Here is a 288,358-nt window from a genome sequence, read left to right as displayed (position 1 = left end):
GTTTTTATCTACTCAGGGAGATCATAAGTAGAAATTGTAGGATCGATGAGCATTTGAGAAGGGGGGGTGAATCACGTGTTTTAAAAGCTTTTTATTTTTAGAAACTTAAAAGAGAGTGTAAAGTGCGTAGCAGAAAAATAGAAATGAAAGAACACAAAGAACAAGGTCGGTTTACTTGGTTCAGAGCCTCGAATGACTCCTACTCCAAAACCCACGATCCCTTGGATCGTATAAATACAGATATGAAAAATGGAAAAGTGTAATAACCTATACTTTCCATTTACAAGTATAAAAGATATACAAGAATAATAAAGCATTACCAACATGAAGAAGTGTAGATTCTAAATGGGCTCGTGTATCGGTATTGGTCTGCTAACAGTGGTCGAATGTCTCGGAGTAGTAGTGCAACAACGGTAGGGCTTAGTTGAAGCAACAGAAGAGTTGTCATAGCTTGTATTCAAGTTTTCTTCAAGTTCTAGTCGAATAGCTCTCTTAAAGAGTGTTAGAGGCATCTCCAAGCTCATTTGAGGTGCCTCCAACCTCAAAAATGATCCCCAGTCTCAGACTTGATCACTTCTACTAACTGCGAGGGCACCTCCAAGTTCTCTAAGGCGCCTCTAATGTACCTCTGAGGTGACTCTAATGTCTCCAAGGCACCGCCGCACCACGAAGTTTTATCCGACACTCTTATCTCTTTGAGAGCACTCTGACTAGTCCAAGGCGCCTTCAAGTGCTGATCCAAGGTGCCTCTGAGCACCTTTGAGTTGCCTTAGTCACCGTTCATTCGAGATTGATTTTTACTACTTCAACCATACAAAATGCGTTAGTCTAAAAATAAAGTGTAACCTAAAAAATAAAGTTAACACAATATAGAAAAGCATTATTAATTAGATCATGTCTTTCCAAGACCATGATCTTGTCATGACCTCAGCTTAAACTTCTAAAATGGATTTAAGCTGGACCAGTGCATAAAGTCCCTAACTAGGTCTTGTTCTCACTATATCACTCTCCTTTAGTGCTTACCTTTACTTATCTACCAAACATCTAGTTCTGTAGACCTGTTTGGACTTTCTTTGGTTCCATTTAGTGTCTGATCAATCTAATCTACTAAAACTTGCAATACTGAGTTAACACAATAAATATAAAATAGTAAGGTAAAATAATATTAGTAGTATTAAGAATTTGATGATCTGGTCAATTACGCGCAGTCGATCAAAAACCAGTCGACCACACATGCTTGAAGTTTACTCCTCTAAAATTTCTTATTACCTAGGGTTGCCTTCCCCTAAGGTTACCTAGCTTTGCTCACTAGGACTTTTATTGCATGACTTCACTCACTAGGACTTCCACCACCTAACTTTACGTACTAGGGTCTAACTTCACTCACTAGGACTTCTACCACCTAACTTTGCGTACTAGGGCCTAGCTTCACTCACTAGGACTTCTATTATCTGACTTCACTCACTAGAACTTTCACTACCTAGCTTCACTCACTAGGGCCTGACCTGACTCACCAGGATTTTCACCATCTAGCTTCACTCACTAGGGTCTGGTTTCACTCGCTAGGATTTTCACCACCTAACTTCACTCACTAGGGTCTGATTTCACTCACCAGGACTTCAACTTGCCTAACCTCTAATTAGGACTAGTCACTTAGTAGACTTCTCACTTGCCTAACCTTCGGTTATGACTTACCCTTGCTAGTTATCTAGTCCTGACTAGACTTATCCCTTCCAAACATCAAGTCTTATTTGGATTAACTCCTATTCAACCTAACTATACTTGGGTACATTGTCAAATATCAAAACTCTAAACGTCAATTACACAAATAGAAATGAAATAAAAATTGAGAAAATTTCCACTAAAGGAAACTAGTAGATAATTTGATAAAACCGCTATCTCCAAATAAGTTTGAGAGTCATGTAGAGGCCTGTGGTATTATATATCATGGAGATTGGCATTAAGCCAAATGGGAGTATGTTATATTTGAGAGGTGTCTTAATGCAATCACCTTAGATAATGTACTATCTATTAGATAAATAAAATCACTATTTGAGTGTACATTCTTTATGTACTTGATTGAATCTTAAACCCAATTAATGAATTCCAAATTTAATTAATGAAGTCCATAATATAATACATAGAATTAGAGAAATTATGATTGGATTATAATTAGTGATGTTGGATCGTAGAAGTCGGTAGGGGGGTGAATAGCGATCGAAAATTCGTTATCGAATTAGAGTAAGCAGCAGAAAAAGCACAAAACACAATGATAACACAAACAAATTTTACTTATTTCGGAGCCTTGGTCGACTCCTACTCTAAGGGTCACACTCATCAAGTGCTTTCGTTGGACAATTCACTAGCAGTTCGAAAAGTGTTTACAAATGAAAGTACAATAACCTGTTTAAAAAGAAAAAAATATACCAACAACAATTAAAAATAACTTGAGTCACAAGTTGTCGGAGAAGTGTCGTCGCGTTACAGGAGCAGAGCATAATAGAGCAGTCATAGGAAGCAGTTGTATCTTCAGCTCTAGAGGTAGGCTCCTTATATAAGAGTGCTTCGGGCGCCTGGATCCCTTCCGGATGCCTAGACCGTGACGTCGGCCCGGCCAATCAGCGCGCTCCACATTACGACGAGATAAGTTTTTTGCCTTCCGGGCGCCCGGACCACCATTTTCCAAAAATTCCTTTTCCTGCAAGAAAATATTAGTCCGAGGCAAAATAAAAGTTAAACTATCCTGTAAAATAAAATTTAGCACAAATATAGTAAAACAGAGTAATAATTAGATTCTGTCTCACCGAGACCGAAATCTAGTCACGATCTCAACTTAGATTCCCGAAATGATTCTAAGTTGGATCGACACCTAAGTTCCCTAACTGGGAACACATCCTCACTAAGTTATTCCCCTCCAGTGACTTACCTAACTTACCTGCCAGACATCATGTCAGCTTATCGATCTATCTGGACTTCGTACCAGCTATCCGGTCAGCCCGTCGACCTAGTTGGACTTCGTGCTAAACATCCGGTTAGCTCGTCAACCTATCTGGACTTCATGCCAGCTATCCAGTCAGCCCGTTGACCAAGCTGGACTTCGTGCCAGCTATCAAGTTGACCCGTCGACCTACCTGGACTTCTTGCCAGCTATCCGGTTGGTCCGTTGACCTAGCTGGGCTTCTCCTGCACACTTAGTCAAAATGTTAGATCACAACAAAACTAACTTAACCTACTTTGTCATTCATCAAAACCTGAGTTAGACCGTTAATGCTAACTACACCAACAATCTCTCCCTTTTTGATGCAATGACAATCTAGGTTAAGTTAGTGAAAAAATATGCAAAATGTAAGCAATTATAATCAACGACATGGTTTTTAAGTTAGTCTTGTTTTATGTTTGGTATTTTGTTGCTAACTAACTTAAACCACATAATCCTCCTCCTTTGACATTCATAAAAAAAAACATAGAATAGATAAGAATAAGCGGCTAAGTAAAAAAAATGCAATAGAGAATGCTAACTGAAGTCAGAGTTACTTGGTGGAGTTTAATGTAGAAAACAAGTTAAAGGAAATTTTTGAAAAAGTCGTTTAAGGCAAAAATATAAGCTTTGAGATCAGAAATAATTTTCAACATCCTTTAACTTTTTCAAAATAGCTAAGTTTTTGAAAAATAGCTAACTTTTTATTAGAAATATTAAGGCAAAAACCTACTAACTTTGTAAGTTTAAATAAGTTTACAAAATTAAAGTAATTTTCAAAGTACTTTTCAAAGACAAGTTTTGCAAAATTAAACCAATTTTCAAACATAAGCTTGCAAAATTAAGGAAATTTTTTAAAAATAATTTTCAAACCTAAGTTTATAAAAGCCAATTTTCAAAAATAAGTTTATGAAAGCCATTTTCAAAAATAAGTTTGTGAAAACCAATTTTCAAAAATAAGTTTGTGACAACCAATTTTTAAAAATAAAATTAAAGCAGATTTAAAGTACTTTTAAGGAAATGACAAACACTTTTCAAAAATAATTTTCAAAAATATTTTCAAAAGAGAAAATAATTTTGTTACAAATAGTTTTACTAAGTATGAAAATAATTTGAATTAATCCTTCCCCTGAACCTAATATTAAAAAAAAAACCTAACTGTTTAACCATTAGTTACTTACTAACTATCAGATAATAGTAGCTTTCACTTGGTTAGTTAGGTTAAGTTAATTGTATTCAGTTAGTGTTTGATTAAGCTGAAATACTTAACCTGATTAATATTTGTTTAGTTTTTAACGCCCAGACTTATGTCGATGCACTGATATAAGCATCTTAAGTCCAGACAATCTGCCTATACATCTCACCCCTTTCTAAGTTTAGCAATTCACAAACAAGGTAGTCCTAGTGTGTTGGTGAGATGCTCAAGTTTTAGACCTATAGGAGCATGCTTTCTAAGGGATTGAGCTAGTCTAAGGCTAAAACTGATTTTAGAATTCTAAAAATAGGGAATTTTGAGAAATATAAAAAATTTCACCCTAGAATTTTAAAGATAATTTTTGAAAATAATTTTACAATTTAAGAATCCTAGTCTATTCATGACAAGACAATATATGAAGTAAAAGTCAATAATTCAAGATATACTACAGTCAATATACTATAGTCATGATGAAAATACAATAACGCCTAGTCTACTGGGATGATGTGTAACACCCACGAAATGCTAAGCTATGTCTAGGAGTATTTTCTTTAAAATAAAAAGAATAAAAGAGAAGGAAAATAGAAACCAAAATAGAATAAGAAGATGTGAGGTCAAGGATTGAACCTTGAACCTCCCACAAGTAATAAAGTTAAATTAGTGGATGGAACCACTAGAGTAATGAATGATAAGTGAATAAAAGAGAATGGAAATGGTAGTTAAAGGAGAGAAGATGGTTAAGTAAAAGAGCAAGAGAAAACCAAGTTGCTTACCGTCTCTTCCTCTTGGTTAAGAGAAGAAGCAAGCAAAAGATAAATTGCCTACTTCCCTCCCTCTCTCTATTTTCGTGGGATTAAAGGAACGAGGGAAAAGAGGAGTAGAGGGAATGAATGAAGACATGCTTCATTTACATAGGAATAAATAGGATTGGGAGAAGAAAAACAAGGGATTAAATTCTTCTTCTTCTTCCTCCTTCCTTCTCCTTCTTCATTCTCCATCGAAACCAAGAGCTCTCCCTCTCCTCATTCCAAAAGCTAAGCTAAGGTTCCTCTCCAAGAAAACTATATTACAAGAAGGAGCCTTCAAAGTCTACCTCTTACAAGCAAAATAAATCAAAAGGAGTGCTAGAAGAAGAAGCTCTCTCCTTCCTTTGCACCTAGGGTACCTTTTTTCCTTAAGAAAAACCACAAGCGAAAGGAAGTAAGTTTCCCCTCACCTGTGGTACAATAGTTTATGTGTTTTTCCATGAGATTAGGTTGCTTAAAAACCTAGGATCTCTTCATGGGATTTTCGGCCAAGACGAAGAAAAAGAAAAATAAGAAAAAGAAGGACCTAGGAAACATTAAGACCCAACTAAGTATGCTCAATGTATTTCTTGTAACATGTATCTTATGGTAAGGGATTTATCTGATGTTTCTATGCTAGAATGTTGGGTTAGAATTTAGATTCATGTCCCTAGACTCTCGGCCAAGCATGAATAAAAGAGCTAGGTAAGCTTAAGACTTAAACTAAACATGCTTCCTTTGTTTTTACGATATATATACCTTATGATAAGAGAGTTGTTAACATTTCTCATACTTGTATGTTGCTTGGAAATAAGATGTCTCCCTTTCAACTTTCGGCCATGATAAGATTAAGGGCTTAGGAGAGCTTTAAACCTAATCTAAGCATGCCATGATCTTTCTTAAGATAAAATATGAAGTTAACATGATATGCTCATGCTTGTATGTTGAAATGAACTTTATTTCATGCTTATAACATTCGGCCATGGTAGGACTAAGGGCCTAGGAAATCTTTAAACCTAAACTAAGCATTCCATGATTCTCCCTAAGACAAGATATGAAATTATTATGACATACTCATGCTTGTAAGTTAGTTAGAACCTTATTTCATGCTCCATGAACTTTCGGCCACAACAAGTTTATAAGCCTAGGAAAACCTAGAATTTGAACTATACATGCTCATGATGTTCTTGGTAATAAATACTATGAAAATAGGTTAGGGTTTCCATGCTTTTATGCCACATGAAACCTAGTTACATGGTTCACAAGTTTCGGCCATGACAAGCTTATAAGCTTAGGAAACCTAGAATCTAAACCATACATGCTTATGATGTTCCTCATGATATATGATATGATATTGGTTTAGAGTTCACATGCTTGTATGTTGATTTTAACCAAATGAAATGCTTGATAAGATTCGGCCATGATAAGTTCATAAGCTTAGGAAACCTAGAACCTAAACTATACATGCTTATGATGTTCCTCATGATATATGATATGATATTGGTTTAGAGTTCACATGCTTGTGTGTTGATTTTAACCAAATGAAATGCTTGATAAGATTCGGCCATGATAAGTTCATAAGCTTAGGAAACCTAGAACCTAAACCATACATGCTTATGATGTTCCTTATGATATATGATATGATATTGGTTTAGAGTTCACATGCTTGTGTGTTGATTTTAACCAAATGAAATGCTTGATAAGATTCGGCCATGATAAGTTTATAAGCTTAGGAAACCTAGAACCTAAACTAAACATGCTTATGATGTTCCTTATGATGTATAATATGATATTGGTTTAGGGTTCACATGCTTGTATGTTGATGGTTAACCTAAGCTACAATTCTATGTTCGGCCACTAAATGATTTTAGGGTTAGAGACCTAATTATGATTACTATGTGTCTCACATGCAATGCTACATGTTATGATAAGAACTTGCTATGCTTCTATGTTTATTTATGTATGCTCATGACCTATGCATGTTAATAACCCTTATGATGTGCTGTGTGCCAAAAAATTATGCATGTTTATATGATGTGCTGTGCGCCCAAATTATGCATGCTATTATGATGAGTTGTGTACCCAAGTTATGCATGTTTTTATGAAGTGTTGTGTGCCCAAACTTATGCATGCTATTATGAGGAGCTGTGTGCCCAAATTATGCATGTTTATGATATGTTAAGAAATATGATATGCATGAAATGATAAGAACCATGATATGTATGACATGCTACTTTACTTTATATGGCTTGTACCAAGGGTGGGATCCTAAGTGCCCCTAGGTCGATGGACTAAGAAACGGGCCTAGTATGTATGCCTTGTAGGGTTCAAGACTTGCTACCTTGGACCTACATAAGACGCGCACATTTATGTATGTGGTACAAGTCGGGGCCCTAATCATGTTGAGATTATATTTAAGTATGTATGTAATAAGTTTTCAAAAGACATGTTGCATATATTTTTCATGATACATGTTTTTGAAAGTCATCTCGCATGATATTTATGACTATGTTATGATATGCCAGGATGCACTTTATGATTATGCCATGATATGCCATGATACTTATGATTATGTTATGTTATGCTAGGATGCACTTTATGATTATGCCATGATATGCCATGATACTTATGATTATGTATGTTATGCTAGGATGCACTTTATGATTATGCCATGATATGCCATGATACCTTACGATTATGTTACGATATGATGCTTCTATACATGATGTGATGAGTTGTCTTTATGCTTTATGAATATGCTATGCTTTACGGTTTTTGTGAGTATGAAGGATCTTACTGAGCCTTGTGTGCTCATAGCTTACTTTCCTTGTACCACAGATAAAGGCAAGGAATGGATATACTAAGGGAGCAGCAGGAGGGGCAAGAAGGATGTGTGTAGTAGTGGCTCGGCTAAAAGAGAAAGACCTGCTTTTATTTAATAAGAATTATGCTTATGTCGTTATTTCATGACTCCATGACATTTCATCATGCTTATTAGTATTATGGCTTAAATTTATGTTAAGCATGCTATGTGATTTTATATGATAGGTAGTTAGTGATGATGATTTGAAAAGCAAAAGAAAAGTTTAAAAAAAATATATACTATAAACAAGACTTCCGCTGTTTTAAGTAGAAAAGAATATTAATAATAAGTAAGTAAGTAAAGTAACCCCTGTCCCTTGAGCAGGAGGGTCGGGGCGTTACATGATGAAGGAGGTAGTCCGGAGCCCAAGGAGCGTAACAACGCTATCAACTCAGAGTAACGAGTTCGGTCATCCTCTCGAGAGCTAGATAGGTCACGTCAAAGGTCAGAGATCTCCTGTCGCATATCCCATCGCAAGTCGGAGACCTCCTATCGCATATCCCGTCGTAAGTCGGAAATCTCCTGACGCATACCTCGGTGAAAATTGGAGACCTCCTAGCGAAGACTCGTCATAGATCGCTCTAGTCCGACAACTCGATCGCTTAGAGTGCGAGGAGTGAGACATGGTGCTCGAGTTGGAGGCGGTGCGGGGGATGGAGCGACCTCACCGAATAGTGCGATCATAAACTCATCCTTCCCTGCCTCCTCCTCCTGGGCATCTGGCTCTACATCTGGGTTAGGCTGGTGTTGTGCCCCCCTCAACCAGGACAGGACACCCTTATCATCAATATAGATACCACCTAAAGAGAAGTTCCTAGATCCTACAACATCAAACTCAGTCAGAACTCGGACATCACATCTAGTGATGTCAATATCTAAGGAGGCAATATATGCTGTCAACAGTAACATCTACTTCCTTTATAATCCTATCATCGCTCAAGCATGTACTATTAGAAGTTTGCAGTAAGAACAATAGTAAGATTGGTTGAAGATGTATCAATGGTCCTATCAGTGTTTGGAGTATCATCAAATACATCATCACCATGCAAAGTAGTAGAGGAGTCCTGTAGAGCCGCAACATCATGATTGTAGTCATCTTCAGCTTTACATTCCATCCCCTCCAAATCATCCTTCAACCGAGGCTCCGAATTTGGATTTGACATATCATCTTGCTGTAGGGATCAGAGAAACAAAACCCCCTCTTGCATCAAGAGCTCTTCTAATTCTTGTATTTTGGTCTTCATTTAACTGGGAGCGGGAATATCTGAGTCTTGGGAGTCCTCCCAGTCAGTCAACTCATAATGTTGCAATTGTTATGGTCCATCTAATAGTGAATCATCTTAAAATTCTGATTGATTCTGATTTGCTTGAGAATACTGCTTAACACTTTGAATATTGTTGTACTCAAAATTCTAATAATCTATCCCATCTTGATTATGGTGTTGAGGTGAGTCATGGATATGTTGCTGTAATAGTAACTGCTCATCCTCCTTAGAAGTGTACTAGGGTTGAAAGTTTTGAATTTGTTGATCTCTCTAGTCGTAGCTAGAAGTACTAGGAACCAAATCATACAGTCTTGATGTATAGGTTGGAATAGATTCTGAAGTTCCGGGGAGGAGGTAACATCATTTTGGAAGAAGTGACATATAGCAGCCGGATGGGATGAACTACCACAAACCGTGCAGATATCATTAGTTGGTTCTGTAGAAGGGCCAGATTTATTTTAGAAGAGGTGGCATATGGCAGACAGATGGATTAGACTACCACATGTTGTACAGATGCTCACATTTTGCTCGTCATCTGAATTATATGTTGCATTGAATCCTCCAGGTTATCAAAAATACCAATCCATAACTAAAGAAAATTTCTAGTCTCACCTGAAACATTAGCACAAAACTCATAAGACACGGTGAGTAATCATCACATAGCACATAGATATAGGAGATATAAAATAACCAAGGCACTCAACCAATTTTTATTTTATTTTATTTTTAAAAATAAATACAAAATTTAAAGACAAGAAATAAGATGCATATGAAATAAGAAAGAGAATGCAAAAAGGAAAAGATCAATGTCTAGAGTAACTCATATGCTAATCAACTAATGTTAATTGAAAACAATCCCTAGCAACAACGCCAAAAATTTGTTACAAAGTTGCAAGTGCACAATTACGTCATCAGTAATAAAATATTAATCTCATAGAGACTATTGATTAATCATTAGTTCACGAATGCTAGAAGAGAGATGAGAAGTTTTAGAGAAAGAGGAGGAAAGAGAGAATAGAGAGAGGGAGCGTAAGTGAACGACGTGTGATAGATTCTAGGATTTCGGTTTTGTTATGATGCTAGTTAATGTCCCTATGTATTGTTCATCTACCTAACTCTATGCTTACTGTAACGACCCGCCTTCTACTGACTAGGCTGTGAGGTCGATCGCTACATTATGCTGTGCTAAATTACTATTGCGAAAATCTGGATTGATTAAAATTTTACTAAACTGATTACTGTAAAATCTGAACTTAATATTCTAGGTGTACCTAGGAGTTGTATACATGCTAGGGAAGATAATCTATGCCTCTCGGATGTCCTGCTAGCTGTAATCAGGCATTTCAATCGATCCATGAATCGATTGGGCTGTCAGATCGATCCAGTGATCGATCCAGCTTGATATCGGCACGGAGAAAAACTCTGGATCGGTCGGCTGATATGTGGCTGGACCAGGAGTACACTGATCGGTCGGCTGACCGATCCAGTGGCTCACTGATCGGTCGGCTGACCGATCAGTGAGCTTCTGAACTCTCTGTTCGCATCTGGATCGGCCGGCTTACCGATCCATAACAGACGCTAACTCTCTGTTCGCGACTGGATCGGTCAGCTGACCGATCCAGTGGCACAATCTAATTTTGATCGATCTGTAGATCGATCTGGTTTCTGATTTCGAATCAGAACCCCTGATTTCAGCACTTGTTCGTGCCAAAGTCTCACACAACAATTATATAATGCATGGAAAACGTTCTAATATCTATCAACTAGCATTCTAACATGATATAGTGCGAGGTTTATTAATTTATAGCATTTAAGCCACTAGAAATGCATAAAGGTATCTTAAGAAAAGAAACTAAGTTCTTAATTTGCTAAGCTCCCTAAGGATCTTCGTTACAGGTTCCTGCCACACACACCATCTCTGCATTGACCTCCAGCTTCCTCTGCTAGTCCATCTTCCCTTTACCTTTATCTGCAGTATAAGAGAACATAGTATCTGTAAGCTTTAAGCTTAGTAAGAAACCAACTACCTCACTAAAACATGCAACGATGCAAACATGTTTTTAAAGAATGCTATTTAAAAACATGCACTGAATTTGTTAAAGCATGGCATACTGAAGTTACATGGCATAAATACTGAAACATGGCATGCATAATAAAATCTAATCATGGAGCTATCTCATGGTATCAACTAGGAGAACTAAACTGAAACTGAAACTAAAACTAAGCTAAAACTATATTCACATAACTAGATTACGAGTTTGAAAGCTATTATCATAATAAGTGAAAATAGTAATTATGCTGCTGTTTGGGCCCGACAACTGTACTTGCTGTGCGCGCATCCTTAGCTAGACCCGGGTTTGCAAGTCCCGCATTTAGTAGGGTTTACTAGGTTATCTAAACCTAGGGACCGACTATGGGAGCCCAGCCCAATGGATATCTAATCCTGTACAGTGCCCCTACTGAAAATAAAATACTGAATCATAGCTAATTAATTTATCTTGCTTTTACTAGGTTATCTGAACCTAGAGGCGACTGTGGGTGCCCACCCATTGGACCGTAGCCCCATATAAGCTGTAGCAAGACTAACTAAACTATTTAAATGCTTCTATTGCATTTACTGAGCTATTAGAAATGTCTACTGTAGCATTTTACTGAGCTAAGCATTTTATCGAACACTTGGTGTGCTCCAACTCTCCTCTCTATTAGGGAGACCACCTCTAGGCACCCGACAACGTCTAGAATCTCCAACTGAAAGGAGAAAACGTGTCTGGCCCATCTAGAGGTGCTCAACTAGATCCCTAAACCTGAAAAGGAGGGTTAAATACACCCTATACGTCGAAAAGTCTACATATAGCTAATTTAAAAACATTCAATCATACGAAAAGCTACTTATACTGCAGGTGAGGGGTTTCTTACCTCCTATTCGTAATTTCTTACGATTCTAATCGCGAGATTTCAGGAGGAGACGATCCTTTCGACGATCTTCTCGCGTCTAAGCGTTCTTCTCGCGGAGGGGAGCGTCCTCGTGTCAAAGTCATCGCCGGAAAGTGCCCTTGGACGGAACCCTAACCTTGCTTGTGGTTGGCGCCGAGAGAAGGAGAGGAGAAGGGGGAGTCGGCGGTGAGGGTTTGAGGAGAGAAAAGTTACGATCCAAAAATAACTCTTCACTTAATTCCTTCCTATTTATATTAAAGGATTAATTCGCCCAACTCTAATATAAATTTAATTGCCTCCCTTTCCTTTTAGCACGGCCCTGCTGGGTTCAACTGGTTACTAACATTATCCGTAAACCATAGGTCTCGGGTTCAATTCCCGCTTAGGTCGTTTTCGTTTTCTATTTGTTTTTGCTACCTCCGCTACTCTAAAAATTCTATAAAAATATCCTAAAATTCCAGAAAAATCATAGAATATTTTTAAAAATAGTTTTGAGAATTTGCGGGCGTTACACTTACATTCATGTAGGGATCTAACTAAAGCCTAACACAATCCCCGCATAGGTTGCACCAGAGAGTCTCCCAAGTTTTAATGCCATTAAGTAGAGAGGTAACTTAGAAAGTCCGGTTAAGAAGAAATTCTTACCACTCTGATCCCCCGGTCATACGTTCCTAGAGTTATCTGATTTACTTCCTAACGATAGATTAATGCAACTAAGTAGAAGAAGTAACCTAGAAAGTTTGGTTAAGAGGGAATCCTTGTCATTAGGATCCCCCGGTCATACGTTCTTAGATTACACAAATCACTTCCTAACATTAATTTGGGAGAATCTTCTAAACTCTAATTGATTTTCCTAATAAAGAATTGATCCCTGTTTCAAGGGAACACCATAGAAAGTAAGGGATATCTTTTGTCACAAGGTCCCATGTCTTACAATCCAAGGTTATTCCTCTACATGGTGATCAAAATCCTACATCTATATGAATTGACCTCACATACATTTTCTCAAACACATATAAGGCACAACACACATAGAACATGATATAAATACTTCATAGCACAAGAAAATATTCAAATACATAGTTCATATATCACAATACATCACAACTACTTCCTACATCCTAGATCTAGAGATCTACTCCATTATAAGGGAGATACAACCAAGTGACGATAAATATAGTATCTACAACTCAAAATATGGATTGAGAGAGAAAAGAATACTTATCCTTGATGTGTGGCATCCTTGGAGGTGTTCCCTTGCTCCGGAGGTGGACGGATCCGTGAAGATTAGCGATTATGAAGCTTAGGGCTCCCCCAAGGGATGGGGGTAAGCCCCAAGCAGGGGGGGGGGGGGGGGGGGGGGAGAAAATCCCCTTTTATAGCTCTAGACACGACCCTTGCTTGGGTCATGTGAATCTACACGGCCATGTGCTACCTTGGCTCTAGTTCGGTGGCACGACTGCGTGGATTCTACACGGCCAAAGTTTTTTTCTTCTCTAGAAATTCCACACAGCCGTGTGGATTCACACGACCGTGTGTCAAGGTTGTGTTGACCTTATAAACCATTTTAGCATATCTTAACATAGTGTTCTCGAGTTGAAGTCTTCAGCAAACTTGTAGATCTTAAAGTTAGCTATAATTTGGTATAAACAACAACTCAAAACGCCAACCAAGAAAAAAGTTATGATTATTTTACTTTTAATTTACAGTGCTGAAAATAATACGGCCGTGTGGAATTGGCACGACCGTGTGGAATTGACACGACCATGCCTAAAAGGCACGACTAGGCTGTGTAGGTATTGGTTTGTACCATATTTTCATACGTTCATGCCTCATAAGCACGACCTGGGCATTTTGGGAAGCTCTAGACTCCATTTAACCTCCATTTTGCTCCTAATTGTGTTTTATCAAATAAAATAAGTAAAGAATAGATCTCCGAACAAAAGAATTGGAAACATGATATTATAATAAAATAAGGTGCAATAAATATAGATTATGCTCATAAAATACAAGTAGATGTGCGTTAAAACATGCATAAAAGTGTATATAATTTATGTACATCACCCAGTTGAATAATAATGGATCATTCGCATATGTCAAATATGCTAAGCTAAGGCGTCCATATTGAGGATGGAATTTGATATCCGATCGTCCATACACTGCTATATCTATCACCCAAGAATTTCTACATAGATACCAAATAGATACAGGGAGTGGATCCCTTTATTGTAGTCCTCTAGCCCCATGAAAGAATCCAAATGGCCCCCCATTAATGGCTAATAAGAATGATGTGGTGGTTACACATTCCATTATCTAAGATATAAACAACATAGGAAAATGTAATTTAATAAGTGTCTCCTGTAGAAACTCTCAATGCACTGAGTCAAAAGGCCTGTGAAGGTCAACCTTTATAATGCATCTAGGAGAGATGTGCTCCCTATAATATATACGAAATGGCTTCTGTGCCAGATGAATATTATCAATAATGAGTTGTCCTTGCACAAAAGCTGTCTGAGACTGATGATGTAGATTTCCAATGACCTTAGATAGTCATGAAGCTAATATGTTTGGGATGACTTTGTAGAATACCCTGCAGTAGAAAATTAGCCTATAATTTGTCACCTTACTAGCATGGGTCAACTTTGGAATAAAAGCAATTAAGGTATGGTTCCATCTCCTAAATAATCTTTTGTTGATGAAAAATTTCATGATTGCTATAGTGCAATCTGACCATACAATGCCCCAAGAGCATTTTAAGAACTTTGAGTGTTATCTAGGGTTGCATATGAATTGAGCCGGCTTGCAAGCTTTTCGAGCCGACTCAAAAAATATTTGATTTGTATTTGAAATTATTGAATTTAAGGCGAACTCAAACATATTCGATAATTTTCTTGAGCCGAATTCGAACCTATAATATTTTGTTCGATTATTCACGAGCCGAACACAAATCGAGTTCTAATTATTTTTATATAATTTTAACTTAAATATATTCAAATTAAAGTTTGAATAATTTGAATCTAAGTTTTTTTGAATTATAGTTTGAAATGCTCGAATCAAGGTTTGAATAATTCAAATCAAATTTGAGCTTGAATTTTATTTTGAATTGAGCTCAAGCCAAAATTATTTATAATTTCAAGCTTCTAATCTAGCTTCAAATATCATGTATATTTTTTAAATCCGAATTCAAATATTAATATTTCCATATTATTCAGCTCAATTTGATTCATTTGCACCCCTAGTTATATCTATATGAACTAAGCGTCTTTTGATCTACAATGTCAAATAATGTTGTTTAATTTCCTTTATTGTAGGAAGGCGCTCCAAAGCACCATGATGATTTGAGATAATCTACTAGCCAAAACTCATACAAGATTGAGGAAGGGGGTGATTATCTTTGGATCTAAAACTAGTTTGCGTTTCAAGTGATTAGTGAATGCCTTTACCACTTCTTCAAATGATTCCGGAAGATTATCATCTGGTTTTTCCATAGTAATGATCTCATTACGCTTGTTGTTACACTTCACTAGTGAATGAAATAATGAGGCATTTTGATCCACCTGTTTAAAGTATCCAATCTTCGCACGCTGCATGATAAATGAATGTTCAACAACACTCAAGCGTGCTGTGGTGTTCTATAACTTCTTGTAATCCTCCACCATGTAGTCATGTGTTAACCATTCATCTTGTACCTCTTCTAACCGCCCCCTCATAGTCGCTACCCGTGTAAATAACATGTTGGTGGTGCTCATCATTTAGCTTCCTTAGATTCCCTTTCAGTGACTTTAAGATATTCCCAAGACAATATTACTTATTACTTCAAACTGCTTGTTGTTTGTACTTCATCCATTTTGTCTCTGCTAACTGGGAAAATGAATCATGTTGAGTCCACATATTGAAGAATTTAAATGACTTTTGTATGAAGACTCCGACATCATGACTGATACCAAGTAAGCTGTGTAATCTAACAAATATTCTGGTAGGGTGAAATCCACGAAACTCTATAAACAGCTTCCAACCATTTCTATTGACTAGAGCTCTGTCCAATTTGCAATATATATTGTCATTTGTCCATGTGTATCTACGCCTATATATGTTTGGTCCTCTAGTCCTGCAAATGTTACACATTGGTGAAAATTTGATAGGCAATGAGATGTGACCAGTAGCCCTCTATTCTTGTCCTCCGCTGTTAAGTAAGAGTTGAAATCCCCTAAGACGTTTATGAGGTCTCCATATCAACTGAAATCAGTTATCGTCTCTCCCAAAACACCTTCCTCCCTTTAATAGTAAGTTGGTCATAGACAAATGTGATCGCAAAGAGTCTCCGTGACATTATACATTTGACCCAACAGTGTATAAATTGGTCATGTCATTCCAACACCTCTAGATCAACCTTTTGGTCATCATAGATCAATAGAATCCAACTCCTACTTCTTTGATTATCTTGTTGTTCCACCTGAAGTTGATGGAATCTATGAGTTTTAATTTTTGAAAACCCCCCGCTAATAGCTATAGCTTTGTCTTTAATATACCCAAAACACTTAGCTTCACACTGTGGAAGAGGGACCCCACCCTCTTCTATTTGAGACATTTATTCAAGCTTCTAATATTCTAAGAACCTATTTTCATTCACCTTATGATGGTTTACGCTATCCCAATGGATGAGGATAATGTCCTACAAATAGCTCTAATCTTTATAGTTCGCTAGACCTACTCAAAAGTCCAGCCATCATTCTTGGTCAATTCTCCTCCTTCTGCTCCTCCACTATAGCTAGGGCTTTACCTTTTCATCAAGTAACTAAAAGGTAAGTTTTGTGTGTCATTGACTAAGTCGGTAGTTCCAGTATGATCTCTAGTGACCAACCCTGATGTGATGTATTTTGGTTATGTCTATGATTCCATCATCAGACCTGCACCTTCCAATTCCTAGTGGTTTCCTACATAGTTTGTGCATAGCTCGTAGTGTCCTGGAGAGCTTCCTTGCCCCCTCCTACAATATGCTTCTTAGTTGTCCCAAGATTTTCAAAAGGTTCTATTTGTTGAGAAACTTTAACAATTAGTGCTTGTGGTGAGCTCACAATAGCAACCATTGCCAGAACATCTTGATATACTCTATTCTCTTAGCATGTCTCATCTTTTCAGATCAATCTATATCCTTTAGTGAATCATCCCCTCCTACGTTAATGATGTTCTTTGCACCAAAGCAAGGGCTTGAGGGTGTTTCACCTTTGCCATCCTTGTATACGAATGTTGTTGAATTAGGTCAGTGGATGCCACCATGTCCAAGAGTTGTGATGTTGATTGTTTATCATCCAAAACTTCACAATGATCTTGGCAATGCCCCATATGTTGACATTTTAAGCAAAACTTGACTTTAGATTCAAAGAATTGGGGAAGATCTACCTCCATGGCTCCGAGGAGCATCGTTGGGATGGTTATCGGCGGCTCCTGCGTTATATCCACCTTCACTAGCACCCACGTATAATTGTTTCGATTCCGTTGATGAGTCATCTGATCAGTAAATAATGGTCGACTAATGTTGGAAGCCAACTTGCTCAAGACATAAATAATCTAACACTCATGTGGCAAGTTGAATATTTGCTCTCGTATTGGTAGTCATTGTAATTCTCCCCTTTGAAAAAAGAATCCCATTGGAAGTGACTTCAAGTATAATGGATAATCCATTACCAATACATAAGATCCTCCATACATGACCCTCTCACAGTCTCCGCAAAACGGAATTTGAAGATAGGTCACATATTTTGTGGATATTTATATCATACCTAACGTTCCATCGCTTAACCGTGGCTTTGATTACAACCCAAACTGTAAACTACTTAACGAAGCATCCTACTAAATAATCATCCATAGCCGTTTGGATTGTATCAACATCATCAGTCTCCAATGTAACTCGTTCATTATTAAACAATATATATTGGAGGGCATTCTCCTACGCAAACAATGGATTGTAGGCTTGGAGGAGAACAAGTCAACCCACCTTTTGTTATTCTTATGCTTTAAGGGGACTAGAGCTGAGGGACGCCCCCTCCTCCCTTTACTACCACTAATTGCTCTTCTACTGCCAGAGTTATTAGTGTAAGAACCACCAGATGATCAAACCTAAGTTTTGATTATGGCAAAGGGTTCAAAGTTAAGGTTTCTTATTGTCTAACAAGTTGAACTGAGTGTGCAGGAAAATCCTAAGTGACCTTAGGTAAAGGAAAAGTTCTAGTTGAGGCTAGACAAGTGGAAAATCTTAACTGTAATTAAACAATGAAGTCCTGGTCTGGGGGATCGAGTAAAGTCTTGGCGGGTCGAGGGCATTGGACAAAATCCTAGAAACGATGATGCTAGGTAAAAATCTTGGGGGTGGCGAACATCGGATGGAAGACTGGCCGGGTCAGGGATGGGACGTCCAGCATGAAGTCCTGAGGTCACGTACGGTAAGCAAAAGTCCAGACGGTCTAGAAGATCGGTCTAGAAAAAGGTAATCTCGCTTAAGAGGAGTAAGTGAGAAAAATTCCTCGAAGAGGAAAAGTAGACGTTGGTCAGACCTAGAGTTTCAACAAAACTCAAAGTAAGGACCTGACAGTCTGAAGGCTGTCAAAACTTATCATTCTTTATATATTATTACTTGGACTAACCCTATTTTGCAAAAAAAGGACTTGACAAAAAATGGTGGTCCGAGCGCTCATATAGGGTTCATCATAGAGGCGGCCCCGAGAGGGTGCCTGGCCAGGCACCCTGTGGTCCGGGCCCCCGGAGTTGCTCCAAGTGCTTGGACGAGTGGCCGAACCACGTTAGTGGTCTATGGGCTCGGAGAGGGTCCGGGTACCAGGACTGGATAAACTTCAGGGATGAAGTTTCAACGAGAGCTCGTCACATCAGTACAGTCCATACATCTGGGAGGGGATCCAAGCCCCCGGATGGGGCTATAAAAGAATGCTTTGACCAATAGCTTCAATACCCAATCATCTTCCGCTCTTGCGCGCTGCTCAGAAAACATTTCTACGACACCTAAACATCACTCTAACAACAGAAGACTTAATTCTTCAATTCTATAGATTATCAGTACATTTAATTTATTTCAATTATTCAAAAGTTGTAAATCTCTATTTGTATTATTTCAAACTGACAGTGATTATCCCATAGAAAGCACTCAACGAGTACCTAACTTGGAGTAGGAGTTGTTATAGGCTCCGAACAAAATAAATCTTGGCCCTGTTAGCATGGTCTCTTTTCGTCTCTTTATTTATTTCGTTGCGATTACTTTTTACGGGAACATTTTTCTAAAAACGTAAAACCTACGAGTGCTATTCACCCTTCCTCCCCTCCAATGCAACGATCCTATAGGAGCAATCTAACCTATGTAATCCCACTAATTTATGTTGCCTCCTGTCATTAGAAATCAACTCTAAAGGATCCTTGCTCATATTATAGTAGTTAGGAGTAGCGAGAGGTGGAGTCAACTCAAGCCCAATTAGGGCTACAAACGAGCCGAGCCAAGCCGAGCTTTAGGGTGTTCAAGCTTGCTTGATAAAGTAATCGAGCCGAGCCAAGCCAAGCTTAAAATGAACCAAGCTTTTGAAATGATTGTTCAAGCTTGGCTAGGTTTATTTTTTATAAGCTTGAGCTTATTTGAAGCTTGGTTTGAGCTTGACTTGTTTAGATATTATTGAGCTCTCAATTCAAGCTTGGATTGAGTTTGGTTCGAACTTGGTTCAAGCTTGGTTTGTTTAGATGTTATCGAGCTCTCAATTCAAGTTTGTTTGATTGTTTGAAAACTTTAGTTATTTAATTAGTTATCGAACTTGATAATTTAAATTTATTTATTTATTTAATTTAATTTAATTATTTATTTAGCATATTGAAAAGAGTTTTATTAATGAATATGGTTCGTGAACGTCGTTCACGAACGTTAACGAGGTGAATACATATGCGTTCAAGCTTGTTTGTTTAGTTTAACAAGCTGTTCAAGTTTTTTTATTTAATTAATCTTGTGTATATTGAACGAACATAAACAAGCTCTTACTAAGTCGAATACCAAGTTTGTTCACGAATGCTTGATTCATTTACAACCTTAAGCCCAATGTGTGTAACTACATACATTAGGTTTGAAAAAAAACAAACTTACTATAGGTCAGATAAAAAAAATTACTATTACACAACCATAAAAATAAAAAAATAAATTATTACACAAATATTTGAGTCACAACCGTTTGATATTAATATATTGATACTATACCAACATTTGACTCAAATAGCTAAATCTATACTTAACTTGTGACTTTGTTGTAATTTGTAAGTTGGAGTCGGTCACTATCCCGTCATTCAACGATGCCACGGCTTGTGAAGTAGAGAGCTTCAACAACAACACTATTATCAAGTCTATTGTTGGAACTGAACCGAGGGAGATGTTCTTCGTAACGTATCCATCAATAGTAATCACAATTTACTTATACTAAATCAATATCTTAACTCCGCTCGGGTCATAGCTATTATAATAATATTGAAAATACATATATTTTTGAAATAAAATATTTAATCAGATATCTTTTTATTTTTTTTTAAAAAAAGGAATGTCCTTATGATTTACTTAATTTAGGTGTCTTTTGATTTTTGCCATTTTATCGACCATGCTCACGCCCGCCACGCCTCATTCCCTCCTGCCCTGGCATCCGATCGCTATCACCACGATCACCTCGCTATTATTCAGCACTAACGAACGGTCATTAAGTTCACCGCACATTTTTCACGGTACGGCGCGTCGCACGAAATACCCACCGACCCATCACGATGATGGCCAGGAAGGATAATAAAAGGTAGCCAAATAATAAATAGTATTTAATATTTTGTTTATTTATCAGGAGGAAACCAATAAAACATGGAGACATATTTGTCATCGATTTAAGTTTCAGCAAAAGCGAATCCTTCGGCGATCTACTCACCTCGTTAGGGTTAGGGAATCGCCGATCCGCCGAGGTCCTACTCGTCCATGGCAGCCGATGGAGAGTCCGGCGGAACGGTCCCTGCCTCCGCCACCATCCACATCCGGTGCTCCAACGGCTCCAAGTTCTCCGTGCAGGCGGCGCTCGACGAGATGGTGGGCGCGTTCAAGGCCGTCGTCGCCAGCAGCTGTGACGTGCCGGCGGAACAGCAGCGGCTGATTTACAAGGGAAGGATCTTGAAGGACGACCATACTCTCGCGAGCTACGGTGCGTCCTCAAGTTAGGTCTAGGTTTTAGTTGCCCGTGGAATACATATTTTCCCCCCGATCTGAATGGATCTTGCTTCAGGACTTTAGTAGATCTATCTATCACACGATGTACAAATCTTTGGCATCGTTCTTGCGACCAAAGATACATTTCCCTGCTGTCAATTTTGCCGTCTGCTTTTTTTCCCCACTGCTTTGAATGGTGTTTTAAAATATATTTGAGCGAGATTGTCTATCTCTTATTGTTTATGGATTGTTATGGCACATATTATGATTGTCTGTAATGTGGCTGTGAAATTTAGCTAAATGGCTATTGGTCCTAGCAGAATTAACTATATTTATTTGTTTCATGTTATTCAGTCAAATTAGATTTTGATTGAATATGGCATTATGTGGGCATCTTCCCTGAATTTCATGCACCATTTTTTGTCACATGATATTTTTGTACTTTTAACTATGGTACTTGATGGTACTTTTAACTAGAGACTGAGCTACATCCGAGGGGCTATTTGCCAATGGATATGCGGATATGCAGATATGCCTTCTTTTTCTTAATACAGACTGACATGCTATTGTTCGATCTTACTTTTTTGTCAGACCTTAAGTTGTATACTTGTCTGAATATTTTGGTTTCATGTTATGAAATGACTATAAGTTGCTTGAGTTGTAACTTATTATTGTTTCTAGTTAAAACATGTAGTACATTTTGGCATTTGTTTTGGTTCATTGATGTGCTTGCAAACTCTGCACAATTAACCATGATACTACCAAATATAAAATTACATAGAGTTCAATGAGAGATAGATCTATGTAGCCGATCCCAAATAATTGGAACCATAGCTTGGTGTTAATGTATAGTTTCATCTGGTTCTTGATACAATGAATAATTTGCATCACTAGCTGATCATCATACCTTTCTGAATAGGTGTCGAATCAGATCATACCATTCACATGGTTCGTGGTGGTGCTCCTTCTGCTGTGCCAACTAACAAAGCTGTGAATAACCAAGGTGTTTCAAGAGCAACAGACACTAATCCATCATCTACTTTTGGAGGTTCCCTTTCTCCGGGCTTAAGTGTTAATGGGTTATCTGGTAGTGGGACAGCTGGTTTATTGGGAGCTGGATTTCCAGAGCTTGATCAGATGCAACAGCAGCTTAGTCAGAACCCTAATATTATGAGGGAAATTATGAATATGCCTGCCATGCAGAATCTCATTAGCAATCCAGATATAATCCGCAATCTTTTTATGAACAATCCCCAAATGCGTGAAATTATTGACCGTAATCCTGAGCTTGCGCATGTCCTCAATGATCCAAATACTCTGAGGCAGACACTTGAGGCGGCAAGGAATCCTGAACTCATGAGGGAGATGATGCGTAACACTGATAGGGCGATGAGCAATATCGAATCATCTCCTGAAGGATTCAACATGCTACGACGCATGTATGAAACTGTTCAGGAGCCATTTCTTAATGCAACCACTATGGGAGGCGACTCAGGGGGTGACATAGGATCCAACCCATTTGCTGCTCTTCTCAGAAATCAGGGTGCTGGACGTGGCAGTGGCAGAGAGACGTCAGCAGATTCAACTCTTAGTTCAGAGCCAACAACTGGGACTGTACCTAATGCCAATCCTCTTCCTAACCCTTGGGGTGCCAACTGTAGGTTTTCTTCCTTGCGTTATGTGATAATTTTTCTGCTAATATTTTATTCTTGCCTTTTTTACTGGTTTATTTGATTGGTAGCTGGAGGGTCACAGCCAGTCAATACACAATCAACTGCTGCAAATGCACCGACAACTCGTGGGTTAACTGGTCTTGGTTCACTGGATTTAGAAAACATGGTTGGCAGGATGCAAGATCCATCCATGTTAAGTCAGATTTTGCAAAATCCTGCTATGACGCAGATGATGCAAAATCTCCTTTCTGATCCTCAGTATGTGAACCAGGTAGAGTCTCACGAACCATGGCTGATTTGCTGGACATGGCTGGCGTCTTACTTTTGTTTGATAATTAATGCAGATGCTTAATTCGAACTCCAATGTGCGAAGTTTATTGGAATCAAATACTCAGTTAAGAGAGATGATGCAAAACCCAGATTTTATACGCCAGCTTATGTCACCTGAAACAATGCAGGTGAGTAGTATGTGTTGAAAAAAAAAATCATTTTCTTTAAAATCTGCAATTTGAATAATTCTGTCCTGCAGCAACTTTTATCTTTTCAACAATCTCTGTTCTCCCACATTGGTCGGCAGCAGTCAACCACGTGAGTATCAGTCGTCTTTTTATTAACTCGTATGATATTTTCTCTTTTTAGATGTGGTATGTACGTTATCCATTGGGCCTTCTATTTGTAAACTTACCTGTGTAGTTTGTCACTTTGCATGACTCATTGTCTCTTCCCTCTACCATGTGCATGCACATATAGATAGGCAATCATTGAATCAAATATATTCTACATGTTACATTCTGTAGATTTTTTAATGCATCTATTTTTGAAATTGAGGTAAACTTTTTATGGACTTTTAGTTATGTTATTTTTTTCATATTGGAAATAGATCATTTAGGTGCCTAAATCTTATCTTCTATTTTGCAGGGAGCAAGAGCAGACAGGTCGAGGCACTGGTAACAATAAATTTCAACTCTCAATTGTTATACCATTATCTGTTATGGTTTCAATGTGCTAGTAATTGCTTGTTCTAGAGAACTGCTACTATAGGTGTCTTGTGATCAGTATTGATGATTTGCTGGGCAGTAATTGCAATTTGCAAACTTAATCCTGTATTAACTGCTTCTAACTTTTAAGTTCCGTTTCTCAAAATTGTAACAACACTGTTGCATTGAATATTAACTAGCACTGTAAACCATGGATCAAGCTAATGTTGTTAAATTATACGGGCCAAAGTTTTCACATGATCCTGGGGTCTATATCACTTTTCCAAGTCAATGTGTGAGTTCATTCTGATTCATCTGATCCCAGGTTAAATTAACATGTTAAACTTGGTCAACCTGTATGAATGTGCTCAAGTCACCAACTCGTAGGAGAAACAGCAGTAGCATGAGAAGAAGAGGGAAAATTTCCTAAATGCCCATATTCAATCCATGCTCAGTTCCTACAACTAAACATTTTATGTTGAAACATGGTCACGCACACCAAATTAATTGTCTTTGAGCAGACGCTTGCTACTCTTATAATTTTAGCATTTCAAATCTAATTTCTTGAACCACATCTGGACTTAAATTTCTAATAAACAAGGAATTAGTTTTTCTAGTAGTTCCCTAGTAAAAAACCTTGTATTTTATATGTCTATTTAATGTATCCCATTAATCTTACACTTGATATAACTGTTTTATATACTAACTTAGCAATTATGCATAAGGAAGTAATTCACTAATCACTACCATTTCCATTCCCTTCAACACTAGCAACAGAGCTTACCATTTGACTGAGGTTAGGTATTGCACTGTTATTGGTCAGAATCCAATCTCAAAATTTTCGTTTTTAATTTAAATCTTCAGTTCTACTGAGACTGATTGCCTTATACTAGAATGCTATATAATTTACCGATTGAATAGAATAAACTGAGAATGCAACATGTTCATTTTCTTGAAATTCTATCATTATTTAATATTTATATAAAAAGTTTTTTTTTTCTATTTATGAGCTTATTAAATCTACAATCAAAGTTCATAAACCCCATTCTATACAAGTTAGGAAAGTGTCTCATGATCTTGGGACATGTATTCTGCTAGAAGCATGCATTTTAAAAATTGGGTTGGTGTTTGTACAACTTTTTTAGTTATATCTGTGATGCTATGCCTGCAGGATTTCAGCAATTGTTCTAGAGTTGTATTGGAATTCTTGTTAGATTATTATTCTGTGTGTTTGATCTCTCATATCATGATTTAATGCTGCTACTCAATATTTGATAGGCACACAAAACAACACAGGGATGGAGTTCCTGATGAACATGTTTGGTGGGCTTGGCACAGGAGGTCTTGGCATCCCCAACCCTTCAAATGGTCAATTTTCTCCTCTCTAATGGTGCTGATTTATGAATTCTTATCAACACGCAAGTCTATCTTGTTAAATTATTGGAAAGATCTACCAAAATTGGGCACTTGCTAATGAATAATTTTGAGCTTGGGCCTATAAATACTTAATCTCAGCCCCCTCTCAGCCTATTGTATAAAAATACAGCCCTCGTATATAAAAACTTGCTATATATTAAATTAGTTAGTGAAACAGCTTGATGAACTGAGAATTTGTGAATTTTATGCTCTTGATAGCTCGTATTATGCAATAATTCTGTAATATGTTTTGAGTGGATTGGTAACATCTAAGGCTAATATCGGCATACTATTGATACAAAATATTGTTTTGAGCTTGGTGGACTGAAACTTTGTCAATGTCACACACCCTTGGCAAATTTGTATTGATCATTAAGTTCTTTAATGTAACCATATGGTGGAATCACTCTTCACAGCTTGTTCTTATTTTATCTAGGTTAGTACGCTGTGCATTTCCATTAGTTGTATTTTTGTATAAATTACAAACGAAATATCTTTTATTCGGCTCTTTGGTTTGACAACTTGATGGGCTTAAAACTTGCCATTTTCATAACCTTGACTGTTTGCCTTTTGGTTGAGTGTGTGTCATATAAGTGTCATTTTGATACAAATCTGATGCAAGATGTGTATCATGCTCCTTTGGTGAAATAGTGTGATAGGCAGAGGGTATTTTGATACAAAGTGAGAAGAGGGACTGTTTGAGTATTTTCCCTAAATTACCTTAATGTGCATTTGAACTTAAGTTTATTTTAGGGGCCCTAAATGGGAAATTTTTCATTAACATGGACACGATTTGGGTATTTTCCTTGGTTATATTACTTGATATAAGAATCTGAACTTTATTTCCTTGTCATATTTGCAGTCCCTCCAGAAGAACTTTATGCGACTCAGTTATCTCAGCTTCAAGAAATGGGATTTTACGATACCCAAGAGAACATCCGAGCGCTAACTGCCACTGCAGGGAACGTCCATGCTGCTGTCGAGAGACTGCTTGGGAATCCCAGGCAGTAACTCCACTTGGAATATCAGTACTCAGCTTGTGTCCTTCAATGAGTCTGTAAGGCTTACCACTTTTAAGATCTTGTCTGTAAGATTCAACAGTTTTCAGATTCTCCAATAGCTTGTTCCATCGGTTTTTAATTGTCAGCAAAAATGATTCGAGATAACGGCTTCTTTTTAACATTACCATATTTATTTAATGTTTATGTGCACATACAAGGATGTACCTTTGTTGATATCATATACTGTGAATAATTAAGAGTATCGAAGCAATAGTGTGATTAAGTCACCTTACTTTTTTTCCGTTATTCTTTTCCGTCTCTTACCACATGTAGCAAGATTCATGCTGGCATAATTTTGAAAGGGCAATTTATATACATTTTATTCCGATGGATATGATTTGGGTCTGAGGCCTTGAGCTTTGATGCGGTACCACCATGTTAGTGGCCGCATGATCGTCCTACATCATTAAGAGAAAGCTTAATAGAAATTCAAATTGATAAGTGTATGAGTGGGGTCTATAGAGATGATGGAATTTTCTGTTTATTTTATAGTTATTATCTCATAGACTTACCGACTTGAGCTTTGACTTTTCACTATCATGTAAGATGGAAGTCATTCTTGTAAATTTGCGACCCCTTTTTCGAGTAAAGTGATATTAAATTTGCAATTCCAATTGATGCATTTTAAAATTAAGTCCGCAAAACATATCAAATTTGCTACAAAAATTATATCTTTGGCTTCACTTTAGAATGGAAAGGAATGATATCAACAATATACATCAATTTTAGCAACTTGAGGCTCTAGGGCTATAATGTGATGATAAATGGTGGGACTCCTTAGGCAATGAAATTACTTGTGACGTTGTTTTATCTATACTTCTCAATTTATTTTGATAGTTGATGAAAATTTTCTATAGGATTATATCGGTAATTTCTAGAATTAGTCGAATGATAAGAGTTGTTGATAAATTTTTGTGGGACTAGATCGGCTACCTCTAAGATTAGTCGAATGATAAAAACGAAACACCTAAATTATGAAAATAAATTTTAAAAAATAACAATTTGAGTTTAATAAACATTAATAAATCAAGATGGCCCATCATTATAAAAATTATGATCATAATTATAAGTAGCTATAATAAAATTATTTTGATTTTTTTTAAATGGCAAAAGATGATTATGTCACTCCTAATATTTTCGTTGATCAATACGACTAAGATAAATCAAGATAACTAAACAACAAGTGGAAGAGAGGGGGACGAGGCTTTAACGTGGCAAATCAATCACCATTTATGGGACTTATGACTTCTCTTTTTAACAATAATATTATATATATATATATATATATATATATAATATTATTGTTAAAAGGAGAAGTCAAATAATATTAAATTTCAAGTTGTAACCAGTTAGAATTGTTTGAACTTTCAACTCTGTGAACAAGTACGAGTGTACCACCTCGCTCGGCATGGGCCATGACTTGAAGATTTTATTGGTCCAAATGCAAAATTCCAAGCAATAGCCTCGCTGTTCCCCTGTGGATCTCCCGTCTCTTTCTTGTTTGTCTTCGCTCCTCTTTCCTTCCCTCCTTCCCCGGCCACTTCTCGATCCCGCTTCCTCTCGTCCTGCAGCTCTAATACGCCCCAAAGCTCATCGGATCTCTCGCTCTCGGAGGCCACAGCGGATGCCACCGCGCTCGAGGCGAGCCACGGCCGATCCCCCCACGGTGGCGGAAAATTAGGGCTTGGCCACGCTGGAAAAGTCATCAGAAAGTGTGACACCGAGCGGTAAGGTTTCCTTGACTTGATTTCTTTCACTTGCTTCGCTTTAAAGGGCGATTCATGTAGCTTTTAATGATTCTGAGAAAAACACACACACACACACTAATAGGTCAATGGACGAAATGTAGAGACAGTGTAGTTTGAATGATTTATATAATAAATCAAAATGGCTGCCATAGGTTCAAGTTTCACTTTATGAATTACAAGTATTAGTGTTCATGTATTCGCAAATTTCACTGTGCGCAATTAATCAAAACAACTACTATGCTCAATAAATTGAAGGCTATTGATTTGTCCAATGAGAAATGGAACAAAAAGACTTTTTCTGCTTTCTATACACAAACTGGCGTTGAATTTACACTTTGAGCAAATTGAACATGGATTCCAATAAGTATGATGCAATCATGCAAGGCCACCTTAGGGAGAAAATATAGGTGTTATGCATTCAGGTCAGTAAGTGATTAAATATATCTATCATTTTTTATTTTTAATGCATACAATTTCAAAATCCACGATGGCTAATGTTTTTTTAAAAGAAACTATCATGTGTAGTATCAGTTAGAATGTGAGGCTTTGTGCTCTCTTCTTCTGAGATGCCTTTGTTGAGCTGAAGTATAGGGGAGGGGAAAACACTCTTGTTCTATGCCACTGATATGAACTTGATTAGTTATTTATGGAATTCATAATCATAGAAAAGAATCTTGCACTGATCTGAGCTTAGTTAGTTATGCATGGAATTCGTAATGCTTTCATATTGGCTTATTATATATAATTGCTGTGGAAGCTTAAATGCATGCATTCCTGTCATGTTAGGTTTCTCTACAAAGATGAGAAAAAGCTGGGATGGGATCTTTGATTCTGGTAGCCTATCTGATGATAGCTATCGTGACAATGTACGCATTGAGCCCATTTTCCAAGCATTTCTTTGTCCACTTACGAAGCAGGTTATGAAGGATCCTGTTACAATTGAGAATGGACAGACCTTTGAGCGAGAAGCAATCGAGAATTGGTTCAGGGATTGCACAGATAGTGGAAGGAGGCCAACTTGTCCATTAACACAGAAAGAATTGAAGAGCACTGACGTAAACCCCAGCATAGCTTTGAGGAATGCGATTAAAGAATGGATTAAAAGGAACGAAGTTGCTCAGCTTGAAAAAGCATATAAGACACTTACTTCAGAGAGTCCAGAGATTGAGATTTTACAGACACTCAGTTACATCACACAGATTTGCGAGAATGGCAGGTCAAACATGCATGTTGGGTACATTTCTGAATTGATACCAATGATCGTTGACATGCTGAAGAGTGGTAGCAGGAAAATGCGAGTTCAGGCACTTGAAACCCTCTGTGCCATAGCCAAAGAGAGTGATGCTAATAAGGTTATTTAGGATTTGCATACACTGATGAATTTGAACATATTATTTCTTTCTCTTTTGGTGATATATGTTTTCTTTTTTGTTACAGGAAGCCATAGCTGCAGGGGAGACTATTCAGACAATTGTGAAAATTTTGTCACATGAACATTCTGAAGAGACAAAGGAAGCAGTGTCTTTGTTGTATGAACTTTCAAAATCTAGATCTTTGTGTGAAAAGATAGGAGTAGTTAGTGGAGCAATTCTTTTATTGGTTGGAATGGCAAGTACTAAATTGGAAAACAATATAACACTAGAGAAAACACTAAAGACATTGCAAAATCTTGACAAGTGTGAAGAAAATGTGAGGCAAATGGCTGAAAATGGAAGACTGCAGCCACTGCTTACCCGCCTACTGGAAGGTGCTATTCACTTAGTGCTCTCTCTATTAGGCTTCTTTTTTCTTTTCAAACAAATGAATCAGGCTGCTTTTATGTGCTTATATGTTCTCTTTTTGTCAATTTCTGTTGCTTTTTTTTTTTTATTATGTTCATTGTCTTCTGGATAGTGTCCTCCATCTCGTACAAGAATATCTTTTTATTTTACCTATGGTGCTAGTGGTTACTTTTCACGAACAAACAAGTTAATTTCTGGTTGTTCTCTGCGGTGGTGATTTTGGATCGATTAAGTCTCTTATTAAATGTGCATCATTGGTGTTTTTCAGGCAAATTTATTTAAATTCTAGATGCAACTTTTCAGGTTCACCGGAGATACAACTTACTATGGTTTCCTACCTTGGAGATCTTGTCTTGAGCAATGATGTGAAAGTCTCTGTAGCTGAGACAGCCGGTTCAACATTAGTTGATCTAATGAAGAGTGAGAGCAACCCAGCAAGAGAAGCGGCCCTCATGGCTTTCAATCAGATTTCCTCTAATGAAACTAGTGCAAAGATACTTATTCAAGCTGGCATCCTTCCTCCACTTGTCAAAGACCTCTTCGCTGTAGGCATCAACCAGCTTCCTACGAGGCTGAAAGAGGTGTCTGCAACAGTTTTGTCAAATCTTGTATCTTCAGGCGTTGGTTGTGCTTCCATCCTGCTTGATCAAGATCATCGTACATTGGTTTCCGAAGACATTGTTCACAATCTTCTCCATTTGATCAGTAACACTGGTCCTGCTATTGAGTGCAAGCTTCTTCAGGTTCTTGTTGGGCTTACAAGTTCATCTACTACCATCAAGAATATAGTTGCTGCCATTAAAAGCTCAGGTGCTACCATTAGCCTCATTCAATTTCTTGAAGCTCCCCAGAGAGAGGTTCGAATGGCTTCTGTAAAACTTCTGGGTAACATATCTCCTCACATGGGTACCGAGCTGGCCAATGCTCTTTGTAGTACTGCTGGCCAGCTAGGTTGCTTGATTAGTATCATTGCTGAGAACAATGGTATCACCGAGGAACAAGCAGATGCTGTTGGTTTGTTGTCCAACCTTCTTGAGGACTACTACTTAACCAGGCAGCTTCTTGATGAAGGGGCCTTCAAAGTAATGGCCTCCAATGTGGTCAGTATCAGGCAAGGCAGTACTCGTGGGGGTCGTTTCGTGAATCCTTTTCTCGAAGGGCTAGTCAGGGCTCTGTCAAGATTCACTTATATTCTAGATGACAATTCTGATGCCATTGCTCTAACTCGTGAATATAACCTTGCTGCCCTTTTTGCTGATCTGCTTCAGATCAATGGTCTTGACAATGTACTGGTTGCCTCCGCCCTTGCGCTACGAAATCTCTCCAAACAGTCACAACATCTCACAAGGATGCCAGTTGTTCTAGAACCAAGATCTTGTTTCCCTATCTTTTCCTGTTGTCTAAGCAAGCAACCGGTTGTTAGCGGGCTGTGCAGAGTTCATCATGGTTCATGTTCAGTGAAGGATAGCTTCTGTTTGTTGGAAGGGAGGGCAGTAGAACAACTGGTTGCTTGTCTTGATCATACAAATGTGAAGGTGGTGGAAGCTTCCCTGGTAGCTTTGTGCACTCTATTGGACGATGAGGTGGACATTGAGCAAGGAGTGACAGTCTTGGACGAGGCCGAAGGGATCAAACCAATCCTAGAGATATTGTGGGAGAACCACACTGAGATACTCAGGCAACAAGCTTTGTGGGCCATTGAGAGGATCTTGCGGAAAGAGGTGATAGCTCATGAAGTCTCTGGGGATCGAAATGTTGGGACTGCCTTGGTTGAAGCATTTCGTCACGGAAACAGTAGGACAAGGCAGATCGCTGAGCGAGCACTGAAGCATATAGACAAATTGCCAAACTTCTCTGGAGTTTCCACCGAGAAAGAGGGATGAGAAGTGTAAAAGATGGCAAGGTTTGTATTTTGTTCCTTCGTTCGCTTTTAGGCAACATTAGAAGTTTCTGAGTGAAGAGCCAAGACAAAGATTAAGATTGTCGTGTTAATCTCGTTCCTTTACTACCATCCACAAGTATTTGTTGTTTCAGAGCAACTCCACTGATGTGATGAACTGCTAATTGCTGGACGAGGGATAAAGCACTGTGTATGGATTTTGTATGTATTCTTCTTGTTCATTTTGTCCAGTATTCTGTTTGATTCCAATTTGTTTGGGGTTTGTAAATGTTAACACATTTTGGATGAATGAATGAATTATATTTCGAATTACAATTGCGATTCTTGAGGTATTTTAGATAGATAAGATTCATATGGTTGAGAAAACAGGCTGATGAGTCTGATGATTAACTTGTTCATCTCAGGCAGTTTATTCTTGGAAAAAATCAAAATAGCACTTTTTTTATTATTCAAAAAAAGATATTTTATTCTAATTTTCATTCAAAGATATTCTTTTTTACTGGATTGTTTAAGGGTACAGGGAAATTCATTTATAACTGGGCATTCTGGCCTGAAAGCCTGGAATTTAATTTCTGACTGAATGGTTGAAGAACACAGGGAAATCTGCTTATAACTCGGTGATAAAATTTGAAAGTCTGAAATTTAACATTCGACTGGATGGTTGAAGGGCACAAGGAAGCCCGCTTATAATTCGACACCCTGGTCCGAGACTTTGGAATTTATCCTCCGATTGGATGGTTGAAGGACACGGGTAAACCTGCTTATAACTCGACACCCTGACCCGAGAATCTGGAATTTAATCTCCGACCGGATGGTTGAAGGGCACGGTCCACTTATAGTTCGGCGCTAAAGCTCAAGAGTCTGAAATTTAACCTTCGACAGGATGGTCGAAGGGTACCGGGAAATCTACTTATAACTTGGTGCTAAGGCTCGAGAATCTAGAATTTAACCTTCGAACGGATGGTTGAAGGGCACGAGGAAACCCGCTTATAACTCGACACCTTGGCCTGAGAGTCCGAAATTTAACCTCCAACTGAATGGTCGAAGGGCATGGGGAAATCTGCTTATAACTCGGCACTCTGGTATGAGAGTCTGGAATTTAACCTTCGATCGGATGGTTCAAGGGTACGGGAAAACTCACTTATAACTTGGCACTAAGGCTTGAGAGTATGAAATTTATCCTCCGACTAGATGGTCGAAAGGTACGGGAAAACTCGCTTATAACTCGGCACCCTGACCAAAGAGTTCGGAATTTAACCTCCGATCGAATGATTGAAGGGCAAAGGGAAACTTGCTTATAACTCGGCACCTTCGCCCAAGAGTCTGGAATTTAACCTTCAATCGGATGGTCGAAGGGCACGGGGAAATCCGCTTATAACTCGGCGCTAAGACATGAAAGTCTGGAATTTAACCTCTGATCGGATGGTCGAAGGGCATGGGGAAAATCGCTTATAACTCGGTACCGTGGTCTGAGAGTCTAGAATTTAACCTTCGACTGGATGGTCAAAGGGAACGGGGAAACCCTCTTATAACTCGACACCCTAGCCTTAGAGTCTAGAATTTAACATCTGGCCGGATGGTCGAAGGGAATGGGGAAACCCGCTTATAACTCAGCGTTAAGACTTGAGAGTCTGGAATTTAACCTCCGATTGGGTGGTTGAAGGGCACGGGTAAACCACTGATACTCGACTTTAAGGCTCGAGAGTTTGGAATTTAACCTCTGATTGGATGGTTGAAGGGCACAGGGAAACCCATGTTAGTATTAGCCCTAGTACGAATTATGAGATGATTAATAGAGCATTTTTGTATAATATTTTATTAACTAATAAAAAGGTAAAGTTGGTTATTATATTTACTTCAGTTCAGTGCCGAATGAATAAGTATAATAATGTCCTAGGGTAGTAGGTTCTAGTCTACAATATATCAATTAGTTGAATTGATAGTGGGATATTGTAGATATATAAATACTACTCTTAACTATTCCTAGTCAAACATTAATATATAATGATAATATTAATGCGTTGATGCTAGTATGTAGGTTAACAGATGACTTAATCTCATAAGTCATGAATATGAGATATCAGGTTGACTTATGGGTATATATTAGAGAATATGTACTGAATGACCTGCCATGAGAATGTTTTATGGATCGTTATATAATATGAATAGTCCTTAGACTTCAAGTCACTACGGTTCCCTACATAAGAAGTTGTGTACTTTGGTATCGGTAAACGTCACCTGTAACAAGGTGGATTATAAAGTTGATTACTAGGTATGTAATAAGTTATGTAGAGTGATGTAGATGTGATCTATCAGTTCCATACGACAGAAGTGATATATGTAGCCCCCTTGATTAATAGGACACAAGAATGCATGACCATGCTCAAATGAGTCAATATATGATATTGAGCTTATTTGATTGTGCCTACTTAGAGATCAAGAAACACAAAGATTGATAAGAGGATGACATGGTCTATGCCTTATTAATCAATCTAGATATTAAGGATAGAAGACTTGAGTTATACAAGATAATAGACATGGAAAGGTTAGTCGGATCTCGACATTCTTGTCATTTGGATAGCAATGATGCATTGCTAGATGTCACTCATTGTTTATATATCTAAAATAGTTTTAGACTCATTGCCAACGTTACGAAAACCTATTCGGTCACACACAAAGAACAAGTTGATTTGGAGATAGGTTCATATGATGGATAATTGGATTAAGTCTAATTCAAATTGGACTCATTGAGTTAGACTCAATTAGATCTAACTATTGGATTGAGTCTAATTTGAATTAGACTCATTAAGTCAATTCGGATTGATAATTAATGAGTTAGACTCGTTGAGTGATTTGATAAATTTGAATTCATAAAGGAAGAGGAGTGTTCAATTTAGAATTGATCATGCATTGGATGAAGAGTGGCCAATCTTGAATTTCTCATGCATTGAATGTATTAGATGAAGACAAATATTAATGTCAATTAGGAAAATTGGCATTAAGACAATTTTATGAATGAGTACAAAAGGGTTTTGATTTATTTTCATGATGTGATAGTGTTCTTGCTCTTTTTCTTCCTTCTTCCACTCTTGGCCGAAACTCAACAAAGTGGTTGCTAGCACAGCCTTTGGTTGATTGTCTTCTGCACTTCTTGAGTTCGTGAAGTCAGATGGAAGACTTGTTCATGTGGATACCGAAAGAGGCGCGAACACTTGATCATGCTGAGATCCAAGCTGTTGGGAGTTCGTGTTTACGCAACAAATGTAACTCCTATTGGAACTCTGTGGTAGTTTTGATGTGATCAATCAGGTTAAGTTAGGTCCTGTTGTGTTTGATCCTTATGTCTAAGTGTGCAGGAGCTTAGGAACACAAGAAGTCGAGTAGAAGACGTAGCTAGCGAAAAGGATGACACGGGAAGGGAGCCGACGGGCTCGATGCATCCGAGGGATGAGGTGCTACGGAAGAGTACACCGGTGGACGAGAAGGACGTGCGCGACATTCCGAGGGACGAGAAGTCAGAGTGGAAGCATGCTCGAGGAGAAGGTTGGCAAATGGGTTCGGGTGAGCCCTATCCCGGATGGTCGTGATCACCCAAGCAATCGGAGGAGCAGAAGAGAAAAAAGAAGGCTGGAAATACTGTTGGAGGCGCCTTTAAAGGGAGTTGAAGGTGCCTCCGCACGCCTTTGCACCTTTACTGTGGAATTGTTGGAACCCCAAGGTTGTTTTTGGTGTGATCAACCAAGTTAGGTTATGTCCTGTTATGTTCTGATCCTTGTGTCTAAGTGTACAGGAGTTTAGGAGCACAGAAAGTCAAGCAGAAGACTCGGCTAGCGAGAAGTACGGCATGGGAGAGAGTCGACGAGCTCTGTGCGTCCGAGGTAGACCCGACCCCGGGCCGGGTCTGGCCCGGACCCGGCCCGGGCCCGTAACCGGGTCAACGGGCCGGTTGCCCGTTGACCCGGTTCGCCGGGTCGAACCGGAACCGGCCCGGCAAGTTGCCGGGCCGGTTCCGGTTCATTGGATGTAAAACCGGCGAACCGTCGGTTAACCGACGGGTTGAACCGGCGGTTCAGCCGATAATTTTTTTTTTTTAACGGCTTGAACCGCCGGTTAACCGGCGGTTCGTAGCCGTTGGGAGGATTTTTTAGGTATTTTTTTTCAACGGTTAGGATCATTTGACCGTTTTTTGATCAATGGCTATGATTTAGTGTCCGTTACTATCAAAACTCTATAAATAGAGAGCTCATTTCATCATTTTTCACACATATCTTCTCTACTCTTAATCTCATTTTCATATTCTCTAATCTCTACACGCTTTCGTTTTCAATTTTCAATTACAATGGAAGGAGGCCGCGGAGGTGCATCATCTCGAGCTCGGAAGGGAAAGCAAATAATGAATCCGCGGGAGGAGGACCCCAACATTCAATCCACCGATGATGAGATCGAGCATCTTCCGAATCCGACACCCGACACACAAGGAAGTACCGATGTAATTACTTCTAAGGTTCGGGAACTTGCTCCTCTAAAGTCTTCTATTTTTACTAAACATTTTGAGAAGGTCACTCTTCCGTCGGGAGAAATGCGTGCAAAATGTAAGCACTGCAATGCTTCCTACAAATTCCAAGCCGGCGGAAAACGACATGTAGAAACGAAGCACCCGACGGAATATGGACTCGACCGTTCTCAAACACAATTATCAAGATTTTCTTCAACTAGCGGTAGTACCGATTCCGGTTTATTTTATATTCGGATAATAAATTAAGAGAATCATTAGCTAAATTTGTTTCGTAGAACATCTTTCTTTTAGTTTTGGATCTAAATGCACATTTGAAGATTTTGTAAAGAATCTCTTAATCCATGTGCTAAACGTGTTCCTAGGACTACACTTACTCGTACAATTAAAAATTAGTAAAACAAGGAAAAAGAATTTAATTGATGAATTTAGTAAATTAGATAATAAAGTTTCTTTATGTTCCGATATTTGGAGTGATCATTGGCAAACACATTCGTATATGGGTGTGACTTGCCATTGGATCGATAACTCTTGGAATCTCCAAAAAGATTATTAGCTTATAGAGTTTTTGATGAATCACATAATGCTCATAATATCGCACAATTATTATGTTTAATTTTAGAAGAATATGGTTTAACTCATAAAATATTTTCAATATCATTAGATAATGCTAGTTCTAATACCGCTTGTATAGATGATCTAAAATTTGTTTGTCAACCTATTATTAGAGGTTTATTTTTTCATATTCGTTGTGTATGCCATGTTTTAAATTTATGTGTTCAAGATGGTTTAAAAATTTTAGAAAGTTATATTAAACCAATTAGAATTGCAATTTCTTATTTATGGTCTCATCCATCTATAATGAAACAATGGGATAGGTTTTGTAAAATTAATGGAATGAGACCTAAAAAATTTCCACGTGATGTACCAACACGTTGGAATTCAACATACCAATTATTACAAGATTCATTTCAATATAAAGAATTATTATGTTCATTTTTTGCACAAAACACTAATGCTAATATATATTTATTTTCACAACAATGGAATATTTGTAGTAGTATTTGTGAAATTTTAAAAGTATTTAATGATGCAACTGAACAACTTTCCGGTGTTTATTATCCCACTGCTCAATTAGTTTTAGAAAATTTTTCTAATATAGTATTAGTTTTAAATGAACATATTAATAATGAATCTTTATCTCCTTGCATCTTAGCTATGAAAACTAAATGGGAAAAATATTTTTATTTAATTCCTGAAATTTATTTAATTGCATTTGCTTTAGATCCTAGATTTAAATTAGAAGTTTTACAAGAAATGTTAACTTTATATTATGACGCTTTAATTCCAATTAAAGATTCTTCTTCTCCTGATCCAGTTAATATTATATATAATGTTAGAATTTATTTATATGATATTTATAATCAATATTATGCAAAATATGGAACACAAATTAATATTTCTGAAATTCAACATACTACTAGTAGTAATTTAAAACTTATAAAAGCACAACTCTTATTAAAAGAACGGACAAAACGTCCACGAGGATCCTCAAGTTTCACACAGGAACTTGAGAATTATTTTACGACTTCTTTTGATTTTAATGAAGCAGATAGTGAAAACTTTGATATCTTAAAGTGGTGGTCACAGAAGGCTCAAAGCTTTCCCGTTCTCTCCGTGATCGCAAAAGAAATTTTAGCTTATCCAGTGTCAACTGTTGCTGTGGAGCAGACGTCGCGGCAACATATTAGATGAACGACGATCAACTTTGTCTCCCGACTCATTGGAAGCCCAATCATTATTGGACGATTGGACCAGAGCGGAGAAAAGAATCCAAGGAGTGCAACTTTCAAATGACGAAGTTGGAGATTTTGATACTGAAGGAACAAATACGACAGGAACAGGAAATGGAAGTGAATGAAAATGTAAAAGGATAAAAATGTAAAAGAACTACGTGAGCTTTGATTCCCCTAAAGGGATACGTAGGCAACTTAAATAAGTGCAAGCCCTTTTTTTAATAAATTTTAATTTCTAATTTTTAATGTTTAATGTTTAATTTTTAATTTTTAATTTTTATTAACATATTAATCTTGAACCGTGACGAACCGTGAACCGAACCGTGAACCGACGGTTCTGAACCGTGAACCGTAACCGTCTTGGGCGGTTAAGGTTAAGGGTCGACCTGCCTGGAACCGTCGAACCGGCGGTTCCGAACCGTCGAACCGTCGGTTCCGAACCGTGGTCAGGTCTAGTCCGAGGGACGAGACGCTGCGGAAGAGTACACCAGTGGATGAGAAGGACGTGCGCGACGTTCGAGGGACGAGAAGCTGGAGCGGAAGCCTGCTCGAGGAGAAGACTGAAATTAGGCTCGGGTGAGCCTTATTTTGGTTGGCCGAAATCACCCAGGCGATTGGAGTAGCTGAAGAGCTAGAGAGGAGCTATGAAGTTGCTAGAGGTGCCTTCAACAGGAGTTGAAGGTGCCTCCGCGACCTTCAGGCAGAAGGCGCCTTCAATGGTTGAAGGCGCTTTTAACCAGTTATGGAAGGCGCCTTCGACCAGGCAATCTGGTGGTTGGAGGAAAGGATAAAGTTTTATCCTTTGCCTTGCTAGAGGCGCCTTCCAGCCCTATGGAAGGCGCCTTCAGCCTGAGGATAAGTTTTTCCAGGGGTTATAAGAAGACCTCTGGACCTAGGAAAGATGTAATAACTTTTGTATTGATTTCCTAGCAATAGTATGAGCTGTTAACGAGTGTAAGAGGATTCTTCACCTTCACCGAAGGAGATTCTTAAGAGCTTTCATTTGGCTTGGATTAACAACCACCTAGGTTGTAACCAAGTAAATTCTGGTGCCTCTTTTCTTTAGTTTCTTATTGGTTCTATTTTATTTGCTATTGTTGCTAACCTGAGTTGAAAGATCGAGAAGGTATTTAGCTTTTGTGTTTCAGGAAACTCAACCCTCTATAGCCGGCCGACCCGGTCCAATAAGTGGTATCAGAGCCAAGTTGCTTCAGGAGGACTAACCGCCGAACGAAACACACAAGATGGCCGGTTCAAGCATCCACCTATCGAAGTTCGAGGGGGACTTCGCCAATTGGAAAAAGAAGTTGGAGGTATTTTTCAAGACTGTTTTTGATTTATTTTTAATAATAGAGTTTGGTTTTGTAGCACCCAAAGATAAAGATAAATACCACTGGACCAAAAAGGAGCAAGCTGATTTCATGGCAAACGACAAAGCAGAGTTCCATCTGCTAAGCGTTCTACCGCCACAAGAAGTTAATCGGATCGGAGCCTACGAGTCTGCGAAGGAGCTCTGGGAGAAGTTCCTGGAACTACATGAAGGAATCTCGGAGGTGAAACTCACAAGACGAGATCTGCTTAGAAACCAGATTAGCAACATCAAACTAGAACAAGGCGAAACAGTTGCACACCTTCATTCTAGGATCAAGGAGCTCATTACTGGACTCACGAATCTTGGAGAAAAGGTAAGTAACCGAGATTCACAAAGGTACACACTTAACACATTCCCTAGAAGTACTGAATGGACATTATTAGTAGATGTCTATTATATATCTAAGGATTTAGATTCAACTACGTTAGAAGAATTATTTTCTACCTTTGAAGTCCACGAAACAAGATGTGCAGATTCGAAGGAGCTGAAGCACAATATTACCCTTAAGGTAAAGATGGACGAACAAACTTTAGAATCCTCTCTCGATGACAACGAAACTGTAATAATGGTAAGACAGTTTAAGAAATTATTTAAAACTCGAAAATCTAACCATCTGTAGGGTAGAAAGAAAAGGATAATCAGATGCTACCACTGTAATGAAGAAAAGCACGTTAAAGACAGCTGCCCTAAGTTAAAGATCAACGATAAAGGCAAGAACAAGAAGTCCATTCAAAAGAACAAATACAAGACCATAAAGGCGATGTGGGACGAAACGTCGTCTGAATCGGAGGTCGAAGTCTTTTCTGAACTTGTGTTGATGGCAAGTCATCAAGAAGACGAACACAAAGAAATCTCTTCCGAAATGAGCATCGAGAGCATCGATGAAGGGGGGGCTACATCAGAAGAAAGCAACAGTTCAGGGGGAGCTACGGATGACGGGATTGACAAGGAAAGTCAGGTACAATCTTTTCCACCTGATAAACTATTCAAATTTGTTAACTTCTTATCAAAAAATTGTTGCAAGTTAGAAAAAGAAAACATAGACTTGAAAATACAATTGTCTAAAGCATGTCCACTATATTTATATGATAATTTAAAAATAGAAAATGAAACATTGAAAACAGAAATAGAATATATGCAAAATCATGCATGCTCATATAATAAAAATATTAGGAAATATAAAAATTTGAATTGGTATCTTAGATTTCATAGGGGTCAAATCAGAAAAATACCTAAAAGTTACGTTCACCCAAAATTTTTAATTAACTCAGTTGGAAAGAACCTATATTGGATTCCAAAGACATGTCTAAATTAAAATTTAGACTTAGGGCTTTCAGAAAGTACATTAAATATTTGATTTCACTATGAGGCTTTATTTAGAAGTGGTTGATGATCCAATAACCAAGAAGGCCTAGTGCCTCAACACAGTCTAGAAGCCAATTAACGAAATAAAATATTTAATTGACTAACTGATAAATTATTGAATAATTAGATAATGTTTTACATAGTTGTCAGCATTTCTCAAATTTGTTTGGTAAACTTAAACTTTCTAAATTATTTGCGTTGATATCAATTTTTTTTTTCAATTTTCAAAATACTTTATTAGTTTTTTTAAATAATTACCCTTATATTTTTTATATACCCCATTTTCTATGTGATTAAAGGGGAAGAAGGAAAAATTAAGTCTAGGGGGAGGTACTAGTTAAAATTTAATTCAAAAATCTTTTTGCACTTTATTGCATACTTGTATTTTTATTGCTTTAACTTTATATTTGTTTACCCTAACTTAATTTGGGTTGCTCACATCAAAAAAAGGGGAGATTATTGGAACCCCAAGGTTGTTTTTGGTGTGATCAACCAAGTTAGGTTAGGTCCTATTATGTTCTAATCCCTGTGTCTAAGTGTACAAGAGCTTAGGAGCACAGGAAGTTGAATGGAAGATGCGGCTAACGAGAAGGACGGCATGGGAGAGGGCCGACGGGCTCGATGCGTCCGAGGGATGAGACGCTGCGGAAGAGTACGCCGGTGGACGAGAATGACGTGTGCGACGTTCGAGGGATGAGAAGCCGAAGCGGAAGCCTGCTCGAGGAGAAGGCTGAAATTGGGCCTGGGTGAGCCTTATTTTGGTTGGCCAAAATCACCCAGGCGATCGGAGCAGTAGAACATCTAGAGAGGAGCTGTGGAGCTGTGGAGCTGCTAGAGTAGGGCGGTGCAAGATTATAGTACGTTAGGAAAACTTGGTATAGGAAGTCAAGTAGGGTAAGACATACCCTTCTTAGTCTACTTAGCTAAGTGAAATTAACTAAAGCTATCTCATCATATTCTATACTAGTTAAACCAAGATTTTTAAGAAAGTCAATTAAATGAATAATTTTAATAAAAGATTTTATCTAGAAGTGGTCGTTTCTCCGATACCCAAGAAGGCCCCTATGTCTCACCACAGCCTGAAAGCTAATTTTTGAAATGTGCATTTAATTAACTGACAGTTAAATCTGAATCTAACACAAAATCAAATCATCTTCAAAACTTACATAATTCATTTCACAAAACTATAGGAATACCTTGGTTGAACAATTATATCGAGTGAGGTGATTAAGGAAAATTAAAATTAAATTAAATTAAAATTAAAATAAGATTAAAATTAAAATAAGATTAAAATCAAATTAAAATTAAATTAAAGTTTAAATTTAATTAAAATTAAAATTAGAATAAAATTAAATTATAATTATAATTAAATTAAAGTTTAAATTAAAATCAAATCAAATTAAAGTTTAAATTAAAATTAAAATAACTTAAAAACTTAATTAAACCTTATTAAATCTAATTAAACCAAAGTTTAATCTTGACTCCTACTCTTTGTATAAATCTAAGTGGATATTGGATAGTAGTTGCTCCAGACACATGACTGAAGATCATACTAAATTTACTAAGTTAACACTTAAGAGGCCAAGAATAGTTGTCTTTGGAAATAAGGATAAACTTAAGGTAATTGAGATAGGTAACATCGAACTTAAGTCAAATTTTATTATTAGAAAAGTATTACTTGTTGAAAATGTTAAGTTCAATTTGCTTAGCATCATGTAATTATGTGATATTGGTTATAAGGTTAGATTTCTATTGTTTGAATATTTGATTAAGCACATAAATGATCCTACCATTAGACTCGAGGGATTTAGACATAGCAACATCTATGTAATTAACCTAACTAGCTCCTCACTTAAGTATCACTTGACATAAAAAGAGAAAACCTAGCTATAGCATAGAAGACTGCCCCACACTCACTTTAAGAATATTACAAAATTAAATGACTCAGTTAGAGATTTATCAAAATTACCTAACCTTGAGACAATAATTTGTAATGCTTACCAATAAGGAAAGCAAAACAAATCAACTCACAAACCAACTAATCAAACCCAAACCGATTCTATACTAGAATTACTATATTTAGACCTATTTAACTCACGTGGAATCAAATCAATTAATGATAGCCTATATTATTTAGTAATAATTGATGATTATTCAAGATTTACTTGGGTAAAATTCTTACGACACAAATATGAAATATTTTGAATATTTAGTAATTTTTGTAAATAAACAAAAAATGAAAAAGACTTAAAAATAAAAAGAATTAGGAGCGATAATGGTAGGGAATTTAAAAATCATAGGTTTATAAAATTTTTCTTAGAAAATGATTATCACCAAGAATTCTCATGCTCTAAAACACCTCAACAAAATAGAGTAGATGAAAGAAAAAATAGGACCCTACAAGAAGCCACTAGGACAATGCTTAATGAACACCAACTATCCAACTACCTCTAGGCTGAAGTTGTTAGCACAACTTGCTATGTCCAAAATAGAACGACAATTGATAAGATGTATAATAAAACTTTCTTTGAAATATATCATAATAAAAAACCTAACATTAACTATTTTAAAGTATTTGGATGTAATGTCTACTTTTAAATACAAGAAAATATTTAGGAAAATTTACATCAAAAATTAAAAATAAAATTTTTGTAGAATATTTACTAAATTGTAGAGCCTACCAAGTATATAACAAAAATACCCTAAGAATTGAGGAAACAACAAAAGTAAAATTTTATGAAAACTCTAACCCTATAGAGCCTAACCAAAGTCAACCCCAATTTGAACTAATAAACTTTGTCAGATCTAGCTCTAATCAAGGGGGAGATAGTGAAATCCAAAATCAAATAGAAGAACAAGAAACTAAACTAACTAACTAGATGAAAATCAACAAAGATAAATTGAGTCTAGAACAATAAGAGTTAGCCCAGATCACCGAGTTGAACAAATAATAAGTGACCCAGACCAAGGGTTCAAACTAGAATATTATTTAGAAACCTAAGTCAAATAACTTTAATTTCTAAGATTGAACCTAAAACTATAGAAGAGTCCTTACTTGACCCAAACTGGATCATAATCATGCAAGAAGAATTGGCCTAATTTAAAAGAAATGAAGTCTATAACTTAGTACCATTACCCAAAGGTAAAAAATTTATAGAAACAAAATGGATCTTTAGAAATAAACTAGATGAAAAATGAAAAATTGTAAGAAACAAAGTTAGATTAGTAGAAAAAGGGTTTAATCAAGTAGAAGGACTTGAATATGATGAAACATATGTCAATAGCTAGACTTGAGTCTATTAGGATACTACTAAGCTTTACAACCCATAAAAGATTTAAACTTTACCAAATGGATGTAAAATCAACCTTTCTAAATGGGTTAATTAAGGAAGAAGTTTATGTAGGTCAACCACCTGGGCTTGAATATTAACCATCTTGACCACGTATTTAAATTAAAGAAAGTCTTATATAGTCTAAAACAAGCACCTAGGGTATGCTATGAAAAATTATCCACCTACCTAATATCTAAAGGGTTTAATCAAAGACTAGTTGACTTGACCCTTTTCGTAAAGACACTTGAGTCTGATATTTTTATAGCTAAAGTCTACATAAATGATATAATCTTTAGTTCAACTAATTCAGAATTTTTATAAGAATTTACAACCTTAATGGAACATAAATTTGAAATGAGTCTAGTAGTAAACTAACATTTTTCTTAGGTCGACAAATTAAACAAACTAATGAAGGAAATTATGTATATCAACAAAAGTATACAAAAAAATTACTTAAAAAATTTAGAATAAAAAATGCTAAAGAAATAAAAACTCCAATAACAACTAACATAACATTAGATAGTGATCCAAATGAAAATTAGTAGACTTAAAATATTCTAGAAGTGTCATAGGAAGTTTGTTATACTTAATTGCAAGCCAACCTAATATTCTATTTACAGTTAGTATGTGTGCTAGATATCAAATATGTGCTAAGTAATCTCATCTAACTAATATAAAAGAATCTTAGTATCTAAAAGGTATACCTAATGTTGGAATGAGGTACCCTAGAACAATAAATTTTGAACTTATAGGTTTCACTGACTCAAATTATGTCGGCTGTAAACTAGATAGAAAAAGTATAAGTGGAAGATGTCAACTATTTGGTTCATCATTTGTTAGTTGTTTTAGTAGAAAATAACACTGTATTACCTTATCTACTACTAAAGAAGAATATATAGCAATGGGTGAGTATGTAGCATAATTATTATGGATGATACACACTTTAAAAGACTAAATTAAAATTTAAACATGTAAAAATCTTTATTGATAATATTAGTTCAAGTAACTTAACCAAAAATCTAGTGCATCATTCATGAACAAAATATATTGAACTAAAACACCATTTTGTAAGAGATCTTGTAGTTAGAGGAGACATTAAACTCAACTATGTTGATTCCAAGTTAAATCTAGCTGACATCTTCACTAAACCACTCCCAGAATCTAAATTTAGTAATATAAGATGACAATTAGGAATATGCATAATAGACTAGGACTGATATATTTTCTTTATTTTTAAAAAGTCAAATAACTTTCAAATATATTCCAAATTCTACGCTACTCTTTTACTTATATTTTCTAAAAATCTTATTTCCCCAATATTTTTAAACTCAAGTGAATTTTAAGTAAGTTTTAAATTCTAATCTCATTGTTTAGTGTTTAAAAATTCATTATGAACTTAGCCTAGGGTTTCCCTCTAGAAATCATGACCCTATAGTTTTAGGTAGCCAAAATCTCATAAGTACACTAGGATTACCTTACTTGTGTATTCAAAAATATAGAATGATGTAAGATGTATAGGGTATTGTCTAGACTTCAGATGCTTATTTTAGTGCATCAATATAAGTTTAGATGAAAAATACTAAAATATATTGATCAAGTTAAGTAATCCTTCTAAGTGAATAACTAGTTGGATAAATGTATTTAATTTGACTAACCAAGTAAACACTACTATCTTCTGGTAGTTAGTTAATAACTAAAGGTTAGACATTTTAGGATAAATTTATAGATGATTATTTTTAAAATAATATCAAGTTGAGGGGGAGGATCCATTTTTTAAAAAAAAAATGTTTAAAAAGTACTTAAAATTTTTATGCATAAAGATATGAATTTATTTTTTTTAAAGTTTTGAAAACTTCTTTAAAATACTTTGAAAAATATTTTGAAAGATATTTTTAAACATATTTTACAAATTATTTTGAAAATATTTGAACACTTTTGAAAACTATTTGAAAATCTCTTTCAAAAATATTGTTTTAAAGTTACTTATTTTGAAAGATACTATTAAATCTATCAATCATTTTCTAAATTTCCTTAATTAAAAAAGAATTACTTTGACTATTCTTGAAAAAGGTTCCTTTGAAAAAGTGTTCAAAATTTACTTTGGAAATTCTTGACATCTACATATTTAACAACTATCATTGATATTTTTAAAAACCCCACCCTTAAATAGACCTAAAAACCTTTATTGTTTTATAAGCTTACTTGATTTATTTAAATGTTTTATACTTTTAGTGGAATTTATTTACATGCCTATTTTTGATGAATGTCAAAGGGGAAGGATAAGAGTTTAAGTAAAAAAAGTAAGTATTCTATAAAAATGTTAACCCTAAAATGATCAAGAAAATAAATAAAAAGTTAAACTAATTTTATTCTCTTAAATAATAATCATTTTTTTTTTATTCTTGTAATTTTTCTAACTTTAACCTAGGTTGTCATTGTTGGGTTGCAATGGTTGCAAATAAAGTTTCACATAGAATACACATAGAAAGGATCATAGACTTATAAGGAAAAGATATCTCCATGATATGAGGCTTTTTAGGTAGAGCCTAAAAAGGAAACCATGAGAGCTTAGGCCCAAAGTGGATAATATCATATCATTGAGAAAATATCTAAATTCTTTTGATCCTAATAATTGGTATGTGACACGACCATGTGGATTCTACATAGTTGGGTCATTTTTCTTTGTTTATTCTCTAAGTCATCTATAAGCATCATTTTCACTCCAAAAGCACATCCTATCAATAAGAAAACACACAAAGAGCAGATCTTCGATAAAGAAGAGTAATTATCCTAAAAATATGATAAGAGGTGTAAAAATACATAGATCAAGTGCAAATAAAGTACGTGAATGTGCGTCAAAACGTGCATAAAAGTTTATATAATCTATGCACATCGCCCTACCGAGTGGATGCCCCATCCATGTAGATTTTTTAGGGTTCTTCTAGTTTCAAGCTTTGTATCTCAGTCACAAAATCAGCTAAAGCCTGAGCTTTGATTACCATTTGGGGCTGATACTATATGTCATATTTACCCAGTTCTGTGGTCCACTTGATCAATCTTCTTGAAGATTCTAAATTGATGAGCACTCATCTCAGAGTGTTATTAGTTAATACTATAATTAAATGAGAGAGAAAGTAGGGACGTAATCTCCGAGCGACTATAACTAGGCCGTATGCTAACTTCTCAAGAGCGGTGTAACAACATTCAATATCTTTCAATAAATGACTCTAGACATACACTGGTTGTTATTCTCTGCTCTTTTGTCATACTAACACTGGTCTGACGACACTCTCAGTAGCAGACAAGTACACCCATAATGGCTTCCCCACAATCAGCTTAGCAAGTACAGGCAAGGCGGATAAGTATCCCTTCAGTTCTTCCAGTGCTTTGTTGCACTTGGCATCCTGTTGGAACTTGGTAGCTCGATAAAGTATTTTGAAGAATGACATGCTCCGATTGGACAATCTCAAGATGAACCAAGATAATGCTGTGATTCCTTCAGTCATTCATTGTGCTTCCTTCATGTTACATGGGGGAACTATGTCCTGTAGATCTTGCACCTTACTCGGGTTAGCCTCGATCCCTAGCTCTATTACTCTGTAGCTCAGGAAGTGCCCACTCTTGGCCCTGAATAGGCATTTACCAGGGTTGAGCTTGAGTCTGTGTTCCCTTAGTGTTTGACTCATCTCATTGATATACAAATAGAGATCTATCGATCAGAGAGATTTGATCAGGATATTGTCCACATATACTTCCATTCTTGTCGATCTGCTTCTGGAATACTTTGTTCATTAGTAGTTGGTAGGTAACACCTGCATTCTTTAGTCCAAATGACATAATGTTATAACAATGTATTCCTTTGGTAGTGATGAAATTAACCTTCTCCTGGGCCTCTCTAGCCAACAGAACTTGAAGATAATCCTGATATGCATCCAACATGCATATTAGCTCACAACTAGAAGTCAAGTCCACCACTTGATCAATGCACGGTAAGGGATAATAATCCTTCGAGCAGACTTTGTTTAGATCCCAAAAGTCTACATAGACCTTTCATTTGTTCCCTAGTTTAGATACCAAAACCATATTGGCTAGTCAGCTCAGAAATTGTACATCTCGAATGTGACCAACTTCGAGTAGTTTGTCGACCTCCACTAAGATGATTTTATTTTGCTCGACTCAGAAATTTCTCTTCCTTTTCTTGACCGATCAGATGTCTAAGAGGACATGGAGCACGTGTTCCATGATACTTGGTGAGACACCGATTATTTCCTTTGGTGACTAGACGAACACATCATTGTTGAACATTAAACACGTAATTAGCTCTACCTTGAACTCGAGGACCAGGTCAGTCGCTATTTGGGTGGTAGCCTCCGGTCGGCGTGGATGGATTCACACCTCCTCCTTCTCTTCATATACTAACATTGGGGGTGCTTCATGAATGGCGTTGATGTCGAGATATGCCTAATGCGGGTGTGTGCTAGAACATGTTTGACAAACATGCGTAGTAAAAAATAAAATAATAATAATTCCTAATTATTACATCACACACACCACACGCATACAAGGATACACTATGTTAAACATGATCACATAATTAAAATTTTATGGAAAGTAAATTTACACTAGGTATACCTTACAGATAACCTGTAACGAGAAGGGCATTAACCATAGCGACGTTGTCGAACCTCACCCATATTCATATCCACGTCGAGCTCCTCAAGACAACTCCTTTAGTATAAGCCTCTTCTTCGGAAGTTACTAGCCACGAGCGATGAAGAGAGATCAAGAGAAAGAAGAAGAGAAGTACACAAGAGAGAGATTTTCTCCCTTATGGTGGTTATAGCAGCAAGAGGGGAAGCCCTCTTGTTGGTGGTAGGAGAGAGAGGAGAGGTAGAGGAGGATTAGGTTTTCCAAAAGTCAATCAACCAAATAATAAAACTTGTATCTAATTCTCTCATAATTACATCTATATATAATCCCCTTTAATGAGTTGGATTAGAAAGTCCAAATCCAACCCATTATCTCTTAACCAAAAATTAGCCCATTAACCCCTTGGTTTGGTTCACAACTAAACTAAGTTAGTTCATGACTAATTCATGATTAAACCAAATGTCATTCAACTCTACCATAAAGGATATAGCCCATCCGTTCTTCCATCATGATAAATATTTGCATATTTATTTTATGTATGGTCCAACCAAATATTTATCTCTTGATCTAAGAATCCTATTCTTTAACTTGTTTTACATCTTTTAGAAACTCATTAGTGTATGTGACCTAATAGTTTCCTGATTTATCTTGATCGTCCATAAATACTACTTAATTATATAACGATCATGAGTGGCACCTAGTAGTGCATCATGATCCCTAAGTAGCCAGAAAATTATAGTTGATCTTAAAACTAATTCTAAACCCTTCAGTAGCTATAGTGAGTCACTTATTCCTTTCACTCATCTTATACTCATTTGGTTTAGGACATGGTCTATGTGTTTATCCCCACTAGACTGACTACGTTACACCTAGCCCAAGAGATACTTCCTCATTCTATGGATTTAAATTACTCGTACATGTGTCTAAGAGTCTTGCACTCTTAACATGTGATGGTTTGGTCAAAAACTTTGAGTAATAATCCTAACGAGTGGCCATAGGGTATACGTCTCTTCGCAAGGAGCGATGAATCTTCTGTGGGCTATCTAAACCTCTTTGGACATTTCAACTTATACTTAATCATCCCAAGTCTACACCTCAATAAGGTGCTTGCTTAAGATATCAAAGTATAAGTCTCCATGACCAAGATGACTTGTATACCTCAAGTCGAAGGAAACTTACACTCGAGCTGCAGTAAGAGCTTCACAGACATATCCATGTATATAGAAAACCATATGAAGTTTTACAGCGAGTCACTCTAATGAACTAGTTATCATAACTAGCATCCATATTTAACTCTCGACATCCTAATATCTCCAGTCAGTGAGAAAACAACTGCTTGTCAAACCAAGGAGTATAACTCGTGCTAGTCTTACAGAATTTATGATGTCTAAATGCATTAATTTGATGACTAAGAAAATTCTAATCACTCATTGATCCTGTCTGAAAGCTTGACGAGATGAAGAGTTGGGGATGGCGGGCAATGACTCCGAAGAAGATGAATAACGATGAATCTGGGAAAACCAAAGTAGATCCCGAAGAAGCCCAGAAAAGAATACCTCCCAGTGAAGAAAATAGCAGGTCCAAGCTAGATCTGAGAAGACCAGAGCATATCTATGAGGACTCCGATGAAGAATGCCTCCGATGTAGTCACTCCTGCGCACTATGAAACCAACCAACAAAGCGTTAGTGACCTAAGACCGGGGTGGGAATCCTTGGCTAGGCCCTCCGACGCTCAAGTTAGTCTCCTCTATTCCAGACGGGAAGAAGAAGAAGAAGTCCAGTAAAACTGAAGTGGAACTAGGGTTTCAGTGGTGATCTTTCACATACCTTGCCAACGGAGAGGATTTCCCTTTTTATACCATCTCATATAACCTCCGCGATCATGAGGTGGACCCCGATTTGTTAGAGTTTGTTATGAGATGATGTAAGTACCTACAATAATAGTTTAAGAAATCTTTTTTTTACCTCAGAAGCACCTGTAATAATAGTTTAAGGAATCTTTTTTTACCCCAGATATATCTTCTTTGTCGTCTAGCACACTTACAGAAGTTTCTGGAAACTATTTCTTGCTAAATTAACCAAATCATCATACGTTCATCTATTATTCTCATATTATTCATATATCACATATATTTAGTTTTACTAATCCCTACTAGGTATGTTTACAAGATTTTGTAAGTGTAAGTGTCTTTATGCCCGACCAGATTTTGCCAGGTCGATCTTATACTAATAGCCTTATAAAAGTGCATGTTTATATGCCCGCCTGGAATTATATTATCGAGTGTATTATTCCTATGTTTAATCCGATATTTCCAAGCCAAGCCCCTTCTAACAATCTTAGTTTGTATGTTTGCTTGATCACCCGAGATTATATTACTGAGCGGGTTATGTTCATGCTTGATCGGGCTTTTGCTACCAAGAGTATTATGCCTACGTTTGACCGGATATTTCCAAGCTGAGCCCCTTCTGACAATCTTAGTTTGTATGTCTACTTGATCGCCCGAGATTATATTACCAAGCGGATTATGTTCATACTTGACCGAGCTTCTGCTACCGAGCATATTATGTCTACGTTGTTGGTTGGTCCTAGGAAGATCGTACCGGTTCCACTGTACAAAATTTTTTGTACAAGTGTCGAACCTTTCCTAACAACCTATTGTGTTCTTTAGAAATTAAATTCGGAATCGCAAACGGAACTTAACATTATTGATTCCAAATTTAACTTATTTGTTCTTAGTGGTTTAGACTTGGATCACAAACGATACTTAACATTATAGATCCAAATCCACCTAGGTTACAAATTTAATTAAATATTTATTTCGGAAATCGGCTCCCAGGTCAAACATGGTGAGGCACTTGGCCTTCTTGGGTATGAGAACATCCACCACTGCCTCGACAAAACTTCTTAATGAAATTCAATATTTAATTTCCTTATATAACCTTAGGTTTAACCAAAAGGAACAATCGAATTATAAGATCGACAAATAAAATAAAAGAAACACAACTTCGAATTACAAATCCGAAAATCTAGAATCTCTAGCCTCTTGTGTTTGGTATTTCAAAATCCATACAAAGAAAAACTAGTATGATACGGAAAAGAATTACTAGTTATACCTTTCTTTGTAAGAAACAACCTCTTGATCTTCTATAGTATTCCTCTTCTTATCTCGGACATTGTGTGAGCAATGATCTACCGAGATGAGAACCACCCAAGCCCTTCTTCTTCCTTCTTCCAAGTTTCGGCCAAGCAACTTTCTCCAAGAAAAACAAGTCTCGGTCACCAACCAAGCTCCAAGAAAAACTAGGAAACAAAATCCTCCTTTCTCTTCTTCTTCTCCAAGCTAGATCCGGCCACCAAAACAAGCTCCTAGAGATTGATGAGGTTCAGCCACAAAGGAGGAAGAAAAGGAGGAGAAGATGCTAGGGCCGGCCACCACCAAGGAGGAAAAGAGAGAGGAAAAATAGAAGAGAGTTCTATCCATGAAGGCACCCCTACCCTCTCTTTTATAATCCTTGGTCATGACAAATAAGGAAATTTAATTATAATTAAAATTCCCTTTATTTTCCTTGCCATTGGTTAATAAGGAAAATTTAATAAAAATTCCTTTTAACCCCTTCTATGGCCGACCCCTATTCATGCTCCAAACAAGGCAAGTTTTAAACACAAAATTAAAACTTCCTTATTTGTTTCCGAAAATTTTAAAATAAAAATTTTTATAAAATTTTTTTCCCTTCATGATTGGTTATAAAAGGAAATTTTATAAATTAAAATATCTCTATTAAAACATGTGGATGATTTCCAAAAAGGAAAGTTTTCTCTAAAATTAAAATCTTCCTTTCAATCTACAAATAAGGAAAGATATTAAATCTTTTCTTAATATTTTGTAGAAACTTATAAAAGGAAATATTTAATTTTAAAACTCTCTTTTTAAATCATGAACATGGTTATAAAAAAGGAAAGTTTTATCAAAAATTAAAATCTTCCTTTTAACTACAAATAAGGAAAAATATCAAATCTTTCACTTAATCTTTTGTAGAAAGCTATAAAAGGAAAGATTTAAATTTTAAACTCTCTCTTTTAAAACCATGATATTCATATAAGAAAAAAATTTTAAAATAAAATCCTTTTAATTTTATTAGGGCCGGCCACAACAAGCTTGGGCTCCAAGATATGGCCGACCCCCTTAACTTGGCTCATCCCTTGGCTTGGCCGGCCCAAGCTTGGACTCTAAGCTTGCTTGGCCGACCACCTTAGGATGGGTATAAAGGTGGGTATAGGTGGGTATAATACAAGAGGCTACGATAGGGACCGAGAGGAGGAATTGGTTTTGGTCTCCCGATGAAATTAAGCTTCCCGTGTTCGCCCCGAACACCCAAATTAATTTCATCAATAATAATTCATACCACTAAAGAATTATTATTGAACTACCACACCAATCCCAAATTACATTTTGGGCTCCTTATTATGAGTGTATTAGTCTCCCTGTGTTTAAGATATAAAATGCCCACTAATTAAATGAGTTACTGACAACTCACTTAATTAATATCTAGCTTTAAGAGTAGTACCACTCAACTTCATTATCATGTCGGACTAAGTCCACCTGCAGGGTTTACATGACAATCCTTATGAGCTCCTCTTGGGGACATCATCAACCTAGATAACTGGGACACAGTTTCCTTCTATAATCAACAACACACACTATAAATAATATCATTTCCCAACTTATCGGGCCTTTTGATTTATCGAACTAAATCTCACTCATTGATAAGTCAAAGAAATAAATATTAGATATATGTGTTTGTTATTATATTAGGATTAAGAGCATACACTTCCATAATAACAAAGGTCTTGTTCTTTTATTCAGTCAGTATAAAAAGAACTTACCTTAAATGGTCCTGCTCAATACACTCAGAGTGTATTAATGTAATTTTATAGTTAAGATAAACTAATACCAAATTACACTACGACTATTACAATGGTTTGTTCCCTTCCATTTTAGTCATGAGCTACTGTTTATAATTTATAAGGAATTGATAACATGAGCTTCTGCATGTGACACCACACACCATGTTATCTACAATATAAATTAATTGAACAACTACACTTAGCATATAAATGTAGACATTTGACCAATGTGATTCTTCTTTCTAAATAAATGTTTATACAAAAAATTAGGATTTTAGTATACACTCTAACATACGTTTGACCAGATATTTCCAAGTCGAGCCCCTTCTGACAATCTTAGTTTGTATGTTTGTTTGATCGCCCGAGATTATATTACCGAGTGGGTTATGTTCATGCTTGACCGGGCTTTTGCTACCGAGCGTATTATGCCTACGTTTGACCAGATATTTCCAAGCCGAGCCCCTTCTAACAATCTTAGTTTGTATGTCTGTTTGATCGCCCGAGATTATATTACCGGGTGGGTTATGTTTATGCTTGACCGAGCTTCTGCTACCGAGCGTATTATGCCTACATTTGGCCGAATATTTCCAAACTGAGCCCCTTTTGACAATCTTAGTTTGCATGTCTGCTTGATTGCCCAAGATTATATTACCGAGCAGGTTATGTTCATGCTCGACCGGGCTTTTACTATCGAGCTTACTATACTTATATTGTGTTTATGTCCGATCGGGCTTCACCTATTGAGTCTTGTTGAGCCTTATGATATGTAAGCGATCTTCGTTTGACCAGCTGTAGAGATTGCTTAGGAATGCACGCCTTTAAGCTTGTCTGGGCTTTGTATTCTCGGTCGAGCTTATATTATCGATCATGATTTCATGCTCGACCGAAGCTTTCCTACCGGGCGTAGGTGCGTGTGCTAATATTTCACTCATTTTGGTTCATCCGACGCTCTATGCTCGACCGAGCTTTGCATGCTGAGCATATCTACCTTTGTCATGTACTCAGTCAGTTTTACCCCAGTCGGTCCTACATTCTCGACCGAGGTTTTCTGACCGAGCGCATTTACCTCACCCAGGTTTCTCTATCTCTTTTCTCTTATACTTATATCCCCTTTAACACTATTGTACGGGATCCACTCCTTATAACCCATATCACTAGTCTCTCCCTCAAGTCTAGTCGAAGGAGGTGTGTCTAATTGACTAGACCTGAGTTTATTTTTATCTTTTTGCTAAATATTGATTTTTCCTGAACCCTATATATTCATGACAGTGAACTCGTGACCCCTGCTACAATGCTCCCATGATTCCTGATACAATGATCCTGTGACCCCTACTACAATGATCTCGTGATACCTCTAGTAATTTAAATAAGTGTGCGATCCGACCTTATACAACATCCAGCTTTGCTCCTTCTTGTGCTACTTCCTCTCTAAAGATTTTATTAGAAGGCATGGCTTCAGATCTTCCTCCCTGGGATCAATTGCTACATGAGAAGGAAAAATCTTTAGTTGAGGCAATGCGAGATTTGGATATACATCATTCACACCAAAGAGAACTAGAGGTACGTCTATTAGCAGCTCAATCACAAGTCCAATCAGAAGTGACTTTGAGGAACAAAGCCTATTCAAAGTTGAAGCAAAAGACTAAGGAGTTGGATGATCTAAGAGCCCAGCACACTTCAGAGATAACCGTTCTAACCAGAAAAGTTTATGTAGATAGTTTACTAATATCTCGACAACAACAAACCTTGGACCAACAAAAAGCTAAGGTGGATCTTCTACAAGCCGAGTTGGATCAGATCAAGTTAGAGATAACTTTTCAATCACATGTTTGGGAGGAGGAACCGTACAAGCACCAGAGGATAGGACAAACATCCCCCTTTTGTCTGGGCTGTCACTCTATTACCCACCCCCATTTAGGGTGGGAAGAACAATCGGGTGGTTCCAAATAAGTAGGGATGTAAATGAGACGAATTGAGCCAAACAGTATTAGGCTCGAGCTCGACTCGTTTAAGTTATATTCAGGCTCGAGCTCAAATCGAACTTTTATCACAAGGCTCGAGCTTGACTCATTTTGGAATTATCAAGCTCGTGAACAGTTCGAGCTTGGCTCGTTATTAGCTCGATTATCAAAGTTAATGAGCCTAACTCGTTAAGCGAACTCGGGCTCATTTTCGGGCTCATTTTCGGGTTCATTTTAGAGCTCATTTTAAAGCTAATTTTAAGGCTCATTTTAGCCCTCGATTTTTTGGCTCGTTTTAGAGCTCATTTTTTGGCTCATTTTTTTGGTTCGCGAGCCTATAAACAAACTTGTTCGCGAGCTCATGAGCCAAATATCCTTATGCTCGAGCTCGGCTCGATAAAACTGTCGAGCTCGAAATCGAGCTCGAGCTCGGCTCGATAAGATAAATGAACGAACTCGAACAATCTTTTTACCGAATCGAGCTCCGAATTGCTCGCGAACCGTTTGGTTCATTTACATCCCTACAAATAAGAATTAAATTCCATTGGATGACAGATTTTTTGATTGATAATAATACTGGGTAAAATTTATTTTCATCCCACAGAATGTAATAATGAGTCGACTTGTTCATTCTCTTTGTTTCAAACTTCATCTAGGTTGTTATTCTATCTTGCTCTTTTACTTGAGAGGAATAGACTGACCCAGTGTCTATAGGTTTATTTATTTGTTATATCTGTTTATGGAAGCTTAAGAGTTATGGTTGTAAAATTACTGACATTGATGTTAGAGTTCCATGTTTATGTTTGAGAAGGATATATATAAAAACAGGCGACCGACTATGCAAGAAGTAATTGAGAAAAAGATTTTATGCATAGGCTCAAGCGAATATTAACTCAATTAGGTTTTTAGGCTCCATTCTATCTGCAGATCCGATCGGGATTATCATTGATCTGAATGCTTTGAGCTAGACCTAGCCATAATTTATTATTGTCATTTTATATTTTCTCCTCATTCTTCTCTTTATTGCACCAGGAAATCGAACACCTTTCTCGTTGTTGATTGGTTCTTCAACGGAAAGAAAATGTTGGAGGCACACGATACTGCGATGATAACCCAAGCATGATTTAATCTATTATGTCTATCATAAATGCCCATTTATGGATTCCCGACGTGTGTCGCCTATTTCTTCTTTCTGACGTAATGGTTCACACACTTTCTTAGTAACGTCCTATCAAACTCTTCTCTTAACAAATCAATAGCTCCCCTTGTGAGGGTTCTCCATATCCAATAGATATCACTATCAATAATATTCTTGAAAAAAATCCTAAACCCTTTATCTTCTTACCCTTTCCTCTTCTCCCTCGCGCTCTTTGCTGGTGCTGTTGTCTAACGTTCTTTATCCTTTGCTAATCCTTCTTCTTTCCTAGCTTCCTCTTTCTGTTCACCCTTTCTAAGGCTTCATTTAGTCGTCTCTCTTTGTGTTATTGCATTATTCTATGGCTGAAGAGTCTTTTACCGCTTGGTATGCTCAAACACCTTCCACCTTTCGTAAGATCGATAGGACCTCCATTCGTTCGCAATATGAGATTTCTAAAGAATATAGCATTGTGATTCCTACTTATGATGCTCATCCTCATCTTTCCTCTGACGGTTATGTTACTTTTTTTCAAAGACCAACTAATAGCTGGCCTATGTTTCCCCATTCCCCCTTTTTTTATATAGAAATAAGTAGATACTTCAATATTCCCTTACAACAATTTGCTCCTAATGCGTTTCGTTATCTATGCGGTTTGTTCATGCTATTTCACCTTTTTGACATCCCCCCAACTTTCCAAAATTTCTTTATGTTTTCATACCCTAAGAGGTCGGACCCCGGTGTCTTTCTGTTTCAATCCAGGCCTAAGATGACCTTTTTTTTGAAGAAATGCCTTCTTCCATCAAAGGCTGGAAATCACGTTTCTTTTTTTGTGAAATTTCCTGCGCCTGCCCCTTGGTCATCTCCCTGGAAATCCTCCCTTGCTACTCTTCTAGATGTAAAAGAACTACATCGACATTCTTCTTTCGCTACTTATTCAGAAAGATTATCAGGTTGTTGCCTATTTATCCATAAATGGATAAGCAATGATCTTCTCTATCTTTTTGGTTTGAGCCCCATTAAGATAGAGCTTCATGACTCTCTTGGTAAGTTATAGCTTATCCATTAAAACCCTTTTTTACTAACTAAAATATTTTTGTTTTATGTAGTAGATGCTTTGTTTGAGGTCGCGGTTGATGAGAAGCTATGTTTGGAAGAGGAGGCAATCCATGCCAAGGAGAAGGAACTTCGTGCCGAATTGGCAGAACCTTCTTTAGTAAAAGTTCTCGTTTCCACAGGGGTTGCTTCCAGTTCCCATGAGGCGACCCCAGAAGGAACTTTCATCGATCTTCCTCCAATCATCGAGCTTACCTCTCCAGTAGATTTGGAGAAATCCTCTGAGGAGGCCCCTACTAAGAAACGACGCAAATTAAATCTTACCCCCTCCCCTAAGCAAAAAAACTGTCTCCTTCTCTGAAGACACCCATCTTATAAATATTACTCTTCCTTCTCCTGATCTTTCTCACTATTCTTTATCCTACTCCTACTTCTTCTTCCTCCACGAACATGCCTACTTGTAGTGACAGCTCTCCCACTACTTTTATTATGATGTTCCCTGAACAAATAGTCTTATATGCTCGAGGAGAAAAAGGCTAGGATTCACCCTTTTTGATTTTTTGCCCCCCCCCCCCCTTCCACCACAACTGCTTGATCTTCTACTTCTTCTCCACTCCTACCCTTCCTATATCATTTGGAGGTCTTTTACCATAGCTTGGGAAGAAACCCTCCAATTGATTGAGGGGCTTAATCCTTCTGAACTGGCCGATAAATTTTCTCTTGATGAGACTAAGGTAAAACCATTTATGTTTATATTCATCTGTCCTTGAGTGTCTTCTTAATGATTGTTGTTTCTGCAGATAAATAATATGAGCATAGCTCGATTATTGTCTAATTTAGTCCAAGAGAATGGGGCATTAAGGAGGCAAATTTTAGAGTTATCCTCTGCCCAGGCTACTGAAAAAATAGACAGTCTATCTGCCCAACTGCAAGAAGCTCGTCAATCACTACAAGCTGAGACTGAGCAAGTGAACCAATATAAGGCCAACATAGAAAGCCTTCAGTCTCAGTTACAGTCGACAAATGCCTGCAACGATGAGCTATCCTCTAAATTGGAGAAGCAAGCTTCTAAGATCAGTCAATTGTTTTCCCAATTGCAATCACTGAAAGATACTCATGCAACTGAATTAGCAGACCAACTATCGACTCTGAACCTTAAAGAGGTTGCTTTAAAAGCTTCTCAAGAAGAACTAGTGGATTATAAAGCTAACAAGGATGCCCGTTTTGAGCAGCGAAAAAAAGCATACCTTGAATCTTTCGCTTTTCTTAATCCTATGGCGGATTCTTTCTTGATGGCTCTTAATTATGGAGTTGATGGTGGGGCGGAACAATTAAAGGAGTTAGGCTTATTGGTTTCTGATCCTCCCGCTAGCTTCCCTGATCGGAGGAAACTAATGAAAAATCAGCCCCCACATCTATTCCTCAAGCTACCATAATCAAGAGTAAATTGGCGTTTTCTAGACTCGGTGTTGTTACTGTAACTATTTGTGAGGAATTTATGTTCATCCCTTCTCGACTTTTCATGACTCGACCTGTCATTAATTATATTTTCCTTATATATTTTTTAAGTTAAATCTGATTGCTTGACCAGTCTATAAAGAATAGGTAACTCCATTTTATACTTCTATTCGTCTTCAATAGTTATTTGCTTCAAAATAAGCAAGTGAATATATATATATATATATATATATATATATATATATATATATATATATATATATATATATTCCCTATATACATGTATCCACTTTATAAGAGTTGAACGAATTACTATGGATCTTCACATAGTTCAAGCTACCTACTTGGTTTGTAATGACCGATTGGTCACTTCGCCAATCTCTATATAATGCGAGTGTTCGTTCAGTCTATGATAACTGGATGACTCGGCTTATATATATGTTTTAGTTCTTTTTATATATTCCTCTGACTTATGAGGCTTGGGTGTGCTTATTATGCATCGTTGTTCGCTTTTTTTTAATGCCCGACCAGCCTATGCAGAGCGGATGAACTTGTTCGCTCGACCTGACTAGGGCGATCGAGTCGGTCATGTATTTTTGTAAGGTCTAAATGTTTGATTTACTTATATTGATTGGTCGGGTTTATTCATCTAACCTAAATATCCCTTTGATCCTTAAGAGTCGAGCGAAGTTACCTTGAGTTATATGCTCGCTCGATCCTTAATCACCTGAGAATTTTTCGTACCCTCGTATGAGCTAAATATTCGTTCGACCCTTAATGACCGATCGAATTTATTCCTCTGATAGTAACCGGCCAAATTTATTTCTTTTATATGTACATCTACTTGGTCCACAAAAGTCGAGCAGAATTCCTTTGTGCTATATACTCACTCGATCTTTAATATCCGAGTGTGCTTACTGATACCCGTGCACCTTCTTTATTCAATATATTCAGTTAATCAGGTTCGGCTGACCGGGTTTTATTGAGAGCTTGTGATGATCCTCCTCCTCAGAATTCCTTAATTTTTTTTAAACATAACTCCTTCCTCAGGAACATCATCTTCTATGTTATCTTTCTCGATAATCACATAAGGGTTTTAGAAAAAGGGAAAAAGGGGCAAACAGGGGGTTTACTTTATCGTCTTCTTCCTCTTAGAGATTTTTCTTCTCACTGTTCAATTCGCAGTTCTTCCTCTTCTCTTAACCCTCCTCCTCATAATGGCTTCTTCCTTCTCTACCGAATGGTTCACCCGTTACTCCTATGACTTCAACGAACCGGAAGCTTATGAACTTCGACTAAACTATGGCTTCCCTTCATACTTGGCTCTTCCTACCACAGCGGATCGTCCTCATCTTCCTCCTCCAGGAAGTGTTGCTATTTTCTGGGAACAAGCTTTGTCTAGCTTCCGATTCCCTCTTCATCCCTTTATTATTGACATTAGCGTGTATTTCAACATACCTCTAAATCAACTTATCCCTCAATCTTTCTCTATCCTAGCTGATTTCATTGTTGTCTCTCGATTGCTAAACTTTCCGATGTCTCCTCGCTTGTTCCACCATTTTTTCACTCTTCGCCAAGTGGAAGATAGTCTTTTCAAATTCCAGAGTCGTCCTAAGGCTATTTTGTTTAATAGAATCTCAGTACAAAAAGAATGGAGACATAAATTCTTCTTTTTACGCCTTCCTTCCCCTCCTCCTTATCCTATAACCTGACAACGAGATCTTTCTACCCTCCCTAATCCAAAAGATATATTTGCTGATCCGACCTTCCATGCTTCAATGTTAAAACTAAAGGGTGCCAAATTTAGTTTACCGGTGTTAATCGCTGAAGGTCTACTATTTTCCTTTGGAATAAGTTCTATTGATACATAATTAGATATTTATTTCAGTAAGTTAAATGTTTTTTCTCATGTTTAATTGGTTCTTTCATAAATTCATGGTTTTTTTCTTCTTTCAGTTGATGTCGTTCTCCTAGCCCTCATGTACAAAAATGCAAAATTGAATAGATCATTTCTGACGAAGCTGGGAGAGGACTTTTTAAAAAATCATCACCTTAATCGCGTTCCTTCCACCCTTGGACTACTTCCTCCTAATGAAGTGTCTGCAGAGAATTCTGAATCTTCTGAGGAAGACGACCCCTTCATCACCCGGAGGAGAAGACCAAATATTGACAAACACACTCCTCTCGGGCTTACCATCCCCACGCTTGAACAAATCCCCATTGCCCCTTCTGAGATTTCTTATGAGAGAGGTAAGGAGCCTATGCCTCATACTCGCATTCGTTATAATTTATCCCTTAATATGATGCAACCCGACTTACTTATTTCTATTGTTCTCCCAATTATCCCTGCTCTTGGGACAATTTCGAATGTGCCTGTATCCTCCCCACTTTCCCAAGCTCTTCCCTCTTCTTCTTCCAGAGCAAGAGCTAAGAGAACCCTTTGCAGGAGATCTTCTGGCTCTACTTTCCAGGGTATTTCTATTGAACCAAATCTTGGCTCCCTACCTCCTGCTTTACCACCTCCAATCCCTACTCATGTACATAATATTCCTATTATGTCTAGTGTTAGGACCTCACCCCCTCTTCTTGAACCTTTGTCTACCCCTTTTGCGAGACCTTCAACCTCTGTCCCTCCTCAAGTTCTTTTTAAACAAGCTCAAGGATTACCTTCTTTGTTAGGACAACCAGATCCTACTCCTATTTCTTATGGGCTCCTCCAATTGAAAGGTCCTTTAGCTGAGTCTTGGCTACAATGTCAGACTTTTATGAAAGGAAAAAGCATTATTAATCGAGCTGATGGCCATAATCGCCAAGCTGCTGCTGTAAGTATTCAGAATGTGTTTTATTTGTTTTCTTAGTTTTCTTAATTTTCTCAGCTAGTAGTTTTAGACTATAAATGTATTATTATCATATTCAATCTTTTGCCTCAATCCTACATATGGGTCACTTAGCCGCTGGATTAGAGAGGGAAAACAATGCCTTGAAGAATCAAATAATAACTTTAAGGGCAGCTTCCCCTACCCCCAGCAACGAGACCATTCAACTATGAGAGAAGATGAGCTCTCAAGCTCAACATGTGGTCCCTTTGGAGAAAGATCTACAAAACCATCGTCAGCTGCTACAAGTTTGAGAAGGAGAAAAGAGGACACTGGAATTACAGATAAAGGATTTGAATTCTAAATTGAACATTGAAGAAGCCCTGAAGGATAAGACTATTGTAGATGCCACTCTCAGATCTTCTCTTCTGGAAAATTTTCAAACTTCTCATTCCAAATCTCCGAGCGTAGCTCAAGAATTAGTCTCCTGAGACTTTGGTTTATTACAATTACAAGAGAGGTTAAAAGTTCAAGACTCTCAAGTAGATTTCCTTACCAAGGATTTGGATCAGGTTAAAATAGAGCGGGACAATCTCAGAGGCAAAGTAGACCAATTGGAATCAGAGCTACAATCTTATAGGGTGGCTGAAGAGGAGCGTTGGGAGAGCCGACGCTAACAATATTTAGACTCCCCTAAATCTGGGAATGAATTTACTGAACGTATTATAGGGACCTTAACTCATTCTGCTGATGGAGTCCTTAGGTAACTATGAGAAGGAGGGTATTTACCTCAAGAACTTCCTCCTCGATTTATAGATCGTCAGCAGCTCAACATAGAATTACCCAAGAAATTTCTTAGTAGTTTTAAGTGAATATTTAGTGGATGGACTGACCAGGGATTATGCTAATTATACTTATTTTCCTAAACTTGTATCTATAAGAAATTCTACCATTTTGTTGACTAATATTTGTATGTTTTCCAAATTATTCTAAGTGAACATGCAAATGGGTACTTTAAAAAGATTATTCAATAATCATAATATTAGGAATAAGCCTGTAAAGTAGGTAGCTGTATGTATATATCTTATTCTGGAATTGTAAACGAATATCTGATACTTACTTGTTCATTGCTTTCCGATATTCATATATATAAGTTTTTAATTAATTTTTTTAATTAAGTTTTAAAATAATTTTTAATAAAGTTTTAATTTTAATTAAGTTTGATATTAAGTTTAATTAAGTTTGATATTTAATTAAGTTTGATATTTAAATTTGAGTTTTAATTAAGTTTGATATTAAGTTTAATTAAGTTTGATATTTAATTAAGTTTGATATTAAGTTTAAGTTTGATATTTAAATAAGTATAATTAAGTTTGATACTTAATTAAGTTTGATATTTAAATTTGAATTTTAATTAAGTTTGATATTAAGTTTGAAAAAAAAAGGTTGTTGAACCCATGTTAGATTCAAACTTAGCTTTGGGTTAATCAAGCAGACTTCATAAGGATAAGCTTTTAGTTCAGTGGCGAGACTTATGACCTTCTTGTGTATCAACGGTGGACCACTTGCTGAAGACTTCCAAACTGTTCCCGCCCAAAAAACTTAATACTAAATTTTGGTCTAACTAGCTCATGTTTGACTGTGGTAGCTTCGGTCAGAACCACTAAGTCTAGTGCACCAGGTAGAATTCCATATTCAGCCTAGACATGACTTCGACAAAGTTTCCTTGACGTATTCTCATCCCAATCAATTCCGATGCTATGTTATAGGGTTTGGTAAACCTTTTTCATCTAATCATTCTAAGCAGAAAATAAACCTAATCCTAAGTGTTGAGTTTGGTTAATCAAGTTGGTTGTATTGTTTTTCTACTTGCTCCCCCTGAGTCATAGCTTAGGTAAGGTCTATCTAAGCAATGAATCTGACTCTTAGGGATTAAGTATAGGTTTGGTTCAATTTGTTTGGTTAAAAGTTTTGTTTGAACCCATACTTGGACTTGACTTCTAACATTTTGACTGATTAGAGATAAGTATGATTTGTTTGTTTGTTTGGGTTGGTAACCAAGTCTTGATTTGTTGTACACGGCTCGTTGCGATCCAAGTACCATATTTAGACACTTGGATCCCAATTCAAACCTTTCCAACGTTTTCTTGCGTCGCTCAACTTGACCTTTCAAATCGGAATTTTCTTCCTCTAGCTTTTCAACTTGAGTTGAAGTTTCGACTTGAACTTGGTTAGCCGAGTCACTCAAGTTAACTTGTTACTTAAAGTGGTCTATTTCCTTAAGTAACAAGTTTTTTTTTTTTCATATTTTGATAATCTTTTAAACAATCATTTAACTACTTTAAGTAAATTAGACTTGGAATAAATCGTTACCATATTTGGTGTAACGCCCCAAATTTCCTCAATTAGAGTCCTAAAAGTAATTTAAAAATATTTAAAAATACTATAGAAATATTCTAGGGATTTTTAAAAAAATTTAAAGTATTTTTATGTAATTTTTGGAGGTCGTTTGGTATTTTTCCTAAACAAAAGAAGTTTCGACAAAAAAAATGTCCAAGCCGAGATTCGAACCGGAGACCTCCGACCAAACTAACTCTTAAGCGAATCCAGTTGACCAAGTGTTCCAGCAAGCATTGCTGATTAAAAAAGGAGAAAAATTTATTTAAGCAGTGGTTAGTAAATAGGAATTAAATAGGAGAAAAAGGGTTCGGCTGAGGAATCGAACCCGCGACCTCTGACCCGGTCAAAGCGCGGCTGACCAAGAATCCAAGCGCCCAGATTTGTTTAGAATAGATAGTAAAATTATTTAAAACAGAAATACCAGGTTATAAAAGAGATAAGTTAGAAGAGAGTTTTAATTCCGTGACCTAAGGTTTCTCTTCGTCTCTCTCGCGGGGCGTCGGGCTCTTCTCGGGCGAAACCGCAACAGGAAGCTAGGGCGTCTCCAGCGGCCGGCGAGCACCTTCCTCCGTGAGGTCTTCACACCATCGTGATCCTCTCGTCGAGGGGAACTTGTTGGCGCAGAGAAGGGGCCGAGATTTCAAGTTCCTCCGAACCCTAGCAGCTCCTCTTGTTCAGTTGTAAGCTCAAAAACACCAATGTAAGTAGCTCCTCACCTGCGGTAAGAGTAGCTATGGAGTTGTTCTTCTTGTTAGTTTCTTGTTTTTCGAAGAATGTTGTAAAGAATGGAGCTTTAAGGTTTTCTGCCGTGGATTGAAGTTTTTCGGAGCTTGTTGAAAACCCTAGAGAGGATTCCGAGATTTGATTATTCTTTTTGTTTCCGGGCATGCTGCTTAGATTGGGCGATTTTGGTTTGAAGTAGCTGCCGTGTATATCAAAGGAAGAAAGAGGATGATTTGTATAGCTTGAGCATGTAAATTGAATTTTTCCACCTTGATGATTAGTACATCAGATTTAGACATGTTTGGATTGGTTTATATTTGAGAACATGGAAGCAAATTAAGTGTAAATCTGTTGAACGAGTAGTAAATCAGATTTTAGGGATTATTAGAACGAGTAGTTACTGATGGATAGACAGATATCGTTCTTTGCTTGCACTAGTAGTTACTGATGGACAGACAGTTACTTTGTATCAGTAGTTACTAATAGCTATTGTTGAACGAGTAGTAAGAATTGAGTTGATATCGTTGGCTTACGGATTTGGGTTCCCACTAGCTATTAGTTAAGCATGTGAAATTTCCTTTTATTTAGCTGTCATGTGCCTCAAAGAAGGGAAATAGGGTTGCCTGTTTAGCTTGAGATTTGTTCTCCTTTTAATTTGGCAGTAGCATACTTAAAGAATTGTTGCTAGAGATTTAAGAGTAATTCTGAGATTTGTTTTCAACCATGTTAATGCTCAAAGTAAGTGATAGACTTTTCATATTTCGAACATGATAAGAGGAGGTTAGATCTCCCTGTAGTGCAGAATTTTAGGGTAGTTTAGATCTCCTTGTGGTGCAAAATTTTAGTGTGCAGATTTTATTAAGTATTAGTGTGCAGATTTTATTAAGCATTAGTGTGCAGATTTTTATTAAGCGATAGTGTGCAGATTTTTATTAAGCATTAGTATGCAGAATTTTAATTAGTATAGTATGCAGATTTATTTTTGTTTAAACTGTAGTTTTGGGACTTCTCAAGCACAGCAGATTTAGTTTATTTAAGTATTCAATTTCAGTTTGTTTAAGCATTCAATTCTAGGTTGTTTAAGCATTTACATTTCAGTTTTGTAAGAAGCAATCTTTTATTAGAAGTATTAACAAGAACAAGTATTTTACTTGAACAAGTATAAGAAAGATAAAGAAAAGAAAGAAAAAGGTCAAGGCATTAAGTAGATCCCAAAGTCAAGACTTTAGGGATTTTTGGCACACAAGGTGCTTGTTAAAATGCCGAGGCATTATATATTAGAAGTATTAAAAGATAACAAGTATTTTACTTTTATCAGTGGCACTGTGCTGGACTCTCAGTTGTCCTTGGGTTGGGCTCCCATAGTCGTCCCTAGGTTTAGATAACTTAGTATGCTGGACTCTCAGTTGTCCTTGGGTTGGGCTCCCATAGTCGTCCCTAGGTTTAGATAACCTAGTAAACCCTACTAGATTCGGGACTAGCTACCTCGGGTCTAGTTAGGGATGCGCGCATAGAAAGTACAGTTGCCGGGCCCATCAGCAGTTTGATTATTATATTTATCTATTATGAAAATAGTTTTCAAAACTTCACAAATCAGTTACGTGAATACAGTTCAGATTCAGCATTAGCCTAGCATCAGTTTAGCTCAGCTTATGTATCAGTTTAGTTAAACTTATTATTCCGAAGTATTAAAGCATAAGTTTTTGAACAAGTAAAACAAGCTTCACATAAGTTTAAAATCCAGCAAGTTTAGTTTTCTTTTATGCTAGCATGTTATTTAGATTAGCTTACTGTTATTTGCTAGTAGATGAACATGAGCAGCTTTACATGTTTAGCGTTTCAGCTTGTTTGATTCCTTACTATTAGATGAGCATGAGTAGTTTTCAGTAAGCATTCAGTTAGTTTATGTTATAGATATATGTACATGCATATCGAGATTTTGTGAGTTAGATAGCGCTTACTAAGCAATTTTGCTTATAGATTGCATTTCCTCTTACTGCAGATAAAGGAAAGGAAAAGATATAGCAAAGGAAGGCGACAAGGTGGCGCGGATGGTGTGTGATGCCAGGACTATGTGAGAGACTTGGGGCATTTTATTAAGTTTCCGCATTTTAGTGATTAATAAATATTTGAGATTGTATCTTACATTTCATGTCATTGGAGATTATTCTCGTTTTAGATTGTATGCTGAAATGAGTCTGTACACTTATTTAATTGTGTGGGTGTTTGATATATGTTCAAACCACCTGTGGCTGATGTATACTATATGTGTATCTCAGTTTATGGTCACCGGTACAGGGGAGATGCTGTCGAAATTTTTCGGTAGAGACTCCTCGTGGTTTCGATCATACTGGTTAAGTAGAGTTAGTAGTTAAGTAACGGTCACCCTTAGAGAGTAGTAGTAAGAAGGGTGGTCGTTACATTTGGATCTTCTGATTCGTGGCTTTTGTCGGGCTCGATGTCGATCTCAGACTCGTACTCATCATCAATCTCGGAGTCAGAATCTTCGTTTCTTGCCATAAATGCAAGATGGCTCGAGTGCTTCATTTGCTCCGCGTCAGAGTCGTCGGAAGAAGTCTCGTCCCATGTCGCTTGAAGAGCTTTCTTTCGTCTTGTCGATTTGGGTCTTTCTTCCTTTCGATTTGGGCATTCATTTTTGAAATGCCCCTTCTTGTTGCATCCGTAACAAATCATTTCTGATTTGTTCTGGTTTTTGTTAAGCAATGTTTTCTTAGTGCTTCTTCTAAATTTCTTCTTAGTCAACAATCTTCGGACCATGTTGACTAATTCTTCTTCATTCATTGAGTCAAAGTCTGACTCGCTTTCAGACTCGATCTTGGTTCTTATTTTAGTTCCTTGCTTGGACCTGCATACAACACTACACTTTTCTTGACATGGCTTATGTTAGACTGTTCATGTAATTCTAATTCGCAAAATAACTCGTCTAACTTAAGAATTGAAAGATCTTTGGAAACTTTGTATGCATCTACAATTGATGCCCACAAAGCATTCCTCGGTAAGGCGTTCAGAGCGTACCTTATTGTATCGCGATTTTCCAAGTTGTGTCCGATCAGGTGGAGGCCGTTATGTATGTCCTTCAGTCGAGCGTGTAGTTGCAAGGCTGTCTCTCCGGGAAACATTTTTATATTAAATAAATTATTTAAAAGTAGGTCCCGTTTATTTACCTTCGAGTCGTCGGTTCCTTCGTGTAGTTTGACTAGAGAATCCCACAATTCTTTGGCGTTGTTGTAGGGACCGACTCGATTCAGTTCCTCCATTGTAAGCCCGCACTGAATGGTGTTGATCGCCTTGTAGTTCAGTTGCACCTTCTTGATCATTTGAGGAGTCCATTCTTATGGTTCTAATGTTGTTTCATCTTTTGTCAGTAGAGTGTAACCTTTCAAGATTGTGAACCAGAGCTCGATGTCGGACTTTAAGTAGCACTCCATTCTATATTTTCAATAAATGAAATTCTCTCCTTTGAACAATGGAGGTCGTACAGTACTGTAACCTTCTTGATACGAGTTTGACATCCTTGCAAGAAAAAAATTAAAAGACAAAATATTTCCAAGACTTTCATCTTGGGATTAGTAGTGCTTGAAGAATAAAGAATAAAAAAAATATTCCAAAAGAAAAGAAAAAGAAAGAGTTTTAAAATGCTTTGAAAACCGGTTAAGAGATTCAGAGCTAATGAGACTATGATACCAATTGATAGATCGAATAATGCGATAGAGGGGGGGGGTGAATATCGCGTCTTTTTAGAACTTTTCTTTATCTTTTAAATCAAAGTCATGCACAGCGGAAAGTAAAAGGGAGATAGATTATTTACTTCATTCGGAGCCTAGCTCGACTCCTACTCGAAGGCCCGCGGTCCTTGACCGCACTGATGGGCAAAGTACTAAAACCCTTCTTTCCGAGAACCTCGGAAAGAATTGGATCATACAGGTACAAAGATGTAAGATAGTAACACTCCTACTATCTTACAGGAAATTAAGTACAGTATAAAAGAAAAGATATACCGACAATAGTAGTAGTAAGTCGTAGCTCGGTCGGCACTATCGGATGAAGTCTCTTGCAGAGTTGATGAAGATTTGTAGCGTGAGCAGCTTGCAGATGAGCACTTGAATCGATCATAAAGTTATACTTTAGCCACAGACTTCGAGCCTTCTTTTATAGGTGTACTCCACGTTCGGTCGACCGAACCTCCTTTTCGGTCGACTGAACATGCTCCCCCTTTACCTGACTAGAATCTGACGCTGGCTCGAATTTCTGCATTAATTGACCTTTAATGGTTCGGTCGACCGAACCCATTTTTCGGTCAACCGATCAGGTTCCTTCCCTGTTCAACTTGATTTGCCGAGATCAACATTTATTTCTGCTTTAATGTTAATTGGATCGGTCGACCGATCACTGGGTTCGGTCGACTGATTTGCTTCTTTTCTTTTGCTGCTGATCGGTGCTTATGAACTGGTTGTGCTGAGTCATCAAGGTTCGGTTGACCGATCTTACTATTCGGTCGACTGATCATGCTTTGATCGGATTTTGGTTTGATCTGTTCTGTGCTTATTGCTGCTTTGAGTTGACCTGGTTCGGTCGACCGATCCTCTGGTGTGGTCGACCAATCATGTCTGACCTGTAAAATAGTGTTAGCCAAAATATCTTGCAAAACAGAGAATAGCACAGAAATAGAATGCATGAGTAATATAAAGACAGTAGGATTGTCTTGATCTCAACTTAGAAACCTTCCCGGTTTCTTCAGTTGGATCAGCGACCTAAGGTTGTTCCCTTCGGGAACCCGACCTCACTGTCGCTCCTCCAGTTTGTTTATCTCAACCTACCTGCCAAACTTTGATCCTTCAGATCTAGTTTGGACTTTTCACTCAATCTTGATCGGCTCCCCAGGACTTTTCTTTTGATCTTCGGTCCTCTAGACCTCTCGATCACACTGCCAAGTTTCGGGTCCCCTCAACCTACTTGGACTTGCACCTGGGTTCCACGATCTGCTAAGATTTCTCCTGCCTAGCTTCCAACTAGGTCTTTCCCTGTTGAGTAGACATCCTGCACACTCAGTCAACTTGTTAGATCATAACAAGACTTAACTTGAACCTTTGACAACATCAAACTTAGGTTTGATTCTGGTGCAACTTGCACCAACATGAAGTATGGATGGAATCCTATATATATATATATATATATTCCTGCCTGATTGAAGTTCAAGGAGTTTATGGAAAGTTTTATTGCTCGAAACCATATGGTCAATAAAGATACTACAAATAGAGGAGTTTATCAAAACAATGCCCAACTTCAAGAAATAAAGAAGAATTCTTGAACAAGATAGTACTTATTCTCAGTTCTCATAATCACTTCAAAGGAAGCAATATCAAGCTAACAAAGGCCAGAAAAAGCAGGTAAGTATAAATTTTTAAAGAAAATGTAGGTAAGTACAAATTTTTACAGAAAATGCAAGTACTTAATTACAAGTCTTTTTTACACAATCATGCTTACTTAAAATCGCTCGTCAAGTCTTTAGGCAATTCCTGATTAAGTCTGCGATGATTTATAAACTGAAGGGGGGGGGGGGGGGTTCGCGAGATAGATAACCACCTTCCCTTAATTGTTGAATCACTCCGGTCACGGAATTATTTAAAGTCCCTATGTGACACGGCGAACATATTCGACAGTAAATTTCGGAGACCTTAGATAGGCTAAGCACTTGTCCTCCCATCGGTCCTCCTCCTGCTCCTTATAACTTTGAAATTCGGTTTGTAGTTTAGCAGCTTGATCTTTGAAAGTGTCTCTTTCTGATTTAAGCTGCTCTATCTCCTTCTGGAGTGAGGATATCTCAACATCCTGAGCCTTTCTTAGTTCTTGCTCTTGTAGAATAGCAAAATCTCTTGAGGCTGAATCTTGAGCCTGCTCAGAAAGAAAGACATTGTGAAGCTTCTCCACTTTCTCTAAGACAATGTTTTTATGAGAAATATCTGAGATGGCTCTGTCTTTCAAAGCAGTTTCCACCTGGAGACTGGAATTTAACCGATCCACTCGCAACTCTAGGGTTTTTCTTTCAAACTCTTTGTTTTTCAATAATTGTTGCTGATGCTGCAATTCCTTTTTCATAGCCTCCAATTGTTGATTCTGTAGGGCTATTTTTTCTCATAATTGAGTGAGCTCAATGTGAGAAGGAGGAAGATTGGCTTTCAATGCCTCTACCTGAGCTTTTAACTTGCTATTTTCCCTTTCCAGAGCAATGACTAACTGGTCTAGATGAAGACTTGAGGTAAGGAACTAAAATAATAATGCAGTTAGCGGGAATAATGAGAAGTTAACAATATATAATGAAAAATACTTACGGCAACAGCTGGACGACTATGACTGTCAACACGGTGGGAAATACTGGTGCCTCTTAATAGCTCCTGGCTATGTAGCCAAGACTCAGACAATGGGCCTTGTAGCTGTAGAAAACTGTAGCCAGGAGGGTCCAAAATTTGTCCCATTTGAGAGGGCAGACCCATGGCTTGTCTAAACAAAGGTGGGGGGACAGAAGGTGAGGAAGGCCGGGTGGAAGAAGGAAGAGAAGGAGAGGGAGTGGTAGAAATGGGAACAACAGAGGAAGAACTAGAAGGGATGGAAGATGGCAAAGCAATGAAAGTGGATTCAGTTGTTGAGGCACAAATTATTGATAGTCCTGGATTTGGAGAAGATCTCCTACAAGGTGTTCTTTTAGCTCGTGGTCCAGAAGCCAAAGGAGGTAAGACCAAGGAAAGAGGTTGAGAGGATGCAGAAGTAATAGTAGCCATCTGAGAAGCAAAAGTAGCTGAAACAATAACAGAAGAGGAAGGAATAAGTAGAGCCGGTCTCATTATTCTAAGAGAAAGATTGGAGATAATGTAGGTAGGGGGCATTGGTGTCTTACCTCTCTCAAAAGAAATAGGTGAAGGAACAATGGGGATATGCACAAAAGTACCAAAAGTGACACGAAAGGGAACTTCCTCAGTAAGCCTGGGTTTCTTGAGTATGGCAACAAAAGGTTGTTCCTCTTCCTCTTCCATAGAAGCAATAGCTTCCGCTGCTTGTTCTTCTTTAGATAACAAACCCAAAGTAGAGCTAGTAAGATTAGCTCGACGAGCCTGTAGCTATTTTTCTCCAAGTTTATTCAAAAAAGACTTGGTTATAGTTGTGTTCTTGTACATGAAAGCGGGTAGAAGAGCATCAGCTGAAATATAAGAATTAGGCGTTATTATAGAGAATAATTAACAAGTGACTAATAAACATAGTCGAGAATGTCTGAAATACCAAAAGAGACCTCCAAGGGGGTTTCGATAGAGCTTATTCCAAAGGGAAACATTAGACCCTCCACAAACAGGGTCGGTAAGTAAAATTTAGCCCCCTTTAGCTTGGATAAAGCGAAAGAGATAGAGGGATCAGTGAGGAAATTGTTAGTGCTAGGAACTGGAGGAAGGTCATATATCGAGTTGGTAGGAAAAGGAGGGGGAGAAGGAAGACGCCTAAAGAAAAATTTGTGGCGCCATTCCTCTTGAGGAGGAATCCCACCAAACAAAATAGCCTTAGGGCAAGACTGAAATTTAAAGATACCAACGTCTACTTGGCGGGGAATAAAGAAGTGGTGAAAAAGGAGAGGGGACAGAGGAAAATCTAGTAGTTTAGATACCCCTAACAAAACCCACAAGAATAGAAAAAGATTGATAAGTAAGCTGATTAAGGGGAATCTCAAAGTAGATACTAACATCAGTGAAAAAAGGATGAAGAGGGAATCGGAAACCTTGTAAAGCTTGATCCCAAAAGATAGATATACTCCCGGACCATTCTGAGGAGTGGGGCAACCCATATAGGAAGGAAAACCATAGTTCGTTTGCAGTTCCACTTCTTCTGCATCGAGAAGACTAGAAGTACACAAAAGAAACCATGCTGGAGAAGGAGTGGCCATGGTTGAATAGTAGAAGGAAGGCGAATGGGGGAAGGAGAAGGAATAGTCAGGGAGCAGAAGAGAGCGTCTTAAACCTTTGCCCGTCCTCTGTATCTGATATGAAAAACCCTTAAACAGATATGGAAGAAGAATTGGAAAAAGGAGAAACCCAAAGACCAGTAATGGATCGTGTAAATCTTAGGTACAAAAGAGGGTAAGAAAAGAAAAAGTATAAACTCAATAAAGAAGAACACACGGAATCATAACCGCCATAAAGAGGTGATGTCATCGAGGAATGAGATTAAATTCAAAAAGAAAGCTAGATCCCAAGGAACGGGTGATAAGCTTAGCAATCATCCTCAGAAAGTACGATAAGTTTTTCTCTCTCTCTACACTTGATTCTTAAAGAATCAAAGTGGTATGAGGAAAATCGATCGGGAATGAGGTTGATAAGGTGGTTCAAGACTATCTATTTGATTAAGCAATACAATCTAGACGGTCATAATAGATCGGACGAGATTTAGTTAAGTATAAAGCGTCAAACGAAATTTGCAGATATAATAGACCGGTCGAAATTGACTATATCATATTAAAATGGACGATTGTACTAGATCGGACGAAATCTAGCTAAGTATAAAGCACCGAACGATGTTTGCAAACATAATAGTAAACCGATTTATCATAGTAGATCGATCGAGATTGAAGCTGGATGATCGGATGAAATCTAGTTAAGTAGGGAGCACCGGACGATATTCGTAAACATAGATGTAAATCGATCGGTTACAATAGATCGATCGAGATCGATGACATTATAAGGTACTGTTTAAAAAGTAGGACTTTATTTAGATAGTAATAAACTGGATAATATTGTATATGTTAAGAAAAGCCAATTACAAACCAAGAGTTGTCATAACCAGTAACAGTTAACCTTACAATAATAAGGGTTAAGATGAAAAGGTTACTCTAGAGACAATTGGGGAAATAGATCAGCAGGTCTGTTATCAATAAGCTTGCGTCGATTCAAGAAGTTAGGAGGAGGATCATGAGACAAGAAGCCTTCTTCTCGCAATTGCTTTACTACTCCTTCAGCTCCAGCAGTATAAGCCGCCAAAATGGATTTTACAATTGGCCTATTGAATTCAGTAGAGCTGATTAAGGTGGTGGCCCGCTCTTTGAAGCGATCATCTTCACCAACTTTATAAACAACTAACGCTATCTGGGAAGACTTCAATTCGGCGTCTTTAGTGGAAACCTCTGTTGTAGTTGTATTCAAGGAAGTGTTTAAAGAAGCTATTTCATCATCCTTCAATTGTAAATCTTTGAGTTTGTCAGCCAGGGTGGCCTCGTAATCAGACTTCAGTTTGTTAGTCTCAGCAATCTACTTCTCTAATTTGGAAGATAATTCAGTGTTGAGATCTGAAGCCGATTTAAATTGAGACTGAAGGCTCTCAAGTTGAGCTTCATATTGTTTCTTAGATTCTTCTGAGAGTGTGGTAGAAGACTGTAAGACCGTTAGATTCGATAGAGGGGGGGGTGAATATCGATTCGAAAATATCGAGTATAAGCGCAGCGGAAAAGTAAAGTAGACACAGTTGTTTTTACTTCGTCGAAAAGTTCTCAGTTGATGATTGATTCTGAAGCTCCTGCCTGGGGCTTCTTTTATATGCTGTCCCGGGCGCCTGGATCCCTTCCGGGCGCCTGGAATGTGACGTAGCTGCACAAACCATGATGCTCCACGTGGCGACGACTCGGCTGGATGAAATTTGCCTTCCGGGCGCCCGGACCTCCGGGCGCCCGGACCTCTCTTCTCCAGAAAGTCCTTCTCCTGCAAGAAAAGGTTAGTCCGAGGCAAATGTACCCTGCAGCAAAGAGTGTTAGCACAGTTTTATAGATGAGCAAAGTATGACTTAGATTCCGTCTTTCCGAGACCAGAATCTAGTCACGATCTCGACTTAGATATCCGAAATGGATCTAAGCCGGATCGACGCCTAATGTTCCCTACCCGGGAACGCGTCCTCGCAGTCACTCCCCTCCAGTGACTTACCTCACTTACCTGCCAGACGTCCGGTCAGCCCGTCGACCCGTCTGGACTTCTCGCCAAGTCCGGTCAGCCCGTTGACTTCTCGCCAGCTATCCGGTCGACCGTCGACCTAGTGGACTTCTCGCAGCGTCCGGTCAGCCCGTCGACCGCTTGACTTCTCGCCACCTATCCGGTCAGCCCGTCGACGACTTTTCTGCACACTTGATAAAAGTGTCGGACAACAACAAACCTAACTTAACCTGATTTGTCATTCATCAAAACCTGAGTTAGACCGTTAGTGCTAACCGCACCAACAATCTCCCCCTTTTTGATGGAATGACAACCTGGTTAAGTTAGTGATAAAAAGTATGCAAAAAGCAAGCATGATTTTTGAGGTTTTTAAGGTTTAAGTTAGTTTTTTTTTGTTTGCATTTAGTTGCCCTAACTTAACCAACCTAACCCTCCCCCTTTGGCATTCATCAAAAAACAAGGGTAAACAATCATAGTGAGAAATACTGAAAACAGTAATACCTTGAACAAATTGACTTGGGGGGGTATAAAGTTTTGAAAATTTGTTTAAAGCATTAGCTTTTAGCTTTTAGAAAAAATGCTAAGTTTAGATAGGTTAATTTTCAAACATAAGTGTATAAGGTCTAAAAAAAATTTTTCAAAACAAGTTTCAACTTTTGAAATGCTACTTAAACATAAGTTTTCAAAACCAAAATTCCAAAACTAAGTTTGAAAAGTCTATTTTTCAAAACTAATTGAATTTTATTTTCAACACTAAGTGTACAAGATTCAATTTTCAAAACAAGGAAAATAACTTTGAGAAGCTTAGTTTGTAAACTAAATTTTGTAAAATTTATCCTTCAAATTAAATTGTCAAAATTAAAAAAAAAAAAAAAATTTTGGAAGTAGACTCAGGACAATTTTCAAAGTAAAATTAAGTTTAAACCTTTACTTTTAGTTTTCAAAGGAGTTTTGATAAACGTAAGAAAAAAAATTTTGGAATGTTTTTGTAAAGTTTGCTTTTCAAAATCAAATTTTTCAAAGTTTAAAAGTATTAGATTCAAAACCATGGTTTAAGATACTTGAAAAGTTCAGTTTTCAAAGAATAGGTAAAAAGGATAAAAAGTTTGTGAGTTTAAAAATTTCACAATTTTAAACAAATTATTTTTAAACTTTGATTTTCAAAATTAAGTTTAAAATTTAATTTGAAAAACTAAAGTAGTTTTATTTCTCCCCCTGAATTTGATATTTAACTTCAACCAGCTGTCTAACCAATTAGGTACTAACTAACTATTAGAAAATAGTAGCTTTCACTTGGTTAGTCAGATTAAGTTAATTATAATCAGTCAGTGTTTGACTCGACTGATGAACTTTAATCTGATTAATATTTGAATTGTATTTAACGTCCAGACTTATACTGATGCACTGAAATAAGCATCTTAAGTCCAGACAGATGGCCTATGCATCTCACCCCTTTCTATGTTTATCAACCACAAGCAAGGTAAACCTAAGGTGTTGGTGAGATGCTCAAGAACTAAACCTATGGGTACATGCTTTCTAAGGATGTAAGACTAGTCTAAGGCCAAAACTGTTTTTGAAAGTCTAAAACTGGAAATTTTGAAAACAAACAAGTTTAGCCTATAAGTTGATAAAATCAGTTTTGAAAGTATTTATGAAGGATCCTAGTCTATTGAGCACATCCCTAATTGTCGTCGTAAGTTGCTAAATTCACTTTCAGGGAGTGGTTTTGTAAAAATGTCAGCTAAATTTGATTTAGACTCAATGTACTTGAGTTCAATATCACCTTTAGTAACATGATCCCTGATGAAGTGATGCCTAACTTCAATATGTTTGGTTCTTGAATGATGTACATGATTCTTGGTTAAGTTAATCGAACTTATATTATCAATTAATACTTTTACATTTGTGATATTTAAGTTGAAATCTTTTAGAGTATGCATCATCCATAATATTTGTGCAACACACTCGCCTATAGCTATGTATTCTGACTCAGTTGTAGATAGTGCAACACAGTGTTGCTTTCTACTAAACCAGCTGACAAGGGATGGACCAAGTAGTTGGCATCCACCACTTGTGCTTTTGCGGTCTAATTTGCATCCGGCATAATCTGAATCAGAATATCCTATTAATTCAAAGTTGTTGGTCCTAGGATACCAAATACCTACATTTGTGGTTCCCTTGAGGTATCTAAAGATTCTTTTGACTTGAGTCAAATGAGATTCTTTAGCACAGGTTTGGTATCGAGCACACATACTAACTGCAAATAAAATGTCAGGTCGGCTTGCAGTTAAGTAAAGTAGACTACCTATCGCGCTCCGATAATGTTTTAAGTCTACTGATTTTCCATTAGGATCATCATCTAGGATTGTGTTTACGGCCATAGGTGTTTTTATTTCTTTAGTATTTTCCATTCCAAATTTTCTAAGTAACTCCTTAGTATATTTTTGTTGATAAATATAATTTTCTTCATTTGTTTGTTTGACTTGTAAACAAGCATTACATATTGTTGAATCTAAGTTAGGTAATTTTGGTAAACCTCTAACTAGACCGTTTAATTTACTTATGTTTCTGAAATGGGTGTGTGACATTCTTCTGTGCCATAACCAGGTTTCTTCTTTTTGCGTTAAATAACACTTGACTGAAGAAGTGGTTAAGTTGATGGCATAGATATTGTCTTTTCTAAAGCCTTTTAAGCTTATAGTTGGATTATCTAGATGTTTGATCAAACATTCTGTGGATAGAAATTTTACCTTATACCTAGTGTCACACAATTGACTTATACTCAGAAGATTGTATTTAAAATTTTCAACAAGTAGAACATTTGAAATTATGAAATCTATTTTTAATTCAATATTACCTATACCAATTACCATGAGTTTACCGTTGTTTCCAAAGGCAACTGTTCCTAGGCTTTTGTAGGTTAATTGAGTGAACTTGGTGTGATCTCCAGTCATATGTTTGGAGCAACCACTGTCCAAAATCCACTTGGTTTCCTACAACAAGTAGGATTTTTATGTTAGTCTTAGTTTATCAATTTTTTAATCAATCATTATTTAAGTTAATTTTTTTTTTTTTAATTGAGATTAAAACTAATTTAGGTTTTAGAATTTTAAGTTTTAAAATTAAAATTTTGAAATTGATTTAAGTTTTAAAATTTTGAAATTAATTTAAGTTTTTGAAATTAAAATCCTGAAAACTTAATTTAAGTTTAAAATTAAATTTTGAGTTTAATTTTTAAGTTTAAAATTTTTGAAATTAATTTTTAAGTTTTAAAATTAAGTTTTTGAAATTAATTTTTAAGTTTAAAATTAAAATTTTTGAAATTAATTTTTAAGTTTAAAATTTTGAAAATAATTTTTAGGTTTAAAATTTTTGAAATTAATTTTTAAGTTTAAAATTTTGAAAATAATTTTTAAGTTTAAAATTTTTGAAATTAATTTTTAAGTATGAAATTAAAATTTTTGAAATTAATTTTTAAGTTTAAAATTAAAATTTTGAAATTAATTTTTATGTTTAAAATTTTGAAAATAATTTTTTAAGTTTAAAATTAAAATTTTTGAAATTAATTTTTAAGTTTAAAATTAAAATTTTGAAATTAATTTTTATGTTTAAAATTTTGAAAATAATTTTTTAAGTTTAAAATTAAAATTTTTGAAATTAATTTTTAAGTTTAAAATTTTGAAAATAATTTTTTAAGTTTAAAATTAAAATTTTTGAAATTAATTTTTAAGTTTAAAATTAAAATTTTTTAAATTAATTTTTAAGTTTAAAATTTTGAAAGTAATTTTTTAAGTTTAAAATTAAAATTTTTGAAATTAATTTTTAAGTTTAAAATTTTGAAATTAATTTTTAAGTTTAAAATTAAAATTTTGAAATTAATTTTTATGTTTAAAATTTTGAAAATAATTTTTAAGTTTAAAATTTGAAATTAATTTTTAAGTTTAAAATTTTGAAATTAATTTTTAAGTTTAAAATTAAATTAAGCCTTATCCATCTCACCCGATCTATATTATCAATCAGGGAATCCTATGATTTTGTGAGATAAAATTGGTTTGATTACAGACTTTTGGTTTTAACTTGTGTTAGATTCAGATTTAGTTTTGGTTTCCACAAATAGGCATTCTTCGGATAAACTTCTAAGCTTGGTGAGTCACAGGGACATCATTAGAAGTAACCAACCTTTCGAAGTTTTCCGAATAGTCCTATCCACGGAACTTAGTACTAAATCTTGGTCTAACTGGTTAGGATTCGTTTAAGGGTAGCTTCGGTCAGTTCCACTTGGCCAAATGCACCAGATCGAAGCCATATCTTTCTAGACATGCGATGCCCAAGCTTCCCTAACGTACTATCATCCAAAAACTTCACCAGTACCATGAGTCAAGTTAACCTCGGTCTCTTTTTAACTAATCCTGATTACCCTGTCGGGTTAGTTTGTTTTGGGTTACCCTGTCGGGTATGTTAGTTTTGGAGGTGCCAGCTATTCTGGAGCCTCCCCCTGAATTATTGGCCATTAATTTAGATTTTGGGTTTGTGTCGATTCTTTTTATAGTTATAATCAACTTGGTGATAGTCTAAATTTTGTAGAGTTTTGAATTTTGATTTTAAGTTGAATTTATTTTTTAGTTTTTGATCTGATTTATTCAAGTTTATATAATGTATTTTATCTTTAGGTATATAGAATTGATTAAGTCCTACTTGCGTGGTTAAGCACGCTTTCGGGACCCAAGCTTGTTTAGTTGCTTTGTGTTGGGTTAATAATGATTTAAAGGTTTTGTTTGATTTTGACTTATATCCAAGTCCGGTTTTATTATAGCATGCCTTTTGGTTATTTAGAATTAAATCTAAATTTTTAGATCTTGTTGTGAATTTTTCCAACAATTCTTTTAACTTATTAATTTCACTTTTTAATGATAAATTCTCCTCCTCAAGTGTTCGGTCTTGAGTTGGATTCGAATTTTTTAATTGTTCCTTGAGGTTTTGATTTTCCTCAAGAAGCGATTTATTTTCATTTTCCAATTTAACTAATTTTTTATTTAAACACGAGATAATTCTAAAGAATTTATGATTTAAGTTTAGGTATACCTCTTCGGAACCTTCGGAAACGAGTGCGGACTCGTGGCTCGATTCGGGTTCGGACCCGTCTTCCGATTCCTCTGATTCGTCTTCCGTTTCAGCTTCGCGAGCCATCAGCGCGAGGTGACTTTGGTGCTTTTGCCTTTCTCCCTCTGATTCGTCTGAGGAGGAATCGTCCCATGTTGCTTTGAGGGCTTTCTTCTTTGTTGACTTTGGTTTGTCAAGTTTCAATCTTGGGCATTCGTTCTTGTAGTGCCCCTTTTTGTTACATCCGAAACATGTGACATTTCTTGAGTCGGCTGGCGAACTGATCTTCTGAAGATCCTGTTTGCTGAAGTTTCTCTTTTTCCTGGTGAACATTTTCCTTACCAGGTTCACCAGGTGTTCTTCGTCTTCAGAGTCTTGATCGGAATCTTCTTCAGATTCGGGTTTGTTCTTCTTTTCTTTAGAGGAACCTGCGAATAAAGCTACACCTTTCTCGACCCCGGCGTTAGTTTGCTCATGAAGTTCTAATTCACAGAAGAGTTCATCCAATTTTAATTTAGATAAATTTTTTGAAATTTTGTAGGCATCTACAATTGATGCCCACAAATTATTTCGCGGAAAAGCATTTAACGCGTACCTTATTAAGTCTCGGTTCTCCATTTGGTGTCCTATCGCGTGGAGACCGTTGAGGATATCTTTGACCCTCGCGTGGAGCTGACTTGCCGTTTCTCCTTCCTGCATTTTTATATTAAAAATTTTATTTAACAGCAAATCTCTTTTTGTTACCTTCGCGTCGCTTGTTCCTTCGTGCAGCTCGATCAGTTTATCCCAGAGCTCCTTAGCGTTTTCATGCGGTCCGACCCGGTTCAGTTCTTCTCGTGTTAGTCCGCAGTGTAGAGTGTTGATGGCTTTGTTTTCAATTGACGCCTTTTTCTTTAAATCATTTGTCCATTCTTCAGGGTCTATTATTTTTCCGGAGTTGTCTACTGGAATTTTATAAGCCTTTGTGACGCTCATCCATTGGTCGTAGTCTGTCTTCATGTAGACCTCCATTCTTCTCTTCCAGTACGAAAAGTCATCCCCGTTGAATAGGGGAGGACGAACTGTGCTGAAGCCTTCTTGTTGAGACATCTTATCCTGCACACACTAAATTAACTGGAAAAAATCCCAAGACTTCGTCTTGGATTAGCAGTGCGGGAAAAAATAGAAACTCTAAGTGTAACGAAAAAAATAAAATCTTCCAAAAAAGATAATAATATCAGTTTGGAATTAAAAAATATTTCACCCCCTGTCTGATTGGTGGTTGCACCAAATCAGAGCGGTACCTGCTCTGATACCACTTGTAAGACCGTTAGATTCGATAGAGGGGGGGTGAATATCGATTCGAAAATATCGAGTATAAGCGCAGCGGAAAAGTAAAGTAGACACAGTTGTTTTTACTTCGTTCGGAGCCTGTGACGACTCCTACTCGAATGCTCGTGGTCCTTGACCACTTTCGTTGGGCAATCACTGGCAATTCGAATATAATTACAAAATGAATACAGGAAATGCTAATGAAACAAAGTAATACCGACAAGGAAATTAAGAAAAACGAAGAAGCACTTTGTCGGAGCTTTGTTAGCGTCGCAGGAACGTAGAGCAGCAGGACCAGCAGTTGAAAAGTTCTCAGTTGATGATTGATTCTGAAGCTCCTGCCTGGGGCTTCTTTTATATGCTGTCCCGGGCGCCTGGATCCCTGCTCCACGTGGCGAGGCGACGCAGTGGATGAAATTTGCCTCCGGGCGCCGGACCCCTCTTCTCCAGAAAGTCCTTCTCCTGCAAGAAAGGTTAGTCCGAGGCAAATGTACCTGCAACAAAGAGTGTTAGCACAGTTTATAGATGAGGAAAGTATGACTTAGATTCCGTCTTTCTGAGACTAGAATCTAGTCACGATCTCGACTTAGATATCTGAAATGGATCTAAGCCGGATCGACGCCTAATGTTCCCGTCCCGGGAATGCGTCCTCGCAGTCACTCCCCTCCAATGATTTACCTCACTTACCTGCCAGACGTCCGATCAGCCCGTCGACCCGTCTGGACTTCGTGTCAGCTATCCGGTCAGCCCGTCGACCTAGCTGAACTTCATGCCTAAGCGTCCGGTCAGCCCGTCGACCTAGCTGGACTTCTCGCCAAGCGTCCGGTCAGCCCGTCGACCCGCTTGGACTTCTCGCCAGCTATCCGGTCAGCCCGTCGACCTAGCTGGACTTTTCCTGCACACTTGATAAAAGTGTCAGACAACAACAAACCTAACTTAACCTGATTTGTCATTCATCAAAACCTGAGTTAGACCGTTAGTGCTAACCGCACCAACAAAGACATCTCCGCAACTTGTTGTTTTAGCCTCTCGTGCTCATGATATAAGTAATGCATTAGTCGAGCCAGACCCATATTGGCTATCCATCGCTGAGAATATAATAAGGGGGGATAAAATAGTCAAGGATAAATAATAAATAAGTAATAGCAAACATACCTTGGTTTCCTCATGAGAGAATTGATCGATTGTCTCGGGAGGGGTAAGCTCTCTAAAGAGGGGGCGAATTTCCTCCCGAAGAGTAGCAAAAGAACCTCCCAGCAATATAGGGAGGACGAGAATGGTAGAAGAACTCGTAGAAAAGGAAGAAGTTGAAATAGAAGGGGGAGCGAAAATTAGATAAGAAGAGAGTGAAGAAGGTAAAGATCCGGATTCGGGAAGAGATAGAGGAAAAGTAAAAGAAGTACCACCTGAGCCAGTATTGCTAGAAGAAGGGAGGAAGAGAAAATAAGGGAGGGATAGAGATTAGCCAAAGTAGGCTCGGCAAAAGGAAGGTTATCAGGAGCAAAACCTTCTGAAAGTAATTCCTCAGAAGAAAGAATGAGTCTCCTTTTTGAGGGAGGAGCTCTAGTGAGCTTGCGTCCTGGGCGTTTGCTAGAGGCGACTTCAGCAAGGGATTTTTCTAAGCTTACAGGGGATGTAAGCTCAATAGTAGGGAGGGAAGCAGCAGGTGTGGAAGCAACAACCACCGATGGAGAAATATCTGGCAAAGGGATAGCAAAAGTTTCTGCAAGAGGGTCCTCAGGAACCTCAGGAACCACCTGAGAGCTGGAAGCTTCAACTGGAGGAACCGAAACTTCAACTGATGAGGGTTGATTAAGTGCAGTAAGAAGCTCTTGTTCTTTAGCATGAAGTGCAGCTTCTTCTAGACGCAGCTCTTCATCAATCAGAGCAGCATAAAAACCAGCCATTGCACAAATTAGAAGAAATGTTTTAGTTAGTAAAAATTGATAGAAGAAGAAACAGACCTTTACCTAAGGAGCCGTGTATATTATATTTGACTGGGCTCAAACCAAACAGATACAAAAGATCGCTCCGTAGCCATTTGGTGATAGAAAGACGACGACATAGCAACTTTTTATAATAAAGAGGAAAAGAAGGGTGAAGATGAAACTCCTTGATATCAGGTAAAGGAGGTAAAGAAGATCTCCAAGCATGAGACCAAGGAATAGGTCCCAGAAACTTTATAAAGAAGAAGCGAGATTTCCAGGCTTTGAGAGAAGAAGGCATATCATCAAAAAGGACCATCTTAGTCCGAGATTGGAAAAGAAAAACACCTGGCTCTGCTACCTTTGGATAGGAAAACATGAAAATATTTTGAGGAATAGGAGGACTATCAAATGTACGAAACAACATATATATGCCGCATAAATAACGAAAGGCATTAGGCACAAACTATTGAAGAGGAATGTCAAAGTATTGGCTTACATCGATCAGAAAAGAAAGAATGAGAAACCTTAAACCCCCTATCAATTGATCCCTAAAGAAAGATACACAGTTAGCAGGAGGATGGTGAGGATGCTCATCTGGTTTAGGAATTATAATGTCATATTCCCTAGGAATTTCATATTGCCTACGAATAGCAAGCCGAGCATTCTTGTTGAAAGAGGATGAAATTTGAGTATACCAGGGGGCAATCGTTTCTTCAGCCATAGATAGAGGTAAGGATTAACATAAGAAACAGAAAGCTACTTACTGATAATTGAAAAGGGAAGATCACTGGAAGCGAGCACGAAGATTGAGCAAGAAGATCACGGTAGGGAAAAAGCGCTAAGGCAGGGAAGAAGGGACAAAGTCGACAAGAAGATAAAGGGTTTAGGGTTGAGAGAGTGTATGGTCACCGTTAGATCAGAATACGTTTTATCAACAGACACCATTGATTATAGAAAAATGCAAACGCTGATGTTACAAAAAGGAGAAAGGACACGTGTTATATGACCATAAATGGGCATTTATGATGGACGTGACAAATCAAATTATGTAAGGGTTGGTGGCGCCTCATCGCACACCTCCAACATTCTCTTACCATTGAAAAGTCAATCATAATCAAGGAAATTCTGAAGAAAAGGCGCAGTTTACTATGTGTAATAAAGGAAGATGGATTGGGTTTGACAGATCTCGGGTCAAAGATAGAAAATATGAAATAATAGTTGGTCATGCGGGAGGCACTGTTTGAATTAATATAACTATAAAGCGCAGGTTAACCTCGGTTGAGATAGCATGTCTATGATAGACAGGCTAATATCGACCGGGATAACACGTCTATGATAGACAGGCTAATATCGACCGGGATAACATGTCTACCATAGATAGGTTAGTATCAGTTAGGGTCAAAAGGGTTTGATTGAGTATAACATATTGATTATATTTGAGGCATTTAGCCTTATATAACTCGAAGTATATCATCAGTTAAATAAAAAACAAATAAGTTTTGCATATACTCAGTAGACCAAGCCTGATCAAGCACATAATATTGTTCAAAATATGTAACTCAGCTAAACATAAATTCATGTCTAGTCAGCCGGCTGACACCTCCTTCGGCTAGACTTGAAGGGAAGCCCGCTGAAACTTGAGCTCTCAAACTTCTCAGAAAACTCCAACCCAGCTAAAGGTAAACCCGACCAAGTCGGAGAAGTGAAAATATTTGTCCTGGTATGAGGGTAGGATGAAAAATATATCATCCAACCAAATTGCCCCCCCCTCCCTACTTAGAAGAGCCAGTGTGTTCTTTTACGCCCAGGAGAAAGTAGGAAAAAGGGTGGTCTCATGAACAAAGGAGGTGCAAGCTTATTCAAGTCCCCTCAGATATGTCACGAGACAATCCACTTCCGGCTTGCACATTTTGAACTCTGCTTCCAAAGCGTCCACCTTAGTCTGCAGATGACCTGGGCCTTGCCATCGCCGTGACGCCAATAGGCTAGTTACGTGAACCTCCCTGATTAACGTGAACCCCTCTGAAGCCTGTTGGGTCTGCAGAGCAGTCATGTCTTTAGCTTGAGGTTCTAGATCTCGAGGAACTTTGTTCCTCAAGGCAGTTCCTAATCGTACTTGAAACTGGGTGACCGATAGAAATACTTCCAGCTCTCGGGCCAGAGAGTTAACTAGATCTAAAGCTTGGGCAGCTTCATCTATAGAATTCACCTCGTCCAACAAGAATTGCCCCCAAAAAGGGGGATCTAAAACCATATTCCCGGTAAGAGGAGGCAAACAAGGAGGAAAAGAACTAAGACAAGTGGAGAAGAAAGGGAGGATCACAACCCTATTTAAAGGGTCAAAAGACTCATGGGATCACTATACTTGGGCTCACGAGATTACTATACTAGGGTTCACAGGATTACTATACCAGAAGTCACGAGGACTACTATAGAGAATGTCATGAGTCTACTGTAGTGGCCATGGCAGAGTCATGATTAAAGATAGGCAAAGAAACAAAAATAGACTTGGGTCTAGACAGTCGGCTACACCTCCTTCGACTAGACTTGAAGGGAAGGCTAGTGATATGGGTTAGGTTAAGTAGGTCCCCGGTGAAAAAGGGAAAAGAAATAGCAAAATTAAGAAAATAAGTCAATATCGGCCGGGATAACATGGTTGAGAAAATATAGGCTAGTATCGGCCGGGATAACATGGTTGAGAAAGCATAGGCAAGTATCGGTCGGGATAACATGCTTAAGAAAATATAGGTCAGTATCGGCCAAGATAACACGCTTAAGGAAATATAGATTAATATAGCCCAGGATAACACGCTTAAGGAAATATAGGTTAATATCGGCCGGGATAACACGCTTAAGGTAATATAGGTTAATATCGGTCGGGATAAGACCTTAAGAAAGATGGGGTGAGTATCGATTGGGTTTACACGTTTAAGATAAATAAATTAAGATTGTTTGAACTAGTACATTTGGATGTATATTGGCATTGGGTGGACTTATATGATCACCTGGAGGTGAAAAGATACAAGGCCTTACCAAATTTCTAGTAGATTATCAGATAATTAGGGCGTATGTTGAACAATAGTAGAACACGCCTAGATATAGCTGAGGTTCAATTCCGTCTGATACAAATCATAGTGTAAGATCGGACTGCTTATAACCTAATAAAAAAAGGATAAGTAAGTATGGGTGATAAATATACCTCGATATAACATATAAGACAGGGCGATAAATATACCTCGATATAACATATAAGACAGGGCAATAAATATACCTCGATATAACATGTAAGACAGGTCGAGAACAAATATTTCAAGAATATTTATAAATAGCTTAATGAAGATATCTGTAGTATGTGATTGTATAACATGTTTGCTAATTTGGCGGGAAGAATGTTTCTAGACTCTTCTGCAGGTACTAGACGACAAAGAAGGTACATGTGGGATACAAAAAAGATTTCTTAAAAGTTATTTTATGCAAGTACGAGGCTTACGTCATCTCATAACAAACTCTAACAAACCGGGGTCCACTTCAAGACTACGAAGGTTATATGAAGTGGTATAAAAAGGGGAATCCTTTCCGTTGGCCAGGTATGCTTATGCTCACGCTCATAACCCACATTACAGACCCTAGTTTTCAACTACTGTTCATCTCCTTCTTCCTTCTTCCTTCTTCCTTCTTCCTTCTTCCTTCTTTCCCACTAAGAGAGATCACTGACTTGAGCGTTGGAGGGCCTAGCCAGGGATTCTCATCCCGATCTTAGGTCACTAACAATAGTGTTGGTTGCTCTCTTGTGTACAGAAAGCCGTGGAAGCTCCAGATCTCGGTATTCTTCATTGAATCCTTCCTTTCGTCTTTGGATCTTCGTACAAGGAGGGCATTCTGTGACTTTATTCTCCCAGATCCGCTTTGGGTTTCTCGGATCGGCATCCCACAAGTATTATTCTTCATCAGCAGTAGGTTTTCTCCCAGCTTTCCATTTTGTTCAGCTTCTCAGACAGGATCAGCTGACAACTAGGCCACTCAAGGGTAGTGATAGCTAGAGTTGGGTGCAACATGTCCTATAGTACCCACTCAACCACTCGAGGTAGTGGTAGCGAAGTTACATGCAGATAATGATCTTCTTGTTATGTAGATAGATAACTACTCCACATCCTACCCAACTGACCACTCAGATGTACTAAATGCTAGAATCATGAGTAGTTGTCCTAGTCCTGTCCACTCGACCACACAGATATCATTGTAGTTAGAGTGGTGTGTAGAAGTGACACATACAAGATCATATACATATGATGTGTGATGCATATGTTGGAGATACTATTGTGTATATGCCTGTGATATGTTGCATATGATTGAGATATAATTATTACATATGCTTGACATTAATATACATATTCATTTATCATACATGTATACACAATCCTATGTTGCTCATGTGGTACGAGATGATCTAACACAGATAGTGATGTACTAATCATTATACCTTACGTGTTAGTTTGGTTTTGGTATGTACTTTTATTTCATCATTATGATTGTGTACATGTTTCCTAACCGTGAAACTGTATACTTTGATCTCCTTATATATTTGTCCATACACTATCATTTATTTATTATTAGCAGAGTCACCTGGACTCACTACCCTACTGTATCCTTTTCTTTTCAATAGTAGATAGATTTGTGTATGGAGTCTCTTAGTGAACCCTGACTGTCAGTCCCTTGTCACACTCGAGATTTGCATTTTCCATGTTATTTCAATTTTCTTTTGCTTACATTTTGACTTTTAGACTCAGTGGCATAGTAATTGTCTTGAAAGAGGGTTTTGGTTTTATGATGCTTTTATTTGGGTTATGACACTTATGTTGTGTTAAGATTGTTGGTTGGTCCTAGGAAGATCGTACCGATTCCACTGTACAAAAATTTTGTACAAGTGTCGAACCTTTCCTAAACAACCTATTGTGTTCTTTAGAAGTTAAATTAGGAATCGCAAACGGAACTTAACATTATTGATTCTAAATTTAAATTATCTGTTCTTAATGGTTTAGACTTGGATCGCAAGCGGAACTTAACACTATTGATCCAAATCCACCTATGTTATAAATTCAATTAAATATTAATTTCCAAAATTGGCTTCCAGGACTGCATGGCGAGGCACATGGCCTTCTTGGGTATGGGAGCATCCACCACCGCCTAGACAAAATCTTTTAAGGAAAGCTAATATTTAATTTCCTTATATAACTCTAGGTTTAACCAAAAGGAACAATCGAATCACAAATTCGAAAAACAAAAAAAAAATACAACTTCGAAACAAATCCGAAAAACTAGAATCTAATGTCTCTTGTGTTTGGAATTCTAATAAAGAAAAATAACTAGCATGATGCGGAAGAAAATTACTAGTTATACCTCTTCTTTGTAAGCTAATAACCTCGAGATCTTATGCCGTATTCTTCGTCTCGCCTTGGATGTCGTGTGGGCAACGATCCTCCAAGATGAACACCACCCAAAGCCTTCTTCCTCCTTCTCTAAAATCCGGCCACCACCACCACCAAGGAAAAGAGAGCAAGGGGAAAGGAAGAGGGGAGAGGGCCGGCCACAAGAGGAGCACCAACAAGAGAATAAGAATTGTTATCTCATGAGGCCTCCCCTCCGCTTCTTTTATATTACTTGTCCAAGGCAAATAAGGAAAATCTTTTACAAAAAATTAAAATCTTCCTTTTGTTTTTCCTTTTCCCTTTTTATTTTTCCTTTTCTTTCCTCTTGATTGATTCAATCATCAATCATGGATTGATTGGCCGGCCCCTTGATTGGGCACTAAGTAAGGGTGGCCGACCACATCATCAAGGAGAAAAATAATTTTTATAAAATTTTATAAAAGAAGAAATCTTCTTATAAAATTTTACAAGCTCTCTTTCCTAAAGTGGATATTAAAAAGGGAAAGTTTTAAAAATTAAAACCATGTTTTAAAATTTAAAACTTCTCTTCTAAAATTTCCTTTTTTAATATGGTTATAAAAAGGGAAAGTTTTAAATTTAAAACTCTCTTTTAAAAAACCATGAGGATGGTTAAATAAGGAAAGTTTTAAAGACTTTTAAAACTCTCTTTTAAACCATGAGGCCTAATTCAAATAAGGAAAGCTTTGTAAATTTAAAATCCTTCTTTTAAACTTATAGTTTTCTATAAAAAGAAGATTTTAAAAATTCAAAACACTCCTCCTATTTGAATTTATTATGGCCGGTCCCTCTTTGCTTGGACACCAAGCAAAGGGCCGGCCCCTTAAGAGGAGATGGTGGCCGGCCCTTGGCTTGGTCACCAAGCCTTGGGTCAGCTCCCTTCTTAGACACCAAGATGAGCTTTATATGGGTGGACTTGCGGCTTTAATGAGGCTACGACAGGGACCTAGAGGAGAAATTAGTTTTGGTCTTCCGATGAGTTTGAGTATCCCGTGTTCGCCCCGAACACACAACTCAAGTTCATCAATAATAACTCATTCCACTAGAGAGTTATTATTGTACTACCGCACCAATCCCAAATTATATTATGGGTTCCTTCATATCATGAGTGTGTTAGTCTCTCTGTGTTTAAGATAACGAATGTCCACTAATTAAGTAAGTTACTGACAACTCACTTAATTAATATCTAACTCCGAGAGTAGTATCACTCAACTTTATTGTCATATCGGACTAAGTCCACCTGCAAGGTTTAACATGACAATCCTTATTAGCTCCTCTTGGGGGCATTCTTAACCTAGATAACTAGGACACAGTTTCCCTCTATAATCAACAACACACACTATAAGTAATATCTTTTCCCAACTTATCGGGTTTATTGATTTATCGAGCTAAATCTCACTCTTTGATAAGTTAAAGAAATAAATACTAAATATATGTGCTTGTTATTATATTAGGATTAAGAGCACATACTTCCATAATAACTAAGGTCTAGTTCTTTTATTAAGTCAGTATAAAAAGAACTTATCTAAAATGGTCATACTCAATACACTTAGTGTCTACTAGTGTAATTTATTAGTCAAGATAAACTAATACCTAATTACACTACGACTATTCCAATGATTTGTTCCTTTCCATCTTAGTCGTGAGCAACTGTTTATAATTTATAAAGAACTGATAACATGATCTTCTGTGTGTGACACCACACACCATGTTATCTACAATATAAATTAATTGAACAACTATACTTAACAAATAAATGTAGACATTTGACCAATGTGATTCTTTTATTTCAAAAATAAATGTTTACAAAAGCTAGGCTTTTAGTATACACTCTAACAAAGACACGCCGAGGCACAGTGTATTCAGTATGTTTGCATGGTTTGTATTTGTACCAGTCATGTGAGCTGTGTATTATTACCTTGCATGGTGTGGGGTTATACTAGCCATATGGGCTGTGTTTATTATCTTGCATAGTTTATGTGTATGTCCTAGCCATATGGGTTGTATCATGTTGTATTATAACATTGTCACAAGGGGGTACCGTCTGTTTTATCGAATAAGTATAGCTTCAGGCATGACAAGTTGCGAGTTCGAATGAATGATGACTCGGGAGGCACCGACCTATTTAGTTTCTCGAAGGCAAGCTAGTAGTGCTTCATACCCAGTTTCATTATTGTAGGCGCGAAAGTGGAGTTGGATGATTAACTGAAGCATGCCCCCTCCAGGAGAGATCAATAATACGCTGACTCTGCTACCTTGCCATGTTGAGGAGCCATCCATGAAGATCTTCCAAGATTCTTTTGAATCTTGACTTGGAGTCTTAGTCAAGAAGTCAGCTAAAGCTTGGGTTTTTATTACAGTCCACAGTTGATACTTGATGTCATACTCACTAAGTTCAGTAGTACACTTAATCAACCTTTCTGATGCCTTAGGGTTAGCTAGTACTCAACCTAATGTGCTTTTGTTGGGCATTGTGTTGGGATGTGAAAGGAACCAAGGGCACAACCATCATGCTATCATAACAAGTGCCAGAGGCAACTTCTCAGTATGGTGTATCAACTTTCTACTTCCTTAAACAAGTGATTGACAAAGTAGATGGGATGTTAGACACCATGCTCTTGTTGGATAAGGATTGAGCCAATTGCTTCATCAACGGCTGATAAGTACAGCCACAGTCTTTCCCCATGTGTTTAGACAAAGTAGGAATGTAGGCCAAGTACTCTTTGAGATCTATGAAGGCCTGTTCACATTTCTCATCACATGCAAACCAAGTTGACTTTCGTAGCACATTAAAGAATAGTAGTAATCTCCTATCAGCCAATCTAGAGATGAAGCGGGATCATGATTCGGCCCACTAACCTCTTCATTTCTTGGAGGTTCTACTAAGAAGACATGTTCCGCAAGGCTTGTATCTTCTTTGGATTCTTCTCAATTCCCCACTCAGTTATGGTATACCCCAAAAAATGGACGCTATTAACACCAAATAAACACTTGGTTGGATTCAATTTGAGGTTGTATCATTGCAGAGTGCCACAAGTCTCCTTGATATCACTGAGTAAGTCGTTCACATGAGTTGTCTTAATCATGATGTCTTCTATATACACTTTAATCTTCCTTCATATCTGGTACATGAATACTTGATCCATCAATTGTTAATAGGTTGTCTCTGTTGGGGATCGGACGGCCGGCTTGAAGGGGGGTTGGTTAGACGGCACCCCCAAATAATCGCTTTCTACACTATTGTTAGTATGCGCAGCGGAAATCTAATACTAACTACAAATATGAATACAAAGAAAGCTTAAGACAAGAATAAGAAATGCAAACCAAGCTAACACGTTGTTTAACGTGGTTCGGAGATTAGGGCTCCTACTCACGGTTGTCCGTAAGGTGGACGATCCCGATCCTTCGGTGGATTACTCCCCGGAAAAACTTTCGGCTAGCTCAAACCTCCTTGTGGGTGGAGAAACCTCACCACAACCCTCACAAGAGCTCCTTTGACGCTAGGGCACAGGTATACTACTAATAGAGATTAACCACCTCTATTTCGTCAACTCAAACCAAGCTCCCAAGCTTTGGTTTTATAGGCCACGGGTTGGAAAACCCCGCCTACCAGTCGACTGATAAAACATACAGTCGACTGCCCTCTGTGGAAATTCGACCTTTATATCCCAACGGCTCGATTCCACACATTCTGTTCGCTGCCAGTCGACTGCTAAAACATGCAGTCGACTGCTACAATACTGCTACAGTAGCGCTACAGTACTGCTACAGTGAAACCCTAAAAACTAGGATTTTACTCCGAGCACAATCTTTCGTGCACTCGTACCCTCACCCTTATGACTCACTTGATGCTTCCTTTGCAGCTTTGACCTTTTACCTTCAAGCCTACTTCCTTTGGCTCTCGTCCCTCGGATGCATTCAAGCCCGCGGCTCGTCCCCAATGACATCCTTCGCGTATGCCTCGAAGTCGCTTCCCTCGGCCCTTGTCCTCGCTGCCTTGTCCACGGTCCCTCAGATGTTCCATCCTTCACCAGACCCGAAGCCATCAACCTGAGTCATATGTGTATCCTGCAAACCTGCACAACTCAAATACACATATCAAATACAAGGGTGAACCTAACTTAAACCCTTTGCCCAAACACCAAAACACATGGTCGCACGGACCATTGGGATTGCTCCAACAGTCTCTGCATTCTTTAGTTCTAATGACATGACAATATAATAGAAGGTCTAGTCAGAGGTGACAAAACTAACTTTTTCTTGAACTTTGAGGGTCAGGGGGATCAGGTGCTAACCTTGATATACTTCTAGTATATAAATGAGTTCACAGCTTGAAGTCGAGTCCACTAGTTGATCAATTTAAAGAGAGGGATAGTAGTCTTTTGTACATGCTTTGTTGAGGTTGCAAGAATTCACACAGACTCGCCACTTACTTTCAGGTTTGGGCACTAGCACCACGTTCGCCAGCCAAGTTAAGAATTAAATCTCTTGAATCTGTTTGATTTCCAGTAGCTTAGTAACCTCGGACCAGATTACTTTATCCTATTTAGGCCTAAAGTGGCATTTATTGTTAGTAAGAGCCCTAGAGCCAATCATTTGATGATTGTATTATGGACTTGTTGTATCATATTCTTATATATAAATAAAGGCATTTATTATTTTGGTTATTATACTTACTTGTATTTGTGCCAAATAAACTAAGTATAATAGCGTCCTTGAGTAGAAGGTTCTCACCTATATCAATCGGTTAGTTGAACTGATAGTGAGATGATATAAGGAACACTACTCTTAATCATTCCTAGTCGAGTATTAACATTCAAGGACAATGTTAATGCAATAAGACTAGCATGTAGGTCAACTCGATGACTTGATCTCACAAGTCATGGATATAGAGATATCAAGTTGACACATGGGTATGCATTGGAGAATGTATACTGAATGACCCGCCATGAGAAAGTATCATGGATCGTTATATGAGTGTCATATACTTTCTCATGTGGCTATTAGTATGACTACTAGTCCTTAGACCTGAAGTCACCATGGTTCCCTACATAAGGAGTTATGTACTTTGGTTTTGTCAAACGTCACCCGTAACTGGGTGGACTATAAAGGTGATTACTGGGTATGTAACGAATTATACAGAGGGATGTGAGTGATGTAGATGGGATCTATCCCTCCTATATGACGGGAGAGACATCGATATTCTTGATAGAGTGAGACCACGAAGTGCATGGCCATGCCCAAATGAGTCAATATGAGATATTGAGCTCATTTGATTTAGTGAGTCTACTTGGAGTTCAAGATTTAGTTTGATCAGAGGATGACACGGTCTATGCCTCACATTGATCAATCTAGATGTCTAGGATAGAAGGATAATTGTCATATATTGTGAGGAGTCACAATTAGTAGTCACAAGGTGATGTTGGATCTCAACATTCTTGTAACTTGGGTAGTAATGATGTGTTGCTAGATACCGCTCATTACTTATGCTCCTAAATGGGTTTAGGGGCATTGCCAACGTTACAAGAACCTATAGGGTCACACACTAAGGACAATTAGATGGAGATTAGGTTCATATGATGAACCAAGAGGATTAGATTCATTTGATGAATCAAATTGGATTAAGAGTAATCCTAATTGGGCTAATTGAGTTAGACTCAAGTTGATTCATGTGTTCAATGAGTCTAATTTAGATTATGACTCATTGAATCAATTTAATTAAATGAATTAGATTCATTATATTAAATTGGCTTGAATTAAATGGTTGGATTAGATCAACCATGAGAGAGATTAAGTCAAGTTTGACTTGACTTGAGAGGAAGAGGAAGAGTCAAGTTTGACTTGACTATATGCCACATCATTAGTGAGTTGGCAAGATGTGGACCAATGATGATGCTCCACATCATCATGGTTACTTAAGTGTGTTCCACATCATGGAGGTTACAAACCTCCATTCCATTTAATGTGGTCAGCCACATTAATTGTAATGGAGTTACAATTATGGCCGGCCACACACAAAAATGAATGGAATTCATTTTTTTTTTTCATTCAAGGCTAATCAACTCTTCTTCCTCCTTGAGCTCTCTCTTCTTGCTCTCCCTCTCCTATCTTGGCCGAACACCCTAGGTGCTAGCACACCTCTGTTTGGTCCTTCTCCATCTAGTGTGTTCGTGTGGATACGTGTAGAGGATTGTCTACGTTGACAATCTTGAGATCCGGCAAGCCGTTGGACTAGCGGGATAGCGAAGGGCATCGCATCGAGGGTAATACTCTTATCTAGTGTAGATCTAGAGTTTGTAAACTCGTACTCGTATTTTATTTTGTTTTTCTTTGCACGGATCCGGTGGCTGGGGCTTTCGGGGTTTCCGCGACGCGAAAACACGATTTTCGCGGCCCAAAAAACCCAACAATGGTATTAGAGCCACGTGCAAAGACTTGTACGAGTTTATTTTTTATTTTTATGAAAAATATAGCTTCTGTGATTTTCTGTAAATTTAGGTTTTTTATGGTTTTTATGGGTAATTTTCTAGTAGAAGCGAAGCACAAGTGTTTCGGCACTTGTAGGTTTCGGCTACCGGGAAGATTTTCCCAAAACGGCTTGGTTTCGTCCCAAAACATTTTGGGACAGCGGGCTAAGGCGCTGTAGGATCGCTAAGGGACCCTCGCAATGGTTAGATCGCGGGTAAGGGCGCTGCCCCTGGCCCCGCAAGGGGATTCGTTCCGCGACTGCGCCCGAAAACTGCTAAACGGGACCGCCGGGAATTTTTACTCATAAAAATTGTAAAAATTGGTATTAAAATTGCATAAAATTATAGAAAATACATAATTTAGAATTATGTATAATTTGTGATAGTCATGGCCCAAAAGACCCAATTGGATTGGTATATTTTTTGTTGTAATTCATAATACGGCCTGCGTGCCGTCATGTGATTGTGTGTGCTGTATTTTTGATACGCGACATGCGCGTCGTGCCTTTCTCTATTTTATATTCTTGTTGTAAATTAGTTTAGACTCGAATGTAACTCGAGTTTCAAAATTATAATGTACAAAATTGGAGCCGTGGAAGGTCCACTCGAGACGGAGTTACGAGGAGGGCGCGAGCAACACAAGATGGTCAAAGGGAGGAGCTTAAGAAGCTGTTGACCCTAGGTTGACCATCCGATCTTCTCATTGGCTTGAGAAGATCGTAGTAGGGCCATGACTAATCATAAATTAATTTAATTAATTGCTTGTGTATATGTGATGCATGATTAAGTAATTAATTAGTGCCTAACGATTAGATTAGATCTAAGTCGTGCACATGATGCACCCTTTCGATTAGATTAGATCTATCGAGTAAATGATACGCATCATCATTTAGATTAGATCTAAATCACGTCAACTCTAATACCTACCGTGCCGTGATACCTATCACTACCTCGATCACATGTGTTGTTGAATCTGCCAAAGCAGAGCAACACATATTATCTTGGTAGGATACGGAGGGAGAATCTTGGTCCCGCTTATCAACGCATGGGCGAATACAAACTCAATTAGATTGAGTATTCCTAGTTAACTCGGTTGGATTGAGTACAACTATAGGCATTCTTCCAATGGTTGGAAAGATATGACATAAATCACATTTATATTAATTCTTGGGCGTATTAGCCAAAGCTAACTTAAGTTTTAATATAACTACGGATAATGATCCTATAAACAAGAGTTGCATAGAGATGTAATTGGTAAATCGTTACCTACCGATCATACTAAGTCTTGGGCGTATTAGCCAAAGCTAACTCAAGGGTTAATATGATGTGGATCTTGTCCCACATGAATTATAGAATTCAGTGGGAGCATCATTTAGTTAAAGGCCTAAGTAAATGATTTAAAGAATATGATATTTATTTTCTGCATTTTTCTGTTGTAGATAAACTATGACGTCGAATACGAACACCTTCTCTCTGCATTCTGTCCTTGAGAAGGACAAGCTCAACGGAGCAAATTTCCTAGACTGGTACAGGAACTTGAGAATAGTTCTCACCCAGGAACGTAAACTATACGTTCTGGAGCAGCCCATTCCGGAGGCTCCTCCTGCCAATGCCACGCGAGCAGACAAAGATGCTTACAAGAAGCATCAAGATGACGCATTAGATGTGTCATGTCTAATGCTCGCGACCATGAACTCTAAGCTTCAGAAGCAACACGAGTTAATGGGCGCTTACGATATGGTTGAACATCTTCGTCAACTGTATCAAGGACAAGCAAGGCATGAGAGATTTGAGATCTCAAGGGCACTGTTTCAGTGCAAGATGTTAGATGGGGCTCCCGTAGGCCCATATGTACTCAAAATGATTGGGTACATAGAAAACCTACAGAGGTTGGGATTCCCGCTTGGCCAAGAGCTGGCCACTGACCTGATCTTGCAATCCTTGCTGGATAGCTATAGTCAGTTCGTTCTAAACTACAATATGAACGAAATTGACAAGTCACTGCCCGAGCTGCTTAGCATGTTAAGAAGGCAAAGCCCCACTCTGTTCTGATGGTTCAAAAACACAAGGGCAAGGGCAAGCCCAAAGGCAAAGGAAAGTCCCGAGCCAAGGGCAAAGGCAAGGCACTGAAGCCTAAAGGAGGGGTCGCCAAGGATGCTACCTGCTTCCACTACGGTCAGACCGGGCACTGGAAGAGGAACTACAAGGTGTACCTGGAAGATCTTAAGAAGAAGCGAAGTGAGACTTCCACTTCAGGTATATATGTTATAGAAGTCAATCTATCTATTTCTTCATCATGGGTATTAGATACCAGATGTGCATCTCACATTTGTACTAATGTGCAGGCGTTGAGAAATAGCAGGGCATTGGCGAAGGGCGAGGTGGACCTACGCGTAGGCAATGGAGCACGGGTTGCTGCTGTTGTTGTAGGGACTTATTTTTTGTCTTTGCCCTCTGGGCTTGTATTAGAGTTGGATGATTGTTGTTATGTGCCTGCATTAACTAAGAACATAATTTCAATTTCTTGTTTGGACAAGAAAGGTTTCTCTTTTATTATAAAGGACAAATGTTGTTCTGTTTATTTAAAAGATATGTTCTATTGTAGTGCACCTCTAATGAACGGACTCTACATTCTAGATCTTGAAAGCCCTATCTATAACATAAATACCAAGAGGTTCAAGTCAAATGACCTGAACCAAACCTATCTCTGGCACTGTCGCTTAGGTCATATAAATGACAAGCGCTTATCCCAACTCCATAAAAATGGTTTGCTGGACTCATTTGATTTTGAATTTTATGAGATGTGCGAGTCATGCCTACTAGGCAAGATGACCAAGACTCCCTTTAGTGGGCACAGCGAAAGAGCGACTGATTTGTTAGGACTCATACATAGTGATGTATGTGACCCTTTCAATGTCGCTGCTAGAGGCGGTTATAGGTACTTCATCACATTTACTGATGACTTAAGTAGATATGGTTATGTGTATTTGATGACACATAAGTCAGAATCCTTTGAAAAGTTCAAAGAATTCAAGAATGAAGTACAGAACCAGCTTGGCAAGAGTATTAAGATACTTCAATCAGATCGAGGTGGATAATACCTTAGACATAAGTTTCGTGACTACCTAGCTAAGTGTGGGATTCTATCCCAACTCACTCCTCTTGGAACACCACAGTGGAATGGTGTATCCGAAAGGAGGAATCGTACCCTATTAGATATGGTACGATCTATGATGAGTCACACAGATCTTCCGACATTCCTTTGGGGCTATGCTCTAAACACGGTAGCTTTTATACTCAACCGAGTTCCATCCAAGGCCGTGATAAAGACACCATATAGGATATGGACTGGGAGAGATGCCCAGGAGTCTTTCATGAGGATTTGGGGTTGTGAGGCTTACGTTCGACGTCAAGTCTCAGACAAGTTAGGACCCAAATCCGACAAGTGCTACTTTATTGGATATCCCAAGGAAACTAAGGGATATTACTTCTATATTCCCAGTCAACACAAGGTAGTTGTGGCAAAGACTGGGGTCTTTCTAGAAAGGGACTTTGTTTCTAGAAAGACTAGTGGGAGCACGTTCGATCTTGAAGAAATTCAAGATGCGAACAATAGCACTGAAGCCTCGATGGAAGTTGAACTGGAACTACAAAGTGTTGTGGATGATGTTGTTCTACAAAGAGTTGAGGAACAACAACCAGTTCAAGTAGACATACCTCTTCGCAGGTCTGATAGGGTACGTCGTCAGCCTGAGAGATACTCATTTCTCTTGTCTGACTATGATGACGTTGTGCTCATAGAGGATGAGCCTACCGCCTATCAGGAAGCTGTGATGAGACCAGATTCCGAGAAATGGCTAGGTGCCATGAGATCCGAGATGGAATCCATGTACACCAACCAAGTATGGACTTTGGTTGATCCACCTGAAGGGGTAAAACCCATTGGGTGTAAGTGGGTCTTTAAGAGAAAGACTGACATGGATAGACTTATCTATAAGGGTCGCTTGGTAGCTAAAGGTTTCAAGCAGATTCATGGTATTGACTATGATGAAACCTTTTCTCCATAGCGATGTTTAAGTCCATTCGGATCATGCTTGCTATTGCAGCTTACCATGACTATGAGATATGGCAGATGGATGTCAAAATCGCGTTTCTGAATGGAAACCTACTCGAGGATGTGTACATGACACAACCTGAGGGTTTTGTAGATCCACAACATACTAGCAGAGTATGCAAGCTACATAGGTCCATTTATGGACTAAAGCAAGCTTCTCGGAGCTGGAATCTTCGATTCGATGATGTAATCAAACAGTTTGATTTCATAAAGAACGAAGATGAGCCTTGTGTCTACAAGAAAGTTGTAGGGGATATAGTTGTCTTCCTCATATTGTATGTGGATGACATACTACTCATTGGGAAGGACATCCCTATGCTTCAGTCTGTCAAGACCTGGCTAGGGAGTTGCTTCTCAATGAAGGACTTAGGTGAGGCATCCCGTATTCTAGGGATACAGATCTATAGAGATAGATCTAAGAGATTGCTTGGCCTAAGTCAGAGTACATATATTGACAAGGTACTCCTTCGGTTTGCCATGCAGAACTCCAAGAAGGGATTTCTGCCGATGTCACATGGCGTGAGTCTTTCGAAGACTCAAGGTCCCTTTTCTAGAGAGGAAAGAGACCGCATGAATCAGATCCCTTATGCCTCAGTCATAGGATCTATCATGTACGTCATGCTATGTACTCGACCTGATGTCTCGTATGCTTTGAGCATGACGAGCAGATACCAGTCAGATCCAGGTGAAAGTCACTTGATAGCGGTCAAGAATATTCTTAAGTACTTAAGAAGGACTAAAGAATATTTCTTGATATATGGAGGCAATGATGAGTTAGCTGTAAAGGGTTACAGTGATGCCAGCTTCCAAACCGATCAGGATGATTATCGATCGCAGTCAGGGTTCATATTTTGCATTAATGGTGGTGCTGTAAGTTGGAAGAGTTCGAAGCAGGACACAGTAGCTGATTCTACGACAGAGGCCGAGTACATTGCTGCATTAGAGGCAGCAAAGGAGGCAGTTTGAATCCGTAAGTTCATCACTGAACTTGGGGTGGTTCCCAGTATCGCTGACCCTATTGAGCTCTATTGTGACAACAATGGAGCTATAGCACAGGCGAAGGAACCTCGCTCACACCAGCGGACCAAACACATACTACGGTGCTTCCATCTCATTCAAGAGATTATCGAGAGAGGAGATGTGAAGATATGCAGAGTACCTACAGAGGCTAACATCGCAGATCTCTTGACCAAGGCTTTGGCACAGAGGAAGCATGATGGTCACACTAGGTCATTGGGGCTTAGAGCCTACACTGATTGGCACTAGTGCTAGTGGGAGATTGTTAGTTAGAGCCCTAGAGACAATCATTTGATGATTGTATTATGGACTTGTTGTATCATATTCTTATATATAAATAAAGGCATTTATTATTTTGGTTATTATACTTACTTGTATTGGTGCCAAATAAACTAAGTATAATAGCGTCCTTGAGTAGAAGGTTCTCACCTATATCAATCGGTTAGTTGAACCGATAGTGAGATGATATAAGGAACACTACTCTTAATCATTCCTAGTCGAGTATTAACATTCAAGGACAATGTTAATGCAATAAGACTAGCATGTAGATCAACTCGATGACTTGATCTCACAAGTCATGGATATAGAGATATCAAGTTGACACATGGGTATGCATTGGAGAATGTATACTGAATGACCCGCCATGAGAAAGTATCATGGATCGTTATATGAGTGTCATATACTTTCTCATGTGGCTATTAGTATAACTACTAGTCCTTAGACCTGAAGTCACCATGGTTCCCTACATAAGGAGTTATGTACTTTGGTTTCGTCAAACGTCACCCGTAACTGGGTGGACTATAAAGGTGATTACTGGGTATGTAACGAATTATACAGAGGGATGTGAGTGATGTAGATGGGATCTATCCCTCCTATATGACGGGAGAGACATCGATATTCTTGATAGAGTGAGACCACGAAGTGCATGGTCATGCCCAAATGAGTCAATATGAGATATTGAGCTCATTTGATTTAGTGAGTCTACTTGGAGTTCAAGATTTAGTTTGATCAGAGGATGACACGGTCTATGCCTCACATTGATCAATCTAGATGTCTAGGATAGAAGGACAATTGTCATATATTGTGAGGAGTCACAATTAGTAGTCACAAGGTGATGTTGGATCTCAACATTCTTGTAACTTGGGTAGTAATGATGTGTTGCTAGATACCGCTCATTACTTATGCTCCTAAATGGGTTTAGGGGCATTGCCAACGTTACAAGAACCTATAGGGTCACACACTAAGGACAATTAGATGGAGATTAGGTTCATATGATGAACCAAGAGGATTAGATTCATTTGATGAATCAAATTGGATTAAGAGTAATCCTAATTGGGCTAATTGAGTTAGATTCAAGTTGATTCATGTGTTCAATGAGTCTAATTTAGATTATGACTCATTGAATCAATTTAATTAAATGAATTAGATTCATTATATTAAATTAGCTTGAATTAAATGGTTGGATTAGATCAACCATGAGAGAGATTAAGTCAAGTTTGACTTGACTTGAGAGGAAGAGGAAGAGTCAAGTTTGACTTGACTATATGCCACATCATTAGTGAGTTGGCAAGATGTGGACCAATGATGATGCTCCACATCATCATGGTTACTTAAGTGTGCGCCACATCATGGAGGTTACAAACCTCCATTCCATTTAATGTGGTCGGCCACATTAATTGTAATGGAGTTACAATTGTGGCCGGCCACACACAAAAATGAATGGAATTCATTTTTTTTTCATTCAAGGCTAATCAACTCTTCTTCCTCCTTGAGCTCTCTCTTCTTGCTCTCCCTCTCCTATCTTGGCCGAACACCCTAGGTGCTAGCACACCTTTGTTTGGTCCTTCTCCATCTAGTGTGTTCGTGTGGATACGTGTAGAGGATTGTCTACGTTGACAATCTTGAGATCCGGCAAGCCGTTGGACTAGCGGGATAGCGAAGGGCATCGCATCGAGGGTAATACTCTTATCTAGTGTAGATCTAGAGTTTGTAAACTCGTACTCGTATTTTATTTTATTTTTCTTTGCACGGATCCGCTGGCTAGGGCTTTCAGGGTTTTCGCGATGTGAAAACGCGATTTTCGCGGCCCGAAAAATTCAACATTTATTCTACTTGATTGACCGAGTTCCAGGTACCACGTGGAGTTGGTGCTCCATCACAATAGGAGCTATACAACTTACTTCTTGTGTTGACTAAGCAAAATTGTCTTAGTTACGGGAGAGGCAATTGGTCAGTTTCTGCTTCAACTAGGGTAGAAGATCTACGTGATCCGAGTTGTTATGTCCGAATTCCCAGACACAATCTATACTACCTCATGTTCGTCGATATGTCTCCTATCTCGGATGACTTGAGGTTCTCTTTTTTGAGTTCTTCGTGCCTTTTGTGAGTCAATTCGTACCATCTCCATATAGCATTTTCTCACGATCGTTTGATCTCCTTTGACTTTACAGACATGATCACCCCCCCCCTGAGAATATTTTGGTGGAAGTTAGATACTACGACTCTAAAGGAACTAAAATTTGACCTCCCCAAGATGACATTTTAGGAAGAGAAAGTGTTGACTACCGTGAAGTTAATGGTCGCATCTATCACAAAGGTTCTTTTCCAAAGACAATGGGAGATTGATTTTTCCCAAGTGGTTGGACTTCGTGACCTATGAATCCAAATAAGGTGGTGAACATCGGTTGAAGTTCCTATCTATTAATCTACATCTAGTCGAAGAACTCTTTGAATATGACATTGATCTAACTCCCTGATGTCAACAAATACTCTATCCATCTCATAATTAGCTATGATTGTTTGAACCACTAGTGAATATAATCCTCATGAGGAGTGTCCACTCCTTCCAAGTCTCTCGACCCAAACTTGATATATAGACAGGTTGTCTCCTTGTCCTCTCCCCATGTTGACTATGTAGCTCTCAAGTCGTCACCCATGAGCTTTCCTTGCTCTATTCGAGTCCCCATCTATCATACATCCGAAATCATGTTAATTATACCTCCTACCGAGTGTCCCAGTGATGTCGGGCTTGCTCCTGAGATCATCTTGTCGATGACACTGCTTGTTGGTGTTGTGGTCGATGTCCAAGCTACTCCCAATAAGGGTACTTAGTAGGAGAACATCGAGGAGGGAAATGATGGTCGAACATGGCCTCGCATCACGCTCATGGACTAACTAGCTACCTCACCATCGACGACATGTTCTCTAACGCTGACGTCAGTGACCAAACCTTCCTCTATGGCCTCTGAATTTCCAATTTCTACTAATTCGATATTATTTCCAGTAAATTAACTTAACAATTTCATAAATAATAACAAAATCATTTAATAAAGATTTAAAATTCGGTGAAATATAGGAAAATATGAGATGGTAATGTGTTTGCATGAAATGAACTCGGACCTATTCTATGACGTCCTTGGCAAACTCAACCAATTCAAGATCAGTCCAGTCCAACTCTAATTCATATATCCGTCCCTGCCTAATCAATTGAATCATACAGTCAAGTTCTATACATTCTTTGATGTTACCACTAATATGAAACCTATGGAGAAATGTACATCTAATGTTTAAATTTGGCAAAGTTGAAGCATGAAAATTATTTTATGCAGTAGGTTGTATCGTGCATCATTCCATAATAGATTCCTAAGTCTGATAAGTTACCTGATATTTTACTCATTTGTTAAGACAACATCAAAAAAGATGAAGGGAAGTAAATATTATTTCATGGAGTTTCATAGGATTAATAAATCATGCAAAGGTGTTCTCTTTGTGATTTTACAACATGTACTGATTGTATAAATATGTAATACAAACTTTTTAGAATCATGTTAATTTATTTTATGGTGAAAGGTAATTAATTGATATGATATATTTAGTTCATTTATGAATTATAAATCCAAAGAGTATAACCCTAATTGACAAAATAAGAGATCATGGTCCAAGAAAACTTTGATGTCAACCTAAATTAGATAAGTTTTGTCTAAAATTATCCAATATTGTTAAGGTGATTCGTTTCATGTATGCGGTTGATTATCAAATTCTCACTAATATATAATTATTCCAAATGAAAGGAAACTTTCAAATAAAAGGTGATACAAACCACAAGCTTAATTTCCTTGTTTCAATTCTTTTGTACAAACTAGAGGTAGAAGGGGATAAGAGAAATGGAGAGACAAAAAAGGTTATCTTCTTTGTTTGTGATTATTATTTTTTTCTTACATTTTGTGATTGTAGTCATGCATGCAACCGCTGCAACTGACCAACTTGAGTCCAAGGTGAATCGTCGCCTCCTCGAACATGGATTTGGAAATGCTGTTTTTCATCCACTTAACCCCTATAGACCCGAAGCTAATCCTTACATGCCAACTAATTCATACAACCGTGGTTGTAATCCCATTAATCACTGTAGATCTAGATGACAAGGGTTTTCCATGATCAAATATTAAATAATGTTTTAATCCAATTTTTACTGGAATAAATACCTATTAATGATTTAAATAAATTTACCATGTATATTTATTATTGTTTGTTGGATTGGTGTTATAAAGTTAATTTTATTTTAGAAATAAAATATACATTGACATGAACTAAAAAGTGGATACATATGCGAGAGCATAATTGTGTTTTCTTGTTGTCAATGTGGATTATCATTATCACTCCTCTCTTTCTGGGAACAAATAGAAGAAAAATATTTATCACGCATATAAAAGATTTTGTATGGTATTTGACTTTTAATACACCTTTACCCCTCTCTTTCTCTCTCAAACATGTCCTCAGGGTCATAATACCGCGATAGGATATCCAAATTATTACCTAGTTATCCACGATTCGAACCTTCAACTATGACATATTTGTAGTAATTTTTTCTCCAAATGGGGGGTGTAACCAAAGGATGTTGGCCTTCTGGGTTTGCCGCCGCGTGTGCTTCCCGGAGATAGTCAATGAGGCTAACTAGAATTATCATTTTTTTCTCTCTCTGATACGGGTTATGATAGATTGGTCGAGCGAGTGAAGGAGGAGTTTAAGTCCAGAGGGATAGGAAAGGTATATAGCTGGACGAATATGATAGATCGGATGCGAGCGATAGAAGGGGGGGTGAATATCGCTTCTTTTAAAACTCTTCTTTTTCTTTTAAATCAGAATCGTGCAGCGGAAAGTAAAAAGGGAGACAAGTTCATTTACTTCGTTTGGAGCCTAACTCGACTCCTACTCGAAGGCCTGCGGTCCTTGACCGCACCAATGGGCAATCACTATAACTCTTCTTTTCGAAACCTTCGAAAAGAAGCAGATCGTACAGATACAAGAAGTATAAGATAGTAACAACCCTACTATCTTATTTAAAATTAAGTGCAATACAAAATAAATATACCGACAATAGTATGCGTAGGATGTAGCTTGGTCGGTACTTCCGGACGGAGTGACTTGCTCAGTTGTTGAAGATGTGTAGCATAATCCGTACATGAAGAAGAGCTTTTGAGATGATCAGAAGAGTTGTTCTGGCCTTAGACTTCGAGCCTCATTTTATAGGTGTAATGGAGGTTCGGTCGACCGATCCCTCTGTTCGGTCGACTGAACCAACTCCCATCCTTTCCTGGCTGGAGTCTGACGCTAGCTCAATCTCTGACATTAACTGATCTTTAATAGTTCGGTCGACCGATCCCATTTTTCGATCGACCGATCAGCTTCCTTCCCTGTTCGTTGTGATTTGTCGAGATCAACATTCAATGCACCATTAATGCTGATTGGTTCGGTCGACCGATCCATAGGTTCGGTCGACCAATCCACTTCTTTTCCTTTAGCTGCTGATCAGTGCTGATGAATTGGCTATGCTGAGTCATCATGGTTCGGTCGACCGATCAAGCTTTGACCGGACTGAATTCTATTTTGGTTTGAACTGATACCTGCTTTGAGTTAACCTGGTTCGATCGACCGATCCTCATGTTCGGTCGATCGATCGGGTCAAACCTGCAAAACAGTGTTAGGCAATAATCCTGCAAAACAAATATTAGCACAGTAATATAAAATGCATGAGTAATAATATAAGACAATAAAACTGTCTTGATCTCAACTTAGAAACCTACCCGGTTTCTTCAGTTGGATCAGCAACCTTAGGTTGTTCCCTTCAGGAACTTGACCTCACTGTCGCTCCTCCAGTTGCTTACCTCAACTTACCTGCCAAACATGGTCCTCCAGACCTATTTGGACTTTTACCTGCTCAGTGTCTGATCGCCTGATCCACCAAGACTTTTCCTGTAATATTATATTAGCAAACAGCAATAATAATATAGAAAACAATGGTAAACCTAAACCTAGATTTACCAAGATCTACTGGTCCGATCGACCGCGCGCGGTCGACCGGAAACCATCCGATCAACCTTGCTTGGAGTTCACTCCTCCAAGACTTCTCGTTACCTAAAGTTACCACCCCCTAGGATTTTCTCAACCTGGCTTTACTCACCAGGACCTAAGGCTACCACCCCATAGGATTTTCTCAACCTGGCTTCACTCACCATGACCTAAGGTTACCACCCCCTAGGATTTTCTCCACTTGGCTTCACTCACTAAGACTCAGTATTCGGCTACCCAGGGATCAAGTCCTCCAGACCTATCCACCTAACTTCCATGATATACCGAAATTTCTCCCCTTGCCTAGCCTACAACTAGGACTTCCCTTGATCAAGCTCCATACTTAAACATACTTAAGCATACTTAAACATATTTGTCTGACATTAAAACCTTGGAGGTCGATTGCACCAACAGAATAAAGGTCAAGCGAGCACCCATATGCTAATATATGCTCGGTCGGGCAAGATCCATTCGAGTATAAAGGCATTTAGCTTTATATATAACTCTCAGTATATTACTAGCCGACAACAGGCCGAGCGAGCACCCATGTGCTCATATATGCTCGGCCGGGCAAGGCTCGCCCGAGCATAAAGAAACTTAGCCTTATATAATATTCTCAGTATATTACCGATCGACAGCAGGCCGAATGAGCTCCCTCGCTCTCATATATGGTCAGTCGGGCAAATCTCACTCGAGCATAAAGGCATTTAGCCTTATATACAACCCTCTACATCTCATCGGCCGATAACAGGCCGAGCGAGCGCCATCGCGCTCATATATGCTTGGTCGGGCAAAGCCCGCCCGAGCATAAAAGTATTTAGCCTTATATAAGATTCTCATCATCTTATCGGCCAATAGCAGGCCGAGCAAGCGCCCTCGCAATCATATATGCTCAGTCAGCAAAGTTCGCCCGAGCATAAAGACATTTAACCTTATATATAACTCTCAGCATCTCACCGGTCGATGGCAGGCCAAGCGAGCGCTCTCGCGCTCACATATGCTCGATCGGGCAAAGCCCACCTGAGCATAAAGGCATTTAGCCTTATATAAGATTCTCAGCATCTTATCGGTCGGCAGCAGGCTGAGCGAGCGTCCTCACGCTCATATATGCTTGGTCGGGCAAAGCCCGCCCGAGCATAAAAGCATTTAGCCTTATATATAACTATCAACATCTCACCGACCGATAGTAGGCCGAGCGAGCGCTCTCGCGCTCATATATGCTCGGTCGGGCTAAGCCCGCCCGAGCATAAAGGCATTTAGCCTTATATAAGATTCTCAGCATCTTACCGGCCAACAGCAGGCCAAGCGAGCGCCCTCGCTCTCATATATGCTCGGTCGGGCAAAGTCCACCCGAGTATAAAGGTATTTAGCCTTGTATATAACTCTCAGCGTCTTACCGGCCGACAGTAGGTCGAGCGAGCACCCACGTGCTCATATATGCTCGATCGGGCAAAAGCCCACCCGAGCATAAAAGACAGGTTCAACAGGAAGCATTCTTAACAGTATATACGGCCGACTTGAATGATCGGCCGAGACATATTCAATAGAGGGCAGTCTGAACAGTATATATGACCGACTTGAATGATCGGCCCAAACATATTCAACAGGAGGTGGTTTGAACAGTATACGACTGGCTTGAACGATCGGCCGAGACATATTTAACAGAAAGCATTTTCAACAATATATGTGGTCGGCTTTAGCGACCGACCTAGACATATTCAGCAGGAGGTATTCTCAACAGTATATACGACCGACTTAAATAGTCGGTCGGGACATATTTAGCAGAATATTTGGCGGGAAATATTTTCTGGAAGCTTCTTCAATTATGATGGTGTGTCCCCATTATAAATGCAAGTCACAAACAATAAAATGGGTACATCTGGAGTATAAAAAAGATTTCTTAAAGGATTATTAAATGAAGTATAGAAGATGACTTCATCTCTTAACAAACTCTAATGAACCGGGGACCACCTCACGACTACGGAGGTCACGTGAGGTGATATAAAACGGGGATCTTCTCTGTTGGCGAGGTACGCAAATTCTAGCATCTCAACTCTATTTCACTTCAGTCACTGTTCTGTTTCTTCTTCTTCTTCTTCCATCTGTGAGAGGAACTGACTTAAATGTCGGAGGGCCTAGCTAGAGATCCCCACCCCAATCTTAGGTCACTAACGCTTTGTTGGCTCGTCTCACTGTGTGCAGGAGCGTTGAGTATTTCCAAAAATAACTATACAAAGAAAACTAGTATGATGCGAAAATAATTACTTGTTATACCTTTATTTGTAAGAAAATAACCTCTTGATCTTCTACCATATTCCTCTTCTAATCTTGGACATTGTGTGGGCAACGATCTTTCGAGATGAGAACCACCCAAGCCCTTCTTCTCCAAGCAAGTTTCGGCCACCACAAAAACTCCAAGAGATGTGAGGTTCGGCCACCACCACCAAGCTCCAAGGGATGCTAGAAACAAAGTCTCCTTTCTCTCCTTCTTCTCCTAGCTAGAACCGGCCACCATGGACTCCTCTTGTGTTGATGCCGCCGGCCATAAAGGAGGAAGAAAAGAGAAGGAGAAGAGGCTCTAGGGCCGGCCACCACCAAGGAAGAGAGGGAGGAAAAATAGAATAGAGTTATTCAATCATGAAGGCACATCTACCCCCTCTTTTATAATCCTTGGTCTTGGCAAATAAGGAAAGTTTAATAAAAACTTTCTTATTTTCTTTGCCATGAAAAAGAAAAAATTAATTGATAAAAATCAATTTTCTTTTCTCTTATTAAAGTGGCCAGCCACATCTATTTTTCCTTCAAGGAAAGTTTTTATTCACAAGAATTAAAACTTCCTAATTTGTTTCCAGAAATTTTTAATAAAAATTTCTCTAATAAGTGGATTATAAAAGAAATTTTATAAATTAAAATCTTTCTTTTAAACATGTGGATGATTTCTAAAAAGGAAAGTTATCTCTAAAATTAAAATCTCCTTTCAATGTACAAATAAGGAAAGATATTTATTCTTTTCTTAATCTTTTGTAGAAAGGAAATATTTAATTTTTAAACTCTCTTTTAAATCATGAACATGGTTACAAAAAAGGAAAGTTTTCTTAAAATTAAAATCCACCTTTCAATCTACAAATAAGGAAAGATTTCAAATCTTTTCTTAATCTTTTGTAGAAAGTTATAAAAGGAAAGATTTAAATTTTAAACTCTCTTTTAAAACCATGTTATCCACATAAGAAAAAAATTTAAATAAAATTCCTTTTATATTATATGTGGCCGGCCACACCTAGCTTGGACTCCAAGCTAGGGTCGGCCACTAATCTTGGCTCAATCTTTGGGTCTTGGCCGGCCCTTGCTTGGGTTCCAAGCTAGCTTGGCCGGCCACCAAAGAGTGGGTAAGAAGGTGGGTATAATTCTCTATATACAAGAGGCTACGATAGGGACCGAGAGGAGAAATTGGTTTTGGTCTCCCGATGAAAATAAGCTTCCCGTGTTCGCCCCGAACACACAACTTAATTTCATCAATAATAATTCATACCACTAAAGAATTATTATTGAACTACCGCATCAATCCCAAATTATATTTTGAGCTCCTTCTTATTATGAGTGTGTTAGTCTCCCTGTGTTTAAGATGTCGGATGTCCACTAATTAATTAAGTTACTGACAACTCATTTTAATTAATATCTCAGTTCAAGAGTAGTACCACTCAACCTTATCGTCATGTCGGACTAAGTCCACCTGCAGGGTTTAACATGACAATCTTTATAAGCTCTTCTTGGGGACATTATCAACCTAGATTACTAGGACACAGTTTCCTTCTATAATCAACAACACACACTATAAGTAATATCATTTCCCAACTTATCGGGCCTATTGATTTATCGAGCTAAATCTCACCCTTTGATAAGTCAAATAAATGAATACTAAATATATTTGCTTGTTATTATATTAGAATTAAGAACACACACTTCCATAATAACTAAGGTATTGTTCTTTTATCAAGTCAGTATAAAAAGAACTTACCTTAAATGGTCCTGCTCAGTACACTCAAAGTGTACTAGTATAATTTATCAGTCAAGATAAACTAACACCTAATTACACTATGACTATTCCAATAGTTTGTTCTTTTTTATCTTAGTCGCGAGCTACTGTTTATAATTTATAAAGAATAGATAACATAATCTTCTGTGTGTGACACCACACACCATGTTATCTACAATATAAATTAATTGAACAACTACACTTAGCATAAATGTAGACATTTTTTATCAATGTGATTCTTTATTTTAAAATAAATGTTTACAAAAGCTAGACTTTTAGTATATACTCTAACACATATATGGTAAGAAAGTTTAAAAAAAATAAAATCTAACAAATTCAAAGAGATGCAGACTAAGAAAAATTCAAGGAGCAAACAAAAAGTTCGATGTTATAATTGTTAAAAAGAAGGGCACATCAAGGATGATTGTCAAGAACTAAAGAAGGAGAAAGACAAAGGACCAAGGCAAACCAATTACAAGAATCTCAAGGCTACTTAGGATAAAGCTCCTCAGAATCTGAGATAGAAGCTTACACTAGACTAGCACTGATGGCAAGTCACAAAAAATCAAGTAACTTAGAAGTAAGCATCAATGAAGGGGAAGTCACATCAAAAGACAATAATGATGAAGGGAGAGAATTGAGCTTCATATCTAATATGGTAAGTGAGGTATGTCTTCTACCTCCTGATCAATTGTATTCAAGTATAAAATCTTTGTCTAAGGCTCTATGTAAACTTAAAACAAAAAAAATTAAAAATTAAAAATTTAAAAAGGAAAATTTAAAATTAAGAGTAACCTTAGCAAAATCTTGTTAATTAGAAGATTTCAACAAATTAAAAGTTAAAAATGAAAACTTAAAGGATCAAATAGAAAAACAAGAAAAGGGTCATTTATGTACATAGGTTCAAAATTCTAGGAACTATCAAGGGCTAAATTGGTATTTTAAATATCACAAGGGCCAAATTAGAAAAGTAATTAAAAAAATATATTCTAAAAAAATTCCTGATTAATCTAATAGATAAGAATCTATATTGGATTCTTAAATCATGCTTTGGTTAAATCTTTATACATGTTTTAATTTCAATTTTCCTCAATATTTTCTTTTCTTTGCATGCTTAAAATTGCCTAAATTTTTAAATAAATTGTCTCGTGTCCTTTCTATTTGAAATTAATTTTATAAAAATTTATTTTTCTATGATAAAATACTATGTTTTCTATTACAAAGAAATTTTTTAATATTTTTTTTTGTCTATTAACTTATTTATTTTGAATTATTTATCAAAAATAATGTTCTTATAATTAAAAATTATCTAGATATTATCTTTTAAAATTTAATTTTTCTCTAGATAAACATTAGATTTTCTATATTCAGAAAAATTATCACTATTTTTAGATATCATATTTTATTTTTAAGCATTTAATTTTAAAAATTAATATCTTTGATTAAATAATTTATAATAGTCAAAATAAATATTTATTTATCGTCAAATTTTTTATTTTAACCTTTTTGTTTCGGTTTAGTCATCAGAAAATTTTTTTAGTATTTTTCAAAACTTAAAATAATTTCAAATTATTTTTGCTAAAACTAGTTGTTTTAAACTTTTGGAAATTTATAGTCAAAAAATAATTTTTTGAAAATTTTTCTCAAACTTAGAAATTTTTTTTCATTTTTTTAACCCCTAATTTTTTAATATGATCAAAGGGGGGGAGAGTAATATAGGAGATTAAGGGGGAGATACACTTTTCAATACTTTTTTTTTTTACTTAATAGAAATATCCTACTTGTAATAATCGCCAAATTATTATATTATTACAAGAATTGCTTATTTTATGTTTTTATTAATCCTAACTTAACTTGGGTTAATGCATATCAAAAAGGGAGAGAGTGTACGTACCTCGGGTTGGTTTTGATATGATTAACCAAGTCAAGTTAGGTACTGTTATGTTTTGATTCTTGTATCTAAGTGTGTAGGAGTTTAGGAACACAAGAAGTCGAGCAAAAGACGCGGAAGATGAGAAAGATGGCATAGGAAACGAGTAGATGGGCTCGGTGCATCTAAGGAACGAGAAGCTACGAAAGAGTATACAGTGGATCGAGAAGACGCGCGCGACGCTTTCGAGGAATGAGAATCCAGAGCGGAAGATTGGTTGAGGACAAGGCTAGAGTAGGGTTTAGGTGAGCTCAACTTTGGATGGCCGGAGTGTTAGAGTGTATACTAAAAGCCTAGCTTTTGTAAACATTTATTTGCTGAAATAAAAGAATCACATTGGTCAATATTTACATTTATTTGTTAAATGTAATTGTTCAATTAATTTATATAGTAGATAACATGGAGTGTGGTGTCACACTCAGAAGATCATGTTGTCGGTTCTCTATAAATTATAAACAAGTTGCTCACGATTAAGATGGAAAGGAACAAACCATCAGAATAGTCGTAGTGTAATAAGCACATATATTTAATATTTATTACTTTGACTTATCAAAGGGTGAGGTTTAGCTCGATAAATCAATATGCCCGATAAGTTGGGAAATGATATTACTTATAGTGTGTGTTGTTGATTATAGAAGGAATCTGTGTCCTAGTTATCTAGGTTGAGAATGTCCCCAAGAGGAACTCATAAGGATTGTCATGTTAAACCCTGCAGGTGGACCTAGTCCGACATGACAATAAAGTTGAGTGGTACTACTCTTGGAGCTAGATATTAATTAAGTGAGTTGTCAGTAACCTACTTAATTAGTGGACATTCGTAATCTTAAACACAGGGAGACTAATGTAGAACCGTTGCGGCCGGCTAGAAGGGGGGTTGAATAGCCTGTAAAATCAAAACGAACAACCCTTCTCGAACTCTTAAGCTAACACTTGCATAAAGTAAATTAGTAGTAAATGAAACAGAAAGAAGAGGCTCACAACTTGACTTGGTTACAACCAAGGAGGTTGTTAATCCAAGGAATGAACGTGCACTAAAATATCTCCTTCAGGTGGAAAAGCCTCTTACAGCAGTGAAAGCACAAAAGACAGAAGCTAAACTAGAACAGGAGCACACAAGTGTTTGGAATGTAAATTTCTGAGTTGATTCAAAGCTTCTGGACCAAAGCTATATTTATAGCCTTGGTCGGGGCGCCTGGAAGGGTTCCGGGCACCCTGGGAGGATAAAACTTTATCCCCCAACGTTCAGATAGCATAAATCGCGATCCTGGTCAAAATCAGGGTTCGAGCTCCCGGAAGGGTTCCGGGTGCCCCGGAGGGCTCCGAGCGCCCCGGACTGTTCCGGGCGCCCCGGAGGGCTCCGGGCGCCCCGGAGCCCAAAGTCAACAGTGTTGACTTTTTTGTCCGGGACCTCTTCTCTGGTTCAGTCCCTCCTCGGTCCGGTTCTTTTCCTCTGGATCCGCTCGCTTGGGTGATCTCTGCCATCCGGAAAAGGGCTCACCCGAACCCAACTTCCGGTCTTCTCGAGTGAGCTTCCCTCCGGCTTCTCGTCCCTCGGAATCGCTGCGTGTTTCCTTCTCGTCCGTCGGCGTACTCATCCGCAGTCTTCATCCCTCGGACGCGCCGCGTGTCATCCTTCTCGTTAGCTGCGTCTCTTGCTCCCTGAGCAATCTTCCGCTCCGGCTTTCGTCCCTCGGAACCACCGCACGCTTCCTTCTCGTCCGCCGGTGTACTCTTCCGCAGCACCTCGTCCCTCGGACTGCCATCCTTCTCACTAGCTGCATCTTCCGCTCGACTACCTGTGTTCCTAAGCTCCTGCATACTTAGACACAAGGTTAGAACAACACAGGACCTAACTTAACTTGTTGATCACACCAAAACAACCTTGGGGTTCCAACAATCTCCCCCTTTTTGGTGTGATCAACCCAAGTTAAGTTAGGGTTAAAATAGACATAAAATAGAATTAAGTAAATTAACTTAAATTGTAATTTAAGTGCAAAAAATAAAATAAGTTAATATTTTTGGTCTACCTTCCCCTAGACTTATACTAATCCTTCTCCCCCTTTGATCAAAAAAAAAAAGGGGTTTCAAGAAAAATATCTAAGGGTTAAAGACTAAGAAAATTTGCAATAATTTTCACATAAAGAGTTTTTGAAAAAAAATTAAGTATAATTTTCTAAGGGAAATTATACATAAAAATCTTTAAGCAGAAATTTTCAATTATAACCTTTAACTAAAGAAATCTTCTGAGAATTTTTCTAAATGTTAAAGAGAATTTTCAAAAAAATTTCTAAGTAAAAAAAAACAAAATTTTGAAAAAATGTTTGAAAAACTTTGAAAGAATTAATTAATTCTAATTTTAATGCTTTGACAGAAAGTTAATTAAATATTTATTTCAATATTTTGGCTTTCAGGTCGTGGCGAGGTACTAGGCCTTCTTGGTTATTGGAACAACAACCACTTCCTTAGACAAAGCCTCATAAAGAAATTCATTGTTTAATTTTCTTACTATAAGCACTAACTTTTATTAATATTTAGATTAAGCAAGATTTAGGAACCCAATAAAGGTTCCAGCCTACTAGGTTGATTAAAAATTTCTTAGGGACATATTTTCTAGAGATATTCCTAATTTGTCCCTGATGATATCTATAATACCAATTTAAATTATTAAATCTTCTAACATTGGTTTTAGATGAACATGCATATTTTTCAAGTTATCTACTTGAATTTTCAAATCATCATTTTCAAGTTTCAATTTTTCATTTGCTAGTTTTAATTTATCTAATTCTTCTAAAGGACAAGACTTAGCTAGAATTATTTTTAAATTTTTATTTTCACTTTCTAATGTGCAGCAATTTTTTGTTAAAAGTTTAACGAACTTAAACATTTTATTGGGAGGAAGAGATCGTACCTGACTTACCTTGTCGATCTCGTTATCCGTTTCTCCCCCTGAGATGCTGCTTTCTTCCGACGAAGCTCCCCCTTCATCGATGCTTTTGATTCTCATCTCGGAGCAACTTGAATCACAATCGTCGTCTTGATGACTCGCCATCAGTGCGAGTCCGGAGAATGCTTTGACTTCCGATTCGGGCGATGTATCATCCCATGTCGCTTTTAGGGCTTTGCGCTTTTGAACAGGCTTTTTCCCTTTATCTTTATTCTTGTTCTTTAGCTTGGGGCAGTTGTCCTTGACGTGCCCTTCTTCGTCGCAATGGTAGCAACGGATCGTTCTTTTCTTTCTACCCTGTGGATGGTTAGTTTTTCTAGAATTGTATAACTTCTTAAATCGTCTTACCATCATTACCATTTCCTCGTCGTCGAGAGAAGATTCCGACTCAGGCTCATCTCTCGATGCTTTGAGGGCGATGTTGTTCTTGGGCTCCTTCGAACCTGCACATCTTGATTCGTGCACTTCAAATGTCGAAAAAAATTCTTCTAAAGAAACTTTTTCTAGGTCTTTTGAAATATAAAAGGCATCTACTAGTGATGCATATTTTGAATTTCTCGAAAAGGAATTTAAAGCGTACCTGAGCAAATCTCGGTTACTTACCTCTTCTCCGAGATTCGAAAGTCCGGTGATGAGCTCCTGTATCCTTGAGTGTAGATGTGCAATTGTTTCACCTTCTTCAAGATGGAGGTTGGTGAGCTGGTTGTGAATTAAGTCTCGTCTCGTAAGCTTGGCTTCGGATGTTCCTTCGTGTAGTTCAAGGAACTTCTCCCAAAGCTCCTTTGTCGAGTTGTAAGTGCCGACACGGTTGACTTCTTGTGACGGAAGTACGCTTAACAGATAGAATTCTGCTTTCTTGTTTGCCACGCACTCGACCTGCTCTTTCTTTGTCCATGAATTTTTTGCTTTGCCCTCGGGAGCTTCAAAACCGAGTTCCATTGTAAGTAATAAATCGAAATCAGTACCAAAAAATACCTCCATGTGTTTCTTCCAGCTTGCAAAGTCCCCCTCAAATTTTGGCGGGTGGATGTTAGATCCGGCCATCTTGTTGCTTCGTTCGGCGGTTAGTCCTCCTGAAGCGTCTCGACTCTAATACCACTTGTAGAACCGTTGTGGCCAGCTAGAAGGGGGGGTTGGATAGCCTGTAAAATCAAAACGAACAACCCTTCTCGAACTCTTAAGCTAACACTTGCATAAAGTAAATTAGCAGTAAATGAAACAGAAAGAAGAGGCCCACAACTTAACTTGGTTACAACCAAGGAGGTTGTTAATCCAAGGAATGAACGTGCACTAAAATATCTCTTTCAGGCGGAGAAGCCTCTTACAGTAGTGAAAGCATAAAAGACAGAAGCTAAACTAAAACAGGAGCGCACAAGTGTTTGGAATGTAAATTTCTGAGTTGATTCAAAGCTTCTGGACCAAGGCTATATTTATAGCCTTGGTCGGGGCGCTTGGAAGGGTTCCGGACGCCCTGGGGAAATAAAACTTTATCCCCCAACGTTCAGATCGCGTAAATCGCGATCCTGGTCAAAATCAGGGTCCGGGCGCCCCGGACTGTTCCGGGCGCCCCGGAGCCCAAAGTCAACAGCGTTGACTTTTTCATCCGGAACCTCTTCTCTTGTTCAGTCCCTCCTCGGTCCGGTTCTTCTCCTCCGGATCCGCTCGCTTGGGTGATCTCTGCCATCCGGAAAAGGGCTCACCCGAACCCAACTTCCGGTCTTCTCGAGCGAGCTTCCCTCCGGCTTCTCGTCCCTCGGAATCGCTGCATGTTTCCTTCTCGTCCGCCGGCGTACTCATCCGCAGTCTTTGTCCCTCAGACGCACCGCGTGCCATCCTTCTCGCTAGCTGCGTCTCTTGTTCCCCGAGCAATCTTCCGCTCCGGCTTTCGTCCCTCGGAACCACCACACGCTTCCTTCTCGTCCGCTGGTGTACTCTTCCGCAGCACCTCGCCCCTTGGACTACCGTCCTTCTCGCTAGCTGCGTCTTCCGCTCGACTACCTGTGTTCCTAAGCTCCTGCACACTTAGACACAAGGTTAGAACAACACAGGACCTAACTTAACTTGTTGATCACACCAAAACAACCTTGGGGTTCCAACAACTAACACAATCATGATAAGAAGGAGCTCATAATATAATTTGGGATTGGTACGGTAGTGCGGTAATAACTCTCTAGTGGAATGAGTTATTATCGATGAACTTGAGTTATGTGTTCGGGGCGAACACGGGATACTGAAGCTCATCGGAAGGTCAAAACCAATTTCTCCTCTAGGTCCCTGTCGTAGCCTCATTATAGCCTCAAGTCCATCCAAATGTAAGGCTCTTCTTGGTGTCCAAGAAGTAGGCCGGTCCAATGCTTGGTGACCAAGCAAGGGCAGGCCACATCCTCTCCTATAGGGGTCGACCCTTTGCTTGGTGACCAAGCATGAAGGGGCCGGCCACAATATTCAAACGAGGAGGGTTGTTTTTGAATTTTTAAAATCTTCTCTTTGTAGAAAACTATAAGTTTTAAAAAAAAGATTTTAATTTTAAAAACTTTCCTTATTTGAATTTGGCCACATGTTTTAATAGAGAGTTTTAAAAATTTTAAAACTTTCCTTTTTTAACCATTCTCATGGTTTAGAAAAAAAAGGAAGATAAGTTTTAAAATTAAAATTTTCTATCATCATGTTAAAAAAGGAAATTTTGTAAGAGAAGTTTTAAATTTTAAAACATGGTTTTAATTTTTAGAACTTTCCTTTTTTAACTCCTACTTTAGGAAAGAGAGCTTGTAAAATTTTATAAGAGTTTTTCTTGTAAAATTTTATAAAAATAAAATTCCTTTTTCCCCTTGATGAGGTGGTCGGCCACCTTGCTTGGTGCCCAAGCAAGTGGCCGGCCATATTAATTTAATTAAAATCATCACAAAATTAAAATTAGTGATTGATTCAATCAAGAGGAAAGAAAATGAAAAACTAAAAGGGAAAAGGAAAAACTCTTAGATGATTTTATTTTTTGTAAAAAGTTTTTCCTTATTTGCCTTGGGCAAATAATATAAAAGAAGGGGTGAGGGGACTTCATGAGATACAACTCTTATTCTCTTGCTTGGAGATCTTTTGGTGGCCGGCCCTCTCCCTTTCCCTTTGCTCTCTTCTCCTTAGCGGTGGTGGTGGCCGAATTCTAGAGGAAGAGGAAGGACTCTTTTGGGTGGTGTTCATCTTGGAGGATCATCGTCCACACGACGTCCAAGGCGAGGCGAGGAATACGGCAGAAGATCTCGAGGTTATTAGCTTACAAAGAGAATGTATAACTAGTAGTTTTCTTCCGCATCATACTAGTTATTTTCTTTGTAAGAATTCTAAATACAAGAGACAATTAGATCTAGTTTATCGAATTTATTTTTCGATTTTGTGTTTTCTTCTTTTTCGAATTTGTTATTCGATTGTTCTTTTTGGTTAACCTAGAGTTATTTAAGAAAATAAATATTAGCTTTCCTTAAAAGGCTTTGCCTAGGCGGTGGTGGTTGCTCCCATATCCAAGAAGGCCATGTGCCTCGCCATGCAGTCTTGGAAGCCAATTTTGGAAATTAATATTTATGGAATTAATAACCTAGGTAGATTTGAATCAATAGTGTTAAGTTCCGCTTGCGATTTAAATCTAAACCATTAAGAACAGATAAGTTAAATTTGGGATCAATGATGTTAAGTTCCGTCTGCGATTCCTAATTTAACTTCTAAAGAACACAATAGGTTATTTAAGGAAAGGTTCGACACTTGTATAAAAAAATTTTGTACAGTGGAACCGGTACGTTTTCCTAGGACTAACCAACAATTGGTATCAGAGCTAGGGTTTACCTCTGTGTGTTTAGAATTCAAATAGGTTATGCACATGTCATACATAATTTAGGCAGGAAAATAGTAGGATGTGCTAACTCTTTGGTTGTAGGCTCCAACTATTATGGCTTATTGATATTGTGTGTAATTGGACCCTTGGACATGTCAAGGGCATTATTTGTGTGCATGATTATATGTATAAAATACAGCAGGAGCTGTATTATTTTTGAATTTTATTTTTTGTTCGATCTAGAATACACTTACATTCCCTCGTGGAATATAGGATCAATATATGTAAAATTTTATTTTTGTTGTGGATCGAATTCTTGCCAGGCATGATACTTTTGGAGCACTAGAGGCGTAGCGGAATAAGAAGCAAGATGGATGCAACAACTCGACCCGATGGCGGTGGCTAAAGATGGCAGCAGCTAGGGTTGGAGTATACTGAAGACAGTGATGGAAAAGGTCATAATAGTTGGAAAATTAATTTACAAATTTATTACTTTTATTTACTGTGATGTTTATATGCATGTGATGTATGCTAGGATAGGTTAAAAATCCTCATTTTTAAATAACTAAGTGGGAGAGGGATTTTAATAAATCTCATGGTCTCCATTACTGGTTTGTAAGTGATGCAACAAGCCTGCGTGTTGGCTCTGAGTGCCTCCCTCCACAACGGATGAGTTTGTTAAGGATCACTAGATCAAACTTCCTTTTATGGATGGTTATAGGAAATTATTTAGGAGCGTGTGATCTTCTCCAACTGAAGGGGCACAATCCTATTTAATGGACTTGGTATCAAGTAATGGTATACACTTAGACGCATTCAATAGTATCCTCCCCAACGGAGTCACTGCTATTGTCTTGTGTGACCAAAGTGAAACCAACTATTAATTTTATATCTTACCAAATGTTGAATTTGTATACGTCCACACTAACGTGGCATGCAATATTCACGGTGATTTGAGGTGTTGGTTAATTTAAAATAGTATTGTTTGAGGAATCAATATTATTCTAAATTTAGAGTCTTGACCAAAGTTATTTTTGTGATTCTTAGGATGATTTTCAACCCACTGGCCATTATACTGAAAGAGAACAAACTTACTGGTCCCAACTATATTGATTGGAAAAGAAACCTTGACATTGTTCTTACTGCTGAAAGCTATAAGTTTGTACTGACTGAGGCTTGCCCTGATGCACCTGACGGTGACTCTACCCCAGAGGAGATTGAGTATCATAAGAAATGGGTAAAAGCTGATGAGATGGCGCGGTGTTACATTTTGTCATCTATGTCAAATGTATTGCAACATCAGCATCAAGATTTACCAACAGCTTATGATATAATAAACAATCTCAAAGAACTCTTTGGGCACCAGAGTCGGACTACTAGGCAAGAGGCAATGAGAAAGCTAATGACAGCCACCATGTCTGAGGGGACACCCGTAAGGGACCATATCCTCAAAATGATGGCTTATCTGAATGAAATACATGTCCTTGGAGGAGAAATTGATGGGGAAACCTAGGTCGATATAATTCTCCAAACGCTACCCAGAAGTTTTGAGTAGTTCCGCCTGAACTATAACATGAACAAAAGAGAGTATACGTTGGCGAAACTTCTGACAGAACTACAGGTAGCAGAAGGAATATTTCGTCACAGTTCTCAAATTCACTATACTGAAAATGGTTCTACTTCTAAGTCGAAAGGCAAGAAGAAGAAGAAACAGGTCTTTTCAGCAAAGAAGGTGAATAAAACTCAGGGTACAGGACAGAAAGTTGGAATGAAGAAGTCGAAGGGCAAGTGCTTCATCTGCAAGCAGTCTGGACATTGGAAAGCAGACTGTCCTCGTAGGAACCAGAACAATAAAGGTATATCTCATACTCTAGTAGTTGAAACATGTTTAGCGGTGTTATCTACCAGCACCTGGTGTGTAGATACAGGAGCCACTGATCATGTCTGCAATTCTTTGCAGGGGTTCCAGGAAACCCGACGACTATTTGATTGAGAGATTACTGTATACATGGGCAATACTACTAAGGTGGTGATTGTTGCAGTGGGAGACGTCTACTTATCATTTGATAGGAATAGAAATTTGATTTTAAGAAATTGTCTTTATGTACCCAGTTTTAGAAAGAATTTAATTTCAGTTTCTAAACTGTATTTGGATGGATATTCAGTTTCCCTTAGTAATAATGTCGTTATAAAGAGAAATAAGGTGATTATCTGTTATGGTGCATTGGTTGGTAATTTATACATTTTAAATCTAATTTCTCCCACAAAGTAAAATATGGAAATTAATAACACATCTTCTAACTCTAATAAGAGAAAAGAACCTTTGGCATCTAAGGCTTGGACATATTAACTTAAGTAGGATTCAAAGGCTTGTAGCCGATGGACTCTTGGGTTCATTAGAGTTGGAAAACTTTCCAACATGTGAATCTTACTTGGAAGGTAAAATGACCAAGAGACCTTTTAAGGCCAAGGGGTATAGAGCCAAAGATGCGTTAGAACTAGTTCATTCTGATTTATGTGATCCTATGTCTATCCAGGCAAGAGGTGGTTATGAATACTTCGTTTCCTTTATAGAAGATTATTCAAGATACGGATATATTTACCTGATGCGCCGTAAGTCTGAATGCTTTGACAAGTTCAAAGAATATATGGTTGATGTGGAGAAACGTCTTGGTAAAAATATCAAGATACTACGGTCTGACCGTGGTGGAGAATACCTCTTTGGAGAGTTTAGGAATTACTTATCAGAAGTCGGGATTCAATCCCAATTGTCTGCACCTAGTACACCCCAACAGAATGGTGTGGCAGAACGAATGAATAGGACTCTTATGGAAATGGTTAGATCGATGATGAGTTATTCAGAATTACCAAATTCGTTTTGGGGATATGCTTTGGAAACAGCAATATACATTCTGAATATGGTACCTTCTAAAACAGTTCCTTTTACACCCATGGAATTATGGAATGGGCGAAAGCCTAGTCTGAATCATATCCGGATATGGGGTAGTCCAGCACATGTGCTGAAGGGAGATACTGACAAGTTGGAATCACATACAGAAGTTTGTCTGTTTGTGGGATATCCTAAGAGAACGAAAGGTGGTTTGTTTTATAATCCTAAAAATCAAAAGATCATTGTTAGCACCAATGCTCGATTTTTAGAAGAAGATTATGTAATGAACCTTAAGCCCATGAGTGAGATAGTTCTAGAAGAAATTAAAGAGGGCACGTCTACTTTAGTACCAACAGTACAAGATGAAGTACCACAAGAAACTGCAACACATGTCACACATGATACACAGCCAGAGACAGTGCCTCGTCGTAGTGGGAGGGGTTGTGAGGCAACCTGAGAGATTCATGTTTTTGGGTGAGTCTTCAGACTTGATCCCAGGTAAACATGAACCAGATCTCCGAACATATGACGAAGCACTCCAAGATATAGATGCAGTATTTTGGCAAAAGGTAATGAATTTCGAAATAGAATATATGTATTCTAATAAGGTCTGAGAGCTTGTAGAACCACCTAATGATGTAAAAGCCATTGGATGCAAGTGAATCTACAAAAGGAAAAGAGGGATAGATGGGAAGGTAGAAACCTTCAAAGCAAGGCTTGTTGCGAAAGGGTATACTCAGAAAGAGGGAATCGATTATGAGAAGACTTTTTCACCGGTAGTCATGCTTAAGTCTATCTGGATACTCTTTTCCATTGCCGCTCATATGGATTATGAGATTTGGCAAATGGATGTCAAGATAGCTTTCTTTAACGGAAGTCTTAAAGAAAACATCCATATGAAGCAACCAGAAGGGTTCATTGAAAAGGGCAAAGAGCATCTAGTGTGCAAGCTCAATCGGTCCATTTATGGACTGAAGCAAACTTCAAGATCTTGGAACATCCGGTTTAACGAAGTAATCCAGTCATATGGATTTATTCAGTGTCCGGATGAGTCTTGTGTATACAAGAAGTGTAACGGAAACGTGATGGTATTTCTTGTACTATACGTAGATGATATTTTATTAATTGACAACAATGTCAAGGTATTATCAGACGTAAGGGTATGTTGTCCAAACAATTTGATATGAAGGACTTAGGAGAATGTGCACACATTCTTGGGATCAAAGTTATAAGGGATCACAAGAAAAGAATGTTGTGCTTATCCCAAGCTTTATATATAGATACAATCCTTACTCGTTTTAGCATGCAAAACTCCAAGAAAGGTTTCTTACCTTTTAGACATGGAGTAGCCTTATCTAAAGAGATGTCCCCGAAGACATCAAAGGAGATTGAGGATATGAAGGCAGTTCCTTATGCTTCGGCTGTAGGAAGCCTTATGTATGCAATGTTGTGTACGAGACCTGATATCTGTTTTACCGTGGGCATGGTTAGCAGATATCAGAGTAACCCTGGATAAGGACATTGGACTGTTGTGAACCATATATTAAAGTACCTGAGAAGGACTAGAGATTATATGCTAGTCTACCAAGCAGACGATTTGCTCCCTGTGGGTTACACGGATTCGGATTTCCAATCAGATAGGGACAATAGTAAGTCTACGTCAGGCTATGTGTTTACTCTAGGAGGTGGAATCATTGCATGGAGGAGTGTTAAGCAGAAATGCATCTCGGACTCAACCATGGAAGCTGAGTATGTTGCAGCCTCTGAGGCAGCAAAAGAAGCTGTATGGCTCAGGAACTTTCTAATGGACTTAGATATGATTCCTGGTTTGCCCAAGATCATCACAATTTATTGTGATAATAGCGGTACAGTTGCAAACTCGAAGGAACCATGAGCCCATAAGGCAAGTAAACATATAGAGCGCAAGTACCACCTGATACGAGACATCGTCAAGCGAGGAGAAGTTGTTATCGCCAAGATTGCATCAGCAGATAACCTGACAGATCCTTTCACTAAGGCCCTTCCGACGAAAGCTTTTGATCGGCATATGGAGGGGATGGGAATCAGATGTATGGCAACAGATATGGCAGCTTAGTCTTTTAGTATAAGTGGGAGATTGTTAGAGTGTATATTAAAAGTCTAGCTTTTGTAAACATTTATTTGTTGAAATAAAAGAATCACATTGGTCAATATTTGTATTTATTTGTTAAATGTAATTGTTCAATTAATTTATATAGTAGATAACATGGAGTGTGGTGTCACACTCAAAAGATCATGTTGTCAGTTCTCTATAAATTATAAACAAGTTGCTCACGATTAAGATGGAAAGGAACAAACCATCAGAATAGTCGTAGTGTAATTAAGTATTAGTTTATCTTAACTAATAAATTACACTGATACACTTTAAGTGTATTGAGTGGGACCATTTAGGTAAGTTCTTTTTGTACTGACTTAGTAAAAGAACTAGACCTTAGTTATTATGGAAGTGTGTGCTCTTAATCCTAATATAATAACAAGCACATATATTTAATATTTATTTCTTTGACTTATCAAAGGGTGAGGTTTAGCTCGATAAATCAATATGCCCGATAAGTTGAGAAATGATATTACTTATAGTGTGTGTTGTTGATTATAGAAGGAATCTGTGTCCTAGTTATCTAGGTTGAGAATATCCCCAAGAGGAGCTCATAAGGATTGTCATGTTAAACCCTGCAGGTGGACCTAGTCCGACATGACAATAAAGTTGAGTTGTACTACTCTTGGAGCTAGATATTAATTAAGTGAGTTGTCAGTAACTTACTTAATTAGTGGGCATTCGTAATCTTAAACATAGGGAGACTAACATACTCATGATAAGAAGGAGCCCATAATGTAATTTGAGATTGATGTGGTAGTGCGGTAATAACTCTCTAGTGGAATGAGTTATTATCGATGAACTTGAGTTATGTGTTCGGGGCGAACACGGGATACTGAAGCTCATCGGAAGGCCAAAACCAATTTCTCCTCTAGGTCCCTATCGTAGCCTCATTATAGCCTCAAGTCCATCCAAATGTAATGCTCTTCTTGGTGTCCAAGAAGTAGGCCGGTCCAATGCTTGGTGACCAAGCAAGGGCAGGCCACATCCTCTCCTATAGGGGCCGACCCTTTGCTTGGTGACCAAGCATGAAGGGGCCAGCCACAATATTCAAACGAGGAGGGTTGTTTTTGAATTTTTAAAATCTTCTCTTTGTAGAAAACTATAAGTTTTAAAAGAGAGATTTTAATTTTAAAAACTTTCCTTATTTGAATTTGGCCACATGTTTTAATAGAGAGTTTTAAAAATTTTAAAACTTTCCTTTTTTAACCATTTTCATGGTTTAGAAAAAAAAGGAAGATAAGTTTTAAAATTAAAATTTTCTATCATCATGTTAAAAAAGAAAATTTTGTAAGAGAAGTTTTAAATTTTAAAACATGGTTTTAATTTTTAGAACTTTCCTTTTTTAACTCCTACTTTAGGAAAGAGAGCTTGTAAAATTTTATAAGAGTTTTTCTTATAAAATTTTATAAAAATAAAATTCCTTTTTCCCCTTGATGAAGTGGTCGGCCACCTTGCTTGGTGCTCAAGCAAGTGGCCGACCATATTAATTTAATTAAAATCATCACAAAATTAAAATTAGTGATTGATTCAATCAAGAGGAAAGAAAAGGAAAAATTAAAAGGGAAAAGGAAAAACTCTTAGATGATTTTATTGTTTGTAAAAAGTTTTCCCTTATTTGCCTTGAGCAAGTAATATAAAAGAAGGGGTGAGGGGGCTTCATGAGATACAACTCTTATTCTCTTGCTTGGAGATCTTTTGGTGGCCGACCCTCTCCCTTCTCCCTTCTCCCTTTCCCTTTGCTCTCTTCTCCTTAGTGGTGGTGGTGGCCGAATTCCAGAGGAAGAGGAATGACTCTTTTGGGTGGTGTTCATCTTCGAGGATCGTCGCCCACACGACGTCCAAGGCGAGGCAAGAAATACGACAGAAGATCTCGAGGTTATTAGCTTACAAAGAGAATGTATAACTAGTAGTTTTCTTCCGCATCATACTAGTTATTTTCTTTGTAAGAATTCTAAATACAAGAGACAATTAGATCTAGTTTATCGAATTTATTTTTCGATTTTGTGTTTTCTTGTTTTTTGAATTTGTAATTCGATTGTTTTTTTTTGTTAATCTAGAGTTATTTAAGGAAATAAATATTAGCTTTCCTTAAAAGGCTTTGCCTAGGCGGTGGTGGTTGCTCCCATATCCAAGAAGGACATGTGCCTCGCCATGCAGTCCTGGAAGCCAATTTTGGAAATTAATATTTATGGAATTAATAACTTAGGTAGATTTGAATCAATAGTGTTAAGTTCCGCTTGCGATTCAAATCTAAACCATTAAGAACAGATAAGTTAAATTTGGGATCAATGATGTTAAGTTCCGTCTGCGATTCCTAATTTAACTTCTAAAGAACACAATAGGTTATTTAAGGAAAGGTTCGACACTTGTACAAAAAAATTTTGTACAGTGGAACCGGTACGTTTTCCTAGGACTAACCAACATGGAAAATCATTTAAGCAACCGGAGCCAAAGTCAGACAAAGGCAACGCTAAGTTGACCTTATCCAAGCGCCTGACCTAGTCTAGGCGCCCGGACTCAGGGTGCTTGGAGTGGATCCAAGCACCCGGACCCCCCTTGTGTTGCAAGGGTGCCTTGGGGAGCCATTGCTGCGGATGACGTTTTATGTCCACATCAGCAACACTCCAAGCGCTCGACTGAGGATAAAGATTTATCATCAAACTGTTGCATAGCCATTGCAAGTAGATGAGATGCATCGCTAGGGGTGCTCGGACCGGGTCCAGGAGCCCAGAGTCACCACGTTAGCAAACGATTATTTTCGACTAGTGGGCTATAAATAGAGTCCCGGTCTTCTTCGTTCGAAACAAGACTCGATAACACTTTTTATACTTTTATTTCCACACTCTGTACTTTCTTTTCTATTCTTGAATGCGTGTACAAGGCTTCTCCGCCTCCTAGGATTCGATCATAGAAGGAGATAGTAGTAAGCTTTTATTGTCTTGGAATAACAATCTTCTAATTGCAAATCAAGTAAACTCGGTCATCTCGTACTTTTTTTTTATTTCATTCTAATTTAATTAAGTGTTTGTTTAACTTAAGCCGAAAGTTTTTAAGAAAAGTATTTTCATATTTTTCAAGTAATCCCCCCTCTCTTGTCGGCTGCACAGAACCAACAGTGGTATCGACGGCTACTTGTGAAATGATGGAGAAATACCTTGCAGAAAACTCTAAAGCAATAAATGAAGTTGGCTGGAAGCCTGTTGAACCATCTATGTGTTGAGCTAGATAGGGGCATCAAGAATACTCAGTACTTGATGTCATCCGTGTATTGGTGAATGATAGATGCATTCTCGAACTTGAGTAGGTGATCCTCTGAGTCAATCGCTCCTCTATATTCCCCAATCGCTAGGGATCAAAAATGGCTCGGCAGCTTATCTTCTAATATTTCCTGAGAGAACAACATATTTATCTACTCGAGAGAGCTATTGGCCATTGGAGCTTTTCCCCTCCGAATATCCCAAGCGAGTGCATTTCCAGAAGATGATCCTTGGGCCCTCTCCGCTCGGCCCATATCCTCGAATGACGTATAAAATAGTGCTTGGCGATATGTGAATAGAGATGGGGGCACGGGTGGAAGGTTGATCGGCTGTATAGGCGCCTACATGAAGCCGATCGGAGGAGGGGAACTGGTGGGACCCCAGCAGATCCTTCCATTCGAATCTGTTGCTTAGTATGCACACCTATTGCTGATACAACCGAGTCATTCGGCAAAGGATACCCAATTGTTGCTTGCTTCTGTTGTAGTAACTTTTGCGCTCAGGCTGCCACGAGTAGCTCTAGATCCTCTTGTGACACAGTAACTGTGGTGAATCATCTAACTTCTTCTATCTTTGCGTTTTAGATTCGGACAAAGTTCCCACAGACTGCACCAAATTTGATCTTGTCTGAAATCGAGAAAGATGATGCATTAGCTAGATGGCTCCAAATTTGATCCTGTCTGAAATTGGGAAAAATAACGCACTGGTTAGGTGGCTCTGAGGTTGATTGTAGGAAGATTCCTAGCAAGAAAGACTTGGTCCTGCGAGCACACCTATGTGTCAAGAAGAAAGACTGAGGGAAGAAAATGTCAACAACTTAGTCAGGGAGGGGTCCCTAGCACAAGCAGTCCGATGCTCAAGTCAGGCAAGTAATCGAAAACGATGAAATACGATGAACAGTAGAATGAATAGTGAGCTCTAAGTGAATACTGATGCCTTGTGTACCTACATCTCTAGGAGGAGGTCCCTTATATAATGTTCATTTCCTCTATGCAAGGACATTGATGCATTTCCAAAAATGAACCGACTATGCTGATAAATTTTCCCAAAATAGATAAAATGAACCGACCATTTTGTAGAGTAGAAGCTTCCGTCATGCGAATTGTCTAGGGAGTATTTCCTTGATTCTCTAACAACGGTTACACAAAATGTCAAAAAAGGAATATTAGACCGTTAGACTGACGGGCCATTAATACGAGGTGATGGTAGGTTGGCCAAATCCCCTATAATGTTCGGTTGGACCTCGTTCTTGAACGAGATCGGGTCGGCTAGGGAATGATGACCATTTTGAGGACTCGGGTTCCGCTCGGACAAGACATCCGTTCAGACGAAATGTACAATCAAGTCGAGAGGACTTGGCTCAAGATATGATTGGACAAGAGATCCAATCAATTGGATTATTCGACCGAGCCATGTAACTGTGTTGTTTGGTTCTGAATTGAATTAGGACTCGCTCGAAAATCTATCATGCCAAGAGGATTCGAGATCCAATTGGATAGGAGATCTGATTGGTTGGACCATTCGGTCGATCTGTATGACTATACTAGTCCCGAGTGTTGATCTCCCTGATTTCAACCACCACATCAATTAATTTTCTTAATTTTCTTGACCTTTAAGATTCTATCTTATTCGTCTTATCAATTGTTATAGTGTTTTTCATCAAAAACAAGTTCACTATATCAAAATTGATTTAACTTAATTAAAATTACTCTACTGTTCCACATATAATAAGAAGGGTAATTTAAAAAATCAAGTAATAAAATGTTCGTTTAATGTTTTTTTTCGTATTTTAGTGAAACACGTGAGTAAATTTCAACATGACCCATCTCAGTATCTCACATATCTAAAATTTAAAAATATGTACCGCTTTCACATTATACCCCTATTTTCATTATTTAGTATCCCTTCTTTATAATTTTTTTTTCTCCTCGTTCTGAAAATTACTATTTAAACTATACGTGAAAGGATGAATATATCTAGAGATATAAATGAATCAAACAGTTCACGAGTTATTCAGAGCTCGATTCGATAAAAAGCTCATTTGAGTTCATTCGTTTATCTTATCGAACCGAACTTAAGCTCAATTTCGAGCTTGACAGTTTTATCGAGCTGAGCTTGAGCTTAAGGATATTCGGCTCGTGAGCTCGCGAACATGTTCATTTATAAGCTCGTGAGCAAAAAAAAATGAGCCTTAAAACGAGCCTTAAACCGAGCAAAAAAAACGAGCTCTAAAACGAACAAAAAAAATGAGCTCTAAAACGAGTCTTAAAATGAGCTTTAAAATTAAACAAAAAATGAGCTCTAAAACGAGCTCTAAACGAGCCCGAGCTCGCTTAATGAGTTAGGCTCGTTAATTTTGATAATCGAGCTAATAACGAGCCGAGCTCGAATTGTTCGCGAGTTTGATAATTCTAAAACGAGCCGAACTCGAGCCTTGTGATAAAAGCTCGATTCGAGCTCGAGCTAAGCTCAAACCTGAATATAACTTAAACGAACCTAGCTCGAGCCTAATACTGTTCGGCTCGATTCGACTCGTTTACATCCCTAAATATATCATGAGGACTTTCAAAAATATATTAATTTTGATTTAAATTGATTCAAATTTATTTATGTTAATTAATCCGTTTTATTCGAAATTAATTATAAATTTACATTATTTAAAAATTTAATATTGTTCGAACATACAAGTCTTAGTTATATGAATTTATTAGTGGTGTTGACTAGCTAACATAATTGTTTTAAATCTTATAATAGTGGCATAAGGTAAATATGTTCGTCTCTAGTGCTCCTGTCCTTTCGTCTTTCAATCTCAGATTTTATGGTGGGAGCATTCACTTCAGATATTCTAAATATATATTTTACCTAAAAAAATTTCTTGTATCAGATACCCTACTAGTTCCCTAAATTTAGATTCTATAAACAGTAACTCCCTAAATTTAGGGAATGAAAATGCTATCCTAAATATTAAATGAATAATAAAAAATATAGAGGAGAGAGAAATAATAATAAATAAATAAATATATGGTAAATTATAGAGTAGCTGGTGTACAATGCATTGAAAAGAGATTCTCTAAATTTAATAAAGTTGATGATTTATTTTAAATTTTAGAGATATTCATAGGAAAACTGAGGTGAATACTTTAAATCTCATGTGCTAGTCATTAGATCATCCCGAGAGAACTCTTTAAAATCTTATAATAATATAATGAGTGGTGATAAATTTTAGACTTAGATTTATTAATAAGATTTCATATCTAAAATTTAAATTTGACCGTGTCAATTAAAAATAATTAATTTTTAAATGAATAGAGTAAAAATTCAAAAAAGAGATATTTTTTTTTTAAGGCAATGGGAGAAAGAGGGATATAACGGGAAAATGGTACTTATTTTTAGAAATTTAAAACTTAGTAACTGAAATAGGTAATGCTGAAATTTGGTAACGCGGTTTAGTAAAATTAAGGGCGATTTTTTTTAAAAAAATTTACCCTTTCTAAAATTAAGTGCGCCTGTCGAAGGAATTGCCAATATTACGTGGGCCTTGCACAAATATGTCAAAGACATCATCAATTTGCTTCGGAAATTTGGGTTTAGGGCTGGACCGCCGGCCCATTTTGTACCTGTTTGCCTGTCTTTTTCGCTGTTCTATTAAACTGTTGCCAATTACAAAGGAGAAGGAAACCCTACGCATTGCAATTCGCGAGGTGGACTGGAAGATCACGAACGCGCCTCGCTTCGAATCTACTTTAGGGGTTTTCTTCTCTCTGCTCTGTTTCTTTTGGATACGTTTTCTTGCAATTCTTGGTTTCGCGGTGGTGATTGCTGTAGTAGATATTCTCTTCTTTGATTATGAGGACGCGAAAAGCCGACGCCGACGCCGAGAAATCTGGAGACGCCAAAAAGACGCCTCCACCGAAGAGAGGTGCTGCCGCCAAAGCAGCAGCGACGCCCAAATCGACCCCGAAATCTGGAGGCAGAAAAGTGGGGAGAAGGCAGTCAGCGGGCAAAGCTGCTACCTCTACCCCGGTTTCTCTGACCCCTGACCCTAAGCTGGAACCTGAAGGTAGTTATTTTATTGAGTTTTATTTGCTGAAGCTTAATTATTGTCGTTCCGTTCGTACAGTGGTGGAGTCGGATACTTCTCCTTCCCCAGATGAGAAGAAACCAGAAGAAGTTACTCTAGAGGAGTTTGCGGATGTAAGGGAGGAAACCTCGTCGGATCAGAAGGCTGCTGTAGCATCTCCTTTGATAGATGAGGTGGCTGTGGAAGAGTTGGCTGATGAAAAAACTTCACCGGCTTCTGTAGCAGCTCCTTTGAAGTATGAGTTGTCTGTGAAAGAAATGGCCGATGGAAAGGGGAAAAGTTCACCGGGCGATAAGCTTTCTGTAGCAGCTTCTTTGAATGCTGAGGAGGCTGTGGAAGTGTTGGCAGTGGAACCTGAAGCTGAGAAGAGGAAGGAGGAAGAAGAAAAAGAGAAAGGACACACAATTGAGGTGACACAATTAGATGCAACGGACACAGGGGATAACACTTACATGTTGAGTAAAGAAGATTCTACTGTTGTTGTTGTTGATCAGCAGATGGAGGAACTGGTTCAGGAAGTGGAATTAAATCTGGATGAGATAAATGAGCCTGCTGGAGATGAATTGGCGTACATGGAAGGAGATGCCAGAGACGTGACAGGGCAGGGCGCTACTACTGCAGTGAAAGAGGAAGAAGAGCCTCAAATTGAGGAGGATGAGCGGATGGAAATCTCTGACATGGTTCAAAGGAGAAAGATGAAAAAAGAGCAGGAGATATTTGTTGGGGGCTTGGACCGTGATGCGATTGAAGAGGATTTGAAAGTGGCTTTTGAGAAGGTCGGGGAAGTTGTAGAAGTCCGTCTTCATAAGGATTTTGCTACTAATAAGAACAAGGGGTTTGCTTTCATAAAGTTTGCCAACAAGGAGCAGGCTAGCCGAGCATTATCTGAATTGAAAAATCCTATTGTATGTTCTCTGATCTTGATCTCTTAGTTTGTCAATTGCTTAGCTGTTGGTTTCTTACTAGGGAATTATTCTGATGATTATTCTAACTCCAAATTCTGCATTTGTCACCGAGCCTTTAAGTTGTCCTTGTCTTCTCCATGTTCAGTTGAGATTTTTATCATGGTCATCATTCTTTTTTCAGAATTTGGAATATGGTTTCTTATATAAGGTGCTTTTAAGCTGCATTTTCACCATTCTACTTATTATCACAATTATTTTCAGGTACGTGGTAAGCGATGTGGTACTGCACCCAGTGAAGACAATGACACTCTATTTCTAGGGAATATCTGCAACACATGGACAAAAGAAGCTGTATATCTCTTATCTGTTATAATTTACAAAGCATCATTATTGTACCTTGGTGGAGGTTGTAAATTCTCTATTTTTCCCTCTTAATTCTATTTTTTATTTTTGTGTCAGATCAAGCAAAAGCTAAAGGATTATGGAGTGGAAAGAGTCGAGCATATTACTCTTGTTTCAGACACTCAAAATGAGGGACTAAGTCGTGGATTTGCTTTCTTGGAGTTCTCTTGCCATGAGGATGCAATGCTAGCTTATAAACGTTTACAAAAGTCAGATGTTATATTTGGCCATCCTGATAGGACTGCCAAAGTGGCTTTTGCTGAGCCATTACGTGAGCCAGATCCAGAAGTCATGTCTCAAGTACTTATGAAGACGCATCCTCTTAAAATTTTTCTTCTACAATTTTCTAACATCCTTGTTCCTTTCTGGATGGTAATATCTTTTATAATGGCCTGCAGGTTAAATCGGTCTTTGTCGATGGTCTGCCTCCATTTTGGGATGAAGATAAAGTCAAAGAGCAATTTAAAGATTTTGGAGAGATTGAAAAAGTTGTGCTGGCAAGGAATATGTCAACTGTCAAAAGGAAAGATTTTGGATTTGTTAATTTTACTTCTCACGAATCGGCTGTTGCTTGTGTTGAAGGTATAAACGACACAGGATTGACTGATGGGAAAATCAAGGTATTATTTCAGTTATTCTCTCTATTAGTGTTTCTTTTTTTCTTTTTAGTTTTAATTAATTTTTTATTATCTTCATGTTTTATAGTGTTATGTTCATTGTATCATTTTGGCCTACAGTTTTTTTTAACCATGCATGATTTGTTTGTCATTGCCTTTGTTTAAGTATAATGGATCACAATTGAAATTCACTTGATCAGCAACTTTGACAAAGTTTGTCATTTAGGTTCAAGTTCGCTGTTTGTGGTTAGTAGTTATATTCATTCAAGTGCTCTTGTGGCTAAATGTTTTCTTAACATGTGAAATAGGATTTTGGTCATAATTCCCCGGAGAAGGATATAACACCTACACTCACATGAGGTTTTCACTTTTTTTTGGGTTTTAATGGTTGAAGTTTCTTCTTCCACATTTGATAAAAGAAATACTGATTTTATTTCTATACTCTGTAAGGCAGTAGATCATCAACTCAACTGTTATCCTGATAGCATCCTAATATTGGTGTCTTGTTAAGATGAATAATACATTAATACAAGAATGCTATATTTATAAAGCCACCAAGCTGCCCATCTGCATTCTTTCTGTTGAATTCCCTTGTAGCTCATGTTTATGGCTTTACTTCATATCTGTGTAATAAAGGTTTCATGACACACGCCAGCTCTTCTGATGCCAAAAGTGCCTCTCAACTATTCTGGGCAGGCATCACTAGCAAGGATATGTCTCTTTTTGGGTCCGGTCAGTCAGGGTCCTTGCAAAAGTCAAAAAATGACTTGGTGCAATGTTCAGATAAACATGTATTTGTTTAAAAAAAAAATATAATGGAGGTTTTTATTGAGGACTTTCAGAAGTCCCTTCACAACCACAAACTTTAAAAACTAAAAAACTTAAAAGAGACCTTGCTGGCTGTTGCAACTTGCACTTAACATCAAGGTTCTTGTTTTGTGTTGCTCTCAAGTCTTTGTGTTTTGGCTTGCTATGCCGGCAAACAATGTGGATTGATGAGGAGCCAACGTATCTATAAATATGAATTGAACTATTGATTTTGGTTGAAATTATGAATTATTGGACCTGATGATGAATTTGCAATATACTATTTGTTTCTAGACCTTGTTGTATGGTGATTTTAAATAAACTAATATTCTCTCATGTCTTATGGTATTTTAGTTTGATTTAGTGTGATGTTTCAACATCTAGAACTTGAACTTTCATTGATGTCTTACATCTAGGTGGGTCCTTGTCTCTTCAATTGCCTTAAAATGGTGTCATGTGTGCTATTTTTCACCATCTGTTCTATTATTCTATTTTGTTGAACAACAGATTTTTATGAAGAATAAATGGCATATGAAGCCCATATAGCATGCTTCATATTCTTCCTTGTATTATTGGACTTTGTAAATTTGCTATTTGGTTGCTACAGATGAAAGTGAGGGCTAGGCTTGCAAATCCATTGCCCAAAACTCAAGCTGTAAAAGGTGGGATGAGTGGTGGCTACCGTATTGGCTACACTGGTTTTGGAGCTTACTCTAGGTTTGGTAAGTCATGGCTACTGATTGAGAATGAAGCTTGTCATACTCTGGTACATATTCGGTTAAGTATTCTTCAACAGGTAGAGGGTTTGGTAGGGGTAGGTTCCCTTCTTTCAGAGCAGGCTTTCAAGGTGGAAGAGGTGCTAACTTTCATGGACATGGTAGGGGAGGAAGGTTTTCCTTTGAAGCTGATAGTGGTTTGGAAGGATCTTCTGAATTCCACTTCAGGAGGCCCTTTGGAAGTCGAGGTAGTCTCCACGTCTCTTTCATTATTATTTTGCAGATGGGGGTATCCTGTTACTGATGTGATTCCAATTTCATGTCTTGCCAAAAGTTAATCTATCTTGAGTTGTTCTACATTGAGCTATTTGTTTTGGAACATTAACTGTTGGCATACATGAATTAGCATGATTTTCTGAAACATCAACTGGCTTTGGTTTTCATAGCAAAGGATTGGATTTTTGAAAATTCTTGTATTTATAGCATTTTTTTTATCCTAATGAATGTGTCTGACTTTCTTATCTTGTTGAATTAGTTTGATGAAGAACTTGTGGAATTCAGGATTGTTTATTAACATAGATGAAAGTTGACTTGAAGAAAGACAATGAAAAGTTTTCCTGTAGTTTTGTGCCTTTACAATGCTTTGTATCCATTTTACGTCTACAGGTGGTAGGGGTTTTCCTACATCAGGAAGACATGGTATCTTTAGAGGCCAGGGCCAAGCCTTTTCATCTAGAAGACCATTTCTATCAGTGGGTGAATTTGGCAGACCTTTTGGTGGTAGCTATGTTGGTGAAGACCCTTTTTTATATGGAGATGCAGGACATAGTATGAAACGACCATTTTCTATGACGGTAAGTTTCTTGTTATTTAGTTTTACAATGTCACTCTTTTCCAATTTGATTCATGATACTGAACTTGGATGTTGAACTTCAGGAACATGATTCTGAGTATATGGAATATCAAAATAGGGTTCGCCCTCGTTATGACTACCCTGATTCAATGCATGATGGAGCTCGTTACAGAGGTTCTTTCTCTTGCATTAGGTTATCACAATTTGAAGTTGTGTTATATTTCTCTGATTGAAGCAATCTTGTGTTTGCTTTCTAGATTTTGGAATGGGTGGTTTCTATGGACGCGATTATTATGGTCCAAATGTAAGTATATTATTGTAACATCATAAGTTTTGTTTAGTCCAGCACGTTCATCATGCCACCTACTTCACTGTTTATATGCAGTACAATGATGGCACGTATCCATCATATGGTGGTGCACACTTTGGGCGTGGTTACTATTACTGACTTGCAATGTTGTGTAGGTCCTGCATTTTTCTTTAGGTTCTTTAATCAATATATCTTTCTGCCTAAAAATTTCAGATAATCATCTTTTTTTCTTGCAGTAATTTGCGGATGATGAATTGAATGCGGCAAGGATCTGTGTAGAAGCTGACAATCTTAGTTTATTGGCTTCTTAGTAGTTATAGTCTATATAAACTATCTATTTTGGTCGTGGGCTAGATATTTAGCACTGTTTCTTTGTTTGTTCCTTTTGTGAAACTGTTTAGTAGATTTGTTATTATACATTAATCTATGGAGAGTCTTGTGGTTGAATTTGATCATGGAAGCTTTATGTTTGCAACTGAATCAACTTTTAGAACAAGTGATGTTGAAGTCAATGGAGATTGGTTAATCTGAATTGTTGATTGGTGGATAGTTATGGTGGAATTTGGAAGAGAATTTTTGGTCTAAGCATCATATATTTGGATTTTTTCGACTTCAACAGGGTTTGATATTTGCTTCATTTGACATTGGAACTTTGTGGATACAGGTTTTGACTTAACTGTGATTGGATGAGATTCTCAGTTAGAAGTTAAAGATCCATCACCTCTGTTTTTGTGGAATATGGAATCATTGTCCTTTCACATAGCTAAGCATTTATGATATAGGTGATCAATGATTTGAATTTATTGTGCTATACAAAGGCATAGGATGATGTGCTTTATATATGAGTTGTTTAGTTTCCAATATTTCTAGGACTCGTTTGGCTTCTGAGGCAGTAAAGCTGTGGCTGTCAAGGGTATTAATTTGTCTTCTGTAGAGTATTTTGATGGATTCTGGATGAGTTGGAAGATATATTCAGAAAAAAAATATTTCCTGTCTGGGAATTTCTGATAGATCACTTTTTATGTTTGGTGTGACAATAGCAAGTGTTTATACAATGGGGATCTTGTCAGTAGCCCATTAATTTGCAGTTTATATGGTGATTTTTTGCAACATGTTAATCTTGCAAACAGCAAGTTTGTTTCTGTGGTAGCCTTTATTGTTGAACTTTACAGGTCTTATGTATGTTGGTCTTCCTGTTGTTATGGCAACTTAATCTCTGTTAATAATTGTCTATGATTTTCTTTTCCAGCCAATATATATCGAGGCAATACATTTTGCTGGCTGTGCTGATTTAATTACTATATTGCATTGTGCATTTGTTTCCTTTTGGCATTGAAAAAGGTGTTTTAGATTTATTTTTATTTATGCGAGTTCTGAAGTTTCATAGTTTATGTTTTGATCAGAATTTATATTCTTTGGTATCATTGAGAAAAATGTTAGTTACAAGCACGTTGGATTTTTATATAATGGTCATCAATATTCTAGTAAGTTTCTCTGTCTTGTTTTTAAAGGTCCGCTGAAATTATAATGTTGCAATTTCTTCTTTTTTTGCGAAGGTTTCTTTATGTTGTCAATTTGATTGAGGTCCATAATATCTGGTCCACAGTGATGATTGGGGCTGTGCCGGCATGCTAAGGGAGCTCAGGCTTTACTAGTGGCTACATGGAATTGATTGAATGATTTAAAATAGGATGGAGAAAATAGAGGAAAAGAAAGGATAAAAATTCGGAGCTTTTTCTTAAAAAAAATGTTAACTTGATGTACCTATCAATATTCTATGGAAGTTTTAGGTTGTAGGGAAAGTGCCCCCAAGGCGTAGCACAGATAGTGGGCGCATGATATCTCTGGCGTAATGGTGTCAATTCTCAAGAACTGACGACCTGGGGTTTACCCCATCATGCGTCTAACGCCTGTGTACCTGCATGTGCCTCCCTCCATATCCATGGGGCCGGCACTAGGGGGTTGTTAATGTAGCGGATCTACATTTTAAGTTGTAGGGAAAGTAATAGTGATAGATTGAAAGTTACAAAGATTTAGGTTGCTTGCCATATTTTATTCATCAATACAAGGGCCATTGTTAACCCTCATTTTGACTATTAACCTTAATATAAAATCAGAAAGTGACTAATAAAATTCCACAATCTCTTCTGAAATAGTTTAAGATTGGTAATGGCACTAGCCAATAAAGGAAGTGGGATCTTTGCTATAGCTATTTTTAGCAGTGGTTTGAAGTTATTATAGTAACTGTGAATGCTTGTGGTGGAGCTGTTGAGATCCCAATAAATTGAGTAAAAAGGCACTGATTCTCAAAATCTCATTGACACATTTAGTAATTATAAAATTTCACATATAAATCAGAGTAGATGTAAGTTTTATCGGCCTATTGCTTCCAATTTCTTTTCATCTTGGATTTTTTCATAATGTTATAACTGTCTTTTTCTGATATTATTCTTCAATCTCCTTAATGATATTAGGGCGGAGTTTTTAGATGTTCAAGTATTCAACATTATAGTCTTCATCTTCTTTTCACTTTAAGATTCATAATTTACTTTTGGGCAGTTGATTTCTCATGAGCAAAAGTATCGTGGAATGTTCTTTGCTATTTATATTTCTAGCAATCTAGCTTCAATACTTCATATCTGAAGGATGTTGCTACCTGTGCTGATTCTCACTACCTTGTTAACATTCAATTTCATGTTCACTTGTGATTTGTTAGTGTCTTCATTTTATTGCCTACTTAGGTTTAATTATTCTTCAGCGAATATCTGGAAGAACCAGGTTTTCTTGCTACCTCTGCCAAGTAGAGCATTCTTTGTTGCTGATGTGTGTTTGAGAATTTTAACATCTTTAATTTCAGTATATTGAAATCTATCTTTTCCTGATTTCTCTCGCTATTTGAAAGTCATCATTTGCTGCAAGTTGAGTTGACCATTCAGAACCAAGGTCGGCTATTTTATTAGAGATCAAAATTCTTTTATACTTTACAAGTAATCCCACAAAACTGACATAAATTTTTTAGGTTTGTATTTCGTTTGGTTTAGGTTTAGTCTCTGGAGGGGCTCCTTAGCGCAAGGAGCTAGATAAAGCTTCTGGATTAGTTTTTGTAAGACATACAAAAATGTTATTCTATATTTAGTTTATTGTTCTTTTCCCCCTGAATATGAGCTTTATGCCATATGCATGAATATTGATGCAATATACACATATACCCCAAAAATTATTATTTATCCATGTCATAATTATTTTTTTAGCATAAGGATTTTGCATGAACAAGTATGGCAAATTCAATTAAAAAGCTCGTAATTCTGAAGCTTAATTGAATTATGATTTTAAACTGCCAAATTTTACAATATTTGTAATCTAATTTTAAACAACTACAAAGACATTTCTGTTCCATGAATACATGTTGCAATAACTTATTTTTATTGAGGTTGTATAAAGCTTTTTTGGAATTAAGACCAAGTATATGAAATGTACCTTCACAATATGGGGAAAAAAGATTAGTTGGACGGATAAATAATTCTTGCTAGTGTTTAGCTAGTTTGCACTTATGGTATCTGACATCTGGTTGATTTCTAAATTTGTCCTTTCTGGCCTCCCAACTGTTATTGTTAAGATGGAACAGACAGTTCTCTAAACCGAGCTGTGCAATACTCTTCCCTTTGGCATTTTTTTAATCGTGTTATTTGCTTTTATTGTTTTAAGGCTGAATGAGTGGTCAAGTTGCAGGTTTAGAACATCATATCTCTTGCTTTGAAAGGATTGAGAAGTCACACTCTTCGCCTCAGTACCTTGGCTTCTCATTTTGTTTCGGTGCTTAATTCTCAATGATGTCTTTTCCATTAGAGGCATCCAACATAATGCTTCATACAACGGTGTGGATGGCCTCTGGTTTACTTGGAAGCATTGCCTCAATGTAATAGTTTTTTCTTGAATTACCTGCAGAATGATTCAGGATTGGAATTTAATTCTAAATTTGTCATGTGTTTTTCCCTATTAAAACCTAGTTAGTGGAGCCAAACGCATTCATATTATAATTCAGGCAGGCTGGCTACTCAGATTTATAATTCATATTCAAATACTGTTACCTATATGTATATACAAACTTGATCCGTTGCGCCTCCTTGCGTGCGGCAGCGGATCATCACTCTATATATTTCATTGAGTTATTCCAATTAAGATTTTCTTTGTGTCTTCATTTGTATCCTGACATTGTTATTTGCAGAATAATGTATGTTGACAATTCTGCTTCCTTTTGTAGGAGCTGAGGCTGAATTCTGAATGAGCAAGAGAAATGGCAGGTTCAATCTACATCTCCGTAAACCTTCAGTCACTCTAAATTGTGTTACCCCCGATGTAACGGCTAATTTCGGTATAACTTCATGTAATTGCTAATCGAAAGGGGTGATTGTAATTTTTGCCGCGTAGGTGTCTTGCGAAGCTCTCGTCGACAAGAAAGTGGAATTCATCAGCTTTATTATTTAATGTATATATCTGTTTCAGCTGAGTTTAAATTTGATAGTTAATGCTGTTTATTTGACAAAATATGTTAAAAAAACACAGAATAAACTGATTCTTTTGGCGTCATATTTTCTACAATCGGATAAGATTGTCAACATTTAGCGGCATATTTTGGATAGATTGACTAGCACATTTCTTATTTGGGCCACTGCTTTCCATTTATTTTATCTTTTATACTCTTTCATTCCTTCACACATTAACAAGTATTATGTAAATCAATTAGAGGACGAATCGTTCTTGCATCGGTATCATTTAAATATGCAGAGCTACGGTGCAGTGGTGAGCACACTTTAAGGCTCACCATACACTTGGATTCAAAATTCAAGGAGCGTAATATCAGTGGAAAATTTTCTCGGATTTATCCTAGTTTTAGCTAGGAATCAACTAGTTTAGTGATATTTTCAACATGTTATTTAGGAGTTGATACGTATCATCCCATAAAAAACAAAATAGAAAATTATGAAAAATTATTTAACAAAATATTAAATTCATATACTTACATGGTTTCATATAAAATCGCTTCATATTTTTTTTTATTTATAACTTTTTTAAAAAAATAAAGTTACTAATTCTATTAAAAGTAAATATTTATCAAATTCTCTTCTAATAAATTTAAATATCTTTAAAATGTTGTTTTATTTTGTTGGAGAAAAATCTTTCGGCAAACCAATCTATTGTACATCAAAGGAAAAGAACTTACTTTAGTGTCTGCATTACACTAAATTAAATTTCTTATATCAACCCTTTAAAGTTGGAGCAAATAGAATTTGAATAAAAAAAGATTAATTAATTTGGTTCAATCTACTTCAGGTTGAATTGACATGAACTCACTATAATTTTTAGTTTAAACATTAAAATGCGATGGAACTATATCTAAGGAAATAAAAAAATTCAATTGATTCTAAAAATAGTCTCAAAACTTCAAACATAATAAAATAAAAATGGACAGGATAAACCAAAACCAAAACCAAAACCAAAGAATTAGGGTTGATGATCACAAACCATTCACTTTCTTGCTTTCTTATTACAATCGTCTTGAAATCAATAAATGAAAGAATCACATTATTGTTGTAATTAAAGTAGCAAAGGATGACTTACAGCAAGTCAAAGCTGCACTCTCTTGACTACACCTGAAACAACAAGAGATTTGAAAATGTCAGCTAGCGATTAGGTCGACATCATGGTCAATATTTCTCATTCCACATTTTTTTACTCTTCTTCGAGTAAATTCTGATTTAGACTCACAAAGGGCAGAAAAGAAATCTATATCTAATTAAGCTTGTAGTATCCATAATAATAACCTCACTGTAGAAAGAAAACTGGGCCGGTGGTTTATGAAGCCATGGGATTTGGAAGGACAAGTCACCTGCAGGGCGATTCAAACAGTTGTGACATGCTTCAGTAGCATGCTGATCACATCTCCGTGAACCTTTGAGGATGCATCCTTCAGGTTTTGGATCTTCATCTCTGTTTCCTCGTCGAGCTTTTTCACATTCCAGCCAGAACTACCAGATGCCTGCCAAAAACATTGAGGTACGATAAGTAAAGTAATTTAAAAGATCTAAGTATATATTATGCCGTGCATCGATCGAGTTTGATAATTGAGAGATAAGAATCATGTCTTAATTAATGCGTCACCTCGGAAACTTTTCTTTTGTAATCCTCTTCTAAAGAGGCACGATAAGCAGTAGCTTCCCACTCTGCTTCATCCTTAGCTTGCTTCAACCTGGCAGTCTTCACTGCAATAGACACTATATGTTATGAGTATATACCATTGCTGACTTAAATTTTAAAACAATTAGCATAAAAATCATTCCAAAATTTTGGATTTTCAACAAAAAAGGAACTTTAATTTTGTGAAGATCATCATCATCATCTATCATCGTCAAGTTGTGTTTGTCCAACTATTTGTGGTACTAGTAATTTTTAAATCACTTTCTTTGATCTCCTAATCTTAACCCTTAAATATTCTGTTCCACTTTAAGAGATTCAACTCTTCAAGCTGCAAAATCTATTAGCTGTCTTTAAAATATCCATCCATGCTCTATCATTCTATTCACTCTCATCTGATCACCTACACTTAATTGTTCTCAATTATTATTATTATATAATTATTCTTTCTGGTAATTCTACACAATCATCTTAGCTTTTCATCTTTACTACACTGATTTTATGTGACTTTAGTGAAGATATAAACATACAATCCTGCAATACAGTAATGTATTAATCATGTCGTAGGATTGCATCATTGGCCTTAATAACTTTTTAATGTTTGCCCTATAAGAAACTTGAATGAAAATATAAAGAAAGACATGTAGTATATATATAGATAATGGATTCTGGAAAAGAAGAAATAGGGAAAGAAATTACTGTTTCTGGCCTTTGATATGATCTCTTGAGCCTCTTGTTCAGCAGCCAGCAGCATATGGATTCCACGTTGTCCTCGAACAGAATCCATTCCTCTAGTCTATACAATTTTGAAAAAAAAAAATAATAATAAAAAGTTAACCAAAATATAATTCGCTAGAGAAGAAATGATCAATTTATGATGAACATAAATTATCACAAAAACAAATTGCATCATGAATCATATCATCCAGTGCCACCCCAAATCTGAACAAGATCACGTTGCCCATCACCAAATATTGCAAATTTCGAACATTGAAGCCAAGATAAGAAAAACGTGAGGTGAATCTAAGGGATCCGATAGAGAAATAATATTTTTTAAAAAAAGACAGAGATGTAGATTACCTCTTTGTAGAAGACGAGATCACCAGAAGAGAATGACGCTAGCCTCGAAAGATTTGGGAAATGGAAGTTAAAAAAAAAAAAAAGACAGAAATGTGAGTCGTAATAATATATGCAACTATTTGGAGAAATTGGATGTAAGAGTCTTTGTAGTGAACATTGATTATATTAGTGAGTAGTAGCCCAATGAAGAGGGCCAGGCCCAACAAAAAGCCGTTAGGATACTGATGGGTTTTCCATATTTGTCGACTAAATGAGTTCCTTATTATATATAAAAAAATAAATAAATAAATAAAAAAATATATTCGTTACCTTCGCAGTCCTTTAATTTAGTGCCAACTTCATAAATATGGAGGGAGATATATACAGACACACATACTATAGACGCATGATGAAATAAATCTTAGACCGTCAGTTTCTGAGAATTGACTTCTGACTATTATGTCAGAATATCATGCGTCCATCGTCTACGCTACGTTTTGAGGTGCTCCTTATTATAAAAAAGCTATGAAACTAGTGTGAGATACAAGGTTTCCTTCTCGAATTGCATTAATTTTTTTCTTCTTAGATTAATTCGTAAAATTTTAAATTTAAAAATAATAAAAAACAAAAGAGAACGAAAATGTAAAAAAAAAATTGTTACAGAGATACAGTTGACTCGGTCATGATTCAAAATGGGTGGTTCGATAGTTTAAAATCATTGGTTCGATAATTTTTAAAATTTTAAGGCGGTTGTAATTTACAATTCAAAACAATCGGTTACAATTTTGATTCATTAAAATTCTTATTATTTTATTTTTAAAAAGTAATTATTATAAAATTATATTTAAAAAGTTTTACTTATTTAAATTATCTAAGAATTTAAACTTTCCTTAATTATTGGGGAATTAAAAACTTTTATTTGGTTTCACTTTTATAACTTTTGCTTAATAATTAGTGTTTGAATTTTCAAAAAAAAGTTAAGAGTCCCTAATCTTTTTTTTTTATCTAATACTAATATTATTATGTTTTAATATGATGAAACATATACATTATAACTTTTGAAAATTAATATCATAGTTTGATTAATTTGATTTTCAACCGATTAAATTGATGCTTTATAGGTTTAATTTATTCAATTTTTATTGAAAAGGTCGATGGATTCAATTAATTAAAAATAAATAAATTTATATAATTTTAATTTAATCAATTTGTTGAGTTTAATTTTGATCAGATTAATAAATTTTGGATAAAATAAAATTCCTTGAAAAATTAATTTTAATGGAAATGTAAAATAATCCATGCCTAAATAGATTAAGAAATTAATATAAAATAATTATATATTGAAAATTTTAAAATTAATTAATTAATTCATATTAGCCCAAATCATTAATATAACTAAAATATTATAAATATTATTAAATAAAAAACTATAATTAAAAAAAAATAAACACGGATGAACCAGCAATTAAAAAGCTGTTGAACCACTGATGCACCGATTCATTGGAAGTCAAATCCTTAACTGACCCATAGTCTATCACAAATTAAATCCGCTGAAGTGGGTCAACGAATAACATTTTCCAAATCTATATATTTTTTAAAAAAAACATAAAAGTTAATAAAAATATAACTTGCAAAAGAAGGACTCGATCGTTTGTAATGAAAATAAATTATCCTAAAATCAAATTGCATCATGAATCGTATTATCTCGTGCCAATCCAAACCGATCTGAATAAGTCTTGCAAATTTCGAACAATGAAGCTGAAATAATTCTATCTTAGCCGAAGGAAACAGGGGATTACTCCAAAGCAATATTTATCGCCATAAAGTATAAAATTATGGAGTGTTTGGCATATTCCCTCAACCTAACTTTGGATGCAAGATTTCCATCTTGAATTTCAACAATTTTTTTCTTCTCGTAAAAATTCAAATTAAAAATAAATAAATAACAAAAATGGACGAAAATGTTAAAAAAAAAAAAAAAAAAAAATTGGTACTGAATGTGTATATGAGAGATAGTAGACCATCGTTCTAAATGGGTGGTTAGAATCAAAATTTATCGACCTTTAATCTTAATATTTCAAGGTGGTTATGATTTATGGTTCTAACAGTCGGTTAAGATTCGATTAATAGTTTGTGACGGTTTAAATTTACTATAATTTTATTTTTTTTAAATAATTATAAAATTATATTTAAAAAGTTATACTTATTTAAATTATTTGGTTACCGTTCTTTTATTATTTTTATAACTTTACTTAATAATTAGTGTTTGAATTTTTAAAAAATTGACAGTCTTTAATCATTTTTATTTTTGGATGCTAATATCTTTTACAGGATATAATAATATAAGATTTATATGGAAGGAAATATGATTTTTAAAAAATAAAAAAATTAACAAAAACATGCTGATATTATATTGACTGTGCACCCATGATATCAGCGTGTTTTTGTTAATTTTTTTATTTTTAAAAAATCATATTTCCTTTCATATAAATCTTAAATATATTATTATATCCTATAAATATATTATTATATCTTGTAAATATTTATTTTTTAAAATTTTTAATTTTTCTTTTACTAAACACTATAATCTAATTGGAAAACCTTAAAATCTTAAAATTTTTTAATATAAATCCCAAATATTATACCCATAAACATATTAATATACCCGTAAATGTCTAAATTTATTTTATTTTTAATTTTTCTTTTAACTGAATACTATAATCTAATTGAGAAGTCTGAACTTTAGTGATAAAATCTTTATTTTTTTTAAACGTGAATACTATAATTTTTGGAAAGTTTAAATCAATTTAAAAAAACTATATTAATTTTTTTTTAAAAAAAATCCTGTTACTCTGATCTGTGTGTGTATATATATGCTAATTTGATTTTTAATTAAATTAATTAATATTTTAAATAAAAATCGGTCTGTTAGTAAAAAAAATGATTTTTTTAACCCTAATTCTTTGATAATAATCTTCATATTATATATATATATATATATATATAAAATAAATCTGAATCATATTCTTTATAAATTTATATATCATACAATTAAAATAAAATGAATAAAAAGATAAAATAAAATTTAAAAATGTTAAAAAAATAATTTTTAATAGAAATGTAAAATAATCCCATGCATAAATAGAATAAAGAATTAATATAAAATAATTCTATATTGAAAATTTTAAAACAAATTAAATAATTTATATTAAACCAAACCATTAATCAATATCACTAAAATATTTAAAATATTATTAAATAAAAAAACTATAATTTAAAACAAAAATCTAAAATAAAATTTAAAAATAAATAAAATACAAATGAAACGACAATTAACATTCCGTTGAACTACCATTAGGAGTCCAATCCTTAATCTACCCATTTAGAGATAAGCCGATTACAAATTGGACCCGTTAAACCGGATCAATGAATAACATTTTCCAAATATATACATTTTATTCAAAAAAATAAAAAGTTAACAAAAATATAACTTGCGAGAGAATATCTCAATCCGTTTATAATGGACATAAATTATCATAACATCAAATTGTATAATGAATCATATCGTCAAACTGGCGCCAAACCAAGCCGATCTAAACAAGATCACATTACCTATGAACAAATCTTGCCAATTTCGAACAATGAAGCTGAGATAATAGGATCGAGCCAGAAAAACACAAGGAGAATTGAGGGGATCCGATAGAGAAGTAATCAAATCACGTCAAGAAGTCACTCCAATCAAGCGAGGTTAATGGATCGTTAAGCGACCAGAAGAGAGAACGGAAATAGGAAAAAGGATGGTCATTTGTATTAATAGTTAGTAGTCATCCGTGATTTACTTTTTCCGTGTTAACCTAGGGACGGATTGACAGGAACACTAAGGACGAGCGAATCATCTTTTGCCACATGAAATAGGGAAAAAGACCACATGAAATAGGGAAAAGGACGGTGATGATTACCTCTGTGTAGAAGTTGAGACTATATATCGGAGATGAGAACGTGGGAAATGGAAGTTAAAAAAGAGTGACAATATATATTAGTATTTGGAGAGATGGGACATAATAGTCTTTCTAGTGAACTTTCATGGTATTACTGGAAACATGACTTTCAATATTAGCCCATTAAATGAGCTCGTTATCATAAAATTGCTATGAGCCTATTTTAGTCAAAGGAAACAGGGGAGCCCATAAAGTAATATTTATCGCCATGAAATGTGTTATTGCAAGTCGTATAAAACGGACTATAAAAAGGTGAAAATAATTACCTTTTAAATACAAGATTTTTTTTGTCTTGAATTGGAGTATTTTTTTTCCGAGATTAATTTGTAAAAATTTTAATTAAATGATAACGTCGGTGGGATAATTTAATTAATGACAAAAGAGAACGACATAAAGAATGTAAAAAAAATTGCTATGAATGTGTATACGAGAGATACAATAGTCCCAATCATGAGTCCAAATGGATGATTCGACGCTTTAAAATTATCGGTTCAATTATTTCAATAATGTGGACCAAGATGATTATGATTCATATTCAAAACAGTCTGCGATAATAAAAGAGGATTTGTCTGATATGAGTCAACTATCTAAGTGGAGGTTAAAATTTGTTGTTTCCGGTAAATTTCGGAGTATGCAAACTGATCGTCGAGGCTAGTGTTCGACACTATCTCCGTAAACGATATTGCTCCGCTACGGTGCTTAACGGATTGTTGCAATTCGTTCCCAAGATACAACGACGACAATCGTCTCAGAATCGTAGCACTCCGACTTCCGAGACTAGCGAACCTTCTTGTAGGCTTCTTGGACTCTTGAATGCACAAGATGAGTGAGTGAATACTTGTGGAAGAGAAGATTAAGTTGAGTGATTTGATTCCAATCTGGAGGGTTCTATTTATACAGAAGGAAGAGGCTTTAGGGAGAGGTGTGACCTTTGGGTGGATTAATCTGGGCCGTCCGGACTGAAGAGTTATAACCCTTCACATAGCCCCTTTAATCTCATCCATCATATCTAAGAGTTGTGACCCTCAGATCTATCAGCCATCGGATCTGGATCCATTGATCCGATGCTTCAGATCATGTCTCATCCCAAGCCGTCAGATCGTGACTCATTGTGATCCAACGCTCTAGATCGCATCACAAGCGATCCATCATACTTCTTTGATCAACGTTGATCTACGGCTGCCATCCGTTCGCCCAACCAACTGTCCAGTCATCTCCCTTTGCCCACGAGGATGCCACATAGGCACTGCCATGTCAGGTACTAGCCTGACACGTCACCCGAGTGCCATATAGGCACTGCAATGTCACCTGGAGCATAAACACGTCACCCGAGTGCCATGTAGGCACTGCAATGTCACCTGGAGCATAAATTTAAGCTCCTCGCGACGGTGCGAAGTGCAAAGTGCGCCTACAAAGCGCCCAAAGCGCCCATTGCGCACGTGCGCACGTGGCGGGTGGCGGGCTCACAGGTGCGAGCACCTGCTCGCCCCTGAGCAGAGAGTACCTGGTACTTTTCTGAGTTAACTCCAATAACTCAACATCATTAATAAGTAAGGAATGCACATCGGAAATTTCCGATGTAGGACTATTCTCCCTTGCATTTCCTTAATGAATAACCAACGTTATTTTGGGCCGACTTTGAACATTAATTTCTCATTCACCCTTAATCGGTTTTGAGCAAATTAATAGTCTAAATCTATCTACGCGAAACGTAGATTTCAATTTTGAAGTCAATTACGACTTTCAACAATTGATGGCTTCCGATTTTTCCTCCTCAAAATCGTATTGGTCCATTTAGCCTATCCAACAATCCCACATGAATGAAAATTAATGCATGCATGTTATCACTTTACAAGAGTCCAATCGATAAGTCAATGCATCGGGAGAGGTAGTTTGTGGCTTTGAACCTTCCGTAGTGGAATGCTATCGAGTATACTAGGCTGCGCAGTGAACGTGATGTCTTGAACTGCTCATTGTTTGTGTATACTAAGACAATAACACCCACACAGAGACCTATCTCACCTACTTTAGGTTCTCATGGTTGGTTCCGTTTTGGCCATGGACACCATCTTGGATTCATGAGTGTTTCATTGAAGCGGCCTGTCTTCACACTCACATAGGTGATACTTCTATCAAGAGTATCTTACCATACTCCATCTTATAAAGGTATATAAGTCATTAAAAGCATAAACTTAACCTCACTACATGTGGTAGGACAACACAAATTCATCCTAGGATTGGGATGGAGATAATGATAATATATCTCGTGTGCTGTAACACAACTTCTGTAACTTTGTTGTCCCATTGAACCAAAATTTTGGGATCTCCAGTCAACAAGGTTGGGTTTTCCACTTCAGTCGTTTTCAGTTGTAGATTTTTTAATCCCATTCCTCTTGATGAGCAGTATACTTGATCTCGACTCAACCCTTTCGTAAGAGGATCTGCCAAATTATCTTTGGACTTAACATAGTCGATTGCAATCACTCCATTCGAGATCAACTGCCTAATGGTATTATGTCTACGACATATATGTCTTGACTTCCCATTATACATACTACTCTGTGCCCTTCCAATCGCCAATTGACTATCACAGTGGATCAGTACGGCAGGTACAGGTTTTTCCCAGCTCGGAATATCTTCCAAGAAGTTCCGCAGCCATTCAGCTTCCTCAGCTGCTTTGTCTAATGTTATAAACTCGGATTCCATAGTTGACCGAGCAATGCACGTCTGCTTAGTGGATTTCCAAGATACTGCTCCCCCACCGATCGTGAATACATATCCACTAGTGGATTTGGAGTCTTTTGTATCTGATATCCAATTAGCATCACAATATCCCTCCAACACAGCGGGATATTTTCCATAATGTAATCCATAGTTCATAGTATATTTCAAATATCTAAGAACTCGCATCAATGCCTTCCAATGGGCGTCGTTTGGATTACTGGTGAAACGACTCAGCTTGTTGACCATACAGGCAATATCCGGACGTGTGCAGTTTGTAAGATACATCAAACTGCCTATTATTCGAGAGTATTCCAACTGCGATATGGTCTCACCATGGTTTTTCGCTAAGTGTTGACTTAGATCCATAGGTATTTTTACAATAGAAAGATCGTACGCATTGAATCTTTTCAATACTGATTCTACATAATGGGATTGTGTTAGAACTATCCCCTCTGATGTCCTGAGAATTTTAATTCCCAATATAACATCTGCTTGACCCATATCTTTCATATCGAAATTTTTGGTCAACATTTTCTTTGTAGTCATGATTACATCATGATTACTGCCCATTATTAGCATGTCGTCTACGTACAGACAGACGATTATATAGCCTTTGGGTGTGTCTTTGACATAAATGCATTTGTCACATTCATTTATTCTGAATTCGTTTGACAGCATTACTTTGTCAAATTTTTCGTGTCATTGTTTAGGCGCTTGCTTAAGTCCGTATAACGACTTAACAAGTCGACACACCTTTTTCTCATTTCTTGGAGCTACGAACCCTTCGGGTTGCTCCATATAAATTTCTTCTTCCAACTCACCATTTAAGAACGCAGTCTTAACATCCATTTGATGTATTTCAAGGTCATACAGTGCTGCAATGGCTATTAGCACTCGTATGGACGTAATCCTTGTCACCGGTGAGTAGGTGTCGAAGTAATTAAGGCCTTCCTCTTGCTTGTACCCTTTGGCTACAAGTCTGGCCTTATACTTGTCAATTGATCCATCAGCTTTATACTTGCGTTTTAGTATCCACTTACAACCTAATGGTTTATTACCAGAAGGAAGGTCTACTAATTCTCAAGTATGATTATTCATGATAGACTCAATCTCACTATTGACAGCTTCTTTCCACATTGGAGCATCGGGACTAGAGAGAGCCTCACTTAATGTTCTTGGTTCCATTTCTGACATGAAAGTCATGAAATCTGGCCCGAACGATTTCTCAACTCTAGCCCGTTTGCTACGACGTGGCTCTTTGTTTTGATCGTCAATAGTTCTTTTATAACAGCTAAGTTCGGTAACGACATTCTCGTTTGAACTTCCGTTGTTATCATTTTCAACATTTCCTTTCTTATTTGGGAATACGTTTTCAAAGAATATTGCATTCCGAGATTCTATGGTTGTTCCCACATGAATATCAGGAATGTCTGATTTGTGAACTAGGAAACGATATGCACTACTATTATGGGCATATCCGACAAATACCGCATCGAACGTTTTAGGTCCGATCTTTACTTGCTTTGGTTTAGGTACTTCGACCTTTGCCAAGCACCCCCACACTTTCAGGTATTTGTACGATGGCTCGCGGCCTTTCCATAGTTCATAAGGAGTTTTATCACTTTTCTTATGAGGGATTTTGTTGAGAATGTGATTTGCCGATAATATTGCTTCCCCCCACAAGTTTTGAGGTAAGCCTGAATTTATCAACAAGGCATTCATCATCTCTTTTAGTGTCCGATTTTTACGTTCGGCAACTCCGTTCGATTGAGGTGAGTAAGGTGCCGTTGTTTGATGAATAATGCCAGATTCTGAACAAAATTCATTAAACGGTGCACCATATTCTCCACCTCTATCGCTACGAATTATTTTAATTCGTTTGTCAAGTTGATTTTCAACTTCTATTTTATAAGTTCTAAATGCCTCTAGGGCTTCGTCTTTACTTCTTAAAAGAAAGACATAACAGAATTTTGTGCAGTCATCGATAAAAGTAATAAAATACTTTTTACCTCCTCTAGTTTGCACAAATTTCAAGTCGCATAGATCACTATGTATTAACTCTAGAGGAGTCGTTGACCTTTCCACCGAATGAAAAGGTAGTTTCGTCATTTTTGCTTCCACGCACACTTCACATTTGTGTGTTCCGTCAACATTGGCGTTTGGTAATAAATTTAATTTGACGAGACGTTTAAGAGTATTATTATGCACATGTCCGAGTCGATCATGCCACAAATTAAAACACTCAACAACATAGCTGGAAGCATTTATTTTATTACCATCAATATTTCGGAGTACAGGCATTACAACCATTTTGAATAGACCCTTTTCTAGGTACCCCTTTCCTACGAAGATATTATTCTTCGTAAGTACAAAGTTGTCTGACTGGAACACTAGCCTAAATCCGGCCTTAACTAGTGCCGCTCCAGAAACTAGGTTCTTACTGATGTCGGGAACATGGAGTACATCAATGAGTGTTAGCTCCTTTCCGGACGTCATCTTCAGAACAACTTTTCCGAGTCCGACAATTGGCGACGTCGTGGAATTACCCATATAGAGCTTCCTGCCATTTATCGGAGTATACTTGGAGAACATCGCCTTATCGGAACAGATATGACGAGTTGCTCCAGTATCAATGAACCACTGCTTCGGATTGGTATCCACCAAGTTGGCTTCAAATACAACCGCAGTGAGATCCAAGTCCTCAAGAGAGGTTGCGACGTGGTTCGCAGCATCCTTTGGCCCCTTGGTTGGCTTCTTCGGGCGTCTGCAGTCCTTTGACAGGTGTCCTGCCTTTCCACAGTTGTAGCAGGATCCCTTGAACTTCTTCGCTTGTGCCTTCTTCTTGAACTGTTTCGGCTTTTTAGCGTTCGGCTCGACCAGGTTGGACATATCGTCTATAGTCCACTTGGTTCCTCTGCAGTCGGATAACTTTCGATTATCCTCCTCTATTCGTAGCCTCAGGATCAGGTCTTGCAGCCCTATCTCCTTTTGCTTGTGCTTTAGGTAATTCTTGAAATCCTTCCATGACGGAGGGAGCTTCTCAATTACCGCAGCAACTGCGAATGACTCGTTCAGCTTCATTCCTTCGGCGTCCAGATCATGCAGTATTAATTGCATATCTTGGACTTGAGATGAGACGCTCTTTGAGTCCACCATCTTGAAATCCAGAAACCGGCCGACGATGAATTTCTTCAGTCCGGCATTTTCGGTCTTGTATTTCTTCTCAAGCGATTCCCACAAAGATTTCGCTGTCTCCAATGAACAATACACGTTATACAACGTGTTGTCCAAGGCGTTGAGAATGTAGTTGCGACACAGAAAATCTCCGTGCGTCCACGTATCGCAAGCAGCCTTGCTACCGTCCGTAGCGACTGGCGGGTCTTCACGCAAAAACCGTACAAGGTTTAGCGTTGTTAAGTAGAACAGCATCTTCTGCTGCCATCTTTTGAAGTCGGCTCCGGTGAATTTCTCCGGCTTTTCTCCGTGCGGAATGGATGTCGGAACGGCGGTTGGAACGACCGTTGGAACGTCGTTGGTAGCCATATCAGTTTGTACGGAATATCGTTTACGACTGTTGTTTCCGGTAAATTCCGGAGTATGCAAACTGATCGTCGAGGCTAGTGTTCGACACTATCTCCGTAAACGATATTGCTCCGCTACGGTGCTTAACGGATTGTTGCAATTCGTTCCCAAGATACAACGACGACAATCGTCTCGGAATCGTAGCACTCCGACTTCCGAGACCAGCGAACCTTCTTGTAGGCTTCTTGGACTCTTGAATGCACAAGATGAGTGAGTGAATACTTGAGGAAGAGAAGATTAAGTTGAGTGATTTGATTCCAATCTGGAGGGTTCTATTTATACAGAAGGAAGAGGCTTTAGGGAGAGGTGTGACCTTTGGGTGGATTAATCTGGGCCGTCCGGACTGAAGAGTTATAACCCTTCACATAGCCCCTTTAATCTCATCCATCATATCTAAGAGTTGTGACCCTCAGATCTATCAGCCATCGGATCTGGATCCATTGATCCGATGCTTCAGATCATGTCTCATCCCAAGCCGTCAGATCGTGACTCATTGTGATCCAACGCTCTAGATCGCATCACAAGCGATCCATCATACTTCTTTGATCAACGTTGATCTACGGCTGCCATCCGTGGCTCAATCGATCTCGATCATCTCCCTTCTGCAAGGGTTGTAACCCTTCACCAAGCCCACGTCAACTCATGCCATCAGATCTGAGGAGTGTCACCCTAAGCTCCTCGCGACGTGCGAAGTGCGAAGTGCGAAGTGCGCCTACAAAGCGCCCATTGCGCACGTGCGCACGTGGCGGGTGGCGGGCTCACAGGTGCGAGCACCTGCTCGCCCCTGAGCAGAGAGTACCTGGTACTTTTCTGAGTTAACTCCAATAACTCAACATCATTAATAAGTAAGGAATGCACATCGGAAATTTCCGATGTGGGACTATTCTCCCTTGCATTTCCTTAATGAATAACCAACGTTATTTTGGGCCGACTTTGAACATTAATTTCTCATTCACCCTTAATCGGTTTTGAGCAAATTAATAGTCTAAATCTATCTACGCGAAACGTAGATTTCAATTTTGAAGTCAATTACGACTTTCAACAATTGATGGCTTCCGATTTTTCCTCCTCAAAATCGTATTGGTCCATTTAGGCCCCAATATCCAACAAAATTAAAGTGATCAACATTAAGATGTCAAAAGACTTGTCTAAGGAGGTCGAGCGGAGGTCGACTACAATGACCGGTCAGGCCAGATAATGTCCGATCTGCAATAGACCTGTCTGAGCTGACCGCTCGTCTAGCTCGGAACAATATGATAAGATTGTCAGACGCTCTGTACGGAGCGGCAGAATGCCAAGGAGACCGGAGCGCTTGTCCAATCGGGAGGTCACAGTCTACTATGCCCAACCGCTGCAAAAGAGAACAACAGGGGATGACCGAGCGGAGGAGTCCCTAGTCGAGCTGCTACCCCGCTAGACCGATCAGCGGGATCGCTAACCTATCTTAGGATATCCTTTTGGGAGACAGTGTCACCGACATGAGGCATGGTCAACAGGTGGATCGTACGACGATAAATAAGAGAACATGCCCACGACTAATTGGAGAACGTGTCCATAACCACATGTCCAAGACCAATTGGAGAACGTATCCGTGACCAATGGGAGATCGTGTCCATGAATACGTGTCCAGAACCAATTGGAGAACGTATCCACGACCAATAGGAGAATGTGCTCATGCCTCGAAAAGAGTGCACGTCGCCAACAAGGGCATTATATAAAAGGGGTCCGTGTACCGGCGGAAGCACGCATTATTCACTGTTTACACTTATGCTACTATTGTTCCATCTTCTTTTTCGTGTCAGTGACTGACTTGAGCGTCAGAAGGTTAATGTCGGAGACTCTTCCCTTGCTCGGCACTAACGTTTCTTGCGCTCGAAGATCGGAGTATGGTCTACATCCAGTCAATGCAGCAACCATATCCCCAACTTTTCGTCTCCATGATTTTCGGACAGGATCATATTGTCGCCGTCTGTGGGAACGTAGCCTGAATCCAAAACACGAAGATAGAGGAAGCTGAACGACTCGCCACGATTACTTTGACAAAGGAGGAGCTGGATATGCTGATACAAGCTCGAGCGACAAAACTAGTATAGCAACAATAGCAACAGACGACGGACGATCGCCATGTATAGGAGCCCGCGACCTCAGCAGCGAGTTATCCAGCCAAATAAAGAGACTGAGTGAATCATGTATCCATTCGTCAACAGAGTAAGAAGCCAGCCGACACATACAGAGACGTGCCTCATGCGTTGATCCCCTTCCATCGAGCATTGTTCCACACTCCAACAGAGGAGCTAGGCCGAGCGAATAAGGAACGAGGATCCTCCTCGGACGATGCGCTCGTTCGGGATGCGTGTAAAGGGAAAGCACTAAGGAATGATAATTCATCCAAGCGGATCAATCAACAGTTTTCTCAGGGAATCTTGGATGACCCTCTGCTAAAGCATTACACCTCGTTGACCATCGATGAGTATAACGGAACTACCGATCCAGATGACCACATAGCCCAATTTGATAACGTGGCCACACTTCATCAATACACTGACGGGGTGAAGTGTCGGGTCTTCCTCACTACACTTTCCGAGTCAGCACAGTGTTGGTTCAGACGAATGTCGATCGACTCAATTCTATTAGTATTAGCCCTAGTACCAAATATGAGATGATTGTAAAGGGCTCATTTTGTATCATATATCATTATTAATAAAAGACAAAGTTGGTTATTATATTTATTTCAGTTCAGTGCCTATTGAATAAGTATAATAATGTCCTTAGATAGTAGGTTCTTATCTACAACATATCAATTGGTTGAATTGATAGTGAGATATTATAGATATACATGGAACACTACTCTTAACTATTCCTAGTCAAGCATTAATATATAAGGACAATATTAATGCATTGAGACTAATATGTAGGTCAACGGATGATTTAATCTCACAAGTAATGAATATGAGATATCAGGTTGACACATGAGTATATATTAGAGAATATATACTGAATGACCTGTTAGGACCAAAAGTAGCTAGAGGGGGGGTGAATAGCTCGTCGCGTGCTCGTTGCTCGGCGTTGCTTGTTTCTTCAAAGATATGCGCAGCGGAAAATACAGAAACAAACCACACAACGCTAACAAGGTTGATTTACTTGGTATCCACCTCACAAGAGGTGACTAGTCCAAGAATCCACACCTACACACACCCTCCACTAATAAAACTCTCCTTTGTGGTAACTACCAAGGGCGGAGAAGCCCTACAAGACTCAATACAAGAAGAAAGGGAAAGGTAATGAAATACAAGCTTACAAGCTTACAATGAGTGCACAAACCCTAACCCTAGTTTCTTCTTCTTGCTTTGATCCGCCTCTTGACTTGGAAGAGCCTCCAAGAACCTTCAAGAACTAGCGATCTCGAGCTTGAGAAGAGCTGTGGAGGAGCTGGTGAAGATCTGAGATGAATCTGAGAAGATATCCCGAAGGAATCGTGCGCCTGCGGCCTTTATCGACGCCAACGGTCGGATCCCGATCGATTTGATTATTCCCAATCGATCAGGGAGACTTTGGATCGATCCACGGATCGATCCAGAGCGCCTCTGTGCTCTGGAAAAACACCTGGATCGATCCATGGATCGATCCAGTGCTTATCGCGCGAAGCAGCAGCGTCCCAATCGATTCACTGATCGATTGGGACCTCTGGATCGATCCACTGATCGATCCAGAGGCTTTCTGTTCACTGGGAAAAGTCTGGATCGATCCACTGATCGATCCAGATCCTGGATCGATCCACTAATCGATCCAGCACTTGGTTTTTGCCCAAACCAAGTCCCAAACCTCCCAAACCAACATCCGGTCAACCTTGACCTGTTGGTACATCATGCCTAGCATCTGGTCACTCCCTTGACCTGCTAGGACTCCCCACCAAGTGTCCGGTCAATCCTTTTGACCCACTTGAACTTTTATATTCGTGCCAAGTATCCGGTCACTCCCTTGACCTACTTGGACTTCCACCAGATGTCTGGTCAATCCCTTTGACCCATCTGGATTTCCTCGTGCCAAGTATCCAGTCAATCCTTTGACCTACTTGGACTTCACAACACCAGATGTCCGATCATTCTTGATCCATCTGGATTTTCCCTTGCCTGGCTTCATTCACCAGGACTTTCACCTGCCTGGCTTCACTCACCAGGGCTTTCACCTAGCTTCACTCACTAGGATTTTCCTTCTGTCTGGCTTCACTCACCAGGACTTTCACCTAGCTTCACTCACTAGGATTTTCCTTCTACCTGGCTTCACTCACCAGGACTTTCACCTAGCTTCACTCACTAGGATTTTCCATCTGCCTAGCTTCACTCACTAGGACTTTCCTTCTGCCTAACATACCAGTTAGTATCCGGTCAAACTTGACCTACTTGACTCTTCTTCAATCAATATCTTATTGTCAAACATCTAAACCCAAACCAAGACTCAGCTTGGTTAACCAGGTCAACCTTGACCCGAGGGATGTTGCACCAACAATCTCCCCCTTTTTGATGTTTGACAATATCACAATAACACTTACAATCCCACATGTAAGTTAGGCTAATCTCATAGCCTCCTTCTTCATGCCACTAGGTAATGAAAGCATAAGTTAAGCTCTTCATTCTCCCCCTAAGAGGGTAAACTCCTTCTTAGGTAATGAAAGTCTAACTTACTCCCTTTCACAAGTCCTTTCATTCTCCCCCTATTGGCACACATCAACCCAGCCCTGAGCACACATCAACCCATGCCTCAATATTGGGCACACATCAACAAATCCATTGTTGAAAACCTCTCCCCCTGAAGAGTTGCTCATCGTGATCACAACTTCACTCATTGTGATTAACACAATAATGAAGGTCCCATACCCTTCATTAACCTTAACCCTACATTCTCCCCCAATGTAGGCAAATGCCCATCCTTGAGCATTGTCCACTTGAAACCACTTGAAACAATGAGGATATCCGCTCCTCATTAAAGTTCAAACGCTCAACCTTGAGCATGTTCTTAACGGAAGGTTAACCACCTTCCAAGGTTCATGAAAAATAATTTTCATGTCTTTAAAGAGTCTCTCCCCCTAAAGACATGGTGGTAACTTCTGTCATTGCACCAACAATGACTTGGAATCCCTGAAACTTTAGGAAACCCAATTTTTAGAAGTTTTGAGATTCAAATATTCAAAATTTGAAACGAACCTCAACCTAAACTTCAACTTAGCCTTCCTTAACCAATCCATCCTTGTTTTCAACACGAAAACACCCTTTTTATGTATACAAATGTATTTTCAGGGGTTTGGAATGGTTACCTAGACTAAAATAGGTTTAAAGATGCTGAAATCAGGCTTTCCCAGCCAAAATCAGCAACTTGGATCGATCGGAGTTGGGTTCCAATCGATTGAACCTTGATGAATCGATCCACTGATCGATTCAGACTTCATGGATCGATCGGCTGATCGATCCAGCGAGCTTCTGCTCGCGGGAGAATTGCCTTCTGAATCGATCCACGGATCGATTCAGGCACTCCAATCGATCCATGGATCGATCGGAGCACTGATAGTTGCTGAATTTCAAAATCAGCCAACTTCATAAACCCCTAGAAAATTCTACAAAAATCCAAAAATCATGAAATTTCGTGTAGGCATTATTTAGGGCATATAATATCGAGGAAAAATAGTTTTATATGAAAATACTTCATATTTTCAAAGATTGACACAAACTTGAAAACTTACAAAAACTTTAGTGTTTTCTTCAAGTTTGTGTCTAACTATTCAATGGTGATTACTATCAAAAGATAGCCTTCACCAAGGTTTTCCAAAATCATTTTAAAAACCTTTTAAAAACCAATATCCCATCATGTTCCTTGGGCTTAATGCACATGACTTGTACATTAGCTTTCCCAATGATGGGAAAACACATAACTATGTGTTTTGATGAACTTAAAACTCAAGAAAATGCACTAAGTCAACATGTTGAGTTTTGTTCATCATCCTAACATCTCACTTGTATCTATTGTGCACAAAACACATACAAGTCATCTTATAGGTCTTTGTGAGATGTAAATTTTGGTTTTGCCCTAATCTAGGGATTATGCATATCTATCTAGGCATTTTAGAGATATTAGACATCCACCTAGGATGTCACTTGTTAATAAGTGTTATTAAATGCCATTTGTCCTTAATTACAAGGAATTAAACTTAATGCATGATTATGTTATGGCATACATCAAAATAAAATAACTTTCAAAAGAAAGATTCCTATAACTACATGATGTATGTATGACATGACATGGTATTTTTGTATTTTTCATAATAAAGGAATGAATGCAAAATACAAAACTAAATATGATGTCATGACATATAATGGGCAAACAATCATGGCAAGATTTAGCATAAATAAAATATACCTAGATTACCTATCTAAGTATCCTTAACCACTTAGCTAAATTAAAAAGTATAACCCTAGATCGCCCAATTTCCTTAAGAAAATGTCAAAACCCAACTTGACATTTCTTTAATCTCTTGAATTAATTATGCCAAAAAAAAATTTAAAATATTCCTCAAGTGTTGGCATATTTCATTTTTCCTCAAGAGTGATTACATAAATCAAGGCCCAGATTGCCTTAAATTTTCAAGAGAATACCAAAATCCCAACATGGTATTTCTCAAGGTTTTCCCAATTTGTGTCATTTTAAGATAAAATCAATTTTTCCACCATTAGGCACATTTTACTCTTCCAAGGAGTAAACAATAGTTCCATTCCATTTTCAAAGGTTAACAAAAACCTTGAAAATGCTCCTTGAGTGTCAATTTCCTCAAAGTTGGGTTAACTACCCTTCTAATCGGAGTTGACACTCTCTAACCCATCTATGGGGTAGAGAAGATGCTCCTAGGAACCCAACACCTATTGGTGCTCCTTGGATGCTCTAGGTACTCACTAGGGATAACTTCCCTAGATACCTTCCTAGTGACCTTGTTGGGCTTCTTAGAAGCCTTGGTCACATTTTCTAGGTCAACTCTAGGGATAGCCTCCCTTGTGACCTTGTTAGTGACTTTCTTAGACTTCTTAGAAGTCTTAGTCACATTAATTGTAAAAATACTCTTAGGGATGACTTCCCTAGTATTCTTGGCTTGACCACTAGACCTAGGGTTTGTTCCATAACTATATGGAACTCTATGGTAAGAGGACACATCCTTCTTAGCCTTTGGTTTGTATCTCAAACCTCTATGGCCATTGGATGGCTTTGATTTTCCTAGCCCTAGGTATTGATCATTTTGCCCTTTTAGGATATTTTCCATCCTTTTTAGGGTCTTTTCCATTTTATCAAGTCTTGACCTCAAGACTTGATTTTCTATCATTAAATCCTTAGTGTTTGGTCCATGAGCATTTTTGTTTCTAGGCTTGTATCTAAAATCCTTAGAGTTATTGCCTAGATTTTTACCTACATTCCTAACCTTAGGTGTAGTCTTGGCATGTAGGGCCACATACTTTTCCTTAAAGCCCTCATGCTTCCTATTCTTATGGTAAATTGCATTAAAATGATAAAAATTTGACCTAGCATGCTTTTTACCCTTTTGCAAGGGAATAGGCTCAATAAAAGATACCTTGTTTTTTACCTTGGAGGCTCCCCCTTGACTAGTGTCTCCTTGAGCCTTAACCATCTTCTTCCCCTTAGGGCATTGACTCCGGTAATGCCCTTTTTGTTGACACAAGAAGCACACAATGTGCTCCTTGCTCTTCTTTGTCCCGGGGGTGGTCTCCTTGGGCTTCTCCTTGCCCTTTTGTGTCACTTGACCCTTCTTCTTGGCCAAGTTGGGACACTTGCTCTTGTAGTGCCCACTTTCCCTACATTCAAAGCATATAATATGGTTTTTATTATTTATTGAAATGTTTATACCTTTATGTGTAGGGATAACACTTTCTCCTTTGGATCCGGAGGTAGAAGCTTCCTCTTGATCCGATCTTGATTCTCCTCCATTTGATTTTTCTTGACTTGTGGAGGTAGAAGCTTCTTCATCCTCTTCTTCTCTTGACCCGGATGTGGAGGATTCTCCTTCTTCTTGATCCGGCGTCACCAAGGATTGCTCCCCCTCAATCCTAGAGGTGGAGGCTTCATCATCTTGAATATGAAACAAGGAGTATGCTCCCTCCTTGTTCCCTTCGTTGCATTCCCTTGAGGATGAAGCTTCTTGGATTTCCTCTTCTTCGGAGGTTGAGCATCTCTCAACCTCGGAGTCCTCCTCTTGATCTCGCTCCAATGAGTCGCCCTCTTTAGATTCTTCATGATCTTGTACAATGGAGGGGATCTCTTCATGAAGCTTGGCCAATTTGCTCCATAGTTCCTTTGCATATTCAAATTCTCCAATTTTGCAAAGGATGGTGCTTGGCAATAAATTGACCAAAAGCTTGGTCACTTTGTCATTTGCCTCGCACCTTTGGACTTGCTCTTGGCTCCACTTGCTCCTCTTGAGAACTTTGCCCTTTGAGTTTATTAGAGTCTTGAAGCCTTCCATAAGAGCAAACCATTGCTCTATCTCCATCATAAGAAAATTTTCGATTCTTGATTTCCAAGAATCGAAGCTTGTAGATGAATATGGTGGAGCCACCCTTGTGTCAAACCCAAGTCCATCTTGGAATTGCATCTTGAAGTTGAGCTTGATAAAATCTTGAATTTGAAGAATTTGCTCCAACTTCTTCACCCTCTAGCTTTTCTTGTTATGCTTAACCCTTTCGGCGATGATTCCGGTGAAGAGCAGCCTCGCTCTGATACCACTTGTTAGGACCAAAAGTAGCTAGAGGGGGGGGTGAATAGCTCGTCGCGTGCTCGTTGCTCGGCGTTGCTTGTTTCTTCAAAGATATGCTCAGCGGAAAATACAGAAACAAACCACACAACGCTAACAAGGTTGGTTTACTTGGTATCCACCTCACAAGAGGTGACTAGTCCAAGGATCCACACCTACACACACACCCTCCACTAATAAAACTCTCCTTTGTGGTAACTACCAAGGGCGGAGAAGCCCTACAAGACTCAATACAAGAAGAAAGGGAAAGGTAATGAAATACAAGCTTACAAGCTTACAATGAGTGCACAAACCCTAACCCTAGTTTCTTCTTCTTGCTTTGATCCTCCTCTTGACTTGGAAGAGCCTCCAAGAACCTTCAAGAACTAGCGATCTCGAGCTTGAGAAGAGCTGTGGAGGAGCTGGTGAAGATCTGAGATGAATCTGAGAAGATATCCCGAAGGAATCATGCGCCTGCGGCCTTTATCGACGCCAACGGTCGGATCCCGATCGATTCGATTATTCCCAATCGATCGGGGAGGCTTTGGATCGATCCACGGATCGATCCAGAGCGCCTCTGTGCTCTGGAAAAATGCCTGGATCGATCCATGGATCGATCCAGCGCTTATCGCACGAAGCAGCAGCGTCCCAATCGATTCACTGATCGATTGGGACCTCTGGATCGATCCACTGATCGATCCAGAGGCTTTCTGTTCGCTGGGAAAAGTCTGGATCGATCCACTGATCGATCCAGATCCTGGATCGATCCACTGATCGATCCAGCACTTGGTTTTTGCCCAAACCAAGTCCCAAACCAACATCCGGTCAACCTTGACCTGTTGGTACATCATGCCTAGCATCTGGTCACTCCCTTGAACTGCTAGGACTCCCCACCAAGTGTCCGGTCAATCCCTTTGACCCACTTGGACTTTTATATTCGTGCCAAGTATCCGGTCACTCCCTTGACCTACTTGGACTTCCACCAGATGTCTGGTCAATCCCTTTGACCCATCTGGATTTCCTCGTGCCAAGTATCCAGTCAATCCTTTGACCTACTTGGACTTCCCAACACCAGATGTCCGATCATTCTTGATCCATCTGGATTTTCCCTTGCCTGGCTTCACTCACCAGGACTTTCACCTGTCTGGCTTCACTCACCAGGACTTTCACCTAGCTTCACTCACTAGGATTTTCCTTCTGCCTGGCTTCACTCACCAAGACTTTCACCTAGCTTCACTCACTAGGATTTTCCTTCTGCCTGGCTTCACTCACCAGGACTTTCACCTAGCTTCACTCACTAGGATTTTCCATCTGCCTAGCTTCACTCACTAGGACTTTCCTTCTGCCTAACATACCAGTTAGTATCCGGTCAAACTTGACCTACTTGACTCTTCTTCAATCAATATCTTATTATCAAACATCTAAACTCAAACCAAGACTCAGCTTGGTTAACCAGGTCAACCTTGACCCGAGGGATGTTGCACCAACATGACCCGCCATGAGAATGTTTCATGGATCGTTATATGAGTTCCATAAACATTCTCATGTGACTATTAGTATGAATAGTCCTTAGACCTGAAGTCACTATGATTCCCTACATAAGGAGTTATGTACTTTGGTATCGGCAAACATCACATGTAACAAGGTAGACAATAAAGTTGATCACTGGGTATGCAATGAATTATGCGGAGGGATGTAAGTGATGTAGATGAGATCTATCCCTTCCATATGACGGAAGCGATATCTGTGGGCCCCTTGATTAGTATGACACAAGAATGCATAGTCATGCTTAAATGAGTCAATATGAGATATTGAGCTTATTTGATTGAGTGTGTCTACTTAGAGATCAAGAAACACAAAGATTGATAAAAGGATGACACGTTCTATGTCTCATTAATCAATCTAGATATCAAGGATAGAAGGATTGAGTCATACAAGATAATAGACACGGAAAGGTTATGTCAGATCTCAACATTCTCGTCACTTGGGTAGCAATGATGTATTGCTAGATGTCACTCATTGCTTATGTTTCTAAAATGGTTTTAGATGCATTACCAACGTTACGAGAGCCTATTGGGTCACACATAAAGAACATGTTGATTTGGAGATGGATTATGAGGTTAAGTTTAATCCGAATTATACACATTGAGTTAGACTCGAATGAATTCATATTAGACTTATTGAGTAATGGTTTAGACTCATTGGTTTATTGGGTTAATGGTTTATTGGGTTAATGGTTAATCTAATATTCTAAATCCAACCCATTAAGATTAATGAGTATTAATAGAGATTAATATATCATTAATCAAAAAGAAGATCAAGAGACAAAAATGTTTTGTATTCATTGAATGAATACAAAAGCCATTTGTAAAAGCCACCTTTAGGCGAAGTAACCTTTTTGGTAAAGTAACATTTTTCGTTAAGTAATCTATTTGGTAAAGTAACCTTTTTGTGAAGTCACCTTAGAGCATCCACAATGCTCTAGTGTTATAACACCCACCACCTCATCAAAAAGCGTGGGACCCACTGTCACATACTCGTTATAACAACATCCTTCTTTCACCCACATTCCTTTTAACGTTAATACTCATTATTCATGGGGTCCACCGTCCACTCATTCATTTTAACATTATACCATATTATATAAATATGTTTTAAAATATTTAAATTATTATTATTATTTTTAATAATAATCTTACGTTTAAAAATATAATTTTATTATTTTTCAAAAATAATATTAATTTTTAAATATATTTATTAAATGAAAATAGATGTTTGTGAGAAAACGAAATTACAATGTTAGGAAAACGAAATTATAAAGTTGGGAAAATGAAATTACAACTAATTGTAACAGCTAGTTTCCAACGACTTGTTTATAACGACTATTTTACAAAATTATAATAATTAAAAATCACATTAATCTAAATGAGAAATACAATAATTAAAAATTACAATCACTCGAAAATATAATAATACTAGAAAATGAACGTTAAGTAAACAATTTAGATATTCCATCTTGACCTAATATCCTTGCATAGGCATTCATGTATGATAAGCTGCTCCTTTGTCATCTGCGAGGTGTCTTTGTTCAATATTTCATACTCCTTCAACTTCAAGCGACGATTCTTAGCTTCAGATTTAGACAATGCAGCTTTTGCCTTAATCTCCTCTACTTCGAGTTGTTTTTGTTTCAAATCGACTTCAGACTTCTTCACTCTTGTGTACTCAGTGAACTTTGTGATAATATTGTTATAGTTTACTGTCAGATCCTCCATGGTCGATTTTACTTTGTCTTTTCCCTTTCTTTTTGCTGCCTTTTGCCCCATTGGACGAGTATCTTCATAATCCAGGTCTATACTCATATCTTGGTTGGAGGATGTGTTGCTTGCTCCCGACTCTGAGGTCCTCGTCCTCTTTGTCGCCACAAAGTGATCAACGGACCGTGGAGTAAATATTGGACGGTCTTTGACAATTCTCCACACATGTTCGAGATTGAATGCAACACCATTGTTTTCGGATAGATATTTTTCATACGTAAACCTCAATATATCTTCATCACTGTGGCCACTTCGATATGAACTATAAATACTATTGTAATTTACGTTAAATCGATATACCTTCTTTTGGATTGTATTGTGCCAATGTGACTGTATAACATTTGCACTTCTGGTGTTTGAACCTAGGGAAAGATTCTCATTGTAGTAGCTTGCAACTCATCCCCAAAAAGCATCCGCCTTTTGATCATTGCCGAGTATTGAATCATCACTGATAGTGACAAAACTTCTCGCTAAGACCTCGTCTTCAACCTTTGTCCAACTTGAACGCTTTCTTATGCCCTCAACATTTGAAATCGCCTTTTCTAAATTAACCACCTCAATTGGGGATTCACGGTCGAAAAGTTGAGTCTCCGGAACAAAAGTCGGAGTTGCAGGTTCATTCGACATCGAAGGAGTGAAAGATATACTAGTTGTGTGCGGGGTACCATATCCATGAACAACCGACGACGTGAAATATGGATGGCTCATGTTTTGCCAATATTCGGCTGGAAGCAGTTGATGTGGACCTCGAGGGGCATAATTCAGATGATTCATAAAATTTCCAAAACCTTGGAAATTTTGAAGATTTTGTAGAGGAAACGACATATTGGGAAATGGATGTGGGTATTGATAATTTGGTGGAATTTATGGATTTTGGGAAGATGAATATTCTTGCGAGTTGTTTGTAGAATTCAAGAAATTTATAAAAAATACCCTATTATTTTCATCCATTTCGGATAGAAAATAAGATGGTAGGAACTTGAAAAAAATAGATGGGGAGAGAATTTAGAGAGTAGAATTGAAAGAGTAGTGAGTTGGAATGAAAATATATATGCATATTGATGGTTATTTATAGATGAAATTTCGAACTAGCCGTTAAAAAGTAATCGTTAAATAACTAGCCGTTATTTAATTTTTAATTTAAAAATTTACATTTTAAAAAGCCATTATTAAAAAAAGCCGTTATTTAACAATTTTTTATTAAAAAAAGTCGTTACATTTAAAACTAGCCGTTATTAAAAACAAAAAAAAAAGTTTACACATGGGGTGGGCCCGCCCTGGCCCACCCCATGCAACATAAACGCGTTCAGAACACTGAACGCGTTCAAGTGATTAATTTTAACGCGAGAACTTGTAGCGCCGCGTTAAAGCTACAGTGTTGTTATAACGCGACTTTAACGCGGCATTGCGGATGCTCTTATATAAATGAAGTGACCTTTTGGGTGATTATGCTCTTCTTCCTTCTTCCACTCTTGGCCAAAAACTTCCACAAGAGGTTGCTAGCACAACCTTTGGTTGTTTCTTTCTCCATTTCGTGAGTTCGTGAGATGGACGGAGAACGTGTTCGCGTGGATACCATAGAGGTGCGGACGTGTTGATCGCGCTGAGATCTACATTCTAAAGAAACATTGCTGTCAGGTTTGCGAAGGGCACACAACAAAGGTATATATCTTTTAACAAAACTTAGTATATGGTTTTCTTTGCATGGATCTTCTGGATATGAACTTATTTTTTTGTTGCGCTTTTCGGTGTGTTTAGCGCTATAGTTTCTAACAGTGGTATCAGAGTCACTTGCAAAGGCATATACTAAGTTGTAGTAGATTTTAATGTGATACAGAAATGCATGAGATTTTACTTTGATTTAGATGATTATGAGTAAGATTTAGGCCAACGGTCTCGACTAAAGTTTTGTGAGTAGCGGGGTCTTGGACATGGCAGCAACTCATACAATGAGTATGTAACTTTGGGAGCGCTACCTCCTTGACCCCCACCCGCTAACTGGCTAGCGGGACCATCGTGGCATCGCGACTCATAAGTCTTTGTTTAAATCATAGTAGATTTTATATCATAAAATATTGTGAATGTTATGTGACATGGTGCATGGTTATGGCCCTTTACCCCGATGTGATTGGATGTGTGTTGTAATTCATAATACAACCTGCGTGTCGTGCCTCTCCCTTTTCTTTCTTGTTGTAAATTTAGACTATCTTCGAATGTAAATCGAGGTTTCTTTAGGTTTTGTAATGTACAAATTAAAGAAGAACAAGTCTATTGGACGACGGTGAAAAGGGGGGAGGACAACAACACATGACGACCGAGGAAGCACTTGGAGAAGATGCTTTGACCTAGGTTGACCTTACAATCTTCTCATTGGCTTGAGAGGATCATAGAAAATGGGGTCATAACCATGTCATGTTTATTTTATGTGTATATGTAATGTATGCCATGATATGCTTTATATGCGATGTATGTGTAGTTTAATCATCATGATTAGGTCTTTTTAAATATGTCTACCAAAGTTCGATACTCACTACTATCTCGATCATTTGTAGTCAGGTTTGTTAAAGCAAAGTGACTCATTTTATCTTGGTAGAGTGTGACAGGACAATAATGATACCCGACTATTGAACTTTGGGTATGACTTAACTAAGTTAAGAACTTAGAGGCATATCACATACGATGTAATTCAATTATACTAGTCTTGGGTGATTAGCCAAAGCTAACTCAAGATGTGTTATAATATAGATTTCATAAGATGGGCAAATGAACAAATAGTCTTGTTCACCTAATGATACAAGAGTTACATAGGATGTAATTGGTAAACGTTATCTACCTAAGTTATACAAATCTTGGGTGATTTGCCAAAGCTAACTCAAGAAAAGGTATAATATGGATCTTGTCCAATTGGTACACGTTGTCTACCTAAGTTATACTTGTTGGTGCGGTTTGCACTAACGATTTAACCCAGGTTTTGATGAATGACAAATCAGGTTAAGTTAGCTTGTTGTTGTCTAACACTCTGATCGAGTGTGCAGGAAAAGTTCAGACAGGTCGACGGGCTGACCAGATGTCTGGCGAGAAGTCCAAGCGGGTCGACGGGCTGACCGGACGCTTGGCGAGAAGTCCAGCTAGGTCGACGGGCTGACCGGATAGCTGGCGAGAAGTCCAAGCGGGTCGACGGGCTGACCGGACGCTTGGCGAGAAGTCCAGCTAGGTCGACGGGCTGACCGGATAGCTGGCGAGAAGTCCAAGCGGGTCGACGGGCTGACCGGACGCTTGGCGAGAAGTCCAGACGGGTCGACGGGCAGACCGGACGTCTGGCAGGTAAGTCACTGGAGGGGAGTGACTGCGAGGACGCGTTCCCGGGAAGGGAACATTAGGCGTCGATCCGGCTTAGATCCATTTCGGATATCTAAGTCGAGATCGTGACTAGATTCCGGTCTCGGAAAGACGGAATCTAAGTCATACTTTGCTTATCTATAAAACTGTGCTAACAATCTTTGCTGCAGGGTACATTTGCCTCGGACTAACCTTTTCTTGCAGGAGAAGGACTTTCTGGAGAAGAGGGGTCCGGGCGCCCGGAGGGGGTCCGGGCGCCCGGAGGGGATCCGGGCGCCCGGAGGTCCGGGCGCCCTGAGGTCCGGGCGCCCGGAAGGGATCCGGGCGCCCGGGAGGCAAGTTTTATCCCGATTGTGCGTCGCCACGTGGAGCTCACTGGTTGGACCTGCCACGTCTCACCAGGGCGCCTGGAAGGGATCCGGGGCGCCCTGAGCTTCATATAAAAGAAGGGGCAAGGGTAGAGCTTCAACAAGAACTTAGAATCGAAGATCTGCTGCTCTGTGCTCTTGCGACGCCACGAAAAGCTCTCCGACTCAGTGCTGGTTTTGTTTTAATTCTATTGTCGGTATTTTCTTTATCTGTCAATTCTTGTACTTAACTCTGTAATATTCGAATTGATAGTGATTGCCCAACGAAAGTGGTCAAGGACCACGGGCCTTCGAGTAGGAGTCGTCACAGGCTCCGAACGAAGTAAAAAAACATCTGTGTCTATTTTACTTTTCCGCTGCGTTTAAACTCGTTGTTTTTCGAATCGATATTCACCCCCCCCCCTCTATCGAATCTAACGGTCTTACAATACTAAGTCTTGGGCGATTAGTCAAAGCTAACTCAAGATGAGGTATAATATGGATTTTGTCCCACATGAATGTTATCGCAATTGGATTTGAAGCTAGTAATGTGGGTAAAACCACATCTATGACTTGCTCCTACCAAAGATTTACAATTTAGTGGGAGAATCATTTAATTAAAGCTTAGTTAAATGATCAAAATATGATACTTATTTCTGTATTTTATTGTTGTAGATCACCATGTCGTCAAATACGTCAAATACTCTCTCTCTGCAATCTGTTCTTGATAAGAACAAGCTCAATAGAGCTAACTTCCTGGACTGGTATAGAAATCTTAGAATAGTTCTCAAACAAGAAAGAAAACTGTACGTCCTAGAGCAGCCCATTCCTGAAGCACCCCCCACGACTGCTACTAGAGTTGATAAGGATGCTTATAAGAAGCATCATGATGATGCATTAGATGTATCATGTCTTATGCTCGCCATCATGCACTCTGAGCTTCAGAAGCAACATGAGAACATGGATGCTTATGATATGGTTGAACATCTTAGACAACTATATCAAGGACAAATTGCCTCAATGGTCCTACTCAATACACTCTAAGTGTACTAGTGTAATTATATAGTCAAGATAAACTAATACCTAATTACACTACAACTGTTCTGATGGTTTGTTCCTTTCCATCTTGGTCGTGAGCTACTGTTTATAATTTCTAAGGAACTGATAACATGATCTTCTATGTGTGACACCACACACCATGTTATTTACAATATAAATTAATTGAACAACTACACTTAGCATATAAATGTAGACATTTGACCAATGTGATTTTTTATTTCTAAATAAATGTTTATACAAAAAGCTAGGCTTTTAGTATACATTCCAACATATTGTATTCAAGAGGGCGTTCGACCAACTACAAATTGACATTAATGACGACCACATTCTACAGATTCAAAGAGCAATGAATTATTATCGATTGGCCAGATTTGGCTGGCCATTTCGCTCAGAGAGGATCAACTCAAGAGGACAAGGACCACAAACTTCATTGTGGTGGACACATTGTCCGCCTACAATGTTATATTGGGCCAACCTACCCTTAACGAATTCAGAGCGGTGGTATCTACTTTCTGCTAGAAGATCAAGTTTCCTGTGGACAACAAGGTAGGTGAAGTAAAAGGCAATCAGCTGGTCGCTCGGCAATGCTACGTTAAGATTGTCAAGTCTGAAGCAAGGGACGCGCGAAAAGCCTCACGCTTGGAAGTGAACACCATCAAGGAAGAATCTCCCACACTGGTATACGAGGAAAATAAAGAAGTCCAGATTCATCCTGGTCGATCGGAGGCCACCACTGTTGGTGCAATATTCCCTAGGTCAAGGTTGACATGTTTGACTGGGCTTGAAGTGAGTTAAGCTCGAGTCTTGATGATTGGTTGACCTGTTTGAGTGAGTCAAGCTCGAGTCTTGATGATTTGGTTTCGATGTTTGACAATACTTGTAGACAACACATGAACATTGCAGGTGCAATTGTTCATGTGGGGAGATTGTAAAGGAGAGTCAAGTATGTCAAAGTTGACTGGATACTTGATTGAAAATCCTAGTGAGTGAAGCTAGGTGAAAGTCCTGGTGAGTGAAGCCAGGCAGAAGGAAACCCTAGTGAGTGAAGCTAGGTGAAAGTCCTGGTGAGTGAAGCTAGGCAGATGAGAAGACCTAGTGAGTGAAGCTAGGCAGAAGGGAAATCCTGGTGAGTGAAGCCAGGTGAAAGTCCTAGTGAGTGAAGTCAGGCAGAAGAGAAATCCTAGTGAGTGAAGCTAGGCAGAAGGGAAGTCCTGGTGAGTGAAGCCAGGCACGGGGAAATCCAGATGGGTCAATGTTGACCAGACATCTAGTAAAAGTCCAAGTAGGTCAAAGGGATTGACCGGATACTTGGCAAGAGGAAAAAAGTCCAAGTGGGTCAAAGGGATTGACCAGACACTTGGTGAGAGAGTCCTAGCTGGTCAAGGGTGATCAGATGCTAGGTTTTATGTACCAACAAGTCATGGTTGACTGGATGTTGGTTTAGGGGGCTTTGGACTTGCTTTTAGGCAAAAACCAAGATCTGGATTGATTAGCCGATTGATCCAGCAGATCTGGATCGATCAGCCGATCGATTGGATCATGCCCAATCGATCAGCTGATCGATCGGGTGAGTCCCCACGAACAGAACCCCTTTGGATCGATCCGTGGATCGATCTAGAGGTCCCAATCGATCAATGGATCGATTGGGAGCTGCTGTTTGTGACCGATAAGCCCTGGATCGATCAGCCGATCGATCCAGGCTATTCCAGAGAGCACAGAGGCACTCTGGATTGATCGGTTGATCGATCCAAAGCCTCCCCGATCGATTGGGAGCAATCCAATCGATCGGGATCCGACCGTTGGCGTCGTATTTAGCTGCAGGCGAGCGTTTCCTTTAGTAGAGCTCACACGATTCATCTCCGATCTTCACCAGCGACTCCACAGCTCTCTCTCAAGTTCAGATCGCCAGTTCTTGAAGATTCTTGGAGGTTCTTCCAAGTCAAGAGGCGGATCAAAAGCAAGAAGAGAAGTTAAGGTTAGGGTTTATCGTAAGCTTTTGCTTGTATTTCATATCCTTTCCTTTCTTCTTATATTAAGAGTTTGTAAAGGCTTCTCCGCCTTCGGTAGTTACCGTAGAGGAGTGTGTTTCATAGTGGAGGGTGCGTGAGTGTGTGGATCCTTGGATTAGTCACCTCTTGTGAGGTGGATACCAAGTAAAATCTATTTGTTAGCGTTGTATTTTGTTTCTTATACATTTTCACTGCACATCTTTGAAGAAACAAGCAAAGCCAACCATGAAGCACGCGACAAGCTATTCACCCCCCCCCCCCTCTAGCTACTTTTCGGTCCCAACAAGTGGTATCAGAGCGAGGCCGCTCTTCACCGGAATCATCGCCGGAAGGGGCAAACAAAACAAGCAAAGCTAGAGGGTGAAGAAGTTGGAGCAAATTCATCAAAGTCAAAGAATTCAAGAAGCTCAACTTCAAGATGCAATTACAAGATGGACTTGGATTTGACACAAGGGTGGCTCCACCGTACACATCTACTAGCTTCGATCTTTGGAAATCAAGGATCGAAAACTTCTTAATGGTGGAGATAGAGCAATGGTTTGCTCTAATGGAAGGCTTCGAGGCTCCAAGAAATTCAAAGGGCAAAATCCTCAAGAAAAGCAATTGGAGCAAATCCAAAGATGTGATGCAAATGATAAAGTGACCAAGCTTTTGGTCAATCTATTGCCTAGCCACATTCTTGGAAAAATTGGAGAGTTCAAGGATGCCAAGGAGCTTTGGAGCAAATTGGCATCAATCCATGAGATCCCCTCCACTGTACCGAATCAAGAGGAATCCAAAGAGGGCGACTCATTGGATCAAGACCAAGAGGAGGACTCCGAAGTTGAGAGATGCTCAACTTTCGAAGAAGAAGTCCAAGAAGAAGCTTCATCTTCAAAGGGATGCAATGAAGAGGGCAAGGAGGGAGCATACTCCTTGTTCCATGTACAAGATGAAGATGAAGAAATCTCCACCTCTAGGATTGAGGGGGAGCAACTTTTGGTGACACCGGATCAAGTAGAAGGAGAAGTCTCCACATCCGGGTCAAGAAGAGAAGAGGATGAAGAAGCTTCCACCTCCACAAATCAAGACATATCTATTGGAGGAGAATCATCATCGGATCGAGAGGAAGCCTCCGCATCCGGATCCAAATGAGAAGAAGTCACCTCTACACAAGAAGGTATAAATAGTTTATTTAATAATAAAAATCATATCATATGCTTTGAATGTAGGGAACATGGGCATTACAAGAGCAAATGCCCTAAATTGGTCAAGAAGAAGGGCCAAGTGACACAAAAGGGTAAGGAGAAGCCTAAGGAGACCACTCCCAGAATAAAGAAGAGCAAGGAGCACATTGTGTGCTTCTCTTGCAATCAAAAGGGGCATTACCGAAGTCAATGCCCTAAGGGGAAGAAGGTGGGTGGTCAAGGCTCAAGGAGGAAGCACAATTCAAGGGGGAGCCTCCAAGGTAAAAAGGAAGGTATCGTTCATTGAACCTACCCCCTTTAATAATGGTAAAAAGCATGATAGTTCTAATCTATATCATTTTAATGTTATTTACCATGAAAATAGAAGGCATGATAAGATTAAGGAAAATCATGTAGCTTATCATGCTAAAACCTCTCAACCTAGGCCTAGAAAGGTAGATAGGAATTTAGGCAAGAACCCTAAGGATTCTAGGTATTTGCCTAAGAAGAAGAAAAATCAAGGTTTTAGTGAAAAACCTAAGGGTGAAGAATTATGGAAGGAAAATCAAGTCTTGAGGTCAAGACTTGACAAATTAGAGAGGACTCTTCGAAAAATAACAAATATGACACAAGGGTCCAAGAGTCAAAATCTAGGTTTAGGACAACAAGGGTTATCCAAGGGTCATAGAGGTTTGGGATACAAACCTAAAACTAAAAAGGATGTACCTACTTATCATAGAGTTCCATATAGTTATGGAACAAACCCTAGGTCTAGTGGTCAAGTAAAAAATACTAGGGAGGTCATCCCTAAGAGTATTTTTGCAACTATGACTAAGACTTCTAAGAAGTCCAAGAAAGTCATAAAGAAGGTCACAAGGGAAGCAATTCCTAGGGTTGACCTAGAAAATATGACAAAGGCTTCTAAGAAGCCAAACAAGGTCACTAGGAAGGTATCTAGGGAGGTTATCCCTAGTGAGTACCTAGAGCATCCAAGGAGCACCAATATATTTTGGGTTTCTAGGAACATCTTCTCTACCCCATAGATGGGTTAGAGAGTGTCAACTCTAAGTGAAAGGGTAGTTAACCTAATCATGTTGAAGTTGACACTCAAGGAGCATTTTCAAGGTTATTATTAACCTTTGAAAATGAAATAGATATATCATTTACTCCTTGGAAGAGTAAAATGTGCCAAATTTTAGAAATAGTGATTTTAATCTTAATTGGCACAATTTAGGAAAAACATAAGAACTACCAAGTTGGAAGTTTGGTATGTTCTTAAGAGATTAAAGGCAATCCGGGCCTTAATTTAAAGTGCTACTCTTGTGGAAAAATGAAATATGTCAACACTTGAGGAATATGATTAATTTCAATTGGCATAAATTAATCAAGAGAATTAGAAATGTCAATTTAGACTTTGGCATTGTCTTGAAGCACTTTGGGCAATCTAAGTTAGATTTAAAATTAGCTATGAGGTTAAGAATACTTAGGTAGCTAATCTAGGTATTTTATCTATGCTAACTTGCCATGCTTTGTTTGCCCATCAAATGTCATGACATCATATTTATTTATTTGTGTTTGCACTCATGCCTTATTATGAAAAACACAAAAATACTATGTCATGTCATCCATATTTCATATAGTTATAAGAAATTTTCTTTTGAAAATTATTTCTTTTTGATGTATGTCATAACATCATCATGCATCATTTGAATTCCTTGTTTATTAAGGACTAATGGTATTAATTAACAAGTAACATCCTTGATGGATGTTTAGTATTCAAAAATGCCTAGATAGGTATGCATGATCCCTAGATTAGGGCAAAACCAAACTTTACATCTCACAAAGACCCATAAGGTGACTTGTATGTGGTTTAGTGCACATTAGATACAAGTGAGATGTTAGGATGATGAACAAAACTCAAGATGTTGATTTAGTGCATTCTTTTGAGTTCTAAGTTCATCAAAACACATAGGTATGTGTTTTCCCATCATTGGGAAAGCTAATATACAAGTCATGTGCATTAAACCCAAGGAACATCGTGGGATATTGGTTTTGAAAATCATTTTAAAATGCTTTTGACAAACCTTGATGAAGATTATCTTTTGATAGTAATCATCATTGAATAGTTGAGCACAAACTAGAAGAAAACACTAAAGTTTTTGCAAGTTCTCTAGTTTGTGTCAATCTTAGAAAATATGAAGTATTTTCTTATAAAATTACTTTTTCATAATAATATATGCTCTAAATAATGTCTACACAAATTTTCATAATTTTTGAATTTTTGTAGATTTTTCTAGGGGTTTCTGAAGTTGACTGAAATGGAATTTCAGCAACTATCAGAACTCCAATCAATCACCCAATCGATTGGAGTGTCTCAATAGATCGGCTGATCGATTGAGAAGGCTATTCTCGCGAGCAGAAGCTCGCTGGATCGATCAGTCGATCGATCCAGACTGGCTGAATCGATCAGTGGATCGATTCAAAGCAGTTCAATCGATTGAGACCCAACTCCAATCGATTGAGGAAGCTGATTTTGGCTGGGAAAGCCTGATTTCAGCATTTCAAACCAGGTTTAGTCGAGGTAACCATTCCAAACCCATCAAAATATATTTGTATACATAAAAAGGGTGTTTTCATGTTGAAAACAAAGATGGATTGGTTGGGGAAGACTAAATTAAAGTTTAGGTTGAGGTTTGGTTTCAATATTGAATGTTTGAACCTCAAAACTTCTAAATTTAGGTTTCCTAAAGGTTTAGGGATTCCAAATCATTGTTGGTGCAATGACAGAAGGTACGACCATGTCTTTAGGGGGAGTTACTCTTTAAGGATATGAAAATTATTTTTCATACACCTTGGGAGGTAGTTAACCTTCTTTTAGAGAAAATGCTCAAGGTTGGGCATTGAAATTAATGGGGAGTGAATATCCTCATTGTTTAAGTGGAGTTTGCTCATGGATGAGCTTTTGATAAAAATGAAGGGTATGGGACCTTCATTTGGGTTATTCAAGTTAATGCTCAAGGGTGAGCATTGATGATAATGAAGGGTATGAGATCTTTATTATCGTGTTGATCACAACGAGTGAAGTTGTGAACAACGATAAGCAACTCTTCAAGGGGAGAGGTTGTGGTTGATGTGTGCCCAAAGATGGGGGCATGTTTATGATGTGTGCCAATAGGGGGAGAATGCATGGTTAAGTTAGACCTTCAGTACCTAAAGGGGGAGTTTGCCCTCTAGAAAAGGAGAAGAATGGAGGGAACCATCATTCAGATATTGGCATGAAGGGAGTTGAGGCTATGGGATTAGCCTAATTTCCTAACTTAACATGTGGTATTGTCAAACATCAAAAAGGGGGAGATTGTTGGTGCAATATTCCCTAGATCAAGGTTGACCTGTTTGACTAGGCTTGAAATGAGTCAAGCTCGAGTCTTGATGATTGGTTGACCTATTTGACTGGGCTTGAAGTGAGTCAAGCTCGAGTCTTGATGATTGGGGCTTGAAGTGAGTCAAGCTCCAGTCTTGATGATTTGGTTTCGATGTTTGACAATACTTGTAGATAACACATGAACATTGCAGGTGCAATTGTTCATGTGGGGAGATTGTGAAGGAGAGTCAAGTAGGTCAAAGTTGACTGAATACTTGACTGAAAATCCTAGTGAGTGAAGCTAAGTGAAATTCCTGGTGAGTGAAGCCAGGCAGAAGGAAACCCTAGTGAGTGAAGCTAGGTGAAAGTCCTGGTGAGTAAAGTCAGGCAGATGAGAAGACCTAGTGAGTGAAGCTAGGCAGAAGGGAAATCCTGGTGAGTGAAGCCAGGTGAAAGTCCCAGTGAGTGAAGCCAGGCAGAAGAGAAATCCTAGTGAGTGAAGCTAGGCAGAAGGGAAGTCCTAGTGAGTGAAGCCAGGCACGGGGAAATCCAGATGGGTCAAGGTTGACCAGACATCTGGTGAAAGTCCAAGTAGGTCAAAGGGATTGACCGGATACTTGGCAAGAGGAGAAAAGTCCAAGTGGGTCAAAGGGATTGACCAGACACTTGGTGAGAGAGTCCTAGCTGGTCAAGGGTGATCGGATGCTAGGTTTTATGTACCAACAAGTCATGGTTGACTGGATGTTGGTTTAGGGGCTTTGGACTTGCTTTTGGGCAAAAACCAAGATCTGGATTGATCAGCCGATTGATCCAACAGATCTGGATAAATCAGCCGATCGATCCAGAAGATCTGGATCGATCAGCCGATCGATTGGATCATGCCCAATCGATCAGCTGATCGATCGGGTGAGTCCCCACGAACAGAACCCCTTTGGATCGATCCGTGGATCGATCTAGAGGTCCCAATCGATCAGTGGATCGATTGGGAGCTGTTGTTTGTGCGCGATAAGCCCTGGATCGATCAGCCGATCGATCCAGGTTATTCCAGAGAGCACAGAGGCACTCTGGATCAATCGGTTGATCGATCCAAAGCCTCCCCGATCAATTGGGAGCAATCCAATCGATCGGGATCCGCCCGTTGGCGTCGTATTTAGCTGCAGGCGAGCGTTTCCTTTAGTAGAGCTCACACGATTCATCTCCGATCTTCACCAGCGACTCCACAGCTCTCTCTCAAGTTCAGATCGCCAATTCTTGAAGATTCTTGGAGGTTCTTCCAAGTCAAGAGGCGGATCAAAAGCAAGAAGAGAAGTTAGGGTTAGGGTTTATTATAAGCTTTTGCTTATATTTCATATCCTTTCCTTTCTTCTTGTATTGAGAGTTTGTAAAGGCTTCTCCGCCTTCGGTAGTTACCATAGAGGAGTGTGTTTCATAGTGGAGGGTGCGTGAGTGTGTGGATCCTTGGATTAGTCACCTCTTGTGAGGTGGATACCAAGTAAAATCTATTTGTTAGCGTTGTATTTTGTTTCTTGTACATTTCCGCTGCACATCTTTGAAGAAACAAGCAAAGCCAACCACGAAGCACGCGATGAGCTATTCACCCCCCCCTCTAGCTACTTTTCGGTCCCAACAACCCCTTCATCGCTGCCGACTTGACAGAGGAGAAGAAGGCCGAGCTGGTCACCTGCCTTAGGCAAAATCACGACGGGTTCATCTGGTCGACCCACAAGCTCCCAGACATCTCGCCAAGTGTAACTCAACACGAGCTTCATGTCCGACCGGACGCTCGGCCTGTGAAACAGAAGAAGAGGGACTTTAGTGCAGAGTAGAACCAGATCATCCGGGTGGAGATAGAAAAACTGCTTGACACTGGTCACATCCGCGAGGTTCAGTTTTCAAGTCGGCTCTCCAACATCGTGCTGGTCTCCAAGCCAGGCAACAAATGGCGAGTCTGCATCAACTTTCATGATTTGAACATGGCTTGCCCGAAGGACTTCTATCCCTTGCCCATGATAGACCAGATGGTGGACTCAATGATGGGTTGCGACATGGGATAAGATGGTATTAAAATTTAAAATAATAGCTAAGAGTGTACTTGGTGAGTCAAAGGGACATGCACCACTAAATAAGGAATCATAGTGGTGGAATGAGAAAGTACAAAAGAAAGTGAAGGAAAAAAAAATAAATAACTTATATGAAATTATATATTTACAACTCATAAGGAATTATATATTTATAAGAATGAGAACAATTTTTAAAAATATACAATAGTCAAGAAAGAGACTAAGCAATTAATGAATGAAGCAAAGAATGAAACTTTTGAATGATTATATTAAAAATTGGATACAAAAGAAGGGGAAATAGATATTTATGAAATAGCTAAAGTGAGAGAAATAAAGACAAGAGATCTTATCTAAATAAAATGTATTAAATATGAATGTAATAGGGTATTAATAAACGACAGAGAAATAAAAGAGTGGTGAAAGAGGTATTTTCATCAATTTTTTAATGAAGGTTTAGGTGACCAACTTAACTTAGGTAATTTAAGTTGGTCAAATGAGTATAGAAATTTATATTTTTATTGTAGAATTTAAACTTTGGAAGTAGAGCAAGCTTTCAATGGGATGTACAATGGAAAAGTCATTTATTATTTCGATAGAGGTATGGAAATGCCTAGGGAAATAAGGTATTGAATGTCTTATAAAATTATCGAACAAGATATTGAAAATAAAAAGAAATACTTAATCAATGGAGGGTAAGTACTCTAGTTCCCTTATATAAGAATAAGGGATCTGAGACGTACAAAATTGTGCAAACTATATGGGCATTAAAATAATGAGTCAGACCATGAAACTTTGAAAAAAAATAATAGAAAAAAGAGTAAGAAAGGAGATCACGGTGACTCAAAATTAATTTAAATTCATGCTTGGAAGGTTGACAATAGAAGTTATACATCTTCTTCGACAACTAATTAAAAAATATTAAGAGCAAAAACAAGATCTACACATACTATTCATTGACTTAGAAAAATGTTATGATAGAGTCCTAAGAGAAATTATATGAAGAATTCTAGAAAAGAGAGGAGTTAGCGTAACATATATTGAACTAATTAATGATATGTACGAGGATGTAATGATCAGAGTAAAGACTTCAAGCGGAGTAACTGAAATATTTCCAATAAAGATGGGATTACATCAAGGATTATCTCTAAGTCCTTATCTTTTTACACTAATTATGGACGAACTCACTATACACATTCAAGACACAGTATCATGATATATGTCATTTACGGAAGATATTATTTTGGTATATGAAACACGTGAAGGAGTAAATGCTAAACTAGAATTTTGGCTGAAAATACTAGAAGGGAAATGTTTTATGCTTAGTATAATATAGACAAAATATATAAAATTTAAGTTTCGCAATATTAGACGTAATGAGACAATTGTTAAGATAGGAGATGACGAGTTGCCCAGAACCGAGAGCTTTAAATATTTAGGATCATTTTTATAAAACGATGGAGAGATGTCTTACATAGAATATAAGCAGGATGGTTGAAATGGAGGAGAGCGTCGGGTGTTTTATGTGACCGTAAAGTACCTCTAAAACTTAAAGAAAAGTTCTACAAAACTGCAGTTAGACTTGCTATATTATATAGAACCAAATGTTGGGTTATGACTCGAACACATGAGCAGAAGATGAGAGTTGTAGAGATGAGAATGTTAAGGTGGATGTGTGGACATATGAGGATAGATAGAATAAAAAATAAGAGCATTAAAGAGAAAATCGGAGATACATCTATTGAGGAAAAACTCTAAGAGACACGTTTAAGATGGTATGAGCATGTAATTAGATGACCAATAAATGCTCCAGTTAGACAATGTGAAACTATGACAAACACACATATCAAACGAGAAAAAGAAAGATAAAAAAAGACTTTGTTAGTAATAATAAAATAAGATAAAATTTATTAAGTATAGATGATGATATAGTAGGAGATAGAGTTTAATAATGTAAAAAAATCTATATAGCCGACTCCACCTAATAAGATAAGATCCCTTAGAGTATAGAAAAATTTAAACCACACAGTTAGTTCGTTAATTTTTTTAAAATTAAAATTTTATATTTTGTTATATTTTTTAATTGATTTTATAACTTTTGTTTAATAATTAGTGTTTGGATTTTAAAAACTAAATTAATTAATATTTTATTGGTCTGATTTATTTATTTTTTATTGGAAAGATCGGTCGGCTCGGTTATATATATATAGATATATATATATATATATATATATATATATATTGTTGAATAAGTGAATGGAGAAGAAATGGAATAAGAAAGAGGTTTCATTGTGAATGAGACTTTAGTCCTACATTGGAAGTTTCAAGGCACTTTTGTTGGTTTATATTGATTCACATACATTGAGGTTGTGAACAAATACATGGGGAGAGGTTCTCTTTCACGCGTGGGTGCGAAGGGGGGGTGCAAATCCAGGGCTCGGATTTCTATAAATCAACCCAAAAGTTACAAACCAGCACCACTTACTTTCTACATACCAGCACCAAAGTGCTGGTTTCTGGTTGAATGCAATTAAAAGAGAGAGAATTTGTTACATGCAGATAAGACTTGAGAGATTAAAAAAAATTAGTCAAAGTCGCGTCAAGTGGCCACCAAGTCAAATGTCGTCCTCCGTCTCACATAATATATATGATATTATTTTCATGTGTGTATATCCCTCAAATCAATTAGAGACGCCTCAATTGTTATCATGTTTTTTTTGTTTTTCACAACTGACAAATCGAAACGTCTCAATTGTTATGAGAGTTATTTTTTTATTTTTTTTCTTTTTTAACTCGGGGTTAAGCCAATTAGATTATGATTTTAGGGTTTAGGGATTGAGTTATAGTGTTCAAACTAAAAAAAATTAAAATGAAAAAATTTTATATACTCACGGGGTATAGTATTTAGGGTGCATATTTTTTTATTTTGATTTTTTTTAAGGTATGGGGTTAGGATTTAAGATTTGGAATTTAGGGTTTAATATTTAAGGTATAGTTAGGGTGCACAATTTTTAAATTTTTGTAGAGTTTAGAATTTAAAATTTGGGGTTTAGGGTATAATATTTAGGGTGTGTAATATTTTTTTATCTGAAGTTTAAAAAAATAAAAAATAAAAACATAGCAGATATCTTAGGCGTGGACAGTTGCGCACTGTGTGACTTAGGATATCAGTATTCATAAAAATAAAATCCTATATGATTCTCCCTGTGTGTCTGTGCGTGAATAAGACATCTCGAAACGATTCTAAATGTCTCCATTGTTATCAAGTTTTTTTTTTCATTTTTCATGACTGAGAACCTCAATTGTTTGAAGGTGCCTCTATTGTTATCAAAGTTTTGTTTTCAATTTTTTTTTTCAGTTCAAAGTTAAATCAATTAGATTTTATTTTTAGGCTTAGGGATGACAATTTCACCCGAATCAGATGGAGGATCTGACATCCGACCCGAATGGAGGAGGGTATGGAGGGACTATCAATCCTTGATACCTGACCCGAATACCCGATTAAATAATATATATACATATATTAAAGAAAATTTTCTTTTTCCAAAATCAACTTACTATGTTTGTTGATATATATATATATATATATATTAATAGGTTGTTAATTTTAATATATTTTTGTTGAATGATAATAGTGGGATAAAAAGAAGAAAAATTATAACTATAGAAGATATCCGATCATTTAATGGATATGGGTATATCCATCGAAAATCCGATACCCGATGAATATGGAGACGGAGGATATAGAATCTGACGCGAATCCGACCCATTGTTATCCCTAATTAGGCTTCATTAATTGGGTTATAGTATTCCAATTAAAAAATAATAATAATTTTTTTATGCACATGGAATATAATCTATAATATTTAGGATGCATAATTGGTTTTTATTTTGATTTTTTTTAAACTTTAGGTTTAGGATTTTTTTTAATCCAAAGTTTATATATAAGATACTGATATCCTACTTACCGCACAGTAATAGGTGACCATGTGCGCGTACTTTTTTATTTTTAAACTTTAGATTAAAAAAAATATTAAAAAAATTATGCATCCTAAATATTATGCCCTAAATCTAAATTCTAAATCCTAAATACTAAAAAAAAAAATTATGTACCCTAAACACTAAATCTCAAATCCTAAACCCAAAGCTTAAAAAAAAACTCAAAATAAAAAAAAAATTACACACCTAAATACTATATAATATATCTTGTGAGCATATAATTTTCTTTGAAAAAAAATTATTAGATTGAGCATTATAACCTAATACATGAATCTTAAAAAGTAAAATTTAATTAGCTCAACCCGAGTTTAAAAAATAAACAAGAAAATGAAAAAAAAAAAAAAAAAAAAAACTCTCATAATAATAGGCGCCTCGAACCTTAGTTGTGAAAAAAACATGATATATAAAATAAAGCGAGACTAATAAAATTAATGAGCAAAAGATAAAATAGAATTCAATGCGAAAAATTAATTTTCATAGCAATGTAAAATAATCCCACTGATAAATTGATTAAGAAATTAATATAAAATAATCCTATATTGAAAATTTTAAAACAAATTAATTAATTTATATTAAACCACATCATTAATATCATAAAATATTATAATTATTATTAAATAAACAACTATAATTTAAAAAATCTAAAAAAATAAAAATTAATTTTAAAAATAAATACAGATGAACTGACGATTAAATTGCCCGTTGAAGTGCTGATTCATCGGTTCAATAGGAGTCCAACCCTTAACCGACCCATCTAGAGACGACGGGCCGATTACAAATAGGGCCCATTGAACTGGGTCGACGAATAACATTTTACAAATCTATATATTTTTTTAAAAAAATAAAAAGTAAACAAAATTAACTCCAGTTTATAATGAACATAAATTATCACAAATCAAATTGCATCAATCATATAACCCTAGCCAAGCTGAACAAGATCACATTGCCAATGACCAAATCTGCAAATTTCGAATAATGAAGCCGACATAATACGATCAAACCAGAAAAATAAAATACGAGAAGAATCAAGGGGATCCGATAAAGAAATAATCAAATCACGATAAGAAAAAGTCACACCGATCGAATGAGAATAATGGATGGTGAAACGACAATCAGAAGAGAGAATGGAAATAGGGAAAGGACGGTGATGATTATCTTTTTTTAGAAGACAAGATCACCGGTGAAGATTATATTCAATTCAAATAGAATGAATAAAAAAATAATATAAAATCAGTAATTAAGAGAGTTAATGAGATTAATAAATTTAATGAGTTAAATATAAAATAGAATTCAAAGCGGTTAATTTTAATAGAAATATAAAATAATCACAGATAAATATATTAAGAAACTAATATAAAATAATTCTATATTGAAAATTTTAAAACAAATTAATTAATTTATATTAAACCACACCATTAATATCAGTAAAATATTCTATTTTTTTTTTAAACTATAACTTAAAAAAATAAAAAATAAATATGAATGAAATGGCAATTAACTAGCTGTTGAATTGCTAATTCGCCGATTCATTAGGAGTCCAACCGTTGACCGACCATCTAGAAACGGGCTCATTACAAATTTGACCTGTTGAACCAGGTTAACGAATAACAAGCCCTTTGATCCAGTTCAGATTCCGAACCCAACCCATAGGCAAGTCTAAGATAAAGGGGAGGAAATAATCACACATGCTATATTCGTTGTCCCTCTTATAAATGTTGTTATGATTTTTTTTTTTCAAGTCTATTCTGTGTTAATTGGTTTGCCCATGAACATAAATTATGTAATTGTGTCTAAATTATACAATATATATTCTCTGAATAAAGATTTTTAATTAGAAATATAATGCTAAATAATTTGTTTGGAAAAAGGTGATAATCTGACTCTGATATGACAGATTTAAAATCTCAAAAAAAATGGAGCAATAACTGAACAAAACATGGAGAATCGGGCTCTTGAATGAATCAATAATCACTAATCTCTGCTGCTAAACGTAGAGTTCTCAGCACTTTGTGATATAGTTGTTTTCAATCCTTTGTTGAAGTATTCAATCACCCCATGTAGCTCTGCGACAAGAAGCATCCACAAACTTGTTTGAATGTGAAAAAAAAAAAAAATTTGTACAAATCAAAATAGTAATTCTGAAAGAGTCTGCATAAAGCAATCAATCATCATCAATGAAAATCTCCAATGGGCAGTAACCATGGCCATGCAATTATCTTATATCAGAAGCATATAATTAGGAAATAAAGTATATAGGATGACCATGCAATTCCTTTAAAGTCTAAAAAGATGAAGCCTCGATTAGATGGCATCTTAATACATCAAATAGTTGCAAAGTAAACTAGAACCTCAATAGTTGTTCAAAGAGAAAGTTACCTAAACAATAGCAAATTCTTAGGAGCAATCGCCACTGCGTAAGCTCTGGAGCAGCTTTAAGTAACCCTGTTCATCAGGAGTTATGTATCTGGATATGCAAAACATCAGAGATTCAGAGTGCAAATGCTGTGTCTTAGCATGTTGCATTGGATCCAATGGAGTGAAAAAAGCATTATTATTTAAAAACACAACAATAATCAACAATTCATAAAAACTCTTTGTATATTTATATGCGGTAATAGTGTGGCTGAAAGAAAGATCTAAAAATTCCCAAGACTTATGTAAGATGTACAAACCCATGGCGGAATAGAAAATCAATAATGACGAGAGCACAATTTGGTTTGAAGAACTTGGTTCTCCGAATTACATTTGCAACCTGAGTAACTGGAACTAATCTGAAGCTATCCACCTCTCCATCTGCAGAAAATAGCATATTATGAAATGTTATAGGCAAGTAGCCAAGATTGTTGGATATTTCACCAACACAATAAACTTTTTGTAAATGTTAGAAATCTGCCAAAAAATTGGATGAAGGAGACAAATTTGTTCACATTTCATTAGAATTTCCATTCAGCCCAGATAGTAATATCAAAATATGATTAAAACCTATTTCAAACTTTAGTTAAACTGTCATGCCATTGATTCTGGCTTATTGTTAAGGCACAGCGTACATAGTTAAATTGTCATGCCGTCTATTGTGGCTGGTTGTTAACGTGCAGAGTACATAGTTTTTCATTAAGAAAAAAAAGAATGAGTAATAAATATTGCGTGCAAGAACAATAATATAGAGGTACCATGTGAAATGTTTAAAGCGGTCAAATGGTTACAGTTTTGAAGAATCCTGATTTCTCCCTTCTACATAAGTACATCATTTATATTACACTGATGTAATGAATAGTAAAGTTCAATAATAAATGTTTTTTAGTTGTTATTAATCTGGATAGTTATTGGCGGACCACCAAGAACCTCAGTTATGAATTAATTCAAAGAAAACACTAGGTATGAGAGATTGGAAATACCAGCAACAAAAACATTATAGATGAAACATACATTTAAATTGTAAGAATATCAAGTTCATAAAAGGAAATTTCTCTGTGAGAAAGTTACCTTCATTTTTGGGGATAAAATCAACAGGGAGTTTTAAATCATAACAGAAGAGAACGTCTCTTTTGAAACTATATCCATCCATATCCATGTAAGATACAGCACCAACTGATGTGGCACTGCAGTGAAAATAACTTTTGTTCAAAAGAAGCATGGATGCAGAGAAATCAGAATAAACCGATAATACCCCAAAGGAAGTCTTAAGTGGATTTTTTTTTTTAAAAAATGAAAATTACTTGAACCAAGATTTTGTTAGAGTGTATACTAAAAGTCTAGCTTGTTGTAAACATTTATTTTGAAATAAAGGATCACATTGGTCAAATGTCTACATTTGTATACTAAGTGTAGTTGTTCAATTAATTTATATTGTAGATAACATGATGTGTAAAGATCATGTTATCAATTCCTTATAAATTATAAACAGTAGCTCACAACTAAGATGGAAAGGAACAAACCATTGGAATAGTCATAGTGTAATTTGGTATTAGTTTATCTTAACTATAAAATTACACTAGTACACTCTGAGTGTATTGAGCAGGACCATTTAAGGTAAGTTCTTTTTATACTGACTGAATAAAAGAACAAGACCTTTGTTATTATGGAAGTGTGTACTCTTAATCCTCATATAATAACAAGCACATATATCTAGTATTTATTTCTTTGACTTATCAATGGGTGAGATTTAGTTCGATAAATCAAGAGGCCCGATAAGTTGGGAAATGATATTATTTATAGTGTGTGTTGTTGATTATAGAAGGAAACTGTATCCTAGTAATCTAGGTTGATAATGTCCCCAAGAGGAGCTCATAAGGATTGTCATGTAAATCCTGCAGGTGGACTTAGTCCGACATGACGATAAGTTGAGTAGTACTACTCTTGGACTAAGATATTAATTAAAATGAGTTGTCAGTAACTCATTTAATTAGTGGATATTCGACATCTTAAACACAGAGAGACTAACACACTCATAATAAGAAGGAGCCCAAAATGTAATTTGGGATTGGTGCGGTAGTTCAATAATAATTCTTTAGCGGTATGAATTATTATTGATGAAATTAAGTTGAAAGAATATCAATACTCAGAATTTAGTTATATAGCTAGCAATTATTTTAGAATTTAGGGCATCACCAATACGGGCCAATTATTTAGGGCATCAAAAGATAGGTTCAATTATTTTTCTTTGGTGTACCCTGCAGGTGGGAACCTGTCTTTTGATTTGGTTATATGGCTAGCAATTATTTTAGAATTTAGGGCATCACCAACGGAACTTTTTACAAGCTTTTTTTGAGCTTCTTTACTTTTCTCTTTCATAAGTGTCACTTGAAGGGGAGCCTTGGTGCAACGGTACAGTTGTTGCTTTGTGACCAAAAGGTTACGGGTTCGAATCCTGGAAACAACCTCTTGCAAAAAGCAGGATAAGGTTGCGTACAATAGATCCTTCCCCGGGACCACGCATAATAGGAGCTTCGTGCATCGGACTGTCCTTTTTTTATGCCACTAGAAATTTAGAAGCTGTGTTCGAAAAATCGAACCCAGCTTCTTAATCTCTCTCTTCTTGTTATTGGTGGGGCCCACAAAAAAAGCTAAAAACCTGTCATCCATTGGAGATGCTCTTAGTAAGCTGCAATTCACAATTACAAACTGGAGGTAAGTGAAAATTACTTTTTCTTAAATTTTTTTTAAAAAATAATATTCCTAAATTTACCATACATTTCAGTCTATTAAACTAAATTTTATGTATAATATAATTAAATGATTATTTGTAAAAATAATTTATCCATCTTTCATTAAATTCTTCATCATCAATGAGAACGTTTTCATCTATTATCAAAATTCATAGATATAGGTACTTAAAAAAGGTAGCATAAAATAATTGAAACTAATTATAGCTATAATCCACTAGAATAAGAGACAAATGATCTCTTAATGTGATATTCATAATGGTGCATCGAAATGAAAGTAGCAAATTCTATCTAGCAATCAAAAATCACTAAATTGACATGGTTAGCAGTCAAATGTGAGACTTCTCTGATCATACATAAACCTCATGTTAAAAACAAAACATGGAAGCATTAACTGACAATTAATAATACAGATAAATGGGAAATTCTAAACATACACATTGGACAAAGATCTTGGAATTCCAGCCTCCTCTTCACATTCCTTCTGGAGATTCTCTTTGCAGCTCATACCATGTGGCTGAATATATCAAATGGTTGAATTTGATCATAAGTCAATAATTCTTTAGTTTACTACTAAATGTACTAAGTTGTCAAAAACAAGAAACTCATCACAGCAATAAGAAGAAGGAAACTGAAATGTCCCATGTGCTTAGATCAGCTTCAACCATCAACCAACAATTCCAGAAAAATAGAATGACACACAAAATCACACAAAGGAAACTGAAATTTGTTTTTGCTTAGATTTTAGACTTAACAGCACTAGGTTCATGCAACTAGAGAGAGAATCTAACTGGCTAAGATATGTGCATGTTTCACCAGTGCATGTGTAGATATTTGTATACAGACATGCATGTATTCATATAGGTATTGATAAGAGAAGAAAATCAAACAATAATATAATTCTTTAGCATTTAAAGATTACAGTTCGCTTATTCCCATCTGCTAAGTACTATAAAACCTTGCTTGGACAGATGATCAGAAGTGTTACTTTATAGGGCAGCATGAGGGAAATTGTTTAAATATTGTGTTAAAAAAAGAGAGTGATAGGCAATAAACCACATCAGATTTGAAGAATTCCTATATTGCATATTTACATATATTAAACGTGTCCACATCCTATTTGAAGATATTCCATATTGCATTATTTGAATGTATTAAACTTGTCCATACTTTATATTTCCATGTACTTGTGAAAGGATATCAAACGGTAGGAACTTTGCAATGAAAATCATGTGAAAAAGGCATTTACATTGAGTTACACATGACATAATATTTAATAAAGTTACTCCATGGCTTAACATGAAGTTCATCTTAAATTCAACTAATCAATATAAATATACAACAGGGAGCAGAAATTCACATAGTCGAAACTATGAAAAGTGTATAGGTAAGGACTAATAGTCCATGAAATTTAAAAGGTAGAACAAGGAAATGATCTATCAGTGATAACTATCCTTAATGATTTAGGCTTAACAATGCATCACAGAAATATAGAATTACTCAAAACCATGGCATCATAGAAACTAAGAACATACCAGGCCTCCAGCAACAAGATGATCAAGCATTCCAGGAAATGTTTGCTTTGAAATGCTTCTCTTCCCAATCCATAGAAAATTTTCCCCATTAATCTCCACATAACCATTCATATGAACACCATATGCCTAGAGATGAAAAAAAAAAAAAAAGTAAAAGAAGGAAAACACAAAGCAGAAGATTAGTCAAAAATAGTTTATCTCATTCCCAAAACATGATCAGACATAATCTAATAATGCAGACAACAAAAACAATAATGATAGTAAAAAGAAAGAACTGGAATTGCATAAACATATGGACAAATAACAAAAACTTCATTCCCTACAGATTAAACCTGATAACCAAGACAAGGGAAGTTAGCAGATTTCAGAATGATATATTATTTGGAAAGGAAAAAAGAACAAACCTTTATGCCAAAATAAGGTGCAGCAGCACGTTCTAGAGAGAAGAATACAGGCTCCTCGAATGATGGCTTAACTGGATATAACTGCCATGATTCACAAAGAAAGAAGTTAGAAAACAAGAAGAAAAGACAATAAATAAAAATATGTATCTCATTCTTTTGTACACAGGTAGCCAACATGATATAATACAAGTCTATGGTGAAAGATAAGATGGTCACCATAAATTTCTCAATCATGAAAAGCTCAATGGAGGTACTTAGAGATTCTGCATACTTAAACAACAAGCTAAGATGAGGACCATAGATTTCTCAAACATGACAAGTTCCGCTGGTGATACTTAGATTTCAATGGTCAAATTTGAGTCATATGTCAATTTTCATGTTAACAATGTAGTTATGATGCAGTATCACATTATGATAAGTGGCAGAATATCTAACTAGTGAACCCATTTCAAACCCCAAGCATAACCTTGTTATATCTTAAAAGGTCCATAGAGTACCTCATTCCGAATACCTGGAATCAGCCCTCCCAAGCATTTGATTGCATTTCCAACTGCCCTTGTTCTCTCCTCAGGTGTCACAAGTGAATAGTGCAGTTGAACATTGCCTCCAGTATAGGCTTCATTCTTGCCAAAATTTACTTTAAAAACCTCCTCAAATTGTCTTAGGTGGTCCACAAACCTGAGATTTTTAGAAGCCTGAACTTGAATTTTACGCACCCAAATGTTCCCTTGATGAGTACAGATATCAATAATTACATACAATTTCAATTTATCGAGGAATGATAAATAAATAACCAACTAGTAAGCGACTTTATAAATAGGTATTCTAGAGAGTCCAATAACTTTTAGCTCGACCAAACATTTTAACAATTTTCCAGATGACGCATTCGAATACAGAAGCTAAAGAACAAGTGAGATTGGGATGAAATAATGCTTGCTCGAGAAGTCACGGTCATCTACTGCATCTTCCAAAATTATGTGTGATAGTCAATGCCAACATCACATACCGATTATGAACGTATCCCACAATTTGATCCACGACCAGAAAAGGTACAAACTCCGATTGCAAATCCTGCACATGTTTCCAGCAAACTCGCCGCAATGAGAAAACCATTAATGTAAAAAAAATAAATAAATGAAAAGAACGAAAACTCTGAAAGGAGAAGGGGCGCACCGATCCACGGTTACAAAGTCGAACTTTCTCAAAGTACCCACGGAGATCAGAAGGATCCTCGTCTTCGCGAACCTCCTCGGCGACCCGAACGACGTCGTCCCAGTCGAATGCTCGGGCGGTCGAAGCCGCGAGCGAAGCGAATCGCCTCAGGGGTTTCGTGAGCCTGATTCCGGGTCGAGCGAACCGCGGCGGGAGAGTAGAGACGCGGAAGGAGGCCAGAGGACTGGCCGCGGCCGCCGACGGGAGGCGAACGCAGGCCATGAGATAGCACGTCAACGAAATCTCGCTGGCATCGGGGCGGCGGTCGACTACTTGATTACTTGGAGTTTGGAAGATGGACGCCGTTCATGGTACGGAATCTTGATAAGTACCTTCTTTGTAAAAACACCCTTTGACGTCTTAAATTATCAAAAATTCTTAAAATTGGGAAATCGTTAGTCTTGTTCTACCTCAGGTTGTTCATTAAATTTTCAATTTAAATTTATCTAATTATTTAAAATTATTTTATATTTTTCATTTGGTTAGTTAATTTGATATTGTGTTTTTTAAAGTATTTTAAGAGTTTATTTATTTATTTATAAACTTGATAAAAAAAAAAAACTTTGTTAATAAACATCAACCTCGTTCATCAAGTATATTTATGAATATTAATAATTTTTATTTATCGTACTATTTTATTACGACTCTTTATTGATTAATTTTAATGGAGTCCAAAATAAAAGTATATTAATATTATTTTTCTTTTTATACTAAAAATAGTTATTTAAAATTTATTAATAATTTTTTTGATTATTTTTTATATAAAAAAAATATGTACTATTATAATTATTTTTATTTTCACATTTTTATGATTGACCATATCGAGAAGTTTGTATAAATATTAGAAAATATATTTTTTTTCGATCTTTTAACTAAGATTATAGTATATCTTTTTATTAGTTTAATATTTAATATAAAAAATTAAATTAATTTTTTATGCTGAAAAATCTAATAAATGTACTTTTTACTGACATTGCACTATTACATAAGCTTTATTACACATACTTATCAAGTCCAATTTATATGTATATTTATGTATTATATTAAACATGCAACATATGGACGGTAACTTTATTAATTTAAATGATAAAATTATTTAAATTAATTCATTTAATTAATTGATGTATATTAAATAAATATTTATTGAATTGAACACTAAATTTATTCATAAATATTTAATTCTCTTCCTACGCTTACAAAGATTTGATAATTTTTTCAATCACCGAAACTTTAGATCGTATACATTCAAGATTTTGTCTTTATTGAGGCATTGACTAAGAAGATGAGTAAAATATAATGGTTTAATAGAACATAACGTTGAGATGGCCGAGTTGGTCTAAGGCGCCAGATTAAGGTTCTGGTCCGAAAGGGCGTGGGTTCAAATCCCACTCTCAACATAATTAGATTTTTTTCAGAAGCCGCTATACAAATTAACATATATATGCGAAAAATTATGCATCAAGAAAAGAACAAAAGTTGACCCGTTACGTTCTTCCTCTGCTGGAAAAACTACGAAGAAAGGAAGGCATCGATCTCTCTTTCCAACTCCTTTATGTGTAGGTGGAGAAAATGAAGGGGAAGTCAAGGATATAGTTGTAGATAGCAAAGCTTCCATCCTAAAGGTGGTGGGCGGTTCGCCATGCAGAAGCTATTGACGGTATCCGAGTATCATACAAATGGAACAGCTTTCACAAGTGGACCGAATGGCAGGCCGTCATCTGAGATAATTGCTAACTTAAAACCCTACTTAACTTACGAGAATATTATTTATATGAGCAGTTTGATTTGGGAGAGGATGAATACTACTTTTGTGAGTAACGAGGCTACTTATGAAGCTTACGGTGAAGAAAATGGAAGAAGTACTTTTACCCTCCATGCACAAGGTGGAAAGATTGCGAGCTTCTTTGCTCGAAGTGGGCCATACCTCGACACTATTGGTATTTATACAACTTAATGATCGAATAATTAGATTAACCTTCAATATGTATAGTGTATATATTGTCACATCTTCTCCTACACTATTATTGTAAAAAAGACAATTTCCTTCAAGTTCATACAAGGGAAAGAAGATTTGAATCTCCAACTTGCACAAGGAAAGAACCAACATCCCCCCTCCAAGCAAACAGAGAGGATGGAAGATAATTTGTCCATTCTTTTCTCTCTCACTTCAGCTACTTCCCTTTATTTATTTTCCTCCTCCAAGTAAACACCACATCAAGAGAACTTCTCCAAAAGGTTTTAACTGCACAAAATAATTTATCCAAAAAGGTTGCAGCCAGTAAATCCTCACCTTGAACTCATGGAGGTTCTTCTCTTGGTATATATTATAACAAGCAGATCGACTACGCTGTTATCGGTTCCCGGTTTTAACAATTTTGCCCCTTGCAGCCTTCCTCTCCGTTCCCCCCTGCGAGCGAGTATAAGAGGAAGATACAACCAAGTTGAGAAAATAGAGTTGGTGCTTATTCCATAACTCCGAACCCCCTAGCAATACTTTTAGTAGATCAGATAACTTGTAAGCACCAAAAGCTGGTATCTGTGAACTTGAACAAGGCAGCTTTAGTTCGAATGCACATTAAATCTAATCCTACTAGCAAAACAGATGCAAGATGTACAATTAGTTAACTAAAAAAATTTAGTTAGTTAATATAAATCTGTGGTATGAGAGCAATTACTCGTGGCCCCAATAAATAATAAAACAATAGAAAATATGCTGAGATGTTCCAGGGTTATGGGAATATTCGAAGGCAAGCAAAGATTTAATATTTAAAAGGGTTTGAGAAGTCAAGATCAACCAAAAATGTGTTGGGTTGTATACCCGTTACAATCGTCAGAAGTTCTGTTTCACACTTCTGAATTTGTGCCAGATGCACAAATACGACTTACAAACAAATAAACTTGAGCAGATAATCTCAAACTGTCGGCTATAGCAAGCCGAGCCCTGCGCCGAGTTGATACGTCGCCTTCTCGAGCGGACACCGTGAGTTGTTGCCCGTTCTTCGTCGAGAGTCAAAGTTTGATGCTTCCTAGATACCGACTGGACAAATACCGAAGTTTGTTGCCCGTTCTGTTGAGTTGTTGCCCAGCAGAGTATTGTCTCCTTAAAACAGATTCATCCCCTCCGCCATGCTCAGAGGATTAGGTGGACGTCTGTTTCCCAGGATAAAACGACAGGATCACGAGCACAACCGAACACTGATTGTCGTGATGATCTAAACTATACCTGAAAACTCTCACAGATATCTACTAGGCAAAAGATGCACAGTAGAAAAGAAAGAGTAATTAGAGGGGATTCTTGCTCTCAAATTGTTTTGCTCTTAGACAAGAATGGTGGAAAACGATCACAAAGCACTCATACTCTTCTCTGCTTTAAGTCTTCTCCACCTTATATAGACAAGAGTGTTGCAAGCTCGTGGCTTGCATGTTTGCCAAGCAAACCACAACGTGGCTGCTTCACAAGACCACACCGTGGCTTAGTTTCCAAGCCACAACGTGGCTTCTTCTTAGCAAGGCAAGCCAATGAATCATGCAACCATAGGTGGCATGCATGCAAGCTAAACATGTGGCTTTGCTTCCAAATGATACACGTGGTTTTACATGTGTCATTGAGCAATGTCATTGAGCAAATGAAAGAGACACATGGCCTTTGCCAAAAATGAAAGAGACACATGGCCTTACTTGGCAAACTTACGTGGACATCTCATGTCCTGATCAGTTTGTATGAGCATTCTGGGTCCTGAATTCTCACTTCTTTTGCTCGATTTAGTCGTAAAGCCGCTCTTTCGTTGTGGGACTACAACCCATAAGTCACGTTTCCATTCAATGTTTTCCAACAATCCCCCATATGAATGGAAACAAGGATTTGTGATAGTCTTCGACAGTTGAGTCGAGTATGGGATAGGTAGGTGTAACCCTTTAAACCTTCCCTTGTAAACTCTGTTTGCTCACTGGCAGATTAGTAGACATGATGTCTTTGAACTGTTCGGCCGTTGGTGTAAGCATGGACAGATCTTACCCAAGACTCTCCTTGATATAGCTTAGGTCTTATGAGTGTGTTCATTCTTGGCCATGAACACGCTTGGTTCTGTGAGAACTTCTAAGACTTGAGCCTCCAATTCTCTTCGAAGCGGCCCTACTTATTTCTCACATAGGTGATCCCTCAAGAGTTGTCATCTACTCTTCTTGATCATTAAAAGCCCATCGGCTTACCCTGGTCTAGTCACTGTATCCTTGGGCTACCCCCCACAGTGTGTCTAGTCAGTGCAGATTAGTTGTCCCTTTGAACCTAGTTCTTGGGATCTCCAGTCAGCATAGGTTAGGTGTCCTCTGCACTGATCGCTGACAACGACATCAAGCTCATTTCTCTTGATGAGCTTGCAACTAACTCTCGATTTAACCCCTTGGTTAGCGGATCCGCTAGGTTATCTTTTGACTTCACATAGTCAACATTGATAACTCCCGTTGAGAGTAGTTATCTAATGGTATTATGTCTGCGACGTATATGTCTAGACTTATCATTATACAGATAGTTTTATGCCCGACCGATTGCTGATTGACTATCGCAATATATGCAAATCGCCAGCACAGGTTTCGGCCATCGTGGAATATCTTCTAAGAATTGTCATAGTCATTCAGCCTCTTCACCACATTTTTCAAGAGCTACAAACTCAGATTCCATCGTGGATCTGGTTATTACGGTTTGCTTAGAGGATTTCCAGGAAATGGCTGCACCAGCTAGAGTGAAGACATATCCACTCGTAAACTTAGAGTCTTTTATATCAGATATCCAACTCGCATCGCTGTATCCTTGGATCACAGCAGGATATTTTGTATAGTGCAGTCCATATTCACGAGTATGCCTCAAGTACCTCAATACTCTTGTTATCCCTTTTCAGTGCTCAACACCGGGATTACTCGTGTATCTACTCAGTTTGCTTACTGCGTAGGCCAAGTCTGGTCGTGTACAACTCATCAAGTACATCAGACTTCCAATTACTCGAGAGTACTCTATCTGAGAGATGCTTTCACCTCGATTTTTCAATAGATGTTGACTCGTATCTATCGGCGTTCGTGCCAACGCAGTATCATCCTTGGTGAATTTCTCAAGAATCTTGTCCACGTAATGGGACTGACTAAGAACAAGTTCATCTGCCATTCTCAGAATTTTGATTCCTAGAATCACATCAGCTAAACTCATGTCTTTCATGTCAAATCTTGAGTTCAACATATCTTTAGTGGATTTAATTATCTTATCATTACTCCCAATGATAAGTATGTCATCTACATATAGGCACAAGATGACGTAAGTATTCTCTGTGACTTTCATGTAGACACATTTATCACATTCATTACTCTTGAAGCCACATTCCTTCATGACATTATCAAATTTCTTATGTCACTGTTTTGGTGCTTGTTTCAAACCATATAATGACTTCACCAATCTACAGACCTTGTTTTTCTGTCCTGACACAGAAAACCCCTCAGGTTGATCCATATAGATTTCCTCTTCTAAATCCCCGTTTAGAAAGGTTGTCTTGACATCCATTTGATGTATTTCGAGATTTCATAGAGCGACGATAGCCAACAATACTCTAATGGAAGTTATTCTAGACACCGGAGAATATGTATCGAAGTAATCAAGATCTTCTCGTTGTCGGTATCCTTTGATTACCAATCTGGCCTTGTATTTATCGATTGTGCCATCTGATTTCATTTTCTTCTTGAAGATCCACTTACATCCTAGTGGTTTACTTCCCGAAGGAAGATTCACGAGTTCCCAAGTGTGATTTTACAAGATAGATTCTATCTCAGATGCAATTGCCTCTCTCCAGTGAGGTCCATTAGACGAGCTTACCGCTTCTGCGTAACTCCGAGCTAGGCTCACTTTCCAACATGAAAGTGATAAAATCCGATCCGTAGGATTTTTCTACCCGAGCTCGTTTACTCCGTCTAAGCTCAACCTCAACTGGTTCATCGTCTTTTTCTTCGTCTTGTGCTTTATATGCCCGTTTTGATGAGCTAGCATCCTCTCGGGTCTTATATGGAAACACATGCTCGAAGAACGAAGCATTTCTCGATTCGATTATCGAGTTCTTGTGTACCTCCGGTATGTGTGGCTCATACACACAAAATGGATAAGCACTACTGTTATGTGCATATTCAATAAATATACAGTCAACAGTCTTTGGTCCTATCTTAATCCTTTTCGGATCAGGCACCAACACTTTGGCAAGACACCCCCACATTCGTAAATATTTGTAGGACGGTTGTCTTCCATTCCACAACTCATAAGGGCTCTTATCTATTTTCTTCCGGGGCACTTTATTTAAAAAGTAATTAGCTGTTAACACAGCTTCCCCCCACATGGACTCTGGTAATCCAGAGCTTAATAGAAGAGCATTCATCATCTCCTTAAGAGTTCGATTCTTGTGCTCAGCAACTCCATTTTGCTGAGGAGTATAAGGAGTTGTTGTTTCGTGTTTGATCCCATGTACAGCACATAACTCAGCGAACGGTGACACATATTCACCACCTCGGTCACTTCGAACCACCTTAATATTTCTATTAAGCTGGTTTTCAACCTCATTCTTATAGAGAGCAAATTTCTCTATAGCGTCATCCTTACTTTTGAGAAGATACACATAACAGTATTTTGTGTGTATCATCTACAAAAGTGATGAAGTATTTATTACCACTACATGTTGGCGTACCTTTTAGGTCGCACACATCAATATGGATTAGGTCAAGTGGTTCGTTACTTCTTTCAATATGGTGAAATGATGACCTTGTCATTTTCGCTTCAACACAAATCTCACACTTGTGTTTTGGGTCAAGGTGGAATGTAGATATGTTTTGCATGTTTATTAATCTACGCAACACATCGTAGTTAACATGTCCTAGTCTACCATGCCACAAACGCGAAGACTCAAGCATATAAGTGGAAGAGCTTTTATTTTTATTTATCTTGGGCTTAATGACCATTACATTGAACTTAAACAACCCATCAGATACATAGCCCCTTCCTACAAACACGTCATTCTTGGATAATACAACTCTGTCCGACTCAAAAACAATGCAAAAGCCATACTTGCTCAAAAGTGATCCGGATACTAGATTCTTCCGAATCTCTGGAACATACAGCACATTGTTCAGAGTAAGGTCCTTGCCCGAGGTCATCTTCAACACCACCTTTCCTTGGCCCATGATGCCCGAGGTTGCTGAGTTCCTCATGAACAGTTTGTCTCCAGTGACTTCTTCGAAGTTATGGAGTAGCTCCTTGTTGCAGCACATATGTCTGGTGGCTCCAGTATCGATCCACAATTGTCGAGGATTGGAACCTATTAGGTTCACCTCAGAGATCACGGCACAGAGATCCAGATCCTGTTTTCCTGTCAGGTTGGCCTCAGGCTTTTTCTTCTTTGGCCTTTTACAGTCCGAAGCCTTGTGACCCATACGATCATAATTGTAGCATTTCCCTAAGAACTTCTTTTTCATGTTTTGTCCTTTGGGTTGCGTCGTGGATGATTTTGGATGCTTCCGTTTTGAGCTTTGTCCGTGCTCAACAACATTGGCTTTTACAGTAGCCTAAGAGAACAGTTTTCTCTCCGAACTCTTGTTGTCTTCTTCTATACGAAGGCGAACAACAAGTTCCTCCAGGTTCATTTCCTTCCGCTTGTGCTTCAGGTAATTCTTAAAGTCCTTCCAGCCAGTTGGTAGCTTTTAGATGATAGCTGCCACTTGGAAGGTTTCACTCAGAGTCATATCTTTTGAGTGCATTTCTTGTAAGAATACTTGAAGCTCCTGGACTTGACTGATTACAGACTTCGAGTCACTCATCTGATAGTCCAGGAAACGACAACAATAAACTTTTTGGCCCCAGCATCCTCCGATTTATATTTCTTGTCCAGAGATTCCCACAGTTCCTTTGTCATTTTCTTCTCACAATACACAAGATAGAGTGAGTTGGCAAGATTGTTGAGGATGTAGTTTTGACAGAGGAACTCAGAATCGTTCCATTTGTCGATCAGAAGGAGAGTGTTCACCTCATCTACACCCTTAACAACCTTGGGAGTTTCCTCGGTCAAGATACATGTCAGACCTAGCGTGGTTAAGTAGAAGAACATCTTCTGCTGCCACCGCTTGAAATTCACTCCTGTGAACTTTTCTGGCTTTTCCCCATGATTGATTGACACATTCCCAATCGAGCGGAGGAGACCGGCACATGTTGAGCCTGTTGCATCTCAACATTTTCTGCCGCCATGGCAACAGGACGAATCTGTTTTAAGTTTTGTTGGGTTATATACCCGTTACAATCGTCAGAAGCTCTGTTTCACAGTTCTGAGTTTGTGCCAGATGCACAAATACGACTTACAAACAAGTAGGCTTGAGCAGATAATATCAAGCTATCGGGTATAGCAAGCCGAGCCCTGCGCCGAGTTGATACATCGCCATCTCGAGCGGGCACCGTGAGTTGTTGTTGTTGGACCCCGTGGTAGTTTTGATGTGATCAACCAAGTTGGTTAGGTCCTGCTGTATTTGATCCCTGTGTCTGAGTGTGCAGGAGCTTAGAAATGCAGGAAGTCGAGCGGAAGACGCAGCTAGCGAGAAGGATGGCACGGGAAGGGAGCCGACGGGCTCGGTGCGTCCGAAGGACGAGAGAGTTGCGGAAGAGTACTCCGGTGGGCGTGAAGAGCATGCGCGGCGTTCGAGGGACGTTAAGCCGGGACGGAAGGTTGCTCGAGGAGAAGGCCGGGAATTGGGTTCGGGTGAGCCTTATTCCGGTTAGCCGCAATCACCCAAAAGAACGGAGCATCGGAAGCTGAAGAAAGTAAGCTGAAAAATGGAGCTGCCAGCTTGGAGGCGCCTCCATCATGAAGGCGCCTTCAACCCTATTGAAGGCGCCTTCAACATGTCAGATTTGACCGTTTGCATTGCAGATAAAGTTTTATCCGCTGACCGAGCTGGAGGCGCCTTGAACCTTGTTGGAGGCACCTTGGACCCTCGGGATAGACTTTCCAGGAGCTATATAAAGGTCCCTGGAGCTAGGAATGAAAGAACAACTCAAGCATCCAACTTGTAATCAATTCCTAGCAACTAAGTGAGCGTTCTAAGTGTAAAAAGGCTTCTCCGCCTACAGTAAAGGAGATTCTGCTAGTAGAGCTTTTCATCGCTCTGGATTAACAACCTCCTTGGTTGTAACCAGGTTAAATTCTGTTTCTGTTTCTTTTTCTGTCTCCTTAATTTAGTTGTTATTTTATTGTTGATTTAAAATCTGAGTTGAAATCCGAGGAGGGTATAGTTTACTTTTGTTTACAGCAATTCACCCCCCTCTTGCCGGTTTCCGCTGTACCGACAAGTGGTATCAGAGCCGGACCACCTCAGAGGACTAATCGCCGACTGAAGCACGAAGATCTAGACGATGGCCGGAGCCAGTGACTACCCACCTGCATTCAAGGGTGAGTTTGCTTCATAGAAGCAAAAAATGGAGGTATACCTTAAGTCTGATTTGGTATTTATTTAATAATGAAATCTGGTTATGAAGCACCAAAGAAAGTAAACGGAGAAGAGCTCGAGAAATACCTCTGGAACGAGAAGCAACGTGATGAGTCGATGGCAAATGTGCGGGCTAAATTTCATCTTCTAACCACAATACCAAATGAAGATCTCGACAAAGTTGGAGAGTACAATAGAGCAAAAGAACTTTGGGAAAAGTTCTTAAAGATCTATGAAGAGTCCGAATCCAAGGTAAATGCCGCAACAACCCCAACAGCCGAATTCCATCCTGAAGCCACAGAAAGCTCATCTCAGATGAGCATCGATGAAGGGGAAGAGACTTCGGAAGAAAACAACTCAACAGGGGGAGAATCAACAACTGACAAGGTAAGTCAGGTATAGTCTCCACCTTCTGAACAATTAATTACATTAATCGAGAAGGTACCTGAAAATTTTTGCGAATTAAAAATTAAATCTTCGAAAGAATTTTCTGGATTAGAAAAAATTTTGTCGAACGAATCTTTCCAATTAAAAACACCGTCGAAATATTTTTTACCAACTATTTTGTTGAAAGAATTTCTGAAACTAAAAACATTGCCAAAAGATTCTTGTGAGTTACAAAATAATTTGTCGAACGAATTATCAAAAGATCTTTTATCAATTATTTTGTCAAAATAATTTTTCGCATACTTAATATTGTTTTCCTTAAATCTAAAAAATTATGATAAACTAAAGTGGAAATTTAGATATCATAATAAGGTTAGAGAAATGGCAATAACTTGAGAATGAATTTTGTTTTAATAATAATAAAAAAAATTTATATTTCGCCTAAGTTAAAAGTCTTTTCTATAATTCTAAAAAGTAATTTAACTTAGACTTTTTTTTAAATATTCTTCTGAAAGATTCAAAAATTCATTTTACTAAAAAAATTTTTGGAAAATTTTTTAACTTGAAAATTTTTTTTTGGAAACTTTTTGACTTGCAAAATTTTACTTAGAAAATTTTTCAAAATTTCATTCTTACTTGGAATATTTTTGAACCATTTATTTTACCTAACATATTGTTGGATAATTCTCTCTATTTTTATTAACCCCGTTTTTGCTGTGATCAAAGGGGGAGAGAAAAGTACAAGTTTAGGGGGAGTTAGATAAATTTAAAATTAATTTTAAATTTCTTTTATTTTTATAAATGTTTAGGGGGAGTTAGAGAAAACACTTAAAATTGTTTTTTTTTATAAAAAGTGTTGCAATTTTACAAATTGCAAAAATTATTCTTAACTTGTTAGTTTAGTAATTTTTTTCTTTAAAATTACTGTTTATGTCTATTTTTAACCCTAACTTGAACTTGGGTTGATGCACATCAAAAAGGGGGAGATTGTTGGACCCCGTAGTAGTTTTGATGTGATCAACCAAGTTGGTTAGGTCCTGCTGTATTTGATCCCTGTGTCTGAGTGTGCAGGAGCTTAGGAACACAGGAAGTCGAGCGGAAGACGCAGCTAGCGAGAAGGACGGCACGGGAAGGGAGCCGACGGGCTCGGTGTGTCCGAAGGACGAGAGAGCTGCGGAAGAGTACTCCAGTGGGCGTGAAGAGCATACGCGGCGTTCGAGGGACGTTAAGCCGGGACGAAAGGCTGCTCGAGGAGAAGGCCGGGAATTGGGTTCGGGTGAGCCCTATTCCGGTTGGCCGCAATCACCCAAAAGAACGGAGCATCGGAAGCTGAAGAAACCAAGCTGAAAAATGGAACTGCCAGCTTGGAGGCGCCTCCAGCAGGCTTGGAGGCGCCTCCTGTTGGTTGCTACTCGGAAAGCCTAGAGGTTCCACTGTACAAAAATTTTGTACAAAGGTCTGAACCTTTTCCTAGCTACCATGTGTTCTTTTAAATTAAATTTTGGATCGCCTGCGGAACTTAACACGTTTGATCCAAAACTTAATCTATTTGTTCTTTTAGGTTTTTACTTGGATCTCCTGCAGAACTTAACGCGTTCGACCCAAATCACCTTAAGTTATTAATTCCATTAAATATTAATTTCCATAATTGGTTCCCAGTACTGACGTGGCGAGGCACATGGCCTTCTTGGATATGGGAGCAACCACCACCGACTAGACAAAACCTTTTATAGAAATCTAATATTTAATTTCCTAAAATAACTTTAGGTTAACCGAAAAGAACAATCAAATCACAAGGAAAAATAAAACAAAAGAACACAACTTCGAAAAACATATTCGAAACACTAGAATCGTAAGCCTCTTGTATTTGGTATTATTTCCATAAATAACTAGCATGATGCGGAAAGAAAAATTACTAGTTATACCTTCTAGAAAGACCTCTTGATCTTCTACCGTATTCCTCTTCTAACCTCGGACGTTGTGTGGGCAACGATCTTCCGAGATGAGAAACCACCAAGCACCTTCTTCTCCTCCTAGCTAGGTTCGGCCAACACAAAGAAGCTTCACCAAGGACGAAGAACAAAACACCAACCAAGCTCCAAGGGATACAAGTTTTCTCTCCTTCTTCTTCTTCTTCTCCGAGTAGTATCCGGCCACCATTAGAGCTCCAAGCCAATAGAGAAGGTTCGGCCACCACCAAGAGGAAGAAAGGAAGAGAGGTTGGCCGACCACAACACCAAGGAAAAGAGGGAGAGAAATAGAATAAAGTCCTTAGCCCTTGAAGTCTCCTCTACCCCCTCTTTTATAATCCTTGGTCTTGGCAAATAAGGAAAATTTAATAAAAAACTTCCTTAATTCTTTTGCCATTGAAAAGGAAAATTTATTTAATTAAAACAATTTTTCTTTTCAATTTTGCAATGGCCGGCCACACCATATAATCTCCAAGCAAATAAAATTTTAAACACCAATTAAAACTTCCTTATTTGCTTCCGGAAATTTATAAAAATTTCTCAATAATTTTTATCCCTTCATGATTGGTTTATAAAAAGGAAATTTAATAAATTAAAATTTTTCTTTTAAACATGTGGATAAAAAGAAAGTTATCTCTATAAATTAAAAACTCTTTTAATCTACAAATAAGGAAAGATATCAAATCTTTTCTTAATCTTTTGTAGAAACTTATAAAAGAGAATATTTAATTTTAAACTCTCTTTTAAATCATGAACATGATTAAAAAGGAAAGTTTTCTTAAAATTTAAAATCCTCCTTTAATCAACAAATAAGGAAAGATTTCAAATTTTAAACTCTCTTTTAAACATGTAGATGATTTACAAATAAGGAAAGTTTTTACCAAAAATTAAAACCATCCTTTTAAACTACAAATAAGGAAAAAGATTAATCTCTTCTCTTAATCTTTTGTAGAAAGCTATAAAAGGAAATTTTTAATTTTTAAACTCTCTTTTAAAATCATGATATCCACATAAGAAATAATTTTAATAAAAATCCTTTTTAATATTCTAGTGGCCGGCCACCTAAACTTGGGACCCAAGCTTTGGCCGGCCACCTACATGGCTCATCCACTTGGTCTTGGCCGGCCCTAGCTTGGGTTCCAAGCTAGCTTGGCCGGCCCCATTGGATGGGTAAGAAGGTGGGTATGCGGTAGGTATAAATCTCTATATACTAGAGGCTACGATAGGGACCGAGAGGAGGAATTGGTTTTGGTCCCTGATAAAATTAAGCATCCCGTGTTCGCCCCGAACACACAACTTAATTTTATCAATAATAATTCATTCCACTAAAGAACTATTATTGAACTACCGCACCAATCCCAAATTACATTTTGGGCTCCTTCTTATTATGAGTGTGTTAGTCTCCCTGTGTTTAAGATAACAAATGTCCACTAATTAAGTAAGTTACTGACAACTCACTTAATTAATATCTAGCTCCAAGAGTAGTACCACTCAACTTCATCGTCATGTCGGACTAAGTCCACCTGCAGGGTTTAACATGACAATCCTTATGAGCTCCTCTTGGGGACATTCTCAACCTAGATCACTAGGACACAATTTCCTTCTATAATCAACAACACACACTATAAGTGATATCATTTCCCAACTTATCGGGCTTATTGATTTATCGAACTAAATCTCACCCATTGATAAATTAAAGAAATAAATATCAAATATATGTGCTTGTTATTATATTAGGATTAAGAGCACACACTTCCATAATAACTGAGGTCTTTGTTCCTTTATAAAGTCAGTATAAAAGGAACGACCTCAAATGGTCCTACTCAATACACTCTAAGTGTACTAGTGTAATTATATAGTTAAGATAAACTAATACCTAATTACACTATGACCTTCCAATGGTGTGTTCCTTTCCATCTTGGTCGTGAGCTACAGTTTATAATTTATAAGGAACCGATAACATGATCTTCTGTGTGTGACACCACACACCATGTTATCTATGTTAGGACCAAAAGTAGCTAGAGGGGGGGGGGTGAATAGCTCGTCGCGTTCTCGGTGTGCTTCGTTGCTTGTTTCTTCTTGGATGCGCAGCGGAAAATACAGAAACAAACACAAACACGCTAACACTAGGATTTTACTTGGTATCCACCTCCAAAGGAGGTGACTAATCCAAGGATCCACACCATGCACACACCCTCCACTATGAAACACTCCTTTATGGTAACTACCAAGGGCGGAGAAGCCCTACAACACTCTCAATACAAGAAGAGGGAAGGGAAATACAAGATAAGCAAAAGCTTACAAGATTTGCAATAAAAACCCTAACCCTAACTTCTTCCTCTTGGCTTTGATCCGCCTCTTGACTTGGAGAACTTCCAAGATCCTTCAAGAACTGGCGATCTCGAGCTTGGAGAGAGCTGTGGAGAAGCTGGCGAGAGACTGAGATGAGTCGGTGAAGTTCTTCCGAAGGAATCGTGCGCCTGCGGCTTTTATCGACGCCAACGGTCGGATCCCGATCGATTCGAATGTTCCCAATCGATCGGGGAGACTTTGGATCGATCCACGGATCGATCCAGAGCGTCTCTGTGCTCTGGGAAAACGCCTGGATTGATCCAGCACTTATCGCGCGAAGCAGTAGCGTCCCAATCGATCGGCTGATCGATTGGGACCTCTGGATCGATCCACTGATCGATCCAGAGGCTCTCTGTTCGCTGGGACAGATCTGGATCGATCCACTGATCGATCCAGAGCCTGGATCGATCCGCTGATCGATCCAGCACTTGGTTTTTGCCTAAAATCAAGTCCCGAACCTCCCAAACCAACATCTGATCGACCTTGACCTGTTGGTACATCATGCCTAGCATCTGGTCACTCCCTTGACCTGCCAGGACTCCCCACCAAGTGTCCGGTCAATCCCTTTGACCCACTTGGACTTTTCTTTGTGCCAAGTATCCGGTCAATCCCTTTGACCTACTTGGACTTTTCAACACCAGATGTCCGATCATCCTTGATCCATCTGGATTTCCCTTGCCTGGCTTCACTCACCAGGACTTTCACCTAGCTTCACTCACTAGGGTTTTTCCATCTGCCTAGCTTCACTCACTAGGACTTTCACCTGGCTTCACTCACCAGGATTTCCTTCTGCCTAGCTTCACTCACTAGGACTTTCACCTGGCTTCACTCACCAGGATTTCCTTCTGCCTAACATCCCAGTCAGGACTTCCCAGTCAAGTATCCGGTCAACCTTGACCTACTTGACTCTCCTTCATGGTATCTTATTGTCAAACATCTAAACCCAAACCAAGACTCAGCTTGGTTACCCAGGTCAACCTTGACCTGAGGGATATTGCACCAACAATCTACAATATAAATTAATTGAGCAACTACATTTATCATAAATGTAGACATTTGACCAATATGATTCTTATTTCTAGATAAATGTTTATACCAAAAGCTAGGCTTTTAGTATACACTCTAACACCTCCATCATGAAGGCGCCTTCAACCCTGTTGAACGCGCCTCCATCATGAAGGGGCCTTCAACCCTGTTGAAGGCGCCTTCAACAGGTCAGATTTGACCGTTTGCGTTGCGGATAAAGTTTTATCCGCTGACCGAGCTGGAAGCGCCTTGAACCTTGTTGGAGGCACCTTGGACCCTCGGGATAGACTTTCCAGGAGCTATATAAAGGCCCCTAGAGCTAGGAATGAAAGAACAACTCAAGCATCCAACTTGTAATCAATTCCTAGCAACTAAGTGAGCGTTCTAAGTGTAAAAAGGCTTCTCCGTCTACAGTAAAGGAGATTCTGCTAGTAGAACTTTTCATCGCCCTGGATTAACAACCTCCTTGGTTGTAATCAGGTTAAATTCTATTTCTATTTCGTTTTCTGTCTCCTTAATTTAGTTGTTATTTTATTGTTGATTTAAAATCTGAGTTGAAATCCGAGGAGGGTATAGTTTACTTTTGTTTACAGCAATTCACCCCCCTCTTGTCGGTCTCCGCTGGACCAACAATTGCCCGTTCTTCGTCGAGAGTCAAAGTTTGATACTTCCTAGATATCGACTGGATGTCGAGAGCTGCAACACGAACACTGAGTGGATGCCGAGTCCAACAGAGTGATGTCTCCTTAAAACAGATTCGTCTCCTCCACCATGCTCAGAGGATTAGGTGGGCGTCTGTTTCCCAGGATAAAATGACAAGATCACGAGCACAACCGAGCATTGTTTGTCGTGATGATCTGAACTATACCTGAAAACTCTCACAGATATCTACTGGGCAAAAGATGCACAGTAGAAAAGAAAGAGTAATTAGAGGGGATTCTTGCTCTCAAATTATTTTGCTCTTAGACAAGAATGGTGGAAAACGATCACAAAGCACTCATACTCTTCTCTGCTTTAAGTCTTCTCCACCTTATATAGACAAGAGTGTTGCAAGCTCGTGGCTTGCATTGTTGGTTAGTCCAAGGAAAACGTACCGGTTCCACTGTACAAAAATTTTTTTTGTACAAGTGTCGAACCTTTCCTTAAATAACCTATTGTGTTTTTTAGAAGATAAATTAGGAATCGCAGACGGAATTTAACATTATTGATTCCAAATTTAACTTATATGTTCTTAATTGTTTAAATTTGAATCGCAAGCGGAACTTAACACTATTGATTCAAATTCACCTATGTTATTAATTCTATTAAATATTAATTTCCAAAATTAGCTTCCAGAACTGCATGGCGAGGCACAAGGCCTTCTTGGATATGGGAGCAACCACCATCGCCTAGACAAAGCCTTTTAAGGAAAGCTAATATTTAATTTCCTTAAATAACTCTAGGTTAACCAAAAAAGAACAATCGAATCACAAATTCGAAAAAGAAGAAAACACAAACTCAAAAAACTAATTCGAAAAACTAGATCTAATGTTTCTTGTGTTTTGAATTCTTACAAAAAGAAATAACTAGCATGATGCGGAAAACAATTGCTAATTATACCTTCTCTTTGTATGCTAATGACCTCGAGATCTTCTGCCGTATTTCTCGCCTCGCCTTAGACGTCGTGTGGGCGACGATCCTCCAAGATGAACACCACCCAAAAGCTTTCCTCCTCTTCCTCTAAAATCCAACCACCACCACCACCAAGGAGAAGAGAGCAAAGGGAAAGGGAGAAGAGAGAGGACCGACCACCAAGAGATCCTCCAAGCAAGAGAATAAGAGTTATGTCTCATGAAGCCTTCTCACCCCTTCTTTTATAATACTTGCCCAAGGCAAATAAGGGAAGAATTTTTACAAAAATTAAAATCTTCCTCTAGCTTTTCATTTTCCCTTTTAATTTTCCTTTTCTTTCCTCTTGATTGAATCAATCACCAAATTAATTTGGATGATGGTTTAATAATTTTGTTTTGGCCGGCCACCTTGCTTGGGTACCAAGCAAGGGTGGCCGACCCCTATAAGAGGAAAGGAATATTATTTTTTATAAAATTTTACAAGAAGAAAAACTCTTATAAAATTTTACAAACTCTCTTTCCTAAAGTAGGAGTTAAAAAAGGAAAGTTCTAAAAATTAAAACCATGTTTTAAAATTTAAAACTTCTCTTATAAAATTTCCTTTTTTAACATGGTGATAGAAAATTTAAATTTTAAAACTTCTCTTCCTTTTTTTCTAAACCATGAGGATGGTTAAAAAAGGAAAGTTTAAAAAACTTTTAAACTCTCTTTTAAAACATGTGGCCTAATTCAAATAAGGAAAGTTTTTGAAATTAAAATCTCTCTTTTAAAATTTATAGTTTTCTACAAAGAGAAGATTTAAAAAATTCAAAACAACCCTCCTTATTTGATTAATGTGGTCGGCCCCTACTAGTTTGTTCACCAAACAATAGGGCCATCCCCTATTGGAAGAGGATGTGGCCGACCCTTGCTTGGTCACCAAGCATTGGACCGACCCCCTTTTTGGACACCAAGATGGGCTTATATTTGGATGGACTTGAGGTTTTAATGAGGCTACGATAGGGATCTAGAGGATAAATTTGTTTTGGCCTTCCGATGAGCTTGAGTATCCCGTGTTCGCCCCGAATACACAACTCAAGTTCATCGATAATAACTCATTCCACTAGAGAGTTATTATTGCACTACCGCACCAATCCCAAATTACATTATGGGTCCTTCTTATCATGAGTGTGTTAGTCTCCCTGTGTTTAAGATAACAAATGCCCACTAATTAAGTAAGTTACTGACAACTCAATTAATATCTAGCTCCAAGAGTAGTACCACTCAACTTCATTGACATGTCGGACTAAGTCCACCTGCAGGGTTTAACATGACAATCCTTATGAGCTCCTCTTGGGGGCATTCTTAACATAGATAACTAGGGCACAGATTCCTTCTATAATCAACAACACACACTATAAGTAATATCATTTCCCAACTTATCGGGCATATTGATTTATCGAGCTAAACCTCACCCTTTGATAAGTCTAAGAAATAAATATTAAATATATGTGCTTGTTATTATATTAGGATTTAGAGCACACGCTTCCATAATAACTAAGATCTAATTCTTTTATAAAGTCAGTACAAAAAGAACTTACCTAAAATGATCCTACTCAATACACTCAGAGTGTACCAGTGTAATTTATTAATCAAGATAAACTAATACTTAAATACACTACGACTATTCCGATGGTTTGTTCCTTTCCATCTTAGTCGTGAGCAACTGTTTATAATTTATAAAGAACCGATAACATGATCTTCTGTGTGTGACACCACACATCATGTTATCTACTTTATAAATTAATTGAACAACTATATTCAACAGATAAATATAGACATTTGACCAATGTGATTCTTTTATTTCAAAAATAAATGTTTACAAAAGCTAAGCTTTTAGTATACACTCTAACAATCTTCCACTTATACTAAAAGACTAAGCTGCCATATCTGCTGCCATACATCTGATTCGCATCCCCTCCACATGCCGATCAAAAGCTTTCGTCGGAAGGGCCTTAGTGAAAGGATCTGCCAGGTTATCTGCTAATGCACTCTTGGCGACGACAACTTCTCCTCGCTTGACGATGTCTCGTATCATGTGGTACTTGCGCTCTATATGTTTACTTGTCTTATGGGCTCATGGTTCCTTCGAGTTTGCAACTGCACCGCTATTATCACAATAAATTGTGATGATTTTGGGCAAACCAGGAATCACATCTAAGTCCATTAGAAAGTTCCTGAGCCATACAAATTCTTTGGCTGCCTCAGAGGCTGCCACATACTCAGCTTCCATGGTTGAGTCCGAGATGCATTTCTGTTTAACACTCCTCCATGCAATGACTCCACCTCCTAGAGTAAACACATAGCCTGATGTAAACTTACTGTTGTCCATATCTGATTGGAAGTCCGAATCTGTGTAACCCACAGGGAGCAAATCGTCTGCTTGGTAGACTAGCATATAATCTCTAGTCCTTCTCAGGTACTTCAATATATGCTTTACAGCAGTCCAATGTCCTTGTCCAGGGTTACTCTAATATCTGCTAACCATGCCCACGGTAAAACAGATATCAGGTCTCGTACACAACATTGCATACATAAGGCTTCCTACAGCCGAAGCATAAGGAACTGCCTTCATATCCTCCATCTCCTTTGATGTCTTCGGAGACATCTCTTTAGATAAGACTACTCCATGCCTAAAAAGTAAGAAACCTTTCTTGGAGTTCTGCATGTTAAAACGAGCAAGGATTGTATCTATATATGAAGCTTGAGATAGGCACAACATTCTTTTCTTGGGATCTCTTATAACTTTGATCCCAAGAATGTGTGCACATTCTCCTAAGTCCTTCATATCAAATTATTTGGACAACCATACCCTTACGTCCGATAATATCTTGACATTATTGCCAATTAACAAAATATCATCTACGTATAGTACAAGAAATACCACCACGTTTCTGTTACACTTCTTGTATACACAAGACTTATCCGGACACTGAATAAATCCATATGACTGGATTACTTCGTTAAACCGAATGTTTCAAGATCTTGAATCTTGCTTCAGTTCATAAATGAACCGATTGAGTTTGCACACTAGATGCTCTTTGCCCTTTTCTATGAACCCTTCTGGTTGCTTCATATGGATGTTTTCTTTAAGACTTCCATTAAGGAAAGCTGTCTTGACATCCATTTGCCAAATCTCATAATCCATATGAGCGGCAATGGATAAGAGTATCCTGATAGACTTAAGCATGGCTACTGGTGAAAAGGTCTCCTCATAATCGATTCCCTCTTTCTGAGTGTACTCTTTCGCAACAAGCCTTGCTTTGAAGGTTTCTACCTTCCCGTTTGTCCCTCTTTTCCTTTTATAGATCCACTTGCATCCAACGGCTTTTACACCATCAGGTGGTTCTACAAGCTCCCAGACCTTATTAGAATACATAGATTCTATTTCTGAATTCATTGTCTTTTGCCAAGATACTGCATCTATATCTTAGAGTGTTTCGTCATATGTCCGGGGATCAGGTTCATGTTTGCCCGGGATCAAGTCTGAAGATTCTCCCAAAAACATGAATCTCTCAGGTTGCCTTACAACCCTCCCACTACGACGAGTCACTGTCGGTGGTTATGTATCATGTGTGACACGTGTTGCAATCTCTTATGGTACTTCATCTTGTACTGTTGGTACTAAAGTAGACGTATCCTCTCTAAGTTCTTCTAGAATAATTTTGCTACTAGGTTTGTGGTCCATTATATAGTCTTCTTCTAAAAACTGGGTATTGGTGCTAACAATGACCTTCTGATCTTTAGAACTATAAAATAAACCACCTTTCGTTCCTCTGGGATAACCCACAAACACGCGAACTTCTGTACGGGATTCTAACTTATCAGCATCTGGTTTCAGCACATGTGCTGGACTACCCCAAATCCGAATATGTCTTAGACTGGGCTTTCGCCCTGTTGGAGTGTATACTGAAAGCCTAAGTTTTGTAAACATTCATTATGAATAAAGAATCACATTTGATCAAATTGTCTACATTTGTTTGTAGTTGTTCATTTAATTTATATTGTAGATAACATAGTATGTGGTGTCACATGCAGAAGATGATGTTATCAGTACCTTATAAATTATAAACAGTAGCTCACGACCAAAATGGAAAGGAACAAACCATTAGTAGGTCGTAGTGTAATTAGGTAATAGTTTATCTTGACTATATAATTACACTAGTACACTCAGAGTGTATTGAGTAGGACCATTTGAGGTCGTTTCTTTTATACTGACTTTATAGAGGAACAAAGACCTCGGTTATTATGGAAGTGTGTGCTCTTAATCCTAATATAATAACAAGCACATATATTTGATATTTATTTCTTTAATTTATCAATGGGTGAGATTTAGTTCGATGAATCAATAAGCCCGATAAGTTGGGAAATGATATCACTTATAGTGTGTGTTGTTGATTATAGAAGGAAACTGTGTCCTAGAGATACTAGGTTGATAATGTCCCCAAGAGGAGCTCATAAGGATTGTCATGTTAAATCCTGCAGGTGGACTTAGTCCGACATGACGATAAGGTTGAGTGGTACTACTCTTGGACTTAGATATTAATTAAATGAGTTGTCAGTAACTCACTTACTTAGTGGACATTCGATATCTTAAACACAGGGAGACTAACACACTCATAATAAGAAGGAGCCTAAAAATGTAATTTGGGATTGGTGCGGTAGTTCAATAATAGTTCTCTAGTGGAATGAATTATTATTGATAAAATTAAGTTGTGTGTTCGGGGCGAACACCGGATGTTTAATTTTATCGGGAGACCAAAACCAATTCCTCCTCTCGGTCCCTATCGTAGCCTCTTATTTACAGAGTACTATACCCACCTTCTATACCCATCAATAGGGGGTCGGCCAAGCTAGCTTGGGAACCAAGCTAGGGCCGGCCTAGGTATGAATTGGGGTGGCCGGCCCTAGCTTGAACCCAAGCTAGTAGGGGCCGGCCAAATTAAATTATAAGGAATTTTAATTTTAATTTTTATTATGTGGAAGAAATAATTTATTAAAGAGAATTAAAATTAAAATATCTCTCTTGTAAAAGATCTACAAAAAATTAAAGAAAGAGATTAGATCTCTTTCCTTATTTGTAAATTGGTGAGATATTTTATTTTCTCTTTAAAATTATTCACATGTTGATAAAATTAAAATTATAGAAATTTCCTTTTATCAACCATGAAGAGATTTTTGAAGAGAAATTTTATTTTTTTAAATTTCCGGAAACAAATTAGGAAGTTTTAATTTGTTGATTAAAACTTGTCTAATTAATTTATCTTGATGTGGCCGGCCAATATAGATTAAATTGGGAAATTTTATTTTATTTTTCTCAATTAAATCATGTTAAGGAAATTAAGGAAATTTTATTATAATTAAATTTCCTAATTTGCCTAGGCCAAGGAATATAAAAGAAGGGGTGAGGGTGCTTTCATGAGAGACAATCTCTATTATTTTCTCTCCCTCTTTTCCTTGGTGTTGTGACCGGCCATCATCATCTCCCTCTCTTCCTCTTGTGGTGGTCGAACCTCTCTCTTTCATTGGAGCTCTTGTGGTGGCCGGATACTACTTGGAGAAGAAGAAGAAGAAGGAGAGAAAGCTAGCATCTCTTGGAGCTTGGTTGGTGTTTTGATCTTCTTCCTTGGTGAAACTTCTTGATTGTGGCCGAACCTAGCTAGGAGAAGAAGAAGGTGGTGGGTGGTTTCTCATCTCGGAAGATCGTTGCCCACACAACGTCCGAGGTTAGAAGAGGAATACGGTAGAAGATCAAGAGGTTTTTCTACAAGGTATAACTAGTAATTTTTCGTTCCGCATCATACTAGTTATTTATGGAAATAATACAAAATACAAGAGGCTTACGTTCTTGAATTTCGAATATGTTTTTCGATGTTGTGTTCTTTTATTTTTTTTCTTTTCCTTGTGATTTGATTGTTCTTTTCGGTTAACCTAAAGTTATTTTAGGAAATTAAATATTTGGTTTCTATAAAAGGTTTTGTCTAGTCGGTGGTGGTTGCTCCCATATCCAAGAAGGTCGTGTGCCTTGCCACGTCAGTACTAGGAACCAATTATGGAAATTAATATTTAATGGAATTAATAACTTAAGGTGACTTGGGTCGAACGTGTTAAGTTCCGCAGGAGATCCAAGTCAAAACCTAAAAGAACAAATATATTAAGTTTTGGATCAAACGTGTTAAGTTCCGCAGGCGATCCAAAATTTAATTTAAAAGAACACATGGTAGCTAGGAAAAGGTTCAGACCTTTGTACAAAATTTTTGTACAGTGAAACCTCTAGGTTTTCCGAGTAGCAACCAACAATTGGTATCAGAGCTAGGGTTTTGCCTCTGTGTATTTGGTATTTAGTTTAATTATGCACATGTCATACATAATTTAGGCAGGATAATAGTAAGATGTGCTAACTTTGTGGATGCATGATCCAACTATTATGACTTTTAGTTATTATGTGTGTGATTGGGCCCTTGGACATGTCAAGGGCATTTATCTGTGTGTGCATGATTGTATTAAAATACAGCAGGAGCTGTATTTAGTTTTATATTAGGATTTTATTTTTAATCTAGATACATGTACATTCCTTTTATGAAATATAGGATCAAAATGTAAAATTCTATTTATGTCGCGGATCGAATCTTGCAAAGCGTGGAACCTTCTAAGGACCAAAGGCGCAGCGGAACTAGGAGCAAGATGGATGCGACAGCTAGACCCGGTGGCGGTGGCCAAATATGGCAGCAGCTTGGGATGACAACACACGGAGGACAATTAGAGATAAAAGCCATAATAGTTGAAAATTAAATTTTCTATTTATTGCTTTTATATTATGTTGTGTGTGCATGTTAGTTTACAAGTTTTAGTAGGCTAGCATAGTTAAAATTCCTCATTTATAAATAACTAAGTGGGAGAGAGATTTTTAAGTAAATCCCATGGTTTCCATTACTGGTTTGTAAGTGATGCAAACAAGCTTTCGCGTTGGCTCTGAGTGCCTTCCTCCATAACGGATGAGCTTGTTTGCGGATCACTAGAACAGACTTCCATTTTTGGATGACTATAGGAAGTTAATTAAGAGCGTGTGATCTTCCCCAACGGAAGGGGCATAATCTTATTAATGGACTTAGTGTCAAGTAATGGTATACACTTAGACACATCTAATAGTATCCTCCCATCGAGTCACTATTATTTGTGTGACCAATGATACCAACTATTAATTTTATTTGTCAAAAGTTAGGTTGACAAGATAATAAAATTAATGGGTTAAACCTCCTTTACAAATGTTGAATTTGTATACGTCCACACTAACGTGGCATACAAAATTCACGGTGTTTTGAGGTGTTGGTTAATTTAAAATAGTATTGTTTGAGGAATCAATATTATTTTAAATTTAGAGTTCTGACCAAAAATTATTTGTGATTCTTAGGATGACTTTCAACCCACTGTCCATCATACTTCAACAGAATAGACTGACCTAATTACATAGATTGGAAAAGGAACCTGGACATTGTTCTTCTTGAAAGCTATAAATTTGTCTGACCGAGCCTTGTCCTCAAGCACCCATCGTGAATCTACCAAGAGGAGATTGAATATCATAGGAAATGGGTAAAAGGTATGAGATGGTGCGGTGTTACATTTGGCTTCAATGTCAAATGTATTGCAACATCAAGATTCCAACAGCCTATGATATTATGAACAATCTCAAGGAACTCTTTGGTCATCGGATAGGGCTTCTAGGCAAGAAGCCATGAGAAAGATAATGACAGCCACCATGCAAGAGGGTACTCCTGTAAGGGATCATATCCTAAAGATGATGGCTTATCTGAACGAGATACAGATCCTTGGAGGAGAAATTGATGGGGAAACCCAGATCGATATGATCCTCTAAACGCTACCTAGAAGTTTTGAGCAGTTCCGCCTGAACTATAATATGAATAAAAGGATTTATTCATTAGCGGAACTATCAAGCGGCAGAAGGATTATTTCGTCACAATTCTCAAATTCACTATGCTGAAAATGGTTCTACTTCTAAACCGAGAGGAAAGAAGAAGAAGAAACAAGCTGGCTCAGCAAAGAAAGTGAATAAGTCTCAGAGTCTGGGATTTAAAGCTGGAGTGAAGAAGCCGAAGGGCAAGTGCTTCATCTGCAAGCAGGCAGGACATTGGAAGGCGGACTGTCCTCGTAGGAACCAAAACAAAGGTATATCTCATGCTCTAGTTGTTGAAACATGTCTAGCGGTGTTATCTACCAGCACCTGGTGTGTAGATACGGGAGCCACCGATCATGTCTGCAATTCTATGCAGGGTTCCAGAAACCCGACGACTATCTCGAAGGAGAGATTACCGTCTACATGGGCAATGCTACTAAGGTGGCAACTGGTGGGAGACGTCTACTTATCTTTTAGTAGAAATAGAAATTTGATTTTAAGAAATTATCTTTATGTACCCAGTTTTAGAAAGAATTTATTTCAGTTTCTAAACTGTTTTTAGATGGATATTCAGTTTCCTTTGGTAACGATGTAGTTATTAAAAGAAATAAAGTGATTATCTGTTCTGGTGCATTAGTTGGCAATTTGTATACTTTAAATCCAATTTCTTCCACAAAGCAAAACATGGAAATTTATAACTCATCTTCTAATTCTAATAAGAGAAAAGAACCTTCAGAAATGAACCAAGCATATCTTTGGCATCTAAGGCTTGGTCATATTAACTTAAGTAGGATTCAGAGGCTTATAGCCGATGGACTTTTGAGTTCATTAGAGTTGAAAAATTTTCCAACTTGCGAATCTTGCTTAGAAGGTAAAATGACCAAGAGGCCGTTCAAGGCCAAGGGGTATAGAGCCAAAGAAGTGTTAGAATTGGTTCACTCTGATTTGTGTGGTCCTATGTCTGTCCAGGCAAGAGGAGGTTTTAAATATTTTGTCTCTTTCATAGACGATTATTCAAGATACGGATATATTTACCTAATGCGCCGCAAGTCCGAGTGCTTTGATAAGTTCAAAGAATACAAGGCTGATGTGGAAAAACGATTAGGTAAAAGTATCAAGATACTACGATCTGATCGTGGTGGTTAATACCTCTTAGGAGAGTTTAGGAATTACTTATCAGAGGTCGGGATTTAATCCCAATTATCTGCACCTGGAACACCCCAACAGAATGGTGTAGCAGAACGAAGGAATAGAACTCTTATGGAGATGGTTAGATCGATGATGAGTTATTCAGAATTACCAAATTCGTTTTGGGGATATGCTCTGGAAACAGCAGTATACGTTCTGAACTTAGTACCTTCTAAATCAGTTTCTTCTACTCCCATAGAATTGTGGAATGGGCGAAAACCCAGTCTAAGACATATTCGAATTTGGGGTAGTCCAGCACATGTGCTGAAACCAGATGCTGATAAGTTAGAATCCCGTACAGAAGTTCGCGTGTTTGTAGGATATCCCAAAGGAACGAAAGGTGGTTTATTTTATAGTCCTAAAGACCAGAAGGTCATTGTTAGCACCAATGCCCAGTTTTTAGAAGAAGACTATATAATGGATCACAAGCCCAGTAGCAAAGTTGTTTTAGAAGAACTTAGAGAGGACACGTCTACTTCAGTACCAACAGTACAAGATGAAGTATCACAAGAGACTGCAACACGTGTCACACATGATACACAACCACAGACAGTGCCTCGTCGTAGTGGGAGGGTTGTGAGGCAACCTGAAAGATTCATGTTTTTGGGAGAGTCTTCAGACTTGATCCCAGGTAAACATGAACCTGATCCACGAACATATGACGAAGCACTCCAAGATATAGATGCAGCATCTTGGCAAAAGGCAATGAATTCTGAAATAGAGTCTATGTACTCTAATAAGGTCTGGGAGCTTGTAGAACCATCTGATGGTGTAAAAGCCGTTGGATGCAAGTGGATCTACAAAAGGAAAAGAGGGACAGACGGGAAGGTAGAAACCTTCAAAGCTAGGCTTGTTGCGAAAGGGTACACTCAAAAAGAGGGAATCAATTATAAGGAGACCTTTTCACCAGTAGTCATGCTTAAGTCTATCTGGATACTCTTATCCATTGCTGCTCATATGGATTATGAGATTTGGCAAATGGATGTCAAGACAACTTTCCTTAATGGAAGTCTTGAAGAGAACATCCATATGAAGCAACCAGAAGGATTTATTGAAAAAGGCAAAGAGCATCTAGTGTGCAAGCTCAATCGGTCCATTTATGGACTGAAGCAAGCTCCAAGGTCTTGGAACATCCGGTTTAATGAAGTAATCCAGTCATATGGATTTATTCAGTGTCCGGATGAGTCTTGTGTATATAAGAAGTGTAACGGAAACGTGGTGGTATTTCTTGTACTATACGTAGATGATATTTTGTTAATTGGCAACAATGTCAAGGTATTATCAAACGTAAGGGTATGGTTGTCCAAACAATTTGATATGAAGGACTTAGGAGATTGTGCACACATTCTTGGGATCAAAGTTATAAGGGATCGTAAGAAAAGAATATTGTGTCTGTCCCAAGCTTCATATATAGATACAATCCTTGCTCGTTTTAGCATGCAGGATTCCAAGAAAGGTTTCTTACCTTTTAGGCATGGAGTAGCTCTATCTAAAGAGATGTCTCCAAAGACATCAAAGGAGATAGAGGACATGAAAGCAGTTCCTTATGCTTCGGCTGTAGGAAGTTTAATGTATGCAATGCTATGTACGAGACCTGATATCTGTTTTGTCGTGGGCATGGTTAGCAGATATCAGAGTAACCCTGGACAAGGACATTGGACTGCGGTAAAGCATATATTAAAGTACCTGAGAAGGACTAGAGATTATATGCTAGTTTACCAAGCAGACGATTTGCTCCCTGTGGGATACACGGATTCAGATTTCTAATCAGACAAGGACAACAGTAAGTCTACATCAGGCTATGTGTTTACTTTAGGAGGTGGAGTCATTGCATGGAGGAGTGTTAAGCAGAAATGCGTTTCGGACTCAACCATGGAAGCTGAGTATGTTGCTCTGAGGCAGCTAAAGAAGCAGTATGGCTCAGGAACTTTCTAATGGACTTAGATGTGATTCCTGGTTTGCCCAAAATCATCACAATTTATTGTGATAATAGTGGTGCAGTTGCAAACTCGAAGGAACCACGAGCCCATAAGGTAAGTAAACATATAGAGCGCAAGTACCACCTGATACGAGATATCGTGAAGCGAGGAGAAGTTGTCATCGCCAAGATTGCATCAGCGGATAACCTGGCAGATCCTTTCACTAAGGCCCTTCCGGCGAAAGCTTTCGATCGGCATGTGGAGGGAATGAGAATCAGATGTATGGTAGAAGATATGGCAGCTTAGTCATTAGTATAAGTGGGAGATTGTTGGAGTGTATACTGAAAGCCTAAGTTTTGTAAACATTCATTATGAATAAAGAATCACATTTGGTCAAATTGTCTACATTTGTTTGTAGTTGTTCATTTAATTTATATTGTAGATAACATAGTATGTGGTGTCACATGCAGAAGATGATGTTATCAGTACCTTATAAATTATAAACAGTAGCTCACGACCAAAATGGAAAGGAACAAACCATTAAAAGGTCGTAGTGTAATTAGGTAATAGTTTATCTTGACTATATAATTACACTAGTACACTCAGAGTGTATTGAGTAGGATCATTTGAGGTCGTTTCTTTTATACTGACTTTATAGAGGAACAAAGACCTCGGTAATTATGGAAGTGTGTGCTCTTAATCCTAATATAATAACAAGCACATATATTTGATATTTATTTCTTTAATTTTATCAATGGATGAGATTTAGTTCGATGAATCAATAAGCCCGATAAGTTGGGAAATGATATCACTTATAGTGTGTGTTGTTGACTATAGAAGGAAACTATGTCCTAGAGATATTAGGTTGATAATGTCCCCAAGAGGAGCTCATAAGGATTGTCATGTTAAACCCTGCAGGTGGACTTAGTCCGACATGACGATAAGGTTGAGTGGTACTACTCTTGGACTTAGATATTAATTAAATGAGTTGTCAGTAACTCACTTAATTAGTGGACATTCGATATCTTAAACACAGGGAGACTAACACACTCATAATAAGAAGGAGCCCAAAAATGTAATTTGGGATTGGTGCGGTAGTTCAATAATAATTCTCTAGTGGAATGAATTATTATTGATAAAATTAAGTTGTGTGTTCGGGGCGAACACGGGATGCTTAATTTTATCGGGAGACCAAAACCAATTCCTCCTCTCGGTCCCTATCATAGCCTCTTATTTACAGAGTACTATACCCATTTATACCCACCTTCTATGCCCACCAATAGGGGGCCGGCCAAGCTAGCTTGGGAACCAAGCTAGGGCCGGCCTAGGTATGAATTGGGGTGGCCGACCCTAGCTTGAACCCAAACTAGTGGGGGCCGGCCAAATTAAATTATAAAGGAATTTTAATTTTAATTTTTATTATGTGGAAGAAATAATTTATTAAAGAGAATTAAAATTAAAATATCTCTCTTGTAAAAGATCTACAAAAGATTAAAGAAAGAGATTAGATCTCTTTCCTTATTTGTAGATTGGTGAGATATTTTATTTTCTCTTTAAAATTATTCACATGTTGATAAAATTAAAATTATAGAAATTTCCTTTTATCAACCATGAAGAGATTTTTGAAGAGAAATTTTATTTTTTAAAATTTCCGGAAACAAATTAGGAAGTTTTAATTTGTTGATTAAAACTTGTCTAATTTATTTATCTTGATGTGGCCGGCCAATATAAATTAAATTGGAAAATTTTATTTTATTTTTCTCAATTAAATCATGTTAAGAAAATTAAGGAAATTTTATTATAATTAAATTTCCTAATTTGCCTAGGCCAAGGAATATAAAAGAAGGGGTGAGGGTGCCTTCATCAGAGACAACCTCTATTATTTTCTCTCCCTCTTTTCCTTGGTGTTGTGGTTGGCCATCATCATCTCCCTCTCTTCCTCTTGTGGTGGCCGAACCTCTCTCTTCCATTGGAGCTCTTGTGGTGGCCGAATACTACTTGGAGAAGAAGAAGAAGAAGGAGAGAAAGCTAGCATCTCTTGGAGCTTGGTTGGTGTTTTGATCTTCTTCCTTGGTGAAGCTTCTTGATTGTGGCCGAACCTAGCTAGGAGAAGAAGAAGGTGGTTGGTGGTTTCTCATCTCGGAAGATTGTTGCCCACACAACGTCCGAGGTTAGAAGAGGAATACGGTAGAAGATCAAGAGGTTTTTCTACAAGGTATAACTAGTAATTTTTCTTTCCGCATCATACTAGTTATTTATGGAAATAATACCAAATACAAGAGGCTTACGTTCTAGAATTTCGAATATGTTTTTCGATGTTGTGTTCTTTTATTTTTTCTTTTCCTTGTGATTTGATTGTTCTTTTCGGTTAACCTAAAGTTATTTTAGGAAATTAAATATTAGGTTTCTATAAAAGGTTTTGTCTAGTCGGTGGTGGTTGCTCCCATATCCAAGAAGGTCGTGTGCCTCGCCACGTCAGTACTGGGAACCAATTATGGAAATTAATATTTAATGGAATTAATAACTTAAGGTGACTTGGGTCGAACGTGTTAAGTTCCGCAGGAGATCCAAGTCAAAACCTAAAAGAACAAATAGATTAAGTTTTGGATCAAACGTGTTAAGTTCCGTAGGTGATCCAAAATTTAATTTAAAAGAACACATGGTAGCTAGGAAAAGGTTCAGACATTTGTACAAAATTTTTGTACAATGGAACCTCTAGGTTTTTCGAGTAGCAACCAACACGTCCATTCCACAATTCTGTGGGAGTAGAGGATACTGATTTAGAAGGTACTGAGTTCAGAATGTGTGCTGTCGTTTCCAGAGCATATCCCCAAAACGAATTTGGTAATTTTGAATACCTCATCATCGATCTAACCATCTCCATAAGAGTCCTATTCCTTCGTTCTGTCACTTCATTCTGTTGGAGTGTACCAGGTGCGGACAACTGAGATTGAATCCCGACCTCTGATAAGTAATTCCTAAACTCTCCTAAGAGGTATTCGCCACCAAGATCAGACCGTAGTGTTTTGATACTTTTACTAAGACGTTTCTCCACATCAGCCTTGTACTCTTTGAATTTATCAAAGCACTCAGACTTGCGGCGCATCAGGTAAATGTATCCATATCTTGAATAATCGTCTATAAAAGAGACAAAATATTCAAAATCATCTCTTGCCTGGATAGACATAGAACCACACAGATCAGAATGAACCAGTTCTAACGCTTCTTTGGCTTTATACCCCTTGGCCTTAAAAGGTCTCTTGGTCATCTTACCTTCCAAGCAAGATTCACAGGTTGAAAAATTTTCCAACTCCAATGGACCCAAGAGTTCATCATTTATGAGTCTTTGAATCCTACTTAAGTTAATATGATCAAGCCTTAGATGCCAAAGATACGTTAGGTTCATCTCTGAAGGTTCTTTTCTCTTATTAGAGTTAGAAGATGTGTTATTAATTTCCATATTTTACTTTGTGGGAGAAATTAGATTTAAAGTATATAAATTGTCAACCAATGCACCAGAACAGATAATCACTTTATTTCTCTTTATAACAACATTGTTACTAAAAGAAACAGAATATCCATCCAAATACAGTTTAGAAACTGAAATTAAATTCTTTCTAAAACTGGGTACATAAAGACAATTTCTTAAAATCAAACTTCTATTCCTATCAAAAGATAAGCAGACGTCTCCCACTGCAACAGTCGTCACCTTAGTAGCATTGCTCATGTAGACGGTTATCTCTCCATCAAATAGTCGTCGGGTTTCCTGGAACCTCTGCAAAGAATTACAGACATGATCAGTGGCTCCCGTATCTACACACCAGGTGCTGGTAGATAACACCGCTAAACATGTTTCAACTACTAGAGCATGAGCTATACCTATATTGTTCTGATTTCTACAAGGACATTTCGCCTTCCAATGTCCTGGCTGCTTGCAGATGAAGCACTTGTCCTTCGACTTCTTCATTCCAACTTTTTGTCCCTGAGGTTTATTCACTCTCTTTGCTGAAAAGACCTGCTTCTTCTTCTTCTTCTTGCCTTTTGGCTTAGAAATAGAACCATTTTCAGCATAGTGAATTTGAGAACTTTGACGAAATATATCTTCTGCTGCCTGTAGTTCTGTCAGAAGTTCCGCCAACGTATACTCTCTTTTATTCATGTTATAGTTCAGGCAGAACTGCTCAAAACTTCTGGGTAGCGTTTGGAGAATTATATCGACTTGGGTTTCCCCATCGATTTCTCCTCCAAGAACTTGTATTTCGTTCAGATAGGCCATCATTTTGAGGATATGATCCCTTACGGGTGTTCCCTCAGACATGGTGGTCGTCATTAACTTTCTCATTGCCTCTTGCTTAGCAGTCCGACTCTGGTGCCCAAAGAGTTTTTTGAGATTGTTCATTATATCATAAGCTGTTGGAAAATCTTAATGCTGATGTTACAATACATTTAACATTGATATCAAAATGTAACACCGCACCATCTCATTAGCTTTTACCCATTTCTTATGATACTCAATCTCCTCTGGGGTAAAGTCACCATCAGGTGCATCAGGGCAAGCCTCAGTCAGTACAAACTTATAGCTTTCAGCAGTAAGGACAATGTCCAGGTTTCTTTTCCAATCTATATAGTTGGGTCCAGTAAGTTTGTTCTCTTTCAGTATAATGGTCAGTGGGTTAAAAGTCATCCTAAGAATCACAAAAATAAACTTTGGTCAGGACTCTAAATTTAGAATAATATTGATTCCGCAAACAATACTATTTTAAATTAACCAACACCTCAAATCACCGTGAATTTTGTATGCCACGATAGTGTGGACGTATACAAAATCAAACATTTGTAAGAAGAGGTTTTACCCATTAATTTTATTATTGTCAACCTAACTTTATGACAAATAAAATTAATAGTTGATTTTCTTTCGGTCACACAAATAATAGCAGTGACTCTGATGGGGAGGATACTATTAGACGTGCCTAAGTGTATACCATTACTTGACACTAAGTACATTAATAAGATTGTGCCCCTTCCGATGGGGAACATCGCACGCTCTTAATTAATTTCCTATAGTCATCCAAAATGGAAGTTTGATCTAGTGATCCACAAACAAACTCATCCGATATGGAGGAAGACACTTAGAGCCAACGCGCAAGTTTGTTTGCATCACTTATAAACCAGTAATGGAGATCGTGCAATTTATTAAAATAAATCTCTCTCCCACTTAGTTATTCAAAGTGAGGAATTTTAAACTATCCTAGTATACATCACATGCATACACATACATCACAGTAAATAAAAGCAATAAATATGGAAATTTATTTTCCAACTATTATGACATTTTTCCATCACTGTCTTCAATATGCTCCAACCCTAGCTGCTGTCATCTTTAGCCACCACCATCGGGTCGAGTTATCGCATCTATCTTGCTTCTTATTCCGCTGCGTCTCTAGTCCTCCAAAAGCACCATGCCTCGCAAAGAAACGATCCGCGACAAATATAGAATTTTACATACATCGATCCTATATTCCATAAAGGAATGTACATGTATTCTAGATCGAACAAAAAATAAAATTCTAAAAATAATACAGCTCCTGCTGTATTTGATACATACAATCATGCACACAAAATAATGCCCTTGACATGTCCAAGGGTCCAATCACACACAATATCTAAATGTCATAATAGTTGGAGCCTGCAACCACAGAGTTAGCACATCCTACTATTATCCTGCCTAAATTATGTATGACATGTGCATAATTAATTTGAAAACCAAAACACACAAAGACAAACCCTAGCTCTGATATCAATTGTTGGTTAGTCCTAGGAAAACGTACCGGTTCCACTGTACAAAATTTTTTTTGTACAAGTATCGAACCTTTCCTTAAATAACATATTGTGTTCTTTAGAAGTTAAATTAGAAATCACAGACGGAACTTAACATCATTGATTCCAAATTTAACTTATCTGTTCTTAATTGTTTAGATTTGAATCGCAAGCTAATATTTAATTTCCTTAAATAACTCTAGGTTAACCAAAAAAGAACAATCGAATCACAAATTTGAAAAAGAAGAAAACACAAACTCGAAAAACTAATTCGAAAGACTAGATCTAATGCTTCTTGTGTTTGGAATTCTTACAAAAAGAAATAACTAGCATGATGCGGAAAACAATTGCTAATTATACCTTCTCTTTGTATGCTAATGATCTCGAGATCTTCTGTCGTATTCCTCGCCTCGCCTTGGACGTCGTGTGGGCGACGATCCTCCAAGATGAACACCACCCAAAAGCTTTCCTCCTCTTCCTCTAAAATCCGGCCACCACCACCACCAAGGAGAAGAGAGCAAAGGGAAAGGGAGAAGAGAGAGGATCGGCCACCAAGAGATCCTCCAAGCAAGAGAATAAGAGTTGTGTCTCATGAAGCCTCATCACCCCTTCTTTTATAATACTTGCCCAAGGCAAATAAGCGAAGAATTTTTACAAAAATTAAAATCTTCCTCTAGTTTTTCATTTTCCCTTTTAATTTTCTTTTTCTTTCCTCTTGATTGAATCAATTACCAAATTAATTTGGATGATGATTTAATAATTTTGTTTTGGCCGGCCACCTTGCTTGGGTACCAAGCAAGGGTGGCCGACCCCTATAAGAGGAAAGGAATATTATTTTTTATAAAATTTTACAAGAAGAAAAACTCTTATAAAATTTTACAAGCTCTCTTTCCTAAAGTAGAAGTTAAAAAAGGAAAGTTCTAAAAATTAAAATCATGTTTTAAAATTTAAAACTTCTTTTATAAAATTTCCTTTTTTAACATGGTGATAGAAAATTTAAATTTTAAAACTTCTCTTCCTTTTTTTCTAAACCATAAGGATGGTTAAAAAAGGGAAGTTTAAAAAACTTTTAAACTCTCTTTTAAAACATGTGGCCTAATTCAAATAAGGAAAGTTTTTGAAATTAAAATCTCTCTTTTAAAACTTATAGTTTTCTACAAAGAGAAGATTTAAAAAATTCAAAACAACCCTCCTTATTTGATTAATGTGGTCAGCCCCTACTAGTTTGTTCACCAAACAATAGGGCCAGCCCCTATTGGAAGAGGATGTGGCCGACACTTGCTTGGTCACCAAGCATTGGACCGACCCCCTTCTTGGACACCAAGATGGGCTTATATTTGGATGGGCTTGAGGTTTTAATGAGGCTACGACAGGGTCCTAGAGGAGAAATTTGTTTTGGCCGTTCGATGAGCTTGAGTATCCCGTGTTCGCCCCAAACACACAACTCAAGTTCATCGATAATAACTCATTCCACTAGAGAGTTATTATCGCACTACCGCACCAATCCTAAATTACATTATGGGCTTCTTCTTATCATGAGTGTGTTAATCTCCCTGTGTTTAAGATAACAAATGCCCACTAATTAAGTAAGTTACTGACAACTCAATTAATATCTAGCTCCAAGAGTAGTACCACTGAACTTCATTGTCATGTCGGACTAAGTCCACCTGCAGGGTTTAACATGGCAATCCTTATGAGCTCCTCTTGGGGACATTCTTAACATAGATAACTAGGACACAGATTCCTTCTATAATCAACAACACACACTATAAGTAATATCATTTCCCAACTTATCGGGCATATTAATTTATCGAGCTAAACCTCACCCTTTGATAAGTCAAAGAAATAAATATTAAATATATGTGCTTGTTATTATATTAAGATTAAGAGCACACACTTCCATAATAACTAAGATCTAGTTCTTTTATAAAGTCAGTACAAAAAGAACTTACCTAAAATGATCCTACTCAATACACTCAGAGTGTACCAGTGTAATTTATTAATCAAGATAAACTAAAACTTAAATACACTACGACTATTCCGAGGTTTGTTCCTTTCCATCTTAGTCGTGAGCAACTGTTTATAATTTATAAAGAACCGATAACATGATCTTCTGTATGTGACACCACACACCATGTTATCTACTTTATAAATTAATTGAACAACTATATTCAACAGATAAATATAGACATTTGACCAATGTAATTTTTTTATTTCAAAAATAAATATTTACAAATGCTAAGCTTTTCGTATACACTCTAACATACATATTTGCCAAGCAAACCACAACGTAGCTGCTTCACAAGATCACACCGTGGCTTAGTTTCCAAGTCACAATGTGGCTTCTTCTTAGCAAAGCAAGCCACTGAATCATGCAACCATAGGTGGCATCCATGCAAGCCAAACATGTGGCTTTGCTTCCAAGTGATACACGTGGTTTTACATGTGTCATTGAGCAATGTCATTGAGCAAAAGAAAGAGACACATGGCCTTTGCCAAAAATGAAAGAGACATATGGCCTTACTTGGCAAACTTACGTGGACATCTCATGTCCCGATCAGTTTGTATGAACATTTCGGATCCTGAATTCTCACTTCTTTTGCTCGATTTAGTCGTAAAGTCGCTCTTTTGTTGTGGGACTACAATCCACAAGTCATGTTTTCATTCAACGTTTTCCAACAAAATGTTAGTATATATATATATATATATATATATATATTTTAAATTAATTTAAATATTATTAGTGACAGGGATGGAGCAAGGAATTTCCCACAAAAGCACAATGTGAAGGGAAAAGAAAAATTAGAAAGCCTGGATTCAAGTCAAATTTAAAATAAAATAATAATAATAATAAGAGCTTGCTTGAAGCTTTAATGATAGTGAAATTGATTTATCTTTATTGTTTCAAATTTTCTTACTATACATCCACATAGTAGATCTTGCATTCATGCAAGTTATATAGTTTGACAAAATGAATGTTAATTGTAGGAAAATATTCCAAAGAATGTGAATTCCTGCTATAAATCCAATGAAAACAGAAAAAAGATTGAGTTCCTTGGATTCTTACCACCAAGTCCACCAAAATTTACCGGATAAGATGGACATTATCTGCACAAAGCTAGTCATGTAGATCACATCGTGCAAATAACTGCAGGAAAAAAATGGTAATAACAGTAGTATTCAAGACTTAAAGTTATTCCCAGTATATTATTTTGAGAGGAAAAAAAATATTAACTAGGAACATGAAACATTCAACACGAACACAATTATATATGCCTTCTCCAAAACAAGGCACCAGATAATGTCAAAGTATCCTGATAAATCACATTGTTTGCAGCAGTAGCATATTATGCAAACAAAATTGTGTATCATGTATCATGTCTGCAGCTTGAAACATTGTCTTTGTTTAATATGATTCAATTTTTTATTTTTTATTTTTTATTTTTGAAAACGAGTGTTTTTAGCTAATTCTTCTCTATCTTAACTTATCAATTCCTAACAAGGCTTATCTACTTATCACAAAAGTGCCACACAATGAATTGAGAAACTTCGTCTACTGATAATTCATAGAATCAGGCACTAAAAAACTTAACAGTTAACTCATATACTATGGTCAAAAGAGAATCCTTCTGTAATCAAAACATAGTAAAACTGTGTTGACAAGAAAAGCGGAAAGTTCTCTTTCACTCCTTCTCACTTCTACAATGAGAGAAGAGGAAATCAATGTTAAGGACACAAGATTGGTAATCGCGCTCCATGATTTTAAAATCGTATACGATGGTCTAGGTAGCAAAATATATATTGTGCCACAACAAGCGTGTCAAGTACCATGGAATGGTTAGATCCATTTTTGACCCAATTACATAGGTGACAATGCCCTTTCAATATCAAGATGGAATCACGTTGATACCATACCAATTAAATCTTGGATCAATATTGAAATTTGATCTATATTTCAACAATATCAGCAATCACAAAAAAAAATTCTATAGTTTCTCATTCTATTGGAAGAGTCAACATCTAGGTTGCAACAAACAATTACAACCAACAAAAGTCTCACCAATTACAATCCAAGAGGAAAACAACACTGCAATTTTTCATTCAGCAATTTATGTAGTAACTTGAGCATGTGATTCTGTTTAATATAAAACATTGAAAGGGGAAAAAAATTATTAGTGGAGTTTGAGGTGTGAGGGATAGGAAACCAATTAGAAAACTCTACTAGTTGCCATTAAGGTAGCTTTGTTCTAAAGGATGGAAAAGTAGAGGGTTGGAAGAGTAGTGAGATTAAAAAAAAAGTGAGAAAATGAGTGGAAGTAAATAAAAGGAAAATCTTTTGCTTTTCCATTCTCCACTTTTTCATCCTCTGCAGTAAACAGACCATAAAAGTTAATTAAGAGACCAAACATAATCATTAAAAGTGATAAGTTTACATAGAGTCTAATTCAATGGCAATAACAATGTGGCCAACTCCAAATAACTGGGATTTTGGATTAGTATGACTTGATGATGATGATGATAGTTCATCAACGGCGGATGCAGGGGGACGCGAGGGGGTGCGGAAGCACCCCCTTGCTTCTGGAAACAAAAGATAAAAATATAATACATGATTAACAAATAAAGGGTACAATTATAATTTTTTAAACTTAATGGACTTTTCTCAAAAGTGTCATTAAAAACACATTTTCCTTTCCTTTCCCATTACCGAACTTTTTCCAGCCAGCAGCAAATTTCGTTTTCTTTCTTTCTCATACCCGAACCTTTTCCAACAAGCAGCAGCTTTGGTTTTCTTTCTTTCTCGTTCCCAATCCTTTTTCCAACAGCTTTTTCAGCAACCGAACCTTCTTTTTCTAAGCCAACCCTTTCTTTCTCAAACTAAAAACCCTAATCGCACTAAGAGATCTCATTGTTTCCCCCTCTCCGGTCTCCTCAAATTGTTGCCCTCATCTTTGTCGCCTCTTCACTTCGTCGACACCTTGTGCCATGACGCCACTACTGTTCGCGGTTCGCCTGTTCTGTCGACGCCGTTGTCACTGTGCTCCGCCGGTGATCCTCCACAACAACTCAACAAGCAAAATCTTTTTAATTTTAGGTGAATCTTGTTCCTTATTTCAACAGGTGAACACTCGTAGGATCCAGTTGCCTCCTCTTGTTTGTATGTCTAGATTTGATGCTGGTAGTTCAAGTATCAAAAAATAATTACTTTATTGGTATGCACATATTTTTATGTCTGTATCATTATCATTATTAATTTAGTACTTTTATCTTTTAATATATTTATTTAATAGTAAGAATTTTTTTTTAGTCTCTTCTTTGAGCATTCCTCTAAATTTTTGTCTGGATCCGCCACTGTAGTTCATTGACATTAAAAAAAATGCCATACATCACTTCATCCCATCAAATATAAGATTTTTCACACACATTAAAAGAAAAAATTGCTATGAATTATGTGCCTCTCTATTTACAAGTTAAAGAATAGGTTCCAATTTAGTATACGAACATACCATTTTTTTCATTAATGATGCTTACCGAGTAAATCCAGCCTAGCGTAAAATTTCATAATCATTAATACTTAACATTTTTGAAACAATGACAGGCTAGTTAATTTTAAGAATAAGATCCGAATTGATGGCCGAAACATACCCACAAATTCCACCAGTGTGACACCATCTAAAAGTTCATCATCTTACCCTTGCCATACTGTCAAGTTGTTTATATGGAAGCCCATAAGCAATAGATGTCACAAGAAGACCAATCCAATGCTTCCAAGTAAAAGTTGCATGAAATATAACCATTCACACTAGAACATAAATGACCTGAAATCCAATGTTTCATATTTACTATCTATCAAGGGGAAAAATCACGGCAGAACATGATCATATTCCTCAATGTATTATCAGCTATCAACTACAACACATGCAATCGCTAACTCAATCTATCACTTCAAATATTCTTTGAGAAGTAAACAATGAACTTATCCCAAAAGCCACAAACTATCTCCTTACAGGTTTTCATTAAACTCATTAAAAGTAATACATTAAAATTAAACAACCAAATTCTTTTTTCATCACTGTCGCTTTTTACTGAGAACCTATAGGCAAAATTGAGTTTGTGTATCAAATAGTATGTTTATTGTATTTCTGTCTGATAAAGAAACAAGAAGATCTGAACCAAAATCATGATCATAGTTTGTGTATCAAATAGTATGTTTATTGTGTTTCCTCTTTTATATGGCTCATCATCATCAACCAATTAAGGAATGTCAAATGGAATCAGAGAATGATACAAAAAAAAAAAGTATAGAAAGTTCTACTAAATAAAGCTATAACTAGAACAAAGAAAGTTGATATAGCTCACATATATTTCATGGGTTGTTTGCGTATCTTATAAAAAAACTTCAGTTGTAAAAATCACAAACTGAACCAACTAATGAATTTGACCTGCAGCAGCTTCCACAAACGACCATTATTTCATGACTAGTGAATTTGACCAGTTCAGCTTCTTAAACTGGCTATTCATTTTATCATTCATCTTTGTGATTAATTTGGTATTCCTTTACACCATCAGCTTCAACTATGTCTATAACTAAGTTAACTTTTCCAAATGTATCTGACTATCTGTTATCTTTAATTATTAACATGTTTAAAGAATGAATATTCTTGCCACAATCTCTAATTAATAGCGCTCTATGTAATGGTTTAATTGATAGATTTTGTGAACAAAGACCTAAAAGACAAATGGTAGAAATTGTTCTTTAGATAATTCTAACCCAGGAGATGCCTAAAGACAACTTGTGAAAGAATGTCATGCACGACCGTAGAAACTTAATTCAAGCCTATAGAAGATGACAGGTGTTTTAACTAAATTTGAAAGATACACAATGTTATACCGTCCCATAACTTTTCAATCGAAACGATAGATATACTCCGTGAGATTATCGATTATGATGCCTAACTAAAAGAATCAAATCCAAAATGCTTCATGATATACTCTGCTACTTGACTTCCTAGTTACTTTAATTCTAGTCTTTAGACTAAATTTCGTCCTTCTTGCCCGACAAAAGAATAATGTAAAATGTATCAGAAAATTACTCGCAAACGAACTATTTCCACAATATCGTCGAGTGATTCCCAAAGAGTCCAGCATAGAAGGCAGTAAAACAAAAGATCCACAAAGTATAGGATAGAATTAGAAGAAGAAAAAAAGCGACAAAGAGATAAAGAGACTAGGGATTCGGAAGTGGAGATCAAACGTACGTTAGAGGCCATGATGAGGCGGCGGAGGTTGGTCATGTGCTTCCTGTTCTCCTCCTTCCGCTTCTTGGCTCCCTGGTTCACCATCGCTCCCAAACTCTAGCTTCTTCACTAGGTCTATGAATTTATAGGTAACCGTCATTTTTTTTTCAATTATTATTATTTTTTAAAATAGAAAATATATTTTACATCATTTGCCTCTAATAAATTTTTGACATATAAAAATAAAAAATGATTTTACAAATCAAACAAAAAAAACATTTATTAAATATTAATAATTGTTTATGTCCAAATTAAATATAAATATTAAAAAAAAAAAAAACGGCGTCCGATTTCTGTTCTCCTCCCTTAACTGGACTCGTTTAACTCGTTTTCGACCCAGCCGAGCCAACTCGTTCGCCCCCCTTCTCCTCTGGGATCCCTCTCCTCCCCCGTCGAACTCGGACGCCCCCGCCTCGCCTCCTCCCACAGATGGGGTGCTCCTCCTCTCTTCCAGGTCCCCTTTTCCTCTCCCTTTCTCTTCTCTTCTCTTCTCTTCAGGGCTTTGAACCATGGCTTTCCAATTTCCCTCTTTCCTCTTCTCTATGGTCCTTAATTTATTAATCCGGTAAGCTTTTCTCTTGCTGGGAAGTTGGAGTTAGCTTGAATAATTTTTTATATGAAGCCTTTATCGCACCTTTCGAATTGGGGTGTGTTGATTCTGAAGTGAGGCTGTGATGATCTTCAAACGTGGTTAGTTTCTATCGGTTATCACTTCAATTTTGAAGGAAAAAATTATCCTTTTTGCCTTCTTTTCTCGTGCGAAATGTGAGAGATGTGCGCCTGTTGTTATTGTGCGTGGATGGAGGTCGACGAACTATGGGAAAAACAGTGATACGCTTTTAAAACTGCAAACTTGGTGGTGATTATGAGCCCATTTTATGATGATTTGAGATTATTTTGTTGCAGATTCGTGTTGTTCTGGCGTTGTCAGCTTCATAAATGTTTTGCTTTGTTATGAAGTCATGATTTTAAATCGGGCTTTTTATGACAAGAAAGTTGAGAGAGGTCTGTGAAAGATATATGATATTTGCCAAGTACAAGATATTTTAGAAGGTCGAGGAAGAAATTTAGGCTCTTATGAATGGAGAAATTGCTTTGCAGTGAGAAATGTTAACTGGGGGTGATGGGCGAAGGAGTTAGTTCAGCTCATAATAGGTGTTTGGAAAGGAGAAAATGGATGTTGTGTCCAAAGGATATGCGCATATCTCCACAATGACATGATATTGTCCATTTTGAGACCCTCATGGCTTTGTTTTTAGATTTTATCTAAAAGGTCTTATGCCAATGAAGATATTTTACTTCCTTTTAAACTCATGATCTTTTCCATATATTTTCAACGTCGGACTTTGATTGTATCCCAACAATCCTCTCCTCAAACGAAGGATCATCATTACTCTCATGGTCCAGGCTTCCTCGTGAGTATCCGGTCACTCTTGACCTGTTTCGGACATCCACGCGAGCATCCGGTCACCCTTATCTACTCTTAGCCTCACTGTAAGCATCCGGTCATCCTAACCTGGTCTAACCTGGTTCGGTACTCCCTGCAAGCATTCGCATCTGGTCACCCTAACCTGCTTCGGGTCTCCGCATTCGGTCACTCTTGACCTGTTCCGGGCCTCCTCGTAAGCATCCTGTTACTCTGACTTGCTCCGGACCTCCTCGCAAGCATCCGGTCATCCCGACCAGCTCCGGGCCTTCCCCACAAGCATCCGGTCATCCTGACCAGCTCCGAGCCTCCTGCAACTTCATTCAAGGCCACCCCGTATGAGTAGAAATTCAGCATTCTAAATGGCAAGATTGCTGGGTTTCATATAGATTTCCAGGGTTAATGGTGTGGTTTAGTAGGAATAATGACAAACTTTAAACATCTTTTAGTTTGTTGCAATTTACATGCATGTTAGTAGTACTTTGCCTTTCCGACACTTATAGCATCTATTTACTTATTGCTGTTTTGTTGTCATGCACAAGCACTATCGATGGAAAATCAAATGATTGACGCTACGATATGAAACTAACATAATCTAATTATGTGTATCTGGCAATGGTCAGACCGAAATGCCAGAAATTTGGGTGGTTTGGATGCTGAAAATTCCATGGCCACTGACCCAAAAAACTTGCGTGTGAAGGTATGCCCTGCTTGCCTTATGAAGTTCAGCTAGGCTCTCCATATAATTACAAAAATCTAACTGCTTCATAAATATTATAATTAGTCAAATATAAAATCTATTTTGATAAGTTAACTCGATACTTTTATAGATAGCTTCCTCTTAGTTAGAAATACTCTCTTCTTGTTTCTCTTGACTGTTCTGTATTTCACTGTTTAGTTTCCTTGAATGGAGCACAAGGGTGTAACTCTTCTGGAGCATAAGTGATCTTTACTTGTATACAAGTGGAGTATAATTCTTAGCATGAGGTGGAGAAATTGAACTGAATTCTGTGTGTGTGTGTGTGTGTGTGTGTGTGTGTGTGTCTTATATGGAAGATATAAGCTAACTAAATTATGGACAGTAATATGTTGACCTCTCTAGCTTAAAGTTAATTGTTTCCAGCTGGTGCTATTGTTGGACTGTTGCCAAGTAAAAGCTGGATAATATGAAATTTCATCTTTGCAGTTGGTTCTGTTAGGTGATTCTGGTGTGGGTAAAAGCTGCATAGTCCTCCGGTTCGTTCGTGGCCAATTTGACCCTACTTCAAAGGCAATTCTTATCTAATGATTATCTAGCAATTGCTATTACCAAAGTGCATTCTTTTGCCTGCATTTGAATTATTAGACTAAGATCCTGCTACTTGAAACTCTTAGAACTATTTCTTGGATTCTTAAATCTATGTCTGCAAGGATGCAGTGAATGAGATAAAAATGGCAATATACAAAACATGATGATCCAATTTGAGAGTTGTACCCTGTTAACTGCATCCTTTCCTCTAAAAGTTCATTCATTTATTTTGGAGATAAAAAGGCTGAATGATTAAGCACTCTGTGTTGAATAATCTAGTAGTATTAATACAAACTGAAGAAACAATAATTAGAGTGATCCATGTGTATTGAAAGAAAGTCTTCAAGAGCGTTAACCAGACTTTTTCTTCACCTGTCGATTTTGGTTGTAAAACAAAACAGTGGTAGAACTTTAGATAATCTTAAGTAATGGTGAAAATTAGGTTCATTTTACTTGTGGCACAGCAATTTTTTTAGTTAATTATGTTACAGCCCATGTGTTTCTTTAGTTTGCTTCTTTCTCCAGTAGCACAAAGCTTAGTGGTTACTTCTGATAGTTGAATATTTTTATTCGATCTACATAGGTTACCATCGGTGCATCCTTCTTATCACAAACACTAGCCTTGCAAGATTCCACAACAGTGAAGTTTGAAATATGGGATACAGCTGGACAAGAAAGGCGGGTGAATTTTTTATTGAAGTTGTGATACTTTTCTTGTTTTTTATAGATACATATCTATCATATACTTTGAGGATCTTAAAAAATGTGGAGGAGCTCTAAAGATAATGTCTTGTTTATGATGTTATCATTGGTAGGTATGCCTCATTGGCTCCTCTTTACTATCGGGGAGCTGCTGTTGCGGTTGTGGTCTATGACATAACAAGTGAAGAAACATTTAGAAAAGCACAATATTGGGTTAAGGTATCATTCTGAACTTCCTGGATGGAATTTTTTTGCTTCATTTTATACGTTGCCACCGAGTGTAAGTCAATCCACATAACACTGATTTCACCAGTTTTAATCGTGCTGCAGGTGGGTATCTGATATAATGTATATGATGGGTTTTACTTCTCTTCAGAACTTTGTACTTGTGTTTTTAGATAATTTACGAAGAACGATGACTTGATAGGGCTTTGCGCGCTGTAGGAACATTAACTTTTCAATGTACATAGTAAACTGATACATAATGAAGGGCATCATAATTTCAAATTTGCAAGATTGCATTTCTGCAACCGGTCAATTTGCTTAAATCTTGATTAACTCTGTAGCCTGAGCCTCTAATCACTCAAAAGCTCGAGGATCTTGTATGTGTTTTGATTTCAAAGACCTGTATCCCATCATCTTTTCAGATTTATGAATTTAGCTTTATGTCCAACAGGAACTTCAGAAGCATGCCAGTCCTGGTATCGTCATGGCATTGGTCGGTAATAAGGCTGATTTGGACGAAAATAGGACTGTCTCATCCGGGGTAGACATTGATTTCTAATTGTTTGTCCATCGTCTTAACTCGAATCAACATATATTTATCCTTATGAATTCATTCATTTGAAGGATGCCATGGAGTATGCGGAGGGGAATGGTATGTTCTTCATTGAGACATCCGCAAAGACGGCTAATAATATCAATGAACTTTTTCAGGTAATTAATAAACAAATTTTCAGTCAATCAAGTGAGGATCTGAAATTTTACTCTAAGAACAGTTGCATACGATGTCAACTCGTGTGAATATTATCGTGCTCCATGACTCTACCTAGGCCAAAGTTTTTTCATACAAAATGCATTTGTAAATTGTTCTTCTCTCTTATTTCAGGAGATCGCAAAGCGACTTCCTCGGACATCTTAACTGTGGCTTCTGGAAGATCTGATCTGATATGATTCATGCAGAGAGTTGAATGGGGGATAAAATTTATGTAACCGGTTTCGAGTAACAGATATAAAATATGGCTTGACAACGACAATGGTGTGTGTTGCGTTTAGTTTCTGATGTCACACACGATAAATTAGTGCGATATTTTCTGACAAGTCTTGCGTATGCTTGTCAATTTCCTGTCTAAATTCCGTCTGCCGATGATGATTGTGGCTTTCTAAGAAGGAATGAAATGGTAAGATGGAAAAAAATTGATAATCCTAATTAATCTTATTTACTATCTCTAAGTGATTGATTTGGTTTTACGTAAATTTTTTATCGATCTTAGAGTAAATCGAGAAGTGCACGTAATAGTTAGCTTAGAAACTCTCAAACTGATTATTATCTGAGAAGACTCTCTGCTGAATCGTTGCCCTGAAATTATTCTGATGATCTATGGTTAAATACGCAATGTTTGGATTTATATAAGTAGATGGACAGTACGATTGATCATAACTGATCATCACGAGCGTTCCTTTAATCCACGAATCCCATTCGTCTATCATTGAGTATTAATCATCATGACCGTTCATTTAATCCACTTAAACCTATAAATACCTGTCCTCTTCTTTTTTTTTTTTTTTCATTCCGCTGCTTTCCCCTTTCGATTCTTCTCTGTTCTATTCTAGGGTTAGGATTCTGGATGGCGGATATTCGTCGTGTCGGCCGCTGTTTGATCGGCAGGTTCTCCTCCGGCCGCAACCTTCGTTGATCTTTCTCCATGTAATCGATCGGCGAGCTCTTCGCGATTCGACCTCCTCCACCTCCCCATCGCTTTTGGCAGCGGCGATGGTCATCGGCGCGGAGGAGTCCGGCTGGATCGCCTCTCTGGTGGTGCTGTCGGCCGTCGCGCCTGGGGTTCAACGGATTCTCATCTTTCTATCTCCTGCAAGTCCCTGTTGAGGAGGATCAAGGCGCTGACGGCGTGATCGGCCTCCGATGATGGTCGCCGATTGGGCACGAGGAGCGGTTGTTGAGCGAGAGCGCGCGGAGGAGCACCCCGATCAACCAGCAGCTGCACGACGACACAACTCAGCAACAACCAACAGACCCTTACAGACTACAATAACCGAAGGAGAAATTAATTAGAAAGATCAAGAAGATTTGTAAAAAACAAAACAATAAAGACAATCGATTAGCATGTATTTTTTTTTGTCTTTAATTATTTTTTTTTGTTTTGTTAATGGATATCATGCAATGAGCATTGATAAATAACAATGCATTTTTTCAAAAAAAAAAAAAAATCTTATTATCCTGCTTCTTGAAACTATTAGTAACATTTCTTGAATCTTAAATCCACATGTCAGCAAGGGTGCAGTGGCACTGAGGAGTGACTAATTTATGAATTCATCTGTTTTTTTTTATCATTTTTTCTTCAACCCTAGTCGCACCGAAAACAATTCTCTTCCTAATGCTAGTCATTTGCTCATGTGATCGTGGTCTTGTAGGGTCACGCGAGATGAGAAATTGTGGCTAGAGAAACCCTAAATCCCAAATCCCTAACTATTTTTTTTCCCTTTTCGATCGTGGAGTAAACATAGTGTTTATGTTCATTAATCTTGGAGTAAATCTAGATGGACCGGCTATATCGGGCACGACCTTGTTAGGGAGTGATTGGACTCATTTTCATTTTAGTGTTTATTTGGGGAGAAAACATTAGTTATAACATAAAAAAAAAAAAAAAAACAAATTATCATTGTAGACATCAGCAATGACAATGCCTTACCTTGTATCCATCGTCCTATTTGTTCTTATCATTCAATTACATTAAAAAAATATCAATGATTGAAAGATAAATATTAATTATTTGGAATTTCTTAAAAAAAATTAACAATTTTAAAATTTTTAATTTTTTGTTCAAAAACGGTGAAGTATAAATTAGGATCTAATTTTTTATTTATGTTTTAAAAGTTGTAGAAAAAATAAAATGTAATATTTTATTTGGTCTCTTGCACGTCTATATATATAATTGAGGAAGAGCATCATTGGCATCGAACACCATTGCCAATGCTGCGCAACAGAACGTCGGCGGCTGCGAGATGGGCCCCGAGGGACTACGCCGTCGCCTTCAGCACTCCCCAGTGGCTGCCGTCGACGGTCCTCGGCAGCACGCCGACGAGAGCGGGGCCGGAGCCGCCTCGCAAGGTCATTACGATCATGGGGAGGGAGCTCGAGGTGGTGGAGTTCCGGACGCCGCAGCACCCGCTCGCCGGCTCCAACAACTGGGGCGGAGACTCGCCTCTCCTCTCCCGCCACATCCCCCGGGAGTCACTCATGACCACCACCTACCAGCGGTGCGAAGGCGCCTCCCATGCTGACGGCTACGCGTCTGCCCCGGATGGGTGCAGTTGGGACGGTGATGCTCTGTTTTCGCCGACGACGGCGGCAGAGGTGGCCCGGGGGAAGGTTACTGGTGGCGGTTGTCTCCGGCGAGGGAGGTGGGGGCTGTGGAGGCTAAGGTGGAGGCGAAGGCGGAGGCGGATGGAGGAGGTGGTGTTGGGGGAGATTAGCGAGGTAAAGAGCGAGAGGAGCGGAGGATCCATTAGCCGGTGGCCGCAAGGATGGTGATTATATTGAAAATAAATTCGACTTAATTGATAAAAGTTTAAGCATCCGAAGATGAATTTGTTCTCTCCAAATTTTGGGATGAATAGTCTTTGTTGACATGAACCTCGAGTTTACAGTCTAAATCTTCTGGACCGTACCCCCGTCTTCTCTTGGATCAAGGGTATTTTATAAGTGGAATTCCATGAATCGCACTGGGATAATAGATGAGATTCATATCATTCTATTTATGAATAAGCTAGTCTATTTTTTGGATCATACTTTATAATCCAGAAGATCTGTGCTCTCTGAGTTTATGGGTTATCCTATATAAACACTTCCCAATTTACTTGGTGTAAAATTTCCATGAGAAAGAACAGTCATCCCTAAAATTAATGTATAAAGTGAATATTTGATACAACTAAAAAATAAAAAATCTAGTTTATTTATAAATAATTCTAATTTAAAAAATTAATAAAAGAACAATATCAACTCTATTAGTGTTAAGGCGGTGAATGAATCAAATATTTATGAATTTGGTAATCGTTGGTAAGATTTTATTTAAGTTTATTTAATATACCAGATCAATTAAATAAATAAGTTTAAATAATTTATTAGACTAAATAAATAATATTCAACTTGTAAAAAATAAATCAAATCAAATTTGACTAATCATTTCAACGCTTTGATTTATTTTAGATAGGGTGCGGTAAATAAACCGAGTATTCATGAACAAACTTGATATTTAGCTTGGTATAATTGTTACAATTGTTTATATTCGTTCAATATACATAAGATAAAATAAATGTATAAGTTTGAGCAACTCATTTAGCCCCTAGGGCGTAGCGCAGTCGGTGGACGCATTACATATCTGGTGTAATAGTCAGGGATCAATTCTCAGGAACTGACGACTTGGGGTTTACCCCACCATGCCCTTATGGCCTGTGTACCTACATGTACCTCCCTCCATATCTGTGGGGTCGACACTAAAGGGTCGCTAAGGTAGTGGATCTACCTTGTTTGAACAACTCATTTAACTAAATGAGTAAGCTTGAACACATATGTGTGTTGCCCCCAGGGCGTAGCGCAGACGGTGCGCGCATGGTATCTCTGGCGTAATGACCAGAGGTCGATTCTCAGGAACTGACGACCTGGGGTTTATCCCGCCATGCGCCTATAGCCTGTGTACCTGCATGAACCTCCCTCCATATCCGTGGGGTCGGCACTAGGGGGCCGCTAAGGTAGCGGATCTACCTTTTGAACACATATGTGTTTAGCTCATTAACTTTCGTGAACAATATTCATGAATAATGTTTGTGAAGCATGTTCATTAATAAAATTCTTTTTGCTAAAAAGTTTTTTAAAAAACTTTCAAAATGAACAAATAAATATGTTTTATCAAGTTCAATAACTAATCAAACAAGCTTAAAATTTAATAGTTTCAAATAATTAAAAAATATAAATTGAAAGTTTAATAATATCTAAACGAGCCAAGCTCAAATCAAGTTCAAATTCAAAAAAAAAAAAAACAAGGTCTACTAGGCATAAGTAATTAATGACTATATCTAGGGTCATTTTTTTATCAGGGTCAATTATTTTTAATATATTAAATATATTTTTATATATATTTTTAAAGAGGATGGAAAAGAATAGGAAAAGCATGATAAAAGATTTGAACTATCTCATTCTTTACAAATTATGGTTATTATTTTTAATCTATTAAATATATTTATATATATATATTTTTAAGAGAATGAAAAATAATATAACCACGAGATTAAAGATCATGATCTCATTTTTTATAGTCCCCTCGGATGGGTCTGGCTAGTGCATAAGGTGTTGTCATCATGAGGTCTGGGGTTTGAATCTCGGCAAAGCTGAGGTAAATGCCTCTCTTATGTGCTAGTCACTATTCCAAAGGCTAGTAGCCGCTCGTGATTTACCTCCTCCGTGTTGTCCCTGAGACGGGTTGGCGGGGGCGCTGGGGGCGAGTGTATTCACCTTTTGCCATCGTGATCTCATTATTTGTAAAGTTTCAAATTTTATAAATATCGCATTATGGTTTCAATGGATAGAATCATGGACTCTTTTTTTAACAAATTATTTTTTTTTTTAATTATGTATATTATTTTATAAGATTTAATAGATTCCTCTTCAATACCGTTTAATCCTCGCATTCTCTCGTTATGTTTCTCTTTCGTGGATGATGCTTTCTCCTTTGATCAATAAGAGCATGAATTAAAAAATTGTTATCTAATCCATGTAATGTAAAATAAAAAATACTAGTTTTTTTTAAAGTTTTCTCTCTTCCTCTTTTCCAACTCTCCCTCTCCATGCTTTCTCTCACTCATTGAGATTGGGAAGAGAAATCATACTTAACATTATCTTGCTGATCAGATTGGTGTTATTATGCTCCTTACTTAATTACATTTAAATGTTGATGCATTCGTCTGTATATTATGCTCTTTACTTAATTACATTTAAATGTTGATGCATTCGTCTGTATATATAGATGTCCCAAGGGGGAGAGTGTAGGTTTTGGAAGAATGTTCAAGGAAGAACATTGGAAAACCTAAGTTAGGTTATCGGGTTAACATAACTTGATTTTGGATTTTGTCAAACATCAAAAAGGGGGAGATTGTTGGTACAACCTTAGGTCAAGGTTGACTTGGTTGACCTGACTCGAGTTGACCGACTCGAGTTGTGTTTTGATGTTTAACGATGTTTGACGAGAAGAGAGTTGTATTCTTGATGTGGGACAAGAATAGATGTTTGGGAGATTATTGGTGCAACCGTAGGTCAAGGTTGACCTGGTTGACCTGATTCGGGAAAAGTCCAAGTACGGAGACTTGGCATGGGGAAAAGTCCAAGCAGGGAGCTTGGCACACGAAAAGTCCAAGTATGGAGACTTGGCACTGGAAAAATCCAAGTACGGAGACTTGGCACGGGGAAAAGTCCAAGCAGGTAGCTTGGCACGCGGAAAGTCCAAGTATGGAGACTTGGCACGGGGAAAGTCCAAACAGGGAGTTTGGCGCGAGGAAAAGTCCTGGTAAGTGAAGCCAGGCAGTTGGAGAAAGTCCTGGTGAGTGAAGCCAGGCAGGGGGAAAGACCTAGTGAGTGAAGCTAGGCAGTTTGGAAATCCTGGTGAGCGCGGTGAAAATCCTAGTGAGTGAAGCTAGGTGAAAGGAAAGTCTGGTGAGTGAAGCCGGGCGGTGGGAAAGTCCTGGTGAGTGACGCAAGGAAAATCGAGATGGATCAAGGGTGATCGGACATCTGGTGTTGAGAAGGTCAAGTAGGTCAAGGGTGGCCGGATACTACACCAGAAGAGAAAGTCCAAGTGGGTCGGAGGTTGACCTGGACACTTGGTAGGGAGTCTTAGCGGGTCAAGGGTGGCCGGATGCTAAGCATGATGTACCAACAGGTCAAGGTTGACGGATGTTGGTTTGGGAGACTTGGGACTTGGTTTGGGCAAAAACCAAGCTCGGATCGGTCACCGGACCGATCGGTGACCGCTGTGTATTGGTCGATCCGGTGACCGATCGGATAACAAACGAAGGCGATCATGGTTCAGTGAGCTTACCGATCGGTTTGCCGACCGATCAGGTAACGATCTTGAGGAGTGCGAGGAACCGCACTCAATAAGCCCTCGATCCAGTGATCGTAGCATATCTGATCGGTCAGCGGACCGATCGAACGATCGATAGCTAGCGGAGTTGGGCGGCGGTCGATGCGTGGACCGATCGGCACACTCTGATCGATGCGTGGACCGATCGGGCACCTCTGATCGATGCGTGGACCGATCGAGAACTACCTTGACGAGGCTAATTCGTCGTGTTTTCTTCCGGTGACGCAAAGTCTTTTCTGAGGCTTCCTCCGAATCTTCTACATTTCATGCTTTAGATCAGCTTAGGGACTACTGTCTCACTTTTCTATCCTCGCAATTCGTGAGCCACGATTCTCGAGATTCTATGACATTTTGACCGTTATCATGATCAACAAGAAAGCAAGCAAGTGTTTCATATTGTCTTTTGCTTTCTTGTATCTGTTGTACTCCTATCTTGCTTGTGCAAGAAACATTGTGGCGAGGTTTCTCCACCCAGAAGGAGTATATTGTATTAGCCGGTTCTCCGGGGACTCATCCACCGACGGATTGACTGGACTCGTCCACCTTACGGACACGCCGAGGAGTAGGAGTTCATCTCCGAACCTCGTTACATCGGTTTGTTTTTCTTCTCCTTAGTTTCTTCCTTGTATTTCCGCTGCGACTAACCCTAACTGTAGGAAGAACGCGAGAATTTGGGGCGGCTATTCACACCCCCCCTCTCTAGCCGAGTACGAACGATCCTAACATTATGCTCCTTACTTAATTACATTTAAATGTTGATGCATTCGTCTGTATTGTGTTCGATCGAAATGGAGGATTTTATTACTTTTGAGTAATAACGAATTAGATACCTTGACTATTTCACTTCCGATAAATATTAAGTTTATCTTTTATTTACCTATATTTACCATCATAAATTCTTAATTTTATTTTGTTTTCATTATATCATTTACAACTGGTTTAGTTTATGTTATGAAAAATATGATTTATTTTTTCTTTTGCTCTATATTTAAAAAAGGCTCTTATTTAGTTCTTAATAAATGATAATGACTGATTTGATCTCGTTGTAATTTATACTTTTTAAGCATTGTATTGAATTTTGTTATTTTATACTTGTGTTATTTATTTATTTATTTTATTGTACTTTGTGGCTGAATAAGTTGAGTAAGAGAGCTTGATTTATTTGTATTATTGTTAGCTCCGGTCCTTCTACAGAGGAGGTCGGGCTGGAAAAAAAAAGTCTAAAATAAATTTAGACTCCAACTATTCAAAGCCCCAATTACATGCCTAAAAAGATAAAAGTAAAAGATAATATAAAAAAATTATAAAATATAAATTTGAGCCCAACTATTCAAGGTCCCAATTACATGTCTATAATACATAATACTAAAAATAAATAAATTTTGGATTATCTCAAATTATGGGCCCAAGGTCATCGCCCAGTGCTACCCTCATCCAAGACCGACCCTGATTATTGTCACATTTCATTGTTCTCATTTTATAAATTTTATTACTTGTTATAAAGATTGTTATCTTCATCTTTCCTCTAAGTAATTAGATATACTCCTATCTTTTTTTTCATTTTTAATAAATTTTGAATGCACTTATTTTCGGGCAAGTGCATTGTATATTTATTATCTCCTTATTATAACTAATGATAACACACTGTTTAATAATATAAAACTTATACTTATTTATCCAAATTTAAATATTAAAAGTTAATTAATAATTTTGCACGGAAAATTAAATTTTACAAAAAAATATTTTTAAAAATTAATATTTTTTATTTGTTATTTTTTTTAAACTACCATAGACTGAATTCTCAATTTTGAATATAACAGGGTGAGAATTTTCTTTTTAAATAATGTCAAATTCTAATTATTTTTTCCAGCTTAGTCAAACTTAAATAATTATTTTAACTACTTGACTCGATTTGATTTAATTAGTTCAATTACCTTATCAAATAAATTTGAACACTACAAAATTTGATTTAACTTGACTTATTTACAACTCTAATTTTAAACTCGACTAAACAAATTCAAGTTAAATTCGGATCAAACTCAAATTTATAAAAATAAATAAATCAAACTTGAAGCATCATTTTAATAATTCAATTAATGTTTAGGCTGGGTTAATTAACTAAGAAATCAAGTTAAATTTCATAAAGTATTTCAACCATTTAATTTATTTGAACTCGATTTATTTTTTTTCTCCTACCTAGGGGTGTAAATGAATTAAGCCGCTCATGAACTATTCGAAACTCGATTCGATAAAAGTTCGCTTGAGTTTATTTAATGAGGCTAGTTAATATAAACAAACCAAACTCAAGTTTCACAATATTCGACTCGTTAGTTCATGAATCAATTTTTAAATAAAAATAATAATAATTTTGATATTGAGTCTATATATTTTATACTTTACTTAGGAAACATATATACAAAGATATTAAATTTATTTATTAGAATAAAATTATAAATTTTAATAAGAATATTATAATTTTCTTTAAATATATAATTTAATTTTTAATGAGTATTTAAATTTATAATTTATATTTATTAAATTCTTTTAGACTCGATAAAAATTAGAGCAATGAATATATTCATTAAATAAAACTCGGCTCGATTATAAATTAATCAAACTTTAAGAGTTCCGTTCGTCTAAACTTCATTACACCCCTACTCCTACCTTTCGTTTATTTTATCTCCTACTTTTCTCTGATTTGCAATCTCTGGTCTTCTCCTGATTCCTTTCATAATTTATATGTCAAATTAAGACTAAAATTCGTCTACAATTGGCTACAATTTCTCCTTGGTTCATTTTTCCATTTAAGTTATAATTCGGGTCAAGTTAGGCAGCCAGAGGCCTTAGGCGGACTATCCCCGATCAATGTCATATAGTCTGCCCAATTGGCGACAACTTTCAACCGTTTCCTCGACCCAAACTAAAATATAATGGAAGAGAGTCGGAAAAAAATCAGAAATTAAGAACCAAAAAATCTGAACTCCGATTGATCCTTGTTCATTGATTTCTATCCACACTTCGACGTAACCTGCGTGTCGAGTAAGAATTCTAAAATTGCGGCATATTTGGAAGTTCTTCAAACAAAAAAGGTGGTAAGTGAAAAAGTTCTTAAATTGTTACATTAATTTTCCGACGACTCCGCTTTGCCTCAGCTCGCTTTCTCGCTGCCTTCCTCTTTCTCCCTTTTACCACCTCGCTCTTTCTCCCCATTGGTCCTCCACTCCTCCGTTCCGGCGACCGGCGGCCTCTGATCTGCGATCGTCGCAGGCGCCTTTGATCTCCCCGATCCCTAGCTAGCTGTCTCCTCTCGCCAGGCCTTTCGAGCGCTGATACACTCTTGAAGGTTTGCTTTCTCTGATCTCCTTCTCGCTGTTCTTCTTCAACCCTTATTTTGATCCTCGTTTGAAACCCTAATATCGAACTTCTCCCTGGTGCTTTTGTTGATGTTTTTTTCCCATTTACCTTGTGTTTCCTCAATCCGATGCAAAGGTATGCCTTTGGTGTCGATTTTCGCAGCTCGTGTCGTTGACTTTGTAAAATTAATTTTATTTTTGATCAAAAGAGCTGTTTTTTCCATGTCAGTTCATGAGATAGGAAGGATCATGAACTCTCATAGTTCAAATTAGGGAGGAAACTTGAAAGAGACAAATGGTTGTTCTTTCCGATGATTTCTTTTGGCGCAAAAAAGTTAGCTGCGGAAGTAAGGAGACATGCTTGGCTAGTATGCTTGTATCAGTAGATTGTTAAGTTATTAACCGTGACTTCTATTAGTTAATGCGTTGGTGCTACCATAAAACCTTCTGACATTTGCTCTTCATACCGGATTGGCATTAAATTTACTATAAAGAACAACGATGAAATGCCATTAAACATTGTTTATTCTCCTCGAGCATTTGTTATTTGCAACTGTTTGTTGTTGTAAATAAGGGAGATACAACTTCTCCTTTCACTGGAAATGATGCTCTTATGCTGAAAAAACAGGAGATCTGAACTCCTCTTCTTAGACAAGAAAAAAACTAAAGTGGAGTAACCTCATTGGAAATGGATTTTTTTTAATATATATTACAACAATATAAAGGAACGTCAGGCATTGAACCTGAAGAATCTAAGTTCAAAGGGATCGTGTTTGTTAACATTTTGCTCAGTAAGGTAGTTAATCATTATGTTAGCTTTCATGGTTTTACTGAAAATTGGTATTGCTTCAGCAAACCGCCTCTCCAGATAACCTTTTATTCCCACTTTTTAGCATTACAAGAAAAATATTCTTGGTGAAAAGTTGTGATTCTTACTTGATGGGCATTTGTGCTAGATAGTTCTAGATGTTCAGATGCTGAAAATAGTGTATTTAGGGTGTGTTAGAATTCATAAGCTTTAACTTGCTATAGAAAACTTTTTAACTTTCAAACTCTTATGAATTAGCAACAACAACAACCAAGCCTTATCCCACTAGGTGGGGTCAGCTTTATGAATTAACAAAGTGGTAAAACATTATTTTGACTATTTACTACTTGAATTGATTTTATTTTTTTTATTTAACTTTCTTAGTTTAGGATGATAAATTGCGACATTGTTTACACCTTGGTCAATCTAGACTTGGACGCTTAACAAGATGAGTAAGTAAAACATTATTTTGACTCTTAACTACTTGAATTGATTTGATTTTATTTAGTTTAGGATCAGAAATTGTGAGATATGCTCATATACCTTGGGAAATAGCTAGATCAACTATGTCAATCTAGACTTGGATGCTCAACAAGATGAGTAGTCTTCAATGGTCTGACAAAAAACCTAAAGGCAAAAGGAATTGTTTTGTTGATTATTGGAACTTATGTTGTGTGACATGATTTAGCTAATAACTTGCTAATTGCTGTGGCTGATGCACAGTATATTATACTATTTTTTTTCCAACTGGTAGGAAGGGGCACCCTGCTCCCTCGAGCCCGGATCCTCTGGACCGCTTTTTGCGGTCCAGGGGATGGCCCCTAAGTATCTATTGGTGGAGATGAATGGTCCCCACCTATTTTATAAGTGGGGACCATGTATTATTGGTTTCGTACTATTATGTTGTCATGCCTTCAATCACTTTAAATTTTTTTATCTTCCTAGCTAGTCTTTGCCATTAGAAACTATAAAAGTATCTTCAGGATACAAAGTATCTATCGGAATTTGTTGTTTTCCCATGTCTTGTAACCCGTGTTGATTTAAATTTAGTATTAGTTACATAGATGTGAGCCATGAACTATAATTAGCTGTCTGTCAATATGGGTTTTTGCAATTGCTTCTCTCAGAAACAATCTGGAAAAGGTAAATTTTCTGATTATTGTTCAGGCTGGCATAAGTTAGAATAAGCAGCATGGAAACCAAACTTCAACAAACTGCAACAGATTCCCACAAAGCTGAGATAGACACAAGAGCACCTTTTGAATCTGTCAAAGCCGCCGTCAGCCTTTTTGGTGAGGTAGCATTTACATCTGATAGATCGACAGTGAGAAAACCAAATCCTCCATCAATTGAGGTATATCTCCCCCTCTGTTTTCACTTTAGATAAACTTCATTCTGTAGCATCACTGTCAATTATTTATGCATCCAAACTTGAAGGTGTTTTTAACTGATGTCATACTTCACCTCAGTGTGGATCCATGATGTCACCATTTATTATGCTAAGAAGATTCAAAATAATCCATTTTGATTTGTTTCATTAATAGTTTTCATCCATTTCCATATGCATTTCTAGCAAACATGTAAATGACTTGTGAGTCAAACAAAACTTTAATCATAAACAATGTTCTCACTGAAAAAGTGGCAATTGTTACTAGATAGTACAGCGTACAGACTTATAGTATGAGGTGTCCTTTCCGAAAAATCATATGAATTTTACGAGATCTGTAGGATGACTTGTGGCTGCTAACTTTCAGCTTTAATCTCAAAGTGCCAGATTTCCTGTCAAAGACAGAGTATGTTTACTGTGACTGCCATTCAGTATTGCTCTAGAAATTAATATATCATGCCAATCACAAAAAAAAGAAAAATAAATTTAGAAAATTACAGTCACCTTTTTGTAAAATATTTTGTTGCAAATATTTTTGATCAAATTTCATCATTTATCAGAGGATTTTAGCTAAGGAGACACAGCTCCACTTGGCTAAAAAAGAACTTAACAACTACGAGGAACAAATTAACAATGCTGAAACAACTAGGATCCAAGCACTTGCTGAACTAGAAAGACTGAAAAGAACTGTTGAGGAACTGACCAACAAGCTAAATGCAATAAATGAATCAAAAGAATCAGCACTGAAGGCTACTGAAGCTGCAAAAATTCAGACCAAGAAACTTGAAGATGTGAATTCGGTTGAGAATATTGGCAACGATCGTAACTGGGAACAGGAATATGCCAATGCAAGAGAGCAGTATGAGGTTGCCATTACAGAACTTGATGCAGCAAAACAAGAACTTAGAAGGATCAAGAAAGAATTTGAGACATCCATGGAGGCAAAGGTCACAGCCCTTCAGCAAGAAGCTGAAGCAAAGAAGTTTTTAGATGCCAACAATGACAAGGTTCTTCAGCTTACTAAGGAGATTTCAGCTGCTCAGGAATCACTCATGCAAGTGAAGCTTGCTACTGATCAAGCTCAACAAGAAGAGTTAAAAATTCGAGCTGAGAAAGATGCTGCCAGACAATCCTACAAACAAGCTCTAGAAGAAGCTCAAAAGAAATTGGCATGTTTGAAGAGCGAATTCAATCCTGAAGATAAAAAGAACCTTGAAGTCAAGCTAGCTGAGACTAATGCTGAGGTTGCAGCTGTACAGAAGGATTTGGAAGATGCCCGAACGTCAGATTTGGAGTTGGTGACGGCAGTAACCGCTGAGCTTGACGGTGCTAAAGATATGCTTCAGAAATTTGCTGAAGAAGAGAATTCACTCAGATCTTTGGTGGAGTCACTGAAGATTGAGTTGGAAGCCGTACGCAATGAGCATGCAGATCTAAAGAAAAAAGATGCAGAAACTGAATCTGCTGTCAGTAACCTTCACCTCAAACTTCAGAAATGCAAAGCTGAGCTTGAGGCAGCCATGGTTGCAGAATCAAAAGCAACTTCAGCATCTGATGATTTGGTGTCCACTCTTCAGCAGCTATCATCTGAAGCTCAGAATGCGCTTGAGGAAGCGGAGGAAATGAAGAAGAGTGCTGAGGAGCTCAGGGTTGAAGCTGAGATAGCCCGAATGGCCTTGGATGAAGCAGAAAGGAAGTTGCAGGTTGATTTGAAGGATGCTGAAAAAGCAAAAGCAGCCGAGACAACAGCCCTTGATCTGATCAAAGATCTATCTGAGAAGACAACTGTTGCTCGGGCATCGACTTCGGACTCTGGATCTAACATAACAGTCTCAAAAGAGGAGTATGCATCTTTAACCCGGAGAGTGGAAGAGTCTGAGAAACTGACGGAGATGAAGGTTGCTGCTGCAGTGGCCCAGGCGGATGCCGTGCGAGCCAGTGAGAACGAGGCAATCAAGAAACTTGAGGCAGCTAGGAAGGAAATGGAGGATATGGAAACCGCTACAGTGGAGGTGCTGAAGAGGGCAGAAATGGCTGAGGCTGCTAAAAGGGCTGTAGAGGGTGAGCTAAGGAGGTGGCGCGAGAAAGAGCAGAAAAGGGTCACCGAAACTACCTCAAGGATTCTGTCTGAGACGCAGATGTCAACAGAGACATTGCCGCCAAAACCCTTAGTTCACAGTTCAAAGATAGTAGAGAAGGCTGAAGCGAACCATAATGTTATGCGAACATCGATTTCCAAAAAGTCCCTTCTGCCAAACTTCAGCGGCATGTTTAATAGGAAGAAGAGCCATTTCGACAGTGGATCTCCATCCCGCCTACCAGAGGAGAAGCTTGTATGATCCTTGTACCGATACCTCGGCCTGTATAACATAATAGTCTATTTGTTAGAGCTTTTTGTTAATGTATAATTTGTTTCTCTTTTGCCATTGCTAAGTGTTGTGACAAGCTTAGCGCTGTCGGAGTTCTATCTCTGACTATGCTGGATTTTGAAGTAGCCCTTTAATTCAAAGTGATGGTTGCCACTCTTTCTGGATATTTGTTTTGCATCAACTAAAATTGAACAATACAGTCGACTCAATCCAATTATAGTCAAGCCAAGTAGCATGTTTAGGCTTCGGGTAGTGGTGTTGGCTCTTGTCTAACTGTTTCGAGTAACGGTATCTATGATTGTAAATGAGCTAAGTTTGGTGATGTTCAAGATTGTTTAATAAGATAATCAAATTGAGTTGAATCTAAATGAATCTAAAATGGATTAAGCTGTTGAAATAATTAAATTAAGTTTAATTTAATTATTTCAAGGGCTTCCGCTTTATTCAAGTTTATTTGTTCATATTGAAAATTTCATAGTTTTAAATTTATTTGATTAATTATTAAATTTGATAATATAAATTTATCTATTCGTATTGATTTTCTTAATTATTTATTAAGTTGATGAAAATTTTATTAATGAGCATGATTTATAAGTTTTATTCATGAACAACTTACATGTAAACGTATTGAATAATATAAATAAATTCTTATTAATCCGAATACTAATTTTACTCTAACATAAATTGTATTTGAGAAGAGAGGTGCTGAATTAGAAAAAGGCTTAAGTTAAGGCGCCTTTAAGAAATTTACCATTAACAATGTAACCTGAGTAAATCACTCATGTTTCATATTTTTATATTTTACTTATTTATTATTATTATTATTTTATTTTTTAATTGATACCGGATATTACATCGACCAATTTAGTCTCTCGAAAATTTCATTCTTATTCTTAGATTAATCATCTATTAAAAAAAAAATTCATAAAACTGAGACTAAATCAATGTCGGAAAACTAAAAAGGCATTTTATGCTGTACCATTAGTCGGGCGTAAATCACTCGTATTAATTAGTAACAACAATGGCAAAATGATCAATTTTTTTTTCATAATTTAATGATTTTATATTGGAGTTTTTTTTTTCAAAATTAATAAAAATAAAACATTCTTTAATTTTTTAAAATATGAAGTAAAATTAAAATAATTTATTATAAATCAAAATAATCAAAATTGTATTACGGAAAGAGGAGATGAGATCCTCCCGAAAATGATGCCGTCCGATCAACGAGGGACACGGGTACACGGTATTTTTGGGAAAAATCTCATCTCGGGAAAGGGTAGAACAGAGAGTTCGCTGGTCGACATCTCCTCTTTCGAAGCCCTCCAAAATTATTCTATCGGAACGACGGAGAAAGAAAAGAAAGAAGAAAACGACGACGAATCAGTTCCCTGGTGAGATCCTTTTCTCGTTGCCATGGAGATGTATGTTTCTTTTCATATTCCTTCCTTCTTTTCCTTCCCTTCAGTTTTGGAGGTCGACGACTGGCGCTTTTGACAACCGGCTCGCCGATTAGTGGGTATTGAGATGGGGTATTTGAGGAAATGGTTTGCCTCTCCGATCAAGTTTAGGGAAGGAATGGCTTTTCTTGGCTCTCGGAGGAACCAGGCTGCTGAAATCTTGCAGCAATTTGGCATGGGAATCACAGCTATGCCGGGCTGTTTAGCCGGAACAAAGTGTGAGACAGGAAGTCTGCTAATGGCCTCGGATAGTCGCCTAAACAGTCGTCGTAGGTTTTCAAATTCTCCAAGGGAAGAGCAGCCTTCGAGCACGAACTGGTTGGCACGACTTTGGGTGGAAGAGAGGCGAAGAGTGAAAGTATGGAATGGAGGAGTAAAGAGACAGTCCGCTTCAAATGCTCAAGATGGCGCCACTTTGCTTTATACTTTCGCTTCTCAGCTTCCTTTTCTCAAGTTATTTCCTTATCAGCTCCCATTTTTCAAGTCAATTATAAGAGAACCAGATCAGGTCGACCAAGATTCTGTTATTAACAAAACCATGCATCATCCAAAAATCAGTCAATATGATGGTGATTTTCTGCCCCCAAGTTCCCCAGAGGAGGTGAGTGATAAAAAAAAATGCACAAATTCTGTCACCCCAATGTAGTTGGTGATAATGCTTCGCCTATCATCTTTTTCTTATAGGTTGTTTTGATGTATGCTGCTTTAAGAACCAGATTGATGCACATCACTCTATGGAAGTCTATTTCCCTGTACTATGGTTTTTATAGATGATCATCATATTTGTTTTTCTAACTTGAGATAACATTTTGTTAATTTCTTACCTCATAATTTCACAAGTAGTTTGACACAACACAACACAACACAACACAACGGACGAACAAAGACATTCTCAACTGTGTTATATATATATATTTTTTATTTTAGCATTTAGGAATTTCTCATGCTCTTTTTAGACTTTCCTATATCATAAATTATTATATCAAATATTTTTTTTTTATTTTAATGGATTGGGAGAATGAGTAGTATTAATAAGTTACCTCTTGAGTTTACTTTGCTGGGCAAATATAAACTATTTTGATGTCAAAGAATCCTTTCTGTACTAACATCTAGCTGTGCTAATAAGTCATTTTTTGGTATATTATTTATTTACTTGACATCAATTGTACATAAACGTCATCTGAATGTGTTTTCATATCATATAGATTTAATGACAACTGTTCTGTTGAAGATGCTATGAGTTCTCTCCCAGCTTTCAAGCTTAGCACTTGATAATTTGTTGTCATTTTCCCCATGTTTTGTAGGTCAAACTTGCACCACTTCTTTCCAGAGACAATTTGGTTATTATTAGAGACATAGAATGGGCAAGTATCATGTTCGCATTTGAACAGGTAACTAGAGCAAAGTGTGCATGTGCCTACGATCTTCAATTTTTGTTCTTCGTCATGCTTGTGAATTATGTATAAAATTAAATAGGTTCTTATGAAATTTGTCATCATGCTCTCTATATGGTGATCAGTTGACAATTGCAATTGCGAATGAAATGGATGCCAAAAGATAAACATTACATTTGATGACTCCACATACATGGAAAACAAAATTATGCAATGTATTGGAATTCAGAATAAAATGCATGTTGTAATTGAAGTGCAAGCTAGAGTGAAAAAGATGTTGTGTCGGAGTTCTAAGCTAGATATTTGACTCTTGATACAACCTAGTACATGGAAACAAGAATAGTCTTGTATCATATATATTTTATTGGATATAGAGCTATGATTCATCATCCCACTCTATTTGATGGCAAAACATTCATTCTGGGGCATCCAAATCAGATGGCTCCTAACAAGTCGATGGAACTGACCCAACCAAGGAATGGTATCAATAGTGTCTAAGATTCTAGATCAGCTATCATTTATAAGGACTATTTTTGACATTTTTTCTTCCTTTGAAATTAAGATCCTTATTGGTGTATCTTCTTGTGTTGCAGGAGAGCCGCTATGTAGTAATGGATGTTTGTTATCCTCAGTCAGTATGTAAAGAGTTTATTTTTTACTTTGAGAAACCAAACCTGGTAATCTTTGTTTTACTTTATGCAATTTTTTGTTTATTAATCATCTTGTTTTTCTCAGCCTGTGGCTTTCATTCGAGAGAGAAGTAATGTTATTTCTAGGCAGGTATGCAGTCTTGAATTCAGTAGTTTCATTTTGGTGATGCCTGTATGCTGCAGTGGTTTCTTTGCTGCTCACATCTGTTGTTTACAACTTTACATATTAACTTGTTGCACCACTTCATACTTTGGAAAGCATCATTCATTAGGAATGAGATTATTTTTCTATTTGTGTTTATATTACCGTTCACAGACAAGGTTTTTTATTTTCTTTAATTCTTCTGTAAACTCATTGTTTATATTTCTGTGCACAGACATTTTTTTGTACTTTCTTGAATTCTGCTGTGAGCTCATTAGCTATAAGGACCAGTGAATAGTTTGGTGTATTTGTTTAATGATCAGGTGAAAGAATTAGGAAGAAGTTTTTCTAAACTTTACATGGGTTGGTTAAAATTATATGGTGTTTTTAACCATTCGATCTTTAAAATCTACTTATTATTTATTTAAGCATTAGGTTTAAAATATTTAACAATCATATTTTGTTATCTAGTAACAGTTTGAATAGAATTTGATTGAATTGGGTAATGGGTACTCAGAATTCAGAATACAACTACGATAAAAGGTGATGCAAATTATGAATTGATTTGAATTTTAAATTTTAAATTTTAAATTGTTATTGAATTTTGGTGTCAAGAGGATTGGTATATTTTAGTTTGGTGATTTGGCTTGGCATCAAGCAAATGCGTCTGATGGAGGCACACAATCTATAGGTGGCACGCTTCATGGTTGCTGGAAACAGTTAGCTGTCATTACAGATCTGATTGGCTAATCTTGGTTGATATTCCATTGTTGGACAAGCTGTGGGCTATATCTTTAGTTTGCTACTTTAGAAGGCTTCTAGTTATTAAATCATTGGTCGGAGAGCTTGAGTTACTACACTTGACACATTCTTTTTTGTAAAAGGTGAAATCTGTTACCCTAGCGGCCCTCCCATGACTGCCCCACACTATTGGGAGGGAGTAAATGCCCCAATTGAGAGGGTATTTCCACGGCTTTGTCGGGATTCGCCTCCTGCTCAATTCTGCAAATCTACCGCATGGTTACCGGTTCGGCTATGCCCTGGGGGCCACTCAACACATTCTTTGTGGCAAAAGAAGACCACTCAACACATTCTTGCTTACACAAGTTGTGGTTTATATTATTTGCATGCTACTTTAGAAGGATTTTTTTTTAAATACCAGGTATTCAAATCTTACAACCCTACTAATCCTGAGTAGATGATTTGACTTTGATGTCAATTTTTAGGCTCTTATCTGGAATTGAATTGACTGTAATTGATGTGCTTGGATGATATCATTGAATGAGTCCCGTGTCAATTTTTCCATTAGTCTCCTCATAGTCCCTCCTTTTTTTTATCTATATTTACCGTGAGCTCATTGGGTAGAGAGAAAAATTTCCAATATCAAATATTTAGTTTTTGTATGATAAAAATTATATATACCTTTTTATACTGTGAAATTCTCAGTATAAAATGATGCATACCACTACATCTATTTTTCCCATTGAGGTCGGCGACTTTGGGCCTATGTTGTCTAGTCCCAAGCACTTTACCACCATCGGGTGTTACCTGGAATAGGTTGGATGATAGTATTCCCTCATATTAGGCAATGCATTTGTGGAGAGCTTGAAATTGGGGTTGCGCCAATTCTTTTTCTTGTTGAAAGGCATTTACTAGCCATACAGGATATCATCCTACTATATTTTATGTTCACTATTCTTCCATAAATTAGTTTACATGGATCTTGTTTGATATTTTTTTGTTTTTGTCTATTATTTTACTTTTCTTTGGTATTTGGATACTGGTCAGATTTATTATAATGTTTAAACTTGCCTTGAAGCTACTTCGTGGGAGGCGCCCATTTGTCGCCCATATGTTTGATGCCATGGGCAATGAAGTTTTTAGGGTATGAAATTACTACACTATGAAAAATATCAAGTACTAAATGTTTTTTAAGTTTATTGGAATGAACTTCCACAGTGCATTCACTGCGTTTACTTTGTTTAGGTTCATAGGCCCTTTTGGTGGATAAACAGCACCATATATGCAGAAGTAGATGGTCAGGTACATAATTTATGTTCAAATGTAATGTAGCATGTAAATGATCCCCATCATGGTTGGTAGAATCACACATAGTTGAGTAGCTCCAGTTTCTTTCTGTTATAGGAAATTGGTGTAGTTCACAGACGTTGGCATCTTTGGCGGAGAATTTATGATTTATACTTGGGGTAACATTTCAGATTAATTACTTTTTGTAATTTGATGTTATTGGTATTTCATTTCTTTTCTTTTTCCACAGGGAACTCAATTATATGGGCCCAAATGAAAATGATATGTTAATTATAAATATTTCTTTCTGAGTAAATAGTGGTGCATTGTGTAAACATACAGTATTATCTCCGGGATCATTAACTCTGTTGCTCAATTACTCAGAACTCGAGATCTGCCATCAAACACATGCCCAAGGTGTTAATGACAATATTAAGGAGTTAAGGTGTTGTAATTCCCTAACAATCAGCTACCTAACTTATTGGCCTACGTGATGTAAATTTGGGAGGCATACATGATGATGATCAAAATTATAGTCAATGCTAGGAAACCTAATAGCCAACAGGTCTTGCCTGATTAAGAATTGTATGTTTGTGGTATGTCAGGATCAATAGGTGTTTCTGATTGGCTAATGGGATCTGATGACATTATAAAATAATTTGAACAAAGATTATAAGAACAAGAGAACTATTATAGGAAAATATGTACTGATTGGTATGTAATGTTCAGATCAAGAAATTTTGTTGGAAGATCATATCAATGCTGCTGAACATACATATCATGTGTTTTCTTTGTTGCATTAAGTTGTCCCCGATGCCATGGTGCCACGGTAGAATATTCAGGTTATCACCAGGCACCTGTGGTTCGAACCCCAGCTACGGCGTATTTGTAGGAATTTTTCCTCCAAACGGGGGGAGGGGGCCATAACCAAAGGATGCTGGGCTTCTACACTGGCAGCCACGTGTGCTTCCCGATTTACCCTGGTGCCCGGTGGGAAACTTCCGTGGGACCGGACCGGTCACCCTAGGGTAGTTAATGGAGGCTAACTAGGATTATCATTTTTTTTTGTTGCATTTAAGTTTCCTTCTGGTGCCAAGGGGGAGGGGGCCATAACCAAAGGATGCTGGGTTTCTGCTGGCAGTTGCGTGCGCTTCCCGATTTACCCTGGTGGCCGATGGGAAACTTCTGTGGGACCGGGCCGGTCACTCTAGGGTAGTTAATGAGGCTAACTGGGATTATCAATTTTTTTTTGTTGCATTTAAGTTTCCTTTTGGTGCCAAGTGTTTCCTACAACATGTAATGTGAAAATTATTCAAAAAAACAAAATGATATGAATTCAACCAAATGTTTAAATATTATTCTGCAGGTATTAATTTTCTAAAAGATAAATGCTTAGAATAATCAAATATATGAATTTAACCAAATGTTTAAATATTATCCTGTAACATTCTGATGGTAGATGCAGTTATTGGGATGGTTCGACAGATAGATTATAGACGAATTAAATGGTGTACAAAATAGGATTTTACCATTTTTTAGGATTCAAAGTTATCTCGAAATCCTGTTTTTCATCATTTTATGAACTTTGATGACCATATTACTCAATTATTCTTGTTATTTTGAACATCTAGAAACAAGCAATTTGCTGTTGTTGAAAACCCTGGTTTCTGGAATTGGACATTTACGCTAAAGGATGAAAATGGTAATGTGCTGGCTCAAATTGATCGTAACTGGAGAGGTATTGGTCTAGAGGTAGTCTTCACTCAATGTGTTATATACAAAGAAATTAGAAGTAATCTTCACTTGATGTGTTATCCATGAAGTGATTATCTTCCTACTATTTTGCTATTCGCTTCTCCAATAGATCATTATCCTAAGAAAGTGCAGGAAGGAGGAAGTGAAATTTTCATTTTCCATAAACATAATTATCCTCCAATGTCAAATTTAGCAGAATATTAGGATCTCCATATTTGTGGACATATATAACATTGTGGCGGAGTCCTTATGTAACTAGTCGGTCTTCTGTCTCTCTTCTCCCCCTATTTTGAAACTGTGGACATGCAAATAATTCATCTTATTCTTTTGCAGCTTTTCACAGATGCTGGTCAGTACGTGATACGATTTGGGGATGCCGATTCACTTCCTCATACTGAACCTGATAGTGTTAGTGCAACTATATTGCTTGCATATCTACGAATTCCATGTTATGTCACCTATGTTTTCTCTTTTCAGATTCAAGAGTTTAAAGTTGCTCGTCCATTGTCTCTTTCTGAAAGAGCTATCACTGTTGCTCTTGCTATTTCTCTGGATAACGACTACTTCTCCACCTATGGAGGCTGGTATGCCAGTTGCCTCAGTTGTGTTTTAATTACTAAAGAATCCTGAGTCTTGCTTTGAAATGGTATTTACAAGTTATTTTTTAATGTGGTTTTTAGTGGATTGGTTTGACAAATCATAACTAACAAGTGAAAGTTGCTTTGCAAACTCGGTAAAAACTGGAAAAATTATTTCAGAAAACATAACTAGCTGAGTAAAAAACTCACACTGCCCCTGCACGATGGGTGCCTGCATTGCTGTGCCATCCGGGAAGGATTAATCCTTGCTGTCTGAATGTGGATGGCTGGGATTAATCCCACACGGATCATGTGGCGGTGCAGACCTCCTTCTGGCAGGGGCGGTGTTCGGGGGCTTGCACGCTAGTCTTGTCCTGACTAGCTAGTGAATGCCTTGGCTGTTGTTGCGTAAGTCTGATACCAACTTCCAGCTTCACCACCTACCTTTGCAATTCTAACTAGAATAAATGCATATGTTAGTAAATTCTAACTAACTGATAATATCAATGAAGTTGAAAAAAATGAAGAGCCTGACTCCAGATTCAGTACAAGTTGAGATGCCAACTTTATCTAGCAATGTAAAAATATGTATACAATCTTTTTTAGAGGCTTCTTGCTAGTGCTTTCAGATGTCCATTTGTAGAAAGAGCCTGAAAGGTCTGAAGGTGTATCAAACTTGGGAATATGTGGTAAAGGATGAAGGTAAAATCATGATGCTAATATAGTTCCCAAAATATCGTTTGCAAGTGAGATTCAATAAGTGTTGTAAATGACGGTAGGCGGTGACGGTGCGGTCAGTGACTGCCTATCGCCTCGGTAGTTGATTTTTTTTATTTTTTTTACTATTTTTATACATAATTAGATAATATATTAACTAAAGGATAAAAAATTAAATAAAGGATCAATTTTTTTTTAAAAAAATATACTATAAAATATATTAACTAAAAATAAAAAAGTTATAATCTAAATATTTCTTTCAAAAATAAATAATAATAATTTTTAAAATATATATATTAAATTAATAAGACAATTTTATTGGTCTTTAATTAAACTTATTTAAATTATTCCAATAATGATTAAAATTATTAATCTAAAGTTTCAATTAAATCCTAAGTTTTAAAAAAAAATCTATTCTATTTTGCGATCGGCTTTGGTGTTTCGACGTCTGGACCCGTTGCCTAAGTCCGATGATGAGTCTGAACCTCGTCTAGCTCAGCGACGCGTCCGGACATGTCGCCTAAGCCCAGCGATGTGTTCCGATGCGTCACCCGAGTTCTAATCAGAAACGCTTTACCGCCACCTAAACACAAGGCAGTATGGTTCAAGGCGGTGCGATTGAGGTCCGCCTCCCACCTAGGCGGTGCCTAGGCAGCCGCCTCAACCGTCATTTAGAACTCTAAAGTTCCGTACCAAGAAAGTGGGACTCGAATTGATCAAAGTTGAATACAAATTCCAAAACATCTCCAGTCTTCCAGGGATCCTTAAACTTCCAATTTAACTCTAATGTCACCCTTGATTCATGAATGGGTTTGCTAGTCTGGAGGCCTTCTTGGAGATACCTGAACAAAAATTGGTGTGTAGATGGTCTAAACAAATTACTTAATTACTTGGAATTACTTGATTACACAGACCCATATATGCTTGCGATTTGCAAAGTCAGTGAATTTTGATTAAGGTAATAGATCACATACCCAAATACTTGATTGTCGGTTGATTTATAGTTAGCTAATACCAAATTTTTTTTGGTATGCCAAGTATTTAGCTGCTTGATTCTACTATAACAGCATACACATTCTCAATGAGTAGGAAAAAAACATTTCTTTCTTGTGAAGTGCATAATTAAAATCTTCACCTTCTATGGTGAAGGTGTACTCTGATAGTTGGGAAATCTCTGTTGCAATGTTAATGTTGGCCAATACTTCATGATTTTCTTTAAATAATGATTATCCTTTTCTTCTCCAGTGCTATAGCTTGCAAACACTTGGTTTAAACCCTAAATACAGCAGTTTGTGGATAATGAAGTAGAAAACTCCCCACTTTTCCTTCTTCATTGCTTTCACCCCTTTGTACTACGAAAAGGGGCATAATTCCATTGGAGCTAGTAAGGAACAACACTATCATGAGCTTGTTATGATCGATTGAGTGTCATGAATATCGTTAAGCACCAAGCAGCTATCATTTTCCTGGTCTCACCATCACTCTTCCCTTTGCATTCCCCTTCCCTCGTGATTCAACTCATTTGAATTCATTTAACTTCAGTTTGTATATTTTGTGACTAATCATCTCATCCAATATCTTCTTCCTAGTACATCATCATCTTAGATTCTCAATCAAACATGGTTTGTGATTTCCTTATTTTGGGTTATAGTTCAATTGGGTTTCCTTATTTTCCCAAAAACAGAATCTAAACTCAAATTTTCGGTTTGCGGTTTCTGTTTGGGATTTGCTGATCTTCCGGGTCCCTAAAAGCCCAGGTAACTGATTGATGATTGTCATGCTGTCGACTAACAAACTTGCTTCTCCTTGCAGGGGACTCCCCTTTCTCGTTGCTGGCGAATAGGAGGAACTCAAATCTTGCAACTCGGGTCATGTTTGGGGAGCTGGACGTAAGGACACCCGCTCTCAAAACAATTTACTTTGTCTTCTCAAAAGCTTTGGTTTTATATCTGTCAGAAACCAATCAGTGTGTTTGAAGCTGTTCTTGTTGGTTTCAACTACATGATAATAAACCCACTGGATAAATAAAAGGGAAGAATTCTTAAATTTAGCATGAATTTTATATCTTAAAAACCCCAACACGAGTTTAATCTCCGCGAACAACGAATTTCAATCTCCATTTCAACGAAAATTGGCAGCTCTAAATTGCGGCGAGGCTATGAACTCACAGCAGCTGCTGGGAGGCTGTGGGTTTCTTGAATCTGCATAGCTTTATAGCGAACTAGAGTTTGTGTTGAGGTTGCGAGTTCACCTGGCTGGTTTGTCGTGGCGATATCTTTTCCTCCTTTTCTTTAGTATTGTAGAGAGAGTTATATTATTTTGTTATATAAATTATGTTTAAAATATAATATCTTAAAGTATAAGGAGTAAAATAAAAAAAATAGATCAACTAGGGGGTGTATAATGTATAAAATAGATAACTATGGGGGAGAAAATGAAATTATTCAGTAGATCTTTTTTTGTATCATGTATAGGTATTCAAATTATTCAGTTTCTTTCTTTCCTGCTTTTCTATCTAAACAAAAAAGCGAGATTTTTTTTAAAGAAAAATAATATGCAAAAAGAAAAAAATTTAAGATAAACACGTAACATAATAGACCCGGTCATGAATTTATATATTTATCTTCGAATTTTTTTTCATAAGATTTTTTATCTCTACATATTTAGTATTTTTTTAAAACAAATCTTTCCTCTAGTAAACCGGGCCGGATCTTCTGGTCTACAATTTATGGATTAAGAGATAATTTATTGTATAAGAACTATTAATTTAGATGAAGCACATCTTTAAATTGATAGGGTTCATCCAAATCAAGGGTCTATAATAATAGACCATCCCTTGATCCATAAATTACGGACCAGAGGATCCGTCCTCTAATAAACTCGCTGTTATATTTCAGTCATCAAGATTAGAGTCATAAGATGGACGGCCAGATGTATTCGCTATTCATTCCGGTGCGCATTGTAGCCCTTCCTTTCTTGACTACGCGGCCTCACAGGCTCAGACGCCATGGCAGCCATCGAAACGAGCGTCGCCGTCTCCAGTCCTCTTCTTGCTCTCCTCCAAGATCGCTTAGATCGATTCCACGTAATGGGGGATTGCTTTCCGAAATCGAAGCCCTAATCCTCAGCTATGGATTCGTCCGCGACCTCCAAGGCGGGAGAAGGGAGAACCGGGCGGATCTGCAGTGGTCTCTGTTTCTGTGTGATATCCTACTTGGTGGTTTCCTTCTTGACCTCGTTCCTTTTGGGGCTCTTAGGGTTGGCAATCGACAGATTCTCTGCTTCCGCGGCCGTCGCGATACCCACCACCTGTAGAATTCTGTCGAGCGGTGAGAGATTATGTCATTTCCCTCCCTTGCATTCAGGTCTCTTCCAGTTATGTTCGGCAAACCTCAAAAATAAAAAAAAAATCCCTTCTTTTGTCTACTTTTACTTTCGAGGTTGAGAAATTAGGATTTTGAATCATTTTTGTGTGGTAGTTCATAAGAGACATCACAATTGAGTTCCGCTCGTAAGTATCGAAGGAAATTTCCCATCATGGTTTGGTGTATATAGACAAGAATAAATTAGTATGTGAGCCACATGAGAACTTTGACACAAGATGATAATGATTAAAGTTTTTCATAGCTTTTTTTTGCATGCTGTTTTGTTCTTTCAGAGAGTGATAGGCTGATGCTTCATGTTCTTTCTATTAGCATAAAGCTAATTTATTTTAGAAGCTCAAGTTTGAAAGCCTTATTCAACTCGTAGTTGGTTTGGCACAATTTCTTGAAACACTTAGGTAAACATCTTGCAGGTGTAGATCTAAAAGCATCCAAGGTTTGCCAACTTGGAACCCTGAACCATAAAGCTAACGGTGCATTTTATCACCTGAAGAAAGCAACTTTTCGCTGCCATTATGATTATTATTGGGCTTCAATCTTTGAGGTGATTACTTATCTTTCAACTGGTAGCTTAATTTTCTATGTTCTTATAACATTTTCACTGGGAACTGTTCGCACTCCAAATGTTTTGCTGATTGAGCAGATATGCAAGTGGAATGGCATGTATTGAATAACTTACTCCAAGTGCAAAATAAATGCCAAAAATATAGTTTATTTTATCCATTTTTCCAAAAGGTTTAGGAGTCATTTTCCCAAAAATTTTGGTAGTTGATGCTTGGAGAAGTATGTTTGACTTCTAAAGTAATAACATCAGATACTTAAGGATTCTCTTCAAACTAGTTCTATCTCTATCACAGTCTTGAGTTCCCTCTTCTGACAAGCTCTAGAAGATATAGTGTTCTCTTCTTCAAATGAATGCTAGTTACACCTCCCAACCATGGGTAATTAGTAAGCCTCGACTTTATGTAGGCATGTAGTTATGTTGAAATGTTCTTCACTGATACATCACAACTTTTCACCTTGTTGTTTCCACTTGAGGTTCATGACAGAGGGTAATATTTGTGTCATGTGAATTGAGGATGTTAAGCAATAGTTATCTGCAAAAAAATTTAGATGGTCCTCAAACTTGCTTTAGTTCCTGTCCTTATATCTTTATGTTTTGCATCATTCACCTCTATCAACATCCATTATACTTGAAGTGTAGCTAAGATGCCATCAAACATTCCATCACATTGCAAATAATATTTAGAACATGGGTTATGCAGGTACAGTTTGAAGAGTATTTTTCTGGCCAAATATTTCATGCTGTGGCAGAAGTACCAAAGGAGGCTCTTCCTCATGACTGCAGGCCTGATTTTGGCATTGCGTGGTTAACAACACTGAAATTCAAGGTAAATAGTCTGAATTGTATGCCAATATGTTTACAGCTTGATAGTTCAATATTCAGAAATTTGAAGATCATCTTGCATAGCTCTCAAGGCATCTAATTTTTATGTCCAACTCGATTGAGCTGATATATCATTTTTTTATTTAGAACAATTACATGGCAATTCAGAAATTTGAAGATCATCTTGCATAGCTCTCAAGGCATCTAATTTTTATGTCCAACTCGATTGAGCTGATATATCATTTTTTTATTTAGAACAATTACATGGCAATCATAAGTCAGAACAAACAGATTTCAAAAATTTGCTGTTGCAAATCAAAGAACAGTTGATGCTTTTTCTCCTGTAAATACCTTTCAGAAGTAAAATCATGATTCTTATATGCTTGAAGTAGAATTGTCTTGCGTTTTGGGGTTGTGTGAACACCATACAAACTACGAAGAGATGCCTCTTTGATGCAAAGGTCAGATCCAATTGAAATATGACATAATGCATCAGTTCCAAGACTCCATTTTATACTGTTTTGCTTGGTTCATTGATTTGATCCATGTAATGTGCTCTTTTTTTTTTCTTTTTTTTTTGCCTTTTGTTGTTATTATCTGTATCACTTAAACATTGCTCTCTTGTCATGCAGTTAGTTGATCTGTCACTGATTGTTTATTTTTTTTGTCTATGTTCATTTTAAGACTATTATTTTAACAACATTTGAACAAAGTTATTCATTTTTGGCATAACTTTTATAAGTGGGAATATTTGTTCAATTTTTGAAGGGTAAACTAAAGTAATAGCTAAGTTCTCCAGTTAGTTTTTGCTCTATAAAAATTTTAACCAACAATTGTTTGGTGTAGTGACAAGTGAGCTAGATTTAAATGTCTCTGTCAAAAGGTGTCAAGAATTCACATTCGTATAATGTCACTGTTGACAGGTGTTTTAAGTATGGATTAGGTCTATATTCGGACTATACTTTTAGCTTATTATAGTGTAATTAGTATTTGTTGGGTGAGTTCTGGAACTGAACCATGTATGCATGTTTCTCTATTTCCTTCTCTTTACAGTTTCTCATATGTCTATGATGTGTTTCGAACATTGTTCTATTAGGTAAATGAAACATACGGGTGCAAATATCTGCCCGTTAGTCAGAAAGTCGATATTTATTCCGATGGTCTTTTTGGTTGCAAGGCAAAACAATTTTCCACATCAAACCCTATCATGCCATACATTAACTTGTGAGTTTCTCAAGCTCCTGTTCTCTCTTCTCTTGCAGTCTTGCTTTTTTCAGTTCTTCATGCTTCTTGTTTGCCCAATTTAAGCAACTGTAGCGCAATATCAAAATGCTTCCTTGTCAGTTAAATATATATAGTTGTATGCTCAACAAAGTATTATGAGCATGGAAATTCAGCTAAAATCAGGTGTTGGCTACAATTGTGTATTTCTCATGACATTCGAGTGAGATTTATATTACTAGTAATCTCGGTCGATACTACCAAGTCGTGTGGTTTTAACAGGTTAATGGGACTCTTCATCGAGGTCGAGGGACCAGGGTCCAATATTGTGTATGTAGCGAGAGGATTCGTCTGTGGCTTTCTCGTTTCGATGCTCACTGTTGCTACAGCAGAATGCTTTCGCATCCTTGCCGGTGCTATGGCAAGAAGACAGACATGTATCGTGTGGCTTCAGCGAGTTTGTATCATCGTTGCTTATTTCAGTGCCATGGCTTGGCTAATTTTGCAGTATGGCAAGATGATCGGATTGAACCAGCTGTTGTTCGATTCCAAAACTTATGAGAGGACCTCATGAAAGTATATCCATCTCGTTGAGAGTTCTAACGAATACTCACTGCATTCATGAATGAATCTCGCAATTATGTGCACAAAATCTTCACAATTATTATAATTTCTCGTGTAAACTCATCTCATTTTCCTAAAGAACAATATCGGTTCAGATAAGTTCAGATAATGAAACTTGCATTGCTATATGCCACAACTTGACATGTTCCAGATTACATCGACTGGCTGTCGACAAGAAACAAATTCCTACACGACGCAGAGATCTAAAAGTTTGGAAACAAATTACCTACCCGGGAGACATATTCATCAAAACAGTCGATCGGCAAACCTGATCAGAGATGGAGTAACCATGCGTGCGACTATTGGCAGTATAGGGGCGGAGAGTGCTCCAAGCATGAAGCAGTTGATGCTGAGCAAAGCAACAGCATCGGAAGCTGGTTTGTTCCTTATGGTCGAGAGAAACTCGCGCACACTGCCAAGGGATATGACGACAACGGTAAACAGGGCTATGACAAGGGGAACACATGCATCTTCAGCGAACCATATGATCACAGAGACCAAAAGAGACAAGATTGTGCTAAACAAACTTTGCAGAAGGGCGACAGTTCTTCGTTGCCTCAAAGCCTCGCCTACAATGAATGAGATTTCTTAAGAAATACTTGGAGGGATAATGCAACAAGGAAATGCCATTCAAGGTAGTGTTTGTGGCTTATGCATTACCTTTTTCGCCAACTACCTGTTCATCTTTACCATGATCCAGGTCAGATGGGGTAGTGACTCGTCTTACATCTTTGCCATAACTAGCTCTGTCATCGCGTAGATTTTTTCCCTTAACTTCCTTTAGTCGTGACTTTTGTTCGTAAAGTTTCTGCATCTGCCACAACTCGAATTTATCAGAAGAATCAAAATTAATAACTCCAAGAAACATCAGCGTTGGTGATCTCCCTGAAGCATAACATACAATGACTATAAGAGAAATTGTCTTATGCGGACCAGATATACTAAGTTCTTCGTCGGGTTGTTGATTACCATTTCCTCAAGTGAAGAACACTCTCAAAGCTGGATGAATGGGGGACTTGCAATCTTTCCCCAAAAGGGGAATAACCATAATTGCGATAAAGTAGTTAATGTGAAAGGATGGTGGTGCTTTGGGAGTGTGTTGTCTTCTCCCTCAGAGCAATGAACCATTCTATGTTAAGATTTAGAGTGGCACCGTAAAAACATCATCCTCACTAGCGAGCATGTTTTCAGAATATACAAGCTACCATTACCGATGCATCAGGGAAGTTGTATATTCTAATAGCTTAAGTTTGGCTCACCTCATTCTCGAGTAGGTTAATTCTTCTAAGATCTTTCCAGTGTTCCTCTTCTATCTCCTTCACTGTTGAATTCATGACCCTTTGATCTTCACTAGCGATCTTTAGACATTCTTCGAGATTTTTATTTTCCTCTAAAAGATGTTGCATCTCCCTCTGCATCTCAATGAGAAACCCATGTAGCTGTAAATGCACAATAACCGTTATTTAGTAGGCCGGTTTTTAAGATTGCATTGACACAACGACAGCTAAATATCATCCCACACACTAACTGGGAATTCACCAAACAAATTAAACAACCATAACAATCTAAGCCTTGCCATATTAGATGGACTTGTGGAGTTAGCTATATGGATCTTAGTGCGTTATTGGATTTTATACTCTACTATATAAATATGAATCCTATTTTTAAATCCATGCTTTTTAGTCTTCTTCTTCCTCATTTAATGTTATCATAGTTTTACATTGCTTAACTAAAGCATTTATTGATAGTCTATGTATCTATTTGTACCACCTCAATGTGAGTTTTTGTTCAATAGATACTACATTCACCTTGACATATTCATGTCTATGACTCTCCTCTACTGCTCGTGCGCTCGATCGTTCAATTCCATAAAACATAGCACCAACAAGTTAATAACTAGAAAATAAGTGTAGAATGGTAAACCAAGAAACCTGATAGAAAGCATCCAGATAGAAATCGGGTTATGATCTTTATGTCCAAGTATGTCAATCTGAAGCATGAGACTCAGAACTTCACAAGCATCAATTTATAGCAAGAGAAATGAACTAATTTGCATTAAAATCAAGCAGCCGTTAGACTCGAGGAGTAAATCCACACAAAGAGAAGCCTAATCTGGTAGGTTGTAGAAGATCTTCTCCTTTGGTGCCGTATATTTTCGCAAGCTTTTCGGTTTTTTATGTTGTGTGTGTTGTAATTCACTGAGATCTAGAGCCATTTCATCGATCAGTGTAGGTGCCAAATGATCTCAATAGGTATGAGCAAAAAAAAAGCTTAAATGGCACAAATGACTGCAACTATGATTACAAAGAGGGGATTTGCACAGATCTATGGAGGAGGTCTGACCTTTATTTCGTTATACAAAGCAGCCAGCATTCGTATAGGAAGCGTCAGGAAAGTGACTCCGATCATCAGAACCTGCCACCATAGCAACATGGCAAGAGCGACCATCCTCAATCCCAGCAGGAACAGGATCTGGACCAAGGAACAGGGCGTCTGGATCAAACATGTCGGCGTCGCCATTGCAGAAGGATGAGAGATTCACGGCCTGCGCAAGAAAAAAGCTGCATTCTTTCACTTCGCCGCATCGCGAGATGGGAAGACGAGAAAAGAAAGACGCCGAGATCGAAAAACATTTTCATTTCTCCGATTCGCAAAATGAGAACACCGGAAAAGGGAGGAAAACATCGAGATCGAATCAGAATACGTTTTAACACATCGGATCATCCAAAGATTCAACTTTTAGGGTTTCCGCGGAGCAAACTAAGAATCGATCAGAGAGAACTCTACGAGTGAGGGTTCAAAAGGAGAAACACCTGCGAAAGAGTGAGAGAGAGAGAGAGAGAGAGAGAGAGGAGGAGCGTCAGCCTACGTCTTCCATAGTGGTTGGACCAGAGGAGGAGGAGATGACGACGGGAGGGGCAGGGCGGGAGAGGCCACGTCGCGCGGAGAGGAAGGCCACGGGCGTCGCCACGCGGCTCGTGCTTCTGGAGTGCCGCCGAAGGGAAACCAGGATAAAGACGAAGCCTCGGAATCTCCTCCGGCAGCGCCGCGCGGCGACCTCATGCTGCGCGTGGGGATCGGCGCTCTGTGCGGCTCCGATCATTCGATGTTTTTGCTTCCAAAAACAAAAAAGTAGACATATAAATCCAACACGACGAATCCGGTCGAGGAACGACTTCAGGGCGAAGAACCAACGGTCGAGAGTTTGCCCGGCGGCGGAGAAGCATGGTGAATTTCTAAGGCAAAAATCAAATTCGCCCCTCAAATTATGTAACTCGCTTGAAAGGACATCGTTTTCCAAATTTTTAAAACAAAATCTCATTTTTCAAAATTTACTTTTAATATTATTGTATCAGTTACAATTAACTATTAAACATGTAAACATTAATATATAATACTAATTACTTAATAATTTATATATATATTTTTAATAATTTTGATAAAGTTTAAATAGTTTTAATTAGATAAATAGTATTTCAATAATAATACTTAGATTTATAAATTAAGAAAAAAATTTTATGATTTAGCTCATTTGGATGTCATTTTTATCCAACTAATAATGATCGAGAATATAATATATATATATATACACGGGGATCCTCGATTTATTTGAGGATAGGGGCAGATTCGGAAATATTTTTTCGGGATGGGCGGGTAGGGAGATATTGTCCTCATCCCTTTAAATTTTTTTAATATTATTATTATTATTAAAATATTATTATTAATAGTAAAATAATAATAATATAAAATTAATTTGCGGATGGGGGTGAGGATGAGGATTTGATCCCCGATGGTTCAGATTCGGGGATTCTCCGACCCCGAAAAAATAGGGATGGTGGCGAAGATGGCGATGGCAAACTCGTCCCCATCCCGCCCCATCCCATGGCCATCCCTATAGGTATATAACCTACATATTTTTATCTTGTACACTAATGGACGTCCTGTTAGGAATATGCCCATAAAACATATATTTATTATTAATTACTGAATTAAATAAAAGAAGTATTTTTTTTATTATTTGATTGTTTTATACTTACTTATATAAAAATGAATATCTATATAAAATCCATAATATATTGTTGTAACTATGATTTGAGTATATAAGATTGTTATATACAAGAGGATTAAAATCATAGATAATATATTTAAAATATCCATGATTAATTAAAGTATGGATCTTTAATTGGTAATCATAAATGCAGTCTGCTGACATTATGAATATGATAGTCTTATCCGGATAATTAGTGTAATAACACTAAACAGAGGCATTTTATATAATATGTTGCAAAGGCGGGTCCCGCCGCCCAGCGGCCCCCTCACCCCTGCCCCACGAGTATGAGAGGGAGTAAATCACGGTGAATACGGGCCCGGCGATGACATGGCGGTCGAAGGTGTTTAGCACGGACAGATATTGATGTTATCGCAATTGCTGCCGCAGACCTTCGACCTCCCGACCCATGTTGCAAGAATACCATGTCATAACCGGTTAATCCCGCCCGTGGGGGCCGGCATTTTATATAATATGATTATATAGGACAAGGACCAGATATGATTTAAGTGTCTATGTTTAAGTACCGTTACAAAGAATCGAATCAACATCGCTAAGATGATCATATGTAGATCAATCTAAATCCTGAGTTGTCATAGACTCCTTGTTTGTATTAACAGATCTCTTGATTTATTTGCTAAAACTTATTTTAAATAATAGGTGTAACACTTATATTTTGGAGACTCAGTTATACATTCAGTTGAGAATATGATTTATAGATACGGAATCCGTAACTTCCAAAAGGATGTTAAAATGATTCTCTTGAGTGTTGATTCTAGCACTGAATAGTTTGAGCGCTCTAATTCATAATTAGATTATAAATTAACTGTTCACTAGTGAATCAATGGCACTTAAGATTTTAGATACAAATAGAGAGGTAAAACGGTAATTTCACCCAGCTCTATTTGTGTGGCAAAAGGCGATTCGCTCGCCCCCAGCGCCTTCGCCAACCCGTCCCTAGGCCAACACGAAGGAGGTAAATCACGGGTGGCTACTAGCCATTAGTGCAAATGGCCAAGACATGGGAGAGGTTATGCTCGGTCGTCACGCCGAGTTTCGACCCCAAGACCTCATGTGGCAACACCCCATGCCTTAACCATCGCACCGCCTCGAGGGGACAACCCAGCTCTATTTGTGAACCATGAACGGAGGGTTGATCGACATGTAATGATTATATCAATGGACTGTCCAAATCTTTTGAGTAAATATGTTCCATAATTCTCAAGAGTGTCATTCCGGATTTTAGTGGAATAATCTTGGAGTTAATAAATTAGATAATTAATTAAAGAGCTTTAATTAATTTTATCTAAATTTATTGGAGCTTGAAATTATGGGTCCATGGTCCCCAAAGCATCTTCGTATAATCATGATGGATACTCTTAAATAATTAATTTGATTAATTATTTATTCTCACAAAAATTAATTAACTAATAAAATTGTTTATTATTTTAACTAAAGGGAATATTCTATTTGTAATTTGATTACAAATAAAATATAAAAGAGAGGAATTAAATTTTGGATATTCTATTTGTGATTTGATTACAAATAAAATATATATGAGAGAGAAATCAAATATTTAGGGTGCGTTTGGTACATGCGTTTTCCATTTTCATTTTCTGGAAAACACGCGTTTTCTGAAAAATGGTGTTTGGTTTGTGCTTTTCTTACTTATTTTCTATAAAAATAGCTAGTGTTTTCTAGAAAAACAGAAAATGACAAAAAGTCATTTTCTGTTTTCTAGAAAACACGCGTTTTCCAAAAAATGAAAATGAAAAACGCGCGTACCAAACGCACCCTTAGATATTCTATTTGTAATTTGATTACAAATCTCTCTCTCTCTCTCTCCCTGGAAGTGGAAGAGAATTTTTGGTAAAAAATTCTATAGTTGATTTTTGTGAGAAAAGTTAGGAGAGTTAGCCCATACTTTTATCCATCGGTTGATTCGAAGAATTGATGAGGAAGATCGTGGAGTTGAAAGAACTTCGGCGACCTGCAAATCTTAAACACGAACAAGGTAATGATTCTAATTTTTTTTAGAGAATTGTAAATAAATTATTATAATGTTTGTATGTTAAATTATAAGAGAATTTATAAAAGTTCTTATAATTAAACAAGATCACTTGTTCGATTTAAACAAAATTATTTCGTTGTGAAAAAATTTTAAAAGACGTTTAATCTATTTTTCACATCGTTGCACATCGAACAGTTAAAAACTAACAAATGGTATCAGAGCCAAGTTATTAGAAAACATTATGATATTTTAATTATATGAATGATCACATGTTTTGTTCGATGTTTGATTGAATGTCATGAATTATATTTTTTTTTATTAATGCACGATAGGGATTGGCTAATTTTATGACTCCGTTTATTTCTGATTTTATCATTTAGATCAGGCCAAAATTGTTTTCTTTAATTACCAAAGAGTTTGGATTTTATGAATGGATAGTTTTCTAATTCCACCATACACTTATTAGCCTCAAAGACCCACTGTTCTAGTATAAAATTATTTTATTAGTTGATAGTTTTGATAATTAATGTAATTATCAAAAGTTAAATATTTCGATTACTTCATTAGACAAAATTAAATTATCAATTTTAAATATTTAATAGTTTTGATAATTAATATAACTATCAAAAGTGAGATATAATTTTGATAATTAATATAATCAACAAACCAGAAGGAATAAAAATTATTTTATTCGAAATAAACAATTTATTTAATAGTTTTGATAATTAATTTAATTATCGAAAGTTAAATAATTGGATTCAAAAAGTTGATAAAGTTAATTCAATTAGTTAATTTTATAATTTTGACAAAATAGTTCAAGGTCACGAACTACTAATTAGAGACAATTAAATAATATAAGTTTAAGTCAGTTCCATATTTTATTCAATGATGTTTTATGTTTGTGATAGTAATATGTCATTTAGAATTAGGTGTGCTTATCCTATGCATTATAGTATATTGCATGTTGCATGTCGCAAACATCATGTATAATTGTAATTCATAAATTGTTTATGTTAGTTTTATGTAATACATGACTACAATTAATTAGAATTATTGAGAATTCTATAGACCTAGGTAATTATGACATGAGATGTCTAATTAATAATATGATTATTAAAATCTAGGATTTGTGGATAATTAGTTATCTAAGAAATTAAATAATGAGTAATTATTTATTGGTCTCCTTCGTTCATCGTGAGAGTTAGAATGTCGTCTCTTAACGCTTTGATTTCGTTACCCTACGGGCGGTGCCCGTTTTGATTCAATATCAAGGCTAGATCTATGATGATATAATTTTTAATGTATTTTAAGTTTGACCCGCCCTTACAGTGACACTTTTGAGTTAAGTCTAAAATTCGAAACGAAGGTTTTTACTCATAAAGATATGAGATCAAAATTGTTGATTATATCTTTGACCAAAATTTTTTTTCGGTAGTTAATACATGTGTGAATAAAAGTTATTTTGGTACACATATATTAATCAAGAAGAGTCTTGGTTTGACTAAGCAAGCAATGTGACCTTCTCAACGATGGCATCATTGTTCGTGGATAGTTGAATTATCGAAGGAATAGTATATGGGATTTTGGATTTTATCCTTGCATTCTTACATCATGTTTACTATTCCTAAATATATACATATGGATATTCTTTTCAAACAATTTAATAAACTTATGCTATTTATTTGAATTCAGTAATAATGTCAATGGGAAATCCAATTATGTCTTTACTCGCAAACAATACTTTGGCTGGGGAAAACTTTCCTAAGTGGAAGAGCAACATTAATATTGTGTTGGTAAGTGAAAACAATAGGTTTGTTCTTACAGAGGAATGCCCACCGATACCATCCGCAAATGCTGCTCGTGCTATTAGGGAACAGTATGATCGTTGGATTGCACCCAACAATAAGGCTAAGGCATATATGCTTGCAAGCATGTCTGATGCACTAAGAAGCAAGATGGAGCTCAAAGAGTGTGCTTTTGAGATCATGGAATCTCTACAAGAAATGTTTGGCCAACAATCTGAGCAAGCTTGTCATGAGGCCACAAGAAAGTACACGAATGCTAGAATGATTCTTGGCACTCATGTTCGTGATCATGTCATGCAGATGACAAATATTTTTTCTGAGGTTGAGATGCATGGGGCTGTAATTGATGAGGGCACACAAGTGAGCATAATTTTGAAGTCGCTTCCTAGTGACTTTATCCCATTCACCAGCAACTATATCATGAATAAGCTAAATTATGGGATGACTCAGCTGCTGAATGAACTACAAACCTTTGAAGCTATCTCAAGACTAGTGAAGAACAAGGCTGAAGCAAATATTGTTGATAAACCCAATTCTTCAAAAGGTTTGAAGAGAAAAATGGCTAAGGGTAGTAAATTTGGTGGTAAATTCAAAAAGACAAAAGAGACGTCTAAGAACAACAAACCCAATTACAAGAAGGCCGAGAAGAAGCCTAAAGGAAAATGTTTCCACTGTGGTGTAGATGGACACTGGAAAAGGAATTGTCCAAAATACCTCGCAGAGTTGAAGGAGAAGAAGAAAGGTACATTTGATTTACTTGTCTTAGAAGCGTAGGGATGACAATGGGGCAGGGCGGGGGCGGGTTTGCCATTCTCATCCCTGTCTCGTTCTCATTTTTTCGGGTTCGGGGATTCCCCGAACCCGAACCCACGGGGATCAAATCCCCATCCCCGCCTCATTCCCAAATTTAATTTATGTTATTATTATTATTATTTAATAATTATTATTAATGATAATATTAATATTAATAATATTTTCAAAAATTTTAATATTAATATTAACACTATTATTAATACTTTTTTTTAAAAAAATCATATTATTATTTATTAATATTATTAATAATAATATTCGGAGCGGGTTCGGGGATGGAGATAGTATTCCCATACCCGCCCCGAACCCGCCCATCCCCGAAAAATCAGGGATCCCCATCCCCATTTCAGATTTTCCTCGCGGGGCTCCAAACCCGCGGGGAAAATTGCCATCCCTATAGAAGCGTGTTTAGTAGAGGATGAGTCCTCCTCCTGAATAGTTGATTCAGGAGTCACTAATCATGTTTGTTCTTCTATGCAGCTACTTAGTTCTTTGAGGGAGCTTGCTGATGGGGAGTTGACACTTAGAGTTGGTAATGGGGCATTAGTTTCAGTCAAGCAATGAGAGTTACCCGTTTAAATTTTAAAAATAAATATTTAGTGTTGAACGATGTTTATTTTATTCCTGGATTTTGTAGGAATTTGATTTCTATTTCAAAATTGCATGAACAATTATTTGGTATTTCCTTTTATGAAAATGGAATTTCTATTTCAAGAAATGGTCTTGAAATTTGTCATGCAAGTATGAAAAACGGGTTATATGTCCTTAAGCCATGTGAATGTTTATCATTAAATACTGAACTATTCAAAGTAGCTTATCCAAAGTCTAACAAAAGGCAAAAGCTTGCAAATAGTGATGAAACGTATCTATGACACCTTAGGTTAGGTCATATCAATTTAGATAAGCTAAATAGACTAACAAAGGATGGTCCTTTGAGAGAGTTAATTGTTAACACTCTACCAGTTTGTGAATCTTGTCTAGAAGGAAAAATGACTAAGAGACCTTTCTCGTCGAAGGACGAAAGGGCCAAAGAACCACTTGAGTTAGTGCATACTGATGTGTGTGGACCATTGAATGTCTACACACGAGGAGGTTATGAATATTTCGTCACATTTATCGATGATTATTCAAGATATGGATATGTTTACCTAATGCAAAGGAAATCAGAAACTTTTGGAAAGTTTAGGGAGTTTCTAGCTGAAGCTGAAAAGCAATTAGGTAAATCGCTAAAAATACTTCGATCAGATCGAGGAGGTGAGTACCTTGATACCGAGTTCAAGAATCACCTAATTGAGAAAGGGATTATATCCCATCTCTCGGCTCCTAGAACTCCGCAACAAAATGGTGTTGCCGAAAAAAGGAATCGAACTTTGTTAGATATGGTTAGATCCATGATGAGCTATGCCTCGCTGCCTACATCTGTTTGGGGATACGCTTTACGAACAGCGGTCTATATTTTGAATGTGGTACCATCAAAATCAGTCACTAAGACCCCAATAGAAATGTGGAATGAGCGTAAACCTAGTTTACGCCATTTTCGAATTTGGGGATGTCCAGCACATGTACTAAAAGGAAAATCTGGGAAATTGGAACCACGAACAGAAGTGTGTTTGTTTGTTGGCTACCCAAAAGGTACGAGAGGAGGTTTGTTTTTTAGCCCACAAGAAAAGAAAGTATTTGTATCAACACATGCTACTTTCCTTGAGAACAACCATATGACCAACTTCAAACCTCGAAGTAAAGTTGTACTCGAGGAATTGCTAAATGATCATATCATTTCACAATCGATGTTTGTTGAAGACAATAGGAAAAAAGCAGAAACTACTATTCCTAATCAGGAAAGTTTGGTACCTAGACGAAGTGGGAGAGTTGTTAGAACTCCGACCCGCTACAGACAGGATGGTGAAACAAATGTTGTTGTAGCCGATACCAATGATGATGATCCATCATCATATCAACATGCAATGAATGATCTTGATAAGGAAAAATGGCAAGAAGCCATGAACCAAGAAATAGAGTCAATGTACTCCAATTCGATCTAGGAACTTGTAGATCCACCTGAAGATGTCAGGCCCATAGGGTGTAAATGGATCTTCAAGAAAAAGAGAGGTGTGAATGGAGAAGTAGAGACTTTCAAAGCTAGACTAGTGGCAAAGGGTTATACCCAAAAGGAAGGAGTTGATTATGAAGAAACTTTCTCTCCGATTGCCATGATAAAGTCTATCCACATTCTCTTGTCCATTGCCACTTGTCTCGACTATGAGATTTGACAAATGGATGTCAAGAAAACTTTTTTGAATGGTCGTCTTGAAGAAAGTGTTGGTGCGGTTAGCACTAACGGTCTAACTCAGATTTTGATGAATGATAAATTAGATTAAGTTAGTTTTGTTGTTGATCTAACACTCTGACCGAGTGTGCAGGAGAAGTCCAGACAGGTCGATGGGCTAACCTGATGTCTGACACGAAGTCCAGCTAGGTCGACGGGCCGACCGGATAGTTGGCACGAAGTCTAAACGGGTCGACGGGCTGACCGGATGTTTGGCACGAAGTCCAGCTAGGTCGACGGACTGATCGGATAGCTGTCACGAAGTCCAGACGGGTCGAAGGGCTGACCTGATGTCTGGCAGGTAAGTAAAGGTAAGTCATTGGAGGAGAGTGATTGTGTGGATGCGTTCCCGGGAAGGGAACTTAGGCGCCGATCCGACTTAGAACCATTTCGGAACTCTAAGTCGAGATCTTGACTAGATTTCGGTCTCAGAGAGACGGAATCTAATTAACACTATTTCTGTTTATTATAACTGTGCTAATAATCTATTTTACAGGAGATATAACTGCGCCTCGGACTAACGTTTTCTTGCAGGAAGGAAGCTGATGGAAATCAAGGTCCGGGCGCCCGGAGGCGAAAACTTATCCCCAACGTCGCTATGCCACGTGGAGTTCACTGGTTGGCTCGGCTACGTCATGGTCAAGGCGCCCTAAAGGTTCCAGGCGCTCCGAACCTCCTATATAAGGAGGGTTAAAGCTAAAGCTCCAGAATCAACTCAGAATCTACTCTTTTGTGCTCCTGTGACGCTGTGAAAGTTCTCCGACAAAGTTCTTTCTTTTCCTGCCTTATTTTCATAATTGTCGGTATTTCCTTTCTAGCATTTTTGTACTTAATCTTTGTAATCAATACTCGAATTGCTAGTAGATTGCCCAACGAAAGCACCCTTGTGTGCGGGCTTTGGAGTAGGAGTCGACAAAGGCTCCAAACCAATTAAATCGACCTTGTTAGCCGTGCTCTCTCTTTTTGTTTTCTACTGCGTATTCGTACTCAAATTTTTTTATCGATATTCACCCCCCTCTATCGAAATTCACGATCCAACAGAAAGTATCTATATGGTGCAACCAGAAGGGTTCGTAGTTAAAGATCAAGAGCAGAAAGTCTGCAAGCTTCAAAGGTCCATCTACGGACTTAAGCAAACATTCAGATCATGGAACCTTATGTTTAATGAGATTATTAAGACCTATGGCTTCCAACAAAACGTTGATGAACCTTGTGTTTACAAGCTCATCAATGCTAAAAGTGTGGTTTTCTTGGTCCTTTACGTAGATGACATTTTACTCATTGGGAATGATATAAAAGTGTTATCTCATGTAAAGATATGGCTGACTGAGCAATTCCAAATGAAATATTTGGGAGAAGCAAGTTATGTTCTTGGGATCCAGATTATTCGGGATAGGAAGAATAAACTCCTAGCATTATCTCAAGCAACTTATATTGATAAGGTGTTCGCACGTTTTTCAATGCAAAATTTCAAGAAGGGTCTCTTGCCAACCCGACATGGAATTACTTTTTAGAAGGCACAATGCCCCAAAACATTGCAAGAGGAAGATCATATGAGACGTATCCCATATGAATCAGCAGTGGGGAGCCTTATGTTATGTTGTGCACTAGGCCTGATATTTGCTATGCAGTGGGAATGGTTAGTCGGTACCAGTCAAACCCAGGATTAGATCATTGGATTGCAGTAAAGCATATTCTCGAGTACCTGCGAAGAACAAGAAACTATATGCTTATCTATTCAGGAGGAGTCCTGAACCCCTTGGGATATACTGATTCTGACTTTCAGTCAGATAAGAACTCTCGAAAGTCGACGTTGGGATCAATATTTATTCTTGGTGGAGGAGCAATTGTTTGGAGAAGCATTAAACAATCCGGCATAGCAGACTCTACCATGGAGGCTGAATATATAACAGCTTGTGAAGCCGCTAAGGAATCAGTTTGGCTGAAAAAGTTCTACTTTGATCTGGAAATAGTTTCAGATATGGATAAACCATTAACCCTGTATTGTGACAATAGTGGGGCTGTGGCAAATTCAAAAGAACCACGGAGTCATAAAAAAAGCAAGCACATAGAAAGAAAGTATCATCTCCTTAGGGAGATTGTACGTCGACGAGATGCTGACGTTATGAAGATAGCGCCGACAGAGAACCTTGCAGATCCATTCACCAAGACGTTACCTGAAAAAATGTTCATAGGTCACTTAGAGGGAATGGGTCTTAGAGATATGTCTCATCTGTTTTAGGTCAAGTGGGAGTTTGTTGGGAATATGCTCATAAAACATATATTTATTATTAATTGCTGAATTAAATAAAAGAAACATTTATTTTATTGTTTGATTGTTTTATGCTTACTTATATAAAAATGAATATTTATATAAAATCCATAATATATTGTTGTAACTATGAGTTTAGTATATAAGATTGTTATATACAAGAGGATTAAAATCATAGATAATATATTTAAAATGTCCATGATTAATTAAAGTATGGATCTTTAATTGGTAATCATAAATGCAGTCTGCTGACATTATGAATATAATAGTCTTATCCGGGCAGTCAATGTAATGACACTAAGCAGAGGCATTTTATATAATATGATTATATAGGACAAGGACCAGATGTGATTTAAGTGTCTATGTTTAAGTACTGTTATAAAGATTCGAATCAACATTGCTAAGATGATCATATGTAGATCAATCTAAATCCTGAGTTGTCATAGATTCCTTGTTTGTATTAACAGGAATCTTGATTTGTTTGTTAAAACCTATTTTAAATAATAGGTGTAACACTTACATTTTGGAGACTCAGTTATACATTCAGTTGGGAATATGATTTATAGATACGAAATCCGTAACTTTCGAAAGGATGCTAAAATGGTTATCTTGAGTGTTGATTCTAGCACTGAATAGTTTGAGCGCTCTAATTCATAATTAGATTATGAATTAACTGTTCACTAGTGAATCAATGGTACTTAAGGTTTTAGATACAAATAGAGAGGTAAAACGGTAATTTCACCCAACTCTATTTGTGAACTATGAACGGAGGGTTGATCGACATGTAATGATTATATCAATGGACTGTCCAAATCTTTTGAGTAAATATGTTCCATAATTCTCAAGAGTGCAATTCCGAATTTTAGTGGAATAATCTTAGAGTTAATAAATTAGATAATTAATTAAAGAGCTTTAATTAATTTTATCTAAATTTATTGGAGCTTGAAATTATGGATCCATGGTCCCCAAACCATCTTCGTATAATCATGATGGATAATCTTAAATAATTAATTTGATTAATTATTTATTCTCACAAAAATTAATTAACTAATAAAATTGTTTATTATTTTAACTAAAGGGAATATTCTATTTGTAATTTGATTACAAATAAAATATAAAAGAGAGAAATCAAATGTTTGGATATTCTATTTGTAATTTGATTATAAATAAAATATATATGAGAGAGAAATCAAATATTTAGATATTCTATTTGTAATTTGATTACAAATCTCTCTCTCTCCCTGGAAGTGGAAGAAAATTTTTGGTAAAAAATTCTATAGTTGATTTTTGTGAGAAAAGTTAGGAGAGTTAGCCCACACTTTTGTCCATCGATTGGTTCGAAGAATTGGTGAGGAAGATCGCGGAGTTGAAAGAACTTCAGCGACCTGCAAATCTTAGACACGAACGCAAGGTAATGATTCTAATTTTTTTTAGAGAATTGTAAATAAAATATTATAATGTTTGTATGTTAAATTATAAGATAATTTATAAAAGTTCTTATAATTAAACAAAATCACTTGTTCGATCTAAACAAAATTGTTTTGTTGTAAAAAAAATTTAAAAGACGTTTAATCTATTTTTCACATATTCCGTTGCACATCGAACAGTTAAAAACCAACACGTCCCTCGTATGTTTGAGCACCCGAATGTCTGCCCAGGGACCTCGATTCAATTTAGAGAATTGGGACGTCCGAACGAGTATTCAGACTCTTGAACACCTAGGAGTGTGCAGAGTAAAGATGTAAAGTTAATTTGTACACCCATTCGATATACACTCCTGGGTGATCCTCACAACTACAAACGTCTGGGTACATCCTCGGACACCCCAATTCTTAAAATTTAATCAAGATTCTCGGGAATGTACCCAAGGTCATCTATGAATGTACATCGCATGAATGTGTATGTGTATATATATACACACTAATGATTGTGCGCATGCGTTGCGTGAGCTAGACCCCTTATACCAGATGGGATAATGCGAGAGATTTAAGAGAAGAAAAATTGATCTATAAAAAATAGTTTTAATTTTTGAGAATTACATTTACTTTTAATTCTTTATATCAGATATTAAACTGATAAAAATAAATACTACACTTAATCTTAACCAAAAGACTGTTTATAAATTGGGTAAGAGTGCGCAAAACCCATTCAATAATATAATGCTAAGGTGACACTCAAGAATTCGTAATAGACTCCCTTTTATAAAAAATTAATTTAATATCAGATTTGATCTTAGTAAAAAAAAACTGAGAAAAGTATGCTTTCTAATATCACTAGTCCAAAGTATTTATAGAAACTTCTCTACTCGTAATATTACCAATTCTAAGACGTGAGACTAAAGAAAATTCTAAATTTCTAATTGATTAATGAGAAATTTTTTTAATAATATATTGCAGCTGAATCTCGAACTCTAAATCACTAATTGATACATTTATGAAAATTATTAATAAATCTTAGAATTATTTTCAATGTGAATAATAAAAAAAATATTCATTTTAAAAGTTCACCAAAATTAGTCACGGCCAAAAGGACGCTCCTTTAAAAAAAAAAAAAACATCCATTTAAAAAATTATTAAAATAGTTCCTTTTCTATAAAAGGAACTATGAATTCATAAAAAACAAAGGAAACTACTTGAATTATGAATTTTTTAAATAAAATAAAAAAATTTTAAAAAAGAAAAACAATGATAAAAATAATTATGATCATTTTCACAACATTATATAATAAAAATGGTTCCACATAGTTCATAAAGAATACTTGGCCTTTTTAAAAAAATACGGAACAATATTATTATTAAAAATGTGAGGGAAATGATAGAATCTAAACTCTTTCTATATCTATTTCACTTCTTAATATTGTTTGTTTATCTAAAAAAAGTATGTGTATCACGTCACTCCATCAAACAATCAGAGTAAAATAATAAAAATATAAAAAATCTAAGAATTATTTTCCTGATTTTAAAATACTGAAAGCGTTTTGAAAAATGGATAAACTCCACGAGATGAAATGAAAATTTTCCAAAAAAAATGGCTAGCTCATATTTTTTTTATCCCATGGACATTTTTTTTCTTTTGTTGAACGTAGCAAGACTAGTAGTTGAGATGGAATTGGGAGAATAAGCCAAACAAAAGTCTTTTTTAGTTAACATCGTGTATTCAATTTACATCGATGTAGCTTTATAAATTTTTTTTATTAACTATCATAATAAATAAAGAAATGCTCACAGTAGACGAATGATCAATAATATTCTTAGATCAATCATTTATTAAAAGACATGTATCTATTAATTTATCGGAGACCCAATCCTTATATACCTAAAAAACTTAAGAAGACGAATGATATCATTCCTTCGAAGGCAAACTTCTCTTTAATTTACCTTGCCTTCTCTTTAATTTACCATGACGGCTTGAATCTAATTCATCGGTGATGTGCTTAAAATTATCTATTAATTCAAAGGCTAGGATGTACGGTCTAAACTTTGATAAATTAATAAATAACGATGGACCTACTTGGACTGATGAATTGTCTGTTTCGATTGCTTTTCAATTTATTTTAATGGAGATAATTTTTTTTTAAGAACTAAGTCCATCATTTTTTAATTAATCTCTGTAGATTGAATACCTAATTAATTTAAAAAATAAAAAATAAATAAAAAACTAAAGAAGATTGGAGCAATCTAAATGCATAGACAACTGACAAAAACAAAGTTAACAAAAGTCCCGTCGACAACAGAACAGTAATATCTCTTTTAATAATTTAAATATCTGAATTTATTAATTGCATACACAATCGACAAAAAAAGTTAATAAAAGTCGAGTGGACAAATATTTTTGTTAATAATTTAAATATCTGAATTTATTTTTTAATTTTATTATTATTATTATTATTATTGATAAGGTAGGTATGCAACTATTTAAGTTGATTAATTTTGGAGATGATCAATCTAATTCTAGGATTTTTTTTATTAATTATCATGATAAATAAAAAAAATACTCACAAAAACTTCAAATGACCATCATTCTTAAATTTGTCATCTCATTTTAAAAAAAATCCTATAATACATAGCAACTAAAATTCAAACCTGATATTTTAAATACTTAGTTGACTGTTTAAAGTGCACCATAGCTCTCGCTATGAGATTTATAAAAGAAAAGGTCCAGGAATACCAAAAGGGGAAGGAAATTACTGTTATTAGTTCATACTGCTCCACCACTTTCCATAGCCTAGCCCAACCTTGAGTCTAAATACTCGAGTCAATCCCAAATTGAGTTGTCTGCCATTATACCAAACCCAACTTACCTCAACCGAGAGCTCCTTATAGTTTGGCCAAAGCTAAACTTGATTCCATATACGGTCCGGTATAATTATTCTCAAACTAGTCTTCTCTAGTCAACTTCTCCAACCAAGGTCCAAACTAACAGTTTTAACGATAACTGATTAGCTTTCGAATTGAAAGCTAATATGGTCTAGTTGAAAGAGTGGAATAATTATAGATGATTCATTTCTCGAGGCTGGGTAACAATAACAACACTTAACTTATTCCACTAAATGAGATCAACTTCTAGAGATTTGGTAAACCAAAAATAATAAATCAGGTAACATCAAAATTGGGACGACCGGCCCAGCCCCATAAAAAATTTCACCGACCGCTAGGTGTAAATTAGGAAGCACTCGGGACGAGCGGCCCAGAAATCCAATATCCTGTGATTGCACATCTCATTTGGAGAAAAAATCACTACAAATATATCGTAACTAGGATTAAATCGCGAATATCTGGGTGACAACTTGACACTCTTCCGCTATACCATAGCCCCGGGGGCTAGAGGCGGGATAAACAATTGTAGTAAAAAAATGATTACACTCATCTTAGACACCTCTCATAATCCATCCCCGATTATATGAAAGTCCGTCTCCGGTTATATGAAAGGAGAGTAAATTAGGAAATCGAAGCTAGCCATCACCTGGGAGGGTAATTCCTCGGGCTTTGCCAAGATTCGACCCTTGTTCAATTATGTAAATCTGTCATGTGATAACTGATCCGGTAGTAAAAATCCGGAATCCCATAAGGAGTCAACGCTGAGGGTAGGTCAAAGGATCTAGTGGTTCGCCGGAAAAGGGCAAGCCGACCGGACTCAGAAGAAAGGGAAATCTGATAGTAAAAGGCACCCTGGTAGGGACCAGGGTTCCGACGCTCAAATAAAACAGTGCGTAAGGACCGAGCGGAAGGAAGTGCCGCCTGGACGGCGCAAAGAATCAAGCTTGTCCGGACGACGTTCATCGCCCGCTCGGCGGGCCGGGCACCCCAGTCAGACGGTGGGTAAAAGACGGGGATATCTGCTGACAGCCGTCAAGTCGTATGGCTATGCCATACTTCTAGTCTGACAACGGGTGGTCCTGCCGTCACATCAAAGAACATGCTCGACTGTGGCAGCATGGTGTCAGGTAAGCTCTCTGACAAGTGCATACCATGGTATGGGCTGCTGACACGTACGCGCCTCGATAGGCGTGCATCAGTTCTTTCTCCATCCTATATAAAGAGGCTATTACTTCGCCGAAGGTACGCATTCTCTGGAAATTTAGCAGCCACTTTCTTCACCACTTACCTGACTTGAGCGTCGAAGGATCATCGCCGGGAACCCTTCCCGGCTAGACTTTTGTGCAGGATCACTGGAGCTTCGTTCGATCAGTCGAAGGTTCACTCCAACGATTGGGAGCGTGCCGCGTGCCCAGTGTCCCTTGGTTCAACGATTCGGACAGGATCAAATTGGCGCCGTCTGTGGGAACGCTCCTGCATCCGATCAGAAACAATGGACGAGGCTGGACGACAACACACGGTGACGCTTTCTAGGGAAGAACTCGACGCTCTGGTCGAGATAAGGGCCGCCAAAATTGTTGAACAAAAACAGAAAGCAGCGGCCGAACGGCCGGAGCAACAAGCAACCGCATTCCACCGGGCCTTATTTCGCACCCCTGAGCCGGACCAGCTCGGAGAGATAGAGACTCTTCTTGAGACGAAATGCCAAGGCGAGATGACAGAAAAGGGAAAGCTCACCGGGCGGATTCATCTCCCGAGCGGACCAATCGCCAATTCTCGGAGGCTATTCTACGAGACCCTCTACCCAAGCACTACGTGCCTCCGACGATCGGCGAGTACAATGGAACAACGGACCCGGATGACCATCTGGGTAAGTTTGACAACACAGCCACGCTCCATCAATACACCGATGGAGTGAAATGCCGCGTCTTTCTTACCACTCTCTCGGGATCTGCTCAACGGTGGTTCCGGAGGTTGCCGGACGGATCCATCACGAGCTTCAAGGAATTCCGAACGGCCTTCCTCCACCACTTCGCCAGTAGTCGGCGGTATCAAAAGACAAGTGTCAGCTTGTTCGCCATCAAGCAAGAGCCGAGAGAATCGCTTCGAGCTTACATTCAGCGATTCAACCAAGTGGCGATGGACATCCCAACGGCCACTTCGGAGACGATGATGAACGCCTTCACGCAAGGCCTTGCGGATGGGGACTTCTTCCGGTCGCTCATCCGAAAGCCGCCCCGAGATTATGATCACATGCTACATCGAGCCAACGAATATATAAATGTGGAAGAAGCGCAAGCCGCTCGGAAAAAGGAAGCTCCAGCCGAGCGGGCATCTACTCATGCCGAGCGGAAACAGCACACCGCTCAGCAGCCCCCTAGAGGACCGAGGGCCGATGCAATCCGATCCCCCCATGCCAGATCTCACGTACAAGAGGTGGCTGCCGCTCGGCCCAAGCCAAAGAAGAGGTGGACCCCTATGTTCCGCACCTCCATCGACGGATCGCACAACACGAGGATTGCAAGCCTTCCTTTGTATCGATCCTGTTCCGGAAAGCGACAGCGATCTCCTCCCATCGACGGAGACATAGGACCCATGAAACGGACCGGACCCGCAGAGACGACATCAGCAGACACCGGCGGCACCGATCTCAAGGCGGGAGAATCGGGGCGTCAGAGCAGTCACGGACCGTCCGCTCGGAAGAGGAAAACAGAACAATACTTCCGCGAAATCAGCGTTATTGCCGGCGGACCGGAGGAGACTCAATCGAGCGAGCGGGCGTCAGGCAGTGCAGATCCAGCGGTCATGTAGCCAAGCGGGCAAGTGGACGAAATCACTTTCGGACGAGGACTTGGAAGGAGTAGAAGTGCCCCACACGCGCTGCTCATTAAAGCGGTAGTAGCAAATTATACCATTCACCGCATATTTGTTGACACAGGGAGCTCGGTCAACATCATATTCAAGAAGGCGTTCGATCAGCTGCAAATTGATCGAGCCGAGCTGCTGCCCATGACGACCCCGCTCTACGGGTTTACGGGCAACGAAGTTCAGCCGGTCGGACAGATCCGGCTAGCCACCTCGCTGGGAGAGGAGCCGCTCAGGAGGACCAGGACAATAAACTTCGTGGTGGTCGACTCTCCATCATCCTACAACGTCATTTTGGGACGACCGGCGCTCGGCGAATTCCGAGCGGTTGTCTCAACCTTCCACCAGAAGATAAAGTTCCCCGTGGAGGACAAAGTAGGAGAAGTGAGTGGAGATCAGCTAGCAGCTCGGCGGTGCTATATAGAGATGATCCGAGCAGAAGCTTGCTCCGCTCGGAAGGCACCCCGAATCGAGGTAAATGCCATAACCGAGAAACCTCCTGCTTTAATTTATGATGAAAAGGAGGAAGTTCAGATCCATCCGACCCAACCGGAGGCCACGACTTTTATCGCCTCGGATCTGGAGGAAGAGCAGAAGGAGAAGCTGATCCAATGCCTCCAGCGAAATCATGATGTCTTTGTCTGGTCGACACATGAGTTGCCGGAATTTCGCCAAGCGACGCGAGATGAGTTGCATGTCGGCCGGGCCTTCGGCGATGAAAGCGGAGAAAAAGGGATTTCATGCGAACAAAATGTCATCATCCGAGCGGAAGTAGAAAAACTTCTGAAGGCCGGCCATCCGAGCTGGCTGTCCAACGTAGTATTGGTCTCAAGCCGGGCGGCAAGTGGAGGGTGCATTGACTTTCGAGACCTAAA

At 37.6% G+C, this 288,358-nt stretch overlaps 11 protein-coding genes, 1 non-coding gene and 1 pseudogene across 20 annotated transcripts; 9 read left to right on the top strand and 4 right to left on the bottom strand.

The window, feature by feature from the left end:
* Positions 1 to 20,864: 20,864 nt before the first annotated feature.
* On the top strand, positions 20,865 to 26,565 carry LOC121984620 (ubiquitin domain-containing protein DSK2a-like). The gene is made up of 8 exons (XM_042537652.1): positions 20,865 to 21,231; positions 22,156 to 22,893; positions 22,978 to 23,180; positions 23,254 to 23,367; positions 23,439 to 23,497; positions 23,828 to 23,856; positions 25,165 to 25,254; positions 26,165 to 26,565. Exons 1-8 carry the CDS (start codon positions 21,012 to 21,014, stop codon positions 26,311 to 26,313), a joined length of 1,602 nt encoding a protein of 533 aa, XP_042393586.1. The 5' UTR covers positions 20,865 to 21,011; the 3' UTR covers positions 26,314 to 26,565.
* A 1,244-nt stretch (positions 26,566 to 27,809) lies between these two features.
* LOC121984619 (U-box domain-containing protein 44-like) lies at positions 27,810 to 32,104 on the top strand. Its single transcript, XM_042537649.1, has 4 exons — positions 27,810 to 28,090; positions 28,898 to 29,463; positions 29,549 to 29,858; positions 30,196 to 32,104. Exons 2-4 carry the CDS (start codon positions 28,912 to 28,914, stop codon positions 31,773 to 31,775), a joined length of 2,442 nt encoding a protein of 813 aa, XP_042393583.1. The 5' UTR covers positions 27,810 to 28,090; positions 28,898 to 28,911; the 3' UTR covers positions 31,776 to 32,104.
* A 99,527-nt stretch (positions 32,105 to 131,631) lies between these two features.
* LOC121984618 (heterogeneous nuclear ribonucleoprotein Q-like) lies at positions 131,632 to 137,238 on the top strand. Of its 2 annotated transcripts, XM_042537648.1 has the most exons (13): positions 131,632 to 131,735; positions 131,815 to 132,046; positions 132,107 to 132,972; positions 133,234 to 133,323; positions 133,432 to 133,674; positions 133,773 to 133,994; positions 135,406 to 135,520; positions 135,595 to 135,762; positions 136,181 to 136,368; positions 136,451 to 136,541; positions 136,625 to 136,671; positions 136,753 to 136,832; positions 136,914 to 137,238. In XM_042537648.1, exons 2-12 carry the CDS (start codon positions 131,833 to 131,835, stop codon positions 136,813 to 136,815), a joined length of 2,307 nt encoding a protein of 768 aa, XP_042393582.1. In that variant the 5' UTR covers positions 131,632 to 131,735; positions 131,815 to 131,832; the 3' UTR covers positions 136,816 to 136,832; positions 136,914 to 137,238. The 2 variants fall into 2 exon arrangements, with proteins under 2 accessions (XP_042393582.1, XP_042393581.1); XM_042537647.1 differs by having other exon boundaries at positions 131,649 to 132,046; positions 136,753 to 136,828.
* A 5,338-nt stretch (positions 137,239 to 142,576) lies between these two features.
* On the bottom strand, positions 142,577 to 143,656 carry LOC121987516 (V-type proton ATPase subunit G-like). The gene is made up of 3 exons (XM_042541281.1): positions 143,569 to 143,656; positions 142,837 to 142,937; positions 142,577 to 142,714 (listed from the first exon to the last, which is right to left on the bottom strand). The coding sequence occupies exons 1-3, from the start codon at positions 143,654 to 143,656 to the stop codon at positions 142,577 to 142,579; spliced, it is 327 nt and encodes a 108-aa protein (XP_042397215.1).
* Positions 143,657 to 185,477: 41,821 nt separating this feature from the next.
* On the bottom strand, positions 185,478 to 192,306 carry LOC121984617 (nudix hydrolase 20, chloroplastic-like). The gene is made up of 10 exons (XM_042537646.1): positions 191,943 to 192,306; positions 191,776 to 191,840; positions 191,267 to 191,447; positions 190,770 to 190,850; positions 190,366 to 190,491; positions 189,268 to 189,347; positions 187,152 to 187,267; positions 186,341 to 186,461; positions 186,045 to 186,132; positions 185,478 to 185,731 (listed from the first exon to the last, which is right to left on the bottom strand). Exons 1-9 carry the CDS (start codon positions 192,201 to 192,203, stop codon positions 186,063 to 186,065), a joined length of 1,101 nt encoding a protein of 366 aa, XP_042393580.1. The 5' UTR covers positions 192,204 to 192,306; the 3' UTR covers positions 185,478 to 185,731; positions 186,045 to 186,062.
* A 991-nt stretch (positions 192,307 to 193,297) lies between these two features.
* Positions 193,298 to 193,378, top strand: TRNAL-AAG. Its single transcript has one exon. It is a non-coding gene; the product is annotated as a tRNA-Leu (tRNA).
* A 242-nt stretch (positions 193,379 to 193,620) lies between these two features.
* On the top strand, positions 193,621 to 193,935 carry LOC121986758 (jacalin-related lectin 19-like). Its single transcript, XM_042540698.1, has one exon. It carries the CDS (start codon positions 193,621 to 193,623, stop codon positions 193,933 to 193,935), a length of 315 nt encoding a protein of 104 aa, XP_042396632.1.
* Positions 193,936 to 194,331: 396 nt separating this feature from the next.
* Positions 194,332 to 233,033, bottom strand: LOC121986756 (annotated as a pseudogene).
* A 253-nt stretch (positions 233,034 to 233,286) lies between these two features.
* LOC121984616 (ras-related protein RABF1-like) lies at positions 233,287 to 237,757 on the top strand. Its single transcript, XM_042537645.1, has 8 exons — positions 233,287 to 233,442; positions 235,038 to 235,114; positions 235,601 to 235,684; positions 236,286 to 236,380; positions 236,518 to 236,623; positions 237,081 to 237,170; positions 237,254 to 237,340; positions 237,513 to 237,757. The coding sequence occupies exons 1-8, from the start codon at positions 233,418 to 233,420 to the stop codon at positions 237,543 to 237,545; spliced, it is 597 nt and encodes a 198-aa protein (XP_042393579.1). The 5' UTR covers positions 233,287 to 233,417; the 3' UTR covers positions 237,546 to 237,757.
* A 9,090-nt stretch (positions 237,758 to 246,847) lies between these two features.
* Positions 246,848 to 251,860, top strand: LOC121984615 (WEB family protein At5g55860-like). 2 transcript variants are annotated; one of them, XM_042537644.1, is made up of 3 exons: positions 246,848 to 246,869; positions 249,106 to 249,292; positions 249,886 to 251,860. In XM_042537644.1, exons 2-3 carry the CDS (start codon positions 249,131 to 249,133, stop codon positions 251,662 to 251,664), a joined length of 1,941 nt encoding a protein of 646 aa, XP_042393578.1. In that variant the 5' UTR covers positions 246,848 to 246,869; positions 249,106 to 249,130; the 3' UTR covers positions 251,665 to 251,860. The 2 variants fall into 2 exon arrangements, with proteins under 2 accessions (XP_042393578.1, XP_042393577.1); XM_042537643.1 differs by lacking the exon at positions 246,848 to 246,869 and adding an exon at positions 246,876 to 247,120.
* A 1,068-nt stretch (positions 251,861 to 252,928) lies between these two features.
* Positions 252,929 to 262,465, top strand: LOC121984614 (altered inheritance rate of mitochondria protein 25-like). 3 transcript variants are annotated; one of them, XR_006112955.1, is made up of 12 exons: positions 252,929 to 253,085; positions 253,160 to 253,752; positions 254,456 to 254,542; positions 255,139 to 255,180; positions 255,281 to 255,325; positions 257,157 to 257,222; positions 257,324 to 257,380; positions 257,483 to 257,544; positions 258,997 to 259,067; positions 259,454 to 259,528; positions 259,598 to 259,704; positions 262,228 to 262,342. XR_006112955.1 is itself a non-coding variant. In XM_042537641.1 (12 exons), exons 2-12 carry the CDS (start codon positions 253,219 to 253,221, stop codon positions 262,256 to 262,258), a joined length of 1,227 nt encoding a protein of 408 aa, XP_042393575.1. In that variant the 5' UTR covers positions 252,929 to 253,085; positions 253,160 to 253,218; the 3' UTR covers positions 262,259 to 262,465. The 3 variants fall into 3 exon arrangements, 1 of the variants encoding a protein (XP_042393575.1); XR_006112954.1 differs by having other exon boundaries at positions 258,997 to 259,103; XM_042537641.1 differs by having other exon boundaries at positions 258,997 to 259,117; positions 262,228 to 262,465.
* Positions 262,466 to 263,384: 919 nt separating this feature from the next.
* Positions 263,385 to 267,228, top strand: LOC121984612. 3 transcript variants are annotated; one of them, XM_042537637.1, is made up of 6 exons: positions 263,385 to 263,603; positions 263,673 to 263,744; positions 264,212 to 264,342; positions 265,064 to 265,189; positions 266,282 to 266,409; positions 266,689 to 267,015. In XM_042537637.1, exons 1-6 carry the CDS (start codon positions 263,546 to 263,548, stop codon positions 266,978 to 266,980), a joined length of 807 nt encoding a protein of 268 aa, XP_042393571.1. In that variant the 5' UTR covers positions 263,385 to 263,545; the 3' UTR covers positions 266,981 to 267,015. The 3 variants fall into 3 exon arrangements, with proteins under 3 accessions (XP_042393571.1, XP_042393570.1, XP_042393569.1); XM_042537636.1 differs by adding an exon at positions 267,187 to 267,228 and having other exon boundaries at positions 263,386 to 263,744; positions 266,689 to 266,984; XM_042537635.1 differs by having other exon boundaries at positions 263,387 to 263,744.
* Positions 267,229 to 267,276: 48 nt separating this feature from the next.
* LOC121984613 lies at positions 267,277 to 270,203 on the bottom strand. Of its 3 annotated transcripts, none has more exons than XM_042537639.1 (5): positions 269,844 to 270,203; positions 269,374 to 269,575; positions 268,290 to 268,469; positions 267,691 to 267,844; positions 267,277 to 267,599 (listed from the first exon to the last, which is right to left on the bottom strand). In XM_042537639.1, exons 2-5 carry the CDS (start codon positions 269,548 to 269,550, stop codon positions 267,277 to 267,279), a joined length of 834 nt encoding a protein of 277 aa, XP_042393573.1. In that variant the 5' UTR covers positions 269,551 to 269,575; positions 269,844 to 270,203. The 3 variants fall into 3 exon arrangements, with proteins under 3 accessions (XP_042393573.1, XP_042393572.1, XP_042393574.1); XM_042537638.1 differs by having other exon boundaries at positions 269,900 to 270,200; XM_042537640.1 differs by having other exon boundaries at positions 269,735 to 269,855.
* Positions 270,204 to 288,358: the final 18,155 nt, after the last annotated feature.

Source organism: Zingiber officinale, chromosome 5B (genome assembly GCF_018446385.1).
Source record: "Zingiber officinale cultivar Zhangliang chromosome 5B, Zo_v1.1, whole genome shotgun sequence".
Taxonomy (NCBI): domain Eukaryota; kingdom Viridiplantae; phylum Streptophyta; class Magnoliopsida; order Zingiberales; family Zingiberaceae; genus Zingiber; species Zingiber officinale.
Note: the sequence above shows the minus strand (reverse complement) of the source record. Positions and strands in the feature narration are given on the sequence as shown.

Excerpts from the sequence above, each read along its gene's own strand:
- LOC121984620 (XM_042537652.1), top strand. The coding sequence starts at position 21,012 with ATGGCAGCCGATGGAGAGTCCGGCGGAACGGTCCCTGCCTCCGCCACC. Across the intron at positions 21,232-22,155 it reads CCATACTCTCGCGAGCTACG|GTGTCGAATCAGATCATACC; the intron begins GTGCGTCCTCAA and ends CTTTCTGAATAG. Across the intron at positions 25,255-26,164 it reads CATCCCCAACCCTTCAAATG|TCCCTCCAGAAGAACTTTAT; the intron begins GTCAATTTTCTC and ends TCATATTTGCAG.
- LOC121984619 (XM_042537649.1), top strand. The coding sequence starts at position 28,912 with ATGAGAAAAAGCTGGGATGGGATCTTTGATTCTGGTAGCCTATCTGAT. Across the intron at positions 29,464-29,548 it reads AAGAGAGTGATGCTAATAAG|GAAGCCATAGCTGCAGGGGA; the intron begins GTTATTTAGGAT and ends TTTTTGTTACAG. Across the intron at positions 29,859-30,195 it reads GCTTACCCGCCTACTGGAAG|GTTCACCGGAGATACAACTT; the intron begins GTGCTATTCACT and ends GCAACTTTTCAG.
- LOC121984618 (XM_042537648.1), top strand. The coding sequence starts at position 131,833 with ATGAGGACGCGAAAAGCCGACGCCGACGCCGAGAAATCTGGAGACGCC. Across the intron at positions 132,047-132,106 it reads CCCTAAGCTGGAACCTGAAG|TGGTGGAGTCGGATACTTCT; the intron begins GTAGTTATTTTA and ends CCGTTCGTACAG. Across the intron at positions 136,542-136,624 it reads TGATGGAGCTCGTTACAGAG|ATTTTGGAATGGGTGGTTTC; the intron begins GTTCTTTCTCTT and ends TTTGCTTTCTAG.
- LOC121987516 (XM_042541281.1), bottom strand. The coding sequence starts at position 143,656 with ATGGATTCTGTTCGAGGACAACGTGGAATCCATATGCTGCTGGCTGCT. Across the intron at positions 142,938-143,568 it reads CATATCAAAGGCCAGAAACA|TGAAGACTGCCAGGTTGAAG; the intron begins GTAATTTCTTTC and ends TGTCTATTGCAG. Across the intron at positions 142,715-142,836 it reads ACAAAAGAAAAGTTTCCGAG|GCATCTGGTAGTTCTGGCTG; the intron begins GTGACGCATTAA and ends TGTTTTTGGCAG.
- LOC121984617 (XM_042537646.1), bottom strand. The coding sequence starts at position 192,203 with ATGGCCTGCGTTCGCCTCCCGTCGGCGGCCGCGGCCAGTCCTCTGGCC. Across the intron at positions 190,851-191,266 it reads TTCCAGGTATTCGGAATGAG|TTATATCCAGTTAAGCCATC; the intron begins GTACTCTATGGA and ends GAATCATGGCAG. Across the intron at positions 190,492-190,769 it reads CACCTTATTTTGGCATAAAG|GCATATGGTGTTCATATGAA; the intron begins GTTTGTTCTTTT and ends TTTCATCTCTAG.
- LOC121986758 (XM_042540698.1), top strand. The coding sequence starts at position 193,621 with ATGCAGAAGCTATTGACGGTATCCGAGTATCATACAAATGGAACAGCT.
- LOC121984616 (XM_042537645.1), top strand. The coding sequence starts at position 233,418 with ATGGGGTGCTCCTCCTCTCTTCCAG. Across the intron at positions 233,443-235,037 it reads GTGCTCCTCCTCTCTTCCAG|ACCGAAATGCCAGAAATTTG; the intron begins GTCCCCTTTTCC and ends GGCAATGGTCAG. Across the intron at positions 235,685-236,285 it reads AATTTGACCCTACTTCAAAG|GTTACCATCGGTGCATCCTT; the intron begins GCAATTCTTATC and ends CGATCTACATAG.
- LOC121984615 (XM_042537644.1), top strand. The coding sequence starts at position 249,131 with ATGGAAACCAAACTTCAACAAACTGCAACAGATTCCCACAAAGCTGAG. Across the intron at positions 249,293-249,885 it reads CAAATCCTCCATCAATTGAG|AGGATTTTAGCTAAGGAGAC; the intron begins GTATATCTCCCC and ends ATCATTTATCAG.
- LOC121984614 (XM_042537641.1), top strand. The coding sequence starts at position 253,219 with ATGGGGTATTTGAGGAAATGGTTTGCCTCTCCGATCAAGTTTAGGGAA. Across the intron at positions 254,543-255,138 it reads TCATGTTCGCATTTGAACAG|GAGAGCCGCTATGTAGTAAT; the intron begins GTAACTAGAGCA and ends CTTGTGTTGCAG. Across the intron at positions 257,545-258,996 it reads ATTTATGATTTATACTTGGG|AAACAAGCAATTTGCTGTTG; the intron begins GTAACATTTCAG and ends TTGAACATCTAG.
- LOC121984612 (XM_042537636.1), top strand. The coding sequence starts at position 263,546 with ATGGATTCGTCCGCGACCTCCAAGGCGGGAGAAGGGAGAACCGGGCGG. Across the intron at positions 263,745-264,211 it reads CTGTAGAATTCTGTCGAGCG|GTGTAGATCTAAAAGCATCC; the intron begins GTGAGAGATTAT and ends AACATCTTGCAG. Across the intron at positions 264,343-265,063 it reads ATTGGGCTTCAATCTTTGAG|GTACAGTTTGAAGAGTATTT; the intron begins GTGATTACTTAT and ends TGGGTTATGCAG.
- LOC121984613 (XM_042537639.1), bottom strand. The coding sequence starts at position 269,550 with ATGGCGACGCCGACATGTTTGATCCAGACGCCCTGTTCCTTGGTCCAG. Across the intron at positions 268,470-269,373 it reads CTTTGTATAACGAAATAAAG|CTACATGGGTTTCTCATTGA; the intron begins GTCAGACCTCCT and ends GTGCATTTACAG. Across the intron at positions 267,845-268,289 it reads TTAACCTACTCGAGAATGAG|ATGCAGAAACTTTACGAACA; the intron begins GTGAGCCAAACT and ends GAGTTGTGGCAG.